Raw genomic sequence first — 250,560 nt, forward strand, 5'->3', positions numbered from 1 at the left:
AGAACTTGTTCTCAACTAACCTACCTGGTTAAATAAAGGTGAAATAAAAATAAATTAAATAATCTCTCTGGAATAAAGACATCCCCCATTCGTGTCATTATTGAAAGAGATTGTGATACTTCACATCTCAAAATAGGGCTATTTAATGTTAGATCCCTCACTTCCAAGGCAGTTATAGTCAATTAACTAATCATAATCTTGATGTGATTGGCATGACGGAAACATGGCTCAAGCCTGATGAATTTACTGTGTTAAATGAGGCCTCACCTCCTGGTTACACTATTGACCATATCCCCTTCACGTCCCGCAAAGGCAGAGGTGTGCATTTCAACTTACAAAAAACCCAGTCGTTTTCGTCTTTTGAGCTTCTAGTCATGAAATCTATGCAGCCTACTCAATCACTTTTTATAGCTACTGTTTACAGGCCTCCTGGGCCATATACAGCGTTCCTCACTGAGTTCCCTGAATTCCTATCGGACCTTGTTGTCATGGCAGATAATATTAAAATTTTTGGTGACTTTAATATTCACATGGAAAAGTCCACAGACCCACTCCAAAAGGCTTTCGGAGCCATCATCGACTCAGTTGGTTTTGTTCAACATGTCTCCGGACCTACTCACTGCCACAGTCATACTCTGGACCTAGTTTTGTCCCGTGGAATAAATATTGTGGATCTTAATGTTTTCCTCATAATCTTGGACTATCGGACCACCATTTTATTACGTTTGCAATCGCAACAAATAATCTGCTCAGACCCCAACCAGAGATCATCAAAAGTCGTGCTATAAATTCTCGGACAACCCAAAGATCCCTAGGTGCCCTTCCGGACACCCTCCGCCTACCCAAGGACGTCAGACGACAAAAATCTGTTAACCACCTAACTGAGGAATTCAATTTAACCTTATGCAATACCCTAGATGCAGCTGCACCCCTAAAAACAAAAAACATTTGTCATAAGAAACTAGCTCCCTGGTATACAGAAAATACCCGAGCTCTGAAGCAAGCTTCCAGAAAATTGCAACGGAAATGGCACCATTGCAGTACCGTGCAATATCGAAGAGCCCTCACTGCTGCTCGATTATCCTATTTTTCCAACTTAATTGAGGAAAATAAGAACAATCCCAAATTTATTTTTGATACTGTCGCAAAGCTAACTAAAACGCAGCATTCCCCAAGAGAGGATGGCTTTCACTTCAAGAGTGATTAAATGCATGAACTTCTTTGAGGAAAAGATCATGATTATTAGAAAGCAAATTACGGACTCCTCTTTAAATCTGCGTATTGCTCCAAAGCTCAGTTGTCCTGAGTCTGCACAACTCTGCCAGGACCTAGGATCAAGGGAGAGACTCAAGTTTTTTAGTACTATATCTCGTCACACAATGATGAAAATAATCATGGCCTCTTAACCTTCAAGCTGCATACTGGACCCTATTCCAACTAAACTACTGAAAGAGCTGCTTCTTGTGCTTGGCCCTCCTATGTTGAACATAATAAACGGCTCTCTATCCACAGGATGTGTACCAAACTCACTAAAAGTGGCAGTAATAAAGCCTCTCTTGAAATAGCCAAACCTTGACCCAGAAAATATTTTTAAAAAACCCAAAGCCCCAAAATTGCCCTCCATGGAAGCCTGTGTTTCAGACATAAGGAAGTGGATGACTGTAAATGTTCTACTTTTAAACTCGGACAAAACAGAGATGCTTGTTCTAGGTCCCAAGAAACAAAGAGTTCTTCTGTTAAATCTGACAATTAATTTTGATGGTTGTACAGTCGTCTCAAATAAAAATGTGAAGGACCTCGGCGTTACTCTGAACCCTGATCTCTCTATTGACAAACATATCAAACTGTTTCAAGGACAGCTTTTTTTCCATCTACATAACATTGGAAAAATCAGAAACATTCTGTCCAAAAATGATGCAGAAAAATGTATCCATGCTTTTGTCACTTCTAGGTTAGACTACTGCAGTGCTCTACTTTCAGCTACGTGGATAAAGCACTAAATAAACTTCAGTTAGTGCTAAACACGGCTGCTAGAATCTTGACTAAATGTGATCATATTACTCCAGTGCTAGCCTCTCTGCACTGGCTTCCTGTTAAGGCAAAGGCTGATTTCAAGGCTTTACTGCTGACCTACAAAGCATTACATGGGCTTGCTCCTACCTATCTTTCCGATTTGGTCCTGCCGTACATACCTACACGTACGCTACGGTCACAAGACGCAGGGCTCCTTACTGTCCCTAGAATGTCTAAGCAAACAGCTGGAAGCAGGGCTTTCTCCTATAGAGCTCCATTTTCATGGAATGATCTGCCTACACGTGAGAGACGCAGACTCGGTCTCAACCTTTAAGTATTTTTTGAAGACTCATCTCTTCAGTAGGCTCTATGATTGAGTGTAGTCTGTCCCAGGAGTGTGAAGGTGAACGGAAAGGCACTGGAGCAACTAACCGCCCTTGCTGTCTCTGCCTGGTCGGTTCCCCTCTCTCCACTGGGATTCTCTGCCTCAAACCCTATTACGGGGGGCTGAGTTACTGGCTTACTGGTGCTCTTCCATGCCGTCTCTAGGAGGGGGGCTTCACTTGAGTGGGTTAAGTCTCTGACGTGGTCTTCCTGTCTGGGTTGGCTCCCCCCCTTGGGTTGTGCCGTGGCGGAGATCTTTGTGGGCTATACTCTGTCTAGTCTCAGGATGGTAAGTTGGTGGTTGAAGATATCCCTCTAGTGGTGTGGGGGCTGTGCTTTGGCAAAGTGGGTGGGGTTATATTCTGCCTGTTTGGCCCTGTCCGGGGGTATCATCGGATGGGGCCACAGTGTCCCCTGACTCCTCCCGTCTCAGCCTCCAGTATTTATGCTGCAGTAGTTTGTCGGGGGGCTAGGGTCAGTCTGTTATATCTGGAGTATTTCTCCTGTCTTATCCGGTGTCCTGTGTGAATTTAAGTATGCTCTCTCTAGGAGGACCTGAGCCCTAGGACCATGCCTCAGGACTACCTGGGCTGATGACTCCTTGCTGTCCCCAGTCTACCTGGCCGTGCTGATGCTCCAGTTTCAACTGTTCTGCCTGCGGGTATGGAATCCTAACCTGTTCAGCGGACGTGCTACCTGTCCCAGACCTGCTGTTTCCAACTCTCTAGAGACAGCAGGAGCGGTAGAGATACTCTGAATGATCGGCTATGAAAAGCCAACTGACATTTACTCCTGATGTGCTGACCTGTTGCACCCTCGACAACTACTGTGATTATTATTATTTGACCATGCTGGTCATTTATGAACATTTGAACATCTTGGCCATGTTCTGTTATAATCTCCACCCGGCACAGCCAGAAGAGGACTGGCCACCCCTCATAGCCTGGTTTCTTCCTAGGTTCTGGCCTTTCTAGGGAGTTTTTCCTAGCCACCGTGCTTCTACACCTGCATTGCTTGCTGTTTGGGGTTTTAGGCTGGGGTTTCTTTACAGCACTTTGATATATCAGCTGATGTAAGAAGGGCTATATAAATACATTTTATTTGAAGTTCTGTCATCTTTGCTTCATTGGCGGAGCAAATACGTTTAGGGACCGGGGAGAAAATGCAATAGGAAATGGAAAGCTATGAAAACGACCCAAATGGTTTCTGAAAATATTAAAATTTGGGCTTTGATGCATATTTTGTGGTTGAAATACTAACAGCTGTTATGATGCTGATAAAGATGGCACCCCTACAGACCAACTTCACATTTTCTTTAAATGCAAAAAAAAATATTATTTACCAACTCCTGTTCCCAAGTCCCAATCTTATCTACATTTGGTGTATAATTTTACTGCAAGAAATGGTTAATTCTACAGGAGTTAATATTAAGGCTGTGAGAGGTTATAGACCTACAGTCAGTGTCCAGATTTCAGACTCCATTTAACCTCTGAACAGCAGGCTACTGTTACCTTGACACACCATAGGACTATTTGAAGTCCCCGTCTTGTGACTGTCAAATTTGTATAGCTCCACACAATCATCACATAACATAGCCGGGACTGGCATCATCCTCTTTTACTACTTTCCCAAACAATTTCTGGCCCTCTCTTCTCATTACTTCAACTCTCCATTTCACAGCGTTACTGTTTTTCAATTAAACTCAGATTATTTTCCGACGTGGACGATGTCCACTTTTTCTGCTGTTCCCAAAAGCATTTGGCGTGTAGGCTATTTGACATGCGCACAGTTATAGGCCCTAAAGCTTAGAGATTTACGCACTCATGCCAGAAATGATTTTACGCAAAATATAGAGTATATGCACAAGAATAATACATTTATGGATTTTTTAAGAGGTATTGTTTTCTCTGTCGGCTATAAAAGTGGAACTGACAGCGTTTTAACTACTTGCATATATGAAACAGACAGACAATCATCTTGGCCAGTCATAAATATAAAATTGTTAGTTTACGCTACAAAACACAGTTTATAAAGAGTTTTTACAAATTCAGTACCAGTCAAAAGTTTGGACATCTACTCATTCCAGGGCTTTTCTTAAATTGTACTATTTTCTACGCATTCTGTCTCCTAGAGATGAGCGTACTATGGAGCGAAAGGCAATGCTACCGAATACTAATTGAGTGTATGTAAACTTCTGACCCACAGGGAATGTGATTAAATAAATAAAAGCTATAAATCACATTTATTATTCTGACATTTTACATTCTTAAAATAAAGTGGTGATCCTAACTCACCTAAGGATTTTACAAGGATTAAAATGTCAGGAATTTAAACTGAGTTTAAATTTATTTGGCTAAGGTGTATGTAACCTCAGACAACTGTGCTTATGAAATTAGTAAAGCAGTCCGTAAACATTAAAGTGACTAGTATTCCATTTTTAAAGTGGCCAGTGATTTCAATTCTATGTATATAGGGCAGAAGCTTCTAATGTGCTGGGTTGAGTAACCAGGTGGTAGCGGCTGAGCACGCACCCTTGTGGGGCCCCAGTGTTACGGATCAGTGAAGTGGAGGTGTTGTTTCCTACCTTCACCACCTGGGAGTGGCCTGTCAGTAAGTTCAGGACCCAGTTGCACAGGGTGTGGTTCAGACCCAGGGCCCCAAGCTTGATGAGCGTGGAGGGTACATTGATATTGAAGGCTGAGCTAAAGTCAATGATAAGCAGTCTTACATGGGTATTCTTCTTGTTCAAGTGGGATAAGGAAGCGTGCAGTGCAATGGCGATTGGATCGTCTGTGGATCTATTGGGGAGGTAAGGAAATTAAAGTGGGTCTAGGATGTCAGTTTAGGATCCTATCACCTCTACCTTAACTCTCGAAGCACTTCATGATGACAGAAGTGAGTGCTACAGGGCGATAGTCATTTAGTTCAGTTACCTTTGCTTTCTTGCGTACAGGAGCAATAGTGGAGATTAAAATTGAGCTTTTTGGCCATCAAGGACAACGCTATATCTGGTGCAAACCCAACACCTCTCATCACCCCAAGAACACCATCACAGTGAAGCATGGTGGTGGCAGCATCACGATGTTTTTCCATCGGCGGGGACTGGGAATCTGGTCAGAATTGAAGGAATGATGGATGGCGCCAAATACAGGGAAATTCTTCAGTGAAACCTGTTTCAGTGTTCCAGAGATTCAAGTGATTCCGCGGTGATTCCAGCAGGACAATGGCCCTAAGCATACTGCTAAAGCAACACTCGAGTGGTTTAAGGGGAAACATTTAAATGTCTTGGAATGGCCTGGTCAAAGCCCAGACATCAATCCAATTGAGAATCTGTGGTATGACGTAAAATTGCTGTATATCAGCGGAACCCATCCAACTTGAAGGAGCTGGAGCAGTTTTGCCTTAAAATTGGCAAAAATCCCAGTGGCTTGATGTGCCAAGCTTATAGATACATACCCCAAAAGACTTGCAGCTGTAATTGCTGCAATAAGTGTCTCAAAGTATTGACTAGTTATGCACGCTCAAATCCTGTTTTTTTTGTCTTATATTTTGTTTGTTTCACAATAAAAAATATTTTGCATCTTCAAAGTGATAGGCATGTTGTGTAAATCAAATGATACAAACCCCTCAATCTATTTTAATTCCATGTTGGAAGGCATCAAAATAGGCCATCATTGTAAATAAAACTGTCCTTAACTGCTGCCTTGCCTAATTAGTTGAAGGTTAAATTAAAAAAAATGTAAGCCTACCTGTCCCCTCCCATTTAGAGACCCTGTGCCCCCCCCACGCCCAGTAAAGGACTAGGACGGCTGACTACGGTGATTTTTTAAAACATTTTATTTTACCCTTACGTAACTAGGCAAGCCAGTTCAAAATTGTAAATAAGAATTTGTTCTTATTTATTTAACTAGGCAAGTCAGTTGAATAAATTCTTATTTACAATGATTCATCACTAGGAACCGAACAATGACGGCCTAACCCTAATGACGGCCAAACCCTAATGACACTGGGCCAATTGTGCGCCGCCCTATGGGACTCCCAATCACGGCCGGTTGTGATACAGCCTGGAATCGAACCAGGATCTGTAGTGATTCCCCTCAGCACTGGGAGCAGCTCCTGAACGTGGGTGTGTTGACACCTACGCCCCAGTGTTTGAGGACATAGCAGGGCTGTCAATGGAAGAACCACCTTACTGGGACAGGCAAAGCGATCTGGAGGAGTTCATATGACAGACCACAAGACAGGCTAAGAAAATAAAATTTAAATGTACAAGAATTATGGTCAAGATCATTTTTTCCATTGTAAGAGAGCTGTGCCAGGGAATAAGTGGTGTTTTTATTCAAGCATGTGTTTGCATAGTAATTGAGGGTAAAGTACTTCCCTGTCGATGTATGTGTTGTCAGTGTTGTGGACTTCAGAATGGACAGCAGAATGTACTGTAGGCAGAATATATGACTATATTTAAGCACCAGTCTGATTTTTAAATGTCAAAACATGTAACATTAATTAATGCATTATGTAGTGACTCAGTTTGTCCTGAGGGGTATTCATCACTAGGAACCAAACGAGGGAGGGACCTACCTGAATTTCTCCAATAGAAAACGTTCACTGTTTGCAAATGTACCCATACTGGCACAGGCAATGCTTTACTTCTGCCACTAAGAAGCACTGCTGTGTCAAACATCCTATCCCACCCATTTCTCTTCACCAACTGTTGCATTGAAATAGTCTCACGTTCCAAATCTGTTTATTGTGTTGTTTAGTCTGTTTCGGGGTTTAGATCACTTTTGTCTAGTTTTGATAGGCAGCAGTGTAGGGTTGTTGAGCGACAGGTAGCCTAGTGGTTAGAGCGTTGGGTCAGTAACCAAAAAGTTGCTGGATCAAATCCCCGAGCTGACAAAGTAAAAATCTGTCGTTCTGCCCACGAACAAGGCAGTCATTGTAAATAAGAATTTGTTCTTAACTGACTTGTCTAGTTAAAAATAAATAAAACTTGGTCCGGGTTAAACCTGGCATCACTTCATCGGGTGAAAGCGGGGAGGGAGGAGTGCACTTCTCAAATCAAACAATAATCTGCGTTCGGTCATGTTGTTAAGGCAGCATGGTCCAGAAACAATCTATTTTCTGTAAAATAAATGTTTTTATCGAAATAAATTACTTTTGCTTATGAAAACACTGAATGCTACTCATCACTCCACGTGCTTGACTTGTCATCCGCCATAGCGGGGCACCTGGCTCATGCCCGGGAGGCAGTCCGGTTCCCGAAACAAATGCAATCACTCTTTAAATGAACCCCCTGTGTCAAGTGACTGACGGAATCTCCTTTTTACAGGTACACCAATCTGTAGAGAGCATTCAAATAACCGACTAAAATAAGTTCATATTGACAAGTCTGTAGGGAACCATATTCACATGCGCGCGCAGTCCACACCTTCAGGAACTCAAATTGTGATTATGCATCTGTTTACAATTGTCACAAAACATTGAGTGTTTGTCGTTTGGTAGATACTCTATTGATACATCTTTTCTAGATTGTTATGGATACAGGTTCCATTTTGTCTGAATAATAAAGTAATGAACCATAGAGAGCAGATCAGACCTGGCAGATGGATTATTAAAGCTGTTTTATTAGTATGGAGTTATGATTGAATAGCTCTTAAAACACCTATTTATAAGTTAGCAATGTAACAGGAGGATTTAAAAATATATATATTCTGAATTTCTTAGATAAATTAACTGGGTGGTTTGAGCCCTGAATAGCTGACAGTCGTGTTATTTCAGACCGTGTAGCATGGGTATGACAAAACATTTATTTTTACTGCTCTAATTATGTTGGTAACCAGTTTATAACAGCAATAAGGCACCAAGGGTGTGTGATATATGGCCACTATACCGCGGCTAAGGGCTGTGTGCGTAAGAACAGCCCTTAGCTGTGGTATATTGGCCATATACCACAAACCCTTGGTGCCTTTATGCTTAAATACTTTACTTGGTTGGAGATTGTGGGGAAGACGCAGCAGAGAGACCTGGAGCCAGCTGCTGCGGTTGTAGAAATCATTGTTTTTGTGCTGGTGGTTTCCCATGCTGACACAGATATGGATGTTTCCAGGATTGTCTTCATTCGGGCACGCAACAGGAAACATTTTGCAACAGAAAATGAGCATTTCTTATAGGACAAGTCCACGTAATCCCTCCCTGTTTCAGACTGTTTTATTTAGTTTGGTGCCTAATGAACAAGACCAGGGCTGTCTGAAATGCCACCATTTTGGCTAGTTGCCAAAATACTACACTATGTTGGGAACAGGGAGTCATTTCAGCTTCATCCCGGGTTCCACTGACAAAAGAGATGCTCCCTCTCCTTCCAAGAACACACATGTTCAGGAGAAAAATCAATCCATATGCACTTGAAATGTATCCTCGCTCTCTCTCTGTCCCACTCAATCACATAAAACACATGCACACATATTCGACACGGATTAAGAAATCGAGAATTTTGTTAATTTTCTGATGTACATATTCGGCCCTAAACTGACATTACTAAGAGCTAAAAGGATGTAGCATTATTCCAAGATGGCTTCCCACATGGGGTTAACAGTTAGAGGGTACAGCACCCCCACCTTCACAAGATGGACTATCCTCCTTGATGTTAAGTGAACCAAACCAGCTCCAACTATTATGATCAGGAAGGTTGGGAGTGGGGAGGCCGGAGCAGTTTGAGTATACAGAGTGCACGCACAATTGACATTCCATTTGGACAGAGTTTGCACTCCATGTAGCCTAAAGGACAATAGACAAGAGTATGTCACTTTGAACTGCCGGGCCGAGCTAAATGGCAAACAAAACACAAACGGTGGTGTGGGGGAGCAGAGAGGATGATGGGAAAGCAGCCAGTAAAACTCAGTTCTCACTCGGAGGATGATGATTGGCAGTCGGGGAATAGAGAGTGGGGGGGCTTTAGGTTATTGGGGTTGAAGTCAATTGGTAACTTGGCATGTCTGTCATAGATGGCGTAATGGGCAAGTTGCCTGGGGTGGTAGGTTTTGGAAAGTCCTTCCTGTCCCTCACAGGTAGCCCTCCTTGCGGAACTGTTCCTGCAAGATATCCCGGTACTCGTCAAAGCCCCCCTCCACTCGCCGCACGTTCCCGTGCTCACAGACCCACAGCTCTCTGCACACCATCCGGATCAGACGCTCGTCGTGAGAGACAAGGACCACCCCACCCTGAGGAGAGGATAGAGTTTTAAAAAAGGGCATATATGCACATTAAAACTTCCAAGTGTTCAAGTGCTATCACTTCCATTGATTGTTAGCCAAAATAAGCTTGTAGTGTCTGTTTAAAGAAAACCGATTTCATGGATAGGCTTTCTCCAGATTTACTCTATTGATTAACATTGTGAGCTAAATAAAGACATTTTCTCAGCGACTTCTAGTTTAATTAATAAGCTTACTTTGAATTTGTTGAGTGCCTTCGCTAGCGCCTCGATCGTTTCCATGTCCAGGTGATTGGTCGGCTCGTCAAGGATATAGAAGTTTGGGCTGAGAGAGAAAACGTGAGTAAGAGACAAATTATAGCTGCAAGCAGCAATGAAACAGGATGCTGGTTTATGAGCGGGCTGAAAGAGACAGCTGCATTGAAGCATTATACATCCTTGTACATGTAACAATTCAAAATACTATGTGCAAGTGTTCACTAAATATAATAAATTATTTATAGCGTCATGAAATGGCTGTTTGACGTAGCAATTATTCCGTTGCCAACTTTGTTGGGACTAACAAACGCTGTAATCGCTAAATCTCTCGATCTTATTTGAAGAATCTCTTTTTAGCATAAATGCTAGCTGTTGGAGGTTTTTATATTAACACCTGTTTCGAAATACACCTTCCTACTAGAGTCGTCAAGAGCCTTAATCAGTTTCAAGGTGATACAGCGAAGACAAATTTTTTTTTATTTTTTATTTTTTTTATTTTTTTAACAAAGTTGCCATTTTCTCTTCCATCTTTTGACATATTGCTTTTCTCAAACTTTGTAAAGACATACATTGAGTTTCTAGTCAAGTCAAAAAAAAAATCCAACATGTTGGAAAATTCAATATGACTTCATGGCTCCTTGAAGCAAATTTGTTCCTTATGAGAAACACTGATATACCAAATCCTGTGGTTATATGTCAAACGGGGTGGTGGGGCTAAGCATTAGTCTCTGAATACTTAATACAATGCCACCTAGTAGTAGTGGTTTTGATATACATTGATACTGCCAAAGTCTAATTTTTTTTGACCAATCGGGCATTGAGCTATTCCAACAATATTATTAGGGGTGCTTCGCTGCCAGCAACCCTAATAATACATTCTGTGGCGGATTATAACCATCTCATCAATAGGATCTTGACACTTCTCAAAATTAATAGCGTTCTCTCATGTCCTCTCTCTCCAGTTCTGTTCCTAGTGTTATCAGGGCAGTATATTTCTTATTTACAAGGTAAGTTGGTTGAAAACAACGACCCGTGGATGAGTTACAGGGGAGAGGAGAGGTTGAACAAGCCAACTGGAAGCTGGGGATGATAATTAGGTGGCCGTGGTGGTATGAGGGGCCATTAGGGAATTTAAGCCGGACACCGGGTTTATCACCAAAACTCTTGCAACAACTACCATGGGTTCTTGAAAAGGCCACAGAGACAGTTTAGCATCGGAAGGATAGAGAAATGTAATCCCATTATTAGACATCATGGTCAAGTTGTATACTGCTTGTACAAGGACGGTTTTTCAACTAAACTACAACCAATTTGCTACCATAAAATGACCATTTGACATTGTGAGAAATTGTGTGAAATATTGGGGTCATGAAGTGTAATAATGAAAAGGCATTACCAAGGCATGGTCATCTGAGCGAAGGCCACCCGGCTCTTCTGCCCTCCTGACAGACTGGCCACTGGCCGAGTTGCCAGCTCACCGGTTATCCCATAGCCACCCAGTTGGTGCCTGTACTCCTCCTCGTTACGACCTGGGAGGGAGGGACGAGGAGAGAGCGAGAGAGAGAAAAGGGGTTACAAATTACAAAGATTGCAGGGTATAGATGGGTTGGTTGTTAAGCAACATTGGCCCAAACAGACAAGGTTGGTTTAGATTGTTGCCAGCACGTAAAATAGATTTAGTCTCCAATGTTTATTGAAAACAAATACATTTGCTCACTTGTCTCTCAAATACATCTTTACAGTTGTTGGTTAGCTGGCTAGCAAATTTGAGTCATATTAGCATATAGTGACAGTCAAAACACCTCAAGAACAAGATAAAACTAGTTGAAAAGAGCTACCTACAATTCCTCACATGACAGCTTCATGTGAGTCCAGGTAGTCATGTTCTAATCAGTTTCCTTTGCATTTGGTGCCTAATGAACACAGCCCAGGCTTTGATAATAATAAGTATTGGTATGTTTTGGTGGTGGTGGTCACCTGGGAATTTGTTGAGTAGCAGCTCAATTGAACACACATTGAGGTCCAGTTGATCCACGTGGTGCTGACTGAAATAACCGATCTTCAGGTTCCTGAGCGAGAAAGGGAAATAAAACTGTCGTTTACTTCCCTGCACGCACACCCACCAAGACACACACTAGCAGCAGAGGAAGATGGCTGACGTCAAGCATGGAACCTCACCGATGGGCGTGTCTGATGCCGTTGACAGGCGTTAACTCTCCCATCAGTAGCTTGAGCATGGTGGATTTACCCGCCCCGTTCTCACCCACCTGTATGAGAGAGAGAGAGAGAGAGAGAGAGAGAGAGAGAGAGAGAGAGAGAGAGAGAGAGAGAGAGAGAGAGAGAGATCGACAGTAGGTACTACTTTAGCAGTTGGAAGGTTGCACAGAGCATTGTCTGTGGAAGTGTTTCACAGATTTAAAGTACAGTATTAAAGGATGCACAATATATCAGTGACCCGATGTGGGGGCGAAGATATGTTCTTACTAGCCTTATGAACATAGAAACTTGTTTGCAGTTCAGATCTGTGCTAGGATGGTTAAAAATAGCCATAAAATGAAAAAAATTCTGAATCAGTCGATATTGCAAAGAAAATATTGGCATCAGCCCAGAATGATCACATCTGTGCACCCCTAACTATTAGCAGTGCATGTGATTTAGAACTAGTCATCAGGATTGAGAGCAATGTGATTAATACGTACGATGCAGATGCGAGACTCCAGGTCTGCAGACACAGACAGCTGTGTGAAGAGGCGCTGGTCAGTGTTATAGTAGAACTCCACCTCATCCAACTGGAGCACCGGGGGAGACAGCTTCTCAAAGTTATCAGGGAACCTGTGGACAGACGCACGTACGCACGTTAGCGCTCAGATTAATATGAGAATTGAAACCTGACTTCATTCGGGAAAGCTCTTACTTTAAGGTGACTTCGGTTTCCTTCTCCAGAGGTTTGAGTTCAGGCCTGCAGGAGACAAGAGAAGAGTAGTGAGGGAATGGACGACGGATGACAACAATAGATATTCTTTACAATGATCATTCCCCTGTGCACAGGCAAACAAACACGCAGAGGTCATCATGCATTGGCAAGACGGAAGTTATTCTTTACAATGAATTGGACTTTCAGGCTGTAATTCCCAAGGGAGCACGACATGAGAGAAAGCAGGGTGTGGCGCATGTTATCTTATTTTGAAATAGATGGTTACTCACAGTTTTTCTAAGAGCTTCAGTTTGCTCTGCACCTGTGCCGCTCTGTTGGCGTTGTATCTGAACCGGTCGATAAACACCTGGCACACAGAGGGAGGGGATTATTATTATTATAATGTATAAGACACTATAATATATATTCTAATAGGCATATCAAGATCTAAAATAAACAAACACTAATCAGCAAAGATAAATGCTGAGAAAGTGCATTGTTATTACGCTTGCCATAGGCCTTTTAGTTTGTATGTACGCAGGACGGTGTGTGTAAGCCAGTGTGTGGGCTCCTAACCTGGATGTGCTCTCTGTACTGAAACTGGGCCTCGTACTCCCTCTGCTGGTTCTTCAGGCGGTCCTCTTTGGTCTTGACAAAGTTCTCGTAGTCGCCGCGGTAACTCTCCAGCCGCTGCGAGTGCAGGTGGATGATGTCAGTCACCACGGCGTTGAGGAAGTTCCGGTCGTGGGACACCACCAGGATGGTGGTCTGCCAGGTCTGTGGGGGGCGGAGGAGTTAAACAGGCCATATGGAAGTCGAACTTGTTGCTCATGCTTTATCTCTCCATCCTCCCAATGGAGGATTCGTTCACTTCAATTCGCTGAAAATAAGTGGTATAAGAAATATGGTGGTAACTCCACCTAGCCAATGCCTCCATCAATCCAATGTCTTTAGATTTGTAGAAAGTATTGAACGAGTGCACACAATTTCATAAGTGCTGAAAGCAAACAATCCATTTGAAGCTAACTATGTATGCGTCGCTGATGGGTGTGACCCTCCTGCCAATTTAGCAGCCTCTTTTTGTTGTTGCCGGACCCCTTTTTGGCTCAAGAGCACCCCCAGAGGCAGAAGTCGACAGCAAATCAGAATTACCCACCCCAATCTAGCAATGCAAACTTCCATTTGTTCCTATTCTTCACCCTTCTCCCTGAAATGTCCACTCATTCACACCCCTTGCCTTGGACTGGTGTAAGAAATATGACGGAAAGCCCCTCTAGTCCACGCTTGCCCATGCTTTCACCAATCCAATGCTTTTAAATACTGTAGTAAGAATATGCACACTTTGGGGAGAAGGGAACCCGATTGAATTTGGCATGCAATGTTAAGTGTGTCGGTAAGCAGGAGTAACCTACCTGCAGGTAATTCTCCAGCCAAAGAATGGCTCGGACATCCAACATGTTGGTGGGCTCTGAGAAACAAACAGACAGAAAGACAGAGACAGTCAGTCAAAAGGGCGTTTTGCACTGACTATTGGACACCGTCAAACTGTTCAAAGATACTCAATACAAAAATACTTCATGTGGTTTAATCACTCACCGTCAAGTAACAAAAGATCAGGCCTAAAAAAAGGAATGAAAAATACACACATTATTTGGAGAGTTGAAGCTAGCCTTACAACATTTAGCATAGCCACATTTGTCTTCATAAACTGTCTGCTGAATTGATGGTCTATAAATTGAGATTCAGGAAACAGCTCATAAGAGTTATAAATGTACATCAATATTGTAATATAATCTCTGTCCTTGTATTTTAATTGGGTAGACTGTCCTTTGGATAAAAGAAGTGACAAGGAGAAACTCACTTGGCAAAGAGAGCTCTAGCCAGAGCTAATCTCATCCTCCAGCCTCCAGAAAACTCCCTGTGAAGAGAACACCGAGAGATCAGTTAATCACATTCGCGCGCGCATGCGCGCACACACACACACACACAGTAACTTACTTGGTTGTCTGCGTTTGCATTTTAGGAGAAAAACCTAAACCACATAGGATGATTGAAGCTCTGTGTAAAAGAGAGAGAAACATCAATCAATCATCTCATTAAATCAGAAAATGCATACACCCTGGCTACAATTCTACTGCATAGTCATTGGTTTTAGAAACACCATTGGCAACATGTATGAATATAAATGAACTGCTAATAGTGATGCACTGATACTTTCCTTGCAAAAAAACAAAACGATAGTTAATGAAGACAAATGTGGCTGTTGAATTGATGGTCTATAAATTGGTCTATAAATTGAGAAATTCCTTACAAAAAAAACCCCGGTACCGATATTTTCTTAGCCAAACCCACCCGATACCGATATTTTCCTTGACAAAAACGCGCCCCACCGATACCGATATTTTCATTGACAAAAAAACCCCGATACCAATATTTAACATTTTTGCGGCATTTTAAGCATTCCAGTACAGTTAAATAGTTAACACACATGGACGCAGCGGTCTATGGCCCTGCATTTCAGTGCAAGAGGCGTCACTACAGTACCTGGTTCGGATCCAGGCTGTATCACATCCAGCCATGAATGATTGGCCCAGCGTCGTCCGGGCCGTCATTGTAAATAAGAATTTGTTCTTTATTTAACTTGGCAAGTTAGTTAAGGTTACACACACACTACCCTTAACAAAAAGTTATTTTGTTGGCATTTACATGTCTCCATTACCAGTAAAACATAATCAAAACCTATTTCTTTCACTTACTTGCTGTGCTGTTTCATTGTTCAGTCGTTTCATTCTCAACCAGGATTTCTATGGAACGCTGTTTGGGTCTTTGTGTGTCAAAAAATATACTAATTAACACTGTCAAATAACACTATTTGACATGTAAAATAAGCTTGTTGACCAATCAAGACCTGAATATGACTGCACGTCACATAATACATTTAACGCGTTCATACATGTTTTACGTAGTTATTACACTATCACTCGTATTTCATATGTCACAACGATTCATCGATACGTATGCTATGATACTGGTAAAGTTGTCTCGCACACCTACAGTACTGGTCATAAAAGAAAGAAGGCTTCCCCAAAAACTCTACCTTGCTAACTATATAGCTAGGTGTCATCTAAAATAACCCTCATTTATAAGACAGTTCTTATTTGATTAATGGTGGTCGGACCCATCTATGTTAAATTAGCCACATTAAGGATTAGCTACACTAGTGGACTTTACAGTTAGCCTTCAAAATAAAAGTTTGGCATAAGTTTACTATTTGTATTAATTGAATTTCACTTTTATTTTGAAGGCAAACCGCAAATTCCACTTTGTGCCCAATCCTTATTGTGGCTTGCTTCACAACAAAGCTAGCTGGCTGCTTATAACATTAGCTTTGGGCAATTTTCATGATCTGAAGTTCAATTTCAATAGGTGAACAACAAGTACCTACCAAGCTAATACTTACTCACAAGGATTCCTAAATCATTGCTAAGAATAATGAAAATGACAGTTTCTACTGGTCATTGTTTACAGGCTGGATGTATTGGTGCCCCAGAAGTTGCAGTCAAACAAATAATTCCTTATTATCAACGCGGTATTGTAAACACATCGTTCATGGCCAGTGTGTGCTTGTTTGAAGACTTTTGTTGTACAGCTTTGACCGTGCTACTGTATCTTTTTTGACATGCAAAGATTCAAACAGTGTTCCACAGTATGTATGTCGTGAAGCTAATAGCAGTGACGCTATTACTGTAGGTAGGGTGACATCTGAAAAATAGCACACTTGGTAGTGTGCACCGGTGCTCGTTTAGTCGGCGAAAGCAAACATCACCCACAACAGAAAACGGTTGATTGTCAAGGGCAATGAATTCCATTATCTTGGCATTAATGGATTTCGCCTTTGAGTTGTCTCGCTGAATTGTTCATACTCTTTCAAATGACTGCTGGACTTGTTGACTGCTCAATCCACACAGCAGACATTTTGTGGGCTAGGTATGGAATGCTATGTGGTAGTGGTGGAGTAGGGGTTTAAGGGCACACAGTGTGTTGTGAAATCTGTGAATGTATTGTAATGTTTTTAAAATTGTATAAACTGCCTTAATGTTGCTCGACACCAGGAAAAGTAGCTGCTGCTTTGCATTGTGGGCTGTGTAGCGCAAAATTTGACGTGGCGTTATTACATTATGTACCCACGTTATATAGGTACGCACGGTAGCTTTGACATCGATTTTTAACATGGCTGTTAAACTAGTCATCGGCCAATACCGATGTTGGCATTTTTAGCTAATATCGTACGATTCCGATATGTTCAGCGATATATCGTGCATCCCTAACTAATGTAACAAACAAAGATATATTATATACAGACATGTTAAGAGTGGCTTTTTACCGGGCAGGTGCCTTGTCTGCTTCAATCTCCTCCAGTTTAGCATAGATCTCCGACAGTCGAACAGTTTCCATTCCTTCAGCACTAACATGGAATAGAATAAACTGCGAGTTAAGTGACTGTTGCAGTTTCAAATCTAAAATTCCTGCAACAATAACATTTAAGTCTGCCAAGGCTGCCAGTATTGACTTCTTCCAATATGAGCCCTCCATTGCCAACTTCGGAGAATATTTGGGTAAGTAAGACTGACGTACGTTCCGTTGGCTATGCGCGCATTGAGCAGGCGTTCCTCTGTCAGGAGACCCTCCCGGACCGTGTCGCTCTCCAGCACGCTCTGAAGTGCCCCTGTGTCGTCTCCAGCGACCTCCTGCTCCACGTGCAGGATTGTGATGTGGGCAGGGACACGCAGGCTGCGGCTCGCCAGCATCTTTAGCAGCGTGGTCTTCCCCAGGCCGTTGCGGCCAATCAGGCCGTAGCGGCGACCTGTTGACAGAGACAGCTCCGCCCCCTGCAGCAAAGACCTGGAAATACAGAGCGAGAGAGAGACAAGTTGCTTGCATATTGTTTTATGGTAGAGACTAAGAAGTGTCTCAGTCTCTCGCCTACTCTTTGTCTCTCTGGTATTAAGAAATTACATAAAATTGTAATTACACAGTAATAACTTGATTTACTCAGTTTGTGATGTATTTAAACAAGCACTGCTACTCACCATTTTATATCAGGTAGTTGTGTTGAATTCTTAAGTCATTTGCAGAAAGTAGCGACCATAACCACAACAATGCCTTTTACATGCAAGGTAAATACCGGTGGAAACAGTGTCCAGCTAACAACATTGCATGATGCTAATTAGAATGAATCACCTGCTCCAGTGCTGGATACAGTAGGAGAAAGCGTAAGTATGGTTTCATCCCAAATGGCACCTTACTCCCTATATGGCGCACTACTATACTTTTGGCCCTTGTCAAAAGAAGTGCACTTAATAGGGATGGGGTGCCATTTGGAACGAAGCCTAAGGGTTAAACCCTCACCTCTCGCCAAACGACACGTCAAAGTTCTCGATGCGGATATCGTAGCTGCGATTCTTCCCGGACAAGTCGACACGGCTGTCTTTCTTGCTACTGGCCTGGCTGGCTGATGCCTCCTCCAGTACCCTGAGACAAACAGAGAGAGGGGATAAGGACAGAGTGAGACAGACACAGAGGGACACAAAGAGATAGAAGTACAGAGAGCAAATACAGAAGAAGGTGTAAGAGGGAGAGAGAGGTGAAACATCAGTCTGACAGTATTACCAAACTATCACACATTGGTGAATGGAAAAGTGTATTTTGCTATCGCAATACCAAACCAATGATCAGTGGTGTAAAGTACTTAAGTAAACATACTTTCAAGTACTACTTAAGCCATTTTTTGGGGGTCATCTGTACTTTATTTACACACACACATACATATATATACATATATATATATATACACATATATATATATATACATATATATATATATATACATATATATATATATATATATATACACATATATATATATATATACACATACATATATATATATATATATATATATATATATATATATATATATATACATATATATACACATACATATATATACACATACATATATATATACATATATATATATATATATATATATATATATATATACATATATATATATATATATATATACATATACATATACATATATATATATATATATATATATATATATATATATATATATATACATATACATATACATACATATATATATATATATATACATATATATATATATATATATAGTACCAGTCAAAAGTTGACACACCTACTCAATCCAGGGTTTTTATTTATACTATTTTCTACATTGTAGAATAATAGTGAAGACATCAAAACTATGAACTAACATGTGGAATCAAGTAGAAACCAAAACAATATTAAACCAATCAAAACATTTTATATTCTTCAAAGTAGCCTCTCTTTTCCTTGATGACAGCTTTGCACTCTTGGCATTAATTGAATGCATTTCAATTAACAGGTGTACCTTGTTAAAAGTTACTTTGCGGGATTTCTTTCCTTTTTAATGGGTTTGAGCCAAATCAGTTGTGTTGTGACAAGGTAGGGGTGGTATACAAAAAAATGACCTTATTTGGTAAAAGACCAAGTCCATATTATGGCAAAAACAGCCCAAATAAGCAAAGAGAAACGACAGTCCATCATTACTTTAAGACATGAAGGTCAGTCAATGCAGAAAATGTCAAGAACTTTGAAAGAGCAGACTCAAAAAACCATCAAGCGCTATGATGAAACCAGCTCTCATGAGGACCGCCACAGGAAAAGAAGACCCAGAGTTCATTAGAGTTACCAGCCCTTGAAATTGCAGCCCAAATAAATGCGTCAGAGTGTTCAAGTAACAGACACATCTCAACATCAACTGCGTGTCCTCATCAACTCATGCATTAACTCATGCTCTGGAACGCGGAATCCCCAAAGACATGGTAAATCTTCCAGAGGCCCATCCTCAGTAGAACAAACACAGATGAGCATTCTAACAACCCCTTATTCTGTTTCACAAAACAACCTTTAGATGCAATAACAGCATTATAACAATATTGTCATTTCCACAATATGAGTCCAAATTTGAGATTTCTGGTTCCAGCCGGCGTGTCCTTGCGAGACGCTGAGTAGGTGAATGGATGATCTCCGCATGTGTAGGCACGGAGGTGGTGGTGTGGGGGCTTTGCTGGTGACTGTCAGTGATTTATTTAGAATTCAAGGCACACTCAACCAGCATGGCTACCACAGCATTCTGCAGTGATACGCCATCCCATCTGGTTTACGCTTGGTGGGACTATAATTTTTTTTTTTTAACAGGACAATGACCCAACACACTTCCAGGCTGTGTAAGGGCTATTTGACCAAGAAGGAGTAATGGAGTGCTGCATCAGATGGCCACAATCACCCAACCTCAACCAATTGAGATGGTTTGGGATGAGTTGGACTGTAGAGTGAAGGAAAAGCAGCAAACAAGTGCTCAGCATATGTTGGAACTCCTTCAAGACTGTTGGAAAAGCATTCCAGGTGAAGCCGGTTGAGAAAATGCCAAGAGTGTGCAAAGCTAAGAGGCAAAGAGTGGCTACTTTGAAGAATCTAAAATATATTTTGAATGAGTAGGTGTGTCTAAACTTGACTGGTATTGAACATACATTTTTTTTGTACATTCCACAAAAACAAAAAACGTATACATACGAACGACAACTTACAGACACATACAATGACTACATCTCTTCTGCCTAGACCCGCATGTTCACCCCCCCATCCCTATTGCCTGCATTATTGTGTCACTTGGCCTTAAATTATACCAACTTGTTTTTCCTCAGGCTATTTCAATATTTCAATAAGAAATCCTTAGATGTTTTCCACTGTGTCAATGATGGCGGATTGATTGACGTCTACATTTTTAGTAACCTTGTTTTTTTCTTCTCGGTGATGAGAAAAGTATCGTGCATCTCACTACCTCCCCTGTATGTAATGTCTTGAAATATGCAGACAGATGGATTAAAAGTACATTTACACTAATATTTCTAGCTCCGCTCACAACTTTCAAACTTAATAGCATTCCCAGATAGCATGGATTATTGAGTTATTATTAGTCTTACTATAGACAGGACTCTGCTGTTGTGCTGTAGAATGTGAACTATGTCTCGTATAATATATTCTATACATTAGTTTATACTGAATTAATTTAGTTAGTTATGCTCCAACTTCCACTCCATTTTGTACTAACATCAGTTCTTTTTAAATCTTGGTTCCAATCATTTACATTTTTTTCTAATAGGTTGTCAGTTGGATATGCTCTCTGCAAGGTTTACTATATCTTCCCTATCATATGAACATCCTTTACTTACTCATAAGATTCCCTCAAGGTTGTTCTGATGTCCAAAAGATTGCAAATCGAAATTGTGTTGCAATTTAAGTTTCATTGTATTCCAAACTATCTACACTGAACAAAAATATGTAAAAAACAACATGCAACAATTTCAAACATTTTACGGAATTAGAATTGATAAGGAAATCAGTCATTTGAAATAAATTCATTAGGCCGTGATCTATGGATTTAACATGACTGGGCAAGGGCACAGCCACGGGTGGGTCTGGGAGGGCATAGGCCCACCCACTGGGGAGCCAGCACCAACCAATCAGAATACATTTTTCCCCACGAAAGGGGGGAAGGGATAGTACCCTCCAAGCTCGTCATCAAGCTCGAGACCCTGGGTCTCGACCCCGCCCTGTGCAACTGGGTACTGGACTTCCTGACGGGCCGCCCCCAGGTGGTGAGGGTAGGCAACAACATCTCCTCCCCGCTGATCCTCAACACTGGGGCCCCACAAGGTTGCGTTCTGAGCCCTCTCCTGTACTCCCTGTTCACCCACGACTGCGTGGCCACGCACGCCTCCAACTCAATCATCAAGTTTGCGGACGACACAACAGTGGTAGGCTTGATTACCAACAACGATGAGACGGCCTACAGGGAGGAGGTGAGGGCCCTCGGAGTGTGGTGTCAGGAAAACAACCTCACACTCAACGTCAACAAAACTAAGGAGATGATTGTGGACTTCAGGAAACAGCAGAGGGAACACCCCCCTATCCACATCGATGGAACAGTAGTGGAGAGGGTAGCAAGTTTTAAGTTCCTCGGCATACACATCACAGACAAACTGAATTGGTCCACTCACACAGACAGCATCGTGAAGAAGGCGCAGCAGCGCCTCTTCAACCTCAGGAGGCTGAAGAAATTCGGCTTGTCACCAAAAGCACTCACAAACTTCTACAGATGCACAATCGAGAGCATCCTGGCGGGCTGTATCACCGCCTGGTATGGCAACTGCACCGCCCTCAACCGTAAGGCTCTCCAGAGGGTAGTGAGGTCTGCACAACGCATCACCGGGGGCAAACTACCTGCCCTCCAGGACACCTACACCACCCGATGTCACAGGAAGGCCATAAAGATCATCAAGGACATCAACCACCCGAGCCACTGCCTGTTCACCCCGCTATCATCCAGAAGGCGAGGTCAGTACAGGTGCATCAAAGCTGGGACCGAGAGACTGAAAAACAGCTTCTATCTCAAGGCCATCAGACTGTTAAACAGCCACCACTAACACTGAGTGGCTGCTGCCAACACACTGACACTGACTCAACTCCAGCCACTTTAATAATGGGAATTGATGGGAAATGATGTAAATATATCACTAGCCACTTTAAACAATGCTACCTTATATAAATGTTACTTACCCTACATTATTCATCTCATACGCATACGTATATACTGTACTCTATATCATCGACGGTATCCTTATGTAATACTTGTATCACTAGCCACTTTATACCATACTATGCCACTTTGTTTACATACTCATCTCATTTGTACATACTGTACCCGATACCATCTACTGTATCTTGCCTATGCTGCTCTGTACCATCACTCATTCATATATCCTTATGTACATATTCTTTATCCCCTTACACTGTGTACAAGACAGTAGTTTGGAATTGTTAGTTAGATTACTTGTTATTACTGCATTGTCGGAACTAGAAGCACAAGCATTTCGCTACACTCGCATTAACATCTGCTAACCATGTGTATGTGACAAATAAAATTTGATTTGATTTGATTTGATTTATAAATACTCCTCAGAACCCCCACCCTATCCCGCCGGTGAAGAAGCCAGATGTAGAGATCGTGTGCTGGCATGGTTACACGTGGTCTGCAGTTCTGAGTCCGGTTGGACATAATGTAAAATACTCTGAAACGATGTTGGAGGCAGCTTATGGTAGAAAAATGAACATTCAATTATCTGGCAACAGGCCTGGAGGACATCCCTGCAGTCAGCATGCCAATTGCACACTCCCTCAAAACTTGAGACATCTGTGGCATTGTATTGTGTGACAAAACTGCACATTTTAGGGAGCCCTTTTATTGTCCCGGCACAAGATGCACCCGTGTAATGATCATGTTTAATCAGCTTCTTGATTATCTTGGTGTAATGCTCACTAACAGGGATGTAAACAAATTTGTACGCAACAAAGAAATAAGCTTTTTGTGGGTATGGAAAATATTTCTGAGATGAATTATTTCAGCTCATGCAACCAACACTTTACATATTGCTTTTATATTTTTGTTCAGTTCAAAACTACTTTTTACATTTTGTCATGGAAAAAAATGTATTTCCTGTTACAGTCATTTACGTTTTCCATTCCTTCGGTTTTCCATGTGAACAAATTTAAAAATTGATGAATTCTGAAAAGCTATCCAAGGATTATTCCATAAAGTTCTGATTCTAGTTCTTGTAAAATATATTTCATTTTCTTTCATATTGTTATAATATTCTTAATTAAGAAGTTGTTACTGTTCTTTATCCTTTTTATATATTTCACAACTTTTACTTTATTACATTCCCAAAGACAATAATGTACTTTTTACGGCATACATTTTCCCTGACACCCAAAAGTACCTGTTACATGAAAATGGTCCAACTCACACTTCTCAAGAGAACATCCCTGGTCATCCCTACCGCCTCTGATCTGGAGGACTCACTAAACAGAGAACATCCCTGGTCATCCCTACCGCCTCTGATCTGGTGGACTCCCTAAACAGAGAACATCCCTGGTCATCCCTCTACCGCCTCTGATCTGGCAGACTTACGAACCACAAATGATTCATTTGTAAATGGTGTCTGAGTGTTGGTGTATCCCTGTCTATCTGTAAAACTAAAAGAATGTGCCATCTGGTTTGCTTAATATAAAGGAATTTAACATATCAACTTTTACTTTTGATACTTAAGTATATTTAAAACCAAATACTTTTACTCAAGTAGTATTTTACTGGGTGACTTTTACTTGAGTCATTTTTCTATTACGATATCTTTACTTCTACTCCGGTATGACAATTGGGTACTTTTTCCACCATTGCCAATGATAAACTGTTTGCATAGTCTTCGGGTATAGATGAAAAGCATATGAAACTCACAGCGGATTAGTCGTTTTTTGCGAATCCCGTTCATTCCTTCTCCCTTGCTTTTGCTTCAGCTTGGCTTCGGCCTTCTCTAGCTTCCTCGCGTCCACAGTCTGAGGTGGTGTGTGTGTGGAAGAAGACAAAGTGGATGAAGTTGACAGGAGAATAACATAGCTACAGGGCTGACTTGAACCTTCAACAAAAAACATAATGCACAAGAAGCTACAAAGCAACAAAAATTATTCTAAAATACTTTACTGTATTCTGGCCCCTCTTCATCATCCAGATCCCTTGGACATCGTTAGTGACAGATACTGAGGCGAGAAAGACAGAAGGAGTGGAATGAGACGCAACAATAAGTCAGGGAGGATATTAAAAAGACATGGGAAGGGTAGAGAAAATAGGAAGTACGAGCAGTAGTGTACAATAAAAAATAATAAGGAAACATTTTTAAAGGCTAAAAACAGATTACATGTCAACAGGCTACCAAAATTCATATCAAACATTGACCGTAAAGCTAACAAAGAGGAATACCTAAGCCCCCCTGCAGACAAGGGACTCACCACACTCTGAAGATATCTGAGACAACCGCACCGGAGCGTCGAGCAGCACTTGCTTTGAAGCGGCATGGCCGTTACTCCTGATGGGAAAGACAAGTATATTTTTGATGAGTCAGCAAGCGGAAATACATAAAATATTAGCTTTTGGTGTGTGACAATTAGTCTTTGTGTTGTATGCTGGTTGTGAAAGAGGTCGCTGGGTCCAATCTCCACCCGGCACAGCCAGAAGAGGACTGATCACCCCTCATAGCATGGTTCCTCTCAAGGTTTCTTCCTAGGTTCTGGCCTTTCTATGGAGTTTTTCCTTGCCACCGTGCTTCTACACCTGCATTGCTTGCTGTTTGGGGTTTTATGCTGGGTTTCTGTACAGCACTTTGAGATATCAGCTGATGTAAGAAGGGCTTAATAAATACATTTGTTTGATCAGTGTTAAGGTTGTGTGTGTGTTGCACTTACAGTTTAAGAGTGTTGAACATCTGCTGACAGATGTCCCGAATGTCATCCTCGTTTTTACAGTCAGCCGACGACCCCTGCAACAGCCCTCCAATCGCATCATACACCTCCTCTCCATCCTCAAACTCCACCCCTCCACAGTCCAACACACCTATCACAGAGGAATGCCACAGGCTAGAAATCAGGGGAGCATTTAGAATGATGCAGCTTTTAGAACCTTCAGATAGAGAAATGCTAATCATGTGGCCCTCTGACATGTAGAATAAGGAAACACGTTGGCTCTATTCATTCATAAGTTTGCCTATTGCTACTTATTTCCACCAAAATTTTCAAATAAATTCATTAAAAATCCTACAATGTGATTTTCTGTATTTTTTTTCTCATTTTGTCTGTCATAGTTGAAGTGTACCTATGATGAAAGTTACAGGCCTCATCTTTTTAAGTGGGAGAACTTGTACAATTGGTGGCTGACTAAATACTTTATTGCCCCACTATGTTAGAAATGTCAGTTTCTGGAAAAAGGCATTTCTAAGATGCTTCTTCGTTCTCAATTCGGTGAAAAAGGTGTCACCAAAAACAGGTTAGTTAAATTCATGGCGGTAGTTTCTATGGTTATATCACATATAGCATTGGCTTGCGTAACTACTTCTAACTTCCTTCATACTGTACAAAGAGACACAAAAATGGTATCCACGACTTCCTCTGACTCCGGGGAAGAAGATAAAGTAGGGCCCTATGAGTTCCGTGATGCGGAAAATGAGGACGGAATCACGGAATTTGGTCATGAAAATGGAATCAATAGTAAAACATGGAATGTTGCAGAATTTTCCATAATTTGGCTGAAATGTATTAATAATCACAAGTAGGCCTAATTATTGTAGTAACCAGCCAAGTCGTCAAAAAAACTAAAATTCGACCCTAACCCCTAAATTCAGAGCAGAGCAATACCCAAAGGAATATAATGAGCCAGGGATAAGCTGTTTTGCAAATTGTCAACATACTAATGATTGGAGGCGTAAAAATCCTTGTGAGGACTACTTAAAGTCTAAAGCCCATGTGAAGAACAAGGAAAAGCACCGTGTTAAAACAACCATTACCAGTGTAATGAGCATCAGCAGATTCAAGGCAATCATTTATTCAGGACTTTGTGACTGTGTCGACCGAGTCTGACATCCCCTTAGAAAAGCGAAGAAAGCTACGGCCGTTTCTAGTGAAGCATTGCAAACAGGGAGGAGCGTTGCCCGAAAATCACAGCAGCCTCCGTCAAACTCACCTGCCCCGTATGTTTGACCGACATATGACTGCCGTTCGACAGAAGATCAGTGGGAAGAAGTTTGCGTTGGTTGTTGACGAGACAACAGATGCAAAGGGATTGCAGCGTTCTAAACATTGTCATTGGTGAGTTGAACTTAACCTATTAATATACAGTTGCAATAACCTACATTTACATTCTGCAATGTGAATTGTCCACATGCAAATTGTGTTATTCCAAACGACGAGCTACCGTGGTGAAATATAGCGACGCATAATGTCAGCAGCAGTCTGCCTCTCCATCTAGCTAACTATCACTGTATCTATATTGTGTTAACACTTAATTTAAATAACACTTATTTAGTCACAATATTATTTTAGGTTAAAACATAAAGTTGTTCCTTATCTTTCATTGCAGGTGTTGAAAACCAGTACTTTCTGGCAGATGTCATTTTCATGGACAGATGCAACTACTCAATGTTTTCCCAAGCAACACTAGCCTCCCTCCACAGCAACGATCTGAACCTGAATGATGTCTGGGAAGTGGTCACAGATAATGTCTCCTACTGCCTGAAGACATACAAGGAGGTTCTGAAAGGAGTGATGTCCAATAGTGTCCATGTAACCTGTCTCTGCTATGTCATCAATCTGGTGGGTGAGACCTGGCAGCGCTACAAATACTTCTCTGAAGTTGCATCTCTTGTGACATGGATGAGATCTGTCTCCTTCAAGAAGCCTGCCAGAAAGAGAAGATAGGTGAGCTTCCTCATTATGAAGGAGTTTGTGCAGGCCAAGGCTCCTCCTGAAGCAGTGACCTCCAGATGGAATAGCTGGTTTGAGGCAGTGAAGTACCATTCAGAGCATGTTCATTTGTAGAGTTTTTGTTGGCAGAAAAGTCATCATCCCAGGCAGTCACAAACATCCTCAGCCAGCTGGAAACAGAAAAGGTGCAGGCCCTCACTGTTAAGATAACCTTCCTCTCGGACGGCTGCTCCAAACTGAAGCCAGCTCTGTCAATCCTGTAAGGAACCCATCGTCCCACAGCAGTGTCTGCTTACAATGTCATGGAGGATCTGGGCTCTTACCTAGTGAATGGAACGGAAAAAACATGTGGGTATGGAGCCAAGACAGATGAGCTATTGAGAAAGATGGGGATTGGAGAGAGGAGGGAGGTGCTTGACCATCTCCATGATGCATTCCACTTGGCCTTCAAAGTTGTCAAAGCACTGGGACATACATCCAGCCAGAGAGGTCTACAGGCTGGCTAGGGTGTTCGATCCTAGGCAGGCTCCAGCCATGGAAAAGCAGATTGAAGCCTACACACAACTGAAACCCATGGCAAGCCCTTCAACAGAGCTCAGTGAAGAATGGATTGCCTATCAGCACTGTGTCCAGGGAGACCTCATCTGCTTTGGAGCTTGCTGATTACTGGAGGGGCCTGAGTGCAAGATTCCCAACAGCTGCAGAAGTTGAAGTGCCCTACAGTCAGCTCAGTCGACTGTGAGAGGAGTTTCAGCAAATACAAGACTCTACTCAGCTCTCACCGAGCTCAACACAAAGCGGCTGACAATCATGTACTTCAATAGAGATGTCTGTGATAGATGGAAATGGACAGACATAGGAGCTCATAAGTTAGTCCCATAGAGTTTGCCTATTGCTGCATTATTTCCTAGATTCTTGCATGAATCTTTTTTTCATTGTAAATAAAACACTTATGTGAAGCACTTTATATTACAAAAAACAATGAATGCAAGTTACACAAGTGTAACTCTTGGTTTTGCACAAGTTACACAAGTGTAACTCTTGGTTTTGCCTATTTCTTGCGGCGTTGTTTCCTAGATTCTTGCATTACTTTTTTTCATTTATAATGAAACACTTAGTAGAACTCTGTATTGAAGCACTTGACTTGATAAAAAGAATAGTGCAATGTATTGCATCATTACACATTTGCTGTTATATCTTATTCAATGTTTGCTGTTTTATTCATTCACATTATTAGACACACTATCTGATGATCAAATGTGCGTAAATCACAGAAATCAGAAAAAAATAACAGAAAAAAGGTTATTTCGGGGGGAAAAAGGAGTTCATAGGGCCCTAATAAAGGGCCTTACTGCCAAAATCCTGAATAATCCCTTTAAACCACATTAGGAGACGTTTTGGGTGTAGTTACCCTTTAACCATGAAGAGTCTATGCCTGGGGGGGGTTCTACTAAGCAATATAGAATTGTTTTATGGTCATACTAAGGTTATTTTTGATATTTCATTTGGAATTTTAAAACCCCTTATAGTATCAAAAATATATATATTTTTGTTATATGTATTTAACTCCTTATTTTTGGCACTAAACAGTCCCTTATCCTTTTAAAAAAAAAACTGGTACCGGGGACTTTGAGATGAGCAAAACAACCGACATGTACATGTTTGTGAGAGTCTCACTTTTGCACAGAACGGTCATATTAGTGTGTAATCCAAACTATACGGACGCTCCAGACAGAAGTTGGCAGATCGGCTGTACCGACTTCAGATGAGTTCCAAGACGCTCCAGACGATTTTGTGAGAATACTGATTTTAATGATGTTTCATGGTCTGACAAACACCACTCTAGCTCTGCGAAATAGGCAGATGCAGTGAATTGAGACGCAGCCAATGCAACAAAAAAAAGACAGACTACATGACCAAAAGTATTTAGACACCTGCTCGTCGAATATCTCATTCCATTAATATGGAGTTAGTCCACTGTTTTCTGATATAACAGCCTGCAATGTTCTGGGAAGGCTTTCCGTTTGCCACAAAGTCCCGTCATTGGAACTAAGGGGCCTAGCCCAAACCATGAAAATAAGCCCCTGACCATTATTCGTCCTCCACCAAACTTTACAGTTGGCACTATGTATTCGGACAAGTGTTCTCCTGGCATCCGCCAATCTCAGATGTGTCCAGTGAACTGCCAGATGGTGAAGCGTGATTCATCACTCCAGAGAACTCATTTCCACTGTTCCAAAGTCCAATCGAACTTTACACCACAAATGCCGACACTTGGCATTGCGCATGGTGATCTTAGGCTTGTGTGCGGCTACTCGGCCATTGCTCCCGAAGAACATTTCTTGTGCCGATGTTGCTTCCAGAAGCAGTTTGGACAGTTTGGAACTAGTGAGTGTTGCAACCGAGGACAACTCGGTGGTCCCATTCTATAAGCGTGTGGCCTATCACTTCTTGGATGAGCCGTTGTTGCTTCTAGACGTTTCCACTTAACAATAACAGCAATCAATCATTTTGATTAAATTACTTATTGGAAAGGTGGTATCCTTTGACGGTGCCACGTTGAAAGTCACCGAGCTTGTCAGTAAAGCCATTCTACTGCCAATGTTTGTCTATGGAGATTGCATGGCTGTGTGCTCAATTTTATACACCTGTCAGCAACGGGTGTGGCTGAAATAGCCAAATACACCACTTTGAAGGGGTGTCCACATACACAGAGCATTCGGAAAGTATTCAGATACGTTAGACTTAAATTAAATTCCTCAATCTACACACAAAACCACTGCAAAAAGAGGTTTAGAAATTTGTTCAAATTCATTAAAAACACAAATCTGAAATACCTTTTTTACATAAGTATTCAGACCCTTTGCTATAAGACTAATTGAGCTCAGGTGCAACCTGTTTCCATTGATCATCCTTGAGATGTTTCTACAACTTTATTGAAGTCCACCTGTGGTAAATTCAATTGATTATTTGGAAAGGCACACACCTGTCTATATAAGATCCCACAGTTGACGTGAAAGTTAGAGCAAAAACTAAGCCATGAGGTCGAAGGAATTGTACGTAGAGCTCCGAGACTGGATTGTGTCGAGGCACAGATATGGGGAAGGGCACCAAAAAAATTCTGCAGCATTTAAAGTCCCCAAGAACACAATGGCCTCCATCATTCTTAAATGGAAGACATTTGGAACCACCAAGACTCTTCTTAGAGCTGGCCGCCTAGCCAGCCTGAACAAATTGGGGAGAAGGGCCTTGGTCAGGGAGGTGACAAAGAACCCAATGGTCACTCTGACAGAGCTCTAGAGTTCCTCTGCGGAGATGGGAGAACCTTCCAGAAAGACAACCATCTCTGCAGCACTCCCAATTAGGTGTTTATGGTAGAGTGGCCAGACGGAAGCCACTCAGCAGTAAAAGACACATGGCAGCCCACTTGGAGTTTGCCAAAAGGCAAGAAACAGGTTTCTCTGGTCTGATGAAACCAAGATTAAACTCTATGGCCTGAATGCCAACATCACATCTGGAGAAAACCAAGCACCGTCCCTATGGTGAAGCGTACTGGTTGCAGCATCATGCCGTGGGGATGTTTTTCAGAGCCCGGACTTCAACCCGATCGAACATCTCTGGAGAGACCTGAAAATAGCTGTGCAGCGACACTCCCCATCCAACCTGACCAAGCTTGAGGATCTGCAGAGAAGAATGGGAGAAACTCCCCAAATACAGGTGTGCCATGCTTGTAGCTTCATACCCAAGAAGAATAGAAGCTGTAATCGCTGCCAAAGGTGCTTCAACAATGCGCTGGGTTAAGGGTCTGAATACTTATGTAAATGTGATATGTGTTTTTACTTTGTCATTATGGGGTATCGTGTGTAGATTGATGAGGGGCCTCTGCATGACTCCGGAGGCGCCACAATTGTCATAACTGCCATTTGGAGCCAGCGACCAGATTTTTGGATGAATCATTAATTGGCTTTTAGTCTAAATTAGTTCACGGAGATAGGGGCATATTTATTTTTATTTCAACCTTTATTTTTTAACTAGGCAAGTCAGTTAAGGACAAATTTTTATTTTATAATGACGGCCTACCCCTCCCCCAACCCGGATGACGCTGGGCCAATTTAACGCCCTATTGGAATCTCGATCGTGGCCGAGACACAGCCCGGGATCGAACCAGGTACGGGATTGACACCTCTAGCATTGAGATCCAGTGCATTAGACCGCTGCGCCACTGGGAGACACCACTCGAAAGTTTGGAAGTGTAAGTGTATACTCGTCTGACGTCATGATACTTTATCAGTAGTGTCCACCAAATTTGAGGGTTGAGGGGGGATAGGGTGTGTCTTAAGTGTTTGGACGAGTATTCACTTGTAGGGCGAGGGGGGAAGAAATTATTTTTAAATGGACCGCCCTTGCCCGGACATTTGTCACTGTTAATCCCGCGATGATTGTGTTCTCAGCCACCGGTAGCTTGTGTGAGCTTTATATGCGCTACAGTCAATTATGATTGCATGTCTAATTATATTAACAATATAATTATTAATATGCCTACTGTATGATAGCTAGCAAATTAATTAGCTAACTAACATTAGCCTGCCTAGTTACTTCTGAAGTTTTGAACTTTTATTTCTACAATTTCCAAAAGCTAACCAAACATTACTTTTATGAGTCTTTTGTGCATTAGTTGCACAATTTCTAACTTATTTACATTAGTTTTTACTTACACTTGTATGTTGACTACATGTTGAGGTTTTATGTTTTGGCAGAATTTTCTTAGCGGATGTACAATCATCGCGAATTGAATTATGGGGCGTTTCAGGCCCTGAAGTGAACATAATTGTACAATCGCAAACTCCATTAAAAACGAGGGCTGAGCGGCTTACTTTGCATATTTCCCTTGCTTGGCTAATCATTTGGACCGACGACATATGGCCGAGGGGATACCCCCAAGGGCTGAGGGTTTAGGGCTGTCTACTTTGAGTTTGAAACGCAGTCCGGGTTCATATCCAAACCCCCAACCTCCCCATACACTGATAAATTACGCTTTCACTTCCCTGAGCCCACCCCTCACCTTGTTTAGGCTGAGGTTGTTTTAACTCCCGTTTTGTTTTGCGACTTTGGGACCATGAAAATCGCAATATTACTAAATCCATTTAATTATTATTATTGCATGCCGGTAAACGTACACATTTTGTTGGCTATTAATTTAAGGCAATAAATTGGCTAGCCTAGCTCATCTGGTTAGTGGTTCAAATAGGCCGATTATTAGCTAACTACCGGCATGCTACGTGTAGGCTAACGTTAGATAGTCTCCCCCTTGACTGTGCCTCAATGCTGTGTGGGACGGCTATGCTAGCTAACGTTACTTCGCGTGGCAAAGAAGCCGTCCGCCACTCATCAAGCCTGTGGCATTTTAATGTGTACGGGATCCACACACCATCTCCATTAATTTACAGTCTCTTACCCGTGATATATTCGAACACTTCGGTGTCAATTTCGGGAAACTCGCTCTTCAGAATATCCACGTATGTCGCCATGATACACCGGCTCTTCCACAAGAACAGCGCATGTGCACACAATGTGCGTCAAGGCATGTCCGCAAACTATGCATTATGGGTATTGTAGTATTTAATGCGATTTTATGATCTCAGCTTTACCTCCCTCCACCTCTAATTTGTGTTTGTTCCCTTCACCTCTAATTTGTGTTTGGTTCCATCAACCTCTCATGTAATGACATCAACGTTCATTATAACTTAACTAATATAGATCACAGCCCGTCGTTTCGAATGGAAACAAATTAGTCATAGTTGGCAGAACAAGCACGAGCTAGCTAGATCCTATTGCCCCGTTCTCAACCCAGGTAAATACAGTAAATACAGTCATGTTGGATATTCGCCTGTAGTTTTCCTTACTTCCACCAACAGCACTTAGGGACCGTCAACATAGTGACAAATCAAATTTTTCAAATTTCAATAGCTGTTTAACCATTACTCCTAACACTCAAAACTGGTTGTAGCTAACCTGATGGCATAGACACACATTGCACACCCTTTAGTTTGTCCATTTTCATGTCACAAGATTTTAAAGGAATTTTTCAAAATGTAGAATTTCAATAGCTCCTTGGTCATGTGACCTGGTGACTTCAAACAAGGTTCAGAATGTCCACTCAGTGGCGCTACACATTGCACACCCTTTAGTTTGTCTATTTTCATCTCACATAATTTTACATGAATTTTTCAAAATGTAAAATTTCAATAGCTCCTTGGTCATGTGACCTAATGTCCGCTGACAACCCTTCTATATTGCATACTCTTATTTGTGTACTGTAAAATCATGCGGCGTACTGTAAAATCATCAAGCTCCTTGGTCATGTCAATTGCACACCTAAGAAGCATACAGTGGATATACACCCATATTGCATAGCCTCTAGTCATGTATCTTCTATATTGTTGTACATTAATATTAGTTTGACAATTAGGGGGTTCAGTCCAGTGTTGTGTTTCCCCTTCTCTTTAATATTTATGTACAATAATTGGTAGTTCTAAGTACTTATTTCCCCCCCCCCCCCACCACAGTATTTAACAGTGGTACACAATAGGAGAGAGACAGATAATATCTCCTTTTGTCGTTAATATTAACCATAAAGGAAAAGGGCAAAGTACGAGAGTCATGCTATTAATTGTCCAAAGCAGGGTTGGAGAGTGAGCTAGTGAGGTAGGCTGCAGTGGGTTTGCTGGTCAATACATATACTGAACATGTAACCATAGTAATGGTGGCCAGTAAATCAATGAATAAAAAGGTAATCTTGACAAATTAAACAGAAATTGTAGACCTTTAATCTTTTCCAACATGTCAACAGACACTTAACTTAAATTAAGTACAAAACATTTTACAGTGTTAACTTTCTCTTTATCCCTGGTTGAGGTACATTTCAGAGGCTCTTCAGTGTGGATGGGGTATAGCATACATTTTCAACAACAAAGACTGCACTTCCAGTTTTTGTTCTTTATTCTGTTGAACTCTTTTGTCTTCATTCCTAGGCACAGCACATGGAACCACCGTTGGCATGCAAAACATTCAATCTAAAACAAAACAAAGCGTAACACGTTATAAATAATATCAAATATCAATGCAGTATGACGAATTAGCCATCCATTGTGTGATATCATAAATTGTCTTACATGCCGTCACTGTTGTCAAAAGATTATAAACATGTTAAATAAAGTTACAAACCCAGTCAGTCTTTGGGCCACATCCAGGTTCTTCATCAGGGGCACACATGAAGCAGTTGTTGGCTTTGTTGAACTCTGAAATCATAGGCATGAACTGAACATATGGCTCTCCCACACAGCTACATAAAAAATTAAGAATTTACATTTACTTTGAATTAAATGTCATTACATACCAGACATTTTTAGTATATCCTCAGCCATTTCTTTTCGCAGTTGCTCCATGTGTATTTGAAGGTTCCATATCAATTTGGGAGGGGATGTTGGGGAAGATCTGTAAAACTTCCTTGGTCATCTACACCAAAAAATAAAATAGAGTTTTTGACCTAATTGTCACATAACAGCTAAAAATTAATTATTGAAAATCTAACTATCAAACCTGCATTACAAAGACTCCACAGCTGAAGGTGTCCTGCTGCATGGTGTGAGTTATTTTCCCTCCTTTCCCCTTTATATCCGCCCAGTCGTCTTTTCATTGGCAGGATCTTCTCATTTTTAAGTATTGTCTTTTTTATGTAAAAATAATGGAATTCTGATTAGTTATAGGCAAATGTATAAACAAGCCAAACTTGTATGCTGTTTACCGTAATAACTATAATCTAATAGGAATTTATTAGTATAGGTAATTTCCTTTATGCCCCATTCTACACACAGCCTAAATTATAGGCACTGAACCATTTACAGGACAATAATAAAAGTAGCATATCCAACCCTATCACAAAAATGTAGAGCGTTTGTAGACTTTAAGAAAAAAATATTAAGTGACAGTTTCATCAGTACGTGCTTAAGGAAAGTCATATCACAAAGATCACAGATGACAGTGCTCACCAAGTCCATGACAATAGAGAATGAATTGTAAGCACCAAAGTGTGTTTGTCAAAATAATATCTGAAAATGTCAGCTGTGACGAAACAGATGGCACTGTGATAGACTGCATACAATTTGCTGAGTAGAGTATTGGAGACTATTTTGTAAATGACATCGCCGAAGTCGAGGATCGGTAGGATGGTCAGTTTTACGAGGGTATGCTTGGTAGCATGAGTGAAGGATGCTTTGATGCGAAATAGGAAGCCAATTCTAGATTTAATTTTGAATTGGAGGTGCTTATGATGAGTCTGGAAGCAGAGTTTACAGTCTAACCAGACACCTAGGTATTTGAGGTTGTCCACATATTCTAAGTCCATCCAGAGTAGTGTTGCTAGGTGGGTGGGCAGATGCGGGCAGCGATCGATTGAAGAGCATGTATTTAGTTTTACTTGCATTTCAGAGCAGTTGGAGGCCACGGAAGGAGAGTTGTATGGCATTGAAGCTCTTCTGGAGTTTAGTTAACACAGTGTCCAAAGAAGGGCCAGAAGTATACAGAATTGTGTCGTCTGCGTAGAGGTGGATCAGAGAATCACTAGCAGCAAGGGCGACATCATTGATGTATACAGAGAAAAGAATCGGCACGAGAATTGAACCCTGTGGCACCCCCATAGAGACTGGCAGAGGTCCGGACAACAGGCACTCCCATTTGACACACTGAACTCTATCTGAGAAGTAGTTGGTGAACCAGGCGAGGCAGTCATTTGAGAAACCAAGGCTGTTGAGTCTGCCGATAAGAATGTGATGATTGACAGAGATTGACAGGGTCCTGATTGTCTAGCCCAACTGATTTGTAGGGGTCCAGATTTTGCAGCTCTTTCAGAACATCAGCTATCTGGATTTGGGTGAAGGAGAAATGGGGGAGGCTTGGACAAGTTGCCATGGGGGGTGCAGAGCTCTTGACCGGGGTAGGGGTAGCCAGGTGGAAAGCAAGGCCAGCCGTAGAAAAATGCTTATTGAAATTCTCTATAATCGTAGATTTATCGGTGGTGAGAGTGCTTCCTAGCCTCAGTGCAGTGGGCAGCTGGGAGGAGTTGCTCTTATTCTCCATGGACATTACAGTGTCCCAAAACTTTTTGGAGTTTGTGCTACAGGATGCACATTTCTGCTTAAAAAAGCTAGCCTTAGCTTTCCTAACTGCCTGTGTATATTGGATCCTCAACTTCCCTGAAAAGTTGCATATCGCGGGGGCTATTCGATGCTAATGCAGTACGCCACAGGATGTTTTTGTGCTGGTCAAGGGCAGTCAGGTCTGGAGTGAACCAAGGGCTATATCTGTTCCTGGTTCTACATTTTTGAATGGGGCATGCTTATTTAAGATGGAGAGGAAAGCACTTTAAAAGAATAACCAGGCATCCTCTACTGACTGAATGAGGTCAATATCCTTCCAGGATACCTGGGCCAGGTCGATTAGAAAGGCCTGCTCGCTGAAGTGTTTTAGGGAGCGTTTGACGGTGATGAGGGGTGGTCGTTTGACTGCAGACCCATTACGGGCGCAGGCAATGAGGCAGTGATCGCTGAGATCCTGGTTGAAGACAGCAGAGGTGTATTTGGAGGGCAGGTTGGTTAGGATGATATCTATGAGGGTGCCCTGTTGACAGAGTTGGGGTTGTACCTGGTAGGTTCCATGATAATTTGTGTGAGATTGAGGGCATCAAGCTTAGATTGTTGGACGGCCAGGGTGTTAAGCATATCCCAGTTTAGGTCACCTAACAGTACAAACTCTGAAGATAAATGGGGGGAAATTAATTCACATATGGTGTCCAGGGCACAGCTGGAGGCTGAGGGGGGTCTGTAACAAGTGGCCACATTGAGAGACTTATTTCTGGAAAGGTGGATTTTTAAAAGTAGAAGCTCGAACTGTTTGGGCACAGACCTGGATAGCATGACAGAACTGTGCAGGCTGTCTCTGCAGTAGATTGCAACTCCACCCCCTTTGGCAGTTCTGTCTTGGCGGAAAATGTATAGACATACAAAGAGGCATTTTTCAGCTATGATTTTACCATTCAGAATTCAGAATGGATATGACAATGGGGCCATCACAGGATGTAATACACCCTTACAACAATCTACTTTTTGATCTTCCTGACTTCTTATCTGGTAAACTGTTACTGTGTGTCAAGAAAAGAGCCCCAATTAGGGGTTAGTGTACTCCAGTAGAAAAGGGCTAGTTTAGATTAAAAACTATTGCCCTGTGTCCCTGTTCATAGGGGCATGAGAGACTGGTCAGTGGTAGAATTGAGTTGGCACTTTATTGGCCCAAACACCCATAGACCCACAAGGTTGAGGTTATTCATGGACAGTAATTAGTAATAAAAACATGTTTGCATTGATGCATTGTGTCTTCTAACTGTCCAAGAATAGGATCCAAAGTGTTAGGAAATATTTTTTCCCATAAATACAAAGGAGGATGTCTCCTCATACCTCTGGCACTTTAGTCAGACTGCCAGACTGTGCACCACAGAGCCAATCAGGAGAGAATACATACAGGTCAACGGTGCCAATTGAAAGTCAAGGGGTGTGTCTGTGCCTTTTGGGTTCCTCTCTCTTTACAGAGAACCCCTGTGGTTCAAGTCTGCTCTGCGCATGTCTGAAAGTGACAGAGCCAGCAGCCAAGAGTTTTTCACAGTATGTCATAACAAAGTATTACACTTATGAATGTATGTAAAATGCTAATATGTATTAGATCCAGTACAATGGAATAACTAAGACCTGAATTTGAATGCAGCGTGTTCCGATTCCTCTCTCTCCTTCTGTCCTGCAGGGTCAACCAAAAACACTTGGCATGATGGTTCATGCAGATACTGGGGAAGCAATATAGAAATGTATTGATCCCTTAAATCATTTTACCATTAAATCATTCAAATCACAACCCTCATACCTCTTCACAAAAATGTACCTAAATCAATTTTGGAAAAAGGATTTTGCTCACAAAAGACGTAGGAATTTATTTTCCCAGTTAGAAACAGTAGGCCATGCATCAAATAACTATTTTCATCAGAAAAACAAACCCTCAAATGCAATATTGCATTTTGTAAGTTGTCTGCAGGTGGCTTGTTGTGAATGCACTCAAATATCAAGTCAATATCAGGTTATTTAAACTGGGTTCTAATACTCAACGTAGAAGGATTTGTCTTAATGTACAGTATATGAAAGTGATGCTATGAAAAGGATTCTTCCACGCTATCAAGCTCACTGTGACTGACAAATCACTGCATATTACTGTGATTAAAAAGAGAATATGAAACATTGTTTTTCATGAGGCCTACCTGTGCGCCTTCCTTTAAGCACCTCTGTTCGAACACCTCTCCTGTCCTTGATCCATTCCACAAACAGCCATTTGTGGATCTTTTCAGTGTCCGTGTGAAAGATAGTTATTGCGAGGATGGAACATTTGTTGACTTAATTAATTTTTTTTAAACACCCATGTAAAATGAAGGCCTGCAAAGCTTACATATTTAAGTCTAATAGCATGAGATGAAAGTAGACAAACATCAGAGTGTGCAATATGAAGGTATAGTCAGTGGACATTCTGAACCTTGTTTGATGTCAGTAGGTCACATGACCAAGGAGCTATTGAAATTCTACATTTTGAAAAATTCATGTAAAACCATGTGAGATGAAAATGGACAAACTAAAGGGTGTGCAATGTGTAGGGCCACTGAGTGGACATCCCGAAACTTGTTTGGCGTCACTAGGTCACATGACCAAGGAGCTATTGAAATTCTACATTTTAAATAATTATTTTAAAATCTTGTGAGATGAAAATGAAAAATGTGACAAACATTCTGAACCTTGTTTGAAGGGTGTGCTTGTGAGATAAAAATACAAACTAAAGAAGGGTCAGTGGACATTCCGAACCTTGTTTGAAGTCACCAGGTCACATGACGAAGGAACTATGGAAATTTGAATGTTTAAAAAAAGTTTGTACTTTGTTTACGCTCCTTAACTAATACAACTTGGAATACAAAATGCTGCTCACATTTGCACATGTTTATTATTAATGTCCAGATCTTGAAAATAAGACCTGTGCAATTGTAGCGGGTCTCTTATGTAGCACATGAGAACCAAGAAATGAAAAGCGACACCACGGCTGTCTTTTAGGCTTTTATGTTGATCTGCCATAGTATTGTGAAAAGACAGGACAGGAACACATCAGTCTCCAATGTACCATCTGACAACTTGTTCTACACAGGAGCATGAAGAAAGGTAAAACACATATCCTGTCTCACATCCCCAATACATTGCTAGGTGCTTTCAGTGTTGACAGTACCAAAATACAACTCATGTACAAAAACACTGCAACATAAACAAGTTACAACGTGAAATCGCCTCTATTCCATTCAGACCGTAGAGGACCAAACTACATCTCCCATAATGCAACGCCAGCACCAGTCGGCAGCTCAGCTAACCGTCTGCATCACAGAAAGGCATGCTAGCTAGCAACAGCAGCACTTTTACCACTCTGTAAACTATATTAATAACAACAATAAAACTCTGAAAGTTACATGTTTCAATAGTCTCACACTCCCTTATAACAATATCCATGGCATTAACCTTGGGATGTTTTATTTATTTCACATTATGGACTTCTACAAAGGAGTAATCTGCAACACATAGCTTTCTCTCAGTGTTTTCTCTGACTGAGGAGAACGGGAGCTACGGATAGTGCCAGGGTGTTAGTAGGAGACACAAGCACCCTGATGAAATGAAATACATTTAATGAAACAAAACCCGAAGATGTTAACATCATTCAGTTCCTGTAGCTGCCTACCTTACATCAACAGGCAGCACCAGTAGCGCAACAATTAAAAATAGACACCAAAAGTAAAGTTCCTGGCGATCATAGCGATCTGACTCCCCCCGTCTGTCTGAACTTGGAATATTCCTGTTCGTGGGCTTTGGCCACTGACCCTCAACCTGGTTGTTCTGTTCTGCGTTGTGTACTATTCTAATCATTCGAAGTTTGATGGAATAACCATTTTAACTCTACTACACAATGTCGTGTGTTTTTTTCCAACTTCATGACACTTATTTGGACTCTGTGGCTCAAGTGGTTTGAAAGCTATTGAGGTTTTAAAGCGCGAATATCCAACTTGAAACTCTCTTTACCTCGTCGCACAACTTTCTAACATTACTTTGCATATTTCCTTTAGGGAACCCATACTTTGTGAAGCCTTCCATATTCTCCCACTACCGGCTATTGGGTAGTGAGTGGAAACGCCAGATGGATGCTTCACATTTATACATTCGGTGAAATATCTGTCTAATTGTTATGTCTGTGATGACATAACATTCACCAAAATAAGAGTTGTTTTGTGCTGTTATTGAATCCCACGATTAAATCGGGAGGGGACTGTGGAACTGTCTCCATCGGTTACGTTATTACTTTCAATATCTCAGACCTGGACCGATTTGGCGGAACCAGGGTAAATGATTCTATTTGTCATAGATGACTTAGCTGGCAACGTCACGAAAACGATGCCCACGTTTCAATGGGGAAGAAGTCCATGAGTTGTTGTGATTCTGAATAGCCAGATAGCTACCAACAATGACGAGAAACTGCCATGTGGGGAATCATACTGACTCGTTTCAGACAGTTTCATCTTGTTATTGATACCATGTGTTGTTTTGTGCTGTTTTGACTGATTTCAGGTCAATGCTAATATTTCTTAAATTTACTAGCTAGCTAAACAACTGTAACGATGTATTTGAGATATACAGTGCCTTGCGAAAGTATTCGGCCCCCTTGAACTTTGCAACCTTTTGCCACATTTCAGGCTTCAAACATAAAGATATAAAACTGTATTTTTTTGTGAAGAATCAACAACAAGTGGGACACAATCATGAAGTGGAACGACATTTATTGGATATTTCAAACTTTTTTAACAAATCAAAAACTGAAAAATTGGGCGTGCAAAATTATTCAGCCCCCTTAAGTTAATACTTTGTAGCGCCACCTTTTGCTGCGATTACAGCTGTAAGTCGCTTGGGGTATGTCTCTATCAGTTTTGCACATCGAGAGACGGAATTTTTTTCCCATTCCTCCTTGCAAATTAGCTCGAGCTCAGTGAGGTTGGATGAAGAGCATTTGTGAACAGCAGTTTTCAGTTCTTTCCACAGATTCTCGATTGGATTCAGGTCTGGACTTTGACTTGGCCATTCTAACACCTGGATATGTTTATTTTTGAACCATTCCATTGTAGATTTTGCTTTATGTTTTGGATCATTGTCTTGTTGGAAGACAAATCTCCGTCCCAGTCTCAGGTCTTTTGCAGACTCCATCAGGTTTTCTTCCAGAATGGTCCTGTATTTGGCTCCATCCATCTTCCCATCAATTTTAACCATCTTCCCTGTCCCTGCTGAAGAAAAGCAGGCCCAAACCATGATGCTGCCACCACCATGTTTGACAGTGGGGATGGTGTGTTCAGCTGTGTTGCTTTTACGCCAAACATAACGTTTTGCATTGTTGCCAAAAAGTTAAATTTTGGTTTCATCTGACCAGAGCACCTTCTTCCACATGTTTGGTGTGTCTCCCAGGTGGCTTGTGGCAAACTTTAAACGACACTTTTTATGGATATCTTTAAGAAATGGCTTTCTTGCCACTCTTCCATAAAGGCCAGATTTGTGCAATATACGACTGATTGTTGTCCTATGGACAGAGTCTCCCACCTCAGCTGTAGATCTCTGCAGTTCATCCAGAGTGATCATGGGCCTCTTGGCTGCATCTCTGATCAGTCTTCTCCTTGTTTGAGCTGAAAGTTTAGAGGGACGGCCAGGTCTTGGTAGATTTGCAGTGGTCTGATACTCCTTCCATTTCAATATTATCGCTTGCACAGTGCTCCTTGGGATGTTTAAAGCTTGGGAAATATTTTTGTATCCAAATCCGGCTTTAAACTTCTTCACAACAGTATCTCGGACCTGCCTGGTGTGTTCCTTGTTCTTCATGATGCTCTCTGCGCTTTTAACGGACCTCTGAGACTATCACAGTGCAGGTGCATTTATACGGAGACTTGATTACACACAGGTGGATTGTATTTATCATCATTAGTCATTTAGGTCAACATTGGATCATTCAGAGATCCTCACTGAACTTCTGGAGAGAGTTTGCTGCACTGAAAGTAAAGGGGCTGAATAATTTTGCACGCCCAATTTTTCAATTTTTGATTTGTTAAAAAAGTTTGAAATATCCAATAAATGTCGTTCCACTTCATGATTGTGTCCCACTTGTTGTTGATTCTTCACAAAAAAATACAGTTTTATATCTTTATGTTTGAAGCCTGAAATGTGGCAAAAGGTCGCAAAGTTCAAGGGGGCCGAATACTTTCGCAAGGCACTGTATGTGCTCCTTGTGCAAATGTATTAGTTTTTAATAAATATTTGAGGCGAAATATAGTTATTCTTCTTTAAAAATTGGGTTGGCGGATTGCATCCAACGTTAAAGGTGCATACAGCGCCACCTCCTGTACTGGAGTGTGAGGCCAATCACAGCCTACCTCATTAAATTCTCTTCATTTGTCCTGTTCTAAGAAAATGAAATAGAGCCCTAGACAACACTTCCCTCCCCCCACTACACCACCCCAACCTCTCTAACCCTTTCACACAATCTCTCCCTATCTAGGCCATACCGTTCACAAAATATCAACACATGCTCCACCGTTTCCACCACTAAACACTCATCACACAGACCTCTTTCATGTCTCCCTCATCCACAACGAGGCATTCAAACCTGTGTGCCCAAACCGTAGTCTACTCCACATAACTTCTTCTCTCCTACATCCCACACTCCCCACCTCTTCCTTAATTGACTGGTGCACGCAATAAAATTGCTTCCCTTTACTACTAGCATCCCACTCCCTTTGCCAAAGATCAAGTTATTTTGCCTGGATCAAGAACTTGACTTCCCTTCGGCCCAACGGGACCTGAATATCTACCCCCTCACTCCACTCTTAGTCACCACATCAGCCTTCTCATTATCCTCCACACCCACATGGGTGGGAACCCAGCAAAAGCTTCCCACCACTCCCATCCTCTCCAATCCCTTTAACAGCACCATCATCTCCAGGAACTAGTCTCTCCTGTCCGACCTACCCGTCACACTACTCAACACTGCAGCTGAATATGAGCAGATCACCACTGTGAGTGGTTTCACCTCCTCCACCCATCTCAGACCTATAATCATGGCCATCAACTCAGCCGCAAACACTGACAAATAATCAGTTAACCGCTTACATACTCTAACATTGATATCTGGGATATACACCTCTGCTCCTGCCCTACCGCTGACTGGATCCTTTGAACCATCTGTATATGTCCTTAAAAAATGAATAAAAACGATTATCTATGTATCTCTCCATGCCCCGTCTCATGTCCTCACCCCATTCTCTCCTACCCTCAATCATTTCCACATCTACACTTGGTTTCGGAAACAGCCATGGAGGAACGTTCCCCAATGCGATTGCCGGCCCTATCTCGCTCTCCCCCAGTCCATATTCTACAACTTTCTGCTCAATTGTTAACCCGTACGCCCTCTGCTTACCCACTCCTCGCAGGATGTCCTTTTGAACTCCCTTTTAACCTCGCCAAGTACGCTAATCCAAGTTTGTCCCACCTTATTCTCAGTGGCAGTTCCCCACTATCCACCTGCAATGCCTCAACAGGTGTTGTCCTGAAGGCACCCACACACAATCTCAGGGCCCTTGACTGTATCCTATCGAGGCGCTGTAGTACCGTTTTGGCTGTCGATTCATATACAAAGCACCCATATTCCTTAAAATGACCTGATCAATGCCCCAATCATATCCTGCCACTGAGGTTCAGCACCTTCCTACACTTCCATGTAAGACTCTCATCAAACCACATACCTAAATACTTAAACTCAGACACCATACCCATATCAATATAATGTATTTATAAAGCCCTTCTTACATCAGCTGATGTCACAAAGTGCTGTACAGAAACCCAGCCTAAAACCCCAAACAACAAGCAATGCAGGTGTAGAAGCACGGTGGCTAGGAAAAACTCCCTAGAAAGGCCAGAACCTATGAAGAAACCTAGAGAGGAACCAGGCTATGAGGGGTGGCCAGTCCTCTTCTGGATGTGCCAGGTGGAGATTATAACAGAACATGGCCAAGATGTTCAAATGTTCATAGATGACCAGCAGGGTCAAATAATAATAATCACAGTGGTTGTCAAGGGTGCAACAGGTCAGCACCTCAGGAATAAATGTCAGTTGGCTTTTCATAGCCGATCGTTCAGAGTATCTCTACCACTTCTGCTGTCTCTAGAGAGTTGGAAAGAGCAGGTCTGGGACAGGTAGCAAGTCTGATGAACAGGTCAGTGTTCCATAGCAGCAGGCAGAACAGTTGAAACTGGAGCAGCAGCATGGCCAGGTGGACTGGGGACAGCAAGGAGTCATCCGGCCAAGTAGTCCTGAGGCATGGTCCGAGGGCTCAGGTCCTCCGAGAGAGAGAAAGAAAGTGAGAAAGAGAGAAAGAGAGAGAGAATTAGAGAGAGCATACTTAAATTCACACAGGACACCGGATATACAGTGGGGCAAAAAAGTATTTAGTCAGCCACCAATTGTGCAGGTTCTCCCACTTAAAAAGATGAGAGAGGCCTGTAATTTTCATCATAGGTACACTTCAACTATGACAGACAAAATTACAAAAACAATCCAGAAAATCACATTGTAGGATTTTTAATGAATTTATTTGCAAATTATGATGGAAAATAAGTATTTGGTCAATAACAAAAGTTTATCTCAATACTTTGTCATTGCCAACAAAGGGTATTTAAAACAGAGGTCAAACGTTTTCTGTAAGTCTTCACAAGGTTTTCACACACTGTTGCTGGTATTTTGGCCCATTCCTCCATGCAGATCTCCTCTAGAGCAGTGATGTTTTGGGGCTGTTGCTGGGCAACACAGACTTTCAACTCCCTCCAAAGATTTTCTATGGGGTTGAGATCTGGAGACTGGCTAGGCCACTCCAGGACCTTGAAATGCTTCTTACGAAGCCACTCCTTCGTTGGCCTGGCGGTGTGTTTGGGATCATTGTCATGCTGAAAGACCCAACCACGTTTCATCTTCAATGCCCTTGCTGATGGAAGGAGGTTTTCACTCAAAATCTCACGATACATGGCGCCATTCATTCTTTCCTTTACACGGATCAGTGGTCCTGGTCCCTTTGCAGAAAAACAGCCCCAAAGCATGATGTTTCCACCCCCATGCTTCACAGTAGGTATGGTGTTCTTTGGATGCAACTCAGCATTCTTTGTCCTCCAAACATGACAAGTTGAGTTTTTACCAAAAAGTTATATTTTGGTTTCATCTGACCATATGACATTCTCCCAATCTTCTTCTGGATCATCCAAATGCTCTCTAGCAAACTTCAGACGGGCCTGGACATGTACTGGCTTAAGCAGGGGGACACGTCTGGCACTGCAGGATTTGAGTCCCTGGCGGCGTAGTGTGTTACTGATGGTAGGCTTTGTTAATATGGTCCCAGCTCTCTGCAGGTCATTCACCAGGTCCCCCCGTGTGGTTCTGGGATTTTTGCTCACCGTTCTTGTGATCATTTTGACCCCACGGGGTGAGATCTTGCGTGGAGCCCCAGATCATGGGAGATTATCAGTGGTCTTGTATGTCTTCCATTACCTAATAATTGCTCCCACAGTTGATTTCTTCAAACCAAGCTGCTTACCTATTGCAGATTCAGTCTTCCCAGCCTGGTGCAGGTCTACAATTTTGTTTCTGGTGTCCTTTGACAGATCTTTGGTCTTGGCCATAGTGGAGTTTGGAGTGTGACTGTTTGAGGTTGTGGACAGGTGTCTTTTATACTGATAACAAGTTCAAACAGGTGCCATTAATACAGGTAACGAGTGGAGGACAGAGGAGCCTCTTAAAGAAGAAGTTACAGGTCTGAGAGAGCCAGAAATCTTGCTTGTTTGTAGGTGACCAAATACTTATTTTCCACCATAATTTGCAAATAAATTCATTAAAATCCTACAATGTGATTTTCTGGATTTTTTTTCTCATTTTGTCTGTCATAGTTGAAGTGTACCTATGATGAAAATTACAGGCCTCTCTCATCTTTTTAAGTGGGAGAACTTGCACAATTGGTGGCTGACTAAATACTTTTTTGCCCCACTGTAACAGACTGATCCTAGCCCCCTGACACATAAACTACTGCAGCATAAATATTGGAGGCTAAGACAGGAGACAGGCTGAGCCATTCACACCTTTAACCTTCCTCCTAGAAAATACCAAGCAGGACTTGGCCACAGACATCCTAAAACCTTACGTTAGCGACCAATCCTCCACAGCTTCTTGAATCTTCCTCATCACATATATCACATTCCCACCTCTCTTCCATACAGCCCCATCATCAGCATTCAAGATCACACTCACCCCCTGTCCCACCTTTTTATATATATAATCTATCATCAGGGTGTACAACACCAGACTAACCATACTTCCCTGAGGAGTATCATTGTCCACTTCAAACCTCATTGACAATTCTGACCCCACCCTCACCCGCATGAACCGATCAAACAGGAAGTCCATGATCCAGTTATACAGACATCCCCCAATGCTCAACTACCTATCCCTCCACATGGTATCGTAAGCTTTCTCAATGTCCAAATACACAACACTCATCACCTCTTTTATCGTCAGGGCCTTGGCCATCTCTGTACTAACTGTCACAAGGGCATCCATGGCAGACCTCCCTCTACTGAACCCACTCTGTGCTACGCTCAACAAACCCCTAACTTCCAAGATATACAGTACATCATCCTACTCACTATCATCTATTCCATCAACTTACACATATTGGATGTCAACGCGATAGGCCTATAACTGCCCGGCCATCGGGATCTTTACCTGTTTGTGTACAAACGGCAACACTGCATGTTTCCACCCAGCAGGTATCACCCCAGTCCTCCACACCTAATTATACAACTCTAACACTGCTTCCAACACACTGTTTGGTGCATGCTTAAGCATCACATAACACACCCTATTTTCTCCAAGAGCAGTCCACCTGCATCCCTCCATCACCCTTGTCATCTCATACATAGAAAACTCTGCATCCATAACTTTTCCTAACCCCCTGCCCTTTTTTTTAAACGTCTCCTTGCACCTTTAACTTTTCCCTACGATCCTTTTGCTCTCATCACACAGGTGCTCACATCTATGAACCGCTGCAAATGCACCACAAAATATGTTATCAACAATCAAAGCCAACACCGTCTGATTACCCCATAGTTGCCTATAGGTCGTTTTTTTTCCTTCTGTGGATTTTTTCATGGTGGTTGGCAACCAACTTTAAGGTGCATTACCACTACCAACTGGACTGGAGTATGGATCAGAGACGGAAGGTCTAAATCCTACCCAATAGTCTCGTCTCCCTAAGGAAACAAAATACATAATTAAATACTACATCCCCTCAAGATTTCCCAAGCAGTTCACTTAATTAATCTCGGCTCTTCAACCCCATTACTCCTCAAATTTTATAACAAATAAAATTAAATGTTATTTGTCACATACACATGATTAGCAGATGTTAATGCGAGTGTAGCGAAATGCTTGTGCTTCTAGTTCCGACCATGCATTAATATCTAACAAGTAACCTAACCTAACAATTTCACAACAACTACCTTATACACACACAAGTGTAAAGGAATTAATAAGAATATGTACATAAAAATATATGAATGAGTGATAGCCGAACGGCATAGGTAAGATGCAGTAGATGGTATAGAGTACAGTATATACATATGAGATGAGTAATGTAGGGTATGTAAATATTATATAAAGTGGCATTGTTTAAGGTGGCTAGTGATACATTTATTACATAAATATGGCAAGATGCAGTAGATGGTATAGAGTACAGTATATACATATGTGTCAGAGTTGTGTGTATAGGTGGCAGGGAAGTCAGGCGCAGGAGAATCAAACTTAGTGGAATTGAGTTATTTAATGACTTTAAACAAAACATAACTCCAAAACTAATAATAATATAAAACAAACTGGGTACGAGGACCCGTCGCGCACCAATACAAACAACACGAAATCTGAACAACAAACAATGTCTGACAGAGACATGAGGGGAAACAGAGGGTTAAATATATAACAGGTAATGCATGGGATTGATGAAACCAGGTGTGTAGGAAGACAAGACAAAACAAATGGAAAATGAAAAATGGATCAATGATGGCTAGAAGACCGGTGACGTCGACCGCCGAGCACCCCCGAACAAGGAGGGACATCGACTTCGGCAGTAATGTAGGGTATGTAAACATTATATAAAGTGGCATTGTTTAAAGTGGCTAGTGATACATTTATCACATCAATTTTTCAATTATTAAAGTGGCTAGAGTTGAGTCAGTATGTTGGCAGCAGCCATTCAATGTTAGTGATGGCTGTTTAACAGTCTGATGGCCTTGAGATTGAAGCTGTTTTTCAGTCTCTCGGTCCCCGCTTTAATGCACCCGTACTGACATCGCCTTCTGGATGATAGCGGGGTGAACAGGCAGTGGCTCGGGTGGTTGTTGTCCTTGATGATCTTTTTGCCTTCCTGTGACATCGGATGGTGTAGGTGTCCTGGAGGGCAGGTGTTTGCCCCCGGTGATGCGTTGTGCAGACCTCACTACCCTCTGGAAAGCCTTGCGGTTATGGGCAGAGCAGTTGCCATACCATGCGGTGATACAGCCCTACAGGATGCTCTCGATTGTGCATCTGTAAAAGTTTGCGAGTGTTTCTGTTGAATAGCCACATTTCTTCAGCCCCCTGAGGTTGAAGAGGCGCTGCTGCGCCTTCTTCACCACGCTGTCTGTGTAGGTGGACCATTTCAGTTTGTCCGTGATTTGTAAGCCGAGGAACTTAAAACTTTCCACCCTCTCCACTACTGTCCCGTCGATGTGGATAGGGGGGTTATCCCTCTGCTGTTTCCTGAAGTCCACGATCATCTCCTTTGTTTTGTTGACGTTGAGTGTGAGGTTATTTTCCTGACACCACACTCCGAGGGCCCTCACCTCCTCCCTGTAGGCCGTCTCGTCGTTGTTGGTATTCAAGCCTACCACTGTAGTGTCATCTGCAAACTTGATGATTGAGTTGGAGGCGGGCATGGCCACGCAGTCGTGGGTGAACAGGGAGTACAGGAGAGGGCTGAGAACGCACCCTTGTGGAGCCTCAGTGTTGAGGATCAGCGGGTAGAGATGTTGTTACCTACCCTCACCACCTGGGGGCGGCCCGTCAGGAAGTCCAGGACCCAGTAGCACAAGGCGGGGTCGAGACCCAGGGTCTCGAGCTTAATGACGAGTTTGGAGGGTACTATGGTGTTAAATGCTGAGCTGTAGTCGATGAGCAGCATTCTTACATAGGTATTCCTCTTGTCCAGATGGGTTAGGGCAGTGTGCAGTGTGATTGCGATTGCGTCGTCTGTGGACCTATTGGGGCGGTAAGCAAATTGGAGTGGGTCTAGGGTGTCAGGTAGGGTGGAGTTGATATGGTCCTTGACTAGTCTCTCAAAGCACTTCATGATGACGGAAGTGAGTGAAACGGGGCGGGTCAATTTGCTCATTTACCTTAGCTTTCTTGGGAACAGGAACAATGGTGGCCCTCTTGAAGCATATGGGAACAGCAGACTGGGATAAGGATTGATTGAATATGTCCATAAACACACCAGTCAGCTGGTCTGCACATGCTCTGAGGATGCGGCTGGGGATGCCGTCTGGGCCTGCAGCATTGCGAGGGTTAACATGTTTAAATGTTTTACTCACGTTGGCTGCAGTGAAGGAGAGCCCGCAGGTAGCGGGCCGTGTCAGTGGCACTGTATTGTCCTCAAAGCGAGCAAAGAAGTTGTTTAGCCTGTCTGGGAGCAAGACATCGTGGTCCGCGGCGGGGCTGGTTTTTCTATTGTAGTCCGTGATTGACTGTAGACCCTGCCACATACCTCTCATGTCTGAGCCGTTGAATTGCTACTCTACTTTGTCTCTATATTGACGCTTAGCTTGTTTGATTACCTTGCGGAGGGAATAGCTACACTGTTTGTATTCGGTCATGTTTCCGGTCACTGTCAAGAGAATTTCTATCTCAATGTTCTAAATGAACTATTTTATAACTCTATCTGTATACTGGAGGTTGTAAAGCTCCAGTTGTAAGAAACAGACATATTCCCAGCATACAAAGGATCAGATCTTTATTCAGAGAGCGCTCTGCCCCCCTAGTGCAGAGCAAGTCTTTTTATACACACACACACAATTTCTTATCATAAGCTTCTCCCTGCTTAGAAAGGCAGTATTTTCCCACCACCCCCAAACATAGTTATCTCGTCTCACAGTTGCACCCTGCTTGCATAGCTACAAAATAATACAATGCCCTAGTTATAATTCTTACCAAGCTACACACATCATCAGATTATATTCTTATGATTCTAACACATTTCACACAGTTATACAGGTTCGGGTTGGAATATCTTAGTCACTACCTTAAACATATAAATTATTCTATCAGTCACCTTGCCCTGATTAAAAGCAGTGGTTTGCGCTTTCAGTTTTGCGCGAATGCTACCATCAATTGATGCTTTCTGGTTGGGGAATGTTTTAATAGATGGTGTGGGTACAACATCACCGATGCACTTGCTAATAAACTTGCTCATCGAATCAGCGTATTCATCAATGTTGTTGTTCGACGTTATGCGGAACATATCCCAGTCCACGTGATCGAAGCAATCTTGAAGCGTGGAATCCGATTGGTCGAACCAGCGTTGAACAGAGCTCAGCGTTGAACAATCCTGTGCTTCCTGTTTTTAGTTTCTGTCTATAGGCTGGGAGCAACAAAATGGAGTCATGGTCAGCTTTTCCGAAAGGAGGGTGGGGGAGGGCCTTATATGCGTCGCAGAAGTTAGAATAACAATGATTTAGTGTTTTGCCAGCCCGGGTCGCGCAATCGATATGCTGATAGAATATAGGGAGCCTTGTTTTCAGATTAGCCTTGTTAAAATCTCCAGCTACAATAAATGCAGCCTCAGGATATGTGGTTTCCAGTTTACATAGAGTCAAATTAAGTTATTTCAGGGCCGTCGATGTGTCTGCTTGGGGGGGAATAAACACGACTGTGATTATGATCGAAGAGAATAGCTCTCTTTCCTTCCCATATTTCTGGCACTGAAATAGAACATTTTCCACTGGCCTCCCGAATGGCACAGTGGTCTAAGGCACTGCATCACAGTGCAAGAAGTGTCACTACAGACCCGGGTTCGATCCCGTGCTGTATTACAACCGGCCGTGACTGGGAATCCCATAGGGCGGCACAAAATTGGCCCAGTGTAGAGCGAGTTAGGGGGGGGCTTTACTTGGCTCATTGTGCTCTAGCGACTCCTTTTGGTGTCCGGGCGCCTGCAGGCTGACCTCGGTTGTCAGGTAAACCTTGTTTCCTCCGACAGATTAGTGTGGCTGGCTTCCGGGTTAACCAGGCGGATGTTAAGAAGCGTCGTTTGGCGGGTCATGTTTCGGAGGAAGCATGACTCAACCTTCGCCTCCCGAGCCCGTTGGGGAGTTTCAGCGATGAGACAAGATCGAAACATATCGAAAAACGTGTTCCATTGTCTCCATCTCCTCCTGACAATGAACACCCCTCCCAGTCGGATGTTTCTTCGCCAATTTCAATGTACTATTGAGCGTTCTGGGTCCTAGTCTCAGCCGTGTGATTACACTTCTCTCTCAGCCTGATGACCTCCCTGACCCAACCTTTTCCTGAATCTTAAACAGGTATCTTCCCTTTCCCTCCCTTTTCCACAACAACTCTTGCCATTTGTTTTAACCACTGTTTTTATCAACCCCTTGACTTCTCCTTTACTGATTGACAATTCCATCTTAACAATAGGATGTTTAAGAGCCTGCTTGGTGATACCATTCACCTCCTCCTTCCCTTCTACTCCCACATGAGCTGGTACCCAGAGGAACATCACAAATACTCCCATCTGTCTCACCCTATATAAGCACTGAAAAACCACATACAATACATCCTGTCAAAAATATATTTAAGCTCATCACTGCTGTACAGGAGTTGGGGCAGGTGACTACTCTGTCTGGCCTCACCTCCTCCACCCAATCTGCAGCCAAGAGTATGGCCTTCAACTCCATTGTGTAAACAGGTAAATTATCCATTTCTCTTTTTGTCACTGCCACCTTAAACTCAGGATGCATCAGTTTTGTTCCTAAACAACCAACCCGTAAATAGAAATCTGTGTCCATTGAGGTCATTTACAAAATTAGACTGATTGGCCAGATGGTGGAGCTATACCAAGAGATTGAAAATGCTTAATTTTACAGGACAAGGGCCTAACCCCGTTTGACCTAAAGTCATTAAATTTGGTAGATGTGTTCCTTGTGAGGTAAGGGACCAATGTTCCAAAGACCAGGGACCAATAAGGTTCGCCATGATGAATTTTCCGCCATTTTGAATTTTGTGAAAAACACTTAAAACGCTACCAAAGATTTTTACAACTGTTCTGTCTGTGACGGTACTCTTTCAGCACCGAATGTCCGATCTGCACGAAAGTATTCACACCCCGTGACTTTTTCCACATTTTGTTGTGTTACAGGCTGAATTGAACATTTATTCACCTTTGATTTTTTTTTGTCACTGGCCTACACACAATACCCCATAATGTAAAAGTGGAATTATGTTTTTTGAAATGTTAACAAAAAAATTTAAAAAATTAAAAGCTGGAGTGCCTTTAGTTAGTAGGTATTCAACCCCTTTTTAATGGCAAGCCTAAATAAATTCAGGAGTAAACATTTGCTTAGCAAGTCACATAATGAGTTGCATGGACTCTGTGGTGTAATAGTGTTTAACATATTTTTGAATGACTACCTCATTTCTGTACCCCACACATACAATTATCTGTAAGGTCCCTCAGCTGAGCAGTGAATTTCAAACTGAAGTGCAACCACAAAAAAAATACTTTGATATCCTTTAGAACAGTAGCCTCGGTTTTTCTAATGACTGCCTTGCCTGGTTCACCAACTACTTTGCAGACAGAGTTCAGTGTGTCAAATCGGAGGGCATGTTGTCCGGTCCTCTGGCAGTCTCTATGGGGGTGCCACAGGGTTCAATTCTCGGGCCGACTCTTTTCTCTGTATATATCAATGATGTTGCTCTTGCTGCGGGCGATTCCCTGATCCATCTCTATGCAGACGACACCATTCTGTATACTTCTGGCCCTTCCTTGGACACTGTGCTATCTAACCTCCAAACGAGCTTCAATGCCATACAACACTCCTTCCGTGGCCTCCAACTGCTCTTAAACGCTAGTAAAACCAAATGCATGCTTTTCAACCGTTCGCTGCCTGCACCCGCACGCCCGACTAGCATCACCACCCTGGATGGTGCCGACCTAGAATATGTGGACATCTAAAAGTATCTAGGTGTCTGGCTAGACAGTAAACTCTCCTTCCAGACTCATATCAAACATCTCCAATCTAAAATCAAATCGAGAGTCGGCTTTCTATTCCGCAACAAAGCCTCATTCACTCACGCCGCCAAACTTACCCTAGTAAAACTGACTATCCTACCGATCCTCGACTTCGGCGATGTCATCTACAAAACAGCTTCCAATACTCTACTCAGCAAACTGAATGCAGTTTATCACAGTGCCATCCGTTTTGTTACTAAAGCACCTTACACCACCCACCACTGCGACCTGTATGCTCTAGTCGGCTGGTCCTCGCTACATATTCGTCGCCAGACCCACTGGTTCCAGGTCATCTACAAGTCCATGCTAGGTAAAGCTCCGCCTTATCTCAGTTCACTGGTCACGATGGCAACACCCACCCGTAGCACGCGCTCCAGCAGGTGTATCTCACTGACCATCCCTAAAGCCAACACATAATTTGGCCGCCTTTCCTTCCAGTTCTCTGCTGCCTGTGACTGGAACGAATTGCAAAAATCGCTGAAGTTGGAGACTTTTATCTCCCTCACCAACTTCAAACATCTGCTATCTGGGCAGCTAACCGATCGCTGCAGCTGTACATAGTCCATCGGTAAATAGCCCACCCAATTTACCTACCTCATCCCCATACTGTTTTTATTTATTTACTTTTCTGCTCTTTTGCACACCAGTATCTCTACCTGCACATGACCATTTGATCATTTCACTCCAGTGTTAATCTGCTAAATTGTAATTATTTGCCTACCTCCTCATGCCTTTTGCACACAATGTATATAGACTCTTTTTTTATTTTTCTACTGTGTTATTGACTTGTTTATTGTTTACTCCATGTGTAACTCCGTGTTGTTGTCTGTTCACACTGCTATGCTTTATCTTGGCCAGGTCGCAGTTGTAAATGAGAACTTGTTCTCAACTAGCCTACCTGGTGAAATAAAATAATACAAATAAAAACATGGGCAAGTTATTAATTACACTTTGTATGGTGAAGCCTAGCGGTTAAGAGCATCAGGCCAGTAAAGGAAAGGTCACTGGTTAGAATTCTGCCATTCTGCCCTTGAGCAAGGCAGTTAATCCACAACAACAACTGTTCCCTGGGCGCCGGTGACGTGGACGTCGATTAAGGCAGCCCCCCGCACCTCTCTAATTCAGAGGGGTTAAATGCAGAAGACACATTTCGGTTGAATGCATTCAGTTGTGCAACTGACTAGGTATGCCTTTTCCCTTTCCCAATACACCCAGTAACTACAAAGATAAAGGCGTCCTTCCTAACTCAGTTGACCGAGAGGAAGGAAACCGCTCAGGGATTTCACGATGAGGTCAATGGTGACTTTAAAACAGTTACAGAGTTTAATGGCTGTGATGGGAGGAAACTGAGGATGGATAAACAACATTGTAGTTACTCCACAATACTAAGCTAATTGACAGTGAAAAGAAGGAAGCATGTACAGAATAAAAATGTTCCAAAACATGCATCCTTTTTGCAACAAGGCACTAAAGTTATACTGAAAAGAATGTGGCCAAGCAATTCACTTTCTTCCCCCTGAATAGAAACTGTTATTGTTGTGGCAAATTCAATACAACACATTACTCTGTGCCAATCTCCATATTTTAAAGCATAGTAGTGGCTGCATCGTGTTATGGGGTATGCTTGTAATTATTAAGGACTGGGGAGTTTTTCAGGATAAAAATGTAACGTAATGGAGCTAAGCACAGGCAAAATCCTAGAGGAAAATCTGGTTCAATCTGCTTTCCACCAGACACTTTGGGAAGAATTCACCTTTCAGCAGGAAAATAACCTAAAACACAAGGCCAAATCTAATCGAATAAATAATACACTGGAGTTGCTTACCAAGAAGACAGTGAATGTTCCGGAGTAGCCGAGTTACAGTTTTGACAAATCTACTGGAAAATCTATGGCAACTCCTGAAAATGGTTGTCTAGCAATGATCAACAACACATTTGACAGAACTTAAAGAATTTTGAAAAGAACAATGGGCAAATATTGCACAATCCACATGTGGAATGCTCTTAGAGACTTAGCCAGAAAGATTCACAGCTGTAATTGCTGCCAAAGGTGCTTCTACATAGTATTGACTCGCATGTGACTACTTATGTAAATGAGATATTTCTGTATTTCAATACATTTGCAAAAATGTCGAAAAGCATGTTTTCACTTTCTCATTACGGGGTATTGTATGTAAATGGGTGAGAAAAAAAATATTTAATCCATTTTGAATCCAGGTGGTAAAACACAACAAAATGTGGAACAAGTCAAAGGGGTATGAATGAATGAAAACTTTCTGAAAGCATCTATGGACAAAGGTCTCTCAAAACACAATATTTTCCAGACTTGTACCTAAAACAACATCATTCGTGGGGGTCAACATGTTTACTGTTGACCAATAATAATTCACATGGTCTGACACATAAATGCATATAAATCAGTCAAGGATATTCATATTGTAACAAAATTTGGTGCACATGTTGCAAACACTGTCAAGACTCAACAAGATTCATATCGACCACATGGTGGCGCATGGGCACAAGCAAGGGCACAGAGTGATGAAATTTTGGCTAACATACTCAGGGATGATTCTAGCCCACCTATGAAATATCTCAGACACCACTGGCCTGATTTTGACTAAACGATGTTGACTAAACGTCTTGTCATAGAGATCCATCATTTACAAAATTACACTGAGTGGCCCAACGGGCATCATTCGTGGGGGACAACATGTTTACTATTGCCTTGTTTTTTATTAACTTTGTAAACATTGTCTTATTGTGGTTATTCTCATTGATCATTTGAGCACTGACTGATACCTGTTGAGTGAACTCTGTATTGTTGCAATACAATTAATTAGTACTGTAGTGGGATAGTGGACAGTTCAGTGGAGGATGTTTTTATGTTTTGTTTGTTTGTTTTGCTCTTGAATGTGATTTGACCTTGTTACCTTTTGGATTATAAAAGTTTCAACCAATCTAGCTGTTTTCATTAGTGGTTAGGCAGACCAATGGTTGGTCAGATACACTTGCATTGTTGGGCTATAGTATCATTATAGGTCATGACCTAAGTACTATTGCTGGGGTTCTCAAACGTTTCCTTTCTGAGGCCCACTACTTAGTTAGATTTATATTATGGTTCTTCTGTTTCATCTCTGCTTTTTCAGGGACCCCTGTAAACAACTCCTTTGGGCCCCCTATTGAGAACCACTGCTGTATACATATGTTTTAGGCTATGAAATGCCTAATGATAGCCTAGTGAACAGTGACAAAGTTCAAAGTAACATTCACACAAGATGATTGTGAGAGTAAAATCCAAATCAGTTAGGAACGTCACACCAAGGGTAGATGATGTCATTCATATATCATTACTTTGAAAGTATGGATGGGATGGGGAGAGCGTATTATCACTGCGCATGGCCAATTCCCAAACTAGCCTCTCCCTTCTACGACGCTTCAGTCTGCCCTCACATTCTGCGCTTGCGTATTATCAACCTAGCGGCTGCAGAGTAGGGAGAATCGGTGGGAGTTAGCTAGGTGTGTAATGGCGGCTTCGGTGTTGCTGTCTGCGGAGAACACCGGACCGACTTTTGCGGTCGGCAATTCTGGAGTGGTCGGGTCTCCCGGTAATGGAGTAGGGGCACCGGGTCCTGCGTCTTGGAATCGGTCTCTGGACAGGGCATTAGACGAAGCATCGGCAACTGGTTGTCTCAACCTCAGCGGCAGGAAACTGAAGGAGTTCCCGAGGAGCGTCGCCAACCACGACCTCACAGACACAACTCGGGCCGGTGAGTGGGGATCGAGACTCGCGCAGTAGATTATATGGAAATGTTTATAATAAACCCGAACAGACACTTCGACGATGGTTGTGGGTATCTAGCTAGCCAGCATAGGCTCGAAAATAGACTTGTTTTGACTTGGAGTAGCTACCAAGTCAGCCTGCTAGCTAACGTCACGACACTGTCCGGCCAACATTAGCAAGCTAGCTGACGTTAGCCAGCCAGCTAGCGAGTGTCCAGACGTCTCCAGACAGCGGAGTTGGTCAACACTGGTTTGAATGAGTTACATTTTCTGATGAACGAAGTTGCTTGTTTTGGCTGCTAGCAAACTATTTAGCTAATTTAGTTAGCTTACTATTTGCTTTGGGAAGTTGGCAAAGTATCGCTCAACTAGCTAACGTATTAACGCATGTCGCTATGTAACAATGCTCCTGTTAATTTGGAGAGCTACTCAGCTAGCTAACGTTAGCGGCAACCTTAAGTTAGAGAACTGGCTAGCTAGACCATAACGTTAGTTATTTGACGTTTGGCTAGTTACCTAAGTTATTTACTTGCCAGCCTAACTTTCGTCAGCTCATGTTTTCATATGGATGTAGGTAGTTATAACATGCTGACAATACATTCCCAGGCACACTCAAAACGTTATAATACGTGGCGCGAGAATTGACAGATTTGCACCCTCATGGAATGTGATATGACTCTTATCAAGAACCAGTTTAGTCACCATTACCTGTTTTTGCAGGTAACTCGTGGCACAGAAAATGAGGGAGGGAATGCGGTGAACTATTTGTTCTTGTTTGTGATACGATGTTCATCTTTGGCATGGTGCATTGCATCGTCCCTCGCAGCTCATATGAGGTGGACAGTCATTTGAGGGACTGTGGCAGGCCTGGGGTTGGGCTTTGACACGATGTCGCACATTCCTGAACTCGCTCCAGACTGTCACTAACGGCCACTAAACACACACATGGCATGTATAATTTGGATGGCTCATGCCATACCAGTATTTCTGGCAAATATCGTTTTACCCATTTCACGTTTTTTTCTCTGTCTCCTATGGGCATAATGAATGCAATAATTAGCCTCTTATGAGATTTTTTTTTTCCTCCCCAGGACCCTTACACAGACCCCTACCCCACACACACTTGCAGGGGTTGACTCATAACCCGAAGTCCCCTCAGTTATATCCATGGGCCAGGTGGCTTTAGGGTAATTAAAGTGGAACTGACATTATTTTATCAACTTAATCTTATTAAAATCGGTTCATATACACACCAAGAATAATATGACACTTAAAAAAATATATATAAATATATATTTTCTGACAAGGGAGCACTTAGATATGGTCATTATCATGTTTTCATAAATTCTTACAATGTTTGGGAATTACCTATACTAAGACATTTGTGAAAATTCTATAGCAATATAGAGTGGGGAAACAGCCTTGCTTTTGGACAATGAATAGACACTGCAGTAAATAAAACCTAATAAAAACATATCTCTGGTCCAGCACCATAGTCTACGCATTACCTGTGTACCATAGTAGGCTATAGTAGGCCTTTATGCAAACCAGCCATTTGCCACAGGCCTGGGATAATTCACTTTGATCTGGACTGTGTGTTTACAGGCAGTTGCAACAGCGTGACTTTAGATAATTAGAAATCATTCGCCAAAAGCCACAAAATACACCTGAATGGATTTCTGCAAATACCAGGGGAGTCCCTTACATTTGGCAACTTTACAGTCCTTTTGAACAAACAACCATGAAAAGGCCCCTCAGTTACAGTGGGGCAAAAAAGCACGTTCTCCCACGTAAAAAGATGAGAGAGGCCTGTAATTTTCATCATAGGTACACTTCAACTATGACAGACAAAATGAGAAAAAAAAATCCAGAAATCACATTGTAGGATTTTTAATGAATTTATTTGCAAATTATGGTGGAAAATAAGTATTTGGTCACCTACAAACAAGCAAGATTTCTGGCTCTCACAGACCTGTAACTTCTTCTTTAAGAGGCTCCTCTGTCCTCCACTCGTTACCTGTATTAATGGCACCTGTTTGAACTTGTTATCAGTATAAAAGACACCTGTCCACAACCTCAAACAGTCACACTCCAAACTCCACTATGGCCAAGACCAAAGAGCTGTCAAAGGACACCAGAAACAAAATTGTAGACCTGCACCAGGCTGGGAAGACTGAATCTGCAATAGGTAAGCAGCTTGGTTTGAAGAAATCAACTGTGGGAGCAAATATTAGGAAATGGAATACATACAAGACCACTGATAATCTCCCATGATCTGGGGCTCCACGCAAGATCTCACCCCGTGGGGTAAAAATTATCACAAGAACGGTGAGCAAAAAAACATCATGCTTTGGGGCTGTTTTTCTGCAAAGGGACCAGGACGACTGATCCGTGTAAAGGAAAGAATGAATGGCGCCATGTATCGTGAGATTTTGAGTGAAAACCTCCTTCCATCAGCAAGGGCATTGAAGATGAAACGGGCTGGGTCTTTCAGCATGACAATGATCCCAAACACACCGCCCTGGCAACGAAGGAGTGGCATCGTAAGAAGCATTTCAGCGTCCTGGAGTGGCCTAGCCAGTCTCCAGATCTCAACCCCATAGAAAATCTTTGGAGGGAGTTGAAAGTCAGTGTTGCCCAGCAACAGCCCCAAAACATCACTGCTCTGGAGGAGATCTGCATGGCGGAATGGGCCAAAATACCAGCAACAGTGTGTGAAAACCTTGTGAAGACTTACAGAAAACGTTTGACCTCTGTCATTGCCAACAAAGGGTATATAACAAAGTATTGAGAAACTTTTTGTTATTGACCAAATACTTATTTTCCACCATAATTTGCAAATAAATAAATAAAAAATCCTACAATGTGATTTTCTGGAATTTTTTTTCTCAGTTTGTCTGTCATAGTTGAAGTGTACCTATGATGAAAATTACAGGCCTCATCTTTTTACGTGGGAGAACGTGCACAATTGGTGGCTGACTAAATACTTTTTTGCCCCACTGTATGTACATCCACAATATAAAAATGAATGCTAACCAGAGCAAGGTGTGCTAAAATCTAACGAAGTAACACCAGATAAACCCTTTCTAACTTTTTCAGCTAGTTGTCCGTCAAAATTTCACTGATGAACGATGTGGAATTGTAGCCTACTTGTCCTTCTGCAGCTTGCCTGCTCCCAAAGCCAGCTGGATAAAGTTCTTGCTAGCTAGCTACTTCGACACAAATGAGAGAAACCTCACTCTGACCATTTTACTCGCCTTAGAAGAGTTGGTTAGGCTGTTTGTCATGAACTCTCTCGATAACATGTAAACTATTACTTTTTTGCCTATGTTTACTGACATCGGTCATATTCAGTGGGTGTTGTGCATTTGTAAATTCATCAGTTATTCTGAGTTCTGGCACTCAGTGCTCTGAAATTGGAGTAGCGAGCTCGATAGCCAGAGTGAATTTGCAAACAAGATGCTAGCTAACTGGAAAAGTCTTTCAAGTTCTTCCTAGCTAACCAAATGACTCTTGCATCTCTAGCTGTGTATAGCCACAGAAAAACGATATCACTTGCCCACTCCTCCAATGACAAGACATCTTCCTAGTAGCTCCAGAACCAGTCAAAAGTTTGGATACACCTACTCATTCTTTATTTTTACTATTTCCAACATTATAGAATAATAGTGAAGACATCAAAACTTTGAAATAACACATGGAATCATGTAGTAACCAAAAAAGGGTTAAACATATCAAAATATATATTATATTTGAGATTCTTTAAAGTAGCCACCCTTTGCCTTGATGACAGCATTGTACACTCTTGGTATTATCTCAACCATCTTCGTGAATTAGTCACCTGGAATGAATTTCAATTAACAGGTGTGTCTTGTTTATTTGTGGAATTTCTTTCCTTAATGCTTTTGAGCCAATCAGTTGTGTTGTGACAAGGCAGGGTTGTTATACAGAAGATAGCCCTATTTGGTAAAAGACCAAGTCCACATTATAGCAAGATCAGTCCAAATAAGCAAAGAGAAACTAAAGTACATCATTACTTAAAGGCATAAAGGTCAGTCAATATGGAACATTTCAAGAGCTTTGAACGTTTCTTCAAGTGCAGTTGCAAAAACCATCAAGCACTATGATGAAGCTGGCTCTCATGAGGACCGCCACAGGAAAGGAAGACCTAGAGCCAAGTTCATTCGTTACCAGCCTCAGATGGGCTCTGTGTTCTTAGCTTGGTACATAAATAGATACGCTAGCCTATTAGACACATTATTACTGACTTGTGATAATTTCCCTTGCTAGTCAGATTTAATTGATATTCCCAGCCTTAATTACTTTCATCCGTTTTTGTCCAAAATATTGAGTCAGTGAAACTGAAACTGTGAATCCCGAATGGAGGCAGTAAGCAATGTACCGGGCCAGCTTTGATTTAGTGTACGTCATGGAATGTTGAGTCAAATAGAACCTTCAGTACCAGTCAATAGTTTCGACACAGCTACTCATTCAAGGGTTTTTCTTTATTTTTACTATTTCCTACATTGTAGAATAATAGTGAAGACATCAAAACTATGAAATAACACATATGGAATCATGTAGTAACCAAAAGTGTTAAACATATCAACATATATTTATTTGAGATTCTTCAAAGTAGCCACCCTTTGCCTTGATGACAGCTTTGCACACTCTTGGCGTTCTCTCAACCAGCTTCACCTGTAATTATTTTCCAACAATCTTGAAGGAGTTCCACATATGCTGAGCACTTGTTGGATGCTTTTCCATCACTCTGCTGTCTAACTCATCCCTAACCATCTCAATTGGGTTGAGGTTAGGGGATTGTGGAGGCAAGGTCATCTGATGCAGCACCATCACACTCCTTGGTTAAATAGCCCTTACACAGCCTGAAGGTGTGTTTTGGGTCATTATCCTGATGAAAAACAAATGATAGTCCCACAGCGCAAAGATGGGATGGTGTATCGCTGCAGAATGCTGTGGTAGCCATGCTGTTTAAGTGTGCCTTGAATTCTAAATAAATCACTGACAGTGTCACCAGCGAAGCACTATTACTCCTCCATGCTTCACGATAGGAACCACACATGCGGAGATCATCCGTTAACCTACTCTGCTCTCACAAAGAAACAAAAATCTCAAATTTGGAGGACCGATATCCACCGTTCTAATTACTCCTGTTTCTTGGCCCAAGCAAGTCTCTTCTTCTTATTGGTGTCCTTTAGTAGTGGTTTCTTTGCAGCAATTTGACCATGAAGGCCTGATTCACCCAGTTTCTGAACAGTTGATGTTGAGATGTCTTACTTGGGCTCCCGAGTGCCGTCTAAGGCACTGCATCTCAGTGCAAGAGGTGACACTACAGTCCCTGGTTCGAATCCAGGCTGAATCACATCCGGTTGTGATTGGGAGTTCCATAGGGCGGTGCACAATTGGCCCGGGTTTGGCCGGGGTAGGCTGTCATTGTAAATAAGAATTTGATCTTAAACGACTTGCCTAGTTAAATAAAGGTTAAAAAATATATTTTTTGTTGGACTCAAACATTTATTTGGGCAGCAATCTGAGGTGCAGTTAACTCAAATAAACTTATCCTCTGCAGCACAGGTAACTCTGGGTCTTCCCTTCCTGTGGCGGCCATCATGATAGCCAGTTTCACCATAGCGCTTGATGGATTTTGCGACTGTGCTTGAAGAAACTTAAATTTCCCGGATTGATTGACCTTCGTCTTAAAATAATGCTGGACTTTCGTTTCTCTTTGCTTATCTGAGCTGATCTTACCATAAAATGTACTTGGTCTTTTACCAAATAGGGTCATCTTCTTTATACCATTCCATTTGTGAAATATATTTCCTTCTTAATGCATTTGAGCCAATCAGTTGTGACATGGTATAACTTTTAACAAGGCACACCTTTTAATTGAAATTAATTCCAGGTGACTACCTCATGAAGCTGGTTGAGAGAATGCCAAGAGCTGTCATCAAGGCAAAGGGTGGCGACTTTGAAGAATCTAAAATATAATTTGATTTGTTTCAGACTTTTTTTTTAGTTGCTGCTTGATTCTATGTGTTATTTCATAGTTTTGATGTCTAAACTAATATTCTACAATGTAGAACATAGTACAAATTAAGCAACGCCCTGGAATGAGTAGGTGTCCATACTTTTGACTGGTACTGTATTTGTAAAACCTCTTTATAAAGTGTTTTTTGTAGCGTAAACTATGAATTTGATATTTTTGACTGATATTATGATTCTGTTTCATATATGCAAAGTAGTTAAAATGCTGTCAGTTCCACTTTTATAGCCAAAAGAGAGAAGAATACCTTTTAAACAAACCAGAAATGTTTTGTTCTTGTGCAATTTATATCTATAGGCTTTTCTTAGGCTATATTTAACATAAAATAATTTAACTGGCATTAGTGCGTACATCTCTAAGCTTTAGGGCCTATAACCGTGCGCATGTTAAATAACCTACACGCCAAATGCTTTGGGGAACAGCAGAAAAAGTGAACATCGTCCACGTCGGAAAATAATCGTGAGTTTAATTGAAAAACAGTAACGTTGAAAGTAATGAGAAGGGGGGGACAGAAATTGTTTGGGAAAGTAGTAAAAGAGGATGATGCCAGTCCCAGCTATCTTACATGTGATGATTGTGAGGAGCTATACAAATTTGACAGTCACAAGACCGGGACTTCAAATAGGCCTATGGCAGTAGCCTGCTGTTCAGAGGTTAAATGGAGTCTGAAATCTGGACACTGACTGTAGGTCTATAACCTCTCACAGCCTTAATATTAACTCCTGTAGAATTAACCATTTATTGCAGTAAAATGATACACCAAATGTAGATAAGATTGGGACTTGGGAACAAGAGGTCGACCGATTATGATTTTTCAATACCGATACCGATCGGAGAACCCAAAAAAATCTGATTACCGGTTAATCGGACAATTTTATAAAACAAAAATCGGCCGATTTTTATACCATTTGTATTTCATATACCTTTGACTATTGGATGTTCTTATAGGCACTTTATTATTGCCAGTGTAACAGTATAGCTTCCGTCCCTCTCCTCGCCCCTACCTGGGCTCGACCCAGGAACACATCGACAACAGCCACCCTCGAACCAGCTTTACCCATCGCTCCACAAAAGCTGCGGCCCTTGCAGAGCAAGGGGAACAACTACTCCAAGTCTTAGATCGAGTGACGTTTGAAACGCTATTAGCGCGCACCCCGCTAACTAGCTAGCCATTTCACACAGGTTACACCAGCCTAATCTCGGGAGTTGATAGGCTTGAAGTTATAAACAGCGCTGTGCTGGTGAAGAGCTGCTGGCAAAACACACGAAAGTGCTGTTTGAATGAATGCTTACGAGCCTGCTGCTGCCTACCATCTCTGTCAGACTGCTCTAACAAATATCAAATCATTAACTTAATTATAACATAATAATAACACACAGAAATACGAGCCTTTGGTCATTAATATGGTCCAATCTGGAAACTATATATTACGAAAACAAAATGTTTATTTCAGTGAAATACGGAACCGTTCGGTATTTTATATAACGGGTGGCATCCCTAAGTCTAAATATTCTTGTTACATTGTACAACCTTCAATGTTATGTCATAATTAAGTAAAATGGGAGCTTGGGAAGTTGAGTCTTAATTTGATCAAGTTACACTTGTGTGAAACTCACTGTTTGCCAGCTATATATCTCATAACTATTAAGTTAATTATCTAAGATGTGCCAAATGCATTCTCTCCAGCTGGGTTTTGCTAATGTTTGCTCAGTGGCTAACGTGAGCTTGCAAGATCAAGCTTCCTGGTAACGGCAGCAGAGACATACCCCTCCTGGATTGAGATCGCTGCTGCCTAATATTTGTTTTGTGCGTGCTGCAAACTGTATTTTGAGATACTTCATAACTTTGAGTTGGGTTGTCTGTCCTTGTAGTGAATGTTTGCATGCTCTCGTTAGCAATTGCCTAGCATCTGCTGAGAATACCTTAGTACTTCTTAGCATTTTGTTAGCATTCTGGTAAGGGATGTTTTTTGGCCTTTTATTTATTTGAAATTAAATTGCACCCCTTGTGTGCACTACCGGTAATACCGTAAATCCCAGGATGGCACAGGCACGGTATGAAGATATGGAAATCTGGTTAACACCCAACCAGTAGCGGTTATTTGCATAACCTTATTTCTATTACAGCATGTTGGATGACTCATTCCATTCACCCAGTTCAATGTAACAATGACAGGTTTAGGCATGATATTGATATTATTATTATTATATTGATATATTGATATTGACATGATATTCAAATTTTCCCTATACCTATCATGAGGTTGCTACAACCAAGCATATGAAAAGTTTACAATGTAGGTGCACACAGGTCGAGAGAAATTTGAAATGACACATGGACAGACGGTGACATTCAATACCGTCTTGCACACACTTCCCTGCATCTAGCTGATATAGGGTGTAATCATTAGTCCAACAGTTGTAAATGAGAGTTTCTATTGGACAAATTCAGGTATGTTTATCCCCGTTTTGTTCTGTTTGCTTCTGTTTAAGAAACGTTTTTCAACAGGAACAGTGGAATGAATACACCCCTGATCACAAGCAAAGCATCTATGCACTCTCCTCCTCAACTCTTCGCTTGTGGACTTCAATGCACAACACATCAACTGTATGTGACCAGGCTCAAAACCCTTTCCAAGCCAAACCATATCATAACTTCAGCACACAGCCTACATCGTTGTAACCATATTAGCTAAAGTAATGTCTTAGTCAACATAGCTAATAGCACTAAAGTGTTAGTCAACCCATACAATCATGCTGTGACAGTGTAGTCAGTAAACCGTTACACCGGCAGGCCCCGGTGGCAATAAATTAGGAAAACCAAAAGCTTACCTTGACTTGGAAGAGTTCCAGTGTTGTGTTGGATAGTCATATCCAACTAGCTAACATGTCATCCCTCTGTTTGAGCAGGGTGTTTCAGTAGGCTGAACTAGTTAGCTGTTTTTTTTTCTCACTTTCAATCCCTCTATTTCTCTCTTGCTTCTTCTTAATTCTGGAAGAAATTAATTAGTTCAAAACTGTTCAATGAGTGATCTCTTTTGAGTCAACTACTCACCACATTTTGCACACTGCAGTACTAGCTAGCTGTAGCTTATCCTTCAGTACTAGATCAATTCTCTGATTGTTTGATTAGGTGGACAAGATGTTAGTTCATGCTGCAAGAGCTCTGATAGGCTGGAGGACGTCCTCCGGAAGTTGTCATAATTACTGTGTAAGTCTGGAAGGGGGTGGGAACCATTAGCCTCCTAGGTTTCGTATTGAATTCAATGTACCCAGAGGAGGACAGAAGCTAGCTGTCCTCCGGCTACACCATGGTGCTACCCTACAGAGTGCTGTTGAGGCCACTGGTAGATCTTCTTTGCAAAATAGTGTTTTTAATTATTTGGTGGCTTGATTATATTTAGAATAGTTGTATCTTTTATTTAATGTTTTACAATACATAAAATAAAAAAAAAATGATGGTCCTCCCCTTCCTCCACTGCACCCAACCCTAGTATGTTCTACATTTTGGGAGATGAAATAAAAAAGGTATTGTTAGAAAGGTTTAGTTCAAGTCTACGATATGTCTTTTTGGTGTCAGAATGGCCTACCTGTTGGACCAAACCTAAAATGTAAATAGCTAGTTTAAATGGCTCGTTGTCAGAGAGGAAGAAGTCAGCTTTCGTCTTTGTTGTTGAGTGGCAGGAGGGGCTTGGTGTCTGCGAGTCGGAAGGTGCTCACAGCACAAAATGAGAGAAGGAGACAAGGCCAAAAAGACGGAACGCTTATAAAAATGCAGTAGAGGCATTTGGAACATGCCGCTAAAACATGCGTTCAAATTAATTTGATATATTGCCATCCCTAACTGTATAGAGAGAGCGAGACAGAGGGGGTATACATGTCCTTGTCTGACTAAGTCTGTAATGCTCTTGCCTGGGTGCTCCACTGATCAGTGTTGTCTGTGTGCACTGACTGAGGAATTGGAGCGTAGTCAATGCAGTGTGTATGTGCCCTGCCAGTTTGGCGATGCTTGGGGGCTACATCCAGACACAGTTCACACTGCCAGACCCTTACAAAGGAAAAGAGGAAAACGGAGATCGAGACTGAGACCTGACTTTGTTTACTTGGCAGAGGCCTCTCTTGTTGTTCTCTCTCCCTCTGTTTTGTTCCGCCAGACCCATGTCTCTGTGGCCAGTCCACACCCGGTTATCTAAGTCAGGAGCTCACTGGAAGAAATTAAAGGGGAACTGCACCCACTCATTTGGTATAGTTTATTTTGGCTTTCTCAAGAAATGCTGGCTGCCGTGACAGAAGCCAAACGTGAGTTGGCTTGGGGTTGTGATTTGTCAGTGTTTCTTGGGTGTGTACTTGCCACCACCAAGACACACCCAGTATTCATATAAAGAGTAGGCTACCCTGTAAATTAGTCGTATTTAAAAAGGTTCTGCTCACTTCTGCAGCCATATAAAGAGTAGGCTACCCTGTAATTAGTCGTATTTAAAAAGGTTCTGCTCACTTCTGCAGCCATATAAAGAGTAGGCTACCCTGTAATTAGTCGTATTTAAAAAGGTTCTGCTCACTTCTGCAGCCATATAAAGAGTAGGCTACCCTGTAATTAGTCGTATTTAAAAAGGTTCTGGTCACTTCTGCAGCCATATAAAGAGTAGGCTACCCTGTAATTGGTCATATTTAAAAAGGTTCTGCTCATTTCTGCAGCCATATAAAGAGTAGGCTACCCTGTAATTGGTCATATTTAAAAAGGTTCTGCTCATTTCTGCAGCACTATAAAGAGTAGGCTACCCTGTAATTGGTCATATTTAAAAAGGTTCTGCTCACTTCTGCAGCACTATAAAGAGTAGGCTACCCTGTAATTGGTCATATTTAAAAAGGTTCTGCTCATTTTTGCAGCCATATAAAGAGTAACAAAATTGCATGACATGATATGTGCTCGGCCATGCGTTGAACGTTCTTTTTTTGTGAACAGTGATTGAGTTAGCTTAAATTATGACTATCCAATCTACTCTTCCCTGTAGGTTGCTTAATTTCTTGTGTTTTTGTTTTACCTCATGTTATTTTTGCTACATTGATATTGGTTGCTGATTGTTTGGGTTTAGAACTTGCAAGAAAGACATTTCACTGTGCATGTGACATTAACTTGAAATCAGTGAAGGGAAGTGAGTAAGTGTGCACACTTTGGGATGAAGGAGAGAGAATTTGGACTTAGCCCATATTTCTGTCATTGGGCATCTTTCGGCGTGGTTGTCTCTGGTCGGAGGGAGAGCCTGGCTGGGGTAGGAAGCAGACACCGTTGCGGAGAGCAGCAGCTTCCTGTATCCTGGATCCTCACACAGCTGCAGGGGATAAATATAGACGACTTGGCTGGGATTGCCATCGGGATACAGCAACACTCACTGCACAGTATTACTGAACAATATGTGACACACATACAGAAATACTTGCTCGCAGATGATCACAAACTCCTGAAAAAGCTATCCCTTTTTTCTGTCTGTGGCCCAAAATGTTGGGATATACTGGTCAAGTTAACAGGTAGTTAGCTAGCTAATAAGGTAACATGACGGAGCAAAGTGTAAACAAATGGTTAACAACGTGCAAGTAGTTTTAGAACTGCCCACGGCATGGTTTATGAATGGAAAATGCGGTCCCGGCGATCCACTATAGGAAGATAAAAATGAGCTAGGAGCTAGGAGGCTCGCTCAGCATTACTTATTTAGTACAAGAAGAGCTGCTTAAAGATACTGAGGCCTTTGCTCTGACTGGAGGGAGAACGCCCCTTTATCTGTCAGCTTGGTGGCTATTTTCTGAGGGTGTGTGTGACTGTCTCTGTCTGTGTGTGATGGAAATTGTCTTTTGTGTTGCTGTCTGTAACATAGGCCTACTCTATTTTAAACACCCAACAAAACACATTAAGTCAGAATGAGTGATCTATTAAAATACCTGTAGTTGTAAAATACTACTGTAGATAAGTTTTCCAGCATTCACCCCGAGTTCTTATCACAGTATTACATCACGATAAGCAGTGGAGAAAGTAAAGACCTATACTTGGGAATAGGATAGCAAAATCACCAAATCATATCTTTAACTTAAATGTATGTCTTCACTGTACCATATTTTTATGCAGCTAGCGTAACACTAAGAAACAACCAGCTTTTAGGCTAGCAAACAGAGTGGACTCAGAAGCTATGTGGATTGAGGGAGGGGATAGGGGTTGAATTTGGCTTTACAGCTGCTGTTCAGGGATGTTTTTTTGTCAGATATTTAGTAGTGATTGGCGTTTGAAAGAATGTCTGTGTTGGAGTACTCTCTTGAAAATAATTTTGAGTACTCGTGTTAGCGTGAAACAGGGCTGAAGGTATTTACAGTATTGTTGTTCCTTTTACTGGTTCTGATACAGCTGAAAGTAAAAATAACAATTTCACTGCATTTCACATACTCCACAGGCAATAAGCACATCTGTTTGACATTCCGACAGTGTTTATAAATGTAACCTGCTAATTGAGTGGACTTGTACATTTAGTATACTTGTATTAGATTATTGGCAAACCAAAGCATTTGTGATTTCTATAAACAATTCTGATTTACACTTTTGAAAGGAACAAACTAAAATAAATCTGTTTTATTCGTTAAGGACATTGGCCATTTAGGCCTACAGAACACATGGTAAATGTAACTGCTGTGCAGGGTTTTAAACAGCACCCTTTACAGGGCAGTGTCCCCAGTCACTGTCCTGGGGACACTGCCCTGTAAAGGGTGCTGTCCATCAGTTGAGATGACAACCGATGTCCTTACAGATCCCATGGCACTTGCCACGGGAGTATGTGTTCAGTTGGGCCCAAATGTCCTGAGTTTTATTCATTAGTGCATACCAAGTTCAAGTAATCACTCCTTGTTTCAGTACAATTTCTTCTATTTGGTACCGAGTGAATACAACCCTGGCTAGATCCCAACACAGCCTTTCTTGCCGTTGAGAATGTGTTCTTAACCAACTTCAGTCTACCGAACGGCCCTAACACTAGGACACCTACAGGTGTGAAAACAAAACCAGCAAAATCACCTGCTCAAATAAAGGGTTGAATAAATGAAATAAACTGTGGCGTGACGTATATGTCTCTCTCCCCTTGTTTAGATCTGTCCCGTAACCGTCTGCCAGAACTGCCCGTGGAGGTGTGTATGTTTGTTTCTCTGGAACACCTTAACCTCTACCAGAACTGCCTGCGCTCACTGCCCGAGAGTCTTCTCAATCTCCAGGCCCTCACCTACCTGAACATAAGGTAACGGGCGTGCACACACACCAGTGGTGTAAGCTACTTAGTTGTAATATACAGAAATTGCTATGCCAAACCAGGAACTATTTTGGTTACCCCCCCAAAAAATAATACAAAAAATAATAATACAATCTTGGACCCGAGATGCAAAAACTCCCAAATGCAATTTCCCAAGAAGGAAGTTAGCCCACCAAAATAATACAAAAGTATCACCTCGAGTGAAATTTGTACAATGAGCTTGATGAATTCAATACATCAACAGTACAATAGACTTCGATATCGGCTATGTATCCCGCGTAGGGTTGCAAGGGTCTGAAACTTTCTGGTAAATTTCCCATGGGAAGTTCAGCCTGGAAATTCTGGGAATGTTGCTAAAAAAGTTAGCTTATAACAGTGATTTTTTTGCGTGTGGGATACACAAGGCAATTCTAGATCTTGTGGCATATTTTGGTTAAACTCCCCAGTTCAAGGGAATTACAACCCTCTGCATGCACAGTGCATTCTTCCATCACATGTGCAGTGCACTCTTCCATCACATGTACAGCTGATTCTCAAGATCTTGCGCACTAATGAGATGCTATTGAGCCCACACTACTACACTGTCTGCGCAAAGGACTACATGCTTTCTGGTAAGTTTTGATTACAATACTGGGCGGGGTGAATATATTTTATGACATGCATGATTTTTTGTTAACTAGTAAATAGTAGCCTACAGCAAAGTGTGTTTAAATAATTTTTAACTTGTTAACAAGTTCTGCTAGTTAGTTTTTGCTACCACTTGGGGTTCAGCTTGCTTGAGCCTACTAACTGAGCATTGTTAATTCACCTGTTTCCATACATGTTTAATTTTTAAACAACTCCTTTGTAAGATAAATGTATTCTCTAATTGCTCAACTATTTATCTGTACATGGAATTATGTATTATATATATATATATATATATATATATATTTACTTATACACACACAATTCCATATATATATATATATATATATATATATAAGTGTTTTTCTAATCTTTACAGGAAAATGCCACGGGCACCATCTGATGTGTGGAGACATTTCGCTGCAGCTGATGTAGAAGGAAAAGCTGTGTACATTTGCAAATACTGTGCCAAATCATATGTGAAGAATGCAAACAAAGATGCAGAATCATCTGGCCAAGTGCATAAAGTTCCCTCAGCGCTCACAACAAGCAACCTCTGACAAAAGTCTGTCTACTTCTATTTGAGGTGAAAATGATGAATCAGACACCTTACCGATAGCAACAGCTCATGGTCCTCCTGGAATCAGAAGTTTTCCAGAAGTATTTTTTTGAGTCAATGGCGGAACGTAGTAAGAAATGCTGATTAATGTCTTGCTCAAGCTTTGTATGCAGGTTCACCTCTGATCCTCACAGGCAATGTGTGTTGGAAGAGATTTCTGAATGTTCTTCGTCCAGCGTGTACACCCCTCCAACCAGACATGCTTTATCTACTAATTTAATGGATGCAGAGTTCAAGTGAAGGTCAAGCAAATCATAGTGCAAGCAGACTATATTGCAATCTGATGGGTGGTCGAATGTTCGTGGGCAAGGAATAATTAACTACATCATCTCCACCCCTCAACCAGTATTCTACAAGAGCACAGACACAAGGGACAACATACACACCGGTCTCTACATTGCAGATGAGCTGAAGTCAGTCATCAATGACCTTGGACAACCAAAGGTATTTGCACTGGTGACAGACATAATCCTGATAGGTATTTGTCTGGTTTCTTCAGTAATGACCTTAGTGATCACTGTTTTTTACCGCCTGTGTTAGTAATGGCTGCTCAGTGAAACGACCTGTCCTGATTTGTCATAGATGCTTGCTAAAACATTTTAATGAGCAAGCCTTCCTTCATGAACTGGCCTCTGTAAAATGGTATAGAATCAGCTTGATCCCCTCAGTCAAAGATGCTTGGACCTTCTTTTTTTATATTTTCAGTGGTATTGTTAACAAACACGACCCCATAAAGAAAATGAAAAACAGGTTCAGGCCCTGGTTCGACCGTGATCTTGCAGAGCTACTCCACCTCAAATTGCATTTGGCAAAAGGCTCGGCACACGCATACTCAGGCTGACTGGCTCACATTCAGGCAAATGAGAAATAAGAGCACTCAGGCTATACGGAAGGCCAAAGTTAGTTACTTTAAGGAGCAGTTCTCTCTCTGTACATCTATCCCCAAGAAGTTCTGTAAAACGGTTAAAGACCTGGAGAATAAAACCCTCCTCACAGCTGCGCATGTCCCTTAAAGTTGATGATGCGGTTGTTACTGACAAGAATCACATGGCTGAGTTCTTTAATCACTACTTCATTAACTCAGGATTCCTATTTGACTCAGCCATGCCTCCTTGCCCGTCCAACATTTCCTCCTCGGCCACCCCTTTTAATGTGACTATCCCCGATGCTTCTCCCTCTTTTTCCCTGCCCAGCTAAAAAGTTTCTCCCTGCAGGCAGTCACTGAGTCCGAGGTGCTAGAGGAGCTCCTTAAACTTGACCCCAAAAAAACAGCTGGGTCAGTTGGTTTAGACCCTTTCTTCTTTAAGGTTGCTTGCCCCTATGATCGCCAAGCCTAACTCCAACCTTTTTAATCTCTCTCTTCTCTCTGGGGAGGTTCCCATTGTTTGGAAAGCAGCCACGGTTTGTCCTTTATTTAACTTCTTGGCGCACCCATCCCGTTAGCGGGATCATTTTCGTCAACACCCGCTTAATTGCAGTGCGCCAAATTCAAATTAAATTACCAAAAATATTAAATTTTCATGAAATCACAAGTGCAATATAGCAAAACACAGCTTAGCTTGTTGTTAATCCACCTGGCGTGTCAGATTTCAAAAAAGCTTTACAGCTAAAGCAAACCAAGCGTTTATGTAAGGACATCTCTCTCAGCAGACAACATTAAACAGCTAGCAGCAAAGTAAATTGGTCACGAAAGTCACAAAAGCAATCAAATTAATCGCTTACCTTTGATGATCTTCGGATGTTTGCACTCTCGAGACTCCCAGTTGCACAATAAATGTTCCTTTTGTTCCATAAAGATTATTTTTATATCCAAAATACCTCCATTTGGTTGGCACATTTTGTTTAGTAATCCACAGGCTCGAGCGGTCACGATGGGGCAGACAAATTCCAAATAGTATCCGTAAAGTTCGTAGAAACATGTCATACGTTTTTTATAATCAATCCTCAGGTTGTTTTTACAATAAATATTTAAACCGGACCATAGCTTTTTCAATAGGAGAGAGAGAGAAAATGTCTGCTCCAAGCTGTTGCTCATGCAAAACTCTGCTGGCTCCCAGCCATCCACTGACGCGATATGTCGTTCTCGCTCATTTTTCAGGAATAAAAGGCTGAAACTATGTCTAAAGACTGTTCACACCATGTGGAAGCCATAGGGAAAGGAATCTGGTTGATATCCCTTTAAATGGAGGGAAGGCATGCAATCGAACAGGGAGCGTTCAAAATAAGAGGCACTTCCTTGTTGGATTTTCCTCAGGTTTTCGCCTGCAATATCAGTTATGTTCTACTCACAGACAATATTTTGACAGTTTTGGAAACTTGAGTGTTTTCTATCATAATCTGACAATTATATGCATATTCTAGCTTCTGGGCCTGAGAAATAGGCAGTTTCATTTGGGTATGTTTTTCATCCAAACATCAAAATACTGCCCCCTACACTCAAAAGGTTAAAGGGGGAGATCAAGCTGATCCTAACTGTTATAGGCCTATTTCTATTTTACCCTATTTATCAAAAGTGTTGGAAAAACTCAACTGACTGGCTTTCTTGATGTCTATAGTATTCTCTTTGGTATGCAATCTGGTTTTTGCTCAGGTTATGGATGTGTCACTGCAACCTTGAAGGTCTTCAATGACGTCACCATTGCCCTTGATTCTAAGCGATGTTGTGCTGCTATCTTTATGGACTTGGCCAAAGCTTTTGATACGTTAGGCTAAGGAGTATTGGTGTCTCTGAGCGGTCTTTGCCCTTGTTTGCTAACTACCTTTCTCAAAGAGTGCAGTGTATAATGTCAGAACATCTGCTCTCTCAGCCACTGCCTGTCACCAAGGGAGTCCCCAGGCTCGATCCTTGGCCCCACGTTCTTCTCAATTTACATCAACAACATAGCTCAGGCAGTAGGTATCGCTCTCATCCATTTATATGCAGATGATAGTCTTGTACTCAGCTGGCCCCTCCACAGATTTTGTGTCGTATGCTCTACCACAAAGCTTTCTTGGTGTCCAACAAGCTTTCTCTACCATTAACTTCTTACAGATCATTGGGACGCTAGCTTCCCACCTCGACAACATCTGGTGAAATTGCAGCGCGACAAATTCAAATGACAGAAATCTTAATATTAAACATTCATGAAGATACAAGTGTCATACATCATTTAAAAGCTTAACTTCTTGTTAATCCAGTCGCTTTGTCAGATTTCAAAACGGCTTTACGGCGAAAGCACACCATGCCATTATCTGAGGACAGCGCCCCGCACACAAAAGCATTACATACATTTTCCAACCAAGCAGAGATGTCACGAAAGTCAGAAATAACAATAAAATAAATCACTTAGCTTTGAAGATCTTCATCTGGTTTCAATCACAAGGATTTCAGTTACATAACAAATGGCCATTTTGTTCGATAAAGTCCTTCATATCCCAAAAAAGTAAGTTTCATTGGTGCACTTTGCTCAGTAATCCACCGCTTTCCCTCGTTCAAAATGCATACAAATGAATCCCCTAAATTACCAATCAACTTCTTCCAAACATATCAAACAACATTCCTAATCAATCCTCAGATACCCTAATATGTAAATAAAAGATCAAATTTAACACGGAGAATACCGGAGACCATTACCGGAGATAAATAACGAAGTGCACACCCTCACCGGAACGCGCAACAAACACTACAGCCAAAATGGGTGCCACTTAGCAGAACTACAAATTCTAGCTAATTTTTCAAAAAACAAGCCTGGCTCTTTCTAAAGACTGTTGACATCTAGTGGAAGCCCTATGAACTGAAATCTTGGAGGTCTTCCTTTTATATTCCCTTTCCCAGCCATTGTAATCAGTGGTGAGCTGGGGGAAAAAAATACTTAATGGATTGTCCTCGGGTTTTCGCCTGCCATATCAGTTCTGTTATACTCAGACATTATTTTAACCGTTTTGGAAACGTTAGAGTTTTCTATTAAATTCCACCAATTATATGCATATCCTAGCTTCTGGGCCTGAGTAACAGGCAGTATTCTTTGGGCACCTCATTCATCCAAACTTCCGAGTACTGCCTCCTAGCCCGATGAAGTTAACCTTGTTCTGAACACCTCCAAAACAAAGGTCATGTGGTTTGGTGAGAAGAATGCCCATCCACACAGGTGTGATTACTACCTCTGAGGGTTTAGAGCTTGAGGTAATCACCTCATACAAGTACTTTCGGAGTATGGCTTGACGGTGCACTGTCCTTCTCTCAGCACATATCAAAGCTGCAGGCTAAAGTTACATCTAGACCTGGTTTCCTCTATCGTAATCGCTCGTCATTCACCCCAGCTGCCAAACTAACCCTGATTCAGATGACCATCCTACCCATGCTAGATCTCTTCATTCATAGACTCAATCATGGACACCTACTGACAGTTGTGGCTGCTTTGCGTGATGTATTGTTGTCTCTTCCTCCTTGTCCTTTGCTGTTGTCTGTGCCCAATAATGTTTGTACCTTGTTTTGTGTTGCTACCATGTTGTGTTGCTGACTTGCTATGTTGTCTTAGGTCTCTCTTTATGTAGTGTTTCTAGAGGTCGACCGATTATGAATTTTCAACACCGGTACCGATTATTGGAGGACCAAAAAAGCAGATGCCGATTTATAAAAAATATATTTTTTAAATGTATTTTTATTTGTAATAATGACAATTACAACTATACTGAATGAACACTTATCTTAACTTAATATAACACATCAATAAAATCAATTTAGCCTCAAATAAATAATGAAACATGTTCAATTTGGTTTAAATAATGCAAAAAACAAGTGTTGGAGAAGTCGAAGTGCAATATGTGCTATGTAAGAAAGCTAACGTTTCAGTTCCTTGCTCAGAACATGAGAACACATGAAAGCTGGTGGTTCCTTTTAACATGATTCTTCAATATTCCCAGGTAAGAAGTTTTAGGTTGTAGTTATTATAGGACTATTTCCCTCTTTACCATTTGTATTTCATTAACCTTTGACTATTGGATGTTCTTATAGGCACTTTAGTATTGCCAGTGTAACAGTATAGCTTCCGTCCCTCTCCTCGCTCCTCCCTGGGCTCGAACCAGCAACACAACGACAACAGCCACCATTGACGCAGCGTTACCCATGCAGAGCAACTACTAGAAGGCTCAGAGCGAGTGACGTTTGAAACACTATTAGCGCGCACTAACTAGCTAGCCATTTCATTTCGGTTACACCAGTCTCATCTCCGGAGTTGATAGGCTTGAAGTCATAAACAGCGCAATGCTTGATGCACAACGAAGAGCTGCTGGCAAAACGCACAAAAGTGGTGTTTGAATTAATGTTTACGCGCCTGCTTCTGCCTACCACCGCTCAGTCAGATACTTAGATACTTGTATGCTCGTATGCTCAGTCAGATTATATGCAACGCAAGACACGCTAGATAATATTGAGTAATATCATCGACCATGTGTAGTTAACTAGTGATTATGATTGATTGTTTTTTATAAGATAAGTTTAATGCTAGCTAGCAACTTACCTTGGCTTACTGCATTCGCGTAACAGGCAGTCTCCTTGTGAAGTGCAATGAAAGAGAGCCAGGTCGTTATTACGTTGGACTAGTTAACTGTAAGGTTGCAAGATTGGATCCCCCGAGCTGACATGGTACAAATCTGTCGTTCTGCCCCTGAACAGGCAGTTAACCCACCGTTCCTAGGCCGTCGTTGAAATAATGTGTTCTTAACTGACTTGCCTAGTTAAATAAAGGTATAAAAAAAATTGGCGCCCAAAAATACCGATTTCCGATTGTTATGAAAACTTGAAATCGGCCCGAATTAATCGGCCATTCCGATTAATCGGTCGACCTCTAGTTGTTTCTCTTGTCATGTGTGTTTTGTCCTATTTGTTATTTTTTAAATGTATTTTTAATCAAAGCCCCCGCAGATGTCTTTTGCTTTTTGGTAGGCTGTCATTGTAAATAAGAATTTGGTCTTATTAACTGACTTGCCTAGTTAAATAAAAAATGGCTGCTGCAAACGTGAAGGCTGCTTGGTCTAAAGTGGAGGAGTACTACCCTCAGGTCATACCCATTGGCTGTGCTGCTCATGCATTGAATCTGCTCCTCAAGAACATCATGGATGGCATGGAAAACAATGGATACACTACAAGGAAATGGTTAGGTATGTGAAGGTTCATCAAGTTATAGCAGCAATCTACCTCACCAAGCAAAGTGAGAAGAATAAGAGCACCACATTGAAGCTGCCCAGCAACACCTGTGTGGTGTTTTCATCATGTCTGACAGTCTCCTGGAGGGGAAGGAGTCTCCAAGAAATTACCATATCACAGTTTGCCGATATGGACAGCCCCATCAAGAGGCTCCTCCTGGATGATGTATTTTGGGAGAGATTGGTAAGCAGCCTGAAACCTATAGCAGTAGCCATTGCATGGAATGAGGGAGACAATGCCATCCTGTCTGATGTTCAGACTCTGCTTGCAGATGTAAGAGAATACATCTGTACTGCTCTATCCAATTCACTGTTCCTCCAAGCAGAGGAAACTGCAGTTCTGAAATGCACCAAAAAGTGTGAAGACTTCTGCCTGAAGCCCATACACTCCGCAGAGTACATGTTGGACCCCAAGTATGCTGGCACAGAGATCAACAAGGCCTATGGTTGTCATGACTACCATGTCTCAATGAGGCTGGATGAGGGCAAGATTCTTGGCAGTCTGGTTAGGTACACTTCCAAGCAAGGGCTTTGGGATGGAGATGCAATATGGCAGTCGTGCGAACATATGTGGGGCGGCAGGTAGCCTAGTGGTTAGAGCATTGGACTTGTAACCAAAAGGTTACAAATCCCCAAGCTGACAAGGTAAAAATCTGCCTTTCTGCCCCTGAACAAGGGGCAGAAACAACCCACTGTTCCTAGGCTGTCATTGAAAGTAAGAATTTGTTCTTAACTGACTTGCCTAGTTAAAAAAAAAAATCTCATCAGGTGGAAGGGACTTTGTGGATCTGAGGCCTGCATCATCCTCCAAATCCCACCATCATCAGCCCCCTCAGAGCGCAACTGGGCCTTGTTTGGGAACACACACACACACCAAAGCTGACATCAACAAGGGTTGATGGTAAGTATATCAAATGAAAAAAATAATCTACATTTTAAAATTGTATTAATATTAATTTGCATATTCCCATTAATTCCCATGGAAAGTTTTTTACACTTTTACACATATTCCCCAAAATGTGCAACCCTAATCCCGCCTATAGTTTACTAGTGTGCACTCAACTCTCTTTTTACCCCTTTTCTCCCCCATTTTGTGGTATCCAATTGTTTTTTTGCATATTTTTATGCCTCAGAACAGACAATGATGCACCCAAACTGATTGAGGACTTATTTTATAAGATTGAACTCCCTATTATTTCCGAAGAACAGAGGTCTCCTTACTGCCCCTTACTAAGGAAGAGATGTTTGCAATTGAGAATTTGCCAAATGGTAGGGCCTTTAGGACCAGACAGGTTTTGTAGTGAGTTCTATAAGGAGTTCCAAGGCCTGATCCTTGAGCCATTGCTTGATATGTTTAACCACTCATTTTCAAATGACGACCTCCCTCAAACTCTGAGGGATGGTAACATATCACTTATTCTCAAAAAGGGGAAATTGTCCAGAGTCTTGTTCCTCCAACAGACCTTATTGCCCTTCTGTACATGGATAGGAAATGTCTTTCTAAAATCCTAGCCACACGACGAGTGGACTTATTGCCACACATCTGACAAAATGGTGCCGACAGGTAGGGCTGCCATGATTCTAGTTCAACTTTTTTTATTTCTTACATTATTAGCCCATAAAATTGTATTTTACATACAGCCGAGAATAACTTTTGGATATCAGAGCGGCGGTACCTCACCAGCATTACGACCAGGAATACGACTTTCCGGAATCTGATCCTTTGTTTGTACCCCACAGGGCAATTGAACTGATTCCAGAGGCTGACCCAAAACACCGCTGGCGGAGGAGGGGTAGTCGACTTCTAGTCCGACTCGGGAGGCGAGCACACCGCCCACCACTTCCGAGTATATTACTCAATTTTATTAAGTTTCTGGATAATAAAGTTGACGATACTCTGTTTCATGGAAACATGGCTCTCTCAGTTCTTTGTGAAGAGAGGAATAAATATCTTTCTGGGAAGAAGGGCGTGGGTGTATGTTTTATGATCAACTACTTATTGTGTGATTGTGATAACATACAGGAACTCTAGTCCTTTTGTTCACCTGACCTAGAATACCTCACAATCAAATGCCGACCGTATTGCCTCCCCAAGAGAATTCTCTTTGGTTATAGTCACAGCCGTGTAGATTCCCCCTCAAGCCGATACCACGACTGCTCTCAAGGTACTTAACTGAACTTTTTGCCAACTGAAAACCACATAACCTGAGGCTGCATTTATTGTAGCTGTGGACTTTAACAAAGCTAATTTGAGAAAAACACTACTGACGTTCTATCAAGACAATGACTAGTACTTGAGCTGCGAAAACACTCGACCACTGCTACTCCAATTTCCGGGATGCATATAAGGCCCTTCCCCACCCTCCCTTTGGCAAATCTGATCACGACTCCATTTTACTCTATAGGCAGAAAATCAATCAGGAAGTACCTGTGCTAAGGACAATTCAATGCTGATCTGACCAATCGGAATCCACGCTTAAAGATTGTTTTGATTACGTGGACTGGGGTGTGTTCCAGGTTGCCTCTGAGAATAATATTGATAAATACACTGATACGGTGAGTGAGTTTATCAGGAAGTGTATAGGAGATGTTGTACCCACTGTGACTATTAAAACCGTGGATAGATGTCAGCATTCGCGTAAAAACGAAAGTGCGAACCATCTAATTTAACCATGGCAAGGTGACTGGGAATATGGCCGAATACAGTGTAGTTATTCCCTCCGTAAGACAATCAACATGCAAAACATCAGTGTAGAGACATAGTGGAGTCACAATTCAACGGCTCAGACACGAGACGTATGTGGCAGGGACTACAGACAGTCACGGACTACAAAGGGAAAACCCAGCCTCATCGCGGACACCAATGTCTTGCTTCCAGACAAGCTAAACACCTTAACCCGCTTTAAGGATAACACTTCCACCGACGCGGCCCCCTATCAAGGACTGTGGGCTTTCCTTCTCCGAGGCCAATGTAAGACATTTAAGTGTCTTAACCCTTGCAAGACTGCCGGCCCAGACGGCATTCCTAGCCACGTCCTCAGAGCTTGCGCAGACCAGTTGGCCGGAGTGTTTGAAAATGTCCGGAATCTCTCCCTATCCCAGTCTGCTGTCCCCACATGCTTCAAAACGTCCACCCTTGTTCTTGTACCCAAGAAAGCAAAGTTAAATTAACTAAATTAAAATAGCCTCATAGCACTCATTTCTGTCATCAAGTGCTTTGAGAGACTAGTCAAGGATCATATCACCCCTACCTTAGACCCACAGACGATAGATCCACAGACAATGCCATCGCACTGCCCTATCCCATGTGGACAAGAGGAATACCAATGTAAGAATGCTGTTCATTGACTCTCGCTCAACATTTAACACCATAGTACTCTCAAAGCTCATCATTAAGCTCGAGACCCTGGGTCTCAACCCCGCCCTGTGCAATTGGCTTCTGGACTAATTGACGGGCCATCCCCAGGTCGTGAAGGTAGGAAACAACACCTCCACTTCGCTGATCCTCAACACTGGGGCCCCACAAGAATGGGTGCTCAGCCCCCTCCTGTACTCCCTGTTCACCCATGACTGCGTGGCCATGCACGCATCCAACTCAATCATCAAGTTTTCAGATGACAACAGTAGTAAGCCTGATTACCAACAATGACGAGACAGCCTACAGGGAGAAAGAAGGCGAGGGCCCTGGGAGTGTGGTGCTAGGAAAATAACCTCTCACCCAATGTCAACAAAACATAGGAGCTGATCGTGGACGTCAAGAAACAGCAGAGGGAGCACCCCTCCGATCCACATCGGGATTTCAGTGAAGGTGTAAAGCTTCAAGGTCCTCGGCGTACACACTGAAATGGTCCACCAACACAGACTGGTGAAAATGTCTTTTTTTGAATATTTTGAGAGGTTGCTGAAGAAATTTGTCTTGGCACCTAAAACCCTCACAAACTTTTACAGATGCACTATTGAGAGCATCCTTTTGGGCAGTATCGCTGCCTGGTACGGAAACTGTACCACCCGCAACCTCGGGGCTCTCCAGAGGGTGGTGCAGAATGCCCAACGCATCACCGGGGGCAAACTACCTGCCCTACAGCACCTGATGTCACAGGAAGGCCAAAAAGATCATCAATGTACAACTTAAATCATTACATGTACAACATATACAGGCACCCTAACACATTTATCGTCTTGTTCCAAATTACAAAGGCACTGGTCTAATGTTCTTTAAGAAATTGAAAAATAATCGAATTAACGGACATATACACACACAACTGTGCTACATCAGTGTTGTCATCAATAGCCAGGGAAAAATGCTCAGCCTGATTGAGCCCCTCCAGAACAATCCTATGCACATCATCCACCAGTGCATGGACGTGGCAGCCTGCTGTTGATGCAGACAGGGGCACCTGTTTGACAGTCTCAATTATGCTATCCATAGACTTGTCCGTAGCCAATTCCACCAAAGCTGTCACCATGCACTTTTTAAACACCTCCACGTCTGTGATGGGCATGTTGTGTTGGGTTAGAACCCAGGACGCTTTTAATGGAGGCACTTGTGACCTTCTGTTGATGAGTCAGGTCACAAAGGAGGATTCTTCTTCTGTGTGTTAACTCTTACATTTTTCTACATCATGCCTCTCTCTGGAGTGGGAAGACCACTGAAAGTACCATGCTTAGATGCATAATGATTTATGAGATTGAATTCTTTGCAAACATTTTTGTTGCAAATAACCCACAGGCTTGGCATTGGGGGTTATTTTTATTCTCCAATTTTTGATAGTTGAGATTAAAATTTCATCTTGCTAGTTATGGATCGGCGTTCCGTCAACAGGACCGTTGTAAATCATGCAGCGCCTTGTCACGATCGCAGATTTTAGAGAAACAATACATGTTGGTACGTATAAGTGTCTTATATCGGCTGAAAGCTTAAGTTCTTGTTAATGTAACTTCACTGTCCAATTTACAGTAGCTATTCGAGCGAAAAAATGCCATGCTTTTATTGTTTGAGGAGAGCTCCTAACAACAAAACTTTTCACCGCGATATGTTTGATAAATTCACCTCTGAAGGTGAAATGTGTACTTACATTCTGAAATGTTGCTCTGATTTATCATCCGAAGGGTCCCAGAGATAATGAGAATGACTAAAACTGTGTCAAATAAGCACCAATCGGGGTCAAACAGCGCTAGCTAGATCGCCAATGAGCTGGGCTTTATGGGAACATCCGGAAACCCTGTATCTGTTGTAAAATGTAGCTACTAACCTTGTGCGACAGCGTACCTTTTCCTTTTGGGCAAAAGTTATGAAGTTATGAAAACTGGTTTTGCAAATGTTAAACTTATAATATGGCTACTAATACTGGAAAAGCTCAATCAAAGTCCAAGTATACAGATTTGACGATATTCTTTCAGAAAAATGTAATATGAATGAAAATGTCTCCTACACGATTTGCCCAAATGTACCTGGGTGACTTCACACTAAATGTCATGTAGTTCGCTCATCCGTCTGAAACTTTGCACATACACTGCTGTCATCTTTTGGACACCATTGGAATTACAACCAGAGTGATGGCTAGAACTGGGACCTTTCTGTTTTATTTAAATAAATAAATACAATTATCTTTGTATTTTCTTCTACCAGATCTATTGTTGTATTCTTCTACATTCCTTTCACAATTCCGCATTTCAGTGTTTCAAATGGTACCAAGAATATGCATATCCTTGCTTCAGGGCCTGAGCTCCAGGCAGTTAGATTTGGTTATGTCATTTTAGGCAAAAATTGAAACCATTCATCCCTTAAACTTCAATTTTTATTCTCCACCTTTTGATGTTTGAGATTAAGATTTCCTCTTGCTAGTAAGCTAATTGCTTTTAACGAATGTTGATGTTAAAGTATTGTTGACTTGTTTTTCCCCACCAATGTATTCAAAATAATAATTGAATAGAGACATTGGTGATTTTGAGTGAAATCGGATCGAAATTATTGGCATTGAATTTATGTTCTAGTCAGAAGTGTTAAAAATGTAGTGTAGGTCTATTAATTGTGCTAATATTGAATGCTAATTATGTTCTGACGTACCGACTATTAGCTCAAAAAACATTTGGCCCGAGGCCAAACCTAGTTGATGAACAAACCCTGGTGTTGAGCGTCATTGTACCATCTAAACCACTGTGCAATACACTACAAAAGTATGTGGACACCCCTTCAAATGAGTGGATTCTGCTATTTAATCTCAGTGACTTATAACATGGCACCGTCATTGGATGCCACCTTTACAACAAATCAGTTTGTCAAATTTCTGCCCGGCTAGAGTTTCCACGGTCAACTGTAAGTGCTTTTATTGTGAAGTGGGTACGTCAAGGAGCAAAAATGGCTCGGTCGCAAGGTGGTATGCCACACAAGCTCACAGAACAGGACCACCGAGTGCTGAAGCCTGTCCTATGTTGTAACACTCACTACCGAGTTCCAAACTGCCTCTGGAAACAACGTCGGCACAAGAACTGTTTGTCGGGAGCCTCAAATGGTTTTCCATGACTGAGCAGCCGCACAAGTGTCGCCTGGAGCGGTGTAAAGCTCGCCTCCATTGGACTCTGGAGTGATGAATCACGCTACCTGCCCCAATGCATAGTGCCAACTGTAACGTTTGGTGGAGGAATAATGGTCTGTGGCTGTTTTTCATGGTTCGGGAAATCTTAATGTGACAGCGTACAATGACATTCTAGACGATTCTGTGATTCCAACATGGTGGCAACAGTTTGGGGAAGGCCCTTTACTGTTTCTGCATGACAATGCCCACATGCACAAAATGGGATCCATACAGAAATGTTTTTTTCAAGATCAGTGTGGAAGAACTTGACTGGCCTGCTCAGAGCCTGACCTTAACCCCATCAAACTGCTCAGGCATTACAGCAATATGGTCCTATATCAATAGAACACGTTGTCATCCCTACTGACACTGATTTGGCAGACTCACTTAACACAAATTCTGTGTTTGTAAATTACGTCTGAGTGTTTGGCCCTCTCTGTCCATAAATAAATACACATTTAAAGAACTTTGTGCTGTCTGGTTTGCTTAATATAAAGAATTTGATGTATGGCTTTTACTTTTTTTTTTATTATGTCAGTAGAGTACTTTCTCCAGTCAAGTGTACTTAGTCAAGTGACTCACTAGGTGACTCGCTTTTAATTGAGTCATTTTCTATTACTTTTACTCAAGTATGACAGTTGAGTACTTTTTCCACCACTGACACTAACATACCTGAAACACAGAGTGAACTCTGATGGACACATCTATTTACAAATTTGACATAACACTTGTACACTTAACCATAGAAAGACGGCCTATGCATGCATATTACACACACCTGTGTGAAGATGTGTCATGCCTTAAACAGATGGTCAGCATCCCAAAGGCACCCTATTCACTATAAAAGTAGTGCACTAAATATGGAATAGTGTGTCATTTGGAACAAAACCATGTTCATTCTTAAACTAATATTAAAGCGATCTGTTTTGGGCATAGAGAAACATCACAACATATCTGATTAACAGGTTTGAAAGATTTTTGGTCTGTAACATCAACCTGTTTGGTAGGAAGTGTTCCCAGACAATAGCAAAAGAATGTCAAGAACATCGTTGGAACATTGTAACTTTGTTTAATAATAATCAACATTTGCCATCTTGCCAGTACACTTAAAAAAACATCCGTCACAACTATTTGAATGGACATAAATCTACTAAGTTTTAGTCAAAAACCTCTCTTACATTTTCTCTCCGCCCTCTCTCCTGTTGGTCTGTTTTTCTTTCATCCGGATTTCAGTCGAAACCAGTTGTCGACCCTGCCCAGCCCGGTGTGCAGTCTGCCGTTGAAGGTCCTGATTGCCTGTAACAACAAGCTTGTCTCCCTTCCCGAAGAGCTGGGCCAACTACTACAGCTCACAGAACTGGTCAGTACAGACACACACACACAGTTAGGGCTTAATTGACCGTGGGTTTAGTGTCAAAACCACCATGTTGATTTGCCTGTTTTTACCCCCTTATTGGTAGTCTTTGTGTTGTGGTTTGATTACTGTTTAACCAGGTCATCCTTTCCTCTCCTCTCTCTCATCCCTCTCTCCAGGACGTGAGTTGTAATGAGATCCAGACACTCCCTCCTCAGGTTGGTCGACTGGACTCGCTGCGAGACCTTAACATCCGCCGCAACCACCTGGCCCGCTTGCCCCCAGGTCAACACACACTCAACCACCTGGCCCGACGCAGTGTCTGCACTGCTCAACACACACACACACCAGTGCTGTTTAAGATGGGGATGATTTATTTTTATGAGCATGGCCTTATTTCTATGACAGCATGTTGGATGACTCCCATTCATATTCCATTCACCCAGTACAACGTAGGTGCACACAGGCTGAGAGAGAATTTGAGGTGACTTTGAATACCGCTTTGCACACTTGCCAGCATCTAGCTGATATAGGGTGTAATCATTAGTCCAACAGTTGCAAACGAGGTTCTATTGGAGAAATTCAGGTATGTTTATCCCCGTTCTGTTTAAGAAACGTTTTTCAACAGTATCGGTGGAATGAATAGAGTTCACTCTCATAACAGCCACGTTGTATTCTTCTTCGCTTGAGGACTTCAATGCACAACAAATCAGCTGTATGTGACCAGGCGAGAGAGAAACTTTCCAAGCCAAACCATATCATAACTTCAGCACACAGCCTACATCGTTGTAACCATATTAGCTAAAGTAACGTCTTAGTCAACATAGCTAATAGCACTAAAGTGTTAGTCAACCCATACAATCATGCTGTGACAGTGTAGTCAGTAAACCGTTACACCGGCAGGCCCCGGTGGCAATAAATTAGTAAAACCAAAAGCTTACCTTGACTTGGAAGAGTTCCAGTGTTGTGTTGGATAGTCATATCCAACTACCTAACATGGCATCCCTCTGTTTGAGCAGGGTGTTTCAGTAGGCCGAACTAGTTAGCTGGGTTTTTTTTTCTCACTTTCAATCTCTATTTCTCTCTTGCTGCTTCTTAATTTTTTAAGAAATTAATTAGTTCAAAACTGTTCAACGATTGTCTTTCTCTCTTTTGAGTGGGGTGGGGCGGCAGGTAGCCTAGTGGTTAGAGCGTTGGACTTGTAACAAGGTAAAAAAAAAAGCTGACCAGGTAAAAATCTGTTGTTCTGCCTCTGAAAGAGGCAGTTAATCCACTGTTCCTAGGCCGTCATTGAAAATAAGAATTTGTTCTATAAAGGGAAAATAAATAAAACTGCAGTGCTAGCTAGTTGTAGCACTAGATTCATTCTCTGATCCTTTGTTTGGGCGGACATGTTAACTGCCCCTGAAAGAGGCAGTTAACCCACTGTTCCTAGGCCGTCATTGAAAATAACACACACACACAAATTTTGAAATAAAAATATAAATCTGGCATGTTAGCTTGACAACACACACCCCTTTTTTGGGCGCATATCCATTAACACTGAGTATACAAATATGACACCTGGTGAAATCTGATCCCTTATTGATGTCACTTGATAAACTCACTTCATTTTTATTTTTTTATTTAACTAGGCAAGTCAGTTAAGAACAAATTCTTATTTTCAATGATGGCCTAGGAACAGTGGGTTAATTGCCTGTTCGGGGGCGGAACGACAGATTTGTACCTTGTCAGCTCGGGGGTTTGAACTTGCAACCTTCCGGTTACTAGTCCAACGCTCTAACCACTAGGCTACCCTGCCGCCCCTCAGTGTAGATGAAGGGGAGAAGACAGGTTTAAGGATTTTTAAGCCTTGAGACAATTGAGACATGGATTGTGTATATGAACCATTCAGAGGGTGAACGGGCAAGACAAAATATTTAAGTGCCTTTGAACTGGGTATAGTAGAAGGTTCCAGGTTTGAGAGTCAAGAACTGCAGCGCTGCTGGGTTTTTTATGCTCAACAGTCTCCCGTGTGTATCAAGAATGGAAGCATTGGAGACATGGACTCTTTGGAGACACCAGGGGATTAAAGTTAACCTGTGTGTCCTATGTCCATACAGAGCTGTCTGAGTTGCCCCTGGTGCGTCTGGACTTCTCTTGTAACAAGGTGATATCCATCCCTGTGTGTTACCGCAACCTGCGCCACCTACAGAGCATCGTGCTGGACAACAACCCACTACAGAATCCACCTGCACAGGTAACACACGGACACAGTCTGACTATACAAACACACCTTTTGCTCCTAGTCAGTGACTAGGATACACACTCAGCTTGACAAAACAGTTGACCTGCACCACACGTGTTAATATAACCTAGTGAAACTGTTCCTTCTATTGTCTATCATGTGTTTCTTTTCCTGTCATTCCCAGATTTGTATAAAGGGGATGATCCATATATTTAAGTATCTGAACAATGAGGCCAGCAAGACTCCACCTGAGCTCCCAGACTACGACAGGAGACCCCTCCCCTTCGGATCCTGGTGAGACACACTTGCACACACACGCTTCCACTGCCAATAATAAGGCAGAAGCCAGTCCTGGAAGCAGCTGTGTGCAGAGGAACAGCTGGAGAGAGGCAGAAAGAGGGGGCACTCTTTCCTCTACATCTCCCTGCCCCTGTCTTTTTCTGTCAGTATCTCTACTTTTATCTCTCCCTCATCATTTTTATATTTTGTGCTCTACAATCGCTCTTGCTTTCTCAGAGCCCTCTGTAGATGTTAAAAGGTACTTTACTAGAAACTGTTTGGGGAGGAGAGATAGAAATTGAGATCAATGGGGAAGTGAGGGAGTGTTAAAAAGAGAAGGTGGAAAGGTGGGTAGAGTTTGAGGGGAGCACAGCTGAAAGAGGGAGTTTAGAATGGGAGGTACCATAACAACAACCTTGCAAACACTCAGAAATACAAAATGAATCATGCTCACTGGATCCCAGGGGTGTATTTACTAGAAACCAAGCAGGTCAAAACAGGGAGGGACCAACCTGAATTTGTCCAATAAGAAAACTCTACATGTCCTTGCAAATAATTTTCCAATTCAAAAAGTTCTGCGACAGGTGGGTGTTGTGGACATTCTTACACAGGGACACTCAAAGTCAAACTTAAATTAATCATTGCTTATTATCCGCGCGCTGGAGAGGTTCCAACGAACTTGATGCACTATAGTGAACGTCTGTCAGGAGCACTAACAGGCCAGTCCCGTTTAGTTCCCTTATATAGGCATATTTCATAGAGTTGGTTCCGGCATTTCTGGCACCGTCTCCTATCTTAACTTAAAGAACATGTTCTGGGCGTTCTGCCAAATAGTTTAAAGAAGGAGGTCATGACAGCCCCTCATATCTTTACCAGGCACAGGCAGGAACCAAGTAATGTTTATGACACCAAAGACAAGATGCACAAAGTAACATTTCCTTTACATAAGCTAACCAAGCAACTCACAAGTTTATTTATCCAGACCTGCATTGTCACTCTAGTAGTTTTACACACACACACCTTTCCCTTCAGTCACATAATAAACTCAGCAAAAAAACAAACCTCCCTTTTTCAGGACCCTGTCTTCAAAGAAAATAAGTAAAAATCCAAATAATTTCGCAGATATTCCTTGTAAAGGGTTTAAACATGCTTGTTTAATGAACCATAGACAATTAATGAACATGCACCTGTGGAACGGTCGTTAAGACACCAACAGCTTACAGACGGTTGGTAATTAAGGTCACAGTTATGAAAACGTAGGACACTAAAGAGGCCTTTCTACTGACTCTGAAAAACACTAAGAAAGATGCCCAGGGTCCCTGCTCATCTGCGTGAATGTGCCTTAGGCATGTTGCAAGGAGGCATGAGGACTGCAGATGAGGCCAGGGCAATAAATTGAAATGTCAGTACTGTGAGACGCCTAAGACAGTTCTACAGGGAGACAGGACAGACAGCTGATAGTCCTCGCAGTGGCAGACCACGTGTGACAACACCTGCACAGGATCGGTACATCCGAACATCACACCCGCAGGACAGGTACAGGATGGCAACAACAACTGCCCGAGTTACACCAGGAATGCACAATCCTTCCATCAGACTGTTCCCTATAGGCTGAGAGAGGCTGGACTGAGGGCTTGTAGGCCTGTTGTAAAGGCAGATCCTCACCAGACATCACTGGCAACAACATTGCCTATGGGCACAAACACACCAGTTTTGTCTCACCAGGGGTGATGGTCGGATTTGCGTTACACCGAGGCCTGTGCTCTAGAGCGGGATCGATTTGGAGGTAGAGGGTCCGTCTGGGTCGGTGTGTCACAGCATCATCGGACTGAGCTTGTTTTCATTGCAGGCAATCTCAAAGCTGTGTGTTACAGGCAAGACATCCTCCTCCCTCATGTGGTACCCTTCCTGCAGGCTCATCCTGACATGACCCTCCAGCATGACAACGCCACCAGCCATACTGCTCATTATGTGTGTGATTTCCTGCAAGACCGGAATGTCAGTGTTCTGCCATGGCCAGCAACGTGCCCTGATCTCAATCCCATTAAGAACATCGGGGACCTGTTGGATCAGAGGGTGAGGACTAGGGCCATTCCCCCCAGAAATGTCCGGGAACTTGCAGGTGCCTTGGTGGAAGAGTATGGTAACATTCTCACAGCAAGTACTGGCAAATCTGGCGCAGTCCATGAGGAGGAGATGCACTGCAGTACTTAATGCAGCTGGTGGCCACACCACATACTGACTGTTACTTTTGATTTTGACCCCCCTTTGTTCAGAGACACATTATTCCATTTCTGTTAGTCACATGTTTGTGGAACTTGTTCAGTTTTAGTCTCAGTTGATGAATCTTATGTTCATACAAATATTTACACATGTTAAGTTTGCTGAAAATAAACACAGTTGACAGTGAGGACTGTTTCGGAAAGTATTCAGACCCCTTCCCTTTTCCCCCATTTTTGTTACATTACAGCCTAATTCTAAAGCGTATTAAATAAATGTTTTGCCTCATCAATCTACACACAATACCTCATAATGACAAAGCGGAAACGGTTTAGAATGTTTTGCAAATGTATTACAAATAAAAATAACAAAATACTTTTTACGTAAGTATTAAGACCCTTTGTTATGAGATTCGAAATTGAGCTCAGGTGCTTCCTGTTTCCATAGATCATCCTTGAGATGTTTCAACAACTTGGAGTCCACCTGTTGTAAATATCAATTGATTGGACATGATTTGGAAAGGCGCACACACCTGTCTAGGGTCCCACAGTTGACTCTTCCTAGAGCTGTCTGCCTGGCCAAACTGAGCAATCGGGGGAGAGGGCCTCAGTCGGGAAGGTGACCAAGAACCCGATGATCACTCTGACAGAGCTCCAGGGTTCGTCTGTGGAGATGGGAGAACCTTCCAGAAGGACAACCATCTCTGCAGCACACCGCCAATCAGGCCTTTATGGTAGAGTGGCGAGATGGAAGCCACTCATCAGTAAAAAGCACATGACAGCCCACCTTGAGTTTGCCAAAAGGCACCAAAAGAACTCTCAGACCATGAGAAACAAGATTCTCAGGTCTGATGAAACCAAGATTGAGCTCTTTGGCCTGAATGCCAAGCGTCACATCTGGAGGAATCATGTCTATATCCCTGCCATAAAGACCTTATTGGTGGTGTTGCAGAGATGGTTGTCTTTCTGGAAGGTTCTTCCATCTCCACAGAGGAGTTCTGGAACTGTCAGTGATCATCGAGTACTTGGTCACCTCCCTTCTCCCCCGATTGCTCAGTTTGGCCAGGCGGCCATCTCTAAGAGGAGTCTTGGTGGTTCCAAACTTCTTCCATTTAAGAATGATAGAGGCCACTGTGTTCTTGGGGACCTTCAATGCAGCAGACATTTTTTATTACCCTTCCCCAGATCTGTGCCTCGACACAATCCTGTCTCGGAGCTCTATGGACAATTCCTTTGACCCTATGGCTTGGTTTTTGCTCTGATATGCAACTATGGGGCCTTAAAAAGACAGGTGTGTGCCTTTCCAAATCATGTCCAATCATCCAATCATGTCCAATCAATTGAATTTACCACAAGAGGACTCCAATCAAGTTGTAGAAATATCTCAAGGATCATCAATGGAAAGAGGATGCACCTTAGTCACACACACAAGATGGTCAGGCAACTGGGTAAGACACATACACACAAGATGGTCAGGCAACTGGGTAAGACACACACACACAAGATCCAAAGGCAAAGGGTCTGAATACTTATAAATACATTTATGTTTTGCATTGTCATTATGGGGTATTGTGTGTAGATTACAGAGGAATGTTTTTTTTTTATTTAGTCCATTTTAGAATGAGGCTGTAACGTAATAAAATGTGGACAAAGTCAAGTGGCCTGAGAAGTTTCCAAATGCACTGTAGATACTATCGCTGTCCCCATTATCTGACAGACAGACATATCCACTCCTCAGTGACACGAACCGTACCTGGGTCAAAGGACTTCCTTGATTTTGCACTTGTACTGCAACTCAATAAATTGCTTTGTTTCAAATGATTGTGTTTTGCTTTTAGTGTTTTGTTTCCTGTTGATATATTGTGTATATAGGTATGTTAAGTGTAATGTTGTTCAGTGATGTGTTCAGATGAGCAGGGCTCATCTGCAAAAGAAACCGTGATCTCTGCATGACTCCCTGCTTAAGTAAAATAAAAGTAAAGCGCAGCCCAAGTGTTTGAAAGCATTTGATGTTGTGTTTTGACCCACGTCCTGTTCTTAAAATCTTAATTTCTGTACTCTTAGTGTGGAGGAGCTATACCCTGGCCGGCCATACGGCGCACTGGACTCTGGCTTCAACAGCGTGGACAGTGGAGACAAGAGATGGTCAGGCAACGAGGTGAGAATGAGCACACACACACACAAGATGGTCAAGCAACGAGGTAAGGCACAGACACACAAGATGGTCAGGCAACTGGGTAAGACACATACACACAAGATGATCAGGCAACTGGGTAAGACACACACACACAAGATGGTCAGGCAACTGGGTAAGACACACACACACAAGATGGTCAGGCAACTGGGTAAGACACACACACACACAAGATGGTCAGGCAACTGGGTAAGACACACACACACAAGATGGTCAGGCAACTGGGTAAGACACACACACGATGGTCAGGCAACTGGGTAAGACACACACACACAAGATGGTCAGGCAACTAGGTAAGACACACACAAGATGGTCAGGCAACTAGGTAAGACACACACACAATATGGTCAGGCAACTGGGTAAGACACACACACACAAGATGTTCAGGCAACTAGGTAAGACACACACACAAGATGTTCAGGCAATTTGGTAAGACACACACACACACACACAGGATGGTCAGGCAACTAGATAAGACACACACACAATATGGTCAGGCAACTGGGTAAGACACACACACACAAGATGGTCAGGCAACTAGATAAGACACACACACACACAATATGGTCATGCAACTAGGTAAGACACACACACAAGATGGTCAGGCAACTAGATAAGGCACAGACGCACACAAGATGGTCAGGCAACTAGGTAAGGCACAGACACACACAAGATGGTCAGGCAACTGGGTAAGACACACACACAAGATGGTCGGGCAACTAGGTAAGACACACACACAAGATGGTCAGGCAACTAGGTAAGACACACACACACAGGATGGTCAGGCAACTAGGTAAGACACACACACACAGGATGGTCAGGCAACTAGGTAAGACACACACAAGATGGTCAGGCAACTAGGTAAGACACACAAGATGGTCAGGCAACTAGGTAAGGCACACACACACAAGATGGTGTCGTGTCTTTGGCTATGCCGGATAAAGTGATATGACATGCTATTCTATAAAATAATTTCTCCGTAGTTAATATTACCTGATTTGAGCTAATCATGTAAATGTAATTAACTAGAGAGTCTGGGCACCGTGAAATAATATTTATAGAGCTGTTTTCTTCCGAATAAACTCTTAAAGACCTAGTAATATTTTACATCAATAGCAGTCAATATTAATCGTCACCTTAATTCTGTCTCATCTGAAAGTTGTAAATTCTTGGTTATCTGCACGAACCCTGGCTAACAAGTTGAATCAGCAATACAAAATTGGGTTTAATTATTTATTTACTAAATACTTAACTAATCACACAGAATTACATATACACATAATTAATCATAACTGATTACAAATTACGTCGTAAAGGAAAACGTCCCTAGCGGGCGGAACATATGACAGCTGGTTACACAAAAGAAAAGGGGCTGGGGTTGAGTGAAAGAGCAGGAAGACTGAGGGACACAGGGAGAAGCTGTGCTATCGTAAATACACTATCTGATGCATTCTAAATTACCACCCATTTGGTAAAGGAAAATGCAATAAATATTTACTCTGAGCTGCCCTTCGGAAGGTTGGTTGTAGATGGAAGGCCATGTTGCCCAACCGAGTCCTTTGTCCTTTGAAGAATGTCTCTGCTGGTAAATTGGATACGTTGTAGTAACGTTGTGTGGTAGACGGGATACTCTGTCTGTTCCTTCCTAACCTGCATTTGCAGCTGCTGTTGCTAACACAACGGCTAGGAGGTATCACTTCTGTAGTGAATAAGAGTTCAAAGTTCATACCATTTGCAACGAAAGCTCACGCTGATGTTGGCTTCATTCTGTAGTTATTTTCTGAACCATTCTGACATCGGACCGTCGTCCTCTCATCCTTGGAACAGCAGGTTACATTGTCGTCAAGGCTTTATATAGGAAGGGAGAGGAGGGCGTGTTTGAAAAGTTTTATAGCCCATGTCCCTTCACAGGGGCGGGCCACTGATTGAGCAGGGCCATATCTTACATTTTATATGCTAAAATCACATTTCATCCCATCACAAATAATTTCATATTCAAACGTTTAAATTGAACAACAATTCCATGTGAATCTGATAACTCTGATGTGTAGACTTTCCACTGTAGAGTTTATGTCATCTTATCATTGATGAGAATGTCAGTTCGGTTGTCATCTGAGACATCATATTCATTAAGTACCACCGCATATGTTCAATTGGTCGGATTACCAGAATATAGTTAATTTCCCCCCATCTTCTGATGTTCCCAGAATCTCTATGTTAACCAAGGGTTTTGCAAATGTAACATCAGTAGGGTAGAGAGAGGAAAAAGGGGGGGAAGAGGTATTTATGACTGTCATAAACATATCCCCAGGCCAACATCAACCAGCTACCAAGCTGTCATGGTAAAAACATATTGATGCAATGGTAGCTAAGATGGGGAGAAGTCTGTCCGTAATAAAGCGCTGCTTTTCTTTCTTGACATTGCTATCAACAAAAGTCCTACAGGCCCTAATTTTGTCACCTGGACCAGTCATATGGTCAAGTGGTGGTCAAGCAAATATGGTCAAGCAAATTACAGTTGGCCCAGAACAAAGCAACATGTCTGACCCTTAAATGTACACAGAAAATGAACATCAATGATGTGCATGTCAACCTCTCCTGGCTCAAAGTAGAGAAGATACTGACTGCATCAGTACATGTCTTTGTTAGAGGTATTGACATGTTGACCACACCCAGCTGTCTTTTCAAACGACTAGCACACAGCTCAGACACCCATGCATACTAGACATGCCACAACGGGTCCCTTCACAGTCCCCAATTCTAGAACAGACTCCAGGAAATGTACACTACTCCACAGAGACATGACTACATGGAACTCTTTTCCATATCAAGTTTTTACATGCAATGACACCGCTGAAGGTTCTTAGTGCGTCCCAAATGACAGACGTCTGAGTTCCAAGCGGTCAAAACCATTACATTTTAAGACAGGGGTGTCTCCAAAGCTGTGTTTTCGCTAATTGTCAAAGATGCATTATGTTGCATTACAAGCGCAAAACATTTAACAAAGATGACAATTATGACAACTGTGGTGATATACATTATCCAAAATTCCATAATCATCACAGCCCAACACCACACACGTGCACACGTCAGTTATCATGAATGGAAACAAAGAGCAATCACAAAGGTTCTATGATTGCAAGGTAGTGTAATATTTCAGTTATGTTGAAGCTAATCTCTCCATTCATGTGTTTATTCCTCTCCCATCCATTTTCATTTTCATTCCTGGTGTACCTACAGCCCACAGATGAGTTGTCGGACCTGCCACTGCGTGTGGCAGAGATCACCAAAGAACAGAGACAGCGGAGGGAGAGGGAGGAGCACAGGACAACTGGCTCCCATCCTGTTACCAACGGCACATGTGAGAATCAAGGCCTGTCTGTGTGTGAACTGTACTCTAGTGTATCTCCAGTATTATTCTATGGTTTTCTAGCTTGGGAACCAGTCTGTTGGTTTAGCATGTCTCTCCCTGCCACTCCTTGTCATGCCAGACTTTTTGGCATATGACACGGAGTACAAGGAGTGGAATGGTAGCACAATGGGCCTGGATTTCAGGCTAATAATATTATACATCTGTGGAAATATACACTGAACAAAAATTTAAATGCAACATGCCATGTTTCATGAGCAAAAATAAAAGATCCCAGAAATTTTCCACACGCACAAAACGCTTATTTCACTCCAATTTTGTGCACAAATTTGCCAAGATAATCCTGCCAGGTGTGGCATATCAAGCAGCTGATTAACCTTTCTAGCACAACCTTTCGACAACATTCCGCTGAAAAGGCAGTGCGCGAAATTAAAAAATATTTTTTAGAAATATGTAACTTTCACACATTAACAAGTCCAATACAGCAAATGAAAGATAAACAATCTTGTTAATCTACCCATCATGTCCGATTTCAAAAATACTTTACAGCGAAAGCACCACATATAGGTCATAGCCAAGTCGAAAAAACAGCAATTTTTCCAGCCAAAGATATGTCACAAAAAGCAGAAATATAGATAAAATGAATCACTAACCTTTGATGATCTTCATCAGATGTCACTCATAGGACATCATGTTACACAATACATGTATGTTTTGTTCGATAATGTGCATATTTATATCCAAAAAGCTCAGTTTACATTGGCGCCTTACGTGCAGTAATGTTTTGATTCCAAAACATCCAGTGATTTTGCAGAAATACTCATAATAAATATTGATAAAAGATACCATTGTTATTCACAGAATTAAAGATAGACTTCTCCTTAATGCAACCGCTGTGTCAGATTTTTTTTTAATTACGGAAGAAGCATAATCTGAGAACGGAGCTCAGAACCCAAAACAGCCAAAGGAATATCCGCTATTTTGGAGTCAACAAAGTTAGAAACAACACCATAAATATTCACTTTGATGATCTTCATCAGAAGGCACTCCCAGGAATCCCAGGTCGACAATAAATGACCGATTTTTTTCAATCAAGTCCATAATTTATGTCCAAATAGCCACTTGTTGTTAGCGTGTTTTTTTATTTTATTTTATTTCACCTTTATTTAACCAGGTAGGCTAGTTGAGAACAAGTTCTCATTTGCAACTGCGACCTGGCCAAGATAAAGCGTAGCAATTCGACACATACAACAACACAGAGTTACACATGGAATAAACAAAACATACAGTAGAACAAAAGAAAACAAAAAGTCTATATACAGTGAGTGTAAATGAGGTAAGTTAAGGAAATCAATAGGCTATGGTGGCGAAGTAATTGCAATATAGCAATTAAACACTGGAATGGTAGATCGGCAGAAGATGTAGGTAGAGATACTGGGGTGCAAAGAAGCAAAATAAATAAATATATATTAGTATGGGGATGAGGTAGGTAGGTAGATAGATGGGCTGTTTACAGATAGGCTAAGTACAGGTACAGTGATCTATAAAATGCTCTGACAGCTGGTGCTTAAAGCTAGTGAGGGAGATGTGAGTCTCTAGCTTCAGAGATTTTTGCAATTCGTTCCAGTCATGGGCAGCAGAGAACTGGAAGGAAAGACGACCAAAGGAGGAATTGGCTTTGGGGGTGACCAGTGAGATATACCTGCTGGAGCGCGTGCTACGAGTGGGTGCTGCTATGGTGACCAGTGAGCTGAGATAAGGCAGGGCTTTACCTAGCAGAGATTGTAGATAACCTGTAGCCAGTGGGTTTGGCGACGAGTATGAAGCGAGGGCCAACCAACGAGAGCGTACAGGTCGCAATGGTGGGTAGTGTATGGGGCTTTGGTGACAAAATGGATGGCACTGTGATAGACTGCATCCAGCTTGCTGAGTAGAGTGTTGTAGGCTATTTTATAGTTGACATCACCGAAGTCGAGGATCGGTAGGATGGTCAGTTTTACGAAAGTATGTTTGGCAGCATGAGTGATGGATGCTTTTTTGCGATATAGTAAGCCGATTCTAGATTTAATTTTGGATTGGAGATGCTTAATGTGAGTCTGGAAGGAGAGTTTACAGTCTAACCAGACGCCCAGGTATTTGTAGTTGTCCACGTATTCTAAGTCGGAGCCGCCCAGAGTAGTGATGCTGGACGGGCGAGCAGGTGCGGGCAGCGATCGATTGAAAAGCATGCATTTACTTTTACTTGCGTTTTAAGAGCAGTTGGAGGCCACTGTGTTAACTAACCTCCAGACGAGCTTCAATGCCATACAGGCATTGAAGCTCGTCTGGAGGTTAGTTAACACAGTGACCAAGGAGGGGCCAGAAGTATACAGAATGGTGTCGTCTGCGTGGAGGTAGATCAGAGAATCACCAGCAACAAGAGCAACATCATTGATGTATACAGAAAAGAGAGTCGGCCCGAGAATTGAACCCTGTTGCACACCCATAGAGACTGTCAGAGGTCCGGACAACAGGCCCTCCGATTTGACACACTGAACTCTATCAGAGAAGTAGTTGGTAAACCAGGGGAGGCAATCATTTGAGAAACCAAGGCTGTCGAGTCTGCCAATAAGAATGTTGTGATTGACAGAGTCGAAAGCCTTGGCCAGGTCGATGAATACGGCTGCACAGAAATGTCTCTTATCGATGGCAGTTATGATGTCGTTTAGAACCTTGAGCGTGGCTGAGGTGCACCCATGATCAGCTCTGACACCAGATTGCATAGCGGAGAAGGTATGGTGGGATTCGAAATGGTCAGTAATCTGTTTAACTTGGCTTTCGAAGACCTTAGAAAGACAGGGTAGGATAGATATAGGTCTGTAGCAGTTTGGGTCTAGAGTGTCACCCACTTTGAAGAGGAGGCTGACCGCGGCAGCTTTCCAATCTTTGGGAATCTCAGACGACACGAAAGAGAGGTTGAACAGGCTAGTAATAGGGGTTGCAACAATTTCGTCAGATAATTTTAGAAAGAGAGGGTCCAGATTGTCTAGCCCGGCTGATTTGTAGGGGTCCAGATTTTGCAGCTCTTTCAGAACATCGGCTATCTGGATTTGGGTAAAGGAGAAATGGTGGGGGCTTTGGCGGGTTGCTGTGGAGGGTGCCGGGCAGTTGACCGGGGTATGGGTAGCAATGTGGAAAGCATGGCCAGCCGTAGAGAAATGCTTATTGAAATTCTCAATTAAGCGGATTTATCGGTGGTGACAATGTTTCCTAGCCTCAGAGCAGTGGGCAGCTGGAAGTTCAGCCCTGTAATCCATCTTCATGAGGCGTAGGCACTTCATCCAGACAAAATCTCAAAGTTCCGTTACAGTCCTTTAGAAACATGTCAAACGATGTATGGAATCAATCTTTAGGATGTTTTTAACATAAAATATCAATAATGTTCCAACCGGAGAATTCCTTTGTCTTCAGAAAAGCACTGGAACGAGAAGTAACTCTGTTGGGAGCGCGCATCATGAGATCGAGGCTCTCTGCCAGACCACTGACTCAAAGAGGTCCCATGAGCCCCTCCTTTATAGTAGAGTCCTCATTCAAGTTTCTAAAGAGGGTGACATCTAGTGGAAGCCGTAGGAAGTGCAACTTTATATCTCAATGTGTATTCGGTAGTCCAAGAGTTGAAACTACAAACCTCAGATGTCCCACTTCCTGGTTGGATTTTTCTCAGGTTTTTGCCTGCCATATGAGTTATGTTATACTCACAGACATCATTCAAACAGTTTTAGAAACGTCAGAGTGTTTTCTATCCAATACTAATAATAATATGCATATATTAGCATCTGGGACAGAGTAGGAGGCTGGGCACACTATTCATCCAAATGTGAAAATGCTGCCCCCTATCCCAAAAAGGTTAAACATCATTACACAGGTGCACCTTGTGCTGGGGACATTAAAAGGCCACTCTAAAATGTGCAGTTTGTCACACAAAACATTGCCACAGATGTCTCAGGTTTTGAGGGTGCGGGCAATTTTCATGCTGACTGCAGGGATGTCCTCCAGAGCTGTTGCCAGATAATTGAATGTTAATTTCTCTCCAACGTTGTTTTATAGAAATTGGCAGTACATCCATCCGGCCTCACAACCGTAGTCCCCGTGTAACCATGCCAGCCCAAGGCCTCCACATCCGGCATCTTCACCTGAGACGAGCCACCCGGACAGCTGATGAAACTGTGGGTTTGCAGAAGCGAAGAATTTGTCAGAAACTGTCTGAAACCGTCTCAGGAAAGCTCATCTATGTGCTCGTCATCCTCACCATGGTCTTGACATGACTGCAGTTCATTGTCGTAACCGACTTCAGTGGGGAAATCACCTTTGATGGCCACTGGCACGCTGGAGAAGTGTGCTCTTCACGGATGAATCCCTGTTTCAACTGTACCGGCAAGACAGCGTATGGTGTTGTGTGGGCGAGCGGTTTGCTGATGTCAATTTTATGAAAAGAGTGCCCCATTGTGGCGGTGGGGTTATGGTATGGGGAGGGAAAAGAGGTCAACGAACACAATTGTATTTTATCAGGTCATTTTAATGCACAAAGATACTGTGACGAGTTCCTGAGACCCATTGTCATGCCATTCATCCGCCCACATCACCTTATGTTTCAGCATGATAATGCACGGCCCCATGTCGTAAGGATTTCGACGCAATTCCTGGAAGCTGAAAATGTCCCAGTTCTTCCATGGCCTGCATACTCACCAGACGTCACCCATTGAGCATATTTCCATCCTCTGGGTAGACGTGCACGACAGTGTGTTCCATATTCAGCAACTTTGCACATCATTGAAAAGGAGTGGGACAACATTCCACAATCAACAATCAACAGCTTGATCAACTCTATGCAAAGATGTCGCGCTGCATGAGGCAAATGGTGGTCACAGCAGATACTGACTGGTTTTCTGATCCACACCCTTACCTTTTTATTTTGAAGGTATCTGTGACCAACAGATGCATATCTGTATTCCCAGTCCTGAAATCCATGGAATAGGGCCTAATTTGATTTCAACTGACCAATTTCCTTATGAACTGTAAATCTTAGAAATTTTTGCATGTTGCATTCATATTTTTGTTCAGTGTATATTCGACATCTTTCGTCATCTTTACTTTGAACTGGTGATAATCTATCTTTCTGTTGTGTCTGTCTGTAGTAGAGGGAGACCTGGAGCAGATAGACTTTATAGACAGTTGTGCAGGAGAGGAGGAAGAGCAGGGTAGGAGAGGAGAAGTAGCAGAAACCATCAGCCTCAGCTCCCAGTTCATGGCATACATCGAGCGCCGCATCACTGGAGAGGTGAGTGTGTGTGTGTGTGTGTGTGTGTGTGTGATATAAAATAGAATATATGCCATTCATCAGAGTCTTTCATCCAATGGGACATGTTTGTATGGGTGACCCCAGTGGGAATCGCTCACCCGTACAAGCGCCATACTCCGCCAACTGGACCAACTGTGTGTGTGTTCATGAGTGCGCTTGTGCGTGAGACTGGCCAGTGAGTACAGGACTGTATGTAGAAGGCTGCGGGCCTGTTCATCACGACAGAACAGTATGCCATGTTTAATTCAACAGAAACGGCCTCCCGAGTGGCGCACCAGTCAAAGGCACTGCATCGTTGTGTTGTGGCGTCACTACAGCCTGAGGTTCGATGACCGGGAGTCCTATAGGGTGGCGCACAATTGGCCCAGTGTCGTCCGGGTTAGGGGAGGGTTTGTTGGTGGGCTTTACTTGGCCCATCGCGTTCTAGCGTCTCCTTGTGGCGAGTCAGGTGCCTGCAAGCTGACTTCGGCCGTCAGTTGAACAGTGTTTCCTCCAACAGATTGATGCAGCTGGCTTATGGGTTAAGCAAGCGGTGTTAAGAAGCGAGGCTTGGTGGGTCATGTTTCGGAGTACTTATGACTCGACCTTCTCCTTTCCCAAGCCCGTTGGATTTGTAGCGATGAGACAAGATCACAATTATACATCATGAGGGAGAAAAAAAATATAATTTTTTTAAATAATTCAAACGAAACTACTGTTCTGAATGAGCAGTTGAAGAACCTGATTATGGTGACCAGGAAGCGGTAGTGTATGGTGTGCTGCATGAGTTTTGCAATTTGTATTGATCAGGCCACACTCTCCAAACAGGAGCAAACGTACCTCCAAAAGGCTGTTGAAGAATGGTGCGCATCGTTTTAGGGAAACGTGTCAATCAGGGCAAGTCTTCACACAACATAGTAAACATTGAACCAAACTGAACACACTCCGTCTGTGTGTGCGCGTTGGTGGTGTGTGAAGTTACAGCGAGATCGTGGCTGGTGTATTGATGACTGTCTCTTTGTAGAGCTCTCCAGTCAAGTCCAACTCCTCCAGAGACTCAAGGACAGACGACCCGAGGCGACACAATTCTCTGCAGAACAGGTAGGAAGACGTGTGTGTGTGTGTACACACACCCTATCTTTCTTGTAACTTGACCTATAGCAGTGTTGTATGTGACGTATAACACTCTCACACAAACACATGAGCCAATCTCTATTGCAGATTCTCAGCTTGTGTTACTGTTGTGTCTCTGTTTGGTTTTTAACAAAACAAATTGACTTACCAAATGACTGTGCTCAACAGACCATACAGTCTCCAGTCTAAATAAAGATCCCTAATCTAATCTGTATTTAGTTAGATCACACATCTAACCCCCTCCCTTCCTCCCTCTGTCTCCCACCCACCCCCCTCCCTCAGGACTGTCCATGATCCAACCTCTTCTACCTCTCATAATCAGGTAACCCGAATATGTCTAAATGCTGGGTACAGCTTCCAATACTGTTTATTACTACGTAATTACTACCATGTTTTTAATCTTGATGTATTGAGTCTAAATGTTGATACCGCCTCTTTTCAACTCCGCTTTTCTCTTCCTCGTTCCGCCTCCTCTCCCTCTGTTTCCCCCTATCTTCCATCCTTCATCTTTCTCCTCTCTCTTGGTTTCTCTCCTCTCGCTGTGTTTCCTTCCCCTTCCTCTCTCCCCCCCTCCCTCTTTGTGTTCAGAGAGGGTCAGGGGCTGGGGTTGGTGCAGGTCCGAGCGTGGAGCGCGTGCGGAGGATGGCCCAGTTGGCCGCCCTGCGGTATGAGGAGGAGAGGCAGAAGCCACGCTCAGTGCAGCGGGACGCCGTCATGACCTACGTCAAGGTTCCTCCGACTACTATTCAGTTTTATTGTTGATTTATGTCTTGCTCTTGTATCTCTGTTAGTGGTGGATTTAGTGGGGGAGTTGGTGGAATGTTATTGGAGTTTACACTGATGCTGTGTATGTCTGCAGTAGCCTTATGTTTAAAAATGTTAAAGTAAAAGATAAATATGAATGGCCTCAAATGAATGACATTCTCTAGCGCTTTTTCTAAGTAGACCTGTTTGAGAGCATTGTGTATGACTGAGACTGGTCTCTCGGTCTCCACAGCACAAAGTGTCTCAAAGTCCTACCAAGCTGAGTCCCACAGAGAACGAGGTGAGTCCACACACTGCGCTCTCTAACTCGCTCTCTCTCTCTCTCTCTCACCTCTTTCCTCAGTTTTCTCTCACTCTAAAGGTCTCGCCATGCTGAGTTAATGTATGTGTTGGCATGAAAGGTTCTAGAAATCAACAAAAAGCACAAGTTTTAATAATATTTTACAAGGGCTCTCTGTTAACATGACCACGCAATTTCTTCAGCAGTCATGTCCGGTGTTCATTCCCCCCATGAATTCTATGTCATCCCCCTTTCAATTGTCCTCCATTAATCCTCCACCTCACCCCACACACACACACCCCACACACACACACCCCTCTCTTTTGCTCCTATTGTGGTCTAGTGCCTTCCTTCACACTCCCTCCCCTTCAGTTATACCATCACTGATTCTTGAGGGTAAAGACGAAACATCTACGACCCCAGCAATGTATTGTCGTTTAACAATAACAGTAAGGCGTCTGTTTTTGTGCCTACTTTAAAATAGGCAGAGCTCAAGACTGCAACCATTTAGTCGCATCTTGCGACCCTTTAACCTCGCTGTGCGAGTTACGTTTTTTATTGGTCGCACATTCAACCTGAACATCCTCAATCAAAACGTCATATTTTATAGGAGGATAAAACCATGAATTTGTTAAACAATAAAGTGAATTACCCTCATCATGTCTGCCCTGCTGCTGGTACAGCCTGTTTCGTTGGGGCACTCGCTCTACCCCCTTGTGGGCTCGCTCTACCCCCTTGTGGGCCTCTTGTGATTGTATTACATTGCAATATGCATATACGGGGAGCAACTAATTGTCCATATTAAAGAGAGGAGGGTCTGAATGCGGTACAGATGACATTATTGTGGGAGCACCTTTTCTCAGAGTATGAATTGGGTTTGAATCCTAAGCAACCTGCATGCACATTGTTTGAAGTACAGTAGACTAACATAGCTACTGTAGTAGGTCAAAACTGTGTGCTAGAAACCCCTGGTAGAGCATGGGGTGGGGAAGGCATTGTGTTGCTCATATTAATCATTTTTTGGCTTCAGACCAATGCCTACGTCTCACTTCAAACAGTTTTTAATTTCCATGTTTTTTTTACACTTTAGGTGATTGTCCAGCATGACACCAATACAAATAAAGTCAAATTACACAGTGACAAATGGCAACCAAAGTAATGTAGTTATTAGTAATTATTTCATATTAACAGCTTATTTTCCAGAGGGAGGTGAAAAAACAGAAACCCATTGAAGCCAATATGGAGTAAACTCTTTTAACAAGCCAATCGAGAGGGCTCCTGGAAAATACAGAAATAATCAACATTATTTATTTACTTTCATTATTGACTGTCACATTAGGTGGCTCGGAGAGCAATGACACAAACTGCTCAGTGTTCTGCGCCAGCAGAGGGCCTGTGCTACTTCTCCCCCTGACATCCTGGTCATCCACTTCGGTGGAAACGACTTGGGATACGCCAAGGGGACGGCACTGGTGCGGCACATGCAGAGATTTACAGATGGTCATCTGAATGTTTCCCTGGACAACGGTGGTCTGATATCGCACAGCGGAGAAGCTGGATGTCCCAGTGGGACCAGAAGTGCATGGAGGTGGCCTGGCGCTCAGTCAATCAGCAGGGAACACAATCCGCCACCCCATCCTGGGATGTAGGAGTGGAATGCATCTGACGGAAGAGGGCAATGACGTATTCCTTGAGTTGGTCTCAAGTCTACACCATTCCCTCCATAGTAGCAAGATGGAGAACGGTGCAATTGCAGTCCATAATTCGGGGCGTTCCTGCGTATGGGCATTCCTGCATCTTTAGGGCTCCCGAGTAGTGCAGCGGTCGAAGGCACTGCATCTCAGTACTACAGACACCCTTGTTCGAATCCAGGCTGTATCACAACCGGCCGTGATTGGGGGTCCCATAGGGCAGCCCACAATTGGCCCAGCGTCGTCCGGGTTTGGCCGGTGTAGGCCGTCATTGTAAATAATAATTAGTTCCGCCTAGTTAAATCAAGGTTTCATTAAATCTGAAGGAATCTCTCATACTTCTATTGGTCCATTTTTAAGCTGGGACTCGGGGACACAGGCGGGAGCGCTCCAGTACAGTAGGTGGCGGGAATGCACCATCACGTTGGATGCCAACTGCTGATAAACCCCACAGAAGAGGAGTGAATGTAATATTCTTTGTATTTATTATACATTTGCAAACATTTCGAAACGGTTTTTGTTTTGTCTTTATGGGGTATCATGTATGTTTGCAGCCGGTTCTGGACCGCAACCTTTCTGCGTTGTGTTCTGGTGAGGTGTAGGTGGAAGGGAAGGACACAATTCTGCCGCTTGTCTTTTAATGACTGCATAGAATGGATACAAATGCAAGGCAAACTTTAATGCTGCCATCTGGACTCCCACACACAAGTATATTTGCCTCTCCTCATCACGTTTTGTTGTACAAAATTGTACAAAATGTACATGTTAATATTTTCTAAAGACTCACATTTTCGTTTTATAAACGTTGTACACCAATACATCCAACAATTTGCAATTCAGTGCCAAATATTTATTGGAGTGTACCTGAGGCATACTAATGAGGCAGCAACGGCATTTTTGACATGACCGGACAGGTAACAAAATGAACAACAGCTAACTTAACACAAACAGCAGGGGTACAAACTTCACAACCCAGTGCTTACATTTGAATATAAAAATAGATTTTGACAAACAGAACTATGCTCAATTTTATCTCTGGGACCCTCAGGATGACAAATCGGAGCAAGATTACTGAATGCAAGTACATTATATTCCTTCAGAGGTCAACGTATCAAACCAGTTGCCATGATAAAAGTTTTGTTGTTGTGCGCACTCCTCAAACAACAGAATGGTATTTTTTCACTGTGATAGCTACTGTAAATTGGACAGTGCAGATTAACAATAATTTAAGCTTTCTGCCCCCCAAAAAACATGTCTATGTCCTGGAAAGTTGGATGTTACTTACAACCAGGGACATCACTAGATATTCATGGATAGGGGGGATAAGCTTCTTTTAGGGGGGTCTGGGCATACTCCCCCAGGATTTGTTTTAAAGCCTCCAAAATGTGTTTTCATCATGTATTTTTAGATAAACAACGGGTGTAAAATCGATCAAAATAAGGTTATTTTTGGACAAGGTTGGCTAAAGGTATACCGGTCTCAGTTTGTGTTTGACACTGATCTAATATGACTTACTTAATTTCTTTATTTGGTTAGAATAAAAGTCCACTCTGTCCTCATCCATCAAACAACAACAAAAGGCACAGAAATGGCTTAATATTCTAGCCAAAATACTTTTTGGATGTTATTTTGAGAGAGAGACATGCAAGGTCATATTATACCACTAGAAATATTTAAGTTAAACCCTTTTGTTAATTGTTGCTCAAAATTCATAGGTCTTTGCAACGCACTTTAGGCCTGCTATACCCCTCTCATTTGGAGTTGCTGTTGCAACTCATTTGCTATCGGTTGGTTCTGCTAGTGCTAGTAAACACTCCTTAACTGTTCCCTCTGTTACATACCGAACACACAGAGCCATCTGTTCAGGCTGCCCATCCCTGTCCTCCTCCGCCATAATGGCATACATTCCAGACTTTGACATCTCAGAGACCATGGCGTCCGTAATCTCTTGAGCACAGCATTCGATCATGTCATTCTGAGATTCTGGAGAGAGAGATGTCGCGTTTGATGGAGTATTGTACCTTTGCAGGAAAGGGTTAAACTCCTTCAAAAGCTCCATACATTCAAGAAAGTTCCCTCTATTTGTGCTTTCACTAGATTCATCATTGGCACGGAAAGAGAGTCCCTGTCTTCCTAACATTGAGGTGACCGCAACAATTCTCCTCAGATACTCCCTTCTCTCTGCAATATCACTATCACTAGCACCATGACTGCTAGTTGCCTGGTAGCTTTGCCATGCCACAACACTGTCTCTGTGTTTGTGCCATTTCATGTTTACCCGAAGATAAACAAAGCTTTTTCCAATTTTTGAAGCCATTACTGACAAAATAATCAAATGGAAAAAAAATTCTACGAACTCTACATGGAAAGTAGAAAGCTGCGTTTTTTGAACAGAGTACTCTACCCAATTGTATTTCTCAAACCAGCAGTGCTGAAATGCCCTTTTCTGTGTACCAAAACCTTAGTGTGGGTAGCTATTCAGCTTCACTTGTCTAGGCCCAGTATCTTTATCCCCTAAATCGTTCTCATTTCTGGAAGGAGTTGCTGCAGCGGCTTCATTTCTTTCTTTCTCTGGATTTGTTTGTTGTCCCTCCCTCCTTGTCTGGATCTTTTTGTTGCCCCTCCCTCCCTGTCTGGATCGTTTTGTTGTCCCTCCCTCCCTGTCTGGATCTGTTTGTTGTCCCTCCCTCCCTCCCTGTCTGGATCTGCTTGTTGTCCCTCCCTCCCTGTCTGGATCTGTTTGTTGTCCCTCCCTCCCTGTCTGGATCTGGTTGTTGTCCCTCTCTCTCTGGATCTGTTTGTTGTCCCTCTCTCTCTGGATCTGTTTGTTGTCCCTCTCTCTCTGGATCTGTTTGTTGTCCCTCTCTCTCTGGATCTGGTTGTTGTTCCTCTCTCTCTGGATCTGTTTGTTGTCCCTCTCTCTCTGGATCTGTTTGTTGTTCCTCTCTCTCTGGATCTGTTTTTTGTCCCTCCCTCTCTGGGCATGCTTGCTCTCTCTCACTTATACAGCTCGCATGTTGATCTCCGCCTTGCAGAGAATTCTCTCTTTCTGCATGACCCTTTAAGTTATCATGAACATAATTTATTTATGCCTAACAAAAGTAAGACATGCTGTACACATTTAACTGAAAGCTGAACATTTTTTTCTCACTAACCTTCATCAGACATGCTCCCTCAGCCCTGTCAGCCTCCAGCTTCTTTCCCTCATTCGTGTCTGCTGTGTTTTTCCATGTATTGTTATTAAACTCATATTTACAATAACTTGAGGCTTAATAGGTGATTAATCTTAGTCTTAATTTGTGTGAACTGGTCAAATCTTAATTTCTCACCGGATTGGCCTTCGGCAGAGGTGCTGGCACTGCCTCTCTTGAAGAATTTCTGTATATCCATCTGACGTTAGTCGTTAGCTAGCCTACAGTTGAGAAATTGAGGATAATACAATGACATTGTTAGGGACAACTGTCACATTTTCTACACATGACCCACTGAATTGTTTTGCAATGGCCTACTGAATGAAAGCAATTGAGAATGAAAAGACATGTGCATGATTTTACGTGGACACAGATCCAGTAGAGTTAACCTCTGAAGGATCGGACCCTTTTTCTTCTTCAATTTTCACCTAAAATGACTTTACCCAAATGTAACTAACTGCCTGTCGCTCAGGCGTGAAGCAAGGATATGCATGTTCTTGATATTATTTGAAAGAAGACAATTTGAAGTTTGTGGAAATGTGAAATGACTGTAGGATAATATTTTTTTTTACTGAACCTTTATTTAACTAGGCAAGTCAGTTAAGAACACATTGTTATTTACATTGAAGGTCTAGGAACAGTGGGTTAACTGCCTTGTTCAGGGGCAGAACAACAGATTTTTACCTTGTCAGCTCTGGGATTCAATCTTGCAACCTTCCGGTTACTAGTCCAATGCGCTAACCACTAGGCTACCTACGCCCCAAATATAACACATTAGATCTGGTAAAAGATGATACAAAGAAACAAACATGCTTTTTGTATTTTTTTTGTACTATCTTTGAAATGCAAGAGAAGGGCCACAATGTATTATTCCAGCCCTGGCGCAATTTCGATTTGGCCACTAGATGGCATCAGTGTATGTGCAGTTTTAGACTGATCCAATCAACCATTGCATTTCTGTTCGAAATGTTGTATCAAGACTGCCCAATTGTGCCTAATTGGTTTATTAATAACTTTTCACGTTCATAACTGTGCACTCTCCTCAAACAATAGCATGGTATTATTTCACTGTAATAGCTACTGTAAATTGGACAGTGGCGTTAGATTAACTTCTTGACGCACCCATCCCGTTACCGGGATCATTTTCATCAACATCCGCTGAATTGCAGCGGGCCAAATTCAAATTAGATGACTAAAAATATTTAATTTTCATGAAATCACAAGTGCAATATAGCAAAACACAGCTTAGCTTGTTGGTAATCCACCTGGCGTGTCAGATTTCAATAAAGCTTTTCGGTGAAAGCATACCAAGCGTTTATGTAAGGACATCTCTCTCAGTAGACAAAATATTACAAACAGCTAGCAGCCAAGTAGATTGGTCACAAAAGTCAGAAAAGCAATAAATTAAATCGCTTACCTTTGATGATCTTCGGATGTTTGCACTCACGAGACACCCAGTAACACAATAAATGTTCCTTTTGTTCCATAAAGATTATTTTTATATCCAAAATACCTCCATTTGGTTGGCACATTTTGTTGAGTAATCCACAGGCTCTTGCGGTCACAACAGGACAGACGAAAATTCCAAATAGTATCCGTAAAGTTCGTAGAAACATGTCATACGTTTTTTATAATCAATCCTCAGGTTGTTTTTACAATAAATAATCAATAATATTTCAACCGGACCGTAGCTTTTTCAATAGGAGAGAGAGAGAAAATGTCTGCTCCAAGCTGTTGCTCATGCAAAACTCTGCTGGCTCCTAGCCATCCACGATGCGGTGTGTCGTTCTCGCTCATTTTTCAGAATAAAAGCCTGAAACTATGTCTGTTCACACCTTGAGGAAGCCATAGGAAAAGGAATCTGGTTGCTATCCCTTTAAATAGAGGGAAGGCATGCAATGGAACAGAGAGCTTTCAGGAAAAATAGCACTTCCTTATTGGATTTTCCTCAGGTTTTCGCCTGCAATATCAGTTCTGTTATACTCACAGACAATATTTTGACAGTTTTGGAAACTTGAGTGTTTTCTATCCTAATCTGACAATGGGTACGTTTTTCAGCCAATCACGAAAATACTGCCCCCTACACTCAACAAGTTAACAAGAATTGAAGCTTTCTGCCCATATCAGATATGTCTATGTCCTGGAATTTTCTTGTTACTTACAACCTCATGCTAATCGCAGTACCCTACATTAGCTCAACCGTCCAGAGGGGGACCCACCAATCCTGTGAAGGTTAATGAGTGAGCGACGACGGACGTAGTCAATATAACTGTGTTCAGCACATTTGAAATGTTAAGTGACCGAACGCAGAAAGGGGGGATATCAGCACATAATGAAACCTCTTACAATATTAGATTATGACATCTCTCTAAAACAGGTTATAGGCTACTCTGCACCGCTTAGTCAGAACAGTAACGTTAGGCGAAATTAAGAGGGGGGGGGGGGTTATGGAAGACGCACACAGCCACTCCATTGAATAGCAGGCTAATGTTACTGATTGCTCTGCACTGCTTGCAGTTAGCCGCTGATTCCTTCCAAACCACTCGTTGTTAAATTTGCGATTTTCAACGTGTTGTGTAATATTAATGTCCAATAGTCGTTGAGTACCGATACGTTTTTGTTATTCATTATTTCTCTTCATATGACAAGGATTAAAAAGGATTTGCCACTAGATTGTCGACTTGATTTATGATGATGACTGTTAGCTAAGACTTTGAAAGTAAGATGTTGACATGATCAGTCCAATCAAAGCTACTGTACAAATAACGTGATTTGACGTAATTTCTGTGGCCACTGACCTTGAGCCTCCTTGGATGGACACTTCTAATATACATTTTCTAGCTCTAACTTTAGACTTGTACTGTCCCATGAGTGGTAGAAAACTGAGTCTACGCAACGCTCTGTATTTTCTGCTGGCCCGCCCCACCACCACAGAAAGCCCTGAGCTAGGCTGAAACACCTGCATTTTGGAGCTGCCTTACTCAAGAAAACTAAAATGAGACCAAGTTTGTATGGGGCTTTATGAACTCAATGAATGTTTGTTTTTATTTTTTATTTTAAATTGTTTGAAAACTGATGTGGCAGGTATTAATGCCAAAAAAACAAGCAAATCAGCCCCACATGCCCTGAATGACGGGCCGCCACTGGATACCTTATACGTTTCATTAACGGTTGCACCTACAAACTTATTCAATCCGAAAGGTGGCAAGTCTGATGCTCATTTTATGGACGCTGTGGACTCGTATGAATCCAACGTCTAGAATTTGAGCTATGTTTTTGAAAAAATTGTCTGACGACCCTAATGCTAATGGTCAAAAACCCGGTATAGTGGTTCCCGCCAACGGCCGGACAAATCATGACCAGAGGCGTGGAGTGTGTTGTGTACCGCCAAACAAGTTAATTTGCTAATTTTCATCGACATTGGTGTCATATTGGTTTAGATATGATGGTATGTAAATTTGAATGTAACATTGAGCTTCAACCAATGCATATACTATAACCCAATAATATTAGAGCACATCAAGACAAAAAAACATCTGAATTCTGGAGCCCTATAGTGACAGTAAAATATAACAAAAGTAGCTTAATTGTCAACCCAAAATTCCTGACCATCACTGGTTTAGGGTTGTATATCACCGTATTTTTTTATCATACATTCCTGCTTGGACATGTTAGATGTAGTAACTTATTTATTGAATGCCATCTCTGTAGTCTGACACTAATTAATAAAGCATTGTAAATGATTTTATAATGACTTAAGATGCTGACTCAAATGTATTCTGTTGTGGGACGCTGCACAATTCTTTTGGGGGGGGTGCCACCACATCATGTGCTGGTGCCACCAACTAAAAATGTTTGTGCCACCAGGGGAAAGTGTTAGTCTAGAGCCCTGGCTATATATCCTAGCGATCTCCCCCTCACCCCCTCTCCATCCTCACCTCCTGTCTTCCCTGTGTGTTCTTGTCCTCATTCCCCCTCTTCCACTCCTCCCTGCCAGAACGCGTACCCCTCCAGGCGTTCCACCCACACGGACGACTCGGCCCTCTTCATGGTAAGGCCCCATTGCTGTGCTCCCGTTCTCTTCTTCCCTAAGCCAACAAGTGTGCACTACTTCACTCTCTCCACTAATTTTAGAACAGTGGTCAATTTAGATTTTTACATCAACAAATGACCATAAATTCATTGCATTTTCATCTCTTATCAAAATGAAAAGAAACCAATAAATACATGTATTTTTCGAGGTATCTTTTTCAAAAACGTATCATTCCATACAATAATCTGTCATGTTAATTTAGAAATAATACTTGGCGACCCCATCTGCAGTTCCCGGTCGGCCACACAAGGGCTCTCGACCCCGACTTTGAATAACACTGTTTTAAAAGGGAGCAACTGGGGAAAGAAATATGGGAGCCCATGGCATGCTTACACCAATCTAAACCTGTTCTGGGGGAATTTTTTTATATATATTTTTTTTAACAAAAATTAATCTTTGTGCTTCTAAACCCTTGTGGCGGAGTAAACAAGTGCCCACGTTAGGAAAACAGTAGGAAATGGGAACACAACCTGTGTCTCACCTGCTCTCTATCCACCCTCTACCCACCTGTCAACACCCAATAACCTTTCATAGTCCTCCCCCTCCATCTCTAACACTCTTGTATACTGTTTGGTTATATAGCTAAACACATTCACACGAGAATGAATCTATGGACTTCCAGGTAACTGCCCAAAAAAGGAAACGTGAGTAAATGAGGTGCCTCCACACACATGTGGTTCCTGAGTTAATTAAGCAATTAACATCCCATCATGCTTAGGGTCATGTATAGACATGCCCAGTTGCTTATTATTTTGACTACCATGGTTAGATGAGATCTTGATGACTTTGTAAGAGGGGTCTCAAAGGAGCATAAAGAGTTTAAAGGGTGTTTATCTCAGTCACCAGATCTCAACCCAATTGATCACTTATGGGAGATTCTGTAGCGGCACCTAAGACAGCTTTTTCCAACACCAAATGATGGAATTTCTCATAGAAATATGCTGACTCATCCCTCCAATAGAGTTAGGGTAAGTTTGGCGGCGTGAGTGAAGGAGGCTTTGTTGCGGAATAGAAAGCCGACTCTTGATTTGATTTTCGATTGGAGATGTTTGATATGGGTCTGGAAGGAGAGTCTAGCCAGACACCTAGGTACTTATAGATGTCCACATATTCAAGGTCGGAACCATCCAGGGTGGTGATGCTGGTCAGGCGTGCGGGTGCAGGCAGCGAACGGTTGAAAAGCATGCATTTGGTTTTACTAGCGTTTAAGAGCAGTTGGAGGCCACGGAAGGAGTGCTGTATGGCATTGAAGCTCGTTTGGAGGTTAGATAGCACAGTGTCCAAGGACGGGCCGGAAGTATATAGAATGGTGTCGTCTGCGTAGAGGTGGGTCAGGGAATCGCCCGCAGCATGAGAAACATCATTGATATATACAGAGAAAAGAGTCGGCCCGAGAATTGAACCCTGTGGCACCCCCATAGAGACTGCCAGAGGACCGGACAGCATGCCCTCCGATTTGACACACTGAACTCTGTCTGCAAAGTAATTGGTGAACCAGGCAAGGCAGTCATCCGAAAAACCGAGGCTACTGAGTCTGCCAATAAGAATACGGTGATTGACAGAGTCGAAAGCCTTGGCAAGGTCTATGAAGACGGCTGCACAGTACTGTCTTTTATCGATGGCGGTTATGATATCGTTTAGCACCTTGAGCGTGGCTGAGGTACACCCGTGACCAGCTCGGAAACCAGATTGCACAGCGGAGAAGGTACGGTGGGATTCAAGATGGTCAGTGATCTGTTTGTTGACTTGGCTTTCGAAGACCTTAGATAGGCAGGGCAGGATGGATATTGGTCTGTAACAGTTTGGGTCCAGGGTGTCGCCCCCTTTGAAGAGGGGGATGACTGCGGCAGCTTTCCAATCCTTGGGGATCTCAGACGATATGAAAGAGAGGTTGAACAGGCTGGTAATAGGGGTTGCGACAATGGCGGCGGATAGTTTCAGGAATAGAGGGTCCAGTAGACACTTGTAGAATCTATGCCAAGTTGCATCGAAGCTGTTCTGGCAGCTCGTGGTGCCCCAACGCCCTACTAAGACGCTTTCATTTGGAGTTTCCTTTATTTTGGCAGTTACCTGTGTTTCGTCATATGCCTGTGTGGAAATCTGGTTTTTCTGATTGCATCTAACAATCTGTTGGTCAGTGAGCGATGCGTTCCGCCATTCACTGCCACTATAAAAGAAGTGGCGTTTGACATCATTAACTGGGTCGTGTTCGTTACGCACCAAATGGAAGAAAGCGGATTGAACTTCCATGTGGGACTAGGATAAAACTCACATTTTCATTTTCTGTCAAGTGCCCTAATGAACACAACCCTGGGTATTATAACTTTTTCACAGTAACGTTCCTACGATCCAAACTCTACCCCTCTGGCTCACTTTTCTCTGAGCACAGTACGGTGTAATCCAAGAATCAGCCTGCTTTTGTTACACATGGCTTATTTACAGCCTGGTTTGGCGTGACTTGTCGAGCTAACCATGCCCCTCGGCTCACTTAAAATGTTTATTTTACAACAAAAACTTCAAGTAGTTAGAGCACTTTCATGACAGTCCTTCGTCTTGAAATGTTTAAACTGTTGACATGCACAATTTGTGACTGTCAACTGTGGACTAATGAACAAAATACACATATTTTTGTTGTATAATGTCCCTTTAAAAGGGGGCTGGCATCAGATACCTAATCGGGTGCATGGAAGGAAAATGGAAATATCTTCACCAGCATGGTATGGTTTGGGTCAGCACGGTCGTGTGAAAACGCTGTTAGTTTAGTTATGAGATGACCTGCTGCTTGGTTCTGGATTTCAGCTGGCTGTTGGAATCCTTGCCTGTCCCCTTGCTTTCTGACTTTTTCACTAACCTGTTCCAGAGACAAGGGTTGTGTCCCAAATGGCACATTATTCCCTATATAGTGCACTACACTTTACTAACGCCCGTAGGGCACAACAAATAGGTCCCTTTTTCCTGGTTCATTGTAGCTTACACCTGTCCTGGCTTAACTCCTCTTCTCCTCCTCCACTTCTTTCTCTTCTGATTCCCCTCTTTCTGTATGTGTTTATTTTCTGTCTCTCTCTCTCTCTCTCTCTCCCTTCTCCGGCTGGTTCACTGTTAGAGCGAGTACCAGCCTCGCATGGTGTTTGAGATAGACACTGACACCAACACCATAAAGAGGAAGCCTGGCACTCACAAGCAGGTGAAACACACCTTTGGTTACAGTCCTACACATATACACATTTGACTTGTTTCACATGCACATTTAGGGAGCAACTATGTGTACACAGCATACACACAGTCGCACATTGTTGGAGCACAGCAATACATACAAACAAACAAACCAACCAAGTCATAGGCACTTAACCCAAATTGCTCCTTTAATTCGCTCTAGATAAGAGCGTCTGCTAAATTACTGAAATATAAAATGATATACGGGCTGTCTTCAAACATACCATCCCACACACATACATGCACACAGTTGTTGTTTTGTGGCCTGGATCTGCAGCATGCTGTGTGTGCACTGTGCTTTACTCAATTAACAGAACAGTACTCCATTTTCTATCTCTCTCTGCTTATAAAATCTCTCCATTATTCCACGTCTCTTTTTATTTTCCTTCACACTTCCTTGTTACTCTTTCTCCTCAATTGTCATTTTATTTTATTTTTAAATCCCTCAATCACCTGTTGCCATTCCTTCCCTCGTCTCTTTCCTTATTTCTCCTTTTATTTTTGTCCTCCTGCACTCTTTCTCTCCAACCACCTCCCCCCAGTCTCTTACTGTGTCTGGGATGTCCATAGATGGGTGTCTCTCCTATCCTGCCGATATTGCCCCAACTTGTCTACTGCAGGTACTGCAACCTTGCACGTCGTCTTTTCAGAGCAACCTCCCTTTTCTTTTCTCTTTTTATTTCCTTATGCTTTGGATTTTGGAGCATGCTGTTAAACACTGGTCCAGGGCCAGTTTAGTGATGGTTAGAGTTTGGCTCGTGCATGTGTGGTGCGCTCCCCTGTGCAAAGTGCCTGCTGTGGCACCACCCAGGTGTGAGCTACACTTTGGCTGTGGATGAGGTGAGTTTCCCCTGCATAATGGAAACGCGTTGAGCACCTATTAGGAAAGCACTAGGTGTCTATAAAATAAGCTGACCCTAAGGGGCCACTCTACCTACCTGCAGCCAGAGAGTCTGCTCCATGGCTCTATGCCCACAGTCCACCCTCTTCTCTGTAACAGTTGCCCATCTTTGATGTAGTGGTAAAAGATAGGTTTGTTAACACCAAACAGTAAAAGATTAATGCTAATCCTAACAGCGCTAATGTTGGTGTCAAAAGGTGCTCTCGTGATATTTGCGGGCCTTTACTCTCCCTCATTACATCTCTGGTGCTGACAGAGGCGTGATATATACCTGAGTATTGTTGAGAGAACTGTATGTGCATGAATGCCGGAGTTTCACTCCTGACACCAGTTGAAAGTGGGATGAAATGAACCCTCTCTCTCCCTCTGTTTGCTCTCTGCCGGGACTTGACTGGCCACCCAGCAGGGCGAGGATCGCTGCTCCTCCCTGTCTCCCACAGGTAAGACACCAGTCACACTATTCCTGCTGCCCTTCACTGCTAGGTGCAGCTAGTCCAATTGGCTTCCAGGGAAACCAGAGTGTAAATGGCTGTGAACGAGAGCAGCTTCCAACACACCCTTCCCTTCTCCTTACTCATTTTCTGTATCCCAAATTGACTACAACTCCCTAGACGTTCCTGTGGATCTGAACGGGTTTTATAACACGCCATATTCACTCTACCACTCTCCCACCTGCTCACTTCCTGTTCTGCTTGCAGCCCTCCAATCACCTTCTTACCCCGGCCCTGTTACTCCGCCCTCCTGCTGTGGACCCGCCCAGCGGCCGGACAGCTTCTTGTTTCGCCTCAGCCAGAAGGAAGAGCAGAGGAGAGGTATGTCACTGGATCACAACCTCTGGATCTTGGCTGCATGGCCTGGGGAGCTTTCAGAAGAGAGTGCTGGTACCTCTTGAGTGTGCAAATGCGCATGTCGCAATTGAGTGTCATGTGACATTGCTCTGGTAACTAGCTGGGCTGATATGGATGGGATCCTGCACAGTCACTGAGCGATACTGTGGATTGTCAAACAAAATAGATGCTTCACACCCTTAGAATTCATTTGGGGGTCGGGGAGGGGGGTTAGTAGTATTAGATCATTTTGCGTATGGAAAGATTTCTATGTTTTAAATAGGGGAGGGGATATTGTCGGCTTTTGTTTTGACTTATGTATGCTGGTCTGCTCTGTTGGTTTTGTGATCCCATCTATGACTTTGATTTCTGTCTGTCTATAGGTCAGAGTTTTGTCTGTTTGGTTCAGTGACTAACATGCATCTGTGGCTTATAGTTTCGTAGCTCAGTTTTTTGTTGGTTTTGTTCCGACTCTCTATTACATCAAGTTCCTTCTGTTGCTGTAGTTCTATCTGCTGTAGTTTGCCTTCTGGATTGTTTTCCAGACGTCTGGTCATGCACTTGTATCCGTAGAGCTGGACTTTCCTCGTCTTCAGGATCAATGTTTAGCACCCATTCTGCTTTCACCAGCTTTTGATCTTGTGTGTGTATGTTTGAGCCTGTCTGGTTCTGCCTTCCTCGCCAGGTAATGGTGCCGCCCCCAGGCCAGAGCCTGAAGATGTGACCCCTACCCAGGCTCAAGGCCCCATGGGAGAGGAGGCTGCTCTGGTGGAGCAACTGCGGAAGGTGAACAGATTCTCCCCCCCTTTTGAACAAGCCATTAGGGCCTGGAGTTTCTACTGGGTTCCTTGGCCCGTATTCATAAAGCATTTCAGAGTAGAAGTGCTGAACCAGAATCAGTCTTTCCTTTCAGATCGTAATGAGTACAATTATATGAACACGGGGACCTGATCCTAGATCGGCACTCCTACTCTCAGATGCTTCATGAGCCCAGGTCAGATCACAAGGTCAGGAAAAACTCCAGTCCCGACATGTGCTGATCCCCCTGTAATTGTGTCCTGCTCTATTTTGTAGAACATAGAGTCGCGTCTGAAAGTGTCCTTGCCAAGCGACCTGGGAGCAGCACTGACCGACGGGGTCGTCCTCTGCCATCTGGCAAATCACGTGCGGCCACGATCCGTACCCAGCATCCATGTGCCCTCCCCTGCTGTGGTGAGTGTTTGTGTGTTTGCGCACTTTGTGCGTGTGCTGTGCGTGCAAACCATGTGTGCATTGGTGAGTCAGTTTTAGAATATCAGTTTTAGAATACATTTTGTCAGTGTGTCTTTCTGTCAGGAACACTACACTTCAAGCATATCAATACAACAATGCTACTTTTTTGCATTTGGGTTATGATCAGACACTGCTTACATCCCAAATGGAACCCTATTCCCTATATGCTGTGACATAGCCCTATAGGCCCTGGTCAAAAGTAGTGACAGGGAATAGGGTGCCATTTGGGACACAACCGCTGTCATTGTGCTTACCATTGTCCCCGTTCTGTCTCTGTCCATCAAGCCCAAACTGACGATGGCCAAATGTCGGCGGAACGTGGAGAACTTTCTGGAGGCGTGTCGCAGGATCGGGGTTCCACAGGTAAGACCTTCACACTAGTTGAATAAAGGACTGGCATACTCAACTCACTAGTCTTCATGCTAAAACGTCTGTGTGTTTGTGATGGGTTAGAAAAAGCATATGATCCAAGAGAACCTTTACTGACTGACTGTTCTTCAGATTTTAATTTGCTAGCAGCAGGCAGTGACCTCAACAAATTAATGAAATACCTGAAGGCTATTTTCAGACAGTGCAGGTTTTTCTCTTCTATCATAAGATGTTTTGTTCATAGTAGGGAGACAGACTCCCTCTACTACTCTGCTTTTTGTATCAACAACAGTTTAGCCTACTTCTCTGTCCCTGCTGTTTATCAGTTGACTCCAGCTAACTCAATTGACAAACGGGCAACCTGCATAGCTTTAATAGCTTAATAACAGTGACTTTCTCTCTCTCTCTTTCCGTTCCTCCGCTTCCCTCTCAAATGCATCTTCCATCCAAACACAAAACTCCCCTATCTGTGTGATCTTATCCTTTGCCCCCCCCACCCCACCTAACCCCTTCCTCCACCATTCTCTTCCCCCACTTCACCTCCCGTGGGACAGGAGAGGCTGTGCACAGTGGAGGAGGTTCTGGATGGCCGGGGAGGCTGTGTTTACGGGACGCTGGGGGTCCTGCTCTCCATGGCTCCTCCCCCCCTCCTAATGCCTTCACCTCCGGCCCAGCTGGCAGGCTTCGCCCTCTTCTATCTGTCCATCATGTCTGTACTGTGTGCCCTGTACTGCCACCTGGTGCCCCACCTCTGAACTGTGTCTGGACAACACAATCCCTTCCTCACATTCCTCGTCCCACAACAAACGGACTCTCTACCACTTGTGCACACACACTATCTCAAACACACACCACTCGCACTCCTCTGTGCTTCTCATTTCATATTGCGGTGTTTTCCATCACTGCAGCATTATCTATTCAGACACAGCAGTCAGCAGAACTCAACAAGGGAAAAACACAAGAATGAGTGGACCACTCCCTCTCTGTCCCACTCTGCCTTAACAAAGAGGAGCGCTCGCCACTGCCTGGTTTGCCATCCACTGAAACGGGCACAACTCCATATGCCAAATACCATATAGTAGGTTTTATCTTTTGTTGTTCCAGTTGTTTGTTGGGGAAGGTTACTTGCGTCTCCTCAAGGAGTGGAAAGGTGGACCTTCGATGCTCCCTCGTTACCCTTCTGTCATGTACTGGCACTCCCCCCATTTGAGAGAGACAGCGAGACCCTGGAGGTGGCTGTGTTGTCACTGAACTGTCCGCTACTGTACCTACCTACTGAACCTCCGTCTGTGCCTTAAGTTTGTCCGCCTGCCAACGTGTGTGTTTTAGATGGAACATTCCCACCCGAAGCCACTTCCATTGCACTAATAACATCAATCAAGTCGGAGTGCTTGTCCAATGTAGCCTACGTGCTGCTTCCTCCCTCCTCCTGTCCCTGAGAAGAACCAACCACAAGTAATCTGACTAATCAATGCCGAGCGCTTCTCTTCTCTCCTGACTCTAGCACAGCTTAGCCTAAGCTGCAAAGTCAGTCTGAAGTTTTAGCCTAATCAAGAGAGCAGATCGGCGAGGGTCATGTTAGCCTTTGAGTCTTTGCTGACGCACAATCAAGTTTCCGACCGGAACCCTTTTTATTTCCTTGACTGTCTGTGATCCAGCTCCCCTCTGTCATAATGCTCATTTTGTGGCTCCGGGGAGATGTTTCCGCTAGATACAGATCTAGGATCAGCTACACCTCGCCAATCCTAACCTTTAAAGAGGAACTGAAACGCTCAAATCACCCTACATTTTACAAGGTATGTAACCTTGTTGAAGGTGATGTTCTGAAAATACTTTTCAAACATAATATGATAGATTCGTAGAGTGCCTAGCACAAGCTTCTTTAAAAAAAAAAACGTTATTTAACTTGGCAAGTCGGAGAGATATACCTGCTGGAATGCGTGTTTCAGGTGGGTGCTGCTATGGTGACCAGCGAGCTGAGAAAAGGGGGGACTTTACCTAGCAGGGTCTTGTAGATGACCTGGAGCCAGTGGGTTTGGCGACGAGTATGAAGCGAGGACCAGCCAACGGGAGCATACAAGTCGCAGTGATGGGTAGTATATGGGGCTTTGGTGACAAAACGGATGGCACTGTGACAGACTGCATCCAATTTGTTGAGTAGGGTATTGGAGGTTATTTTGTAAATGACATCGCCGAATTTGAGGATTGGTAGGATGGTCAGTTTTACAAGGGTATATTTGGCAGCGTGAGTGAAGGATGCTTTGTTGCGAAATAGGGAGCCAATTCTAGATTTAACTTTGGATTGGAGATGTTTGATGTGAGTCTGGAAGGAGAGTACAGTCTAACCAGACATCTATGTATTTGTACTTGTCCACATATTATAAGTCAGAACCGTCCAGAGTAGTGATGTTGGACGGGCGGGCAGGTGCATGCAGCGATCGGTTGAAGAGCATGCATTTAGTTTTACTTGTATTTAAGAGCAATTGGAGGCCACGGAAGGAGAGTTGTATGGCATTGAAGCTCGCCTGGAAGGTTGTTAACAGTGTCCAAAGAAGGGTCAGAGGTATACAGAATGGTGTCGTCTGCGTAGAGGTGGATCAGAGACTCACCAGCAGCAAGAGCGACATCATTGATGTATACAGAGAAGAGAGTCGGTCCAAGAATTGAACCCTGTGGCACCCCCATAGAGACTGCCAGAGGCCCGGACAAAAGGCCCTCCGATTTGACACACTGAACTTTCTATCAGAGAAGTAGTTGGTGAACCAGGCGAGGCAATCATTTGTGATACCAAGGCTATCGAGTCTGCCGATGAGGATGTGGTGATTGAGTCGAAAGCCTTGGCCAGGTCAATGAATATGGCTGCACAGTATTGTTTCTTATTGATGGCGGTTAAGATATTGTTTAGGGCCTTGAGCGTGGCTGAGGTGCACCCATGACCAGCTCTGAAACCAGATTGCATAGCGGAGAAGATACGGTGGGATTCGAAATGGTCGGTAATCTGTTTGTTGACTTGGCTTTCGAAGACCTTAGAAAGGCAGGGTAGAATAGATATAGGTCTGAAGCAGTTTGAGTCAAGAGTGTCCCCCCCTTTGAAGAGGGGGATGACCGCAGCTGCTTTCCAATCTTTGGGAATCTCAGATGACACGAAAGAGAGGTTGAACAGGCTAGTAATAGGGGTGGCAACAATTTTGGCAGATCATTTTAGAAAGAAAGGGTACAGATTGTCTAGCCCGGCTGATTTGTAGGGGTCCAGATTTTGCCGCTCTTTCAGAACATCAGCTGACTGGATTTGGGAGAAGGAGAAATGGGGAAAGCTTGAGCGAGTTGCTGTGGGGGGTGCAGTTCTGTTGGTAGGGGTAGCCAGGTGGAAAGCATGGTCAGCCGTAGATACAGTGGGGCAAAAAAGTATTTAGTCAGCCATCAATTGTGCAAGTTCTCCCACTTAAAAAAGATTAGAGAGGCCTGTAATTTTCATCATATGTACACTTCAACTATGACAGACAAAATGAGAGAAAAAAATCCAGAAAATCACATTGTATGATTTTTTATTTATTTATTTGCAAATGATGGTGGAAAATAAGTATTTGGTATATACCCTTTGTTGGCAATGACAGAGGTCAAACGTTTTCTGTAAGTCTTCGCAAGGTTTTCACACACTGTTGCTGTTTTTTTGGCCCATTCCTCCATGCAGATCTCCTCCAGAGCAGTGATGTTTTGGGGCTGTTGCTGGGCAACACGGACTTTCAACTCCCTCCAATGATTTTCTATGGGGTTGAGATCTGGAGACTGGCTAGGCCACTCCAGGACCTTGAAATGCTTCTTACGAAGCCACTCCTTCGTTGCCCGGGTGGTGTGTTTGGGATCATTGTCATGCTGAAAGACCCAGCCACGTTTTATCTTCAATGCCCTTGCTGATGGAAGGAGGTTTTCACTCAAAATCTCACAATACATGGCCCCATTCATTCTTTCCTTTACACGGATCAATCTTCCTGGTCCCTTTGCAGAAAAATAGCCCCAAATCATGATGTTTCCACCCCCATGTTTCACAGCAGGTATGGTGTTCTTTGGATGTAACTCAGCATTCTTTGTCCTCCAAACACGACGAGTTGAGTTTTTACCAAAAAGTTATATTTTGGTTTCATCTGACCATATGACATTCTCCCAATCTTCTTCTGGATCATCCAAATGCTCTCTAGCAAACTTCAGACGGGCCTGGACATGTACTGGCTTAAGCAGGGGGACACATCTGGCACTGCAGGATTTGAGTCCCTGGCGGCGTAGTGTGTTACTGATGGTAGGCTTTGTTACTTTGGTCCCAGCTCTCTGCAGGTCATTCACTAGGTCCCGTGTGTGTTGCAGGAATTAAATTCCTCTGTTTTAATACCCAATTCAAATGAAACACTTTGTCAATTCATAAGAATTTGTATGACTCTTATTAGTATAAAATGGACAGAGCCCAGGCTTAAAGTCAATCAGCAGCGTTTATTCACGAGAGTACTGCCCATTACACATTTTACCACAGGTTATAAACTGAAAATGACGTCATTAGTTTTAGTACTAGCCCGTGTCATCTCCGCTCCAGTACAATGGCTGTATGGTTCTCACATCGTCTCTCCCTATTAAGATAATATATGACCGAGCCAAGGCCAGCTTGTGTAGATAAGCCTTCTAGCCAGTCTGGCTATAAGTTCATTCATTTCTACCATGGTAAAGACAGTCATTGTTCTAATTCTTGATTATATTTACACACATTATATTTAGTACTAGGATTAAAAAGAAAATTCATACATATACAGTGACATAATAGTATTCTGATTAGTCAGTCCTGATTGAAATGTATACATAATTAGTCATTATTGATAAAATATTCCCTTAACAGTGTGGTTCTGGGATTTTTGCTCACCGTTCTTGTGAACATTTTGACCCCATGGGGTGAGATCTTGCGTGGAGCCCCAGATCGAGGGAGATTATCAGTGGTCTTGTATGTCTTCCATTTCCTAATAATTGCTCCCACAGTTGATTTCTTCAAACCAAGCTGCTTACCTATTGCAGATTCAGTCTTCCCAGCCTGGTGCAGGTCTGGTGTCTGTCTTGTTTCTGGTGTCCTTTGACAGCTCTTTGGTCTTGGCCATTGTGGAGTTTGGAGTGTGACTGTTTGAGGTTGTGGACAGGTGTCTTTTATACTGATAACAAGTTCAAACAGGTGCCATTAATACAGGTAATGAGTGGAGGACAGAGGAGCCTCTTAAAGAAGAAGTTACAGGTCTGTGAGAGCCAGAAATCTTGCTTGTTTGTAGGTGACCAAATACTTATTTTCCACCATAGTTTGCAAATAAATTCATAATGTGATTTTCTGGATTTTTTTTCTAATTTTGTCTGTCATAGTTGAAGTGTACCTATGATGGAAATTACAAGCCTCTCTCATCTTTTTAAGTGGGAGAACTTGCACAATTGGTGGCTGACTAAATACTTTTTTTGCCCCACTGTAAATGCGTATTGAAATTCTCAATTATAGTGGTTTTATCGGTGGTGACAGTGTTTCCTATCTTCAGTGCAGTGGGCAGCTGGGAGGAGGTGTTCTTATTCTCCATGGACTTTACAGTGTCCCAGAACTTTGAGTTTGTGTTGCAGGAAGCAAATTTCTGCTTGAAAAAGCTAGCCTTGGCTTTTCTAACTGCCTGTGGATATTGGTTTCTAGCTTCTCTGAAAAGTTGCATATCACGGGGGCTGTTCGATGCTAATGCAGAACGCCATAGGATGTTTTTGTGTTGGTTAAGGGCAGTCAGGTCTGGAGAGAACCAAGGGCTATATCTGTTCCTGGTTCTAAATTTCTTGAATGTGGCATGCTTTTTTAAGATGGTGAGGAAGGCATTTAAAAAATAACCAGGCATCCTCTACTGACGGGATGAGATCAATATCCTTCCAGGAGATCAATATCCTTCCAGGATACCCGGCCAGGTCGATTAGAAAGGGCTGCTCGCTGAAGTGTTTCAGGGAGCGTTTGACAGTGATGAGTGGCGGTCGTTTGACCACTGACTATTATGGATGCAGGCAATGAGGCAGTGATCGCTGAGATCTTGGTTGAAAACAGCAGAGGTGTATTTAGAGGGCAAGTTGGTTAGGATGATATCTATGAAGGGGCCCGTGTTTACGGCTTTGGGGTGGTACCTGGTAGGTTCATTGATCATTTGTGTGAGATTGAGGGCATCAAGCTTAGGTTGTAGGATGGCTGGGGTGTTAAGCATGTTCCAGTTTAGGTCGCCTAGCAGCACGAGCTCTGGAGATAGATGGGGGTCAATCAGTTCACATATGGTGTCCAGAGCACAGCTGGGGGCAGAGGGTGGTCTATAGCAGGCGCCAACGGTGAGAGACCTGTTTTTAGAGAGGTGGATTTTTAAAAGTAGAAGTTCAAATTGTTTGGGTACAGACCTGAATAGTAGGACAAAGCTCTGCAGGCTATCTTTGCAGTAGATTGCAACACCTCCCCCTCCCCCCGTTCTATCTTGTCTGAAAATGTTGTAGTTAGGGATGAAGATTTCATAATTTTTGGTGGTCTTCCTAATGGCTTCCTAGTGGCTTCTAATGTTAACATGCATAAAACCAAGGCTATTACGGTTACAGAAGTCATCAAAAGCGCCTGGGGAATAGGAGTGGAGCTAGGCACTGCAGGGCCTGGATTCACCTCAACATCAACAGAGGAGGAGTAGGATAAGGGTGCGGCTAAAAGCTATGAGAATTGGTCATCTAGAACGTCTGGAATAGAAAGTAAAAGGAGGTTTCTGGGGGCGATAAAATAGCTTCAAGGTATAATGTACAGACAAAGATATGGTAGGATGTGAATACAGTTGAGGTAAACCTAGGTATTGAGTGATGATGAGAGAGATATTGTCTCTAGAAACATCATTGAAACCAGGTGATGTCATCGCATGTGTGCGTGGTAGAACTGAAAGGTTGGATAAGGTATAGTGAGCAGGGCTAGAGGCTCTACAGTGAAATAATCCAATAAACACTAACCAGAACAACAATGGACAAGGCTTATTGACATTAAGGAGAGGCATGCTTAGTCGAGTGATCATAAGGGTCCGGTGAGTAGTGAGGTTGGTTGGGGTCACGGCGATTCAGACAGCTCGCCGGGCCATCGGTAGCAGGCTGGCAGAGAATGGAGGTCTGTTTTTAGCCACCTCGTGCATTTCCGTCGATAGATTAGTGGGGTTCCTTTTGGTAGAGGGGATCAATCCAATTGGCAAAATAGATATAGTTATGGTGACCCAAGAAAAATTGTCCGATAGACCTATTCAGATAGCAGCCGATAAGACAGCTAACGATTAGTGGGCCGCAGATGGGCGTTCAGGTAACATCGCGATGGAGGGGCCAGTTGGATAACTCCCTCGGGCAGATAACGTCTGTAGTCCAGTCGTGAAGTTCTGGTGGGCCTCCGCATCGGCAGTAAAACGGGTCCGGATAGGTGACTGATGGAACTCTTCAGCTGGCTAGCTCCAGAATAATTGATGTTTGCTCCGGGATCGACGTAAGCCAATAGTCACATGGATAGCAGCTAGCTAGCTGTGAGATCCAGGTGTAAATGTCTAGAGCTTGCGTTTGAAATCCGGGGGTATGGAGAGCAAAATAGGTCCGGTATGTTCTGGTCTGAGTCACGTTGTACAAAACTGGCGATAGCTTTTCAAGCTTACAGTGAGGGACTTCAGATGTGCCAAACCTAAGAGAGGCTAGCTATTCAGTTAATGCAAGCTAACGTTAGCTGCAGACATGTAGGTTGTTAGATGTCCACTCCTATTAAATCAATTGCAGCTAGTTGTGAGATTTACCAAATGATCCTGCCAGTATCCATAGTGAAACGAATCATCCATATTAAAATTCTGCACTGAAGCAAGCTGATAACATCACAAGCTACTGTAGCTAACTGACCCATCAACGATAGCTGAGCTTGCCATGGTTTTGGACTTGCTAGCTAGCTATGATAGCCCACCTTGCACAGTATATTTGTTTTTTATTTATTTGTAGGACAAAAACACTACATAAAGAGAGACCTAAGACAACTGCACAACATGGCAGCAACACATGACAATACAACATATTAGCAACACATCATGACAACATTCACCACCATGGTAGCAACACCAACATGGTAGACAGCAATACATCACCCAAAGCAACCACAAGTGTCAGTAAGAGTGTCAATGGTGGGAGTCTTTGAATGTAGAGATAACTGTCCAGTTTGAGTGTTTGTTGCAGCTCGTTCCAGTTGCTAGCTACAGCTACAGCGACCCAGGGATGTGTGTGCTTTAGGGACCTTTATCAGAATGTGAGACTGGCAGCACGGGTGTTGTATGTGGAGGATGAGGGCTGCAGTAGATATTTCAGATAGGGGGGATTAAGGCCTAAGAGGGTTTTATAAATAAGCATCAACCAGAGGGTCTTGCGAAGGGTATACAGAGATGACCAGATTACAGAGGAGTATAGAGTGCAGTGATGTGTCCTGTAAGGAGCATTGGTGGCAAATCTGATGGCCGAATGGTAAAGAACATCTAGCCGCTCGAGAGCACCATTACCTGCCGATCTATAAATGACGTCTCCATAATCTAGCATGGGTGGGTTGGTAATCTGATTCAGGGTTTGGCAGCTGGGGTGAAAGATAGAGAGAACTAATCCTGCAGCTTGGAAATGAAAACATTCTCAATAAAGCTACTAACATACATTGTAATCTGGGCTGCCTGTCAGATGAACCATTCAAGTGATGTCATTTATGGCGGCACGCATTAGTCAATGAGCCAATTTTCTAATGTTTTTTTCAGCTACTTTAAGGGTAGGAACTTGCTTCTTTACCACATTTGACTTAATAAAATGTTTCAGTTCGTCTTTAACCATTAGTAGAGAAAACTGACCCACGATCAGTGTCAGGATATGACTGGACTGCCTTCAGAAAGTATTCACACCCTATGACTTTTTACAAATTTTGTTGTCTTACAAAGTGGGATTAAAATGGATTTAATTGTCCTTTTTTTTGTCTACGATCTACAGAAAATACTCTGACAAAGTGGGGGGGGGGGGAATTATGAAAAATCAAACCCTAATCTTGATTAGGCAAGTATTCAATACATAAGTCCAATGCTTGTTAGAATCCCCTTTGGCAGCGATTACAGATGTGAGCTCTGTGAAATTGGATGTTGATCATTCGTAGACATCCATTTTCAGGTTTTGCCATAGATTTTCAAGCAGATTTAGGTCAGAACTACAACTATGCCACTCAGGAACATTCACTTTCTTCCTTGTAAGCAACTAAAGTGTAGATTTGGCCTTGTGTTTTAGGTTATTGTCCTGTTGAAAGGTGAATTTGTCTCCCAAGTTTTCACCTGTGCTTAGCTCCATTCCATTTATTTTTTATCCTGAAAACTCCCCAGTCCTTAATTATTACAAGCATACCCATAACATGATGCAGCCACCACTATGCTTGAACATATGTGGAGTGGCACAGAGTAATGAATGCATTACAGAGTAATGTATTCAGGACAAATTGTGTATTGATTTGTAATTTTTTATGCAGTATTACTTTAGTGCCTTGTTGCAAACAGGATGCATGTTCTGGAATATTTTTCCGTACAGGCTTCCTTTTCACTGTCAATTAGCTTAGTATTGTGGAGAAACTACAATGTTGATCCATCCTCAGTTTTGTCCTATCACAGCCATTATTAAACTGTTTTAAAGTCACCATTAGGCTCATGGTGAAATCCCAGAGCGGTTTCCTTCCTTCCTGGGGCGTTGTGTGTTAGGAAGGTCACTTGTATCTTTGTAATGACTGGGTGAATTGATGCACAATCCAAAGTGTAATTAATAACTTCACCATGTTCAAGGGGATACAGTGCTTTGCGAAAGTATTCGGCCCCCTTGAACTTTGCGGCCTTTTGCCACATTTCAGGCTTCAAACATAAAGATATAAAACTGTATTTTTTTGTGAAGAATCAACAACAAGTGGGACACAATCATGAAGTGGAACGACATTTATTGGATATTTCAAACTTTTTTAACAAATCAAAAACTGAAAAATTGGGCGTGCAAAATTATTCAGCCCCCTTAAGTTAATACTTTGTAGCGCCACCTTTTGCTGCGATTACAGCTGTAAGTCGCTTGGGGTATGTCTCTATCATTTTTGCACATCGAGAGACTGACATTTTTTCCCATTCCTCCTTGCAAAACAGCTCGAGCTCAGTGAGGTTGGATGGAGAGCATTTGTGAACAGCAGTTTTCAGTTCTTTCCACAGATTCTCGATTGGATTCAGGTCTGGACTTTGACTTGGCCATTCTAACACCTGGATATGTTTATTTTTGAACCATTCCATTGTAGATTTTGCTTTATGTTTTGGATCATTGTCTTGTTGGAAGACAAATCTCCGTCCCAGTCTCAGGTCTTTTGCAGACTCCATCAGGTTCTTCCAGAATGGTCCTGTATTTGGCTCCATCCATCTTCCCATCAATTTTAACCATCTTCCCTGTCCCTGCTGAAGAAAAGCAGGCCCAAACCATGATGCTGCCACCACCATGTTTGACAGTGGGGATGGTGTGTTGCTTTTACGCCAAACATAACGTTTTGCATTGTTGCCAAAAAGTTCAATTTTGGTTTCATCTGACCAGAGCACCTTCTTCCACATGTTGGGTGTGTCTCCCAGGTGTCTTGTGGCAAAATTTAAACAACACTTTTTATGGATATCTTTAAGAAATGGCTTTCTTCTTGCCACTCTTCCATAAAGGCCAGATTTGTGCAATATACGACTGATTGTTGTCCTATGGACAGAGTCTCCCACCTCAGCTGTAGATCTCTGCAGTTCATCCAGAGTGATCATGGGCCTCTTGGCTGCATCTCTGATCAGTCTTCTCCTTGTATGAGCTGAAAGTTTAGAGGGACGGCCAGGTCTTGGTAGATTTGCAGTGGTCTGATACTCCTTCCATTTCAATATTATCGCTTGCACAGTGCTCCTTGGGATGTTTAAAGCTTGGGAAATCTTTTTGTATCCAAATCCGGCTTTAAACTTCTTCACAACAGTATCTCGGACCTGCCTGGTGTGTTCCTTGTTCTTCATGATGCTCTCTGCGCTTTTAACGGACCTCTGAGACTATTACAGTCAAGGTGCATTTATACGGAGACTTGATTACACACAGGTGGATTGTATTTATCATCATTAGTCATTTAGGTCAACATTGGATCATTCAGAGATCCTCACTGAACTTCTGGAGAGAGTTTGCTGCACTGAAAGTAAAGGGGCTGAATAATTTTGCACGCCCAATTTTTCAGTTTTTGATTTGTTAAAAAAGTTTGAAATATCCAATAAATGTCGTTCCACTTCATGATTGTGTCCCACTTGTTGTTGATTCTTCACAAAACAATACAGTTTTATATCTTTATGTTTGAAGCCTGAAATGAGGCAAAAGGTCGCAAAGTTCAAGGGGGCCGAATACTTTCGCAAGGCACTGTATGTAATATCTGCTTTGTTTTATTTTACCCTTCTACCAATAGGCGCCCTTCTTTGCGAGGCATTGGAAAATCTCCCTGGTCTTTTTGGTTGAATCTGTGTTTGAAATTCACTGCTCAACTGAGGGACAGATAATTCTGTGTGTGTGGGGTACAGAGATGAAGTAGTCATTTAAAAATCATTATCAACACTATTATTATACACAGTGAGTTCATGCAACTTAATATGTGACTTGTTAAGGACATTTTTACTCCTGAACTTATTTTAGGCTTGCAATAACAAAGGGGTTAAAGATATTTCAGACTTTTATTTATTTTGACATGGGGCATTGTGTGTAATCCGTTTTAAATTCAGGCTGGAACACAACAAAATGTGGAAAGTCAAAGGGTGTGAATAGTTTCTGAAGGCACTGCATATTGCAATGAGTGCTCTTATACTGTTCTATAGACAAAGCACATATTCTGAGAAAGAGCGAGCAAGTGACTCTGGGTTTGTTCCAAATGGAACCCTATTCCTTAGAGTGTACTACTTTTGATCTGAACCCTATGGGCCCCCTGGTTAAAAGTAGTGCGCTCAATAGGGAATAGGGTGCCATTCGGGGCGCAGGCTGCGTGTGTAGTTTATTGTTGGTCTATGCTGAATGACAAGGAGTAATGTCTCCTTTGGCTCTCAAGAGCGGTGTGTATGTTCTCTGTGTCAGTGGTCTGTTTGGTTAGAGGATGTGTACCCACGTGCCGATCTCTACTGTTGTTGACCTTTCAACTCTTTCCCAGAGCTCCTCCTTTCACAATAAAATCAACCAAATATTTGGTCTTACTTCCTTTCTCTCTGCAGTCTGTCTTCTCTCTGCGCTACTTTAGATTGTGTTACCACATTTTCTCTCACTCACTCACACCTGTATTTGCTCCTGTGGGATATGTTGTTCAGTGGGTATCTCAGTGCACCAGTCCCTACTTATTGTAATCACACCTCTGCTCCTTTTCCATGCTCTCCTCAAGGTCATGCCTTTGGATCCCATTCAACTTTTCCATGCTCTCCTCAAGGTCATGCCTTTGGATCCCATTCACCTTTTTCATGCTCTCCTCAAGGTCATGCCTTTGGATCCCATTCACCTTTTCCATGCTCTCCTCAAGGTCATGCCTTTGGATCCCATTCACCTTTTCCATGCTCTCCTCAAGGTCATGCCTTTGGATCCCATTCACCTTTTCCATTATGTTGCGTTTGATGTCTTTACATTTTTGTTGATGATGATTTCTGTTATCTTTTGGTGGAGGTTTTTGATATTATTATTTACCCATCCATTGACATATCCATTTTTGTTCTCCCCTCTCCTGTTTTCCATCCTCCTTTTGCCTTGCGTGTGTGTTTCTGTGTGTGTGCGTGTTTTCATGTATGTGTGTGCATGTGCTCTTCGTCTGGCCTCAGACCCAGCTGTGCCTGCCCCTCCACATCCTGGAGGAGAGAGGGCTCCCCCAGGTGGCCGGGACGGTGTGTGCGCTCCTGGAGCTGGCCCCGCCCAAACACACAACTTCCCCCACCACGACCATTACTACCCCTCTGGCCATTTAGTGCAGCGGAGTTCCACATTCACTCTCATGGATGGACAGACACAGGACCCACTCTCTCCCTCTCCGAGGATATGTTAAATGACTTTCCCTCTCGACCACCCCTGGCACAAGGGTGTGAAGAGAAGACACCCTAAAAAATGCTACCCCATTTTCCCCCAGCCTCCTCAGCCATACAGGGGCACCCCAGCCTTCCCAGACAGGTCTTCCCCAATGGAGAGAGAGAGAGGGAACACAAGTAGGTAAAAGAAAGGGTTGACTGTCTTTCCCCCAGTGTCCCCACACAGACTGCTTATGACTTGCAGCCTCTAAAGAGAGACAGACAACCGAGATTGTTCCAGACAAACGGTCAGTTGGACGGCAAGGAAGAGGGTTCTTTTATTTTCTAATATTAGTCAGTTGTCTTCTCTCACTTTTCTCTCCATCCTCCTTTTACTGATGTTCACCAGGGATTGTTTTATTTTACACCATTACTATTATTATTGCATCTCATTTCTCATATTCATTTTACTGTCACATGTCAGATCCTTGCAGGTCAGCGGGGTCAGGTAGGGGGAAGGGTTCGGAGACTAGGAACTTGTCGGTTGTCTAAGTAACACAGTCATGTGAGCAACAGTCACGTTGATGCTGCCAACACTTACAATGGCTGTTATGAAATGAACCCGTCTTCTCCATTTTTTTATTGTGTGGTCAAATCACAAGCTAGCTGATTCAAAAGCGATGCTGGAGTAGAAAGAGAGAGGGAGCTCTGGGAATCTCTGTTTTATTCTTTCTCACAGTGTTGTGTACAAATATATACTGAGTGAACAAAACATTAGGAACACATTCCTAATATTGAGTTGCACCCCTTTTACCCTCAGATCAGCCTCAATTCGTTGGGACATGGACTCTACAAGGTGTCAAAAGCGTTCCACAGGGATGCTGGCCCATGTTGACTCCAATGCTTCCCACAGTTGTCAAGTTAGCTGGATGTCCTTTGGGTGGTGAACCATTATTGATAAACACGGGAAACTGTTGAGCATGAAAAACCCAGCAGCGTTGCAGTTCTTGACACTCAAATCGGTGCGCCTGGCATCTACTACCATACTCAGTTCAAAGGCACTTAAATATTTTGTCTTGCCCATTCACCCTCTGAAAGCCACACATACACAATCCATATCTCAATTGTCTCAAGGTTTAAAAATCCTTATTTAACCTGTCTCCTTCCTTAATTTACACTGATTGAAGTGGATTTAACAAGTGACATCAATAAGGGATCATAGCTTTCACCTGATCAGTCTGTCATGGAAAGAGGTGTTCCTGATGTTTTGTACACAGTGTATATGGGTCATTATACAGAAGTGGTGCAAATTGGGGGTTGGAATTTTTTTTGCATTTGTATCCTATTTTCCCCAAACTTTCTGCACACGTCTTCCAACATATGTCAGGGAGATATATATACATACACACACACACACTACTCACACTTTGTATTGCATATTTGAAATCTTTACCTTAACACTAGATGTCATTTCTGGAACACAGTGTAAAAGGGAGAACCAGCACAGTAGTGATAATTTTGATTAACCTTATTACACATTCATTTGAGAAATGATTTGCATACCAAATTAACAAAATAACCTGTTTCAGTGTCAATAGAGGACTCAGATGGATATAATTTGTTTTAGTATAGACATTGCTATTGAGGGCTTCAACCATTTAAAAGTAGTGAACTGGGTGTGTATTCCTATGGGTTCCGAGTTCAGCCAATGATCAGACAGCATTGTCTTCTTCAAATTGAAAACCAAAGACGAAAGTAATATCAAGGAGCCAAGACCGATATTTATACCAGGACATTGGTCCCAAGATCCAGACCCAGTGAGTTGAGACGATGACAAATAAAGACCAAATTTGTGGTCTTGAGTGTTTTATGGGGGGGGCTCAGTCTGGCTTTCAACTTACTCCTTAAAGTCGTAGTAGTGTATTGCACAAGGTGCCATTTTGAAAGTGGATAGTGCAAAAGCAGTTTCTCTTGTCGTTGCAGACCTTAGAGAGCTGTCTATGTCAGAAATGTCCAGATCAACTAGCCCATGTCAGCTAAAATCTTTTAGCAATGTTTTTTAGACTATTGATTTGCAGGAAATAGGATTTAAAATGGCAAAATGTTCTCTCAGCCAACAAGAGGGGTGTGAACAGTTTGTCAGTAATGTTCTTGTGCCACAGATGTTCCCCAATGCTGGAAGGGGGCCTGAGTAAAAAGTTTGGGAACCCCTGCAGTAGAGCATAGTACATTATAGACGTCTATGTTTTGGCTAAATCGATGCTAATGTTTGGGGTCTTGGATGGTTGGATCGCCCTGCTGGATATGCATCCTAATACTCTACACTTTTTCATAAAGTGTGGACTTGTCCCCTACCCACATGGTGGTCCTCTTGTAGCTCAGTCGGCAGAGCATGCCACATTCAACTTTAAAATGGAGATAGCCTCAATGGCACTGCCCATGCTGTCAGATACCATAATGGCATAGATACAAAAAGGAGACCTCTATATAAACATCCCTTTTTCAGGACCCTGTCTTTCAAAGATAATTTGTAAAAATCCAAATAACTTCACAGATCTTCATTGTAAAGGGTTTAAACACTGTTTCCCATGCTTGTTCAATGAACCATAAACAATTAATGAACATGCACCTGTGTAACAGTCGTTAAGACACTAACAGCTTACAGACGGTAGGCAATTAAGATCACAGTTATGGAAACGTAGTATACTAAAGAGGCTTTTCTACTGACTCTGAAAAACACCAAGAAAGATGCCCAAGGTCCCTGCTCATCTGCGTGAACGTGCCTGAGGCATGCTGCAAGGAGGCATGAGGACTGCAGATGTGGCCAGGGCAATAAATTGTAATGTCCGTACAGTGAAACGCCTAAGACAGCTCTACAGGGAGACAGGATGGACAGCTGATCGTCCTCGCAGTGGCAGACCACGTGTAACAACACCTGCACAGGATCGGTACATCCGAACATCACACCTGCGGGACAGGTACAGGATGGCAACAACAGCTGCCTGAGTTACACCAGGAATGCACAATCCTTCCATCAGTACTCAGACTGTCCGCAATAGGCTGAGAGAGGCTGGACTGAGGGCTTGTTGGCCAGTTGTAAGGCAGATCCTCACCAGACATCCCCGGCAACAACGTAGCCTATGGGCACAAACCCACTGTCGCTGGAAAAGACAGGACTGGTAAAGGGTGCTCTTCACTGACGAGTCGCGGTTTTGTCTCACCAGGGGTGATGGTAAGATTTGTGTTTATCGTCAAAGGGATGAGCGTTGCACCGAGGCCTGTACTCTGGAGCGGGATCGATTTGGAGGTGGAGGGTCCGTCATGGTCTGTGGCGGTGTGTCACAGCATCATCGGACTGGGCTTGTTGTCATTGCAGGAAATCTCAAAGCTGTGCGTTACAGGGAAGACATCCTCCTCCCTCATGTGGTACCCTTCCTGCAGGCTCATCCTGACATGACCCTCCAGCATGACAATGCCACCAACCATACAGCTCTTTCTGTGCGTGATTTCCTGCAAGACCGGAATGTCAGTGTTCTGCCATGGCCAGCGAAGAGTCCGGATCTCAATCCCATCAAGCACGTCTGGGACCTGTTGGATCGGAGGGTGAGGGCTAGGGCCATTCCCCCTCAGAAATGTCCGGGAACTTGCAGGTCCCTTGGTGGAAGAGTGGGGTAACATCTCACAGCAAGAACTGGCAAATCTGGTGCAGTCCATGAGGAGGAGATGCACTGCAGTACTTAATGCAGCTGGTGGCCACACCAAATACTGACTGTTACTTTTGATTTTGACCCCCCCCCCCCCCCCCCCCTTTGTTCTTTGACACATCATTCCATTTCTGTTAGTCACATGTCTGTTGAACTTGTTCAGTTTAAGTCTGTTGTTGAATCGTGTTATGTTCATACAAATATTTACACGTGGTAAGTTAGCTGAAAATAAACACAGTTGACAGTGAGAGAACGTTTATTTTTTTGCTGAGTTTATATGGTGTCAATTGTTTTGGTTGTGACTGATTCGGACTTCAAAGAATCCCCATAGCTCTCTTTCATTTGGACAGATGTACATCCCACCAAACATGTAATTAATGACACTAATTCAAAATAGATGATGATTTACCAACTTGCTCACTCATTTTCTCCAAAATGTCTGCAGTTGGACTACTCACCATGTGGCCATGCTGGAGAAGGGTGCAATCCCATCACCTGGTGATACTTGTAGGGGTGTGGCTTAAGGTACATTAATTCTATTGTCTTTTAATGTGTGCGTTTCGGTAATGACATCAAAAGGTGGGACAGCATTTTGTATAGAAAGATGTTTAGTGCAAATGAGATCAGTATCTTTCAATGTAATAATAGAACCATTCGAGATGTTCTATTGAAATAATAAAAACTACTTAAATGCTTTATTTTCAAACATGACGTTTAGGAATCGGTGTAGGACAGCCAACTCAATAGAAATAGGTGTATAAAAAATGACTTTGTACTATATGAATTGAACTATATTTGTTATTGCCTTGGATTGAAATACAACATATCATGAAGTAAATAAAACATTTTTTTTATATATATAGTTTTTGGGGGGTGGGACTGCAATTTGCACCACTTCTGTAGAATCACTCGTATATAAAGCTTCAATTTATGTGTTTTGCCACAAGGAGTTGCAGTCTCGTGTAGCTACATGGATTGGACACCGCACCCCAGGGTGTACGTAGACACTGTCCCTAAGTGCTGTGCCAGGGCAAGTCAAATAAAAAGTTCTATAAGAAAACAAGCCTCTTAAAAGGTTTGTGTTTTGAGTGGGATTGGTTCAAGCTGATCCTAGACCAGCGTTTACAGGCAAGTTCTTCCTTGAGTGCAGCTCAATCAAGTCTCTTATCAAGGGCCTATGTATGGGCAGGTTGACTGACAGCATGACATCATAGCCTGCACCTTTGCATTCGTCTCCGTGTTTCTATCCTGAAGTAACGGTTCTTACTTATTATTGTCCACTCTAGTGATGAGCGGTTGGGGCCGGCCAGGGTCTGGGGCTAAACATACACTAACTTTGTAGAAAATAAAAGTCTGTTTTATTCTTGTATTTTTTTACAAACCACCTCATCACCTTCACAGTTGTGTTCAACATGGAGAGTTGAGACCATAGACAAGTAGTAGTGAATAGAACACTGTCTGCATCATGCACGGAACTCATCTTTTACGTGTTGCTAAATTTGCATGAGATTAAAAGCGGTCTATATATTTTGCTATTGACAGTGTTCAAGACACCCTTCCGATTCTCATGATCAAGTTGTTTTTAGTGTATGGTTCAATCATTTTTTTATGGACACAAATGTGGCTCTTGCTGCACACGTTGCTAAGTTGGTCTGTTCATTAGGTGCCAAACAGAAGATAAAAAAACAGGGACTACCTGTTTTTGTCCAATAAGAAATGTTCATTTTTGTTATCCATTGCTAAAGATTTTCAGTTGCAGTGTTACCTACAGAAAGACAGGTTAACGGACTGACTCTTAGTTCTGAGGCAGACACAACCTCTCGTTCCCAGGGAGGGGGGTAAGGGAGTGCTAGCCACAGAGCTGACAATAATACTGGTCAGGGCTGACCCGAGGACAACTGATTGAATGGGCTCTTGTTGGCAGATTCCCAGCCTCCCTTTTCAGAACTCGTAGTCTATCGAAAATCAAGTTAAAATGGTAATATCTCTATGTAGGCAGCCTACATAGCTTTTACTGTAAGGATGTGCATCGATGTAGGCTGGGATTCTGCCTACATAGCTTCTGAAGGGAAAAAAATATCATTGGTATGTTTTTACCATGAACTTTCTTTTGGATAGACTGAGTTGTGAAAAGGGAAGTTAAAGGTGTATAAATATAAATGTTTTGTATAGATATGAGTGTTTTTCCCCCCTGCCTGACTTGGACTTTCTCCAGCAGAAATCATGTGCCCCTACTGCTGGGTCTGGACCCTGTGACATTTGTACAGTAAAATAGATGCATTCCATTTGTTTACAAGTATGTACTACTTCCCACATACAGAGAGGACCTTTTTAATGACCGTAACATGGTCTTTACATTTTTACAGTTTGCTGAAATTGTCCCCGAAAACTTAATTATTTTCTGGAATTAATATTTGTCTTTATCGTTCAAGTGCATTAATAAAAGTTTCCCATTTCAGTCTCCTGATTGTGCTTCTTTATTACCATTCTTGCCCTTGTTGGACTGTGAGGACCTTGTTGGACTGTGAGGACCTTGTTGGACTGTGAGGACCTTGGTGGTAGTCGTATTCAAAATAGCCATGCCAACTTTATACTCTAGATCAAAGAAAAACAGCAGTTCTCATTGAATATATATTTAACTACAGGCCAAGTGTCGACTTCGATTGTCTGTAATCAGGAATTCAACACTGAAAAGTAACATGTCTGTATTGGGATCAATACTTTTTTGGAGTTTACTTTCACTGGAGCACCTGAAGCCTGAAAACGTAACTTTTTCTTTCCTTTATTGGACTTGGGCTACTTGCTTTTCTTACAGGGGCCCAGGCTGGGTCGTACTAACATTCCTCTCCACCGTGACTGGATCTGCAGGCGACAGACAGGGAATAAGACTGTTGGGGTGTAATAAACAAAAGAGGGGACAATTGTGACTTATTTTTTTGCTTTCAGAGAATAAGAGCTGAAAATACTTGGTAGAGGGAACATGCAGTTGAAGTCGGAAGTTTACATACACTTAGGTTGGAGTCATTAAAACTTGTTTTTAACCACTCCTCGCATTTCTTGCTAACAAACTATAGTTTTGGCAAGTCGGTTAGGACTTTGTGCATGACAACTCATTTTTTAGAGATTATTTCACTTATACTTCACTATCACAATTCCAGTGGGTCAGAAGTTTACATACACTAGGTAGACTGTGCCTTAAAACAGCTTGGAAAATTGCAGATGATGTCATTGCTTTAGAAGCTTCTGATAGGCTAATTGACATAATTTGAGTCAATTGGAGGTGTACCTGTGGCTGTATTTCAATGCCTACCTTCAAATTCAGTGCCTCTTTGCTTGACATCATGGGAAAATCAAAAGAAATCAGCCAAGACCTCATCATTGGGTCTGGTTCATCCTTGGGAGCCATTTCCAAACACCAGAAGGTACCACGTGTACTATTGTTTGTACAGATGAACAAGTATAAACACCATGGGACCACGCAGCCGTCATACCACTCAGGAAGGAGACGTATTCTGTCTCTTGGAGATTAACGTACTTTAGTGCGAAAAGTGCAAAACAATCCCAGAACAACAGCAAATGACCTTGTGAAGATGATGGAGGAAACCGGTCCAAAATATCTACAGTTGAAGTCAAAAATGTAATGAAATGTCAGAATAATAGTAGAGAGAAGGATTTATTTCAGCTTTTATTTATTTCATCACATTCCCAGTGGGTCAGAAGTTTACATACATTCAATTAGTATTTGGTAGCATTGCCTATAAATTGTTTAACTTGGGTTAAACATTCCTGGTAGCCTTCCACAAGCTTCCCACAATAAGTTGGGTGAATTGTGGCCCATTCCTCTTGACAGAGCTCGCATGACTGAGTCAAGTTTGTAGGCCTCCTTGCTCGCACGCTTTTTCAGCTCTGCCCAGATTTTATATGGGATTGGGGTCAGGGCTTTGTGATGGCCACTCCAATACCTTGACTTTGTTGTCCTTAAGCCATTTGCCACAACTTTGGAAGTATGCTTGGGATCATTGTCCATTTGGAAGACCCATTTGTGACCAAGCTTTAACTTCCTGACTGATGTCTTGAGATGTTGCTTCAATATATCCACATAATTTTCCTGCCTCATGATGCCATCTATTTTGTGAAGTGCACCAGTCCCTCTAGCAGCAAAGCACCCCCACAACATGATGCTGCCACCCCTGTGCTTCACGGTTGGGATGGTGTTCTTCAGCTTGCAAGCCTCCACCTTTTTCCTGCAAACATAATGATGTTCATTATGGCCAAACAGTTCAATTTTTGTTTCATCAGACCAGAGGACATTTCTCCAGAAAGTACGATCTTTGTCCCCATATGCAGGCTTTTTTTATGGTGATTTTGGACCAGTGGCTTCTTCCTTGCTGAGCAGCCTTTCAGGTTATGTCGATATAGGACTTGTTTTACCATCACAAAATAGATGGCATCATGAGGGAGGGAAAGGTATGTGGATATATTAAAGCAACATCCCAAGACATCATTTAGGAAGTTAAAACTTGGTCGCAAATGGGTCTTCCAAATGGACTTTGACCTCAAGCATACTTCCATACTCCGACATCAACTGTAGCAACAATAAGCCGTTCATCTAAACAAACAAACAGTAACAGGAGGGAATAAAAATGTGGCATTGGTTATCCCCTTTGAATTCAGAATGTTTTTTTTTTGTCAATAGTGTCATAAAATAAAAGATGGATTGCATAAAACACTGCACTGCCACTAGATGTGATGGGCTTTAAACCACACTTGTCTAGCAAGGAAACCTATGTCCCAAATGAAACCATATTCCCTACATAGTGCACTACTTTTGACCACGACCCAATGGTTATTAAAGAGTGTTTAATGATTACCTTGGTGGCTGCGTCTCGCTCCATGTGTTCCTTCTCCAGCTGCCTGTGTAGGGCCTTTTTCTCCATCCTGTCCTTGATGACCACCTGCTCACTGTCTCTACTGGAACAGTAGAAAGATCAGAGTCAATATCCAGTGTACAATTTCAGTTCCATACAGGTATACTTTCTTAAAGCGGCAGTTTTCATTCAGTTTTAGCAAGAAGCTGAAGGATAGGGCTGGAGAGAAGTAACGAATCTCAAATTCATAGACGGCTATGTATGCAAGGACGGACCATCCATGATATCAAAATATATAGTTGACCATGTTTTGTACAGTGTTTGTTTACATTTAAAATGTTTACAAACATTGGAGTCAATGAAGTCATGCACATTTATAAGTTATTCTTAGAGAATCAATGGATATATACACATGACCAAAAGTATGTGACACCTTCTCATCGAACATCTCATTCCAAGGTCATGGTCATTAATATGGAGTTGTTCCCCCTTTGCTACTTTAACAGCCTCCACTCTTCTGGGAAGGCTTTCCACTAGATGTTGAAACATTGCTGCGGGGACTTGCTTCCATTCAGCCACGAGCATTAGTGAGGTTGGGCACGGATGTTGGGCGATTAGGCCTGGTTCCCAGTCGGCATTCAAATCAAATTTTATTAGTCAAATACACATGGTTAGCAGATGTTATTGCGAGTGTTGCGAAATGCATTCCAATTCATCCCAAAGGTATTGGATAGGGTTGAGGTCAGGGCTCTGTGCAGGCCAGTCAAGTTCTTCAACATCAATCTCAACAAACCATTTCTGTATGAACCTCGCTTTGTGCATGGGGGCATTGTTATGCTGAAACAGGAAAGGACCTTCCCCAATTTGTTGCCACAAAGTTTGAAGCACAGGATTGTCTACAATGTCATTGGGTGCGTGCAACTCAACATTAGGAAGATGTTCATAATGTTTTGTATAGTGTACATTAGGCCTACTATGCTATTTATTCCCTAGTGTCAGTGCCCTGAACCGTATACTCCAGAGAGCAATGGGTTGCAAAACATGCAGACCAGGGCTGTATTCATTCAGGCACACCATAGAAACACATTATGCAACGGAAAACAAATTAGCGTTTCTTTTTAGAAAAGTCCAGGTGGTCCCTCCCTGTTTCAGTCAGTTTTTCCCTGTTTGGTGCCTAATGAAATCGACCCAGGCGATCTGTCCTCACCTTCTTGGCCAGCTCCTAGTGCTGGAAGAGATTGTTAGCCTTGTTTCATAGTTTGTCTTCAATATTATTCTACAATGTAGAAAATGGTTAGAAATAAAGAAAAACCCTTCAATGAGTAGGTGTCCAAACTTTTGACTGGTACTGTATATGTCACACAAGTTCAATTATTCTCATATTTACGAGTCATGCCAATTTCCAACCATCTCTGAGGAAAGTCTGCTCTTCTCCTCCAACCTCTCCTGCTGTAGCTGAGGACAGAGGAACAATGATTACGCAGATGCACATGTAGTGTTAACCGTCTCTGTACGGCCAAACCTCAGTTACTACAAAGTCTGTAGCCAAGTCACACCAAAGGCTCTGTTCAGAAACACCCCCAGACCCCTAGCCACTTGTGTAGATCTGAAAGGATGGGATAGCTACAAGAAATGTGTAGATATTTGCAAAAAAGCATTTAATAAACTCTGTTTAAATTTGAATGTGAGTTTGCATGACCTAGGCCTATCAGAAAACCAGGCCGGCCCATCTTGGTAGGTAGGCAGGCTGGTTGTTGCCCACTGATCAGCCAAAGGCTCATTATAGATTAGTATAAATCTTAAAGATCCAACTTTTTTTCAATTTTCGCCTAAAATCTAAGCTTGTAGCTCAGGACCTGAAGCAAGGATATGCATATTCTTGATACCATTTGAAAGGCAACACTTTGAAGTGTGTGGAAATGTGAAATTAATGTAGGAGTATATAACACATTAGATCTGGTAAAATATAAAACAAAAAAAAGCATGCTTTTTTTGTATTGTATCATCTTTGAAATGTAGGCCTTAATGTAATATTCCAGCCCAGGTGCAATTTAGATTTTGCCCACTGGAGTAGTGTATGTGCAACGTTTTGGACTGCTCCAATGAACCATTGCATAACTGTTCAGAAAGCTGTATCATGACTGCCCAAATGTGCCTAATTGGTTTATTAATACATTTTCAAGTTCATAACTGTGCACTCTCCTCAAACAATAGCATGGTATTCTTTCACTGTAATAGCTACTGTAAATTGGACCGTAGATTAACAATAATTTAAGCTTTCTGCCCATATCACATATGTCGATGTCCTGGTATTTTCTTTGTTACTTACAACCTCATGCTAATAACATTAGCCAATGTTAGCTCAACCGTCCCGTGGGGGGGACACCGATCCCATGGAGGATAACAGAGAAATTGCGCAAGAATCTGTACAACAAATCTTAACAGGCCCATGGGCCGCCTGCCATGTCACCTTTTTTATTTATTTTTGTGTCAATGTCAACCAGCCCACCCAACAGCAAACAAAAATCCAGCCCATCTATATGCCAGATGGCCAATCCGCCCCTGCTTGAGGCGCTTAGGCTGCATTTAGACAGGTAGCCCAATTCAGATTTTTCGCCATTGGTCTTTTGTTTGCCACTAATTGGGCAAAAGATCGGAATTGGGCTGCCTGTGTAAACACAGCCTTAGGAGCTAGTGAATTATTCTGGACAGCGCCACAAAGACACACACACACACCCTGATCTCATCCTCCAGATGCTTCTCAGTGTGTTGATCTTCTGTCCCTGGTACACCAGCAGCTCCGCGCTACTCTTCACATACTTCCTCTTCAGGCCAGTCTTAGCCTTCATCTCCTGTAGTTGGTCTTTCAGGTGGGCAGTAATTTCCTCCCGTCGCTAAAGGGACGACATCAAGACAGTTTGCTCCAAATATTATTTAAGTTGCCAATCCTTTAATGCATTTACCCGAGATCGAGAAACAGAGAGGCTAATTCTCACCCCGATTTTCAAAGACATCAACATCTGACACCCTCAAGAAACTTCTCCCTGCAATACACACAGACCGCAATCAGGCCCAATGTGTAAGCGTGAGTAGTCTGACCCTATCATATCTATAAAGATATTCAAAGCAGAACAGAATGAGATGGCACAATCAACAAGTGCTGCCTTAAAATTACATTTAAAAAGGGATTCAATTAGAATTTTCCCCCCTACAGATCTACATAACCTAATCCACTTTTTCAAAGTAAAAGAACATTATTGAAGATACCCCCTCAAAATGTTTTATCATACTTGGATAAGTCTTCACACCCCAGAGTTAATACTTGGTGGAAGCACCTTTGGCAGCCATTACAGCTGGGAATCATTTTCATTTTCAACTCTTAGGGCAACATCCACTGAGTGTACAAAACATTAGGAACACCTGCTCCATGACAGACAGACTGACCAGGTAAATCCAGGTGAAAGCTATGATCCTTAGTTGATGTCACCTGTTAAATCCACTTAAATCAGTGTAGGTGAACTGGAGGAGACAGGTTTAAAGAATGATTTTTAAGCCTGGAGTCAATTGATACATGGATTGTGTAAGTGTGCCATTCAGAGTGTGAATGGGCAAGACAAAATATTTAAGTGCCGTTAAACAGGGTATGGAAGTAGGTGCCAGGCACACCAGTTTGAGTGTCAAGAACTGCAACGCTGCTGAGTTTTTCATGCTCAACAGTTTCCTATGTGTATCAGGAATAGTCCACCACCCAAAGGACATCCAGCCAACTTGACAACTGTGGTAAGCATTGGAGTCTACATGGGCCAGCATTCATACGGAACATATTCTACACCTTGTAGAGTCCATGCACTAACAAATTGCAACTAAATATTAGGAAGGTATTATCCATTGTTTGTCAAAATTGTTCAAGCTCATTTTACATTTGGTTGGGAATCATTGATGGACAGCAATACGCAAACCATGTCTCTGATTTTCAAGCAAATTTGACTGAGGACTGAGAATAGACCACTTAGGAACACTCATCACCTCTTGGATAGCTATTCTGGTGTGTCCTTGGCATTAACATTTGTGTAATTGTCTTGCTGAAAAATACTATATACTATCCCACGGTTAGTTTTTCCGAAGACTGAGGCGGGCTTTGCTCCTTTAATATATATTTTTTTCCTAACAATCTCCCCCATCCCTGCCGATGACAAGCATAACCATAACATGATGCTGCCATCACTACTTGAAAATAAAAAGGGTCTCACTCTGTGCTCTATTGGATTTCACCTAGCCTCGTTGAAAAACAGTCTTCCCTGAAACGGGAAGCCCGTAGCACAAAATCAGCAAAGAAATTTAAAAGAAGTGCCAATGATGTTGAAAGAATTGTCTGTCCTGTTTGTAATAGAGCAAATTCTAGAGTTAGAACAAAAATATATCGCGGCTGTCTCGACCCCCAGAAGTACCAAATTAGTGTTTGTTGAAGAAAGCAGAGTCCGTCGAGACTAAGCCTGTTCATGGACCCTGAGACATGGTCAGCCGCCAGATATAGGAATTCAATCGCTACAAGCACCATTTTTTGGTGCATCATCGGCTGTAATAACAACGAAAGTGATCACCGCATCATTAAAGTGCTCTACCTTGGAACAACATAGCTATCTACAGCTAACTTTTGTCACTGCAATAGGCCATATAGCTAGAGGTTGTTTGATTGTTATTAAACCCAGTATTAATCATTGCAAACTTCAGACTTATCATATACAGTGGGGCAAAAAAGTATTTAGTTAGCCACCAATTGTACAAGTTCTCCCACTTAAAAAGATGAGGCCTGTAATTTTCATCATAGGTACACTTCAACTATGACAGACAAAATGAGAAAAAAAAAATCCAGAAAATCACATTGTAGATCAATTTATTTGCAAATTATAGTGGAAAATAGGTATTTGGTCACCTACAAACACGCAAGATATCTGGCTCTCAACAGACCTGTAACTTCTTCTTTAAGAGGCTCCTCTGTCCTCCACTCGTTAACTGTATTAATGGCACCTGTTTGAACTTGTTATCAGTATAAAAGACACCTGTCCACAACCTCAAACAGTCACACTCCAAACCCCACTATGGCCAAGACCAAAGAGCTGTCAAAGGACACCAGAAACAAAATTGTAGACCTGCACCAGGCTGGGAAGACTGAATCTGCAATAGGTAAGCAGCTTGGTTTGAAGAAATCAACTGTGGGAGCAATTATTAGGAAATGGAAGACATACAAGACCACTGATAATCTCCTTCGATCTGGGGCTCCACGCAAGATCTCACCCCGTGTGGTCAAAATGATCACAAGAACGGTGAGCAAAAATCCCAAAACCACACGGGGGGACCTAGTGAATGACCTGCAGAGAGCTGGGACCAAAGTGACAAAGCCTACCATCAGTAACACACTACGCCGCCAGGGACTCAAATCCTGCAGTGCAAGACGGGTCCCCCTGCTTAAGCCAGTACATGTCCAGGCCCGTCTGAAGTTTGCTAGAGAGCATTTGGATGATCCAGAAGAAGATTGGGAGAATGTCATATGGTCAGATGAAACCAAAATATAACTTTTTGGTAAAAACTCAACTCGTTGTGTTTGGAGGACAAAGAATGCTGAGTTGCATCCAAAGAACACCATACCTACTGTGAAGCATGGGGGTGGAAACATCATGATTTGGGGCTGTTTTTCTGCAAAGGGACCAGGACGACTGATCCGTGTAAAGGAAAGAATGAATGGGGCCATGTATCGTAAGATTTTGAGTGAAAACCTCCTTCCATCAGCAAGGGCATTGAAGATGAAACATGGCTGGGTCTTTCAGCATGACAATAATCCCAAACACACCGCCCGGGCAACGAAGGAGTGGCTTCTTAAGAAGCATTTCAAGGTCCTGGAGTGGCCTAGCCAGTCTCCAGATCTCAACCCCATAGAAAATCTTTGGAGGGAGTTGAAAGTCCGTGTTGCCCAGCAACAGCCACAAAACATCACTGCTCTAGAGGAGATCTGCATGGAGGAATGGGCCAAAATACCAGCAACAGTGTGTGAAAACCTTGTGAAGACTTACAGAAAACGTTTGACCTCTGTCATTGCCAACAAAGGGTATATAACAAAGTATTGAGATAAACTTTTGTTATTGACCAAATACTTATTTTCCACCATAATTTGCAAATCAATTCATTATTTCTCATTTTGTCTGTCATAGTTTAAGTGTACCTATGATGAAAATTACAAGCCTCTCTCATCTTTTTAAGTGGGAGAACTTGCACAATTGGTGGCTGACTAAATACTTTTTTGCCCCACTGTAGGTACACAAATGTTGCACAAGTCCTAGGCTCAAATTGTAGAATGCATTTAATAATATCTTTAGTTGATCATGGTGACAATTTGTAGGCTAGATCATTTATACAGTTAGTGTTTTTATACAAAGTGTATGATTGCAAATGTATTGCATAATGCAGGACGAGTCGCATAAATTATTCTTTGATTTAAGGTCACTCTTACAACTATTTCTGGAAAAAAGTTTTGGATACAAAGAGGTCATTTGGAAAGAATTGGTATGTCTTTAAGGTAATTCACCCAGAAAAATACCAAAGTATTTGAAGGAAGTTCCAGGTTCGTCACAAGTTGTTATCAAGCAAGCACTGAATATTGTGGGTGAAGAGTGTATAGAATTGGCCAGTAATAAGGTGGATTCAATATCGCAACAGTTCCTCAGCACTGAGAGTGTTCATGGGATAAGGTTTTAGATGAGTAAAAAAAAAGTTTTTGCAATGTGTAAGCACTTTCTCCATGGCTGTGGCTACAGGAACAAGGAAGAGGCCTCCTGACTGCGCAAAGAACTGTACAATGGCCGTGGCAGGTGCCACCCTTTTAAGAGCACGTTCGAAATGTATGTGTGCACTAATGTTTCGTAATGCGCTTGTCATGCATCAAGATGGAATGCTTTGAACAACTATCCACGCTCGCTGTCTGTGTGTTCAGGAAGAGTACAATGACAAAATTTAAACAGATTGGCGAGTCATGGGATGAGAAATGTCTCCAGGGGAAGAGAGATATGGAGGGTCCAGGTCCAGACTGCAGGGAGTGTAGCTTGTCCTGACAACACAACGATGTGACTTATTCATGTCCCTTGACTTATTTGACATTTTGTTGTGTTACAGCCTGAATTCAAAATTCCACAATACACACAATACCCAATAATTACAAAGTGAAAACGTGTGAATTAAATACAGAAATATCTCATTTACATAAGCATTCACTCCCCTGAGTCAATTCATGTTATAATCTCTGGGTAACATGCTGACCACACCGATCGCATTACGTGTGCGAGTGTTGCAAAATAAAATGTACACATCAATCATGTCATCCAAACTCACGATCGTCTGCGTAGCCAGGTGCTAAAATAGAACTTGGTTCTAGTTTTTTTTACGCATGATGGGCTGCAAGTCCTGCCTCTCCCATCTCATCATTGGGTTTTAGGAGCATATACCCACGTGGGTGATTGAAAGCTGAACTGGCTTCAGTCCATTTGGTGGTGGTAATACACCTTAAAGTTGTGTCGTGTCTTTGGCTATGCCGGATTAAGTGATATGACATGCTATTCTATAAAATCCTTTCTCTGTAATTAATTTTACCTGATTGAGCGAATCATGTAAATGTAATTAACTAGAGAGTTGGGCACCACAAAATAATATTTATAGAGCACTTATCTTCTCTTAAAGACCTAGTAATATTTTACATCAATAGCAGTCAATAGTAATCGGCACCTTATTTCAGTCTCATCTGAAAGTTGTAAATTCTTGGTTATCTTCACGGACCCTGGCTAAAAAGTTGAATCAGCAATACAAAATTGGGTTTAATTATTTATTTACTAAATTCCCAACTAATCACACATAATTACATATACACAGAATGAATCATAGTGAATAAGAGTTCAAAGTTCTTACCATTCACAACCAAAGCTCATGTAGTTATTTCTGAACCCTTCTGACATCGGATCCTCATCCTAATGTACCCGGAACAGGAGGTTACATTTTCGTCAAGGGCTTATATAGTGGAGGGAGAAGGGTGTGTTTCATAGTTTACAACCTATGTCTCTTCACGTGGGTGGGCCACAGAGTTGGGCCTAATTCACTCATGAAACGCAATTTTCACATTTTAGAAGCTAAAATCTCATTTCATCCCATCACGAATAATTTCATATTCAAACATTTAAATTGCACAACAATTCCATGTGAATCTGATAACTATAATGTGTTCAACTGGTTGGATTACCAAAATATAGTTCATTTCCCCCACCTTCTGATGTTCTCAGAATCTCTAGGTTAACCAAGGGATTTTCAATAGTCCAGTAGGTTAGAGAGAGGAAAAAGGGGGGAGAGGTATTTATGACTGTCATAAACCATACATTTTCTCGTCCTCCATCTCACTTTGACCAGCGCATGTGGCGGCGATCCCTTGAGAGTTAAGAACACTAACCTAATCCTCGGTTATTGACATCTGAGAAACTACTATTACCAATGAATTCTCCACTTTCTTTTTTTTTTTTTTGAATTTTACCCTTTTTTCTCCCCAATTTCGTGGTATCCAATTGTTGTAGTAGCTACTATCTTGTCTCATTGCTCCACTTTCATTTTCAATAAATCGCAGACTGCCAGCCACAGTTGATACACTAAACATTTGCCAAAACGTCTCTTTTCTTTGGTAAATTAGTGTTAACGCAGAGGAGCTGTAGTGCCTTCATCGACTATTTAAGGGATAATACCCTCGAAGCCGGTGTTTGGATGATATATTCGTCTCGGCTGGCAAACCGTGCCAATATAACGTAAACTCACCCCATTCCGTACAAATGTACACAACTGCGATATTCATACGAGGCTGCAAAGAAAAATAATGGGACTGTAGCAACTGTGTTGACGTCAAAATCTGGGATGTGAACTATGTTTCTATTCAATCGTTGATCGACATGGTAATGGCTCTATAGTATTGGAGAAAAGTTCAAAAAACAGACCCTCCGTTACATCGTGACGTGTCATGTCGTAACGTACAGCACGCATAAAGCAACTATTTCTGTCTTACAATCTCTCTCCACCAGGTGTAGCACTTCTCATCGTTTAAAAACAAGAAATGGACAGTGACGGGGGTAGGGGGATAGATACCTAGTCATTTTTTCGTCATCATTGCATGCGATCATCATTCTCAAAGCCGCTGTTTACTTCTAAGAACACTTTAGCACTACCCTAAAAACCCAATTTCAAATTCGACACAAACCTTCAAATAGGTACAGTGCCTTGCGAAAGTATTCGGCCCCCTTGAACTTTGCGACCTTTTGCCACATTTCAGGCTTCAAACATAAAGATATAAAACTGTATTTTTTTGTGAAGAATCAACAACAAGTGGGATACAATCATGAAGTGGAACGACATTTATTGGATATTTCAAACTTTTTTAACAAATCAAAAACTGAAAAATTGGGCGTGCAAAATTATTCAGCCCCTTTACTTTCAGTGCAGCAAACTCTCTCCAGAAGTTCAGTGAGGATCTCTGAATGATCCAATGTTGACCTAAATGACTAATGATGATAAATACAATCCACCTGTGTGTAATCAAGTCTCCGTATAAATGCACCTGCACTGTGATAGTCTCAGAGGTCCGTAAAAAGCGCAGAGAGCATCATGAAGAACAAGGAACACACCAGGCAGGTCCGAGATACTGTTGTGAAGAAGTTTAAAGCCGGATTTGGATACAAAAAGATTTCCCAAGCTTTAAACATCCCAAGGAGCACTGTGCAAGCGATAATATTGAAATGGAAGGAGTATCAGACCACTGCAAATCTACCAAGACCTGGCCGTCCCTCTAAACTTTCAGCTCATACAAGGAGAAGACTGATCAGAGATGCAGCCAAGAGGCCCATGATCACTCTGAATGAACTGCAGAGATCTACAGCTGAGGTGGGAGACTCTGTCCATAGGACAACAATCAGTCGTATATTGCACAAATCTGGCCTTTATGGAAGAGTGGCAAGAAGAAAGCCATTTCTTAAAGATATCCATAAAAAGTGTTGTTTAAAGTTTGCCACAAGCCACCTGGGAGACACACCAAACATGTGGAGGAAGGTGCTCTGGTCAGATGAAACCAAAATTGAACTTTTTGGCAACAATGCAAAACGTTATGTTTGGCGTAAAAGCAACACAGCTGAACACACCATCCCCACTGTCAAACATGGTGGTGGCAGCATCATGGTTTGGGCCTGCTTTTCTTCAGCAGGGACAGGGAAGATGGGTAAAATTGATGGGAAGATGGATGGAGCCAAATACAGGACCATTCTGGAAGAAAACCTGATGGAGTCTGCAAAAGACCTGAGACTGGGACGGAGATTTGTCCTCCAACAAGACAATGATCCAAAACATAAAGCAAAATCTACAATGGAATGGTTAAAAAATAAACATATCCAGGTGTTAGAATGGCCAAGTCAAAGTCCAGACCTGAATCCAATCGAGAATCTGTGGAAAGAACTGAAAACTGCTGTTCACAAATGCTCTCCATCCAACCTCACTGAGCTCGAGCTGTTTTGCAAGGAGGAATGGGAAAAAATTTCAGTCTCTCGATGTGCAAAACTGATAGAGACATACCCCAAGCGACTTACAGCTGTAATCGCAGCAAAAGGTGGCGCTACAAAGTATTAACTTAAGGGGGCTGAATAATTTTGCACGCCCAATTCTTCCATTTTTGATTTGTTAAAAAAGTTTGAAATATCCAATAAATGTTGTTCCACTTCATGATTGTGTCCTACTTGTTGTTGATTCTTCACAAAAAAATTGGCAAAAGGTCGCAAAGTTCAAGGGGGCCGAATACTTTCGCAAGGCACTGTATGTAATGACACGTTATATAAACTCTTTATAGTGTTTTATTTACATTTTAGAGGCGATAAGGTGATAAGTTGGACAGATCGAGTGAAAAAAAGCTATTTTCCCACACAACTACTCTCCTTCTCACTATCACGTATTAGTTTCGCTTCCCCACCCGCCATTTTTAAAAGACCCCATTGCCTTCTTGAATCATGCAGAAACGGGCATCGTGGAGGCCTCGGCATGGAATTTGTTGGAAAGGGGAGAAATTGTGCTTTACAATGGTATTGACATTACAGTTGATCTGGAAGTATTACGTTTTTTGGGCGCTAAAATAAGGTCAATTGTACGGACCAAGGCAATGTACAAAAGTGCGTGAGTTTACGTTATCCTGCAAACACCGGCTTCCGAGGGCATTATCTGTTTTATACAATGGGTTTCCAACATATTCAAATAATGATTGACATATTTTCATTAAAAGCTTTTTTTAATGAATTAATTCATACTATTTCATACTTTGACGTGACTGTAAGTTGGCTAGCTAGCAAACAAAATATAGTCCCAACACAAATCTAGGGTTGCTACCCAAACTGGCTGGTCATTCCTGCTATCGGTTCGGTTGCTAGAGACGCGACCCTGTCGCTCAGTATCTATGAACGCCACCCAGTCGTTCGTTCTAAATGTTCCATACTGGAAGAGACATACAGCAAGGTTTATACAAATCTTCACTGTTAAACTAAATGTTAGTCTAAAATAAATGTGAGAATGTCTAAATGCTTTTTATAGTGAATATAAAGTGCCTGGCTGGGCTGATGAGACAGTGGATTGCACAGTCAGATAGAACAGAGTAAATATGCATTTTAACGTCAGAGTTCATTTGTGGAATAGATACCTGGAATGTGCTTTTAACCAATCAGCATTCAGGATTAGACCCACCTGCTGTATAATTTGTGTATAGAGCAGAATTAAATTTCCCCCCCATTTTATCTTCAATGTTCAGCAATGTTGCAAACTAGCTAGCATATGGAACAACTTTCTACAAAATGTTTCCTACCCGGTCGGTGACAGTGACGAACATGTACCACCAGACAGAAGACTTAATGGCTCTTCATGGTTAATCTGATGTCTGCATTGGCTGTGCAGCATTTACAGTGATATGGCCTCTGCGTTGTGCCAGTAACCGAAAGGTAGCTGGATCATATCCCCGAGCTGACAATGTAAAATTCTGTCATTCTGCCCACAAACAAGGCAGTTGTTCCCCGGGCTCCGAAGACGTGGATGTTGATTAAGGCAACCCCCCGCATCTCTGTGATTCAGAGGGGCTGGGTTACACATTTCAGTTGAAGGCATTCAGTTGTATAACTGACTTGGTATCCCCCTTTCCTTTCATCCAGAGGCGGCGCTCCTAGTGGCCGGGGACTTTAATGCAGAGAAACTTAAATCCGTTTTACCTCATTTCTACCAGCATGTGCAACCAGAGGGAAAATAACTCTGGACCACCTATACTCCACACACAGAGATGCGTACAAGATCTTCCTCACCCTCCATTTGGCAAATCTGACCATAATTCTATCCTCTGGATTCCTGCTTACAAGCAAAAACGAAAGCAGGAAGCACCAGTGACTCGGCCAATAAGGAAGTATTAAGATAACGCAGATGCTAAGCTACAGGATTGTTTTGCTAGCACAGACTGGAATATGTTCCGGGATTCTTCCGATGGCATTGAGGAGTATACCACATCAGTCACTGGGTTCATCAATCAGTGCATCGATGACGTCGTCCCGAGAGTGACCGTACACTCATACCTCAACCAGAAGCCACGGATTACAGGAAACATCCGCACTGACCTAAAGGGCTGCCGCTTTCAAGGATTGGGATTCTAACCCGGACGCTTATAAGAAGTCCCGCTATGCCCTCAGAGGAACCATCATACAGGCAAAGCATCAATTCAGGACTAAGATTGAATCGTACTACACCGGCTCCGACGCAACATTCACATGGCCGCGGGGCCAAACGGATTACCAGGACGTGTACTCGGAGCATGTGCTGACCAACGGTCAAGTGTCTTCACTGGCATTTTCAACATGTCCCTGACTGAGTCTGTATTACCAATATGTTTCAAGCAAACAACCATAGTCCCTGTGCCCAAAAACACTAAGGTAACCTGCCTAAAGGACCACCGACCCATAGCACTCACATCTGTAGCCATGAAGTGCTTTGAAAGGCTCGTCATGGCTCACATCAACACCATTATCCCAGAAACCCTAGACCCACTCATTATGAATTGTTACATTTATATTTACTTTTTTTTATATACATTTGTTTTTAAATTACCTTAAATGCACATGTGTAATAGCATCCTTCTTTTTTTACATTTATTTCAATTTGTGGGATGCTGCAATTTTGCAAATTGTTATGTATTTTTTTGATATGGTGCAATATTCTATTATGCTGTTCAGATTGTATTCATGTAGAATGGTTAGATTTATACGCACTTTGTTTATATACATTAAAAAGTTATACTTTAAATGCAAATGTTTAATAGCATTCTTTTTCATAACAAACCAATGCATTTTTAAATACATTGTGGTTAAAGTAGAGTATGTTTTCATTTAATAATTTAATTAGAATTGTTTTAACACCAATCATAGTCAAACTATCCCAAACTGTTTGACTTGAAAAAATACAAAACATGTTTTTTTTTTAAAGAGCCGTTTGAGAGCCAAGAGAGACGGCTCATTATGGTGAGCTGAGCCGAACAAGCCAGCTCACTGAAAAGAGCCGGAATACCCATCACTATCATGCGCCTCTGTCGTCACCGACTACGTACATTTCCCAGCATTCCGTTCCGACTTCCTTTTCCTCCATTTTTCTTACAGTGCAGGTGAGAAATATAAAGAGTCAATTTTCTAAAATCGAAATGTCAACGTTATTAAGTCTACTTTGGGCATAAATGTACGTCATTTTAACGATAAATATACTTACGCTTGACATGTAGTCTGGTTTTTGAGTCCGAGAGGGTGTGATGACAAAGATATAACTTGGATAGTTTTAAGAAACTAATGGGCAAGCGCCGGACTGCAGGGATGAGGTTAACGAAATGCATCTCTAGTTAGCCTAAGTATTTCAATGTTAATTAGGATACAACAGTATTCCCTTATTTTGTGTGTTGGTGATTTAACGGACAAACACTACCACTGTGGCTAGTTAGCGACAGCCATCTAGACCCAATGAGATCTCGTCAATGTCCTAGTCTTTAACGTTTTTGTAGCTAGCTAACGTAAGCTATGTAGTGTTCTAAGTTATCACGTTCACGTCGACACCATACTACATTAAATTTTTTCTCATTAGGTTTTTCCGTGCCTGGGAATAGACTCAAGATGCCAGGAAGGTGAGTAGCTAATGTTAGCCTACCACTAACGATACTGAGTTGTTTAGGGCTGACCCCATTTGGTTGATGGGCTGTTGGTCGACCGAGATTTCTTTAGTCAAGCATATTTTTCTATGTTGAGCAAGACCCCTGTCTGATTCTCGCCTGTCTCAGTGGACTAATGCATTGTGGGTGGCACAGGCCATCACTAAGACATGTGGTACTGAAATAGTATAGATTATGTAAAAAAGAATGGTGTAACACTAAATATTATTTTCTAACAAATGCACTTACCCAAACCGGACGCTTGTGCCAAATTTGATTTTGTCCCCCCACACAACGCGATCACAACATGCAGGTTGAAATATCAAAATAAACTCTGAACCAATTATATTAATTTGGGGACAGGTCGGAAACCATTCAATTTACGTAAGCTAATTTGTCTTGGGATATAAACGTTATTTTAAAATGAAATGCATAAAATCCTATACACTGACTATTAATCCACACATTAAACAGTCAACCGAATTGTTTCTAGTCAAATCTCCTTCCAGGCTTTTTCTTTTGGACATTATATGGCGATTGGCAACTAACTTGCATAAGGTGTATTACCACCACTGACCTCCATTCATCTTTCAGTCACCCATGTGGGTATAACCAATGAGGAGATGGCATGTGCGCAAATGCTTCTAAAAGCCAATGAGGAGATGAGAGGCAGGACTTGCAAGCGCGTTCTGCGCCACAAATAGAAGCAACCTCTATTTTTGCGCCTGGTAGGGCAGACGCTCGCGAGCAGTGTGGGTGCAATGATTGAAAAATATGTTTATGTTAATTTATTTTGCAAAACTTGCACGCAAGCAGTGTGATCAACACGTAATTGTCTAGGACAATTGAGGACAGTGGAAACCCCAATTTATTTATGTCTATAATCGATAGCCTAATGCTTATTTATTTAACTAGGCAAGTCAGTTAACCTCTCTGGGATATGTGGAGCGTTCCACCTGGCCAAAAGCCAGGGAAAATGCAGAGCGCCAAATTCAAATAAATGACTAAAAATCTAACTTTCATTAAATCACAAATGCAAGATAGCAAATTAAAGCTACACTTGTTGTGAATCCAGCCAACATCTCAGATTTCAAAAAAGGCTTTTCGGCGAAAGCAAACGATGCTATTATCTGAGGATAGCACCTCCGTAAACAAAGAGAGAAACCATATTTCAACCCTGCAAGCGCGACACAAAACGCAGATATAAAAATATAATTAATGTCTTACTTTTGACGAGCTTCTTTTGTTGGCACTCATATGTCCCATAAACATCACAAATGGTCCTTTTGTTCGATTAATTCCGTATGTGTATATATATATATATATATATATATCCAAAATGTCAATTTATTTGGTGCGTTTGATCCAGAAAAACACCGGTTCCAACTTGCGCAGCGTGACTACAAAATATCTCAAAAGTTACCTGTAAACTTTGCCAAAACATTTCAAACTACTTTTGTAATACAACTTTAGGTATTTTTTAAAAGTAAATAATGGATCAAATTGAAGACGGGAGGATCTGTGTTCAATACAGGAAGAAAACAAACCAGCTAGCTTTCTGGTCACGCTCCTCTATCTAACAGTACACTTCAAGTGACCCTCGTTCAAGATGGCCGTACTTCTTCATTATACAAAGGAATAACCTCAACCAATTTCTAAAGACTGTTGACATCCAGTGGAAGCGGTAGGAACTGCAAGAAGGTCCCTGAATTCCCAATAAAAACTAATTGAAAAGAGAATGACCTCAAAAAATAGAATCTGAATGGTTTGTCCTCTGGGTTTCGCCTGCTAAATAAGTTCTGTTATACTCAGACATGATTCAAACAGTTTTAGAAACTTCAGTGTTTTCTATCCAAATCTACTAATAATATGCATATCTTCTGAGGATTATATAGCAGGCAGTTGAATTTGGGCATGCATTTCATCCGGAGGTGAAAATACTGCCCCTTGTCACCAAGTAGTTAACAGCAAATTCTTATTTTACAATGACGGCCTACCCCAGCCAAACCCTCCCCTAACCCAGACGAAACTGGGCCAATTTTGCGTCGCCGTATGAGACTCCAGATCACGGCTGGTTGTGATACTGCCCGGGATCGAACCAGGGTCTGTAGTGACGCCTCTAGCACCTAGATGCAGTGCCTTGGACCACTGCGCCACTCAGGAGGCCGAAAAGGTGCCTGGCTTTATAAATCATCCAGTACCAGTCAAAAGTTTGGACACACCAACTCACTCAAGGGTTGTCTTTATTTTTTACACTGTAGAATAATGGTGAAGACATCAACTATGAAATAACACATGGAATCTAGGGATGCACCAATATGAAATTTTTGGCTGATTTTCCTTGACGAAAAAACAATGGCGATAACCGATATTGAAAATTTTAGCGGCCTTTTTAAGCATTCTAGTACAGTTAAATTGTTGAAACGCACGCACTGACCAAAAAGTTATTTTGTTGGCATTTACGTACAGTTGAGTCGGAAGTTTACATACACTTAGGTTGGAGTCATTAAAACTTGTTTTTCACCCACGACACTAATTTCTTTTTAACAAACTATAGTTTTGGCAAGTTGGTTAGGACATCTTCTTTGTGCGTGGCACAAGTTATTTTTTTTTCAACAATTGTTTACAGACAGATTATTTAACTTGCAATTCACTATTTCAGTGGGTCAGAAGTTTACAATACACTAAGTTGACTGTGCCTTTAAACAGCTTGGAAAATTACAGAAAACGATGTCATGGCTTTAGAAGCTTCTGATAGGCTAATTGACATCATTTGAGTAAATTGGAGGTGTACCTGTGGATGTATTTCAAGGCCTACCTTCAAACTCAGTGCCTCTTTGCTTGACATCATGGGAAAATCAAAAGAAATCAGCCAAGACCTCAGACACAATTGTAGACCTCCACAAGTCTGGTTCATCCTTGGGAGCAATTTCCAAACGCCTGAAGGTACCACGTTCATCTGTACAAACAATAGTACGCAAGTATAAACACCATGGGACCACGCAGCCGTCATACCGCTCAGGAAGGAGACGCATTCTGTCTCCTAGAGATGAACGTACTTTTGTGTGAAAAGTGCAAATCAATCCCAGAACAACAGCAAAGGACCTTGTGAAGATGCTGGAGAATACAGGTACAAAAGTATCTATATCCAGAGTAAAACGAGTCCTATATTGACATAACCTGAAAGGCCGCTCAGCAAGGAAGAAGACACTGGTCCAAAACCAAAATAAAAAAGCCAGACTACGGTTTGCAACTGCGCATGGTGTCCAAGATCGTACTTTTTTGGAGAAATGTCCTCTGGTCTGATGAAACAAAAATAGAACTGTTTGGCCATAATGACCATCGTTAACCGAAGAACACCATCTCAACCGTGAAGCATGGGGGTGGCAGCATCATGTTGTGGGGGTGCTTTGCTGCAGGACGGACTGGTGCACTCCACAAAATAGATGGCATCATGAGGAAGGAAAATTATTTAGATATATTGAAGCAACATCTCAAGACCTCAGTCAGGAAGTTAAAGCTTGGTCGCAAATGGGTCTTCCAAATGGACATTGACCCAAAGCATACTTCCAAATTTGTGGCAAAATGGCTTAAGGACAACACAGTCAAGATATTGGATTGGCCATCACAAAGCCCTGACCTCAACCCTATAGAAAATTTGTGGGCAGAACTGAAAAAGCGTGTGTGAGCAAGGAGGCCCACTAACCTGACTCAGTTACATCAGCTCTGTCAGGAGGAATGGTCCAAAATGTTGTGGAGGGCTACCCAAAACGGTTGACCCAAGTTAAACAATTTAAAGGCAATCCTACCAAATACTAATTGAGTGGATGTAAACTTCTGACCCACTGGGAATGTGATGAAATAAATAAAAGCTGAAATAAATAATTCTCTCTACTATTATTCTGACATTTCACGTTCTTAAAATAAAGTTGTTATCCCAACTGTCCTAAGACAGGGAATTTACTAGGGCTAAATGTCAGGAATTAAGAAAAACTGAGTTTAAATGTGGCCACGGTGTATGTAAACTTCCGAGAAATCAACTGTATGTCCCCATTACCAGTAAAACATAATTAAAACCTACTTCTTTCACTTACTTGCTGTGCTGTTTCATTGTTCAGTCGGTTCAGTCTCATTTCATCATACATGTCAAGCAGTGAAGTTTCAGCTCTGTCTGTCTGTGGTCTCTCTTTCTCGGTGCACACTGTCACTGCATCCGTTTCCATCTTGTCCAGCTGTGTTTTAACATTTCACGTAAACCCGGCAACACAGTAGAGGCTCAGAGAATGCCACCGACTCGCTTGTTCACAGCCTCTACTCTAGAGTACTTTTCCAAGTTAACCCGACTGTCTCTGTTGGCATTCTTGTTGAGCAGGCGTTTCAATGCCATGACAGGGTATCGCGTCTGCTGCAGGCGCCGTTATTTCTCGAGTCAGTTGTTTGAATGAAGCTTGGCGTGTTGATGTTTCAAACATGTTCTCAAATGCAATTGAAAGGGCAGCAGTGGTATGAGAACCAGCACATTCTTGAGCATGCAATACAGCTTTCCTCAGTAGGAAATCCTCGTCAACCCACTGTGCTGTCAGACTCATAATGCTCATGGGGCTGACATCACTGGTCCAAATGTCAGTTGTGAAGCTAATAGCAGTGATGCCCAAAGCAAGTAGCTCATGGATGTGCGTTTCAACAGTACTGTGTAACGCTGGTAGGGCAACATCTGAAGAATAGCGCCTACTTGCTAGTGTGTACCAGTGCTCGACCATTCGGCGAAAGCCAACCTCATCCACGGCAGAGAACGGTTGATTGTCAAAGGCAATGATTTCCATTATCTTGGCGTTAATGGATTTCGCCTTTGCGTTGTCTCGCTGAAATGTTCTTACTTTTTCAAATGACTGCTGCACTTGTTGGACTGCTCGATCCACACAGCAGACATTTTTGGCTAGGTTAGGAATGCGGTGTTGCACGTGTCGCACTATATTTGTCGTGGCGTTATTAGGTCATGGGCCTACGTTATGTAGGTATGCACGTCAGCTTTGACATTGGTTTTGCCCGTTGGCGTTAAACTGGACATCGATGTTGGCATTTTTAGGTAATATTGTCCGATTCTGATATGCTTACCGATATATCGTGCATCCCTTAAACAAATCTAAATATATTTGAGATTCTTCAAAGTAGCCACCCTTTGCCTTTGCCAGCTTTCCACACTCTTGGCATTCTCTCTACCAGCTTCACCTGGAAGGCAATTCCAACAGTCTTGAAGGAGTTCCCACATATGCTGAGCACTTGTTGGTTGCTTTTCCTAACCTCTGCAGTCCAACTCATCCCAAACCAGCTCAGTTGGGCTGAGGTCGGGTGATTGTGGCGGCTAGATCATCTGATGCAGCACTCATCACCCCTTGGTCAAATAGTCCTTAAACAGCCTGGAGGTGTGTCTTGGGTCATTGTCCTGTTGAAAAACAAATGATAGTGCCACTCAGCGTAAGCCAGATGGGATGGCATATCGCTACAGAATGATGTGGTAGCCATGCTGGTTAATTAATTCCATGACAGTTTCACCAGCAAAGCACCCCTATACTGTCATACCTCCTCCAGACTTCACGGTGGGAACCACTCATGTGGAGAGAATCCGTTCACCTACTGTCTCAAAAGACATGCCGGTTGGAACCAAAAATCTCAAAATTGGACTCGTCAGACAAAAGGACAGATTTACACCAGTCTAATCAATCACATGTATTTATAAAGTCCTCTTTACATCAGCAGATGTCACAAAGTGCTATACAGAAACCCAGCCTAAAACCCCTAATAGCAAGCAATGCAGATGTAGAAAAACAGTGGCTAGGGAAGTTCTCCCAAGGCCAGATTGTTCTTCATCATGTTCATAGCGGGCCAGCAGCATCAAATAATAGTGGTAGACAGTCATTGTAAATAAGAATTTGTTCTTAACGGACTTGCCTAGTTAAATAAGAGATCGTCTACCTCAGGAGTAAATGTCCATTGCTCGTGTTTCTTGGCCCAAGCAAGTCTCTTCTTCTTATTGGTGTCCTTTAGCAGTGGTTTCTTTGCAGCAATTCGACCATGAAGGCCTGATTCACATTCTCCTCTGAACAGTTGATGTTGAGATGTGTCTGTTACTTGAACTCTGTGAAGCATTTATTTGGGCTGCAATTTCTGAGGCTGGTAACTAATGAACTTATCCTCTGCAGCAGAGGTAACGCTGGGTCTTCTTTTCCTGTGGTGGTCCTCATGAGAGCCAGTTTCATCTTAGCGCTTGATGGTTTTTGCGACTGCACTTGAAGAAACTTTCAGAGTTCTTGACATTTTTTTGATTGACTGACCTTCAAGTCTTAAAGTAATGATGGACTGTCGTTTGTCTTTGCTTATTTGAGCTATGCTTACCATAATATGGACTTGGTCTTTCACCAGATAGGGTAATCTTTTGTATACCACCCCTACCTTGTCACAACACAACTGATTGGATCAAATGCATTAAGAAGGAAAGAAATTCCACAAATTAACTTAACTCGGCAGACATTTTAATTGAAATGCATTCCAGGTGACTACCTCATGAAGCTGGTTGAGAGAATGCCAAGAGTGTGCAAAGCTGTCATCATGCCAAAGAGAGGTTATTTTGAAGAATCTCAAATATATAATATATTTTGATTTACCACTTTTTTTTTGGTTACTACATTATTCTATATGTGTTATTATAGTGTTGATGTGTTCACTATTATTCTACAATTTTTTTGAAAATAAGAACCTTTGCATGAGTAGGTGTCCAAACTATCTACAGAAATAAGATGGATCTTGCTTCTGTTGCCTGTTTGAGTGTTTAGTAGCCCACTGGTTCCGTGGCAAAACGCCTAGGATAAAGCAATATCACAGATTTGGCTGTTCAATCTTTGCTGTGTTGTAATAAAGGCTTTGTAAAATTTCTTGTTGCCCCCATTACAACAGAATAATCCTAGTGGTTAGAGCATTGGGTCAGTAACCGAAAGGTTGCTGGACCAAATCCCTGAGCTGACTAGGTAAAACTCTGTCATTCTGCCCACCCACTGTTCCCCTGTAGGCTGTCATTGTAAATAAGAATTTGTTCTTAACCGACTTGACTAGTTTAACTTTTTTTTTTTTTGTCAATTTAGTTTCCACAACTAAGTCAAACATGTTTTTTTTTAACCTTTATTTAACTAGGCAAGTCAGTTAAAACCTGTTATGGCAAGTAGTGGGGGGAACTCCACTCCATTCAAAAATATTCTTTAGAAATATTTAACTTTCACACATTAACAAGTCCAATACCTCAAATGAAAGAAACATCTTGTTCATCTACCCATAATGTCCGATTTTTAAAATGTTTTACAGTGAAAACACAACATATATTTATGTTAGACCACCACCAAATCAAAGGGAAAACGCAGCCATTTTTTCCAGCCAAAGATAGTCACAAAAGCAGGATTAGAGATAAAATGAATCATTAACCTTTTGAAAATCTTAATCAGATGACACTCATATGACATGTTACACAATACATTTATGTTTTGTTCGATAATATGCATATTTATATCCACAAATCTCGGTTTACATTGACGCCATGTTCAGAACTACCTCCAAAATATCCGGAGGAATTATAGAAAGCTACGCCAGATAACAGAAATACTCATCATAAACTTTGACTAAAGATACATGTTCTACATATAATTAAAGATACACTGGTTCTTAATGCAACCGCTGTGTCACATTTTTTTTAAACGTTACGGAAAAAGCCTACCATGTAATTATCTGAGACAGCGCTCAGACGTAAAAGTATTTCTCCGCCATGTTGGAGTCAACAGAAATACGAAATTACATCATAAATATTCCCTTACCTTTGATCTTTCATCAGAATGTAGTGCAAGGAGTCCTAGTTCCAGAATAAATCGTTGTTTTGTTCCATAATGTCCAATACTAGTGTCCAATTAGCTGCATTTGCTATCACTTTCAGCTCACGTGCCCAAAAACTGACTGCTGGTCCAGGACAACTCGCACAAAAACTTCAAAAAGATATATTCCAGGTCGAATAAAACTGGTCAAACTAAGTAGAGAATCAATCTTCAGTATGTTATTTTCATATATATCCAATAACGTTCCAACCGGATCATACGTTTTCAGCTGCAGCCAAATGGAACAGCGGTGGCACCCACAGAGAAATGCGCCACAGGGAAATTGCATTCTGTCGGGACACTGACTATTTCCCCTCCCATTCGGTCAAAGTTCACAGCAAATGCTCCATTCCACTTTCTACTGAATGAGGACATCTAGTGGAAGGCGTAGGATGTGCTACCAGATCCATATTTTGTTGGGAAAGGAAGGGGCGATGACGTCAAAGTTGACCCACATTCAGAATTTCACTTCTTGTTTGGAATATTGCCTGCCCTATGAGTTCTGTTATACTCACAGACATAATTCAAACAGTTTTGGAAACTGTGTTTTCTATCCAATACATATATTAGCAATCTAGGACAGAGTAGGATGCAGTTCAATATGGGCACGCAATTCATCCAAAGGGAAAATACTGCCCCCTATCCTCAAGTTAAGAACAAATTCGTATTTTCAATGACTGCCTAGGAACAGTGTTCAGGGGCAGAATGGCAGATTTGTACCTTGTCAGCTCGAGGGTTTGAACTTGCAGCCTTCAGGTTACTAGTCCAACGCTCTAACCACTAGGCCGCCCCAAATGTCTAGCACAGATCTGACTTCCCCTTTTACCCCCTGAGCAACCAGTAAACATTAGCTTGTTTGTTTCTCGTCCTCCGCATCCATTTTGCTGTCGACATTACTGTGTTATAACTACTTTAGTGATATCCCATAATAACAAAGTAAAAACAGGTTTTTAGAAATGTTTGCAAATTTATTAATAAAAAAATATGCCTTATAAGTATTCAAACCTGAGACTCGATATTCATAGAGTTCCGAGACAGGATTGTGTCGAGGCACCGATCTGGGGAAGAGTACCAAAAAGTATTTGCAGTGTTGAAGGTCCCCAAGAACACAATGGCCTCCATTATTCTTAATTGGAAGAAGTTTAGAACCACCAAGGCTCTTCCTAGAGCTGGCCGCCCAGCTAAACTGAGCAATCAGTTGAGAAGGGCCTTGGTCACAGAGGTGACCAAGAACCCGATGGGCACTCTGACTGAGCTCCAGAGTTTGTCTGTGGAGATGGGAGAACTTTCCAGAAGGACAACCATCGTTGCAGCTCTCCACCAATTAGGCCTTTATGGTAGAGTGGCCAGAAGGAAGCCACTCATCAGTAAAAGGCACATGACTGCACGCTTGGCGCACCTAAAGGACTCTCAGATCAAACTGATGAAACCAATATTGAACTCCTTGGCCTGAATGCCAAAAGTTACTTCTGGCGGCACCATCCTTACGGTGAAGCATGGTGGTGGCAGCAGCTGTGGGGGATGTTTTTCAGGGACTGGGAGACAAGTCAGGATCGAGAGAAAGATGAACAGAGCAAAGTACAGAGATCCTTGATGAAAACCTGCTCAGCCCCAGTCCTAAGGTTCATCTTCCAACAGGGCAATGCCCTTAAGAACACAGCCAAGACAACGCTGGAGTGGCTTCAGGACAAGTCTCTGAATGTCCTTGAGTGGCAAAGCTAGAGCCCGGACAGAACATGAACCTGATCGAACATCTCTGGAGAGACCTGAAAATAGCTGTGCAACGACACTCCCCATCCAACCTGACAGAGCTTGAGAGGATCTGCAGAGAAGAATGGGAGGGACTCCCCAAATACAGGTGTGCCAAGCTTGTAGCGTCATACCTAAGAAGACTCAAGGCTGTAATCGCTGACAAAGGTGCTTCAACAAAGTACTGAGTAAAAGGGTCGGAATACTTATGTAAATGTAATATTTCACATTTCTAAAAACCTGTTTTTGTTTGTCATTATGGGGTATTGTGTGTAGATTGAGAGATGGGAAAAATGATTTAATCCGTTTTAGAATAAGGCTGTAATGTAACAAAGTGGAAAGGGCAAGGGATCTGAATACTTTCCAAATGCACTGTAGGTCAGGTCAAGCCCTATTGGTGACGTAAAGAGAGCAAGGATTGAGACAATAAATAATATTTTTTGTAAACCAATTTAAGGATTTCGATAACCAAAGAAACAAACTAAATGGCTTAAATTGTTTTAGCTAAAGCATAGCCAGCGCAATATACACTTGCTGTGGTGCCTTTTAGCTGCAGTAGGGAGGAGAACGAGACAACCTGTGCCAGTCACACAGGCACTCACCTTTTCTTTCTTAAGTGTGACCATTGGGCTTTTAAGTAATTTGTGTCCATTATCATTAATCAGTGCGCTTAAAGCATCAGACAAGCTTAGTGTATGTTTTTATTTTATTGAAAGTGTCTTTATATATATATATAAAAACAATAAGTTTAAACATTTAGACCAATCGATTGGTCAATAGAACAGGACAACGACTGTCGACCAAGATTTTTTTGTTGCTACTAGACATATTTGCGAGTCAGTGCTTAGTAAGGTTAATGTTTCAAGCTAGTTTATACTGAATTTTAAATGTAGTTTGTTCAATTGTGAGTTGTTTGATTCTGCTGAGTGTTTAGGGTATATGGTTGACTGACTGCTGACTGGATTACTATGGCTCCAGGATGTGGGACTGATGATACACCGGTTGAGTGCTCTGGTTTATGTATTCTTTTAATATTTCAGACTGTGGAGCAAGGCCATCTTTGCCGGGTACAAGCGCGGCCTAAGGAACCAGCGGGAGCACACCGCCCTGCTGAAGGTGGAGGGAGTGTACACACGGGAGGAGGTTGACTTCTACCTAGGCAAGCGCTGTGCTTACGTCTACAAGGCTAAGAAGTAAGTTTTACATCTTCTGTTTCATTGCGAATTTCAACTAAGGACACGGTAGTTTTTTGCCAAAAAGACGGGCTTTTGCGTTTCCACCTCCATGGCCTGCCTCCAGTGCGTCACATGGCCTCAGTGGACCTGCTTTGACTTGGGGCTGCTGGTACTTTCAGCTGGCGTTTACATAACATTTAAATCGCTATGTACAGTTTCCCAAAAATAACAGGACCCCAATAGAATTCTAGAATGCTGCTGTAGATTACTGAGAATAAGATAAAGCTCATTTTCTCAAATTACAATTACAACTTAGTTTTAAAGGGCACAACCTGTTCTTTAATAACAATTTGAGTAAATGTCACTAAATTGGTCACTTAAAATGTACCAAATATATTATACTTGTAATATTTAAATGTAAATAATAATTGTTATGTGACCAGAGGACAATATTCAGAAACTATTTCAAAACCCACACAAAGTAGGCTATTTGATTGACTGCTATTCTTACTTCTGTAAAAATGCAAACAACTATTCAGAGACTATTTCAAAATGTAGATAACCTCAATAAGATTCAGTATAGGCTAGGCCTGACACAATGTTGAAATAGTAGCCTACTTTGACAACTCAGTGAATATAACAAGTAATAGAGACCGATTTAAAGAGAGAAGGTACAAAACACAACTGTTCAGAGACTAAAGATTTGTAGGACACTGTCACTTTGCATTCAGCGTATATGTCATGGAACTTCTGGGAGCATGGCCCCACCCTGCAAAGTGGCACTTAAGACTACCCAAAGGAGGTTTCAACATATCTCGCTCACTCTTTGACATGTGTCCACTCAGGATGCACATCACACACTCTCTAGCAAGCTTATTTTTTTTTGCAGTTTGAGTTAATTTGTTCTTGTTTTAATTTAGTTCCATGACACAAGACTGATTCTGCTCACTGTCTCCTTCAATCTCATCAGGAACACAGTGACTCCTGGTGGCAAGCCCAACAAGACGCGGGTAATCTGGGGCAAAGTCATGCGTGCTCATGGCAACAGTGGAATGGTGCGGGCCAAGTTCAGCAGTAACCTCCCAGCAAAGGCCATGGGACACAGAGTCAGAGTGGTGAGTGGTACCTTCTTCTGTTCTTCGCTGATGATTAGCGCAAGGTTTAATTCCAGACCCAGCAGACAGTCCAGTTTTGTTCTAGCCCTACACAGCCCTTTTTTTCACTGTGCTGGGTTCAAGCAAAAACTAATACAGCTCAAAGGAAGTGCCAACAGTGTAGAATATTTTATCCAACCCTACCCGATTTAAACTACACAGCTAATCCGTAGACTTTTGATTACTTAATTCAGGTGTGCTTTTTGTAGGGCTTGAACAACAATGTCTAATATCAGAGGTACTTTAGGAATGAATTTAGATATACTTTAACTTTTGTTAGTTCAAGGAACTACCATGTAATTCCAGATCCCCTCTTAAAAAATATTTTGTCAGGGGAAAAGGCCTTCTGTTCATTGGTTTAAACTTTGGATGAAAAGTATGTGACTTTGTTTGCAACATCCATTACAAATAACTTGTAGAATGGCAAAGTGCTTCATTTCCCAAATTTGGTTGGTTCAGCAAGTTTGTTTTTTAACCACCTTTGAGCGGGCAAATCACTTTACTAACCTTTGCCTGCCCATAGTTTAAAATCACATGATGCACTCTAGATGTCTTCAGTATCTCTCGATTATGTCATTGTGTAACTTGTTTTCTATCTTTTTGACTATGATGACTATGAAAGATAGAATCCCACTGTTTCCTGCAGCTTATTAACCTGACCAGTCTCGCTGCAGTCCGGTTCTGGGCTGCAGACAGTGGCCATGTCCGAATACCCATACCAGCGCAGGGCTCGACATGTTGAAAGAATATAGATTGAAGGCTAAACGCCAGTCATGTTTGAAAAATGTAAGGAGGGTTATAATTAATTAATGATAATTCATTAATGTCGAAAAGCTTTCATTCGACATACTCGAGGCATGGTTCATCTAGATCAAATGCTCATGACCAGAGACTGAAGGACAGTGTTTTCCTGCTAATTGCATTTTGGAACATTCTCGCACAGCCAATGTGTGCATTGTTAGGCTTATAATATGAAGAAATGTAAACTTGATCAATACTTTAAGATAAACTGTCTAATCTGTTGCATCAGCCTCATTGCTTTTAAAATTTTACATAGTTCTATGAATTTTGTATCTGTCATTCCAGTCTATTTCGAATGTTGTTTTTTTATTGTCCCAGGGACGACGGAACGCCGCTAATTTTGAGCTTGGAGGGAATTATTTTATGGAATTGTTTTAAGATGGTCATACTGTGGATCGTTTAGCTATTTGATTTTCAATTTTAGCACCCCTTTAGGTAGCCCAAAATGATTCGATAAAATATTGAATTTGGCTTTTACTACTGTAGTCTTTAGAAATGCATTGAATAAAACATTCATAAATGGTAAAAGACAGTCAAAAAATAATCTTAGGAACAAGTTTGTTTCTGTCCTATATCTAGGAGATATAAGAAAGCTCAGGATTTTTTAAATGTAATTTCTTTACACTATTTAACTACCCTTTTTTGGTTAGGCACAAAACTACTTCAATACTTCCATTTATTATTATTTTAACTGTAACCTTAAAATGAGTCCCGTGACACTTGTGGGGGTCGTAGAGCAAAACTGAGGACACCATTGTGTTTGTGAGTCTATCATTTTCCATAGTAGTTTTGTTTGTAATAGTTTTGTTAAGGCCATACTGTTCATACAGTATACGTTTTTGTGAAAATGCTTATTTTTAGGACTCCTCAGTCTGAGAAACACTGCTTTTGCTCGGCTGCCTTCCACTGCAGATGTGGAAGGCTGCCATAGGCGGATGCGAATTGAGACACAGCCCGTTCAAAGAAACATATCTCTAACTTAAACTGACGGATTTGTTAGTGTTTTTTTTATTGACGCACTGGTCCATCAATCGACTCTAGGGGTTTTAAAGGGGCAGTTTTTGTATTTTGAGACAGGCTTGAATATGCAAATCCAATAAGCAGAGTGTAGGCTTCATTTTTGTCTGATTTCCTATGTGAAATAGTAGGGAAGTGGTTCCCTGCATCATACAATGATGTAAAAATTGTATTGCGGACCATTTTTTGGGGGTGGACAAGTTTAAAAACATAATAATAATAAAGTTTTAAAAAATTGTCCTCTGGACAAGTGGCAAAAGTTAATTGTCAAGCCCTGTAGGGTACTAAATTGTGAGTGTATTTAATTGACCTTTTATTTAACTAGGCAGATTTTTACCTTGTCAGCTCGAGGATTTGATCTTGCAAACTTTCGGTTACTAGTCCAACGCTCTAACCACTAGGCTATCTGCCGACCCATATGCGCTGTTTATCGGCTGTTGTCAAGCATGGGAGTCGGTAAAGACTAGTTAATTCTACTACATCAAACGCCAAAACGAGTATGCAGTTTAAGTATATAGTACGCTTGTATGGGTATTCGGACATGTCCAGTGACTGGTTGTGTATGAGGCCAGCTGGGAGGTGCTGAGATAAAAATAAAAATAAAAAAAAACGTTTTCAGATGTTGTGGGTGGTGCTGTAGATCATACATTTTATGTTGGGAAAGGGTAGGATTTCCCTGAAAGGCACGTCGGTTTCCTTAAAATGTTTCATTGGCAGCGTTACACCGTGAGGAACTACTTATTATTGTTGTGGAGAGAAACAACTGGAGCTACAAACGCTTTGGGAAACCCACTGCTGAAAAATAAGGGATCTGTTTTCCTTACAAAAGTTAAAGCAAAGAAATCACTAACCTTTTCATTAGTTTTATTTAAATGCTACTTAATGTATTGTTTTTAGTGATAAGAATGATGTCGGCCCCATTTTAATACTTACCCTCTCTACCTTTCCTACATGACCACTACATATTGGGCAAGTGCTTGGAAAAACATCTGGAAGAGCCTATTTCCCACTCACTGTATTGCTGTGGTTTGTATTGATTTGGTGCCTATGAACTCTACTCACTGCTCTCTCTGCTTTTGTCTTTCAGATGCTGTACCCATCTCGTGTGTAATGTGCTGTTTTTGTGTACATACATACAATAAACAAGTCAGGTCCACAATTGGTGTTCTGTGTTCTCTTGGCAGTTGGGAGGGTGGGAATCCATCACTGGCCTCTACGGTAGCATGGCATGGGGGAGGTGTGAACACATTTTCGAATAATGTTATTTTCAGGGCTTTACAATATTTATTGTTTAGTTAACCTTCATTCTTTCTTGACCAGTCAAGTGTTTTTACACAAAAACAAGTCACTGTTGTGCTTTCTGAATAGTGCTGGATTTTGAGGATTATAAACTCAAGAAAATTAAGATTGGAGAAAGGTATGTCTTTGTTGGTTTAATCAGGGGAAATAATTTTGCCTTGCTAATACATTTTTCATATGCACAGTTTGGTAACAGGGACTCGATTCTAAACCTCAGGGATGGCTATTTCATAGTTAGTTTAAAACCTCAAATGTTTTAATGCCGGACAGGGTTCTCTGTGTACAGATCTAAATTCTGTTCCTCAGTGTTTCAAAGCCGGCTATGGTGTCAAACATACAAAAATATATTGACAAAACACGGACGTCCAGGATTTGTTATGGGGGTGCCAAGTCTCCATAGCTCAAACCTCTAGTTTGCAATTGGCACCTGCACTTAATTATTTCAATATGACACAACTAGCAACAATTTTTGTCACTTCTTCATTGCTAAGCTTGGCACATAATTTAATTTACATTTACTGTATTGCAATCCAGATGCGCTGACCAGCGTTATGTCATTTCTTGGCAAAAAAGCCCAGCTGCACATTCAAAAGGTATCATACATATGAGAATATTACAAGAGGAGCAAACCACTGTTTAACCCCAAATCAAACTAATATTGTATTTTTGATGACAATTTTACTGAGATACAGTTCAAATAAGCAAATCTGTAAATTGAAATCAATTTATTAGGCTCTTATCTATGGATTTCACATGACAGCCATGGATGGGCCTGGGAGGGCATTGGCCCACCCACTTGAGAGCCAGGCCCAGCAAAATCAGAATGAGTTTTCCCCCACAAAAGGGTTTTATTACAGACTGAAACACTCCTCCAGTTTCATCAGCTGTCCCAGGTGGCTGGTCTGAAAACCCTGCAGGTGGAGGTCCTGGGCTGGTGTGGTTACATGTGGTCTGCGGATGTGAGGCCGGTTGGAGGTACTGCCAAATGTTCATTTGTAGCGTAGAAATGTGAGATTATGACCTTCCTAATGCTAAATAGACTAGCTAAAGATTTAGTTCATAATGTATTTGGCTGAAACTAAGGTTTCAGTCAAATGGGATATATATTTCACATATGCAGCCGACCTGTTTTCGATCGCATATAGGACTATGATTTCAAGAGGGAATACTGCGGCTCCCATAGAGCCAACCTGGTTTTAAGAGCATTTCTATTCTGTATGTAAATCAGAGACACTTCATTGGATATGGTTGCATAAAACCGGTGGTTACTTAAACTAGAAATGAAAGGAAGATGGTTGGTCAGGGCATGTGTATAAGGTCTGGGTGGATGAGCGTGCGTATAACGCGAACATCTTGCAACCCAAAGGTTGAGAGTTCGAATCTCGTCACAGACAACTTTAGCATTTTATGCCATTAGCAACTTTTCAACTACTTTCTACTTTGCAATGACTTAGCATGTTAGCTAACATGTACTCTTTAACCTAACTCCTAAACGTACTCCTAGCCTAGCTAACTTCAGTTAGCTAGAATGTGTAACAAACGCTTAGCTAATTTGTAACGTATAATACGAAATCGGTGACGGACATCCACAAATGAATAAATACCATAACTGAACGTATCATACTAAATGGAGTATCTCGGATTTACATACAGAACAATACGAAATGCTCTGTGACCAGGTTGGGAGGACATAAGGTGAGTCAAAAGGAACACAATATAAATGGGCAACATGGCGAATATGACAAATACAACTTTTAAAATGGATTCTAATGACTAAAACAGTCATACACTACTCGGTGTTTGTGAATTTACGCTCTTTTGCACTCAAAACGTTGATGCTGTTGACGGCGTCTTTCCATGTGCCTTAAATTGTCAAAATAACGGCAAGCTGCCTAAGTATGCAGCGCACAATGACCCAATTTGTGCCAAGGAGATCAACCGATGGAAGCTAATTCGCAATCCCGGAATAGAAAAATAAACATTTGTTGAATTAATATTCTACTTCAATGTGCCAATGCAGCATCCAGGCCACAGGGGCAGGATGATAGCAGAGCATAAATTACACCTACAATTTCTATGCTCGCCATCAAGCGCACTTGGGAACTGTAGTCTCCTGGATTGTAGCCACCTCTTCCCGTATATTATTAGGTATTTTTCTTGAACTACATTTCCGTTACAGTAACACAGCGACTGCATCAAAGAGCAGCTTTATAAATAAATTGTTATTCTGTGGCCACTGATCGGGTTCTGCTGGCTGACAACGAGACGCAGGTATTTGTCAACGAGATTCTCATTTTATTCACTTAAAAATATATATTTTTTTAGACGTACAAGATTGTATAATCGGTAGACTTCATATTTTATAGTGACATTTTGCATGCTTACGTTTTATAAAACCTAAACGTTTTGCGCATAGTAGCATAGTCCTGAAAAGGTTGGTTGTTAGTTCCGTCAATCGGGTTCTGCCAAAGCGGCCATACATAATTTGATGATTTTAAGATATTTGAGGATGCTTATTTTGCAACGATGCTCAGTCCGAAGCGGTGTCGTATGTCACGGGGTTCGTGAAGAAATTGTTGTTTTCCCTTTTAGTTTTTTTAGGTCGATTTTATAAATAGAGGACAAATTGAAGAATCGTGTGATGACACTATGAAGTTGGCTTACATAATGTCCTCAAATGTATAAATTCAAATGGCCACATCGACATTATTGAATCCTCCGATTATGTCACGTATCCCCCCCACCCTAATACAAATAAGAATCCGGAACTTCATGTACCCTTCTGTTTTTTTGTAATATATGGGCAGGGAATCTGACACATGCGTATCAAGAAAGCTTGGAAATAGACGAGCTTTTCAAAAATACCCCCCTAATCCATGTCGGAAATAGCTGGCCTAAAAACATTTGAGGATAACCCTTCTAGTTTGCAGTTGGTCCCTCTGCAACATCTGTATATATTTGGGACAGTATCAGTGGTAAACGGTACAGCCTCTGCATCACCAGTTATATTGCTGTGCTATCGAAAAAAAACATGAGCATTTCTGAGTCATCCATCTCCACTCGCTCACCCCATACCAGGCAGCCTAGAAGGCTCATGGATAGGATGGGATCATCGTTCCTGTCCTTAATTGGAAAATACCCTATTTGATGGTGAGGTGCTGACCATTTCATCAAAAACCTGGCAAATGCAACCAAGCAATCCAACTTAACGTTGTTAATAACAATACTGATTGTCTAATTGTCCATGTTTTCCAAACACGACTCCCCTTGTTCCATATCAATTAGTTGAAAACAAAGCACAGAGTGGAAACGCCAGTCAGCTCCTATGTTGGTGAAAGAAGATGAAAGAGCATGATTTGGGAAAGGACTACCTGGTACCTGGGCCTGTGTACCGGGCCGTGCCGAGCAGAGACACTACTTTACCAGGCACAGAGGTCACCCCATACCAGCTGGAGCTCGCCAAGATCCAGGTGAGTCTGTGTGGTGGTAGTTGAATGTTTGTGATGCTCTGTTATCATAATGGCCAGGATGAATTAGATGTTTCTTTCTCTGCACAACTCATCACTCAGACTGGGTGTGTTTGAGTAATTGCAATAAAATATTGAATACTTTGAAAAGCACATGCTATTTAACTTGTTTGTTTTCTGCATCCAAGTTTAAATCACCCACTGTCTTGTTTGTGGCATAAGGGTAATGTGCCTGAAGTTGATATAGTTGAGGTACTGGGAGAGGACTGTAGAATTGTGAAGAGTCAGCGAAACATCTTGCCATTATTCAAATATCCCAAATGTTGGCGGTTGTCCTAGTCATAACGTAGTCTTTTCTCAAGCTTAGTTTTGTCACAACAATTCTGTGGCACCTTATTTGACAACATGATTCATTATTGCATTTCATTATGGCATGTCGTCAACTGTTATTCATAATCATCTTATCTTTCTTTTAAATGTTAATTGTTTAGTGGGGCCAGTGGTTAGGGGGGGGGGGGGGGGGGGAATGACCCCTTTTGGGAAAAACAAATGTCATCCTGACAAATGCACATGCGGAGTGGACCACCGTGATAAGGACCTGTGTCAGTTCCCCGTTAAAATGGAGGAACAGCTGTTTTGTCGCTCTAAGTGCTCAACCCTTTGTGTTTGTTCATTTTTGTCACCCCCCCACCCCCCTCCTCGTTCCCTGTCAGCATTAGTCAGCAGGATAGGAAATGGGTTTCTCTTACGTTTTCATGGTAAATTGTACAAAGTATTTTATTTTGTTCCCTGTCCTTTTTTATCTCCATCTCTCTGTCCTCAACCACACTAGATCTCTCGACATACTCACCAGTATATTATTCGTTGTTCTCTATCTCTAGCAGCCCCTACATCCCCCTGCTGCCTGGCTTAAATTGTTTACATAATTTAGACCCTCCCACTTACAGCCTCACTTACAGCCCCACTTACAGCCAATAGCATGTTTGCTTCCTGTGATGCAGGGGACTACTAGGCACCCTATTGGCTGTGGGTTGGCTGAATGGCTATAATGGCTGTTTGTGCAATGTGAGAGTAGAAACGTGAGCTGTGGGTGATTGGGAAGGGGAGGGCACACGTGCAGAGAAGCGCTTTGATGAAACTGGCACGCTATGTGCCACATTCATTCAGGAAGATTTAAATATAGATTTTCACAACAAGGGACAGTTTTTTTCATGACAGGGCATTAAATCTGCACATCACTATGAGGTTATTTGAGGTTATTTAAGCTGGGCATGCCCCCTCTTTCTATATCCCCTCCTTGGCCTATGTTATCTGATTTAGAGGAGTAGATACTGGGTGGGTATTTCCTTGGCTTCCTCCACCGCTACAACGCAACATTCTTCAACCCTATTCCTGTTTTGTACCATGTGGTTTGAGATGTTTGAATTCTTTTCCCAGTCACTATTGTAAAGTGTCTTGGGTCTTTTTCAAAGTGTTATATATACTCACTACTGTTCAAAAGTTTGGGGTCATTTAGAAATGTCCTTGTTTTTGAATGAAGAGCAACTTTTTTTGTCCATAAAAATAACATCAAATTGATCAGAAATACAGTGTAGACATTGTTAATGTTGTAAATGACTAATTGTAGCTGGAAACGGCTGATATTTAATGGAATATCTACATAGGCGTACAGAGGCCCATTATCAGCAACCATCACTCCTGTGTTCCAACAGCACGTTGTGTAAGCTAATCCAAGTTTATCATTTTAAATGGCTAATTGATCATTAGAAGAAAACCCTTTTGCAATTATGTTAGCACAGCCGAAAACTTCTGATTAAAGAAGCAATAAAACTGGCCTCCTTTAGACAAGTTGAGTATCTGGAGCATCAGCATTTGTGGGTACGATTACATGCTCAGAATGGCCAGAAACAAAGACCTTTCTTCTGAAACTCATCAGTCTATTCTTGTTCTGAGAAATTAAGGCTATTCCAGGCTATTCCATGCGTGAAATTGCCAAGAAACTGAAGATCTCGTACAATGCTTCTCCCTTCAAAGAACTGAGAAAACTGGCTCTAACCAGAATAGAAGGAGCAGTGGGAGGCCCCGGTGAACAACTGAGCAAGAGGACAAGTACATTAGACTGTCAAGTTTGAGAAACAGACACCTCACAAAAGTCCTGAAATGGCAGCTTCATTAAATAGTACCCTCAAAACACCAGTCTCAACGTCAACAGTGAAGAGGTGACTACGGGATGCTGGCCTTAGAGGCAGAGTTCCTCTGTTCAGTGTCTGCTTTTTTGCCCATCTTAATGTTTATTTTTATTGGCCAGTCTGAGAGATGGCTGTTTCTTTGCAACTCTGCCTAGAATGCCAGCATCCCGGAGTCACCTCGCGAAAGTATTCGGCCCCCTTGAACTTTGCGACCTTTTGCCACATTTTAGGCTTCAAACATAAAGATATAAAACTGTATTTTTTTGTGAAGAATCAACAACAAGTGGGACACAATCATGAAGTGGAACGACATTAATTGGATATTTCAAACTTTTTTAACAAATCAAAAACTGAAATATTGGGCGTGCAAAATTATTCAGCCCCTTTACTTTCAGTGCAGCAAACTCTCTCCAGAAGTTCAGTGAGGATCTCTGAATGATCCAATGTTGACCTAAATGACTAATGATGATAAATACAATCCACCTGTGTGTAATCAAGTCTCCGTATAAATGCACCTTGACTGTAATAGTCTCAGAGGTCCGTTAAAAGCGCAGAGAGCATCATGAAGAACAAGGAACACACCAGGCAGGTCCGAGATACTGTTGTGAAGAAGTTTAAAGCCGGATTTGGATACAAAAAGATTTCCCAAGCTTTAAACATCCCAAGGAGCACTGTGCAAGCGATAATATTGAAATGGAAGGAGTATCAGACCACTGCAAATCTACCAAGACCTGGCCGTCCCTCTAAACTTTCAGCTCATACAAGGAGAAGACTGATCAGAGATGCAGCCAAGAGGCCCATGATCACTCTGGATGAACTGCAGAGATCTACAGCTGAGGTGGGAGACTCTGTCCATAGGACAACAATCAGTCGTATATTGCACAAATCTGGCCTTTATGGAAGAGTGGCAAGAAGAAAGCCATTTCTTAAAGATATCCATAAAAAGTGTTGTTTAAAGTTTGCCACAAGACACCTGGGAGACACACCAAACATGTGGAAGAAGGTGCTCTGGTCAGATGAAACCAAAATTGAACTTTTTGGCAACAATGCAAAACGTTATGTTTGGCGTAAAAGCAACACAGCTCATCACCCTGAACACACCATCCCCACTGTCAAACATGGTAGTGGCAGCATCATGGTTTGGGCCTGCTTTTCTTCAGCAGGGACAGGGAAGATGGTTAAAATTGATGGGAAGATGGATGGAGCCAAATACAGGACCATTCTGGAAGAAAACCTGATGGAGTCTGCAAAAGACCTGAGACTGGGATGGAGATTTGTCTTCCAACAAGACAATGATCCAAAACATAAAGCAAAATCTACAATGGAATGGTTCAATAATAAACATATCCAGGTGTTAGAATGGCCAAGTCAAAGTCCAGACCTGAATCCAATCGAGAATCTGTGGAAAGAACTGAAAACTGCTGTTCACAAATGCTCTCCATCCAACCTCACTGAGCTCGAGCTGTTGTGCAAGGAGGAATGGGAAAAAATGTCAGTCTCTCGATGTGCAAAACTGATAGAGACATACCCCAAGCGACTTACAGCTGTAATCGCAGCAAAAGGTGGCGCTACAAAGTATTAACTTAAGGGGGCTGAATAATTTTGCAAGCCCAATTTTTTAGTTTTTGATTTGTTAAAAAAGTTTGAAATATCCAATAAATGTCGTTCCACTTCATGATTGTGTCCCACTTGTTGTTGATTCTTCACAAAAAAATACAGTTTTATATCTTTATGTTAGAAGCCTGAAATGTGGCAAAAGGTCGCAAAGTTCAAGGGGGCCGAATACTTTCGCAAAGGCACTGTATATATATATATATATGTGTGTGTGTGTGTGTGTGTGTGTGTGTGTGTGTGTGTGTATGTATGTATGTGTGTGTGTGTGTGTGTGTGTGTGTGTGTGTGTGTGTGTGTGTGTGTGTGTGTGTATATATACACACTTTAACTGATTCACATAAAGAAGGGGTGTATTTTTCACGCCCACCCATGTTCAATCTGAAAGCCACCACTCACCTATGCTAACTCACTACAAAATGGAGATTGCCTTTTTACAACAGGGTATGGAGCTGAAGAACACCACGTTCTCTATTAATGAACTATTTCCTTATGAAATAGTGGGGAGACGACGTGCCCTGTGCCCCACTTTCAAAAGGCTCCGAGCAGAGAAGCAGAATTATCGACCACTAGACGAACAATTGTACGTAAACAACCAAAAGTTCAAGGACTCGAAGACTACAACGTGGCTATGAATGGTAGCTAGCTCCTGCTGAAGCAGTACCCAATACACCTTTGCACCACATTACAGTTATGGATACATCTATGTATTATAAAAAAAAATATATATATATATACACACACACACACATACATGCATACAGTTGAAGTCAGAAGTTTACATACACCTTAGCCAAATACTCAGTTTTTCACAATTCCTGACATTTAATATGAGTAAAAATTATCTTGTCTTAGGTCAGTTAAGATCACTACTTTAATTTAAGAATGTGAAATGTTAGAATAATAGTAGAGAGTGATTTATTTCAGCTTTTATTTCTTTCGTCACATTCCCAGTGGGTCAGAAGGTTACATATACTCAATTATTATTTGGTAGCATTGCCTTAAAATTATTTAACTTGGGTCAAATGTTTTGGGTAGCCTTCCACAAGCTTCCCACAATAAGTTGGGTGAATTTTGGCCCATTCCTCCTGACAGAGCTGGTTTAACTGAGCTGGTGTCAGGTTTGTAGGCCTCCCTGCTCGCACACTCTTTTTCAGTTCTGCCCACAAATTTTCTATGGGATTGAGGTCAGGGTTTTGGGATGGCCACTCCAATACCTTGACTTTGTTATCCTTAAGCCATTTTTCCACAACTTTGGAAGTATGCTTGGGGTCATCGAAACTTAAATCAGTTCTACCAAATTTCTATCAACATGTTAAATGTGCAACCAGAGGGAAAACAATTCTAGATCACCTGTACTCCACACACAGAGACGCGTACAAAGCAATCCCTCACCCTCCATTTGGTAAATCCTACCACAACTCTTATCCTCCTGATTCCTGCTTACAAGCAAAAATTAAAGCAGGAAGCACCAGTGACTTGGTCTATAAAAAAAGTGGTCAAATGAAGCAGATGCTAAACTACAGGACTGTTTTCCTATCACAGACTGGAACATGTTCCGGGATTCTTCGGATGGCGTTGAGGAGTACACCACATCAATCACTGGCTTTATCAATAAGTGCATCGAGGACGTCATCCCCACAGTGACTGTACGTACATACCCCAACCAGAAGCCATGGATTACAGGCAGAATTCACACTGAGCTAATGGGTAGAGCTTCTGCTTTCAAGGTGCGGGTCTCTAACCTGGAAGCTTACAAGAAATCCTGCTATGCCCTGCGACAAACCATCAAACAGGCAAGCGTCGATACAGGGCTAAGATTGAATTATACTACACCAGCTCCGACGCCAGTCTTATGTGGCAGGGCTTGCAAACTATTACAGACTACAAAGGGAAGCACAACCGCGAGCTGCCCAGTGACACGAGCCTACCAGACGAGCTAAATCACTGTTACTGTAATTTAATTATTCCAATGTGTTTTCATTAATTGAATTCCCTTAATCTAATTCATGAGAATTTGTAAGATTCTTGTTTGCATAAAATAGACGGAGACCAGTCTTCTCAATAATAGGTAACATAATTTATTCTCGGAGCGCGTTGCCACGTTCCCATGAGCAACAGTATATATACAATAACATAACGGCATTTCATTGCTTATCAGAATCCCCTCCTCTCGACCGGGACAAAGTGAGGTTAATAGTTCATTCTAACTTACTAACACACACACAGGTCAAACAACATAACTGAATTAACTTTTGACCCATCAACATTATCGATCACCACTTAGCTGACAGTTCTAATAAACAGAGAACCTAGGAATGCACTCACAGCCTTATCTAAAACACCCCAGAGCTCAGTTTTGTCGGTTCAACCATAGGTTAACTACCTTATCTGTTTACTTAATCCACAAACCATTTCTTTCTTCCTAGTTGGAATGGTGTTCATTAACTTTAATTACTCCTTGTCCGTATCACACAATCCCTTCTTATGAACTCATATTGTTAATCAGAGTATAAGTTTACTTAGTTATAGTTCCATTTAAAATGATTTGTTCAGTCATTTAATCATAATTTTCCCAACAATCACTTCTATGCTCACTTTGAAGCAAGCAACACTGAGGCATGCATGAGAGCATCAGCTGTTCCGGGCGACTGTGTGATCACGCTCTCCGTAGCCGATGTGAGTAAGACCTTTAAACAGGTCAACATACACAAGGCCGCGGGGCCAGACGGATTACCAGGATGTGTGCTCCGGGCATGTGCTGGCCAACTGGCAGGTGTCTTCACTGACATTTTCAACATGTCCCTGATTGAGTCTGTAATACCAACATGTTTCAAGCAGACCACCATAGTTCCTGTGCCCAAGAACACAAAGGCAACCTGCCTAAATGACTACAGACCCGTAGCACTCACGTCCTTAGCCATGAAGTGTTTTGAAAGGCTGGTAATGGCTCACATCAACACCATTATCCCAGAAACCCTAGACCCCCTCCAATTTGCATACTGCCCAAACAGATCCACAGATGATGCAATCTCTATTGCACTTCACACTGCCCTTTCCCACCTGGACAAAAGGAATACTTATGTGAGAATGATATTCGTTGACTACAGCTCAGCGTTCAACACAATAGTACCCTCAAAGCTCATCACTAAGCTAAGGATCCTGGGACTAAACACCTCCCTCTGCAACTGGATCCTGGACTTCCTGACGGGCTGCCCCCAGGTGGTGAGGGTAGGTAGCAACATCCTCAACACTGGAGCTCCCCAGGGGTGCGTACTCAGTCCCCTCCGTTACTCCCTGTTCACCCACGACTGCATGGCCAGGCACGATTCCAACACCATTAAGTTTGCAGACGACACAACAGTGGTAGGCCTGATCACCGACGGCAACGTGACAGCCTATAGGGAGGAGGTCAGAGACCTGGCCGGGTGGTGCCAGAATAACAACCTATCCCTCAACGTAACCAAGACTAACCAAGACTAAGGAGATGATTGTAGATGACAGGAAAAGGAGGACCGAGCAAGCCCCCATTCTCATCGACGGGGCTGTAGTGGAGCAGGTTGAGAGCTTCAAGTTCCTTGGTGTCCACATCAACAACAAACTAGAATGGTCCAAACACGCCAAGACAGTCGTGAAGAGAGCACGACAAAGCCTATTCTCCCTCAGGAAACTAAAAAGATTTGGCATGGGTCCTGAGATCCTCAAAAGGTTCTACAGCTGCAACATTGAGAGCATGGTTACATCACTGCCTGGTACGGCAATTGCTCAGCCTCTGACCGCAAGGCACTACAGAGGGTAGTGCGTATGGCCCAGTACATCACTGGGGATAAACTGCCTGCCATACAGGACCTCTATACCAGGCGGTGTCAGAGGAAGGCCCTAAAAATTGTCAAAGACCCTAGCCACCCCAGTCATAGATTGTTCTCTCTGCTACCGCATGGCAAGTGGTACCGGAGTGCCAATTCTAGTACAAAAAGGCTTTTTTTTATTACCCACAACAGTTTTTACCCACAAGCCATAAGACTCCTGAACAGGTAATCAAATGCCTACCAGGACTATTTTTGTGTGCCTCCCCCAACCCCTCTTTTTACGCTACTGCTACTCTCCCTTCATTATATATGCATAGTCACTTTAACCATATCTACATGTACATACTCCCTCAAATCAGCCTGACTAACCGGGGTCTGTATGTAGCCTCGCTACTTTTATAGCCTCTCTACTGTATATAGCCTGTCTTTTTACTGTTGTTTTATTTCTTTACTTATCTATTGTTCACCTAATACCTTTTTTGCACTGTTGGTTAGAGCCTGGAATTAAGCATTTCACTGTAAGGTCTGCACCTGTTGAATTCGGCGCACATGACAAATAAACTTTGATTTGATATGTGTGTGTATGTGTATATATACATGTGTATGTATATGTACAGTGGGGCAAAAAAGTATTTAGTCAGCCACCAATTGTGCAAGTTCTCCCACCTAAAAAGATGGGAGAGGCCTGTAATTTTCATCATAGGTACACTTCAACTATGACAGACAAAATGAGAAAAAAAATCCAGAAAATCACATTGTAGGATTTTTAATTAATTTATTTGCAAATTATGGTGGAAAATAAGTATTTGGTCACCTACAAATAAGCACGATTTCTGGCTCTCACAGACCTGTAACTTCTTCTTTAAGAGGCTCTTCTGTCCTCCACTCGTTACCTGTATTCATGGCACCTGTTTGAACTTGTTATCAGTATAAAATACACCTGTCCACAACCTCAAACAGTCACACGCCAAACTCCACAATGGCCAAGACCAAAGGGCTGTCAAAGGACACCAGAAACAAAATTGTAGACCTGCACCAGGCTGGGAAGACTGAATCTGCAATAGGTAAGCAGCTTGGTTTGAAGAAATCAACTGTGGGAGCAATTATTAGGAAATGGAAGACATACAAGACCACTGATAATCTCCCTCCATCTGGGGCTCCACGCAAGATGTCACCCCGTGGGGTCAAAATGACCACAAGAACGGTGAGCAAAAATCCCAGAACCACACGGGGGGACCTAGTGAATGACCTGCAGAGAGCTGGGACCAAAGTAACAAAGCCTACCATCAGTAACACACTACGCCGCCAAGGACTCAAATCCTGCAGTGCCAGACATGTCCCCCTGCTTAAGCCAGTACATGTCCAGGCCCGTCTGAAGTTTGCTAGAGAGAATTTGGATTATTCAGAAGAAGATTGGGAGAATGTCATATGGTCAGATGAAACCAAAATATACATTATTGGTAGAACCTCAACTCGTCGTGTTTGGAGGACAAAGAATGCGGAGTTGCATCCAAAGACACCATACCAACTGTGAAGCATGGGGGTGGAAACATCATGATTTGGGGCTGTTTTTCTGCAAAGGGACCAGGACGACTGATCCGTGTAAAGGAAAGAATGAATGGGGCCATGTATCGTGAGATTTTGAGTGAAAACCACCTTCCATCAGCAAGGGCATTGAAGATGAAACGTGGTTGGGTCTTTCAGCATGACAATGATCCCAAACACACCGCCCGGGCAACGGAGTGGCTTCGTAAGAAGCATTTCAAGGTCCTGGAGTGGCCTAGCCAGTCTCCAGATCTCAACCCCATAGAAAATCTTTGGAGGGAGTTGAAAGTCTGTGTTGCCCAGCAACAGCCCCAAAACATCACTGCTCTAGAGGAGATCTGCATGGAGGAATGGGCCAAAATACCAGCAACAGTGTGTAAAAACCTTGTGAAGACTTACAGAAAACGTTTGACCTCTGTCATTGCCAACAAAGGGTATATAACAAAGTATTGAGAAACTTTTGTTATTGACCAAATACTTATTTTCCACCATCATTTGCAAATAAATTCATAAAAAATCCTACAATGTGATTTTCTGGATTTTTTTTCTCATTTTGTCTGTCATAGTTGACGTGTACCTATGATGAAAATTACAGGCCTCTCATCTATTTAAGTGGGAGAACTTGCACAATTGGTGGCTGACTAAATACTTCTTTGCCACACTGTATGTATACGTGCAGTGGGGAGAACAAGTATTTGATACACTACCGATTTTGCAGGTTTTCCTACTTACAAAGCATGTAGAGGTCTGTCATTTTTTATCATAGGTACACTTCAACTGTGAGAGCTGGAATCTAAAAAAAATCCAGAAAATCACATTGTATGATTTTTAAGTAATTAATTAGCATTTTGTTGCATGACATAAGTATTTGATCACCTACCAACCAGTAAGAATTCTGGCTCTCACAGACCTGTTAGTTTTTCTTTAAGAAGCCCTCCTGTTCTCCACTCATTACCTGTATTAACTGCACCTGTTTGAACTCGTTACCTGTATAAAAGACACCTGTCCACACATTCAATCAAACAGACTCCAACCTCTCCACAATGGCCAAGACCAGAGGGCTGTGTAAGGACATCAGGGATAAAATTGTAGACCTGCACAAGGCTGGGATGGGCTACAGGACAATAGGCAAGCCGTTTGGTGAGAAGTCAACAACTGTTGGCGCAATTATTAGAAAATGGAAGAAGTTCAAGATGACGGTCAATCACCCTCGGTCTGGGGCTCCATGCAAGATCTCACCTCGTGGGGCATCAATGATCATGGGGTTGGTGAGGGATCAGCCCAGAACTACATGGCAGAACCTGGTCAATGACCTGAAGAGAGCTGGAACGACAGTCTCAAAGAAAACCATTAGTAACACACTACGCCGTCATGGTTTAAAATCCTGCAGCGCATGCAAGGTCCCCCTGCTCAAGCCATCGCATATCCAGGCCCGTCTGAAGTTTGCCAATGACCATCTGGATGATCCAGAGGAGGAATGGGAGAAGGTCATGTGGGCTGACAAAAATAGAGCTTTTTGGTCTAAATTCCACTCGCCGTGTTTGGAGGAAGAAGAAGGATGAGTACAACCCCAAGAACACCATCCCAACCGTGAAGCATGGAGGTGGAAACATCATTATTTGGGGATGCTTTCCTGCAAAGGGGACAGGACGACTGCACGGTATTGAGGGGAGGATGGATGGGGCCATGTATCGCGAGATCTTGGCCAACAACCTCCTTCCCTCAGTAAGAGCATTGAAGATGGGTCGTGGCTGGGTCTTCCAGCATGACAACAACCCGAAACACACAGCCATGGCAACTAAGGAGTGGCTCCGTAAGAAGCATCTCAAGGTGGCCTAGCCAGTGGCCTAGCCAATCTCCAGACTTGAACCCAATAGAAAATCTTTGGAGGGAGCTGAAAGTCTGTATTGCCCAGCGACATCTCCGAAACCTGAATGATCTGGAGTAGGTCTGTATGGAGGAGTGTGCCAAAATCCCTGCTGCAGTGTGTGCAAACCTGGTCAAGAACTACAGGAAACGTATGATCTCTGTAATTGCAAACACAGGTTTCTGTACCAAATATTAAGTTCTGCTTTTCTGATGTATCAAATACTTATGTCATGCAATAAAATGCAAATTAATTACTTAAAAATCATACAATGTGATTTTCTGGATTTTTGTTTTAGATTCCGTTTCTCACAGTTGAAGTGTACCTATGATAAAACTTACAGACCTCTACATGCTTTGTAAGTAGGAAAACCTGCAAAATCGGCAGTGTATCAAATACTTGTTCTCCCCACTGTATATAGAGATATCTCTCTCTGTGGAGATGCACCGCTGCTAAATGCATATAGGGGAAACACTGCCATGTATTAATATAATTTACTAATTAAAGGCATTTTCACACTACAGTAAAGGGAAACTCAAATCTAGCAAACAATCCATATTCTGCAATAATTTATCCTTAAAAATGACCTCTCTCTGATTTCTACCTCCCTCTGTTTCTCTCACTCCTCTGAGCAGTGTGAGCTGACATCTTTGCTGTCCCTCAGTCGTTCCCCAGACCTCCTCTGTGACAGAATTACTCTATCTTTGTCTGCTGGTTCAAAAAAAATAAAAGTTGTGTAAGTGTTACATACTGCCTTGTCACATGACATGTGTGTTAGTGATTGTGTGTGTGTGTGTTTGAGACGTACGCTCCTCGTACGGCTGACTCCAGCATGGGTGCTCATTGTTCGCGTCCTGCTCTCTGCCTGAACGACCTCTGCATATCCGCTTGGCCGCTTTTTGTGGCGGTTCTTACCCCGACTTGCTCACCAACAATGTCACATATTCAAAACTTGCATAGCTCTCTGTGATGGGCTACCCATGCTCTGTTCTGAGCTGGACAGGAAGAACTGGTCTCATATGGACCTTCATATAAGGACCTGGAGGCCATAAATAGTCTCCTGGGGACTAATTTATCAAAACTGCGTGCACGCAAAAATTACTTTAAACCTTGCATGCGTCAGTTTTCCTGCAAAGGTTGGTGTTTATTCATATTGAACTTGACGGGGAAAGTGTGCGTATCTCCATGCCCAGCTCCGGTCATGCGTACGCAGAACTTCTAGTGGTTGAAGAATTGTATCGCAATCAAATATTGTTGTTTTTGGATAATGGAGGTGTTTGATGCACAGGAATTGTAATAATGGTAGGCTAATAAAAACATTAAAACGTCATGATAAAGCAGATTAATTTTCCAGTGGTAAGGAGGTCAGATTACATAGCCTAATATGTTTCTTTGACTTTTCTATCAGCTTAAATCATCACGACTGGTTTATTCCCGCTACCCAACAAATACAGTGAGCTACAAAAGTATTGAGAGGGTGACACATTTTTTAAATAGTTTTTGCTTTGTATTCCAGCACTTTGTATTTGAAACGATACAATGACTGAGGTTAAAGTACAGACGGTCTGCTTTAATTTGAGGGTATTTGCCATCCATATTGTGTGAACCATTTAGAAATTACAGCACTTTTTTTTTAAACTTTTTTTTTACATAGTCCCCCATTTTAGGGGAGCAAAAGTTTTGGGACTAATTCACTAATGTGTGTATTAAAGTAGTCAAGTTTAGTATTTGGTCCCAAACTTTGAGTATAGATTCAAAAGAAAAAATGCTTCACTGTCCCAATAATTAGGAGGGCACTGTATTAGGTTACCATTTCGCCATCACTCATTCAAATGCTAAGCATGCTCGAAAGTAAGTGGACCGGTAGCCTAGATGGTATGGCCAAGCTACATTATTGCTGTGAGATAGGAGCATGACATCATAGCCTCTTTAAACTTGGAGCTGATACCAAGACCAACCTGGTCTCATAGACTAGACGTAACATAGTAAATGCAAATCCGGGACACTCAAATTGGCAAGTTACGTTTGGTATGGTTGCATAAGATAAATGGTTACTTATTAAGGAAAAAACGAAGTAGGGTGGTAGGTCAGAGAGGATGGGTGTGCGTATAAAGTGCATGTCAAGCAACCCAGTTCGAATCTCATCAAGGACAACTTAAACATTTGAGCTAATTAGCAACTTTTCACCAATTTACTTCTTTTTAGCTACTTTGCACCAATTAACATGTTAGCTAACCCTTCCCCTATCCTTAACCATAACCCTTTAACCCATCTCCTAAATGTAACATTAACTCCTATCCTAGCTAACGTTAGTCACCTAGCTAGAATTCGTAACATTTAGTACGTTTTTATAAATTGATTACAAATTTTGCCAATACGTAACAAATAATATGAAATGGTTGATGGACATCCACAAATTAATACACCCCATACAAAACGTAACGTATACTAAATGGAGTGTCTCGGGTTTACGGACATAATACGAAATGCTTTGAGACCAGGTTGCCAATACAGGAGATGGAAACGCAATCATCTATGGATTAATAAAGAATTGAACAAGATTGTCTTTTGCATAGAAGTGTGGGCTGTAGCATTTACTTTTAAATTGTTTGAATAGATAATAAATCACTGTAGGCGGCCCCGGCATGCAGTTCTTGTTTTGAAAAAGTCACTGCAAAAGATGAACCATTCTGGCCACACCTTTACAGTAATGTGATACAATTTGCTATTGCGATTTCTTTTAGAAACTTACATGGCCCAATTCCAACATTTCCCAATCATAAAACAAATTAGGGTGTTTTTGTTAAAACTTTGTCAAATCTCAATCCACGGAGGGCTGAGTGTCTGTGGGTTTTTGCTCCTCCCTTGTACTTGATTGAATAATTAAGGTCACAAATTAGCAGAGGTGTAAAGTACAAATACTTTAAAGTACTAAAGTTGTTTTGAGGGGTATCTGTACTTTACTATTTATATTTTAGCTGACTTTTACTTCACTACATTCCTAAAGAAAATCATGTACTTTTTACTCCTTACATTTTACCTGAGACCTCAAAAGTACTTGTTACATTTTGAATGCTTATCAGGACAGGAAAATGGTCTAATTTACTCACTTATCAAGAGAACATACCTGGTCATTCCTACTGCCTCTGTTCTGGCACTCACTAAAAACAAATGCTTTGTTTGTAAATTGTGTGAATGTTGGAGTGTACCCCTGGATATCTGTCAATTAAATAAAATTGTGTGGTCTGGTTTGATTAATATAAGAAATGTTGAAATGGTTTGAGCAATTCCATTTACTTTTGATGCTTAAGTATATACAGTGCCTTGCGAAAGTATTCGCCCCCCTTGAACTTTGCGACCTTTTGCCACATTTCAGGCTTCAAACATAAATATATAAAACTGTATTTTTTTGTGAAGAATCTACAACAAGTGGGACACAATCATGAAGTGGAATGACATTTATTGGATATTTCAAACTTTTTTAACAAATCAAAAACTGAAATATTGGGCGTGCAAAATTATTCAGCCCCCTTAAGTTAATACTTTGTAGCGCCACCTTTTGCTGCGATTACAGCTGTAAGTCGCTTGGGGTATGTCTCTATCAGTTTTGCACATCGAGAGACTGACATTTTTTCCCATTCCTCCTTGCAAAACAGCTTGAGCTCAGTGAGGTTGGATGGAGAGCATTTGTGAACAGCAGTTTTCAGTTCTTTCCACAGATTCTCGATTGGATTCAGGTCTGGACTTTGACTTGGCCATTCTAACACCTGGATATGTTTATTTTTGAACCATTCCATTGTAGATTTGTACCTCCGGTTTCATGAAGTGATGTCACTGAGTACTGCCCCTATATATACAGTGCATTCGGAAAGTATTCAGACCCCTTCACTTTTTCTACATTTTGTTACGTTACAGCCTTATTCTGACATGGATTAAATAATTTTTCCCCCCTCATCAATCTACACACAATACCCAATAATGACATGACAATACCCCAAAATGACATCACAATACCACATAATGACATCACAATACCCCATAATGACATCACAAATCCCATAATGAAAAAGCAAAAACAGGTTTTTATAAATGATAAATTAAAAAATATGATTTTCTTTCAAAAACAAGGACATTTCTAAGTGACCCCCAAATGTTTGAATTTTTGATCTACATGATGTATTGTTACCCCATGTAGGAGCAGTATAGTTTTAATAATAATTTTGCACGCCCAATTTTTCAGTTTTTGATTTGTTAAAAAAGTTTGAAATATCCAATAAATGTCGTTCCACTTCATGATTGTGTCCCACTTGTTGTTGATTCTTCACAAAAAAAATACAGTTTTATATCTTTATGTTTGAAGCCTGAAATGTGGCAAAAGGTCGCAAAGTTCAAGGGGGCCGAATACTTTCGCAAGGCACTGTATATATATATTTTTAGAAGAACATGATTGTCAGCCCTAATAACCCATTCTTGCACCATATTAGACTCTGGAAACGCTAAATTGATGACCTGGTTCTATTCCAGGGCACAGCAGAGGTACTTCATCATCAATGCTCTTTTGCACACCGGTATTTCTACTTGCACATCCTCATCTGCACATACCACTCCAGTGTGAATTGCTAAATTATAATTACTTCGCCACTATTGGCCTATTTATTGCCTTACCTCCTTTCTTCATTTGTATACAGATTGTTCTATTGTGTTATTGACTGTACATTTGTTTATTCCATGTGTAACTCTGTTGTTTTTGTCGCACTGCTTTGCTTTATCTTGGCCAGGTCGCAGTTGTAAATGAGAACTTGTTCTCAACTGGCTTACCTGGTTAAATAAAGGTGAAATAAAAAATAAAAATAAAAAATATATATAGTATGTTCTGGAACAATGACATGCACCCATCTCATTGTTATTTAATAATTAGAGATATACAAACATTTTTTGCACTCCGTGCGTCATGTCCGCTATGGTCATGTGAGGTGAATGTTTTTTGGGATGTAAACACTGTGCGTTTGACCTGACGAAGATCCGTTTCGGACCGAAACGGTGTCAATAAAGCGGTGAATTGGGAGCTTTAATTAACAGTATATGGCCAATATACCACGGCTTAGGGCTGTTCATACCCACGACGCAACACGGAGGCCTTATTTCTAGTATAAACAGGTTACCAACGGAGTTAGAGCAGTAGAAATACATGTTTTATCATACCTGTGTTTGTGGATGCACCGTGGCTCTCGTGTTTAATCTGCCGGGGGGCTTTTTTTAAGGACGGCTCACATCAATACTAGAACCTAGTGCACTATTTTTGACTAGGGCTATGGTCAAAAGTAGGGCACTATGTAGGGTTTAGGGTGCCATTTGGGATGCATGCTACAATGTTCTGCTTTCTCTGCTCTCTAATGACCTAATACTTGATGACTGTCGACCAGTATTTTCCTCTCAAGTCATGTCTGAGTGAATTTATTAAATTTACTGGCATCAAACTAGGACTGATGCAACAAAAATAAATGAGTGCAAGTGTAACGGATGGGGATTTGTAAACTCACTCCTGAGCCTGATGTATCCACTTGTTGCTAATTTGAATCCCTTTTGGTGGCGCAACTGGCTAAGGAAGTTTTAGGAGGTGGTCACGTGTGTTTGGATGAAAAGGTCCCAGGCTCTAGTCTCAGTGGGAGAAAGTGGTATGGCTAGCACTGTAACATCCGCCACAAGCTAAATGCATCCAACTCTTGATAATTCAACATGTCAATGTTTTAAAATGTATCTGCTCTTATCGACAATACATTTATCTCAATCAATCCCAGGATGCTTTGGAGACGGCAGCAAGGGCAGAGGGCGGTTTGTCCCTGGAGGGTGGCGCTCCCTACATGAAAGAGCTGGAGGAGGAAGCAGTGCGGAGCAAATACCTACACAGCGTCGGCGTCCTCAAACCTATCCGCTCCACCAGCAAGTAAGCAAGCAGCACCACCACTGTTGGTAAGGCCTATAGTTGTTCCTTGTCAGGCCAAGTGGTCAGGAAAGACTGGGTCCTAGTTATAGGTGCTCTCTCACCTCTATTGAAATAGCCCTTTTTAAAATAATATTTGTCACACAGTTCTTTACAGTAACCTGGCCTAAACCACCAAAGAGCAAGCAGCAACATGGTGGCAAGGGATAACTAAGCAGGAAATCTTGAGGGAGACTCCTCTCTCTCTAAATGATCTGTCCCCCACAACTCCACCCCCCCCCCCACAGGCACGAGCACCCAGTGGACAACGCGGGCCTCTTCTCCTTCATGACCTTCAACTGGCTGACCCCGTTGGCCGTGCACGCCCACCGCAAAGGCCAGCTACTGCTGGAGGACGTGTGGTCCGTGTCCCAGTTTGAGAGCTGCGAGGTTAACCATCGCAGGTCAGTACTGATCGCTGTATATACGGGGTCAAAAAGGTCCCCCTTCCAAGGACAGTTTATTGAAAAATACCACGATTGTGCTTGGCCTGGGTCTCTGCCTCGGTCTTATTTCTCAACATCATAACCGGTCTTGTTCTCGTTACACCTGAGTTTTGGTCTCAAGGTTTTAGGTCGGAGATCTCGACAGTTCCAGTTTATGAACTGTGATAACCAGAATGTAGAGGAAGACCGAGACAAGGCTGAGACGGGATTTGTATCCATTTGTGGTGCCTGACTCCGGCACAACAGTTCCAGCCAGTGATTGTTGGTCGCCTGTGGTTTGATCCCTGTGTGTGCGCAGGTTGGCCGGGCTGTGGGAGGAGGAGCGCAGGGTCAAAGGGGACGAGGCCTCCCTGTGCGGTGTGGTCTGGACCTTCTGTCGGACGCGCCTGCTTCTCTCCATCCTCTGCCTCATGGTCACCCAGCTAGCCGGCTTCAGTGGCCCAGTAAGTAACGCCATCTCACCCTCCCCTGGGGAGGCTTTGTCGTTCAATAGCTCGCTCTTGCTCTCTCTCACTCTCGCTCTCTCAAATGTTATTAGCAGGGTGTGTCAATCCCCTGCCTCTGTCCCCTTCCCTCCATCAAGGCTGAGGCCTACAGGTGAGTGTTACATGTGTTAAGATTCTTCTGTCTCAATGTTAACCCTTTACACTCGTCGTGGGAATTGGCCTATATGGATGGGGCTCAATTGAAATGTTTCTTACAGAAATATGAAAAGCATAAGCATGGTAGCTATTGAAAGGGAAGAGTTTGGACACAATCTTTCACCTAACACCAGACTGAATCCAAACATTACACTGTTGATTTTATATGCATTTAATATTTACTGTATTTTTCACACATATTTGTTGATATCGAAGTCTGAAAAAACTCTGGTTACATTCAGTAACATTATAAGAGTATTCATGGGAAAGTTGGGGAAGATGCAACATGACAAGGGTTTGAGTGAGGGGTCTAACTAGTGTTTCCAAGGGGCCACACACCTCTCCAAAGTGGGCAGTTCCTAGATGATTTCAATGCACTTTTATGACTCAAAGAATAGTATTTTTGAGCTTTCCTAAATGTGCCATTGAACTAGAGCAAGCACACTTATATGCATTTTGTTTGGAACACAAACCTGCATCCCTGCCATCACACAATTACTGTTGTTTACACAATCCGGGTCAGGTGGGCATCATTTGATAGCTTGTTCTGCTGGCAACATTAGTTATAAAATAAGATCTTAGTGTTAGGCTTTTGCTAGGCAATTCAGAGAAACAGATGGTCATTTTAGTGTGCGTAGAAAGGAGTCAGGAGTGCATCCAGGTGTGTATTCTGCAGTGAATTTTCTCCACAATAAATAAACTTAGGCTCATTCTGTTCAGAACAACCCATGGTATGATGTCGTGTCACCTTGGAACTGAACGTCAAACATAGTCATCAAAACACTATGTATGATATTGAAATGTGAAGTGCACATTTGGACTCACGGGTGTTTGGCTAGACAACAAAACGGTATTTATAATCCTCAGAGTCCTCTTAATTTACAGCATTCCCCTCACTCAGACAACTATTTTATTTGATCAAAAGTTGCGCAATTAGCGGGAGGGGTGGGGGCAACTTCTTGTCGTGAGCGGTGCTCAAGTTCCGAGAGGTTGTCAGTCAAATCCCACACAGCGTTGGGAAGCGCAGAGCTTGAGCTCCAACATCATTTATAAACTGGGAGGTTCGAGGCCTGAATGTGAATGCTGATTGACTGACAGCCATGGTTTACGGTCTGATATACCACGGCTGTCAGCCAATCAGTATTCAGGGCTCGACCCACCCAGTTTATAAATGCCGTAAAGTTTATGACAAAACATTTATTTTTACTGCTCTAATTACATTGGTAACCAGTTAATAATAGCAAAAAGGCACCTCGGGAGTTTGTGGTATATGGCCAATATACCACGGCTAAGGGCTGTGTCCAGTTACTGTACAGCCACTGCGTTCCAATTTAGGTGCTTAACAGTGTCCAACTCTGCCATTTTCAACCCGTATACGGTTATGAGTGTAAAGGGCTACACTGGGCTCTTAAAATTGCCTTACTGACGACTCATTCGAAACAAATGTACTGGATACTGGAGGAGAGTTATTGGGTAGGGTATTGTTTTTGTGTTTTTACCAGTCCCACTCAGTTTCTTTTTGATTCAATGGTGGCATCTTGGATCCATTGTGTGGCTTAAGGAGATGTTAAGGAAATGTTCTGGGTTATGGAAATTGTGAATCTTTGTTCTTTAGTTAACAACACCTAGTCAGAAACTGTACTCCTGTCTGTCACCCTCTGTAGGGTCTCTGTGAATAGATTGCAACACTTGTTGCAATTGTCCATCCTACAGCTGTTTTTTAATGTTATTCTGGTGTTTGTAGGACTGTCCTAGATGAGAACAGGTGCTTTAGAGGGAACGGTTGTGTTCATTAGGTACCAAATGGAAGAAAACAGAGAAACAGGGAGGGACTACCTGAACTTGCCCAATAAGAAATGCTAATTTTAGTTTTCTGTTGCAAATCACTTTCTGTTGCGTATCCTAATGAACACGACCCAGGTGTTAGGGTTAATCAGTTCCATTTTTCCTAGGATAGCCTCTGTCATCCTCCTCTCTTCCACAGGGAACACAGTGAGCCGTCTCTACCTCTGTGCTGTGAAGGGTTGCTAAATTCTGAAACTGAATTTTCATAAAAACCTAGGAACTTTGGGAAAGTTTCAGGAATTATGCAACCCAACTACTGTCTCATTTGCTCTTACTATAGCAGCACAGCAACACACCTGTGTCTCTCACCCAGGTTAAATCAACCCAGCTAGCACAGAACGTTCCTGTAACGTTTCCTCGTGGTTCTCCTTTGGTAATTAGAAAAATAATTTGCCTACAACGTTTTGGTAACGTTATGTTGGCTCAGGAACCTTCCCACAACCTCATTTATTTTCCTTCCTAGAACGTAAACCAAAATTTGTTAGCTGGGAAGATAATATGGATGGGCAGTTAGGGGTGGGGTGAGGGCATGGCATACAAGTGTTTGTGCTCACTGCTCCCCCCATGCAAGGTGGCGTGTGACAGAGGCTGTTCTTCAGATTCCACAGGGTGTCCGTTTAAACCCCTCGGCGAGAAATAGAGAATGAAGCGGGCAGAGACCCTGGGGGAAGAAAGCCGGAGAGGTAAGGGCATGTTTCTCATGCAGGGATGGATCAAAGTTATCTTTCTCTGAAACGCTTTTGTCTCTCGCTCTCTCTTGCTTGCTCTCCCTCTCTCTCTCTCTCTCTCTCTCTCTCTCTCTGCTTGCTCTCCCTCTCTCTCTCTCTCTCTCTCTCCCTCTCTCTCTCTCTCTCTCTCTCTTGCTCTCTCTCTCTCTCTCTCTTTCTCTCTATCTCTCTCTCTCTCTCTCTCTCTCTCTCTCTTGCTCTCTCCCCCTCCCTCTTGCTCTCCCTCCCTCCCTCTTGCTCTCCCTCCCTCCCTCTTGCTATCTCTCTCTCTCATATAAAAATTTCTTCAGAAAAATAATTGATAGGTTACCACAATGCACTGTAAAATGCTGTTCGATGTTAACATTGTTTTTATTTTGATGTTTATTTCCAATGTCCAACGCTGTTTTGTTTTATTGCTGATAAAAAATCTACTGTTAACCTGAAACTTTCACCCAAATGATCAGTCAGACTTTCATATTAGTGTCTCAGAGAATCGGACCGGTTTTCCCCTTAAATGCGAGGTGTGAAAAAAGTACTTGACTTGTATCAACAGACTCTACCTCTCACTAAAAGCCTTGTTGGCCTGGTCCGCTGTTGGAACACAATTCCTGTAGGATCAGTGCCAGTGAGGCAGGGCAGAGGGGCTTTGGCCTTCCTCCTCTCTGGATCTTTGGACAATGACCTAAGGGGAGACGCAACTAAATATGAGATGTCACTTATCTCAACCCAGAGGACTAGAAACGTAAATAAATAAAAAAACTGAGGCTGAACCTTACAAAAGACTGTTGACCTGAACTTGTGCCTCTAATGTGAATTGCGTTTGTTACTCTTTCCTGTTGGATCTGATCAGCTAATTATTATTTTTACCTGAGTGCTGTTTGTGCAATTAAAAAAAATAGTTTACACATGGTTTCACGGTTTCTTTTTGCCTATTTCAATAAAACATGCATTTATCAACAATGTAGGTTTGCTGACACTCCCTGTTTGTGGACTGATTCACTTTACTGTGGAATTGATTGTTGGTCCATCGTATGTGTGTGTGTCAGTATGTGTGTGTGCGAGATTCAATACTTTTTTCCCCCTATTCGTTATGCTTTGTCGCTCTCCGTCTGTATAGTCTGCTGCCGTTAACTTCCAGACCTTTTAAGCATAACTGAATGGCCCCAGACCCGCTGTGACTGTAGGTATAATATCTGAAGGTATCATCTCTGAATGTTTGGATCCACCTACATGATGATGCAAACAATAGGATATGTTGGAATGGGATTCTGTGTCTGTGCCAAAAAAACAGCCGTGTCAAAATCTTTCACTGTTTCTCTCGTTCTCTTTTAAAGGATCTTATCAAAATCTTAGTTAAAGGACAACAGAGGTAAAGGGTGAGAGCTGAAAAAAAGGAAAACTGTATTCTATCTCAAATCAGTAGAGCCTGTTCAGTTTCCCTCTTCAGATGATTATCGGTAGTCATGTCATGACGGCTTTAGCTAGTCTTGATTTAGTAGATGTCCATGATAATGACTGCAGTGGTGGTTATGTAGATGTCTCTTGGACATGGTGCTGCTTTCAGTCATGTGGCCTGTGCTCTCATCTTTCCCTCTCCTCATCCCCGTCCTCTCCTGCCCTCTCTTCTCCTGCTAGGCCTTTGTGGTGAAGCGGCTGTTGGAGTACACAGAGCAGGCGGAGCCTGACCTGCCCTACGGCCTGCTGCTGGTCGTGGGGCTGCTATGCACCGAGCTGGTCCGCTCCTGGTCACTGGCGCTCACCTGGGCCCTCAACTACCGCACAGGCACCCGCCTGCGGGGAGCCATCCTCACCATGGCCTTCCACAAGATCCTGCGGCTACGCAGCATCCGAGACAAATCCATGGGACAGGTGAGATCACCAGACAGGGTTCACGCAAATGTTTTTCTTTAAGAGAACTGGGCAGGTGAGATGGGGTGGGGGGGAAATGGGTGAGATAATGGTCAGCCTCACAATAATGCTAGCTCCCATTTAGACTAAGCCGTGTTTCGGGTATTCAGATGTTGCTTATCGTTAGTGTGACTGAGAAAGTGCCAAGCACTCCTTTTATTGTATTTGAGACACACCTTTAATACAATGCTAGCAAGGGAAAAACAGTCTGCTGTTGTTGACAAAACACATGATTTGCAACTCAGTACATGTGCATGCGGAGTAAGAGATAAAGATGGTGTAGTTCTGTACTGCTGTAAAGTGTCTCTCGCTTTCTCTGTTGCTCTCTCTGCAGTTGATCAACATGTGTTCTAACGACGGCCAGCGGATGTTTGAGGCGGCGGCTGTGGGCAGTCTGCTGGCAGGCGGGCCTCTTATTGCTGTGCTGGGGATGGGCTTCAACCTGGCTATCCTGGGGCCCACCTCCTTACTGGGCTCTGCAGTCTTTATCCTCTTCTACCCTGCTATGGTGAGCAGGCAACTTGCATACATACAGTACCAGTCAAACGTTTGGACACACCTACTCATTCAAGGGTTTTTCTTTATTTTTACTATTTTATACATTGTAGAATAATAGTGAAGACATCAAGTAGAACATAGTAAAAAATAAAGAAAAACCCTTGAAAGAGTAGGTGTGTCCAAACATTTGACTGGTACTCTACATGCATGCACACTTTGATATTAACAAACACAAAAACACACACACAGAACAGTGAAAAGACAACCTTTCTCTACTGCAGATGTTCAGTTCTAGGCTGACGGCCTACTTCAGGAGGAAGGGCGTGGCCGTGACGGACCGTCGGGTCCAGAAGATGAACGAGATCCTCAACTACATCAAGTTCATCAAGATGTATGCCTGGGTCAAGGCCTTCTCCCAGGATGTGCGCAGTAAGTGCCGTGTGTGAGATTTAATTGAACAATTAGCTGGTTGATTAATTACTGACTGAATGACGAGTGGTATTCCATGTAAACTTTTTCGCAGAATATCAGTGATCTGGTGTTTTAATCTCGGGTCAATCTTCTTAGATGAAGACTAGTGACTGACGGACTGGCTGACTCATTGGGCGCATTCGAGCTGTTAAGTTTTGTGAAGTCTGTGCACAACGTTGGTCACCGCCTTGCAAAGTTGTGTTGCATTATGGGGATAAACAATTAGCAAAATGTACCTCTCCTGTCGACTTCCATCTGTAGTCGTATGCATGGGATACAACCATTATTTTACTGACTGACTGATTTATTGTTTGACTGACTGACTGACTAACTGATTCATTGTTTGGCTGGCTGTCTTATTCATTGGCTGGCTGGTTGGATGACTGATGGACTCATTGTTTGACGGCCTGACGGACCCGTTGTTTGACGGACCCGTTGTTTGACGGACCCGTTGTTTGACGGACCCGTTGTTTGACGGACTGACGGACTCGTTGTTTGACGGACTCGTTGTTTGACGGACTCGTTGTTTGACGGACGGACTGACGGACTCGTTGTTTGACGGACGGACTGACGGACTCGTTGTTTGACGGACGGACTGACGGACCCGTTGTTTGACGGACTCGTTGTTTGACTGACGGACTGACGGACTCGTTGTTTGACTGACGGACTCGTTGTTTGACGGACGGCCTAAGGAACCCGTTGTTTGACGGACTCGTTGTTTGACTGACGGACTGACGGACTCGTTGTTTGACTGACGGACTGACGGACTCGTTGTTTGACGGACGGCCTGACGAACCTGTTGTTTGACGGACTCATTGTTGGACGGACGGACTGACGGACTCGTTGTTTGACTGACGGACTCGTTGTTTGACAGACTCATTGTTTGACGGACGGCCTGACGAACCCGTTGTTTGACGGACTCGTTGTTTGACTGGCGGACTGACGTACTCGTTGTTTGACGGACGGCCTGACGGACCCGTTGTTTGACGGACTTGTTGTTTGACTGACGGACTGACGGACTCGTTGTTTGACTGACGGACTCGTTGTTTGACGGACGGCCTAAGGAACCCGTTGTTTGACGGACTCGTTGTTTGACTGACGGACTGACGGACTCGTTGTTTGACTGACGGACTGACGGACTCGTTGTTTGACGGACGGCCTGACGAACCTGTTGTTTGACGGACTCATTGTTGGACGGACGGACTGACGGACTCGTTGTTTGACTGACGGACTCGTTGTTTGACGGACTCATTGTTTGACGGACGGCCTGACGAACCCGTTGTTTGACGGACTCGTTGTTTGACTGGCGGACTGACGTACTCGTTGTTTGACGGACGGCCTGACTGACTCGTTGTTTGACGGATGGCCTGACGGACTCGTTGTTTGACGGACTCGTTGTTTGACGGACTCGTTGTTTGACGGACTCGTTGTTTGACGGACTCGTTGTTTGACGGACGGACTGACGGACTCGTTGTTTGAAGGACAGACTGACGGACTCGTTGTTTGACGGACGGCCTGACGGACCGGTTGTTTGACGGACCCGTTGTTTGACGGACCCGTTGTTTGACTGACGGACTCGTTGTTTGACGGACTCGTTGTTTGACGGACGGACTGACGGACTCGTTGTTTGACGGACGGCCTGACGGACCCGTTGTTTGACGGACTCGTTGTTTGACTGACGGACTGACGGACTCGTTGTTTGACGGACTCGTTGTTTGACGGACGGCCTGACGGACTCGTTGTTTGACGGACTCGTTGTTTGACTGGCGGACTGACGTACTCGTTGTTTGACGGACGGCCTGACGGACTCGTTGTTTGACTGACGGACTGACGGACTCGTTGTTTGACTGACGGACTCGTTGTTTGACGGACGGCCTAAGGAACCCGTTGTTTGACGGACTCGTTGTTTGACTGACGGACTGACGGACTCGTTGTTTGACTGACGGACTCGTTGTTTGACGGACGGCCTGACGAACCTGTTGTTTGACGGACTCATTGTTGGACGGACGGACTGACGGACTCGTTGTTTGACTGACGGACTCGTTGTTTGACGGACTCATTGTTTGACGGACGGCCTGACGAACCCGTTGTTTGACGGACTCGTTGTTTGACTGGCGGACTGACGTACTCGTTGTTTGACGGACGGCCTGACGGACTCGTTGTTTGACGGATGGCCTGACGGACTCGTTGTTTGACGGACTCGTTGTTTGACGGACTCGTTGTTTGACGGACTCGTTGTTTGACGGTTGTTTGACGGACGGACTGACGGACTCGTTGTTTGAAGGACAGACTGACGGACTCGTTGTTTGACGGACGGCCTGACGGACCGGTTGTTTGACGGACCCGTTGTTTGACGGACCCGTTGTTTGACTGACGGACTCGTTGTTTGACGGACTCGTTGTTTGACGGACGGACTGACGGACTCGTTGTTTGACGGACGGCCTGACGGACCCGTTGTTTGACGGACTCGTTGTTTGACTGACGGACTGACGGACTCGTTGTTTGACGGACTCGTTGTTTGACGGACGGCCTGACGGACTCGTTGTTTGACGGAGTCGTTGTTTGACGGAAGGCCTGACGGACTCGTTGTTTGACGGACGGACTGACGGACCCGTTGTTTGACGGACTCGTTGTTTGACTGACGGACTGACGGACTCGTTGTTTGACTGACGGACTCGTTGTTTGACGGACGGCCTAAGGAACCCGTTGTTTGACGGACTCGTTGTTTGACTGACGGACTGACGGACTCGTTGTTTGACTGACGGACTGACGGACTCGTTGTTTGACGGACGGCCTGACGAACCTGTTGTTTGACGGACTCATTGTTGGACGGACGGACTGACGGACTCGTTGTTTGACTGACGGACTCGTTGTTTGACGGACTCATTGTTTGACGGACGGCCTGACGAACCCGTTGTTTGACGGACTCGTTGTTTGACTGGCGGACTGACGTACTCGTTGTTTGACGGACGGCCTGACGGACTCGTTGTTTGACGGATGGCCTGACGGACTCGTTGTTTGACGGACTCGTTGTTTGACGGACTCGTTGTTTGACGGACTCGTTGTTTGACGGACGGACTGACGGACTCGTTGTTTGAAGGACAGACTGACGGACTCGTTGTTTGACGGATGGCCTGATGGACCGGTTGTTTGACGGACCCGTTGTTTGACGGACCCGTTGTTTGACTGACGGACTCGTTGTTTGACGGACTCGTTGTTTGACGGACGGACTGACGGACTCGTTGTTTGACGGACGGCCTGACGGACCCGTTGTTTGACGGACTCGTTGTTTGACTGACGGACTGACGGACTCGTTGTTTGACGGACTCGTTGTTTGACGGACGGCCTGACGGACTCGTTGTTTGACGGACTCGTTGTTTGACGGAAGGCCTGACGGACCCGTTGTTTGACGGACTCGTTGTTTGACTGACGGACTGACGGACTCGTTGTTTGACGGACTCGTTGTTTGACGGACTCGTTGTTTGACGGACCCGTTGTTTGACTGACGGACTGTCGGACTCGTTGTTTGACGGACCCGTTGTTTGACGGACTCGTTGTTTGACGGACCCGTTTGACGGACCCGTTGTTTGACTGACGGACTGACGGACCCGTTGTTTGACGGACGGACCCGTTGTTTGACGGACGGACCCGTTGTTTGACGGACGGACCCGTTGTTTGACGGACGGACCCGTTGTTTGACGGACGGACTCGTTGTTTGACGGACGGACTCGTTGTTTGACGGACGGACTCGTTGTTTGACTGACGGCCTGACTGACTGACTGACGGACTCGTTGTTTTACTGACGGACTGACTGACTCATTGTTTGACTGACGGACTTGTTGTTTGACAGACTGACTCGTTGTTTGACTGACGGACTAACTCATTGATTGTCTGACTGACTGATATATTTGCCCCTGCAGGGATTCGAGAGGAGGAGCGCATCATCCTAGAGAGGACTGGCTACTTCCAGAGCATCACAGTGGGCGTGGCTCCCATCGTCGTGGTGATCGCCAGCGTTGCCACGTTCTCCACTCACATGTTGCTGGGCTACGACCTCACCGCCGCTCAGGTAGCTTCCAGGTCTCTGGTCCAAACCCCAACTGTGCCTCCCAAATGGCATCCTATTCCCTATTTAGTGCACTAGACTTGACCAGGGCTTTACTTTGGTGCACTAAATAGGGAATAAGGTGCCGTTTGATTCTCCCTAGACACTCCAGTAGACCTGAGAGTATTGAAAGCAACAGTCCAACCCTGCCAGTGAGAAGAAAGGCATGTTGAGGCGATGACCATATTGCTTGATACAGCCAACATTTTCACCTCCCAAGTACAGCAACATTATGAACAGGCGGGGTATGTTCTTTGGTAGTTGGGTTGTTGAACCCGTTAAGCCAGTGGGGGGGGGGGGGGGGGGGGGGGTTCTCCAGGACAGGATTTGATGGATGATATGACTGACAGAAGCTTGTCAACCAGGTCTGCACTACTGAAACAAATCATGGACGGTATTGGATCTTTCTTCCCCTTGCAGGCATTTACAGTGGTGACTGTTTTCAACGCCATGACCTTTGCCTTGAAGGTCACCCCTTTCTCTGTCAAGTCCCTGTCAGAAGCATCAGTAGCCATGGAGAGGTTCAAGGTAAGATCTCTCCCCTTTTCTTTCTTTGTCTGTCGCTGTCTTGTTTGGATGTCGCTGTCTTGTTTATCTGTCGCTGTCTTGTTTGGCTGTCGCTGTCTTGTTTGTCTGTCGCTGTCTTGTTTGTCTGTCGCTGTCTAGTCGGCTGTCGCTGTCTTGTTTGTCTGTCGCTGTCTATTCATCTGTCGCTGTCTTGTTTGTCTGTCGCTGTCTTGTTTGGCTGTCGCTGTCTTTTTTGGCTGTCGCTGTCTTTTTTGGCTGTCACTGTCTTGTTTGGCTGTCGCTGTCTTGTTTGGCTGTCACTGTCTTGTTTGGCTGTCGCTGTCTAGTTTGGCTGTCGCTGTCTAGTTTGGCTGTCGCTGTCTAGTTTGGCTGTCGCTGTCTAGTTTGGCTGTCGCTGTCTATTCGGCCGTCTTCGGCCGTCGGTGTCTATTCGGCCGTCGCTGCCTTGTTTGGCTGTCGCTGCCTTGTTTGGCTGTCGCTGCCTTGTTTGGCTGTCGCTGTATTGTTTGGCTGTCGCTGTATTGTTTGGCTGTCGTTGTCTTGTTTGGCTGTCGCTGTATTGTTTGGCTGTCGTTGTCTATTCGTCTGTCGCTGCCTTGTTTGGCTGTCGCTGCCTTGTTTGGCTGTCACTGTTTTGTTTGGCTGTCGCTGTCTTGTTTGGCTGTCGCTGTCTTGTTTGGCTGTCGCTGTCTTGTTTGGCTGCCGCTGTCTTGTTTGGCTGTCGTTGTCTATTCGGCTGTCGCTGTCTTGTTTGTCTGTCGCTGCCTTGTTTGGCTGTCGCTGTATTGTTTGGCTGTCACTGTCTTGTTTGGCTGTCGCTGTCTTGTTTGGCTGTTGTTGTCTTGTTTGGCTGTCGTTGTCTATTCGGCTGTCGCTGTCTTGTTTGGCTGTCGCTGTCTTGTTTGGCTGTCGCTGTCTTGTTTGGCTGTCGCTGTCTTATTTGGCTGTCGCTGTCTTGTTTGGCTGTCGCTGTCTTGTTTGGCTGTCGCTGTCTATTCGTTTGTCGCTGTCTATTTGTCTGTCGCTGTCCTGTTTCTGTCGCTGTCTTGTTTCTGTCGCTGTCTTGTTTGGCTGTCGCTGTCTATTCGGCTGTAACTGTCTTGTTTGGCTGTCGCTGTCTTGTTTGTCTGTCGCTGTCTTGTTTCTGTCACTGTCTTGTGTCTGTCGCTGTCTATTCGGCCGTCTTCGGCCGTCGGTGTCTATTCGGCCGTCGCTGCCTTGTTTGTCTGTCGCTGTCTATTCGGCTGTCGCTGTCTTGTTTGGCTGTCGCTGTCTTGTTTGGCTGTCGCTGTCTATTCGTCTGTCGCTGTCTATTCGTCTGTCGCTGTCTATTCGTCTGTCGCTGTCTATTCGTCTGTCGCTGTCTATTCGTCTGTCGCTGTCTATTCGTCTGTCGCTGTCTATTCGTCTGTCGCTGTCTATTCATCTGTCGCTGTCTATTCGTCTGTCGCTGTCTTGTTTCTGTCGCTGTCTTGTTTCTGTCGCTGTCTTGTTTCTGTCGCTGTCTTGTTTGGCTGTCGCTGTCTATTCGGCTGTAACTGTCTTGTTTGGCTGTCGCTGTCTTGTTTGTCTTTCGCTGTCTTGTTTGTCTTTCGCTGTCTTGTTTCTGTCACTGTCTTGTGTCTGTCGCTGTCTATTCGGCTGTCGCTGTCTTGTTTGTCTGTCACTGTCTTGTTTCTGTCACTGTCTTGTTTGTCTGTCGCTGTCTATTCGGCTGTCGCTGTCTTGTTTGTCTGTCGCTGTCTTGTTTCTGTCACTGTCTTGTTTGTCTGCCGCTGTCTTTGTCTGTCGCTGTCTATTTGGTTGTCGCTGTCTTGTTTGTCTGTCGCTGTCTTGTTTGTCTGTCGCTGTCTTGTTTGGCTGTCGCTGCCTTGTTTGGCTGTCGCTGCCTTGTTTGGCTGTCGCTGCCTTGTTTGGCTGTCGCTGCCTTGTTTGGCTGTCGCTGTCTTGTTTGGCTGTCGCTGTCTTGTTTGGCTGTCGCTGTCTTGTTTGGCTGTCGCTGTCTATTCGGCTGTCGCTGTCTTGTTTGGCTGTCGCTGTCTATTCGTCTGTCGCTGTCTAGTTTGGTTGTCGCTGTCTAGTTTGGCTGTCGCTGTCTATTCGGCCGTCGCTGTCTATTCAGCCGTCGCTGTCTATTCGGCCGTCGCTGTCTTGTTTGGCTGTCGCTGTCTGTTCGGCTCTCGCTGTCTTGTTTGTCTGTCGCTGTCTTGTTTGGCTGTCGCTGTCTTGTTTGGCTGTCGCTGTCTTGTTTGGCTGTCGCTGTCTATTCGTCTGTCGCTGTCTATTCGTCTGTCGCTGTCTATTCGTCTGTCGCTGTCTATTCGTCTGTCGCTGTCTTGTTTGGCTGTCGCTGTCTTGTTTGGCTGTCGCTGTCTTGTTTGGCTGTCGCTGTATTGTTTGTCTGTCGCTGTCTATTCGGCCGTCGCTGTCTATTCGGCCGTCGCTGTCTATTCGGCCTTCGCTGTCTTTTCGGCCGTCGCTGTCTATTCGGCCGTCGCTGTCTATTCGGCCGTCGCTGTCTATTCGGCCGTCGCTGCCTTGTTTGGCCGTCGCTGCCTTGTTTGGCCGTCGCTGCCTTGTTTGGCCGTCGCTGCCTTGTTTGGCCGTCGCTGTATTGTTTGGCCGTCGCTGTCTTGTTTGGCTGTCGCTGTCTTGTTTCTGTCACTGTCTTGTTTGTCTGTCGCTGTCTATTCGGCTGTCGCTGTCTTGTTTGTCTGTTGCTGTCTTGTTTCTGTCACTGTCTTGTTTGTCTGTCGCTGTCTTTGTCTGTCGCTGTCTATTCGGCTGTCGCTGTCTTGTTTGTCTGTCGCTGTCTTGTTTGGCTGTCACTGTCTCGTTTGTCTGTCGCTGTCTTGTTTGGCTGCCACTGTCTTGTTTGTCTGTCGCTGTCTATTCGGCTATCACTGTATTGTTTGTCTGTCGCTGTCTTGTTTGTCTGTCGCTGTCTATTCGACTATCACTGTCTTGTTTGTCTGTCGCTGTCTATTCGGCTGTCACTGTATTGTTTGTTTGTCGCTGTCTTGTTTCTGTCACTGTCTTGTTTGTCTGTCGCTGTCTATTCGGCTGTCACTCTCAGTTTGTCTGCCACTGCCTGTTTGTCTGGCGCTGTCTGTTCATTTGGCTCTGTGTGGTATGTGAGTGGGATGTGTTGGTTCTGCCTGTCTGTTGGTCTGGTTGGCTCTGTGGAATATAAGTGGGGTGTGTTTGAGTCTGGGTATGTTGGCAGGACAGTGTTTGTCCTGGACCAGGAAGGGGCTGTGTTTCTCCTAATCCCCCTCTCGATCCTCTGGGAGGGGGCGATGCGGTTCCAAGCGGCTCTAGATGCAGTGGAAAGAAAGAGTTTTACATAAACCAAATAGATAGGTTTGAACTGCTTGAACCTTTACATCAATGACCTTGACATTGTCATCATGACTAGACTCCTACATGCATGTGAGCCTGTACTGTGTGTGTTTGTTCTCTGACACCTCACTCCTCTCTCCCTGGCCTACCAGAGCCTGTTCCTGATGGCGGAGGTAGAGATGATCCGGGACAAGCCCCTGAACCCCCAGGTTGCAGTGGAGATGATGGGCGCCAGCTTAGCTTGGGAGACGGCGGGTCACAGTGCCCAGCCCACGCCCCGCGGCACCCCCTCGGTTGGCTCCACCCAGAGGCACGGGCGCCGGAGGCCCGCCCAGGAGGACGAGGCAGGGGAGCAGGCAGGGCGTCTGCTGAAGGTGGGAGAGATCCCTCCCATCCCCTCCGTCAGCCAGCGGCTGCAGAGGACCCTGCACTGTGTCGACCTCACCGTTCGGCAGGTAGCTAACTAGCCGCGGGACGGGAGTGTATGGTTGTGAAAGGACAGAGAACATTTCACGTACAGTAGTACGCAGTGCACACATTTAGGGGTTTGAAGCAGGTGGTGGAGGTCAAAGAATATGTGATGCGTCCCATTTGCTACCCTATATAGTGCACTTCTTTTGACCAGGGCCCATACAGTAGGTGGGGAATAGTGTGCCATTTGGGATGCATCCCATGTTCAGCAAAAAGTCAAATAAGACTGTGGTCTTCGTATCTATGTGTGGTTGAAAGGCCAATGGGCTGTACAGTTTGAAGAGTTATTGGGGTTAACTGACCAGGGAAAATTCAGGCCTCTATTTATAGGCTAAAACTAGGGGTAAGAAAACATCATAAACTTGAGTTAGTTTTATTGTGCACTGCGATTCATCTTTTCACTGCCAATGTGTACATTGTGTTAAGTTAATGTTTTAAGTATCCTTATATTTCTGTTAATTCGGGGCTATCACTCTGTCAAGAGTGCGCCTGCGCAGGAAGTTTGGTTGTCAATGGACCTAGCCTTGAGTGGAATGGCTACCTTGTAGTGTGTTCATACGGTATAGTACACTTTGTTAAACTGGAACCTTGTCGTTGTGTCATTTTGAGGTAACACATTGTACAACACAAATATCCACCATACTACCCTGTGTCTCCAGGGGAAGCTGACTGGGATCTGTGGAAGCGTGGGCAGTGGGAAGACCTCTCTGATCTCTGCCATCCTTGGACAGGTAAGATACGTCTAACAGGCCTGCTACACTGGACGTGTCATTTTTGCAGAGCGTTTAGGCGCCCCTATTCATTCAAATGAAACCTGGCTGTAAGCAGGACAGTTCCGTGAGAGGCTCGAGCTGCTCAGCGTAAAATAGCGCTCCGGTTCTATGTTTAAGAATCCGACGGTGCAGCTCACGTCTGAGAGAACTTGATAAAGTGATATGCGCTCTGCTCAAACGGCAAACGATAAACGTACTGTTTTAGCAACGGCCCTCTGTTGTAAGAAATATGGTGTAAACTCTTGTTGGCCCATGAGTACAACAATTTAATAACAAGCACACACTGCAGCCCCTGTGGCCCTCCCTTACTCTATAGACACCCGCTGACGAAGCTGGATGATGCCCTGGGGCCTGTTGGAGAGGGTGCAACTTTACTGAACGTTATATACGTAACTGTGTTGTGTAGAGCACAAGATTGCCTTGTCCGGTAGACTGGGGAATTGTTGGCTCTATCGTTCACATTTCTATCTGAACGTTTCACTTCACTCAATTACAACTCCCGGGTGTGAATGGTTTTAGGGTGAAGTTGCCCCTAGATGCTGATCTGGGGTCAGTTTTGCATTTGTCCCACTAATGATTAAGGTTCAAATTAGTGGAGTGGAAGCTGATCCTAGATCTGTACTTAGGGGCAAACTTCACCGCGGAGCAAGTGAGTGATTGGCGGATGACCTGTGACCTTTATGACCTTTAGATGACCCTGCTGGAGGGCAAGGTGGCGGTGAACGGGGACTTTGCCTATGTGGCCCAGCAGGCCTGGATCCTCAATGCCACGCTCAGGGACAACATCCTCTTTGGGAAAGAGTACGAGGAGGAAAGGTAACGGAATGAAACTACAGCTTTTTGGGGGGGGGGGGTTCAAGTATATCTTTATTTCATTGAAGTAGGACAGTGAGGAGGAGACCAGAAAGCTTGGTGAGTTTGCGAGTCAAAAGGGCAGAGGGTCAGATTCAAACCCATGCCTACACTGGTAGCCTAGGCTGCCTGTACATGGGTACTGGGGTCCACAGCACTAACCACTGGTGCACACAGGCCACAGGAATGATACTACTGTGAGAATCGATTGGATTCATGTACATAGTGATTTCTAAGGCGCTCCTCTACTACCCAATGTAGCTCTGAAGTATAATTCCACTGTGTATTTTCCAGGTTCCAGGCTGTTCTGAGTGCATGCTGTCTGAGACCTGACCTGGCTATCCTGCCCAACGCCGATCTGACTGAGGTGAGCATTATGAATTGTTTATCCACCATGGAAATACTACTTTGGGCTTTATTTTGTCTAGATGAGAAAAAATGGTATAGTCCGTACTAAGGCTGTTGTGGCGGTCATGACATTTTGTCAGCCGGTAGGTGTCATGCAAATGACTGTCGGTATCACAGTAATTCATTGTTTAACTAATATCAACACGTTTAGCATCTCCAGGCCTCCACGCATTCAGGCCTCATACAAGCCACTAACGAGGGCCTTTTGGAACATCTATATTTTTTAAAAAGTCTAATAAATCCATTTAATATAAACCATCACAATAAATCCATTATTTATTTTAGGCAGATCTAAAGGAACATGATATGAGTACAATGTGTTTTAGAAGAACAGAATATGAGTTGACCTTAATGTATGTTGTCTGGCTATGTGCCATGCTGTAGGCTAGTTAATTTAGCAGATAGGATATACTTATAAGTCCCGTGCCATTATTTTATATTATATGATTTTATAATAATAAGAATATACTTGAACTCAGCTAAATAAAATAGAAAGGATATTTGTCTCATTCTGGGAGCGAGTATGCATATGAAGTGGCTGTGTTGAGTGTAAAAATGATAATTTTAAACAAGTCCTATATGCTAGATTTAGAGTTATTTGGCAACTTTAGTGAATGATACAAACCTTAGAATGACTTAGACCCATATATATGTTTTGATTTCTTTCTATAAACTAGGACACCATTGAGGATGTCCTACACTGGAACAACTGTTGATAAGTCATTGATAATAATCTGCAAATGTTTTTCATGTCATTACAATAAAATAGGGGGGGGGGTCATAGCTTTGTATATTCAATACAATTCACAAGTTGATAGAGAGGCCTCCCAAACATCAGTGCGGCTGGGCTTTCATTAGTCGTGGGGTGTTTCGGTAGGAGGCCAGGAACTTGGCCAGTTTTGTTTGCAAAGTCCCTTCGTCTCGTTTTACTGCACGGAGTCCTTGCTTTAGGGTTTGCACAAAGCGTTCTGCCAACCCATTGGTGGCAGGGTGGTACAGAGCTGAGGTTGAGTGTTTGATTCCATTTACTGACATGAATCTTGTAAACTCGTCACTTAATAAAGCTTGCGCGTTGTCACTTACCAGCTGCAGCGGCAATCTGAAGTGTGCAAACGTTGTTCTGAGACACTCTATCGTCTGAGCTGAGGTGGAGGAGTCAGTGCAAAACACCTCTGGCCATTTGGAATGGGCATCAACTATAACCAGAAACATGTGCTTTTCAAAGGGACCAGCGTAGTCCACATGAATTCTCTGCCATGGCTCTGTGGGCCATTCCCATGGGTGGACTGGGACAGGAGCAGGCATGTGGAGGGTTTCCAAACATCCACTACAGTTCTTCACCATGTTTTCTATCTGTTGATCCAGACCTGGCCACCAGAAGTGGCTCCTCGTGAGCAGCTTCATTTTGACAATTTCAACATGACCTTCATGAAGTTGCTGCAAAACCTGATGTTGGCATTTCTGGGGTATCATGACTCTCATTCCCCACATCAAACATCCTTGGTACGTTGTAATTTTGTTTCTTCGCTGGAAATACGGAGTCAGCTCCTTTCTGCCAGTAGCTGGCCATCCTGACATGGTGTAGATGTACACTTTTGACAAGTGTACAGTTTGATAACTGTGCTTGTGACCGGTAGTGCCTCGAGCCAAGCGGTATGGAAAATGTTCACTGCATCCACACTCCTTTGTCTTTCTCTTGTACACGCCGGTCTGGATAATCCATCTGCATTTCTGTGGAGGGATGACGGCTTAAACTCAATGTCATACATATGACTGGCAAGGAACAAGGCGTATCGCTGTAACCTGGCTGCTGTCAATGCCGGAATGCCTTTCTTTGGACTGAAAATGGAAAGCAACGGCTGGTGATTCGTAACCAGTGTGAAACGCTTGCCATACACAGTGGGGCAAAAAAGTATTTAGTCAGCCACCAATTGTGCAAGTTCTCCCACTTAAAAAGATGAGAGAGGCCTGTAATTTTCATCATGGGTATACTTCAACTATGACAGACAAAATTAGAAAAAAAATCCAGAAAATCACATTGTCGGATTTTTAATGAATTTATTTGCAAATTATGGTGGAAAATAAGTATTTGGTCAATAACAAAAGTTTATCTCAATACTTTGTTATATACCCTTTGTTGGCAATGACAGAGGTCAAACGTTTTCTGTAAGTCTTCACAAGGTTTTTACACACTGTTGCTGGTATTTTGGCCCATTCCTCCATGCAGATCTCCTCTAGAGCAGTGATGTTTTGGGGCTGTTGCTGGGCAACACAGACTTTCAACTCCCTCCAAAGATTTTCTATGGGGTTGAGATCTGGAGACTGGCTAGGCCACTCCAGGACCTTGAAATGCTTCTTACGAAGCCACTCCTTCGTTGCCCGGGCGGTGGTTTCATCTGACCATATGACATTCTCCCAATCTTCTTCTGGATCATCCAAATGCTCTCTAGCAAACTTCAGACGGGCCTGGACATGTACTGGCTTAAGCAGGGGGACACGTCTGGCACTGCAGGATTTGAGTCCCTGGCGGCGTAGTGTGTTACTGATGGTAGGCTTTGTTACTTTGGCCCCAGCTCTCTGCAGGTCATTCACTAGGTCCCCCCGTGTGGTTCTTGGATTTTTGCTCACCGTTCTTGTGATCATTTTGACCCCACGGAGTGAGATCTTGCGTGGAGCCCCAGATCGAGGGAGATTATCAGTGGTCGTGTATGTCTTCCATTTCCTAATAATTGCTCCCACAGTTGATTTCTTCAAACCAAGCTGCTTACCTATTGCAGATTCAGTCTTCCCAGCCTAGTGCAGGTCTACAATTTTGTTTCTGGTGTCCTTTGACAGCTCTTTGGTCTTGGCCATTGTGGAGTTTGGAGTGTGACTGTTTGAGGTTGTGGACAGGTGTCTTTTATATAAGTTCAAACAGGTGCCATTAATACAGTTAACGAGTGGAGGACAGAGGAGCCTCTTAAAGAAGAAGTTACAGGTCTGTGAGAGCAAGACATCTTGCTTGTTTGTAGGTGACCAAATACTTATTTTCCACCATAATTTGCAAATAAATTCATAAAAAATCCTACAATGTGATTTTCTGGATTTTTTTTTTCATTTTGTCTGTAATAGTTTAAGTGTACCTATGATGAAAATTACAGGCCTCTCATCTTTTTAAGTGGGAGAACTTGCACAATTGGTGGATGACTAAATACTTTTTTGCCCCACTGTAGGTATGCATGGAATTTCTTGACGCTCCACAATAGCGCCAGTGCCTCTTTGTGAGTAGTTTTTCTCTGCATCATTCAACGTTCGTGACGCAAATGCAACTGGCCTCTGACCCATCTTTCAGTGTGTGTGAAAGGACGGCCCCTAAGCCATAAGGGGATGCATCACAAGCCAACTTCACTGGCAGTTCAGGGTCGTAATGCATCAGGACCTGTTCAGATGTGATGAGCCGTTTTGCCTCAAGAAATGCATTTTCATGCTGTTCTGTCCACCACCATGTCCTATTCTTTTCCAGGAGCTGATTTAGAGGCTGCAGTACTGCTGAAAGGTTTGGGAGGAATCTTCTGTAGTAATTGATCAGTCCTGTGAAAGATCTCACTTCTGTGATATTTTGTGGTCGTGGTGCCTGTACCACTGCATCGATTTTGTCCCGTGTTTTGTGCAATCCATTGCGGTCGATTTCATGTCCACAGAAGACCATCTTGTCTTTGAAGAACTCACACTTCTGTAAGTTCGCCTGTAGACCATTCTCTTTCAGTCTTTTCAGGACCTCTTCTAGGTTAGCCAGATGCTCTTTGTCGGTGCGTCCTGTTATGATCATGTCATCCAGGATACACTGGGTTCCTGGGATTCCTTGCAAAATCTGGTCAATAGTTCGGTGCCAAATGGCTGGGGTTTATGCAATGCCAAAAACCAGGCGGTTATACCTGTATAGACCTTTGTGTGTGTTTATTGTCAGGTACTGTTTGGAGCTCTCTTCAACCGGTAGCTGCAGGTAAGCCTGTTTCAGATCGATTTTACTGAAGTGTTTCCCACCAGCTAGTGCAGCAAAGATGTCATCCAGACGTGGCAGGGTGTATTGGTCCACATGCAAAATTGAATTCACAGTTACCTTGAATTCCCCACACATTCTAACAGACCCGTCTTTCTTCACAATAGGAACTATGGGTGTGGCCCATTCGCTTCTGTCCACTTTCGTCAGGATCCCTGTATCCTGCAAGCGATCGATTTCCGCTTCCACCTTTGGGCTCAGGGAGTATGGAACAGATCTGGCTTTGCAGAATTTTGCTGTGAAGCCTTTTACTGTTCCCATCTGATCACTGAAAACTGTTCCAGTGTTAGGTCTGTGGCTTTCTCTTTGGACTGGAACGTGTGGAGCATTTTCAAGTCACACCAGTGTAGCTTTATTTTTGAAAGCCATTCCCTGCCAAATAATGGGGGGCCAGTTCCAGGCACCACGTACAGCTGTAACTGTTTGCTCCCCATAACTCACTCTGACCTGCAACGCCCCCATTGGGCTCAATCTCTCTCCTGAGTAGGTCTTCAGCAACACATTTGTGTTCTTCAGCTTGATAGCCTTGAAGTGCTCATTGTAGACAGTAGTGTAAATTATAGACACTGCAGATCCTGTGTCCAGCTCCATTTTTGAGGGGTTTGCCTTCGATATCTAGTGTCACCCATATTATGCTACTGCTGGAAGAAGTCACTGTGTTTAACTCCATTATACCAATTAATCTTCAACTCTGCTACATATGTACTAACACCCTCCCTGCTTCTTAACACAGCGAGCATCCAACCCGGAAGCCAGCCGCACCAATGTGTCGGAGGAAACACTGTGCACCTGGCGACCTTGGTTAGCGTGCACTGTGCCTGGCCCGCCACAGGAGTCGCTAGTGCGCGATGAGACGAGGATATCCCTACCGGCCAAACCCTCCCTAACCCAGACGACGCTAGGCCAATTGTGCTTCGCCCCACGGACCTCCCGGTCGCGGCCGGCTGCGACAGAGCCTGGGCGCGAACCCAGAGTCTCTGGTGGCACAGCTAGTGCTGCGATGCAGTGCCCTGGACCACTGCGCCACCCGGGAGGCCATCTTCCTCTCTTTCTATGAGCTCCATCTGCATTTGTGATGCACACTGCAGGTAATCATCCTCGTCGCCATTGTAGTGTCTTAGCTCTTATTACTTATTTATATAATAAGAAAGACTCTGAATACAAGAAATTGAACTGGAGCTTCACATTTTCTAGAACGAGTTAGTACCAGAATAACATAGAACAACACTGCGCATGACGAGGTGGTTCTTCCTTAAAGGGGACATCAGTAATTAACAGAACATAACAGCCGGCATCCCAGAGTCGCCTCTTCACTATTGACGTTGATACTGGTGTTTTGTGGGTACTATTTAATGAAGCTGCCAGTTGAGGACTTGTGAGGCATCTGTTTCTCAAACTAGACACTAATGTACTTGTCCTCTTGCTCAGTTGTGCACCGGGGCCTCCCACTCCTCTTTCTGTTCTGGTTAGCGCCAGTTTGTGCTGTTCTGTGAAGGGAGTAGTGCACAGCGTTGTACGAGAGCTTCAGTTTCTTGGCAATTTCTCGCATGGAATAGCCTTAATTTCTCAGAACAAGAATAGACTACTGAGTTTCAGAAGAAAGGTCTTTGTTTCTGGCCATTCTGAGCATGTAATCGTACCCACAAATGCTGATGCTCCAGATACTCAACTTGTCTAAAGGAGGCCAGTTTTATTGCTTCTTTAATCAGAAGTTTTCAGCTGTGCTAACATAATTGCAAAAGGGTTTTCTAATGATCAATTAGCCTTTTTTTAAATGATAAACTTGGATTAGCTTACACAAGGTGCCATTGGAACAGAGGAGTGATGATTGCTGATAATGGGCCTCTGTATGCCTATTTAGATATGGACACGTGGATTTTTACTGCAGTCATGACTCATGTGGCTGGTGTGGAGGTAATACTGTCACTGCAACAGCCCTAGTCCGTACTTAAAAATGTCACAAAGTGTTGTTTTTCACTGCATCAGGATAGCATACACATACGTTTTGGCTTAACAGTGTTCAGTGTGTAGGTTCAACATTTAAACAGCATTTATATGGAACACAATTGAGCAACAGGTGCTTCAATCAAGGTAGTTGCCAGTCAGGGATGTTGGCTGTACTCAATATTGTTTTTAAAGGATGTAATATTATCTTCAACTGGAGCACCTTCATAAGGGCGGAGTGGGACAAGAATCTGGCCCTGGCATTTTATCCACAACAGCACACATCACTGCACGCGCTGCCAACTCACCCCCCATACACATATAACCTACACTCAGACCCAAGACAACCCTACTTACGCAGGCAGCAAACACAAAACACACACACATCTATATTGACTCCACACACATTCACTCTTTCACACTCTTCCCATATGCTGCTGCCACTCTGTTCATTATCTATCCTGATTGCCTAGTCACTTTTACCCCTACCTACATGTACATATTACCTCAACTACCTCGTACACCTGCACATTGACTCGGTACCACAACTCCTTGTATATAGCCTCCTTATTGTTATTTTATTGTGTTACTATTTCCTTTTTTATACTGAACAAAAATATAAATGCAACTTGCAACAATTTCAAAGATTTGACTGAGTTACAGTTCATACAAGAAAATCAACCAATTGAAATGAATGAATTAGGCTCTAAATTATGGATTTCACATGACTGGGAATACAGATATGCATCTGTTGGTCACAGATACCTTTAACAAAAAGGTAGGGGCATGGATCCAGTGGTGAAAAAGTACTCTATTGTCAAAAGTAAAGATACCTTAATAGAAAAATTACTCCAGTAAAAGTGAGTCACCCAGTAAAATACTACCTGAGTAAAAGTCTAAAAGAATTTGGTTTTAAATATACTTAAGTATCAAAAGTAAATGGAATTGCTAAAATGTACTTAAGAAGTATCAAAAGTACAAATCAAATCAAGTACAAATCAAAAGTATAAATCATTTCAAATTCCTTATATTAAGCAAAGCAGATGGCCACATTTTCTAGTTAATTATTTATTTATTTATTTATGTACGGATATCCAGGGGCACGCTCCAACTCGGACATAATTTACAAATGAAGAATATGTTTAGTGAGTCTGCTAGAACAGAGGCAGTTGGGATGACCAGGGATGGTCTCTTGATAAGTGTGTGAATTAGACCATTTTCCTGTCCTGATAAGCCATAATTCCATAATTCCTGTCCTGACACTTTTGGGTGTCCGGGGAAAATGTATGGAGTAAAAAGTACATACGTCACCGCATTCCTGAAGAAAATTAAGAGTAAAAGTTGTCAAAAATATTAATAGTTAAGTCAAGTACAGATTACCCCAAAAAACTACGTAAGTAGTGCTTTCAAGTATTTTTACTTAAGTACTTTACACCACTGCATGGATCAGAAAACGAGTTGTCTGGTGTGACCAAGATGTGTCGAGCTCATGCAGCATGACATCTCCTTCACATAGAGTTGATCAGGCTGTTGTTGATTGTGGAATGGTGTCCCACTCCTCTTCAATGGCTGTACGAAGTTGCTAGATATTGTCGGGAATTGTAACACGCTGTCATACACTTCGATCCAGAGCATCCCTAACATGCCTAATGGATGACATGTCTTGAGTATGCAGGCCATGGAAGAACTGTGCCGTTTTCACCTTACAGGAATTCTGTACAGATCCTTGCGAAATGGACAAATGGCCTCAGTATCTCGTCACCGTATCTCTGTGCATTCAAATTGCTATTGATAAAATGCATTTGTGTTCGTTGTCCATAGCTTATGCTTGCCCATACCATAACCCCACCTCCACCATAGGGCACTCTGATCATAATGTTGACATCAGCAATCCGCTTGACCACACGACGGTTCTGAGGTCAGTTATACTTACTGCCAAATTCTCTAAGATGGTGTTGAAGGCGGCTTATGGCAGAGAAATTAACATCCAATTCTCTGCCAACAGCTCTGTTGTTCCTGCAGTCAGCATGCCAATTGCACACTCCCTTAAAACATCTATGGCATTTGCACATTTTAGAGTGGCCTTTTATTGTCCCCAGCACAAAGTGCACCTGTGTAATGATCATGCTGTTTAATCGGAGCAGGTCTTTTTGCTGATGCCATGTTTGACTTTGAAATTTACTTTGTGTGAGCTCAGCCTATCAGAAGACCGGAACGGCCCATCTTGGTAGGTGGGCTGGGTGTTGCCTACTGATCAGCCGAAGGCTCATTATAGATGAGTATAACAGAGAAATTGAGCAACAAATTGGAAAACAGATCTTGACACACTGCTTGCTTAACCCGGAAGCCAGCCGCACCAATGTGTCGTAGGAAACACCATACAATTGGCGACTGAGGTCTGTGTGCAAGCGGCCCGGCAGCCACAAGGAGTTGCTAGAGTGCGATGGGACAAGTACATCCCAGCCGGGAAAATCCTCCCCTAACCCAGATGACGCTGGGCTAATTGTGCGCCGCCTCATGGGTATCCCGGTCATGGCCGGCTGCGACACAGCCCGGGATCGAACCCGGATCTGTAGTGATGCTTCTAGTACTGCAATGCAGTGCCTTAGACTGCTGCGCCACTCGTCAGGCGGTGTTTGTCCATTTTTAACCAGCCTACCCAACTGAAAAATGCCCCAGCCCATCTGGCATTTGCCTCAATTGCCAGATGACCAATCCACCCCTGCACCTTCATATGTATTGTTATTATATTAACCGATCAATGAGTCCGTTATGTCTCCTCAGATCGGAGAGCGTGGCGCCAACCTTAGTGGCGGGCAACGCCAGCGGATCAGCCTGGCGCGTGCCCTGTACAGTGACCGAGCCATCTACATCCTGGACGACCCGCTCAGTGCACTGGATGCCCACGTGGGCAACCACATCTTCAACAACGCCATCAAGAAGCAGCTCCGCCACAAGACCATCGTCTTCGTCACTCACCAGCTGCAGGTGAATACTTAATACATTTCATATTGTTTGCAAAGCACTACATAAGATATACAGTGGGAAGAACAAGTATTTGATACACTGCCGATTTTGCAGGTTTTCCTACTTACAAAGCATGTAGAGGTCTGTCATTTTTGTCATAGGTACACTTCAATTGTGACAGACGGAATCTAAAACAAAAATCCAGAAAATCACATTGTATGACTTTTAAGTAATTAATTTGCATTTTATTGCATGACATAAGTATTATATCACCTACCAACCTGTAAGAATTCTGGCTCGCACAAACATGTTAGTTTTTCTTTAAGAATCCCTCCTGTTCTCCACTCATTACCTGTATTAACTGCACCTGTTTGAACTCGTTACCTGTATAAAAGACACCTGTCCACACACTCAATCAAACAGAATCCAACCTCTCCACAATGGCCAAGACCAGAGAGCTGTGTAAGGACATCAGGGATACAATTGTAGACCTGCACAAGGCTGAGATGGGCTACAGGACAATAGGCAAGCAGCTTGGTGAGAAGGCAACAACTGTTGGCGCAATTATTAGAAAATGGAAGAAGTTCAAGATGACGGTCAATCACCCTCGGTCTTGGGCTCCATGCAAGTTCACACCTCGTGGGGCATCAATGATCATGAGGAAGGTGAGGGATCAGCCCAGAACTACACAGCAGGACCTGGTAAATGACCTGAAGAGAGCTGGGACCACAGTCTCAAAGAAACCCATTAGTAATACACTACGCCGTCATGGATTAAAATCCTGCAGCGCACGCAACGTCCCCTTGCTCAAGCCAGCGCATGTCCAGACCCGTCTGAAGTTTGCCAAACCATCTGGATGAACCAGAGGAGGAATGGGAGAAGGTCATGTGGTCTGATGAGACAAAAATAGAGCTTTTTTTATTCTAAACTCCACTCGCCGTGTTTGGAGGAACAAGAAGGATGAGTACAACCCCAAGAACACCATCCCAACCGTGAAGCATGGAGGTGGAAACATCATTCTTTGGGGATGTTTTTCTGCAAAGGGGACAGGACAACTGCACCTTATTAAGGGGAGGATGGATGGGGCCATGTATCGCGAGATCTTGACCAACAACCTTCTTCCCACAGTAAGAGCATTGAAGATGGGTCGTGGCTGAGTCTTCCAGCATGACAACGACCCGAAACACACAGCCAGGGCAACTAAGGAGTGGCTCCGTAAGAAGCATCTCAAGGTCCTGGAGTGGCCTAACCAGTCTCCAGACCTGAACCCAATAGAAAATCTTTGGAGGGAGCTGAAAGTCCTTATTGCCCAGCGACCGCCCCAAAACTTGAAGGATCTGGAGAACGTCTGTATGGAGGAGTGGGCCAAAATCCCTGCTGCAGTGTGTGCAAAGCTGGTCAAGAACTACAGTAAACATATGATCTCTGTAATTGCAAACAAAAGTTTCTGTACCAAATATTAAGTTCTGCTTTTCAAATACTTATGTCATGCAATAAAATGCAAATTAATTACTTAAAAATCATACAATGTGATTTTCTGGATTTTTGTTTTAGATTCCGTTTCTCACTGTTGAAGTGTAGCTGTGATAAAACAATTACAGACCTCTACATGCTTTGTAAGTAGGAAAACCTGCAAAATCGGCACTTGTTCTCCCCACTGTATATATATATAATTGCTTGTTAGGACTTCTCTCATGGATAGGTTGGGCCCCACCTTCACTTATGACGTTCAGGGTGCGGGAATTAAATCTCTGTGTGTATGTGTAGTACCTGGTGGACTGCGATGACGTCATCTTCATGAGGGAGGGCAGCATCACGGAGCAGGGCAGCCACGAGGACCTGATGCGTCTCAATAGAGACTACGCAGCCATGTTCAACAACCTACAGCTGGGAGAGACGCCCTTCGTGGAGGTGAGAGGGGCCGTGTGTGTGTGCATAGACTGTTATGCAACAAAAAAAAATGTCCACCACAGATGTCTTGTTTAAATTTAGTTTGCATATGTCATGTACACTGCTCAAAAAATAAAGGGAACACTTAAACAACACAATGTAACTCCAAGTCAATCACACTTCTGTGAAATCAACTGTCCACTTAGGAAGCAACACTGATTGACAATAAATGTCACATGCTGTTGTGCAAATGGAATAGACAACAGGTGGAAATTATAGGCAATTAGCAAGACACCCCCAATAAAGGAGTGGTTCTGCAGGTGGTGACCACAGACCACGTCTCAGTTCCTATGCTTCCTGGCTGATGTTTTGGACACTTTTGAATGCTGGCGGTGCTTTCACTCTAGTGGTAGCATGAGACAGAGTCTACAACCCACACAAGTGGCTCAGGTAGTGCAGCTCATCCAGGATGGCACATCAATGCGAGCTGTGGCAAGAAGGTTTGCTGTCAGCGTAGTGTCCAGAGCATGGAGGCGCTACCAGGAGACAGGCCAGTACATCAGGAGACGTGGAGGAGGCCGTAGGAGGGCAACAACCCAGCAGCAGGACCGCTACCTCCGCCTTTGTGCAAGGAGGAGCAGGAGGAGCACTGCCAGAGCCCTGCAAAATGACCTCCAGCAGGCCACAAATGTGCATGTGTCTGCTCAAACGGTCAGAAACAGACTCCATGAGGGTGGTATGTGGGCCCGACGTCGACAGGTGGGGGTTGTGCTTACAGCCCAACACCGTGCAGGACGTTTGACATTTGCCAGAGAACACCAAGATCGGCAAATTTGCCACTGGCGCGCTGTGCTCTTCACAGATGAAAGCAGGTTCACACTGAGCACATGTGACAGACGTGACAAAGTCTGGAGACGCCGTGGAGAACGTTCTGCTGCCTGCAACATCCTCCAGCATGACCGGTTTGGCGGTGGGTCAGTCATGGTGTGGGGTGGCATTTCTTTGGGGGGCCGCACAGCCCTCCATGTGCTCGCCAGAGGTAGCCTGACTGCCATTAGGTACCGAGATGAGATCCTCAGACCCCTTGTGAGACCATATGCTGGTGCGGTTGGCCCTGGGTTCCTCCTAATGCAAGACAATGCTAGACCTCATGTGGCTGGAGTGTGTCAGCAGTTCCTGCAAGAGGAAGGCATTTATGCTATGGACTGGCCCGCCTTTTCCCCAGACCTGAATCCAATTGAGCACATCTGGGACATCATGTCTCGCTCCATCCACCAACGCCACGTTGCACCACAGACTGTCCAGGAGTTGGCGGATGCTTTAGTCCAGGTCTGGGAGGAAATCCCTCAGGAGACCATCCGTCACCTCATCAGGAGCATGCCCAGGCGTTGTAGGGAGATCATACAGGCACGTGGATGCCACACACATTACTGAGCCTCATTTTGACTTGTTTTAAGGACATTACATCAAAGTTGGATCAGCCTGTAGTGTGATTTTCCACTTTAATTTTGAGTGTGACTCCAAATCCAAACCTCCATGGGTTGATAAATTTGATTTCCATTGATAATTTTTGTGTGATTTTGTTGTCAGCACATTCAACTGTGTAAAGAAAAAAGTATTTAATAAGAATATTTCATTCATTCAGATCTAGGATGTGTTATTTTAGTGTTCCCTTTATTTTTTTTGAGCAGTGTATATTGAGTGTGGTCTGTAATGTGGTTGAATTGTGGTTCATGTTACTTGTAACATGTCATTGTTCCTCAAAAGGTGCCAACTAACAAGTCTGGGAACTCCTTAAAGAAACCCCCAGAGAACACAAAGTCTGGATCTGTAAAGAAGGACAAGCCTGTTAGCAAAGACAACGGTACGGAACCATTGTACTAGCCACAGAGTGTGTGCGTTCATATGTGTGCATGCATGCAGACTACTGCTGTGTGTGTGCTCGTGCTTCAGGGATGTGTGGGGCTGTGTCTCAAATTTTTTAATTGGCTTCCTGTCCTCAGCTTCAATTAGAAAATGTCACCCACCATAACCTCGTCCCCAGCTGCAAGGTGGACGGAAGTGTCTGGGAACGAGATTTCACCCACCTCTCTTACTCAACCTCCCTCCTTGTCCCCCAGGCCAGCTGATGCAGGTGGAGGAGCGTGGGCGGGGCTCAGTTCCCTGGTCTGTGTACGGCGTCTACATCCAGGCCTCGGGTGGAGCGCTAGCTTTCCTCCTAATCCTGGCCCTCTTCGTCCTCAACGTGGGCAGCACGGCCTTCAGCAACTGGTGGCTCAGCTACTGGATCAAGCAGGGTAGCGGGGTGAGTGGCACAGGTGGCATTGGGTGGCAGGGTTTGCATCGAGTGGCAGGGTTGGGGGAGGGTCAATGTAATTTCAGTGTAGTTGTCGATTCTGGAAGAGAATTAGATTTGAGAGTACAAAATCTGACTGGAAAGTGAATGGCATTGTTTTGAGTTGGAACATTAAAAAAAAACACAAGTGTTGATTTGGAAAATCAACTTTATTGTTTACAACAGTGTTGCCTTTGATCCGTCCGTTTTAAATCAATATGCAGATATGATAGTGATGTGAAACCCAATGCCGTTGGTTGTGGGTCAATTCCTTTTCTATTCAGTCAACTTAGGAGATTCATTGGAATTCCTTTTTAAGAATTGGAAAGTGCCATTCTCTTTCAAGGTGGATTTGTCAACACGAATTCTATCTTCAAGAGAGAGCCTGATTACTTACCGAGATTAGTTGTTTAGACTTTGTTTAGGCCTAAACTTTTTGGGGGGGTAAGTTGAACATTCTGGAAAACTACCAGAAAAGTACAAACTGAACTTGTCTTTGTTAGAAACTGTAACAACAATAACTCCGAAGTAGTAGTCGTTAAACTCCCCAACACTATTAACTGACAGTTCTCACACACTAGTGTTGGTGTGTGAGTGAGATATGGACATAAGCTGCTCAACTAATCAGTGGTGAGAGCAGGTGTAAGGGGAGCGGTATACTTATACATATTGAATGTGTAAATTTGACCTTGATCATTGACTATGTGTGTGCGCGGTGTTGCTGGGGGGTTAGGTGTAGTATATTCTTATCTGTGTACACCAACAGTCAAAAGTTTAGACACACCTACTCAGTCCAGGGTATTTTTTCATTTTTACTATTTTCTACATTGTAGAATAATAGTGAAGACATCAAAACTATGAAATAACACATATGGAATCATGTAGTAACCAAAAAAGTGTGAAACAAATCAAAATATATTTGAGATTCTTCAAAGTAGCCACCCTTTGCCTTGATGACAGCTTTGCACACTCTTGGCATTCTTAACCAGCTTCACCTGGAATGCTTTTCCACATATGAGTTCCCACATATGCTGAGCGGTTGTTGGCTGCTTTTCCTTCACTCTGCGGTCCAACTCATCCCAAACCATCTAATTTGGGTTGACGTCGGGTGATTGTGGAGGCCAGGTCATCTGATGCAGCACTCCATCACTCTCTGAGGAGACAGACTGTTTACCTTGCCCTTTGAACTGAATAACAGCTCGCTGGATGGGCAACTTAAGGGTCAGTAGACAAACTGCTCTTCCAAGGACTTCCCAAGGCCTCTACCAGAGCCGCTCCCCCATGCATTCACCTGCCAGAGAGAGTTGTTTGTTTCATATAATGCTTTTCCAGATGCTCCTCTAACCATTTGTCATTCAGTGCTTTTAGGGGTTAGGGGCCTTTCAAAGGCCCAACAGCAGAAGATACCTGGTTAGGGGAGGGTTTGGCCGGCCGGGATGTCCTTGTCCCATTGCGCACGAGCAACCCCTGTGCAACCCCTGTGCAACCCCTGGGCGCATGCACACTGACATGGTCGCCAGTTGTACAGTGTTTTCTCCGACACATTGGTGCGGCTGTCTTCCGGATTAAGCGAGCAGTGTGTCAAGAAGCAGTGTGGCTTTGCAGGGTCGTGTTTTGGAGGACGCATGGCTCTTGACCTTCGCCTCTCCCGAGTCCATATGGGAGTTGCAGCGATGGGACAAGACTGTAACTACCAATTGGTTATCACGAAATTGGGGAGAAAAACGGGGTAAAAAGTAACCAAAAAAAGCCTGCTTGTCGCCAGGTCAACTCCCACCTTTATTGATTGACCTGGGATTTGAACCATCAACCACCCCCCAGAATACTCCCTTATCTGAGTATTAAATATGCTGTCCTGTGTGTGTGTAGAATACCACAGTGTTGGTGGGGAACAGTTCGGTGGTGAGCGAAAGCATGAGGGACAACCCCCTGATGCAGCACTACGCTGGAGTCTACGCCTCGTCTATGGGTGTCATGCTGCTGCTCAAACTTCTGCGCGGCATCATATTTGTCAAGGTAAAGGATCAGATAATCATTTCACTGTGGTGAATGTGACAAATCAAATTTGATGTGGTTTTGTTGTGCTTGTTATGTCTGGTATTGTATTGTGTGTTTGTGTTAACCCCAGAGAGACTACGCAAGGACTGATGGATGAATCTTAGTAAACTAAACTACTTCACTAAAATAGATCATGTATAAAGTACACTGATCAAAAATATAAATGCAACATGCAACAATTTCAAAGATTTTATTGAGTTACAGTTCATTTAAGGAAATCAGTCCATTTAAATAAATTCATTAGGCCCTTATCACCTATAGATTTCACATGACTGGGCATAATATGCATCTGTTGTTGTTTTTTTTAAAGGTAGGGGCATGGATCAGAAAACCAGTCAGTATCTGGTGTGACCACCATTTGCCTCATGCAGCATATCCTTCACATAGAGTTGATCAGGCTGTTGATGTTGGTCTGTGGAATGTTGTCCCACTCTTCAATGGCTGTGCGAAGTTGCTGGATTTTAACGGGAACTGGAACACACTATTGTACACTTTGATCCAGAGCATCCCAAACATGTTCATTTTGTGACATGTCAGGTCAGTATGCAGGCCAAGAACGGGGATATTTTCAGCTTCCAGGAATTGTGTACAGATTCTTGCAACACAGGGCCGTGTATTATCATGCTGAAACATGATGTGATGGAGGATGAATGGCACAACAATGGGCCTCATGCAATAACCCCATCATTGGCCACTCTGTTCACAACGTTGACATCAGCAAACCGCTTGCCTACACGACACCATACACGTGATCTGTGGTTCTGAGGGCGGTTGGACGTACTGCCAAATTCTCTAAAATGACGAAGGCGTCTTATGGTATAGAAATTAACATTATCTGGCGGAAATTCCTGCAGTCAGCATACCAATTGCACACTCCCTCAAAACATGAGACATCTGTGACATTGGGTTGTGTGACAAAACTGCACATTTTAGAGTGGTCTTTTATTGTCCCAAGCACAAGGTACACACCTTTGTAATCAGCTTCTTGATATGCCACACCTGTAAGGTGGATGGATTGTCTTGGCAAATAATACATTCTCACAAACAGGGATATTCATTTTACCTTTATTTAATGTAATGTAAACAATTTTGTGCACAAAATTTGAGAAATAAGCTTTTTGGAACATTTCTAGAATATTTTATTTCAGCTCATGAAACATGAGACCAACACTTTACATGCTACGTTTCTATTTCTGTTCAGTGGAGTATGGTCACATCTGTCTAAAACATTTGAGCTATGTGATATAGAAAAAGTGTCGCTTTAAAAATCCCAAAATGGAATGACTACTATTATTGTACCCTCAGGGCACTTTACAAGCTTCGTCCAGGCTGCACGAGGAGCTCTTCAGGAAGATTCTCCGCAGCCCCATGAAGTTCTTTGACACCACGCCCACTGGACGGATCCTCAACCGCTTCTCCAAAGACATGGACGAGGGTATGGACCACCTGGAGCAGTCCTCTGACACATACTTGGGTTGTGTTCATTAGGCATCAAATGTTAGAAAACCGACTGAAACAGGGAGGGACCACCAGGAGCAGTCCTCTGACACGTACCTGGGTTGTGTTCATTAGGCATCAAATGGAAGAAAACCGACAAACAGGGAGGGACTGCCTGGAGGTCGCTCATTTTGATTTTCCGTTGTAAAATGTTTCAAATTGCTTTCTGGCTCATGCCCTAATGAACACAAACCTATTGTACTGTACGAATCTACAAACCCGCAAATGAAAAAGGAAAACAATAAAAGGGACAGTTTGATATTTTGTCAATGAAGCCCTTTATCTACCTCCCCAGAGTCAGATTAACTTGCGGATACCATTTTTGTCAATGCGTCCAGTATGAAGGAAGTTTCTCAAAACAATGCTAACTGGTGTTAGCGCAGTGACTGGAAGTCTACAGCAAGGTTTTTTCAATCGGAGGTACTGCTGGGGGTCCGGAAATTTTTTTTTGACACATGAATATTACATCCCACTTAAAAAATGCATAATATACAGTACTGTTCAAAAGTTTGGGGTCACTTAGAAATGTCCTTGAGTTTGAAAGAAAAGCACATTTTTTATGTCCATTAAAATAACATCAAATTGATCAGAAATACAGTGTAGACTTTGTTAATGGGGCGGCAGGGTAGCCTAGTGGTTAGAGCATTGGACTAGTAACCGAAAGGTTGCAGGTTCGAATCCCCGAGCTGACAAGGTACAAATCTGTCTTTCTGCCCCTGAACAGGCAGTTAACCCACTGTTCCTAGGCCGTCATTGAAAATAAGAATTTGTTCTTAACTGACTAGTTAAATAAAGGTAAAATAAAATGGTGTAATTGACTAGTGTAGCTGGAAACGGCTTATTGTTTTTAAATGGAATATCTACGTAGGCGTACAGAGGCCCATTATCAGTACCAATCACTCCTGTGTTCCAATGGCACGTTGTGTAAGCTAATCCAAGTTTATAATTTTACAAAGGCAAATTAATCATTAGAAAACCCTTTTGCAATTATGTTAGCACAGCTGAACATGTGTGCTGATTTAAAGAAGCAATTAAACTGGCCTTCTTTAGACTAGTTGAGTATCTGGAGCATCAGCATTTGTGGGTTCGATTACAGGCTCAAAATGTCCAGAAACAAAAAACTTTCTTCTGAAACTCGTCAGTATTCTTGTTCTGAGAAATGAAGGCAATTCCATGTGAAAAATTGCCAAGAAACTGAAGATCTCGTACAATACTGTGTACTACTCCCTTCACAGAATAGCACAAACTGGCTCTAACCAGATTAGAAAGAGGAGTGGGAGGCCCCATTGCACAACTGAGCAAGAGGACAAGTACATTAGTGTCTAGTTTCATAAACAGATGCCTCACAAGTCCTCAACTGGCTGCTTCATTAAATAGTACCTGCAAAACACCAGCCTCAATGTTAACAGTGAAGAGGTGACTCCGGAATGCTGAGACTTTTTTTTGCGCATACTATTTAATGAAGCTGCCAGTTGAGGACTTGTGAGGCGTCTTTCTCAAACTAGACATTCTTGTCCTCTTGCTCAGTTGTGCACCGTGGCCTCCCACCCCTTTTTGTACCCAATTTTGTGATATTGAATTGGTAGTTAGTCTTGTCCCATCGCTGCAACAGCCCTATGGACTCGGAAGAGGCGACGGGTAGAGCGTCCGCCGAAACATGACCCAGCCAAGCCGCAATGCTTCTTGATGCACTGCTTGCTTAACCCGGAAGCCATCCACACCAATGTGTCGGAAGAAACACCATCTCGTGGGACTCCCAGTCACGACTGTCTGTGACACAGCCTGGGATCAAACCCGGGTGTGTAGTGACTCCTCCTTAGAACGCTGCGACACTCCAGAGGCCTGCCTAGGTCTACTTCTATGCGTAATTAGGTGCATGTCCTTACTCAAGTTTGATTGGAGCGCTCCAAACCAAAGACAATGAATAAATTGACAACTTGTAAATGGAAGGAAATAAACAAACCATTTGCTCACGAGTGTAGCATAGGTTGTGCGCTCTGCAAACAACGTGTCCACTCCAATGATGACAAGACTGTAATAATAATATATTGAAATTACAGCAACAAACATTGTAGATTAGAAATTATGGGATGTAACTGTGAATGGACTACTGGTGTGCCATCCCCTCGGCCTCAGCAATGGATTAGTCGACTGAGACAGGCGTGAATCAGACAGGTGTCTCGTGTGCCATATATACAGTGGGGCAAAAAAGTATTTAGTCAGCGACCAATTGTGCAAGTTCTCCCACTTAAAAAGATGAGAGAGGCCTGTAATTTTCATCATAGGTACACTTCAACTATGACAGACAAAATGAGGGAAAATAATCCAGAAATCACATTGTAGGATTTTTTATGAATTTATTTGCAAATTATGGTGGAAAATAAGTATTTGGTCAATAACAAAAGTTTATCTCAATACTTTGTTATATACCCTTTGTTGGCAATGACAGAGGTCAAACGTTTTCTGTAAGTCTTCACAAGGTTTTCACACACTGTTGCTGGTATTTTGGCCCATTCCTGCTGTTGCTGGGCAACACGGACTTCCAACTCCCGCCAAAGATTATCTATGGGGTTGAGATCTGGAGACTGGCTAGGCCACTCCAGGACCTTGAAATGCTTCTTATGAAGCCACTCCTTTGTTACCCGTGCGGTGTGTTTGGGATCATTGTCATGCTGAAAGACCCAGCCACGTTTCATTTTCAATGCCCTTGCTGATGGAAGGAGGTTTTCACTCAAAATCTCCCGATACATGGCCCTATTCATTCTTTCCTTTACACGGATCAGTCGTCCTGGTCCCTTTACAGAAAAACAGCCCCAAAGCATGATGTTTCCACCCCCATGCTTCACAGTAGGTATGGTGTTCTTTGGATGCAACTCAGCATTCTTTGTCCTCCAAACACGACGAGTTGAGTTTTTACCAAAAAGTTATATTTTGGTTTCATCTGACCATATGACATTCTCCCAATCTTCTTCTGGATCATCCAAATGCTCTCTAGCAAACTTTAGACGGGCCTGGACATGTACTGGCTTAAGCAGGGGGACACGTCTGGCACTGCAGGATTTGAGTCCCTGGCGGCGTAGTGTGTTACTGATGGTAGGCTTTGTTACTTTGGTCCCAGCTCCCTGCAGGTCATTCACTAGGTCCCCCCGTGTGGTTCTGGGATTTTTGCTCACCGTTCTTGTGATCATTTTGACCCCACGGGGTGAGATCTTGCGTGGAGCCCCAGATCGAGGGAGATTATCAGTGGTCTTGTATGTCTTCCATTTCCTAATAATTGCTCCCACAGTTGATTTCTTCAAACCACGCTGCTTACCTATTGCAGATTCAGTTATCCCAGCCTGGTGCAGGTCTACAATTTTGTTTCTGGTGTCCTTTGACAGCTCTTTGGTCTTGGCCATAGTGGAGTTTGGAGTGTGACTGTTTGAGGTTGTGGACAGGTGTCCTTTATACTGATAACAAGTTCAAACAGGTGCCATTAATACAGTTAACGAGTGGAGGACAGAGGAGCCTCTTAAAGAAGAAGTTACAGGTCTGTGAGAGCCAGAAATCTTGCTTGTTTGTAGGTGACCAAATACTTATTTTCCACCATAATTTGCAAATAAATTCATTAAAAATCCTAAATCCTCCTTTTCTCATTTTGTCTGTCATAGTTGAAGTGTACCTATGAGGAAAATTACAGCCCTCTCATCTTTTTAGGTGGGAGAACTTGCACAATTGGTGGCTGACTAAATACTTTTTTGCCCCACTATACATGTTTTTTATATTTGCCACTGCTCGACTAAAAAATCTTGGGCGACCAACAGCCTGTCGACTAAATGGGGTCAGCCCTAATTTGCCAACACATGGCTAACAGATGCTCTTGGGGGAAATGTTTTTGGAGTTACCTTTCTAGTTAATAGGCTAGAGGCATGTTTTTCATTTATTTTGTCCCTTGGCAAGAAAAGGTTGAAGACCCCTGGTCTACAGGAACAGCTAGCATGCTAGCTGTTCCCATAGAGTTCCAGTCATTGCGTTAACGTTAGTTAGCATTTGCACTAATTTTAATTGGCAACTTCCTTCAAACTGCACGCAGAGACGTAAAAATGTTATCCATAAGTTCATCTGACTCTGGGGAAGTAGATAAAGGCCTTCATTGCCAAAATACCAAACTATCACTTTAACATGAAGCTGCTATTGTACTTGTGCATTACACTAAATACACAATGTATATGAACAGATAGTTCCTTACAGAGCAATTTCCTAATGACTTTGTAACAGTAATGATAGTAATGAAGTTGAGTGTTTTTAGTGGTTATACAAGTGGAATAAGTAACAGTCACTGACTGAACCATCTGTCTTCTTGTCTTTTCTCTCTCTCCCCCCTCTTCCTCCCTCCCTCCCAGTGGACACGCGGCTGCCGTTCCAGGCGGAGATGTTCATTCAGAACGTCATCCTGGTCTTCTTCTGCCTGGGCGTGATCGGCAGCATCTTCCCCTGGTTCCTAGTGGCTGTGGGCCCCCTGGTGCTGCTCTTCACTGTGCTCCACATGGTGTCGCGCGTGTTCATCCGCGAGCTCAAGCGCCTGGATAACGTCACCCAGTCGCCCTTCATCTCGCACATCACCTCCAGCATCCAGGGCCTCTCCACCATCCACGCCTACAACAGGGGCCACGAGTTCCTGGACAGGTGAGCTGTCGAGGTATAGGGTGAAGTTGCCTCTAGACACTAATCTTGGATCAGTTTCACATTTTTTCCACTAATTGTTAAAGAGATAGTTTGGGATTTTGGCAATGAAGCCCTTTATCTACATTACTTTGCGAGAATCAGATGATGTGGATACCATTTGTATTTATCTGCGTCCAGTATGAATAAAGTTGGAGGTAGTTTCAAGAGCCAATGCTAACTAGCTTAGCTCAAAGACTGGAAGTCTTTGGGTACAGCTAGCATTGCTAACGCTAATGCTAGTTCACATTGGGTTGCAAAACTAACTCTATACCAATGTTGAGTCACATTACTTGGACTCTGATACTACTCGAGTCACACATTTTGAGACTTGAAACTTTGACTTTGCGAAAAGATAAAGCACTTGCCACTCGACTTTGACTTGAGCATCTATGACTTGTGGCTTAACTTGAGTTGTGTGACTCGGGAGATTTCCCCATCCCAAAATGGCATCCTCTTGCAGCACCTTCTGTTATTAGCCAACCAACCTCCACAGACTTCAACACGGCTCCTGTGGGCAGGGGGGGGGGGGGGGGGGGGGGGTCAACAACAACACTCGACTCTAATTGGAGATTTTTAGCTAAAGTGAGGTAATGTTCTCGAACTTGCTAGCTTGCAATGGGTCACCCCTATCATTTATGTCTGAAGTGGATAGCAAGTTCAGATTTTTGTTTTTAACATTATGTATCATGCATCATGTATCAAATCAAGCTTTATTTATTCAGCACATTTCAGACATGGTAATTTCCAATAAAGTTGCATTCATCAAGGACTCGTCAAGTCAATTAGTCTTCAGCACAAGGGAGGAGGTTTGGGTGCAAAAGAGAATGTGTAGCAAGACGGCTCCTGATAAAGTTCTCAGAGGCTATTTCTGGGCATTCACCCAAGAAACTCAATGTTCTATCCTGGGTCTATCCTGGGTATTGTCTAGACTCTGTCTGTCTGTCTCTGTCTGTCTGTCTGTCTGTCTGTCTCTGTCTGTCTCTGTCTGTCTCTGTCTGTCTGTCTGTCTGTCTGTCTCTTATAAAAATATGTATTACATTATAGCTACTAATACCAGTGGTGATTTTAGCATGTAAATCTTGGTGGGGCAAACAAAACAAAGTGGGATGCCTGCCAGAAAAGCCACTACTAAACAATACATTAATTGCACTAGAACGATGACAAACGGTGCCGACAAACTGTTAGGGCCTACATATAGCTGTCGCAACAGTAGTCCCAACACCTTACCACTGCTACACCTGGCTATCAGCCTTGTCTGGCAGTGAAACAGTTCATTCAGCCTCATTACTGCCTATTAAAAAAGCATAGCTGATATGGCTGACTTGCTTAAACAAATGTGGCTTCTCCTGGCAGAAATGTTCAATGTCTACTTTTACTAAGGACTTACACTTGGCCTGTGATGTAGTGTCCCCATGAGTGACCGAACACTGAGGCAATCATGGCGCAATGCTCCCATTTCCTGCTGGCTTGCCCCACCACCACAGAAAGCCCTGAGCTAGGCTGAAACACCTGCATTTGGGAGCTGCCTTACTCAAAAAAACAAAAAAGAGACCATGGTTGTAGAGAGACAGACGGCTTTATTAACTTAATGATATATTTTTTTAAACATTATTTGCAAACTGATATGTGACACGTATTAATGCCAAAATAACATGCAAAATAGGCCATTGTAAAGTGTGCTCGCCGTCTGGTCTTGGTCAGTACCCTGCAGCATTCTGTAGGTTTTGCAGTTGAGGCTTTCTTGGGTAGACCAGACAGGAGATCGTTACAGTAGTCAAGCCTGCTTGTAATAAAAGCATGGATGAGTCTCTCTGTATCAGTCTGACAGAGAAACAGTCACACCTTGGCAATGTTCCTCAGGTGGTAAAAAGCTATTTTAGTCACATTCCTAATGTGTGATTTGAAATTGAGTTCAGAATCTAAAATAACACCTAGATTTTTTACCTGTAGGCATACTGTTAAAACATTTTGAAATAGAAATGTATCTAAATACATAAAGACAAATGACCTACTGAATAATATTAGGTTTCTTAAATATGATTTCAACAAAAAAATATGGTGAGATGATAAAATCTCCATCATATAACAAAATGTTGCAATTTCTTTGTTTGAAAGGTATTTTCTAGCTTTGAATACCAGAAGAGTGAGATGATCAGCAGTGAGCCTCAGCAACCTCACATTTCCAACTTCTGTACAACACAAACCATCCACAGCAAAAAAGCTATCACCAATTCCATAATGTCAGACCTGATTGTGGATTGTAACATGCCCCTGTCAATAAGTGAACACGAGCTTTAAGTCACTTTTTGATAGTGGTTGAAAGCAAATACACCCAGTCTGTCACAGAGCCGTAACCTCCAAGATTTACAATCTGGTTGCCGACAGGCAGGCACAACTCAAAGACCAGATGACACAAGCTAACCACGTCTTTGTCACGGTAGACATATGATCTGACAGAAAGTTGAGAGGACTCCTTGGGGTCACCGCCCACTGGATTGAAATGGAGAATGAAGTCCAATCTGCTGGAATGGAATCGCTTTAGAGGATCACACACGAGAGCGACTATGCAAGCAGTTTGAAGGCATCTGTGACGAGTATGGGATCAACCACAAGCTAGATTGCACGATGTGACAATGCAGCTAACATGAAAACGGTGTTTACAGTATGCTTCTCAAGTGAAGAAGAGGCTGTCCATGATGATCACCACCTAGATGATCCAGACATATGGAATAACCTGGAAGTTGAAGAACAGGGGACCATCGACAATACTTTCAGTAAAAATTGTCATCAACAACATTTAAAGTGATTCGCACATATATTGCAACTAGTGGTGGGGGACGGGTTGAAGGAGACTGAAGTTTTCTGTCCAGCTCATTCTAAAGTGTCTAAGATTAGCTCATTGCTCCACACTAGCACCACTTTAACAGAGGCTTTTGGGGTGTTTGGAGTGAGGGGAACTACTGCTACAGTGAATTTGCTGGAACTCCACGCTAGCACCACTAACAGAGGTGTTTGGAGTGAGGGGAACTACTGCTGCAGTGAACGTGTTTGAACTCTACACTAGCACCGCTTTAACAGAGGTGTTTGGAGTGAGGGGGACTACTGCTGCAGTGAACGTGTTGGAACTCTACACTAGCACCATTTTAACAGAGGCGTTTGGGGGTGTTTGGAGTGAGGGGGAACTACTGCTGCAGTGAATGTGTTGGAACTCCACACTAGCACCACTTTAACAGAGGTGTTTGGAGTGAGGGGGAACTCCTGCTGCAGTGAACGTGTTGGAACTCTACACTAGCACCACTTTAACAGAGGTGTTTGGAGTGAGAGGAACTCCTGCTGCAGTGAACGTGTTTGAACTCTACACTAGCACCACTTTAACAGAGGTGTTTGGAGTGAGGGGAACTCCTGCTGCAGGGAATGTGTTGGAACTCCACACTAGCACCACTTTAACAGAGGTGTTTGGAGTGAGGGAACTCCTGCTGCAGGGAATGTGTTGGAACTCCAGACTGAGGCAGGTGACAGCAGTGCTCCCATTACAACTACCTCAAGTTTTTGGATGCTTGAAGAGGAGGAGCATAAGGAATTCATATTTTCATTGATAGTGTGGAAACTACTGAAAGAGTTTGGCGACTTTCTTCAGCCTTTTGCAGAAACCACAGACATTACCCAAGCACAGAAGTGGTCACAATCAGTGCAATGGTTCCTTGCATTCTTTCCCTACACCATCATCTGGAGATGCAGAAACCACAAGTGAGCTACCTTACTGACCTGGTTCGAAGTCTCCAAGCATCACTGAACAGGAGATTTCTTTGAATCTTCATCCATGTCAAGATAGCACCCTTCTCAGACCATGTCCATCTTCAAGCAGCTTTGCTAGATCCATCCTTTACACTGATGTGGCTGGAACAACACGTTCTGGTGGGATGATGGAATTAAGGACAAGGTGACTGAAATGGTGAAAGTGCGTGTCTTTTTATCATAAAAACAGTCAAAGTTTACCAATATAATTAATACTTAGCTTAATTCATTTAATTTACACAGCATTTTAATTTTAAATGGTAAACTACTCAAATAGTAAGACTAAGCATTTTTTTGTCTTTATTTTTTTTAAAATGTAATTCTGCAAGAGGCTTCAGAGACTAAGGAACCTGTGGATCCAACCACCACTGAGGAGGAGGGACTGTTGTCTGGGAGAGGAGTCAGGGCTGTTTTCAGCATATCGCTAAAGACAAAGAAGAGAACTGTGTGGCCTCTCAAGCATCTCAGTGGCCACTCCAGCATCTCAGTGGCCACTCCAGCATCTCAGTGGCCTCTCCAGCATCTCAGTCACTAACTTGACATTTGCGAAGGACAGAACAACCTCTGGGCTGTTCAGAAACACAATTCTTCCACTGTTCTGAGTGGCGATGAGGGTCTTGGCAGTTCCTGCATTAGTTGCTCCTGTGGAGTGTGTGTTCAACCATTTTGCGGCCCTTTCGCTCACAAATGGGTGATAGACTCTTGGGCAATTACATATTTTTCAAAAGAAATGCATTGTCAGAGAGAGAGGAAATGAATGATGATAATGTAGCATAAAAGTCCTTAGAGGACATGCAATGGCTGCTCTGAAGGTTGCAGTCACAATACAACTTTTTGGATCTTTTGTTGTTGAAAACTAAAGAAACTTGAGACTAAAATTATTGCCATTGGTGCCATTTGTATTGCCTTTCTATCAGTAATAGTAATTATTTAAAAAATTATAACAAACAAACATGAAAAATAATATAACAAACATGATCTTTGACTCAAGTTTGTTATATAGTGTACTAGTAGTATAAGAAAAAAAAGGAAATAAAACAATTGCATTGAAATTAGCATAAAACACTTGAGTTGATTACTCAAAACTCAAAATTAGGGAATTGTGACTTGACTCGACCTGAGCTGTGGAACTTTACTTGAGACTTGCCCATTATTACTTGGGACTTGAATTAAGACTCGAAGGTTAAGACTTGAGACTTGCCCATTATTACTTGGGACTTGAATTAAGACTCGAAGGTTAAGACTTGAGACTTGCTTAGGACTTGCAAAATTGTGACTTGGTCCCATCCCTGCTTTATACTGGATGCAGAGACATAAAAATGGTGTCCACAAGATAATCTGACACAGGGGAGAAGTTAAAGGTTAGTGTGGGGTGAGTGGAAGCTGATCCTAGATCTGTACTGGAAAACATGCTCCACCGAACCCCTCAGATCAGTCTCGTTAAAGATGCACTATGGAAGTTTAGTCTATAATTGTTTGCGTCATATGTTCGCCTGAATGTTGCCTCTGTTTTTCATATATGATGTCATATCAATCCGTTTATTATCTCGTGAAATCACACACCCTCAGTTCGAGGCAAACCAATATGCTTTTGTTCATGAGTATGGGGAGGCTTTACCCTTTCTGTACAGTGGGGTCATTATTGTGTCTTCTGTCTGTTTAGGGCATCAGTTTTGGCTCAAGACCACCCCCAGAGACAAAGTTCCACACAGCACATAGTATCTTAGTTCCTTGATGACTTTTTCTCAAGGTTCCCGTCTGTCTGTCTGGTTGTGTCCTCCAGGTATCAGGAGCTCCTGGATCAGAACCAGGCTCCCTTCTACCTGTTCAGCTGTGCCATGCGCTGGCTGGCCGTGCGGCTGGACGTCATCAGTGTGGCTCTGATCAGCATCACTGCGCTCATGATCGTCCTCATGCATGGCCAGATCCCTCCGGCCTACGCCGGCCTGGCCATCTCCTATGCCGTGCAGGTCAGTGCTTCTCCTATTTCCAAATCTGTCACTACGGGAGGGGGAATCTTAACTTTCACTTAAATTAGTTAGATGCTAGCTATCTAAAAAATCAATGGGGAATGATGGGGGCATCCATACAATTTTCCCAATTTCATGGCCAAATCAACTGAAATAATGTTCAGTTTGACTTTACTTAAAGGTGATTTGGTCTTTTTTTCCCCCTATTCTTTACGTTGCACTGATGCCCTTATCACTAAGCAATGCATAGGTTGTACGTTCAATTCATGCAGTGATCACATTTACATACAGTATGCAGTACATTCAAAGTACTGTAAATGGTTTAGGGTAAAAGTGTCTGCTTAAGTGGCAGATATATTATAAAATACATGCTTTTCTCTTACAACCACAGCTCTCCTCTGCCTTCTTCCCCTCACTTTTCTCTTCATTTAGCAGTATTACTCCCCTAGTCTTTCTCCTTTACTCTCGGTTACTTCCTCTATCTTCTCCTCTGTTTCTGTCACTTTTCTCTTCACTTAGCAGTATTACTCTCCTAGTCTTTCCCCTTTACTCTGTTACTTCCTCTGTTTCTGTCACTTTTCTCTTCACTTAGCAGTATTACTCTCCTAGTCTTTCTCCTTTACTCTGTTACTTCCTCTGTTTCTGTCACTTTTCTCTTCACTTAGCTGTATTACTCTCCTAGTCTTTCTCCTTTACTCTCTGTTACTTCCTCTATCTTCTCTGTTTCTGTCACTTTTCTCTTCACTTAGCAGTATTACTCTCCTAGTCTTTCCCCTTTACTCTGTCACTTTTCTATTTACTTAGCAGTATTACTCTCCTAGTCTTTCTCCTTTACTCTCTGTTACTTCCTTTGTTTCTGTCACTTTTCTCTTCACTTAGCAGTATTACTCTCCTAGTCTTTCTCCTTTACTCTCTGTTACTTCCTCTATCTTCTCTGTTTCTGTCACTTTTCTCTTCACTTAGCAGTATTACTCTCCTAGTCTTTCCCCTTTACTCTGTCACTTTTCTATTTACTTAGCAGTATTACTCTCCTAGTCTTTCTCCTTTACTCTGTTACTTCCTCTGTTTCTGTCACTTTTCTCTTCACTTAGCTGTATTACTCTCCTAGTCTTTCTCCTTTACTCTCTGTTACTTCCTCTATCTTCTCTGTTTCTGTCACTTTTCTCTTCACTTAGCAGTCTTACTCTCCTAGTCTTTCCCCTTTACTCTCTGTTACTTCCTTTGTTTCTGTCACCTTTCTCTTCACTTAGCAGTATTACTCTCCTAGTCTTTCTCCTTTACTCTGTTACTTCCTCTGTTTCTGTCACTTTTCTCTTCACTTAGCAGTATTACTCTCCTAGTCTTTCTCCTTTACTCTCTGTTACTTCCTTTGTTTCTGTCACCTTTCTCTTCACTTAGCAGTATTACTCTCCTAGTCTTTCTCCTTTACTCTGTTACTTCCTCTGTTTCTGTCACTTTTCTCTTCACTTAGCAGTATTACTCTCCTAGTCTTTCTCCTTTACTCTCTGTTACTTCCTTTGTTTCTGTTACTTTTCTCTTCACTTAGCTGTATTACTTGCCTAGTCTTTCCCCTTTACTCTCTGTTACTTCCTCTGTTTCTGTCACTTTTCTCTTCACTTAGCAGTATTACTCTCCTAGTCTTTCTCCTTTACTCTGTTACTTCCTCTGTTTCTGTCACTTTTCTCTTCACTTAGCAGTATTACTCTCCTAGTCTTTCTCCTTTACTCTCTGTTACTTCCTCTGTTTCTGTCACTTTTCTCTTCACTTAGCAGTATTACTCTCCTAGTCTTTCCCCTTTACTCTCTGTTACTTCCTCTGTTTCTGTCACTTTTCTCTTCACTTAGCAGTATTACTCTCCTAGTCTTTCCCCTTTACTCTGTTACTTCCTCTGTTTCTGTCACTTTTCTCTTCACTTAACAGTATTACTCTCCTAGTCTTTCTCCTTACTCTCTGTTACTTCCTTTGTTTCTGTCACTTTTCTCTTCACTTAACAGTATTACTCTCCTAGTCTTTCCCCTTTACTCTGTTACTTCCTCTGTTTCTGTCACTTTTCTCTTCACTTAGCAGTATTACTCTCCTAGTCTTTCCCCTTTACTCTCTGTTACTTCCTCTATCTTCTTCTCTGTTTCTGTCACTCCACTTTCCCTTCCATTCCTCACTCATCTTTCCCTTGATTGGTTGTTATATATCTAAACAGAGCTGCGTAGATCCATTATATTATACGTACTTGGTTAAAAGAGGAGTACATGGTTGCAGTAGTACAGATGACATTAATGCGTTTAATTTGATAAATGTCTTCTCTCTCCCCCCCTTCTTCTCTCAGCTCACAGGGCTGTTCCAGTTCACAGTCAGACTAGCCTCTGAAACTGAGGCTCGCTTCACTTCTGTGGAGAGGATTCACCACTACATTGAGGTTACTTTACTGCATATGTTGTCTCACGACCACTGTGACCTACAGCGTGTTTTCATCATTCTCAAACTAAGAAACTCTAAGAAGACACATCTTATAGCCGAGGCCTAGAGTTTCAGAGTTATTTTAAACTTTGTTTTTAAAGCCTTTTGGGCCGCAATGTATACATTTGAAAGGTGCTAAAGATTGAAGTGCAGTATTATTATTATTATTATGAACCCTAAAGCGGTCTCCTCTGCCTTCCCCCAGTCTCTAGCGCTGGAGGCCCCGGCCCGCATCAAGAATAAGGCGCCCCCGCCAGACTGGCCCCAGGAGGGCGAGGTGGTGTTTGACAAGACGGAGATGAGGTACAGAGACAACTTGCCGCTTGTTCTCAAGAAGGTGTCCTGCACCATCCGTCCCAAGGAGAAGATTGGCATAGTGGGCCGGACGGGCTCAGGTCAGTGGAAACAGTCAGTGAAACATCTCTCGAAGCCGTGCGCTGTTTGATCATGTATCTGAAAATTCTACTTATCCATAATATGATATTGTGTTATATATCCAGGACAGAGGTCAATTTCACTTCATTCCTATTGAAACCTACATTTCAAATTTTGCTCCGTATTTGTTTTATGGCTGGCGAATGTTACATAATTGTACAGCGTATGTCCCCCCTGCTCTGTCCACAGGGAAGTCTTCTCTGGGCGTAGCTCTGTTCCGTCTGGTGGAGCCCTGTGGCGGCTCCATCAAGATGGACGGCATCAACATCTGTGACATCGGCCTGGCCGACCTCCGCAGCAAGCTGTCCATTATCCCTCAGGAGCCTGTGCTGTTCAGCGGCACAGTCAGGTGGGCACGCCACTCAAACGCTCGCTGTACTATTGTGACTGTAAATTAACACGGTCACTCGCCTGATGGTCCCAGATGTGGTTGTGTGGTTTTGCTGAGTTGCCACGAGGGATTTTCCCTTTAGTCCCATCCACTGATCAATGTAATATGGTGACTGTCGATGCATTGTCTTGAAGTTGTCCTTGTCCTGTATCCACCCCCAGGTCAAACCTGGACCCCTTTAAACAATACGCCGAGGAGCTGATCTGGGACGCTCTGGAGCGGACACACATGAAGGAGTGTGTGAGTATCCGGAACTCGGTTGTCCAGAGTAAGAGACTACACGAGAGAGTATGCTCATACTAGATGACTGGTTTTTAGAAAGATGCTTGTGTGCCAGCAGGTGGGGTGGAGTTATAGGCACAGAGGCTCAGAAGGGAAGAGGTAACACAGGACTGAGAAATTAGATCCATGTTTAATTTCCTGTCTTTGATTCAGTACTCTCTCCCTCTCTGTCCATCCCTCCAGGTGTCTCAGCTGCCCCTGAAGCTGGAGTCAGAGGTGGTGGAGAACGGAGAGAACTTCTCCATGGGAGAGAGACAGCTGCTCTGTGTTGCTAGAGTCCTGCTCAGACAGTGCAAGGTACCCTACAAAATTGGAATTGAGAGAATTGTAATTTTCATGTGTGTTGACGTCCCAATAGTTTTCTGGGTAGTCAACCTTGTGGGTAGAAGGAGAACTTTAAGTCTTCTATGGTCACAGTGCTTTTCTGACTTAGCTCTCGGTGACCCCTCCCCCTCTCAGGTCTTGATCTTGGACGAGGCAACGGCAGCGATGGACTCGGAGACGGATTCTCTGATCCAGGAGACAATCCGCAATGCCTTTCAGGACTGCACCACCCTGACCATAGCCCACCGGCTGCACACCGTACTCAACTGTGACCGCATCATGGTGCTCAACCAGGGACAGGTACACACAACACAAGCTCATCTACTGTACACTCACTCGCCTAGTATTATTTGTGTAGCAGAACTAGCTAGCTAGTGAGTCCAGAAGCTGTGTTGCCCTGTAGCTCAACCTTAGCATGGTTTTAGTAGGGCAGGAAGCTGCTTTGTGGTCGCAAAGTTGTTTCAAACAAGGGTTTGAATCTCGGGTCGGTCATACAGAGACGGACAATGAGGTTGCATACATTCACATTTCCTGTCTCTACAACAGGCTAATGGGCTTGGAAGGCTTTTAGGTCTTACTAAATCAACATGTATGTAGTGATACCCCACATTTATGCTCCAAGGAATCCCTAAAGCCTTGTTTTGTTTTGTTTTCTCCATTTCATTTAGGTGGTGGAGTTTGACGAGCCGTCCAACCTGCTGGCCAATGAGAACTCACGATTCTGTTCCATGCTGGCTGCCGTGGAGAACAAGATCTCTGTGAAAGGCTAAAATGGGTACAGGAGGCACAGATGTGCCCTGGAGACGAGGAGAGGGGAGGACGCTCCCAAAGGGGTCCAGCCATCTGACCTCTTCCTCTGCGTACTCACCCTGAGCTTACCGCTCAGCATGTGGAGGAGTGCAGTATCAGACCATGGAATTAGAATTCTACGGTTGCACCAGGTCCTTGGTATAAGGCAAGGGCTGCCCTGAGGAGATGCTTGCTCAGAAGCCATTTCAGCTGGAATGGTCAGGGAACCACTGATACTGTACTGTCTTTAGTAATATATAAGAAATAAAGCTTTACATGTAGCTATATTCATAGCATAACTGGTCTGTTTTATAGGATATATCTATATATACATATATTTACAGTGGTAAAATATGCTTTATTTTCTACTGACTCTATGTACAACGTAGTTGTATGAAATGTATTATTGTATATTCACTCGTGTTTTACCATCATTGCTGTCTAACTTTGCTGTTTATTTTTTTTTGCGGCTTGAAACATCTGTAATCCTTTCTCTTGTGACTTGAACCAACGAGCCCTTAAACCCTGGACCCTGGCACAAGTGGTGGATCTGTGGGGCCTAGTGGGATATAAGACTCTAGGAGAGAAATGGTGCTGCTTGTCCTCAGGGTTTTCACTGGGCAATCAAAAGGACGTGCTTAAAGGTAGAGGGTATCACCCCTTCTTAAAGGTAGAAATAACCCTACTTAAAGGTAGAGGGTATCACCCCTTCTTAAAGGTAGAAATAACCCTGCTTAAAGGTAGAGGGTATCACCCCTTCTTAAAGGTAGAAATAACCCTGCTTAAAGGTAGAGGGTATCACCCCTTCTTAAAGGTAGAAATAACCCTGCTTAAAGGTAGAGGGTATCACCCCTTCTTAAAGGCCTTGTATGTCTGCAGCCTAGTCCCTCTCTTAACTCTCTTTCTTCTGACTTGTTATTATCATGATTCTTTTGACTGCTGTTAACTTCAGTTTGTTGTTACTGTTTGTCACAGCCCTTTTGCACTGATGGTGAAGCTACAGGGGGTCGCCATCTGCTGTTGGGGAGGTCCTGCGACTGTTCTACATTATTATTATTATTATTATTATTATTATTATGGTGACATAAAAGATGCCTGTTGAGCACAAGGTCTTTGTGATTTGAACAAGATTTCATTCTCTTTGCCCTGACCCAGTGAATCTTTTATGTGTGTGTTGTCAATCTGCTCATTGACACTGTTTGGACCAGAACCACACAGATTATAACACTCCTGCACTGGGTGTAGTAGGGAACCTCTATCCTGTCTTTGCAGTATTGAGGTGATGCTCATACTGTAACTACGAATAACCTCGGCAAGCCTTGCAGAATGTGTGTCGTTCTGTCATTTCTATTACTTTTTATAGCCTTAGCATGACTTCATTATTGCCTTGTTAACAGGGTAGGATGAAGTGGAAAGGGATCGCTTTGAAATATTCTGTCAATAAAACTATTTTAGGTTTACCTGTGTGTTCTTTGTCAGTGTTGTTGATGGGTGAGGGAGATAAGGAGATTTCTTCTTTGGGGGGGAGGGGTGGGTGTTTACAAGTGGCAGCAACATGCTGAATTGGGAGTACAACATACATTTGAATATTGACATTTGCAATACTTAAACACAGAATATGTGGGAGAGGGGTGGTAGGCTATGCTTGATGAAGGGAGAACATAAGATCTACAATAAGAGGTGAAGCCAGGTCCTGCCAGATTGAATACTGGCCTACCCAATCAGGGGGTCTTAAAATATATATATTGACACAGTAAAAGTTAAACATTTGGACACAAGTTTTTTTTCTTTATTTTACTAGTGAAAACATCGAAACTATAACATAACACATATGGAATCATGTAGTAACCAAAAATGTGTGAAACAAATCTAAGTATATTTGAGATTATTCAAAATAGCAACCCTTTGCCTTGACAGCTTTGCACACTCTTGGCATTCTCTCAACCAGCTTCATGAGGTAGTCACCTGGAATGCATTTCAATTAACAGCTGTGCCTTGTTAAAAGTCAATTTCTGGAATTTCTTTCCTTAATGCGTTTGAGCCAATCAGTTGTGTTGTGACAAGGTAGGGGTGGTATACAGAAGATGACCCTATTTGGTGAAAGACAAAGTCCATATTATGGCAAGAACAGCTCAAATAAGCAAAGAGAAATTACTTTAAGACAGTCAATCTGGAAAATGTCAAGAACTTTGAACGTTCAAGTACAGTTGCAAAAACCCTCAAGCGCTATGATGAAACTTGCTCTCATGAGGACCGCCACAGGAAAGGAAGACCCAGAGTTACCTCTTCTGCAGAGAATAAGTTCATTAGAGTTAATTGCACTGCAGATTACTGCCCAAATAAATGCTTCAGAGTTCAACAGACACATCTCAACATCAACTGTTCAGAGGAGACCGAGTGAATCCGGTGTTCATGGTCGAATTTCTACAATGAAACCACTACTAAAGGACACCAATAAGAAGAGACTTGCTTGGGCCAAGAACATGAGCAATGGACATTAGAGCGGTGAAAATCTGTCCTTTTCTGTGAGTACAAATTTGAGATTTTTGGTTCCAACCACCGTGTCTTTCTGAGACGCAGAGTAGGTTCATGGATGATCTCCGCATGTGTGGATCCCACCGTGAAGCACAGAGGAGAATGTGGGATAGTGTGGGGGTGCTTTGCTGGTGACACTGATTTATTTAGAATTCAAGGCACACTTAACCAGCATGGCTCCTGTATCACAGCATTCTGCAGAGATACGCCATCCCATCTGGTTTGTGATTAGAGAGACTATTATTTGTTTTTCAACAGGACAATGACACAACACACCTCCAGGCTGTGTAAGGGCTATTTTACCAAGAAGGAGAGTGATGGAGTGCTGCATCAGATGACCTGGCCACCACAATCATCTGACCTCAACCCAACAAGTGCTCAGCATATATGGGAACACCTTCAAGACTGTTGGAATAGCATTCCTCATGAAGCTAGTTGAGAGAATGCCAAGAGTTTGCAAGCTGTCATCAAGGCAAAGTGTGGCTACTTTGAGGAATCTCAAATATAAATATCAAGTTACTACATGATTCCATGTGTTATTTCATATTTCAGTTTTGATGTCTTCACTATTCTACAATGTAAAAATAAAGAAAAACCCTTGAATGAGTAAGTGTGTCCAAACTTTTGACTAGTACTGTATATATACTTGATTAGTTGGTTTTATTGTCTACTGGCTAATAAGAACGATTCAATACAGAAAAAGATTACGGGGATATAACAGGTTACATCGCAACCATATCGTAAATCACAAGCTCATAGCCTACAGTCGGGAAGCCTGCAGTTTGCACAGCGTACGCGAAGCAAATATGAAATGGCTGATTGCAGCTGTCAGTGAGTAGCATCTAAAATATCCCTAGGCACAGTGGCGACCCGTCATTCACCTTTGTAGGGGTTGCCTGTTTTGCATGTTATATTGACAATAAGTGTCACACATCAGTTTGTAAACCATGTAAAAAAAAAATACAAAATGTTACAAAGAGTTAATAAAGCCACATAGTAACTTGGTCTCTTTTTTGCTTAAGGCAGCTCCAAAATGCAGGTGTTTCAGCCTAGCTCAGTGCTTTCTGTGGTGTTGGGGCAGCCAACGGAAATGACGGCCCGTAGGGGTAGGTAATGTTCTCTAGTTTTTTATTTTGTATTTATTTCACCTTTATTTAACCAGGTAGGCAAGTTAAGAACAAGTTCTCATTAACAATTGCGACCTGGCCAAGATAAAGCAAAGCAGTTCGACACATACAACGACACAGAGTTACACATGGAGTAAAGCAAACATACAGTCAATAATACAGTATAAACAAGTCTATATGCGATGTGAGCAAATTAGGTGAGATAAGGGAGGTAAAGGCAAAAAAAGGCCATGGTGGCAAAGTAAATACAATATAGCAAGTAAAACACTGGAATGGTAGATTTGCAGTGGAAGAATGTGCAAAGTAGAAATAAAAATAATGGGGTGCAAAGGAGCAAAATAAATAAATAAAATAATACAGTAGGGAAAGAGGTAGTTGTTTGAAAAAACATGACGAGAAAAATAACCTCAATCTAATGGTGGGCTACCCATAGGTGGGCTATGTACAGGTGCAGTAATATGTGAGCTGCTCTGACAGTTGGTGCTTAAAGCTAGTGAGGGAGATAAGTGTTTCCAGTTTCAGAGATTTTTGTAGTTCGTTCCAGTCATTGGCAGCAGAGAACTGGAAGAAGAAGCGGCCAAAGAAATAATTGGTTTTGGGGGTGACTAGAGAGATATACCTGCTGGAGCGTGTGCTACAGGTGGGAGATGCTATGGTGACCAGCGAGCTGAGATAAGGGGGACTTTACCTAGCAGGGTCTTGTAGATGACATGGAGCCAGTGGGTTTGGCGACGATTATGAAGCGAGGGCCAGCCAACGAGAGCGTACAGGTCGCAATGGTGGGTAGTATATGGGGCTTTGGTGACAAAACGGATTGCACTGTGATAGACTGCATCCAATTAGTTGAGTAGGGTATTGGAGGCTATTTTGTAAATTACATCGCCGAAGTCGAGGATTGGTAGGATGGTCAGTTTGGATGCTGAAGTGAAGGATGCTTTGTTGCGAAATAGGAAGCCAATTCTAGATTTAACTTTGGATTGGAGATGTTTGATGTGGGTCTGGAAGGAGAGTTTACAGTCTAACCAGACACATAGGTATTTGTAGTTGTCCAGAGTAGTGATGTTGGACAGGCGGGCAGGTGCAGGCAGCGATCGGTTGAAGAGCATGCATTTAGTTTTACTTGTATTTAAGAGCAATTGGAGGCCACGGAAGGAGAGTTGTATGGCATTGAAGCTTGCCTGGAGGGTTGTTAACACAGTGTCCAAAGAAGGGCCAGAAGTATACAGAATGGTGTCGTCTGCGTAGAGGTGGATCAGAGACTCACCAGCAGCAAGAGCGACATCATTGATGTATACAGAGAAGAGAGTCGGTCCAAGAATTGAACCCTGTGGCACCCCCATAGAGACTGCCAGAGGCCCGGACAAAAGGCCCTCCGATTTGACACACTGAACTCTATCAGAGAAGTAGTTGGTGAACCAGGCGAGGCAATCATTAGAGAAACCAAGGCTGTCGAGTCTGCCGATGAGGATGTGGTGATTGACAGAGTCGAAAGCCTTGGCCAGATCAATGAATACGGCTGCACAGTAATGTTTCTTATCGATGGCGTTTAAGATATCGTTTAGGACCTTGAGCGTGGCTGAGGTGCACCCATGACCATCTCTGAAACCAGATTGCATAGCAGAGAAGGTATGGTGAGATTTGAAATGGTCAGTAATCTGTTTGTTGACTTGGCTTTCAAAGACCTTAGAAAGGCAGGATAGGATAGATATAGGTCTGTAGTAGTTTGGTTCAAGAGTGTCCCCCCCTTTGAAGAGGGGGATGACCGCAGCTGCTTTCCAATCTTTGGGAATCTCAGACGACACGAAAGAGAGGTTGAACAGGCTAGTAATAGGGGTGGCAACAATTTCGGCAGATAATTTTAGAAAGAAAGGGCCCAGATTGTCTAGCCCGGCTGATTTGTAGGGGTCCAGATTTTGCAGCTCTTTCAGAACATCAGCTGACTGGATTTGGGAGAAGGAGAAATGGGGAAGGCTTGGGCGAGTTGCTGTGGGGGGTGCAGTGCTGTTGACTGGGGTAGGAGTAGCCAGGTGGAAAGCATGGCCAGCCGTAGAAAAATGCTTATTGAAATTCTCAATTATGGTGGATTTATCAGTGGTGACATTGTTTCCTATCTTCAGTGCAGTGGGCAGCTGGGAGGAGGTGTTATTATTCTCCATGGACTTTACAGTGTCCCAGAACTTTTTTGAGTTAGTGTTGCAGGAAGCAAATTTCACATATGGTGTCCAGAGCACAGCTGGGGGCAGAGGGTGGTCTATAGCAGGCGGCAACGGTGAGAGACTTGTTTTTAGAGAGGTGGATTTTTAAAAGTAGAAGTTCAAATTGTTTGGGTACAGACCTGGATAGTAGGACATAACTCTGCAGGCTAACGTTGCAGTAGATTGCAACACTGCCCCCTTTGGCAGTTCATTCTTGTCTGAAAATGTTGTAGTTTGGGATGAAAATTTCTGAATTTTTGGTGGTCTTCCTAAGCCAGGATTCAGACACAGCTAGATCATTCGGGTTGGCAGAGTGTGCTAAAGCAGTGAATAGAACAAACTTAGGGTGGAGGCTTCTAATGTTAACATGCATGAAACCAAGGCTATTACGGTTACAGAAGTCATCAAAAGAGAGCATCTGGGGAATAGGAGTGGAGCTAGGCACTGCAGGGCCTGGATTCACCTCTACATCGCCAGAGGAACAGAGGAGGAGTAGGATAAGGGTACGGCTAAAAGCAATAAGAATTGGACATCTGGAACAGAGAGTAAAAGGAGGTTTCTGGGGGCGATAAAATAGCTTCAAGGTATAATGTACAGACAAAGGTATGGTAGGATGTGAATACAGTGGAGGTAAACCTAGGTATTGAGTGATGAAGAGAGAGATATTGTCTCTAGAAACATCATTGAAACCAGGAGATGTCATCGCATGTGTGGGTGGTAGAACTAATAGGTTGGATAAGGTATAGTGAGCAGGACTAGAGGCTCTACAGTGAAATAAGCCAATAAACACTAACCAGAACAGCAATGGACAAGACATATTGACATTAAGGAGAGGCATGCTTAGTAGAGTGATCAAAAGGGCCCAGTGAGTAGAGAGGTTGGTTGGGGTCACGGCAATTTAGACAGCTAGCCGGGCCATCGGTAGCAAGCTAGCATAGGATGGAGGTCTGTTATTAGCCACCTCGTGCGTTTCCGTCGGTAGGATTAGTGGGGTTCCGTGTGGTAGAGGGGATGAATCCAAATCACAAAAAACAAAACAATAGATATAGTTATAGAGGCCCCCCAAAAAATAAAAAAATAAAAAAAAATGTCCGATAGGTCTATTGAGATAGCAGCCGATAAGACAGCTAATGGTTAGTGGACCGCAGATGGGCGTTCAGGTAACGTCGCGACGGAGGAGCCAACCTGATAACTCCTTCAGGTAGATAACGTCGGTAGACCAGTTGTGAAGGCCCGGTGGGGCTCCGCGTTGGCAGTAAAATGGGTTCAAGGTGTTTACTTCAAACAAACCATAAATATATAGAGTAAAAATAAATTATGAATAAAACCATGTTCTTCTCCATCCATTTTCCTGTCTGTTAAAACCCATTTTCTAATACAGGCCATTTGGTGTTATTGTCTGTAGGTGCTGGATCCACTCCCGTTCTACCCTCTTTCGCTGCCCAGAGGTCCAGCCTATATGTGACTGTAACCCTGATATGGTAAGGTGAGTGATGGGGTGCTCCTGGAAGTGGGTTATGAGTAGATTGTAGGTTGATGTGGGCACTTGGCCAATGCCTCTCTCTCCCATTCAGCAATGTAAGTTCAAAACAGACAGTGTGACCCAATTAAAGGCACTTCCGGTTGGCACAGGAAGCTATACGTAAACACATATCTTGCTTGGGGTATTCTCTTACAGAATCCTGAGTTTAAAGTCTTTATGTTAAAAATTGACTGATCTACACAGGGTTGAATGCAGTCATTTTCACATTTGCAGGTTATGTACATCAAAATACCTTTTGGGTGAATTTAACCACTTCCGGTTGCTCCAGGAAGCTTAGATTCGACACAGGTAGACCTCATAGTGGTCTGATGGACTGTCATAGAAGACAGGTTCATAAGGCATTCATAACCCACATAGGCTTCAGGTTGAATTTAGAGGTGCAGGCAATGTATTCCTATGGGGAGAGAAGTCATTGTAGCCCAGGAGTGATTGATGGAACTCTTCAGCTGGCTAGCTCCGGAATAATTGATGTTTGTTCCGGAATCGACGAAAGCCGATAGTCACACGGATAGCAGCTAGCTAGCTGCGAGATCCAGGTATGAATGTCCAGAGTTAGCGGTTGAAATCCAGGGACATGGAGAGAAAAATAGGTCCGGTATGTTCCATTCCGATCTGCGCCGTACAAAACTGGTGATAGATTTTCGAGCTAAAGGATAGCTGATGACCACAAACCGTGGTTAGCTGAATACTAACGATTAGCCAGTAAAGAAGCTAACTTGCTTCTGATTAGCTTCTGATTAGCTTCTGGCCAGCTTCTGGATTAGCTTCTGGCTAGCTTCTGGCTAGCTTCTGGTTAGCTTCTGGTTAGCTTCTATGGAGGATTACAGATTTGAGGTCAATAATACTTTCTTTTTTAAAATAAATATAAATTGGTGAGGCGGGTTGCAGGAGAGTGTTTTGAAGATGAGTTTATGGAAAATAAAAAAATGTATATAAAAAGGTATGCGAAAAAAGTTGTTATGTTTCACAGAGTCGTGGCTGAACGACGACACGGATAACATATAGCTAGAGGGGATTACGCTGCATTGGCAAGATAGAACAGCTGTCTCCGGTCAGACAAGGGGTGTCTGTCTTTGTATATTTATAAACACTAACTGGTACACGAAATCTAATATTAAGGAAGTCTCGATGATTTGCTCGCTTGAGGTACAGTATATCTCATTATAAGCTGTAGACCACACTATTTACCACAAGAGTTTTCATCTATATTTTTCGCAGCTGTCTATTTACGACCACAAACCGATGCTGGCACTAACACGACACTCAATGAGCTGTATACGGCCATAAGCAAACAGGAAAACGCTCATCCAGAGGGGGCGCTCCTAGTGGCCGGGGACTTTAATGCAGGGAAAATGACATCTGTTTTACCTAATTTATACCAGCATGTTAATGTGCAACCAAAGGGAAATAAACTCTGGGCAACTTTTACTCCACACACAGAGACACGTACAAAGCTCTTCCTCACCCTCCATTTGGCAAATCTGTCCATAATTATATCCACCTGATTCCCACTTACAAGCAAAAACTAAAGCAGGAAGCACCAATGACTAGGTCAATAAAGAAGTTCCTTGGTGTCCACATCAACAACAAACTATCATGGTCCAAACACACCAATACAGTCGTGAAGAGGGCACGACAAAACCTATTCCCCCTCAAGAGACTGAAAAGGTTTGGCATGGGTCCTCAGATCCTCAAAAAGTTCTACAGCTGCACCGTTGAGAGCATCACACCCTGGTATGGCACCTGCTTGGGCTCCGACCGTAAGGCACTACAGAGGGGAGTGCGTATGGCCCAGTACATCACAGGGCCAGGCTTTCTGCCATCCAGGACCTCTATACCAGGCGGTATCAGAGGAAGGCCTTATAAGTTGTCAAAGACTCCAGCCACCCAAGTCATAGACTTCTAGGAGACCTCTGTGTGTGTATTAACACCTGTTTTGAGTGTTGTGTCCTTCAGACACTATTAAAAGGCGGAAACCGCCTACATTCATACATACTCCTCTTGTCTGGGCCCCACCTGGCTATCTGAGGTTCTGAGAATACGACTGGTTTTCTGAGAACACAAGGCTGCCGCAGACCTGATGAAAATAGTCACCTGTCAGAAGATGCTTGGACTCGTTCACCTTGTTATGACCCTATACTTGTGATGAAAGGTCAAGTTTTGGTCAAACCCACTTCTGAGCTTTTAATTGCTGACAAGATGGTTGCTGCTGTCAGGGGGAGGTTAGATTTATTAAAATATTGTTGCCAGGGAAAATCACGCAAGGAGGACTGGGAGAGGCTATATGAGTTACAGGATGTCTTAGACATTTTGCAGAACCTGGGGAAAGCGATCATATACTGTACTCTGTACCAACTTCTGCTTACAATTGTATTACTAAAGGATTATTTTAATACTTAAACAAAGAGTCTGTGTTTCCTTTCCATTACTAATGTATGTTTGATAATTATATAGACCTGATCATTTGTTGAAGAAATTGACCAACAACCCCCAAGCCATAAGACTCCTGAACATCTAATCAAATTGCTACCCAGACCTTTTGCATTGCCCCCACCTTTTACACCGCTGCTACTCTCTGTTGTTATCGTCTATGCAAAGTCACTTTAATAACTCTACCTACATGTACATATTACCTCAACTAACCGGTGCCCCCGCACATTGACTCTGTACCGGTACCCCCTGTATATAGGCTATTGTTATTTTACTGCTGCTCTTTAATTACTTGTTATTTTTTTATTTCTAATTCTTATTCATATTTTTTTACACTGCATTGTTGGTTAGGGTTACCATTGTTGTTTACCTGTTGTATTTGACGCATGTGACTATTAACATTTGATTTGAGAATAGCATGAAATGTGTTTATAAAAGGCAAAAGAAATGTCATCTAGCTGGGGCTGAGCTGCTTCCCCAAACACGAAAGTCATCTATGATATTGTAGCCTATTTCATTATGTTTGTTTACTGTTGGACTCGGACAGTCGGCCTGTTTTGTAGGCCTGTTGCAAATAAAAACACTAAAAACACACCAGTGCCTAAGGGCTTCTCAAGGGGCATTTCTGGTGTTTCTTGGTCACATTTATCCTGTGTTATATGTTAAATTATGCTATTTGATTGCAAAAATGTTCACGTAAATATGTCAGGGTATTTTGGATGGAAAATGTTGGCCCAGTCACTTTTACTTA

The 250,560-nt window shown here is 42.8% G+C and overlaps 4 protein-coding genes across 17 annotated transcripts; 3 read left to right on the plus strand and 1 right to left on the minus strand.

Annotated features, from left to right (window-relative positions):
* Window positions 1–8,591: 8,591 nt before the first annotated feature.
* Window positions 8,592–32,778, minus strand: LOC139385665 (ATP-binding cassette sub-family F member 3-like). The gene is given in 22 exon segments (XM_071130913.1): window positions 8,592–9,617; window positions 9,845–9,932; window positions 11,262–11,394; window positions 11,843–11,934; window positions 12,044–12,132; window positions 12,565–12,697; window positions 12,780–12,824; window positions 13,070–13,146; window positions 13,356–13,556; window positions 14,192–14,247; window positions 14,376–14,398; window positions 14,641–14,697; window positions 14,778–14,837; window positions 17,164–17,244; window positions 17,415–17,681; window positions 18,189–18,311; window positions 24,208–24,305; window positions 24,451–24,506; window positions 24,756–24,832; window positions 25,209–25,356; window positions 32,674–32,760; window positions 32,763–32,778. Coding segments are annotated over 22 exon segments (2,166 nt in total). The 3' UTR covers window positions 8,592–9,458.
* Window positions 32,779–57,273: 24,495 nt separating this feature from the next.
* Window positions 57,274–138,858, plus strand: LOC139386389 (DISP complex protein LRCH3-like). 9 transcript variants are annotated; one of them, XM_071131948.1, is made up of 22 exons: window positions 57,274–57,551; window positions 70,752–70,896; window positions 86,146–86,272; window positions 86,446–86,551; window positions 88,369–88,505; window positions 88,678–88,787; window positions 93,056–93,149; window positions 96,426–96,546; window positions 101,730–101,872; window positions 102,897–102,973; window positions 103,289–103,328; window positions 103,595–103,735; window positions 104,004–104,051; window positions 112,931–112,984; window positions 116,130–116,210; window positions 116,782–116,859; window positions 117,544–117,580; window positions 117,839–117,952; window positions 118,653–118,753; window positions 119,042–119,179; window positions 119,525–119,602; window positions 132,517–138,858. In XM_071131948.1, exons 1-22 carry the CDS (start codon window positions 57,308–57,310, stop codon window positions 132,658–132,660), a joined length of 2,358 nt encoding a protein of 785 aa, XP_070988049.1. In that variant the 5' UTR covers window positions 57,274–57,307; the 3' UTR covers window positions 132,661–138,858. The 9 variants fall into 9 exon arrangements, with proteins under 9 accessions (XP_070988049.1, XP_070988050.1, XP_070988048.1 ...); XM_071131949.1 differs by having other exon boundaries at window positions 117,547–117,580; XM_071131947.1 differs by lacking the exon at window positions 132,517–138,858 and adding an exon at window positions 120,163–120,484.
* Window positions 138,859–154,934: 16,076 nt separating this feature from the next.
* On the plus strand, window positions 154,935–170,499 carry LOC139386186 (ribosomal protein L35a). The gene is made up of 5 exons (XM_071131657.1): window positions 154,935–155,003; window positions 155,471–155,510; window positions 166,234–166,386; window positions 167,339–167,483; window positions 170,428–170,499. Exons 2-5 carry the CDS (start codon window positions 155,500–155,502, stop codon window positions 170,449–170,451), a joined length of 333 nt encoding a protein of 110 aa, XP_070987758.1. The 5' UTR covers window positions 154,935–155,003; window positions 155,471–155,499; the 3' UTR covers window positions 170,452–170,499.
* A 2,315-nt stretch (window positions 170,500–172,814) lies between these two features.
* Window positions 172,815–241,439, plus strand: LOC139386409 (ATP-binding cassette, sub-family C (CFTR/MRP), member 5). 6 transcript variants are annotated; one of them, XM_071131983.1, is made up of 30 exons: window positions 172,815–172,910; window positions 173,718–173,789; window positions 173,925–174,109; window positions 190,926–191,071; window positions 191,356–191,511; window positions 191,852–191,996; window positions 196,385–196,618; window positions 196,992–197,165; window positions 197,437–197,584; window positions 201,547–201,695; window positions 202,152–202,259; window positions 205,754–206,056; window positions 206,732–206,803; window positions 207,537–207,661; window positions 207,992–208,064; window positions 216,873–217,076; window positions 218,823–218,966; window positions 220,713–220,809; window positions 221,066–221,250; window positions 223,150–223,296; window positions 224,644–224,773; window positions 229,218–229,500; window positions 235,118–235,304; window positions 237,628–237,717; window positions 237,964–238,153; window positions 238,383–238,542; window positions 238,746–238,824; window positions 239,050–239,163; window positions 239,326–239,490; window positions 239,859–241,439. In XM_071131983.1, exons 3-30 carry the CDS (start codon window positions 173,981–173,983, stop codon window positions 239,958–239,960), a joined length of 4,239 nt encoding a protein of 1,412 aa, XP_070988084.1. In that variant the 5' UTR covers window positions 172,815–172,910; window positions 173,718–173,789; window positions 173,925–173,980; the 3' UTR covers window positions 239,961–241,439. The 6 variants fall into 6 exon arrangements, 2 of the variants coding, with proteins under 2 accessions (XP_070988084.1, XP_070988083.1); XR_011629040.1 differs by lacking the exon at window positions 173,718–173,789 and adding an exon at window positions 238,925–238,965 and having other exon boundaries at window positions 172,818–172,910; window positions 239,020–239,163; XR_011629041.1 differs by lacking the exon at window positions 173,718–173,789 and adding an exon at window positions 238,925–238,965 and having other exon boundaries at window positions 172,818–172,910.
* The last annotated feature ends 9,121 nt before the right edge of the window (window positions 241,440–250,560 follow it).

This window comes from Oncorhynchus clarkii, chromosome 27, assembly GCF_045791955.1.
Source record: "Oncorhynchus clarkii lewisi isolate Uvic-CL-2024 chromosome 27, UVic_Ocla_1.0, whole genome shotgun sequence".
Classification (NCBI taxonomy): Eukaryota; Metazoa; Chordata; class Actinopteri; order Salmoniformes; family Salmonidae; genus Oncorhynchus; species Oncorhynchus clarkii.

Coding starts and splice junctions, on each gene's coding strand:
- LOC139386409 (XM_071131983.1), top strand. CDS start 173,981: ATGAAAGAGCATGATTTGGGAAAGGACTACCTGGTACCTGGGCCTGTG. Junction 208,065..216,872: donor CCAACGCCGATCTGACTGAG/GTGAGCATTATG, acceptor ATGTCTCCTCAG/ATCGGAGAGCGTGGCGCCAA. Junction 218,967..220,712: donor GAGAGACGCCCTTCGTGGAG/GTGAGAGGGGCC, acceptor GTTCCTCAAAAG/GTGCCAACTAACAAGTCTGG.
- LOC139386389 (XM_071131947.1), top strand. CDS start 57,308: ATGGCGGCTTCGGTGTTGCTGTCTGCGGAGAACACCGGACCGACTTTT. Junction 57,552..70,751: donor CACAGACACAACTCGGGCCG/GTGAGTGGGGAT, acceptor CCCCTTGTTTAG/ATCTGTCCCGTAACCGTCTG. Junction 88,788..93,055: donor CCCCTCCCCTTCGGATCCTG/GTGAGACACACT, acceptor CTGTACTCTTAG/TGTGGAGGAGCTATACCCTG.
- LOC139386186 (XM_071131657.1), top strand. Junction 166,387..167,338: donor TACGTCTACAAGGCTAAGAA/GTAAGTTTTACA, acceptor CAATCTCATCAG/GAACACAGTGACTCCTGGTG. Junction 167,484..170,427: donor TGGGACACAGAGTCAGAGTG/GTGAGTGGTACC, acceptor TTTGTCTTTCAG/ATGCTGTACCCATCTCGTGT.